Below are 225,150 nucleotides of genomic sequence, written 5' to 3' on the forward strand. Positions count from 1 at the left end.
TGTTTCTGAGGTTGTAGCTTGGCTGGGATTAACAACAGAGCAGAGGTATGGGTTTGAAGCCACGCGCAGAGCAGGGCTGGGGCCATGCAGGCAGTGTGGTGGGGACAGGGACCTGGGAGGAAAGGGGTCACAGCCTTTGGGCATCCTAGCTGGGTATGCAGCCAGGCTGAGCGTCTTTGGTTCATCCATCCCCTCCATAAAAACTGCACAAGTATCTGCTGCTCTATGGTCCAGGGAAGTTGGGACCATCTGAAGTGAGATTCACCTCTGACATGTGGAATCGAACTCTACAACTCAAGGAGAGTTACAAAGGAGGTATGTTTATTGAGCACGGGTGCAAGGGGGATCTCTCCTCCTAACTTGCACACCGTTTCAACAAGCAGTCCGATTACAAAGTCATGCATATACATAAGGTTTCCAAACATTCAGAATCTCCCTCTGGCCCCTCTTCAAGATGTAATTTTCAACTTCTTGGGCAGTTACCTGAAGTTCTTGTTTATCTTTGCATACATTAGCAGTCTTTGTTATTTAGTTTATGTTATCTTGAAACATCTGCTAGCTAACAATTAAGTCCTTCCTTATTGCCCACTCTAAACATGTCAAGCTAACACATGCCCACTGGGCTGGTTTTAATCTATATCAGCATGATCCCCGGGCGGGGAATCCACCTTCTTTGGGGTGGGGATCATTTGAGTAGGAAGTCAGGAAGTCGCTTATCTATTACTACCACAATTATTTTACCCTAGTTTGTTTTCTTTTATGAGCAGTTAGCACATACCTGTCAGAAGGCTCCTTATTTACATTCTTGTTGAGCTCATCTACATCGGTACTAACTGTCCCTTCTCTAAGTGCCAAGTGCTCAGCTCCCACCTTTCCTTCTTTCTTGGGTGTTAATGTTTCTGTTATCTATGCAGTTTCTGTCTGCAGCAGAGTTTTAGGGTTTTTTCACTATTTCACCTCCTAGCTCAGCCATAGGCTCCACCAATGAGCTTAGCTGGGCACTTAGTGTCTGGTTCTTTGCTCATACATCCATAAAACTACATTTTTTATGGTTTTATGAGGATATGGTGGTGTAAAGGATCATGTCTGAATCTAAAAATAACAAGAAGCCAAAAGCCAGGCAGTGCCATACTGGAGCAGGCTCAGTGCATCTGTGTACAGGAACTGCACGGCATTTGGTCCTCACCCAACCGAACACTTAATTTAAATGCTAAATAGGCAATTAAAATACTACTGTTAGTAGATAGGCAATTACTGGTAACAAAGTGGGTACCGGAGAACAGAATGTGGGGTGAAAGCCTGTCACAGATGAGGATGACTCAGTGCTGCAGTGCAGCAGGCCTCGGGCTGTCGGTTCCCTGCTGGTTTTGGAGCTGTGTTGACACCCAAGGCAGAGAACTTTGTCTTCTGTGAATTACAGTTCAAAGTTGCACCCATAAAGAAATTGTAAGCGAGTTTTCATTTCAAACCATTGGAAATGCCGTGATTAGCTGTAGCTAAAGACTGAGGTCCCTGCTATGGACATTCATTCTTGAATTTTCTGTCAGCTGTTTGTGAACTCTGGCACAGGGGAGGGAAGGCTACAAGGAGGCATCTTTTAGCCTGTTGAGTTTTTATTTTCTCTTTTAAAGAAAGAGAGAATTACCATTGTGTAATACGCCTGAATGAGGAAGTCCGGGGGCTCGGGACAAGCCAGTTCAGCCAGTTAACAACAGATTGCTTTCATTGCTTCGGCATGTCAGTGATTACTTTCAGGCGGAGCTCTGGTGGGGGCTAGATGATGATGGCGAGTGCCTGGAAACTGGCCCTCAATTCATTATTGCCCACAAGCACAAAGGTCAAGCGCCTGAGCCCCGGTGATTGGGCACCTCATGCAAAGTGCACGTCCTGGGAGGAGCCCCTGACATCTTTGATTTTTCCCACACGAAAACTGTTGGTACAAGATGTAATCTGGGAATGAAAGGGCCATGGACAGGATGACTGGGGACAGCTGCTCCCCAGAGGCCTCCAACGGCAGAGCCCCTGCACTAAATACCCTCCGCTTTCCATGGCCTCGGGACAGGAGAGGTGTCAGGCTACAGAGACAAACAGATGGAAGTGAATAGGATTAAGCAGTGCTGATTAACTATAAGTATTTTTCGGTAATGTAATGGCACTTAAAAAAAAAAAGGGGAGAGGTGGGGATAAACGAAGGAGGTTATGCCCTCAGCAGCTTCTTCCATCCATCATCTGAGGGCGACCAAGGCTGCGCATGAGATTTGTCACCCATGTCTGTGGACTCATCCCTGCTGAAACGTCACTTGGCCTCAAAGAAAATGCATCTTGAAGCCACCCTCCCTGCCCTGCCTCTGCTACTTCAACAATTAGTAGAAGACATGGTCTTTTGAGCAGATAGGTCTCAAACCCGTTTGAGTTAGCAGTGATTACTCTTGTAGGTTTTGGATCAAGTCTATGCAGTGCGAGAACTCCACTTTTTTAACTACAGAGCATGGGCATTTTTTTGCTTCTTCTGCAGGCAGAGATGATTCCAGCAGGTGTTAATTGCTTCCCTGCTGGCTCTCCTCTGGTGGCAAAAGCCATGTGTGGGTAAATCCTGCTGACCTCTAAGTGGAAAGACTGTTGACCACACAGAGTTCTCCCAGTTTGATTTCTTTTATGAAATCTTAGCTATAATAAAGATAGATGAAGAATAAACACAGCTTTTGCTTCACTTCTGATGTAAATGTATGGTGTACAGGTTTTTTATTATCAAGTGCTTTGACACTATAATAACAGCTCTTAAATCTGAGGAGGTGGAAAGGTACATTTGAAAGAACAATATGAAGAATCCATAATGTTGTGATCAGAGATCTATGGAAGAGATTCCTGATGTGCAAAATAACTGAGCTGGTTTCTGATGTTTTGATTAATCTGTGTCACATAATGGACTTTGGCTCAGACCAACAGTTAATTATAATTAATCTAGAATGCGTGTTTTCTATTGGCATATCTGTGTTATTTGTTTCTCCTCTCAACAGCTTTCTCTGTGCTCATGAGGTTCTGCAATGCTCTGGCTGTCAGCAAAATCTGGTATTGAAGTGGTGATGTTGTATCTTGTTAAATTACGTTGTTTATGTCAATTCACCCCACCCCCTTAAATAACAGCTAGATCAGAAACTAGCCTACAAGTGTTTTAATTTTCCTTCCAGTTCACAAAGGCAGCTGCACAGGGAGGTCTTGTGTTTTTGCACCCGGAGCAACGGGGAGCAGTGATGAGCTCCTGGATCAGGCCCCTGCGCTGCAGATCAGTTATATGCTATCAAAACCTTCTTTGCACTTTGCCATATACTTAAAGGTTGCATAAAGAAGGCTGAGGTAATCTGAAAAAGGAGGAATTTCCAACCCTATTAACTGTACTGTAACCTGAGAAAACTCTTTCCAGATTGTTTGTGGGCAAATTGCTGTTGTTAATGGCCAGAGTAGAGCTGGCAATATTGCCTTTCCTGCTGCTGCCGCCAGCCCCCCACCTATTCACAGGCAACCCTTGCTTTGCAGCCCTTATTCTTTCTAATTGTATGATAAAAAGGAGCCAGAGTAGTGTTGTGAGATATTTAAAATTCTGCAAGAAATGGGTTGGCTTTAAGCAGGGTTTTCTGTTTAATTTCTCCTATGAATGCAGTGTTTCTGTGCCCAGGCCAGCAAAGATCTACTCAGCAATAGGACTGTACTTCATACTTGTGCACTTGTACTTTGATAAAATGTAGTTTGGTAAAAAAATATACCAAAACACTGCAAACCACAGATGCTAGCAGTGCCACTGAAATAGCAGTGAATTACTGTGTGGGCCGTTTTTCCAGCACTCCCAACTTGTGCAGATGATTTTGGGGGTGAAATACCTAGTTAATGGGAATTAGATTACAAGTACATTTATCCTGCTTTCACTATCCAGCAAACAGAGCTCAACCAATGATGGTCCATCAGTTCTCTGTGCAAGACCATGGGACCCACCAAGGTGCATCCCTGAGCAACACGCTGGATGTTGGGCAGACAGACTCCTGCAGCTCCTTTCTGATAACGGCTTGGTGTGTCTGCCTCATGGTCAGAGAAAGTGGGACTCACTTATTGCTTTAAAAAAAAAAATTGGTTTAATTATTGATTTTGTATTAACAAGGAATGTACAATTTTGTAATCAGGTAATCAATAATCAATCTTTTTTTGTTTGTTTGTGTACATAGAAACAGCTAATCAAGTAAAATGTCAGTGTTTTAACTAAGTACAAGTTCATTTGTATCCCATGGCTCTGCTGCCAGTGACACGGTGCTGGCTCTGCTGACTTTTTCTGAAGGGTGATGACAGTGGTGTGAATCTCCAGCCTTTATTTCCCAATGTAATACCATAGAATGGGTGACATTTCATTATACTCATTACACAATAATATTATGGTTATAAAATAAAATCCTTACATAGAAAACGAGTTGCTCCCTAGGGGATGTGAATGTATGATGAGAGAAACTTTGAAGAGGAGCAGAAGAGTGCTGTTTTCATGAACTCAAGTGTTGCACTTGCAAGTGTGTAATAGTGGCTGATTTGATTCTTCATTTGTACACGAAGTTGAAAAGGGACCAGAGCCTTCACCCTGGCACTGGTCAGCCACCACGGGAACTTGGTCTACTCCAGGTTCTGCTTTGTTAGGTGCTAGGAAGCAACAGCCTACTCCTGTAATGCTGAAAAACAACCACAGAAAATCTCAGTTGGCACAATTGTCATGAAAGCCCTGGGTATCTGGCTTTGCTGCATTCCAACTGGAGGGAAGTAAAAATGGGGAGTTTTGTTTAAAATACATGTCATGGATGTAGCATGGAGGGAACGTGCCTGAACAGAAATTTGCAGAAAAACAACTCATGTACACGTCTTCTAGGGAAGCTGGCCGGTGGTTTCAGACTCAAAGTCAGTAACTTTGATCGCATTTCATAAATAAACATGACAAACTCAGTGAGGCATCAAGATTACAGACTAAGGACCAGTGCAGATGCAGAGGTAGTTACTTTTAAAATCATATAAATGTGGAGGCAGGACCCCTGTCACCAAGTATGCTGTTGTCCAAAGCTACACAGGATTTCCAAACCGTTGTGGTATCAAAGCCGCAGGAAAAATACAAGACCTCCCTTAAATTTGGGGCTAAGTATATTCCCCACTGTGTAATGGAACGAATTCCAATTTCTGGTTAAGGCAGGATGAGTCCATGTTTTGTTTCTTTGTACACTCATAAATTCAGTGCATGCAGAATCCCCAAATTACTATGCTATACCCCAGGAATTAGCAGCCACTCCACTTGGAAAAAAAGCCATTTCAGTTGGATTAGATGGTAAGAGTTCCATCTGGAATTGTGATCATTTTGGCTTTATTATAAGAGGCCAAATGATAATTTTCCCCTTACTTGAGATGAGAAAAAGGCCAGTAATTTCCATAGCTCTGTCTCTCAAAGTATCTTTCACTTTACGACCTTACTGGAAATGCCATTCCCTGATCAAGCAGATGATTTTAATGTAGGCTGGATTTTGAAAAGCGACAGTCCAATCACTGGATCCACACAGCATTTGGGTAGGAGTCAGAACAAGTGGAGGGCTAGAGCAGATTAATTTAATGGGCTTAATAGCATGATTATTTTAATATCATATTACATAATGCTAATTTATTTATACACAATTTAGGATCATGAAGTCATGTTTAATACAAAATCTACTACTTCAGCTCTACAAAAATACATCTTTTATTTATATATGTTTATATGGTAGACATACAGATGACTTACTCCAGGGAAAGGAAACCTCCCACTGTGTCCAATATCTGATAAGGCATTCAACAGTTCATCAAAAAGTTTAATTTTGCAGTTAAAAAAAAAAAAAATGTCCCTAATCAGACAGGTTGGGGACTGTTTGCAGCACAATGTTGTAACAATCACGGTTATTTCTCTTGTGGATACTCGAAGAACAGTGGTTAAAGGCACTTGGAAAGCATTGCTTAGCAGTGAAACGTCAGTTTATCTATCTACATGGACTCTCCAAATTTTGGCTTCGCTTTGCTTAAAGGGTACTGCAGCCAGATCAATATATCATGGAAGTATAATTGCCAAGTTTTGAACAAGTCCAGGGTATGAGTAAGGCTTCAGACATTTGAGGACTTTTCTATACCGTCTTCAAGCCTTTTAAAGTTTTCTTGGATGTTTCTTAAATGTTTTCTTGAACAAGTATTTTTATAACTAACTAGCAATTATGAAGAGAGCAATCAACATGAAACTTTTCTTACAGCAACTTAATTCAGCTGCATCCTTACTTTGGATGTAATTTTTAGGTAAATCTGGATTTAAAGTAGTCTCTGTCATATTTTTTGATAATTACACCTGCAAATAAAAATCTGCTTGAGGCCCCAAATCTGCCATGGCTGTGCACATTTACTAATTCTTTAGACGTTTATAGACTAGAGTGGAAAACTGTTGCTCCCCCAGCACCAAGTCTTGACCTTGCTTCTGCATGCTGTGCTGTGACTTTGCACACCCGCTGTACAAGATGTGTAAAGGGATTCAGAAGTCAGACAATATGGAGTATTTCTGTATCTTGTCCTCTTGGATTATGTCAGTGAGGAGCAAGGAGGTTTGATTTAGTTCCTTCAGTACCTGTAACTTCTACCTGCTAATGAACAGAAAGACTTGCTTGGGAGCAAGTGTTTATTAAGAGGAGCCTGAGTAACATCTGTAAGCCCATGGTACCATCAGTTTGCATAACAGCAGTACGACCTGGTCCCCAAATTGCTGTGCTGAAAAAAAATATTGGATAGCATCTCCATGTGTACCTCATGTCCTTGAGGCTGCGGGCTGGCTTTGGCTGTGTTCACAGGACTGCTGTTGCCTAAATACATAGGGGAGGAAAAATGTTCAAAATAGCTGTCAAATATTAATACAGAAAAGCTTATTTTCTTTTGAGAGAAAAATGTCTCTCCACAGAGCAGTTCCCTCTGCTCTGCATGGACTCATCCCAGCAGCACTGAAACACCGCTGGCAGTCAGCTTAGACACACAAATTGCGTGTAGGTCAGGCCATAAGCTAGGCTAGAGGTAAAAGAGGAAACTTTCCAATTCTGTATAATTCAGCACACTACATGTAGCAAACGTAAAGAAAAGGGGGAGGGGGGGTGTTGGGGAGAAAAGAAATATTATCTCTAAGTCATCAGGACCCAAGAAGACCTCTGTGGTAGCCCACCTTTGCAGATCACAGCAATGAAATAAGAATTGACAAAGTCTCCTAAAGGTGAATCTTAAGGCATCAGCCATCAGGAATTTGGCATTCTGTCTCTAAAAGGGCTTTTACTTTGCAGGTGGGTCCCATGCATTTCTCCATAGGTCACGGTGGAGATTACGTTTTAGGTCAGCTGCCTAATGAGGAGTCGCCCTGCCAGGTGAAGGAATGCCAGATGGCTTTTTTCCCTACTTAACACATTATGAAAGCTAAGAGAAACAGCATTGGGAGCTGTCTTGGACTGTTGAGAGTTTGTGGGGTAAACAGGACCAAACATGCAATGCAGCTTGTGAACAAACGCAGGCAAAATTAGTTTTGTACCAAGCAATATTGTTTTTCTGCTTTTTTAACAGATTCTGACAGTTATTGTTTAGCATAGCTTGGCAGCATATAAGAAGGTTTTTCTCTAAAAAAGACCCCACTTAACTGTTTACCAGCATTTCCTTTTCTGTTTAATATAAGTAGAGGCAACTTCCACATTTTTCTGCCAAAGGAAGAAGGCATTGAAGTAAGTCTGATGGTAGGTTGGCCTCCCAGATATTTCCAGGGAAATTAGTCACATACTGGACATTCCTTGCCCTGTAAATATATTGTGATCAAAGGGCTACAAATCTGGCACACACGTGCCGCACATCGCGGCTGCGGGAAGAACTACCTGAAGTTAGAAAGTGAGAAGAAGCCAGTCTGGGGTGGATCAGAGATGTATTTTTGAGGCTGCCTTGAGTTCAGTTGGCAAACACTTGCCAAAAATATTAATGTCCAAAAGACTTAAAAATGTAGACTTTTTTCTTTTTTTTTTTTTTTTTTTAATTTCGCCAAAGCTTTTTGGGGGGTCATTCTGTCTGTCTGTGAGTCTGTCTGTTTCCCTCACTTGCTCTTTTTGAGTGGAGGGTTGAGAGGTTGGCGAAGGGATAGACTCCAGATGTCAGGGGGAAAAAAAAGCCCAGGACTGATCCCAACAGAGAATGTTCCGAATCAATGGATTCCGCAGTCTAACAGCCGGTGGACCCCAGCTCCATGTAACAAAGGCATTATCTGTGCCAGGAGCGATGCTGCCTCCCGACTGTATTTGTACTACAAGCTTATTCATATTCAGAGGAAGTGCCCTGGGTCGGTGAGTGTTCAGCTAGGTAACCCCAAGGTCAGGTTTAATTGCTCTAAAAGGTGGCACATGGCAATGAATGAGCTCTAATGATTTAGATAGTATCTATTTCACATCAAGAAGTTTCCACTCCGAACAGACCTAATCGAAAGTAATCTGAAAATTAGGGAAAATAAAAACCATGCCCACAATGACCTAAATACCTATTTCCTTGAATTTAATGCCCTAAATAACCTCATTCCTAGGAAGTTTAATCTTTCCCTTCTGCTAAATATACAATTGCCTGGGAGAAATGATTGGTCATAATCAAGCTTTTTAAAGCTGCAACTGTTAAAATATTATTGTTCTACGAAGAATTCTGGGGGCAAAACCAGCCAGTATAGAGGGAGGGAGTGAATACCGCAGGCTGTCAGAGGGAATGTCCATGGGAACTCTACTCACGCAGTACGGCTTTCATATTTTTGTATATATCTATGCTTGTATATTTATGTATTATTTATATACATATGTATATGTATGTATTTTTTATATATGTTTATGTGCATATACACAGACATGGTGTGTATGTATGCTGCCTGTGTGCATATGTTTAAGTACAAGACATTTTGTATCCTTAGTTTCACCTCTTCCTTTCATAAATAAATAATGATTTACCTTTTCAGAGGAAAGGGTGGTTCTTTCTCAGACTCATTTAAAGAGGAAAAATGAAAACCCAAAGGTGAAGCCAATGTGCCGATGCAGATGGTGCTGGTGCACAGTGATCAGGACTGCCACAACATCCCTGTCAGGACTGACGTGCTCGTGTCCACCCGGCTCTAAGCCATCATCATCTTGCCATACATGTCTCATGCTTGTGCTTTATGCTCCCTCCCCAGCCTCTGCACCCTTGCATCTTCAGGCAAAATATGAAGTGCATGAACTATGTGGTCAGGAGAAGGCTATCATATGTCTATAGCTAGATGGGAAACATTTGCTGAAGAGATGCTGAAGACTTCACAGATGTGTTCAGGTAACCCTGGTAGGTTAGGCATCTCTGACACAGATGTGTCAGCAGGGTCAGGACAGCATTTTTTTGCTCAGTGCTTTGTGGCACATCAGATGCAAACCCGTAGTAAGCAGCGGTTCTGCACTGCGCATTTGTCCTACTCTATACATTTGGTCAGGCATTTCCAAGTAAACACATGACACACCAATGTTTGACCAAGGTATACAGTCTGAGACTTCTGGACTTTATATGTCCTGAATATTTCTGTGGTGCCTACATTTGTGCTGGGAAATCCCAGGCAGAAATATGTGAACTCTCTAGCTAGGCATACAAACCTACACCCATAACCAAAGAGGCTGTGGAATTTGGTTTGCTAGTAATTAACATATTGAAGTATTTGTTTGGAAAAGCTAGTGATTTCTTTATGACCTTGAGCCATAAAAGACTAAGTATGCGATTAGTTTTAGCTGCAGTGAGGCATTTAAACTTAAGCATGTGTTTTAGTCCTTTGATAAATCAGGGCATAGCAAAAAAAAATTTGAAAACAAAAAATATACAGAAAATTAAGGGGAAAACCACTTCAACTTGTAATCAAGCCCTTTTTTTTTTATAGGATACCCATGCTACACAGCTCTTTTGCTTGACGTCAATATTGTGTGGTCCAGTGACGTGATTGCCTGTATGTGGATAAAGCCAAGCACGCGCTGCCATATCGCAACGCTGGCCGAGTCCAGGCTGCAGCACCCCCCTGTTGTGCTCAGCCCAGAGCTGTGTAATCCAGTTAAAGGAAGCTGAAGGGCTTTGAAGAAGCAGAAACCTGATCTTGTTTTGCCTTCAGGTGCAGATGGAACTCTATCTAGGTTAAATTTTAATATCAGATTCAGCAGAGGAAAATGATAACCATAAAGATGGTTATAACCATATAACCATTATAGCCATAAATGGCCGTAGGGGTACAAATAATACCTTAGGACTTTACTAAGAGAATTTCATGGCTATTCACCCACAAATTAATAGGATTTAGACTTTCAACAATTTGTCCAGAAGGCCCAGCCTTGGGGAAGAAGCTGGTAATGGCTTATGTTCTAAACTAGAAAGTCCCTGCAAGTCTCCATAGGGACGCTGAAGATCAAAAAAATGGAAAATTAATACAGCATTTTGGCTGGCTTCTGTGGGGAAGCAAAAAGGAAGAACACAGTGACCAACTCCATGCACAGAAATGTACTATGTGCACAATGGGAAACCAGGGCAATCCACTTAATTCCATGGTAATTTATAGTTTTCAAGTCTTTTGTCTTGTAGGATTTCACACCAGTTGCTATTTCTTCTCACCTGTGTGACGTCTTGGTGCTGTTGCTTATTTATTTATGGTGTTCCTAATAGAAAGTCTCCCAGAAGCCCCTTTCTTCAGCTTGTTCTGAGGTGGTGATGGTGGTGCAGCTGGGGAGGGGGTCAGAATCTGGCACGGCACAGCCACAGACCTGGGGAGGCAGCAGCCACTGGCGTCCAACCTATTGCAGCCTCGCACAGCTTTAGGGAAACAAAATGCAAGAAAAATGAACACAACCCCAATGAGTGGAAGATGCTGTCTTTTCTTTACAAAAAGAAAGAGAAACGTAGGGGACAATTTAGGGGACAGATGTAGAGGAATGGAGGCAGTGGGTTGATTAGCATTGATAACACGCAGCTGTGGCCTTGCTGTGAGGGTGGTGCATTGATTGACACGGATGATGTGCAGCTGTAGCTCGTTTCTGCTAAGTAGTTAAATAGCTCCGAGGATGGTGGGAGAGGGGGTTGGGTGGAGGAGGAGCAGTGTGATCTGGCCTCTGGAGGAGGAAGAAGAAACAGCAGGGACAGTAGAATCTGACCAATGGTAAAAGCCTTGTTGCAGCCTCCTAGTTTTTGTGCTGCAATAATGGGTGCCCTGTGTGATGCAAACTGAGTTGGACTCTGACTACAACTGGTGCCCAATGTAGCTGAGACAAGCGGGAGACCCTGTGACCCATGACAGACACCTTGAGAGGTGAGCTGTTGACAACTAATTGATATGGGTGTATTGCAGTATTTGTTGTCCATCTTAACACAAATAGCAACTGACAGAGAGGCTGTGTCTGCAATGATGCTCCTGTGTCTGGATGTCTGCCCTACAGCCTGTGGGCCAGTGGTCCCTGGGTGTGGAGGATGTTGGTGTGTGTGGTGAGAAACTGACACAAAGGAGGGGAAAATGGGGCCATACAACCGTCCTTCTATGTTAAAACTTCCTTTTTTTTTTTTCTTTCTCTGTTACCATTCATGCATCTGGTTGCAAAACATGGGCATTTTAAACTATAATTTGCCTTCGCTAAAGTATTGATCCTGATTGTGCCTGAGATTTGGGAGTTTCCCAAATACAATAAGCATGTTTACATGCAGTAGTCAGAGAGGAAATTACATGTGAAAGCACTCAATAAGGAGATGGTATTTTGTTGCAATTATACATAAGCCTTGTGTTTACATGGGGTTTTTAAGGAGAATTCAAAGCATATCTCCTTTTTGTGATGCATCAACAAGCATATCAAATGATTGTTCAAAAAGCTTGTGCTTTTTGCAAAAATAGAAACCAAATGGCTGAGTAATTTCCAACAGAAAATAAAAAACCTGCTATAGCAATTCCATGGTCTATTTAAAACTCCTTTATAAAACCTTTTAAATAATAAAACTCTACACTCCCAATTAAAAAAAAAATACTAGCTCTGTTGGTTTCAGGTTTCTAAACATTATACATTGTAGGACCATTATCTGAACTGCATATTTTTCCCCATCCAAAAGACTGCATGTCTCACTCTTCTGCTCCCCTGGCCTGACCCACTCCCTGTAACGGTCCCACTGGGAACTCAATGTCCCACGTCCTTGGCACTGCCTTGGAAGTGACTGAGTGTCTTTGAAGCAACTTTCTTACAAGGCACTGGGGCTGTGCGGTGCTGAGGGCATGGTGACTGCCACTGGCTGAGTCTCTGGCGCTCTGCTGAGATGGTGCCTCTCCTAGACTGTCCCATGTGGGAGCGCTCCTTCTGAACCCAGAGAGAAATTGCTGGGAACCCTTAGTCTGACCTGTCTGCTGCAGGAGATGTCACTGAGCTTAATGGGACCATTCACATAAACAACCTCCCAGTACATAGATGGTGGAAAAAAAACCAGAAAAGAGAGGAGAGGTAGAGAAGAAGAAAAAAGGAAGGAAAATGAGGAAAAGGAAAATGAAAGGAAGAGGAAAGGGAAGGAAAAAGACAAGACACAAAGGTTGTGAACCTTCAGCTAAGCAGGAAGTCTCCTTTGGGAAGAGGTGATTGCAAAACAGAGGCTGATGCCAAAGCCATTCAAGGCACTTTTTTTTTTTTTTTTTTTTTTTACACATATATATATATATTTCTTTCATGGAGAAATACAAGCTTCCACAGCTGTGGGGTCCCACAGCACTGCTGCAGTTTCCCCTGCCTGCATCCCTGGGCAGCCTCAGGCCAAAGCGTGTCTGTACAGCCCAAGCAGGAGCTGTGAGCGCCTGCTGCCTCTGCTGCGCAAGTACAGAGCGCCTGGTGTGCAGATCACGTTTGTCTGTGAGCACTGTAATGGATTAATACCTCTTAATTAAAATCCCCATTGTCATATTCACTGCCTTTTTGGTGGCTGCTAAAAGCTCTCTATCAAGCACCACACTTGAACCTCGGCTGGTCACAGACCACATTCAAAGAACGCATCTAACCTTTGGGCTCATGTTACAGAGGCCCCTTAAAAACAATTTCTCTTTCCCTAACAGAAAGGTCTGGTAATTTAGCCTCAAAACAAACAAGTTAAACACATTACAAACTAAACCCATGATCTTTGCACTCCCATTACAGCAGCAGGCCAGCTAACATCATGTGTAAACAGGCAGATTGGCTAATTCTCTCGTACTGTAAACAGGACACGCAGCAGCGCTGTGCGGCGGCATGGCACCTCCGCTTTGGAACCAGCCCAGCGGGCCAGGCCATGGGGTGGTGGGTGGTGGTGTGGCCTCTCTGAGAGTAAACAGACACAATTAGACGCAGTGTAATCACTTAGGTGGAGTTAAGCTGATTGCCAGGTTTGCAGCAGTGCATGCACAAGCTGGGCTTTGAAAACAGCTGCCTGTGCCGCGGTGGATTCCGCCGTGCTCCCTCAGGTGTCGGTGCATCGCTGCTGAGGTCAGGAAGGACATCCGTGCCTGGCATGTTCCCGTGCCCAGGTGGCTGCTCGGCCATGGAGCACTCCATGCATTATTGCTCTGTCTCCGTAGCCTGGCCCGTTGCATTGCTGACCCCGACCCCTCCCATGGCCTCCCAGTCACCCACACGGGGAGGTGTGTCGCTGCATCCTGGGGGTCTGCTCCTGCTGGAGGCTTGGGTGTCGCCCATGGGTAGTAGGAGAATATGTTGGAACGGCTCCAGCTGTTTTGTGGCAGAAAAGGTGATGAAAGCTGCTACGGGCAACTACCCAGCAGGACAGTGTGGGCTCCTGGTCCCCCTTGCAGCCACCAGGCTTTTGCCAGGCTCAAGGGATCTGAGCACCTTTGGGAATGGAAGTGCCCTTACCACATCTGACCGGCCAAGGGTGGACAGCCCAGGATGCTCTTCTGGCCCTCTGAGCTCCCCAAGCATTTTTCTTCCCTTCCAAGTACTTTTCTAAAACCAACCTGGGTACAGAAGCACATACAAGCAATCAGCATCAGGCAGAAAACCAAGAGAAAGGCATGCTTACCTGCGTAGGTTCACATTTATTACAAAAACGATCCGTTTCTATCTTCACCATGAAGATATAAATGAATTTGTATCTTCATCAGGTCTTGCGCTGACAGCTGCTGCAAGCGAGGTCTCACTCTTACAGCTCTCCTGGTTTTCTGCCTTGATGATGTCTCCTAGGGACTTGGTGCTAGTTTCTGCTTGATCAGTGAAGATTCACAACACTCGGCGGTCAGTCTCCAAAATTCCAACTATCCCCTCTTTTTTGACTTCTTGGAGTTATCTTGACTTGCTTGGAAGTATCAGTGTTGCACGTGATCAAGCCAAGCAAGGTACCATTCCATGTACCCAGTGCTGGCTGTAGTAATCAGAGGAAACTTGCGATTTCAATCTGGCATATGTTTCTATGTTTAATGAAAGCTGCTTTTCTTATGTGCATGTGTACAGACACATTTTTAGCCATATTTTTCCAATTACTTTCATACAGCAGAGCACATTCAATTGGGACTCTGAATTTGGACTGATGGTAGCTAAAAGCACGTGGACCTTTTGCACGCACTTGCAATATGCTAAAATATTTTAGTTATTAACAAAGCCATGTTGCTGATAATTTTCTTTTGCTAGGGAAGATTTAGAGGTCTGGTTGTTGAGATAAAGAGGAACTCCCATCTAGTCCCAGACTCAAATCCATGATATTTCCTTTCCTGTGTATCAGGTGATTTCTCCTGGATGGTGCAGTAGTCTACCTCAGTACTAACAAAAGCCGATATCTCTACCTCTGCTTGACTGAGGCACAGCTGACGGTGCAAGCCAAGACATGGAACAAATCACCTGGATAGTCCTGGAGTGCCAGGTATTTGCTAGGATGGAGCAGCGCTCTTGTTTCTGGAGTCACTTTAGCAGCCCTGGGCTCCTGAGAAAGTACCTGCTGTGGTGCCTATCCATGTCTAAGTGCCCGCAGAAGATGGCAAAGCAGTGACTTAGGGCAGCAGTTACCTGTGGGTGAACACAAGATGTTCTTTGCCAGATCCATATTTTTCCTTTCCTCTCTTCCCTTTTTCTTTTCCCCAGCAGAGCCCCAAGTTGTGGAGTCTGTCTTCAGCTTAATATAAATAACCCACTATGTGTCTGATTTTCCTTTTGTTAGGCATCTCTAGACTCACTTTCATTCACTCAGTGTAGAGGTGCAGCATATAGGAGACATACTGGGATGGGGCTGACAAGCATGACCTCATCCATCCTACCCAACCTGTCGGCCAAGCGGCGGTTGAATGCCGAGTTCCTGCTTTTCTTTGAACCTGAGATGAACAGAAATGCATGTGTGTTCAGAATAGCTCTGCGTTTCAAAAGCAGAAACATTTTTCTGATTAGTTTCAGGTTTATAACTTTCAAATTCAATCAGAGAAAGCATTTCTGCTTCTTAAAACCAGACTTTTCTGATCATCCTCTTCCTCCAGTCATGGTCATTTCCAAGCGCCAGGAGTGTGCTGGCGAGCACTGCCGCAAAGGAGGAAGGGGCTTAGAGAGCTCTCGGCAGTGGGGTCTCTCGGGGAACCTCATGCCAACAGCTTCCACTTCTAAATTTTGTTACCTAAAATAGTCCTGTCCCTGGCAGTCCTTAGAAACGTGTCAGCTTGCCCAGGGACAGATACTACCCCGTGTTGGGGAGGTGGCTGCACACTGGAAAGGCACCGCAAGCTCGCTGCCCCTGCAGAAGCCAGCGGAGCTGTGCCCTGGTGTGCAGGTGCTCAGCTGGGGTCCCCTCAGTTTTGGCTCCAGGATCATGGTGGACCATTCTCCTGCTGTACCTTCATGGAGAAAATGACTGAAGCATGGTGGCTTGTACAGCGGATGTAAGGGGGGCTCTTTTCTGCTGGGGTTTCCATGCTCCAGTTGCAGTGAGACAATCCTCTCGTCCCCTGGAGAGCCACCAGGAGCTCTTCTGAGCTGGCACGAGGAGCTGGGGAGCCAGCGCTATGGCTGTGAAACACCACTGCCCACAGCAACACTCATGGCTCTGCCAGCAGCATTCAGCCTCAAACTTTTCTTTCCCAATTTCCAGCCCCCAAAAAAGCACAGACACAGTGTGTTCCAGCCTTTCGCATCCCCCAGACTCCCCAAAATGGAGTGCCACGTGCCAGGCTCAGGTTAATGCCCCATTTTTCCGTTTTGCTAGAGCTCCAGGAACATCATTCTGATGGTCAAAACAAGCTGCTCAGCCCATGCCATGTTTGTCTGCAAGGAAATGGGATGTTTATGTTTATTCAAATTGATACTGATGGATTACACTTTTGTTCCATTTAGCAGCTGTTTGGACCATTTTATACCACAAAAGGAGATTAAGATCCAAAGTACTGTAGGGCTGTGTTATGAATAACAGCCATTTAATAGCAATAACAATGAATAACAATTTGAAGTATGGCTTTTAGCTATTATTATGTCTAAGGTTAGTTTGTTTTTGATATATATAAATACATATATATATATAAAATATATATACACACAAAAAGAATATACCTAAGGGCAAAGCAAATCCAGATAACCCCCACCCCCCAATTAGTCTAGATTTCTCATCCTGGTTACCAATTATGGGAAATAGTGTTTAGTCTTGTGACTCCGTAGGTACATCTGAGCTCAGGACTCCCACTGTGGAGCCACGCAGAAGGGCTGCGGCCAAATCGCACGTGGGTCCATCAGCCACGGGCGCATTGGCTTATAGCAAAACTGAGCACATTTTCGCAAGAGGAATGCCTCCTAAATACTGTGTCCTGCCTGTCTGACTTGAGTACACAGAATTAGCTGCTTGTTCACAGGATGCTGGCAATAACACTGCTCTAAGAAACATCAAACCTTTAACTGGCAGCAGCAATGACAACTTCTCTCCTTTAGAATTGCTGCAGAGACCACAAATTATTTCTGTATCTGCTCACCTCTTAGGGCTGCGCTCAGGGAGATGTGCTGCGTGATCTGGGGAAGAAGCTGCTGGGGCTTCTGCTCTCCTGGCTTGGACCTGGTGTCTAAGCCCGGGTCTGCCTTGGGAAAGGGACCTGGGCCAAGGTTTACCTCACCCAGCACAATGTGTAAATAGGGAAGGACGCATGTGTTTGAGGGCTGCGAGCACAGAATGGTCTATTTATTTACACCTATGCAAACTGTGCACAAGATTAACGTGGCTTCACAGGACAGATGTGTGTGTACGAAGTGCCTCACCCGGCCAAGCGGTTACTGACCTTTTAAGGCCAGAGTGGAGACAGTTTTCATAAAGAAATCTCTCCTGACTTCTGCATAAAAATAAATAGATGCTGACAAGAAATAACTATAATAGAGTCTGGTTCCTTGACATTATTGACTATGCAATGAAGAAGATAATAGTTGAAATAGGGCTTTCAATGTGAGGCACCCTTTTATTTTGAACAAATAGTCTGAAATTAGACCATATAAAGAACGCTAAAACATATGACTATTACATTTTAAATGACTGGTTAAATCCAAAGAAAAAAGTCCTGGGTTCTTATCCTGTCTGACAGGTGGCTTACTTCTGATCCCACCTCTTAATCTTTGTAGTCGTGTTTTCTTTCAAACTCACTTATTCTGTTTTAAAAGGAGATTGGGTTATGTAGGACAACATATTATGAAGCATAGAGTGCACTGCTGGCAAATAAAGTATTTTTTAAAAAAGAAACTCAGGATCAATTTGTTGACCTGGTGACACTGCAAGACATATTCCATTTCAGAGGTTTGCGAGGTTGTGGTTGGACAGTTTTTATTTTTTCAGTCTCTAACATGCGTGGAATTGTGCACAAGTAATGAGCTATGAGAAGCTCTGTTGACAACATCCCAAACATCCCTCTTGCCACTTTCTCTCCAGCAGCATTTCCGGTCACACGTGTTGCACCCGGCAGGGACATTGCACTCCGGCTGAACGCAACTGCGAGCCTTGCTGGCGCATGCTGGCCTGCAGCACGATAAGGAATGAAGATGTTGGTTGGGTGGGAATTTCCTGGACAGCACCATGCTGATCATACACAGCGAGGTCCTAGGGTTCAGGCTGAAGCTCTCTGCCCCTCACACAGTCCCTGACCTGCCCATTTAGTATTGTATTTATCAGGTTCCTTCTTGCACGCACGGGGCAGCTCAGCCATCTGAAGGGGATCTATACTGCGTGACCTCTCCCTTGTGCGGGTGGGTGCACGCCATTTCACAGTAATGTAGGAATGTGTGGCTTCCACCTAACGGGGTGACATAGCAATCAACAAGAAATTATTTTGATGAGTTAGCTTCTGTGGGCTTCTTCCTCCTTGATGGGCCATTGTACCGAAACCCCTCCCAGTCCCTTCTCCCCTCTATTGCTGGAAAATGCTGCTGCAAAGGAGCACATGCCACAGAGGTACAACCACCATACGTACCCTTCCAGGGGAGGCACAGCAGCAGGAAAGCGGCGGTGGTGTGGTGTGGCCAGCAGCCCACCTGCAGCAGTGGCTCTGATGGTAGCAACTGCAGTGCCATGCTCTGCCCTTACCTGGACAAAAAGCCCTGCCAAGAACTGGAAGCAGATGCTCTTACTCTCATACTCAGTCCTCCAAAACCCAAGGTTATCCACTTGCAGACACAGAAGGAGGCATGCTAACAGTTCACCAGCCTTTTTGTGTAGCACAAGGTAAGCATGAATCCAAAACCCACTTGCTGCCCAAGTTTTACAGATTTATTTCTCCCCCTGCTCCTCATTTAGCAAACCAAGATTGTTAAAACTCAGGAAAATATTTCATGAGGCTCTTGTTGGGTAGCAATTGAGTTGGTGTTGTTCTTGAACAAAAATGATAGACGAGGGAGGTCGGAAATGGCCTAGGGAAGAGTACAGCTCTTTTGCCATCTAGTTTTGTGAGTTAAGGTTATCCAACCTTGCCAAAGCAGAGGAGATGGGGGAGATTAACGGTGGGCTTTAACAGTCATCTCGTTATTAATGTTTCTTAATGTGTGTCTGGAAGATTAGTGGAAGGTTTTGCAGCAAGCACTATACACAACTACAGTACCAATAGAGCTACACGAACAGTGAATTTCTTTTGACAGTAGAAGCAAAATCTGTAGAAACAAAAGTCTGCTCTTTTTAGCTCTGGGCACCAAAGTAACAAGGACTTTTGGTTTACTTGCTCATTTGCTTTTATTATAGGTGACTTGATACTCTGCATAACAAGGAACATGCTCAGAGGAACGAGCCATATTTTTAGATGTGGAAGAATTATTTGGATAAATGTCATGCTTTCTCCCATTGGTCTTGTCTCCTCTGGGCTCATAGCTCAATAGCTTTGGCCTGCCAGAAGACCTGACAATGGCATCCAGCTCTTGCAGTGTGCCACCTCCCTCCGCTCCCAGTAATTTCACATGTAACAGGATCGCTTACCTCTGGCGACTTGAAAACCTGTGCCCTTCCTCACATGCCCAGCCTTGCCCCATAACCAGCCCAGCCTCTCGCCTTGTGGCCCCATTTTGCAAATGACAACTTCGAGAATATTCTTTTGTTTGCTTCTCCCAGGCAATCTTTGCATTTGGGTTTGGGGTTGGTTTTTTTTCCTTCCTTTTTCTCTTTCTTGCAAGCTCCCTTTCGTACATGGAGTAACGTTCCCGTGACAGTCAGCGGTGGTTACATCCCTTCCTCTGAAAGGTCTGCTTTGATATTCTCAACCTTTTGGGCTCTTCATAACAGAAAGGGTAGGAAAGACTTTTGTGGACTTTTTGTAAATGATGTATTAAAACAGCCAGCACGCCATCTATTACACGTGAGCTTTATCAATGAGAAATTGTTGTGTGCTTGCTTTGTATCTCTCCCCTCTCCTTACACAAGGTAGAAGGACAGCCACCAGGGGTGATGGCACTGGACCCTTACAATGCATATGGGTGGTCTCAGGAGAGGTCTGGGTGTTCTGGGAAGGCCTGTAACTAATAAGAAGGACTTTTCTGTTGCAAGGATGAATTAGGTCAGTGTGAGTCGCTATAGGTGGCGTGAGCACAGTGGTACCAGCTGGATAACTCCTGAGATCCTCCCTGTTCTGTGCGGAGATGCACAGTGAACTGAGCTGGCCTCTGGAGAGCAAGAAGCCTATGGCTGGCAACCTCCTTCATCCAAAGCCCGTTAAGGCTGATGGAAGTTCTCAGCACTGTGAGTCTGGCAATGTGGTGTCAGTAGTTCACAACGCTGAGAGTTTTGAGAGTGCTTTGGGAGTGCCTGCTGGGCTAATGTGAAGGGTGACTCTGGCAGTAGATCTCCTGTCATTTCTATGGCTTTAGACAGTTGGTGAGAAGGCAGCCCACACCACCACGGACACACAAGCAATCATCAGAAATCAGCATCTCCAGGAGACATATTTTATTACTTGTGTTCATATCATGTCCTATGAAAAGTCAGTTGGGGCTCTGACAATCTGCAGGTACAGTAATTGTTCTTCCTCTCATTTTCATCTACAGAGAGATGACAAGGGTCACTTTTATCAATGGGAGAGCACTAAATGCAGAACCAGGACAGCTCTAGAACCTGAGGGGTGCTTGGGCTGCACCAAGAGTACATTTTTACAGCTTTTTCTCATTGAACACACACTCGGAAAGTGCATGGAAATTGCTCAAGAGGAGGACTTATGCTGTATGTGCTACCACTAGTGTGAGGGGTGAGTGTTCATCCAGCGTGGCACAATCGGACATCTGCTCCAGCTGCTAACAACACATGCAACGGGATCCTACCGCCTGCAGGTCGGTGCTATCTAGATAGCTGAGATCTGTAGGAATCCAGCTAACCATACTGTTAGTCCTACCTGAAAAATGCTCAGAAGGGCTCTGGAAGGAATAAAAGTGCAAAGTGCTAATGAAGAGCTCAACGGAAATACAGCTGCAGTGTGGGAGGGAGTAAGGCACGGCATTTGAGAAGCATCAGACATGTGGACTGAGTCATTTTCATGAGATAAACCACTATGTAAACAGGCCCCATCTGATGTTTCCTCTTCATAGGCTACTGTACCCAGCTAAAACACACTGAAAACAAATAGTTTCTTAATTGAAGTTAATTGCTTTGCCTGGATGTATTTAATTTCCTGTTCAGTTTTAAGCATTGGACAAACAAACTCTAATGTTAGTATTTTCCTTTTTCTTTAATAGCAAACGTTCCTTTCTGTTCCTCTAATCATATTTGTGACATTGTGCAGAAAATAGAGAATCACAAAGTTCTTGGGGATTTACATTCTTTTTCCCCATTGTACATCACTCAGAAGCTTATGAAAAGCTGTGACTCTGAAGGTCACACATTACAAAGCAGAGTTACTTTCTCTTTGGACATCTGTGGGTCTGGCCAGTGCTAGAAGCTGGTGGCCTAAGCAGCAACCAGAACCTTCCTGAAACAGCCTTGGATCAGGCAGAAGATTGTAGCCAGAGATTTAGAAAAGCATTAATGAGCATCATGGATTAAATCTGCCTGGATGTTAGAGGGGCAAAAGGTGAATTTACAGTGCTTTTCAAATGGCTCTGTGATAGACAAGCTACGATGAAAGTGTCTGGCAGTGAAACAGTGTCTTGGAGAAACCAAGGTGTGTTGCTAGAGAAAAAGAAATGTTTCCTTTGTCTCAAGAGCAGAAAAGTCACCTAATGTGATGAAGGTTTAATCCCTGCAGATGGTCTGAAGCCACAGCATCTTTATTCTCTTCTCACTAGCATCTGTCGAAAAGTTGTCATCACTGCTTATGCCAAATGCTGGACAGGGAACAATTTGTGTAAAACCTGCTCAAGATAACAAGCTCGTTAATAGCTTATATTCTCTGTAAGCGGCCAAGGTACACTTAGCTATGACAGTTTTCTTTCAGTGGGCTGGGGAGCTGTTATCAGCTGTGACAGGGCAGAACGGGTGGAATGTGGGGAACAAAAGCCCCACACAAAGGCAGCACTTTAGGTCTGGAGCGTGTCTGGCTTCCTCTGGCTTCCTAGAGGCCACACAGTGATGGGGCATACGGTGAGATTCCTTAGTCTAATTAATATTTCATTCTCAGAGTGAGTTTCAAGTTATCCCTTGAGAGAAGTTAAAGGTTTGCACATTTTGAGGCAAAATAACGAGGCTGGTGAGCTTGAATTAAGAAAGTATGTTGAAAGGAGCTGTTACAGTCTTTAACCTTGGGCAAGGGACATGTAAACCATACGGTATTAGTGCACTTTCTTATTGTATAACTTGTCCTACGTCCTATTTTATGGCCTGCTCCAATAAATTTATACATAAATGCTGCTAAGAAACATTCACCCCTTCTTCCTTTTCTACCTTCTCAGGACTGGGGCATCTGATATTCCATCTTCTGTGGAGGTGTTTGTTTTCCAAATCAACTCACCAAATATGTTTTATGACAGCAATAAAATAAAGTGGCTATGTGGCTGGAACTGCTGAGTTCAGCAAAGAAAGTGAAAAAAATGGCCAGTGGAGGAGAGTTTCTGCTGCCAGCAGGTGCAAGGAGTCTAGATAAAGCAGGCTGGTGGGTCATCCAGCCTTCACGGCAAAGAGCTGTGCAACATACGGGTGTGGGGCTGTACGGTTTGGGGCACTGCAGTAACACAACCACATCAGCCATTACCAGCAGGATTGGCCTTTCTTTTTCCCATTCCCTTGGATAAAGAACCTGCAAGCCTAGGTTGGTTGAAGCCACCAGATGGCCATGGCACTGTGTCAGAGCTCAGCAGCTTTGTCCAGCATTTTCTTGGCCACAGGTTACTGTTAGGCACCAACCTCTTAATCCAGCTGTGCTGTAATTCCTCAGGGTGCAGCTTGCCCAAGAGAGGAAAGTAATTACAGATCTCAGATTTGTAAACTGTACAGTACAAAAAAATGATGCCACTATGTGTTGAGTAGTTTCCCTATCAGCTTATCAGGTGCAACTTGAAGAAAGTGCTCCCTGGCTGTGCGCAGAAAGAGAGTGAGGCACTTAACCCACCTAATGGCTCCCGTGACGTTGATGTACCAGCTGTTTCATTGTTGTGTTGAGGACCTCTCAAGCATTCTGCTCATGTGTCACTGGATGACATTATTCCAGCACATTATGGCTACCAGCACACCTACGTTAAAAAGATGCTGTGGCACCCCAGGGCAAACCAGTTAAATTATTGTTGTCCATTCACCAAGGAAAAGCCTGGGCTCAGTGGAGACTTTGTGTGAGGAGCCGTGCCTGGGTTATTTGCCCAGTCTACCGCAGTGGTAGACCTCACTGGCATGAAGTGTCTCATCTTCACACACTGTGTAGCACTGCACCTTCTGCTCTGAGAAGTTCTGCAGCACCTTGTTTGTTCAGCCTGCCAGCAAATGCGGGGGGATATCGCTCTGCCTGGGGCTGGGGGTACACCATGGTGCTACAAAAGAAAGGGCTGAGAGGAAAGGAAGGAAAGGAATTCTGGAGTCAGGGACATCTTGGTAGGTCTGCAAGTAGCACATTAAAGACAGATCCAGCTCTGGGAAAGGGCCATTTCTTTCACACCACAAATGCAGGGAAAATAAATCCTCTTTGAGACAGGTGGTCCCTGCAGTGTAAAGTGGACCAAGAATGAAGATGTGTGGGAGGGACTACACAAATGGCCTTGTGCTAGAAGTCCTCCGATTGTGTTGAAGAAACCAGCACACAGGCTTCACGCTCTCTTCCTGATGGAACCATCACCACTAACGGGCCCAGCACACCACGTGGTCCTCCCAGACCCTGAGGCACAAGGGCACAGTCTTCCTGAAGTGGCAGCAGGTTTGACGTGACCATGAAGCAGCATATGCAAAAGAGCTGTGGTCCCAGCAGGGGTCTGGCCCGTGGTGCCTGCTGCCCTCTCCCAGCTAAAGGCACGAACTGAGCGATGGGCTGCGTTACGGTACGGGCATGAGGCTCCTGTGCAGGCTGGCATGAGGAGCTGAACCAACGATGCCCTGGTGACCTCAGGAAGAAAGGACGCATCAGGTTTTCCTTGGGCCGCCAAAGAAAGCTTTTTAAACAGCACACGAAGGAGTAGTGTAAACACAAAGCCTTTTAAGATGTGTCTCCTTGTCAATTTGATGGAGTTGAAGGTGAGAGGAAGACTCATGGTCTGCACACCGTCTGCAAACGCCTACCACCAAAGAGCACGCTGAATTCTGCCCAGCAGCTATAGGCTGTTACGTGCCTTTCTCTGACAAGTGTGCCGTGGAGCTAAATGTTTAGTAAATACAGTTAGCTGGGGGAAAGAAGTATGTAAAGTGTGACAGAAGAGCAACCTAAAAATGGGCCTCAAGTGCGTCTTCCCAGCAGACTGGAAGCAGAAGGAAATCTAATTAATTATAATTATTACACTTTTAAGAGAAGAGGAGAAGCAGACTTTCTCTCATGATATACAGAGCACAAGTTCAAAACTGTTTACACAAATGCTGTGAATCCTGTGGGGTGGGTACTACAAATCCATGTCAGATGTTAATGGAAAGAACGACGTCTGTAGTGCAAGATGGCACCGTGCCACTGTTCTAAGTAACAAACAAGCTCTCTGCGGTGCAGTCAGTCTGCCCCCACCAGAGATGAAAGATGAGCGTAGGGTCTGTGAGATTAATGTAGGGCTTTGCCAAATGTCCTTTTTTGAATTATTCTTGTCAGTTTAAAGACAGAAAGAGTAGAAACCCAAACGTTGTTAGTAATTGTTTACCAGGAGCAGCCAACAGCCTCCCTGTATACACCTGCGCAGAAGACACCTCCCTGGCAATGGTGTCTGTTGTGTACTGAGCAGTAGATTTATGAATTTCCAGTTGCCAGTCACTGTAAGAGTGAAATGTAAGGTGCAGTTATTATCCCTCCTGCAGGTAGCTCCACAAGGGGGAAAAAAAAAAAAAGAGTTAAGAAGCATTTCACCTGAGTCTGCAAAAGTGCCCGACACAGCACCCATTAAGCACAGTGAGACTAACCGAGGGTGTTAGATGTCCCCAGTCAACTTGGCAGGAGTAAATGCACAACTTGCTGTGGCCTCTCCAAATGCCTGTGGGGAACGTGAAGTGCACCCGTGCTTTGTGGGGAGCCGGGCAGGCAGAAGGCAGCGGGATCTCCGCACAGCTGATCTTGGAGCAGAGCTTTGGGGCAGCGTTCCCCAAGCTCAGAGGCAAGGCAGAGGGGGCTAGGACAGCCCAGGGATGGCGAGAGGTATCACATGCTGACTGGAACTACAGGCTCTATTTTCAATGTGAGACATTGTAAGGCGTGGGGGGGCGTGGGGGGGAAGCGCCTTTCTGTCTTACTGACACCCAAACAGCTTTCATTAGTGCTCGCTCAGAGGCCTGCTGGAGAGCCCTGCTCCTCAGCTGGAGAGAGATCGGACCTGTGCCAGGCATCCTTGTCCCTGCTGTCAGCACGAGACTGCTGTGTTGATGGGACACACCAAGCCAGCCAGAGGCTAAGTTGGGCTGGCCCCTCCATTTTCCTGTCTATACTCTACTTTTTATGTTACATTTCTGTAGGGTAAGAACTTGTCAAATGCAGAGCACTTTGGAGTTTGGCCAAGAAGGCGTGGAGGAGCTGCCTGGAAACGGTGTTAACTGCACAGGGTCAGCAGCCCATCTGTAGAGACAAAGACACTATTACACTTCAACCAACCATGCGTAGTGAATGCCAGGATTGAGCTACACACCCCATGAGTTGATGCATAAGCGCATGACTTAAAGACACAGATTACTTGGGGGCACAGAGGAAGGGAAAAAACTGTGCAGGCATAGGAAGCAATAACAATTCAGGAAATAGGCAAGAGATTTTAAATGACTGGATGGAATCACGGACTGAGGAATGACTTGTAACAAGCCCCTAGGTGTTCTCCCTAGGGGGAAAACTGAAAAAGCCAAGATAAACCAGGAGTAAAATGGCAAGAAGCCCATAGCCACCCAAGAGACCGGCAAGGCAGCCCTTTTTGAAATGCCATCATGGAAATACCCGAGAAGCAGCATGGGAAGAATGCTCACAGCACATGCCTCAAATCTTGCTACTTGGTGTGGATAAGGAAGAGTAAGAAATGGTTTGGAAATTGTAATGACACTGTTCAAACTTCTGATGGTCACACTGCACGTATCGGAAACCACATTGCCCACCAGTTACAGTTGCCCATCTTGCTGCCATTTGGAGGTGTGTCTGGCACCCCAGGCTGGCCAGCGTCCCTCAGCAGCAATGCACAGGGGCTGGGTTGTCTGTGGACAGCCCTGGGCCTGTGCTGCTGGAAAAGCCTCTGTGCACGTAGGTGAGGCCAGCCTGAGCTGTTGGTTAAGATGAAGCATATGGGCTCTCCTGCCCATGCTTTCTAAAGGCATCCAAAGGGGGCTCTATGAAAGCTAGGCTCTTCCCGACAGAACCCAGGGACATGGGCAGTCAGGTCCCACACTACATCATCCCATTCCAGCCCTGGGCTACTGCAAAGGGGAGCTGGAGCAGCAGCTGTTACCTCTCGTCGCTGGACGAGAGCTGCAGCTCTGTACCAGGATCTCCTTCAGGACTGCAGCAGCTACACTCTGTCATCACTTCTTTATGAGGGGGTTTTCTGCACGGACTGAACCAGAGCCTTGCAGTGGCCTCCTCGGGCTGCTGGTAGGTGTACGCTGGGATGAGTCACGGGGCATCCTCAGCTGCACCGCAATAAACCTGGTAAGCAGCGGCCGCAGGTCTCCCCCAGCCTCGGAGGTGCGGGGCGTTTGGCGACAGGTCCCGTGTGCTCGGCCGCGGCTGTTCCTGAGCTGGGCACTCCCCCCGCTGGTGAAGGCCCGTTATTACCAGCCACCGCCCCCCGCCCGCCCAGCGGGGAGGACATACTGCAAGACCAACCCCAAAAACTCACCAGCATCTGGGGATGCCCGGGCAGTCGGAAGCCGGAGAGGAACGCCGAGAGCTGGGTACCTGCTGGACACTGCCCAGCAAAGCGAGCGGCGCAGCAGCGCGGCTGTGGCACGCTGGGCAGGAACATGGGCAGAGCCAAAGCCCCGCCAGCCGCCGGCACAGCACCTTCTCTGTCAGCGCTCGGTCAACATCCACGAGAGAACACCACACTGACTGCTTCAAAGTGTGACGTCGAGAGAACGCAGCCACAAACCTGGCCAGTGCCACACAGGTCACTTACATGTTCTTTTGGGCTTTGTACATCAGAGTACACATAAATGGATGACTGACCATCCCTGACGGAGCTTAGAGCCTTACTGCCGGTACCTACAAGTGTCAGGAATGCTGCTGCATGGCATACACGGAGGGCAGCATGAATCAAAGAAACTGTCCACCTGCTCAGCAGCACAGACCTTCACATGGTCTTAAAGCAGCTGGCCATGCTGGTGCGGTTCTGCCAGCGTTCCAGCCAAGGCAGGAGTCTGCAGGCAGCTAAGGTCGCCCCGCCGATCCACTGCGTGCTCACGCAGGCACCCACCCGCTCCAGCACTTGTTGGAGGTGAAGGCTGCCAGGAGCCGAAGCACCTTTCCAACAGGAATACTGAACACCTCTTTTGGCTCTGGGTGAGCTTCTCATGAAGTCAGTGAGCCCATGCAAGCTGCTTGGTGGGAAAACACAGGGAGGAGAAGGAAGGTGTGGGGGTGGGGATGTGGGACACATCACTGTGGGCGGTGGTTTCCCCCGCTCTTGCAGGGAACTGCTGAGTAAAGGTGGGAATTCGGTGTGCTTGGGAGCTTGCTTAGTAGGAAGCTCTGTCTATCCAAGCACTACTATTTTGGCCTGTGACTTTCGAAGGAGCTAATGGCCAACACTTGACTAAGTTCTCTGCTGGAAGACAACAAAAGAGGATCAAACTGCTGCCTCTTTTGGTAAGTCCACCCTTGGCCAGGTGCCTGGTTCCCCACAGGAACATTTCCCTGGGCCTCCATATACACTTGTCATGCTGTCCTTGGCCAAAGGCTTACCCTTGGCTGAAAGAAACTTCTCAGCATTCCTTCAGATTCCTCAATCCAAATGGGTTGTCACAGCCTTCCCCTGGAGAACACTGTCTTCATCCACTGACCACGCGTCGCTACTGGCTGCCTGCTTTGAAAGTCGGCAACACCTAACTGGGATGAGTTTTGCAATGCCTCGTACTGCACTAGTATCAGGCACCCACCACTCCTGCACACGTAATGGCCTTTGCATTTGCCTACTTGTGCATCAGAGACCCAGGTGTAGACAGAGACAAAACCTCCCAAAAAGGAAGCAATCCCTCAGCAGCACACCTGGCCTTCTGTCTGTCTTAAAGAATTGCTTATAATAAAGCTCTGTCAACAGGTGACCTGTTTGAAGAGATGTGGCCAGTGAAAAGATTCGTATTATCCCACTGTGTCATTGTTGTCTAGTAAGCAAACACAACATGTTTGGGGTCTGAGGCCACATCATGCTTACCTCTAGACAGAGGGCTCTGCAACGGTAACCTTGAGCTGGCTGGGGCTGTCGGAAGGGGCAACAGGTAACTGCACAGGCTGTAGGTGGCTCGTGTCACTGCCAGCATAACGTGGCCAAAGTGCTAGGCAGCAGCCTAAGTGTGGGAGAGTTGAACAGCCTTGCGTTAGGAAAGAACTACAGCAGCAGCAGTTGTGCATGTCTACGGGTATCACCTTCAGCCTCTCTTAGGATAACCAAGAAGTATGTGGAAAAAGGCCCAGGGGCGGCAGGGTCAGTCTGGAGAAATGGCTCACAGCAAATGGTGAGATACTCGATGTCTCAGTGAGTGAAAAGAAGGGGGAAGCCTGCAGCACCTGGTGACCGCCAGGACGGAGGCAGGAAGCAAGCGTGTATGCTTGTCCAAGAGAGACGGGTGTCATCAGCGGTGCTGGGCAGTGGGCAGACGTGACTGGGTGGAACACAGGGAATCTCACCAGGACACTCAGGCCGTGTCGAATTAGCCAGGGCTTCTTGTGGTGCTACAGCAAGAGAGGTCTCAGTAAGGGTTTTGGGCGGCAGATGGGGCATGGGCTCAGCAGCCTGTGGTGTGCTTGAGATGGGGCTGCAGAGCCCCCCACCTGCCTGCCCCTGCTGCGGGAGCAGGCTGAACAGGGCAGAGGCTGTGCTGGGCTGGGCGCCCGCTCCTCCCGCTCACCCACCCACCCAGAGGGACCCCCATGGCTGCTTTTGCTCCCCCACCAAACCCTGTGCCAACCCCACAAAAAGGCCAGGCCCAGGCAGTTGTGTACAAAACCTGAAATAGTTTACTTTGCTTTTTTTTTTTTCCTTTTTTCTCTTTTTTTAAACTTTGCTCTAGGTTTACTTAGATTTCGTGAACTCGATACAAGAGCATTTGATATGAATCGGTAAATAAAACACCGTCATAGATAGATAGCCACGATAAACTTTGTTAGAAATGTACATGTCGCGAAAAAATAATAATACTAATAATAATAATAATCATAATAAAAAAGCCGGCGCGACGCCCAGGCTGGCGCGGCCCTCGCCCGTGGCCGCAGGTGGCTCTGGTTCCCCGCGGGCGCCGCGCCCCGGTAATGTGTGTATATAAACAAAGCCCATAAGAAATGTACAAATATAAAAAGCTACAAACATTAATAAATTACATCGTCACAAAACACGGAAACACTCCACAAGGTGCTAGTAAAATAACTGTCTCCCTCCTCGTACAAGAAGTTACGCAAAGAGCTGGTACCGGCGGGCGGCGCCCCGGAGAGACTTTCCCCTTATAAAAAACCGGTGGTGGTTATTCCAAAAGCTATGTACAAGCTACATTCTAGGAAAAGGGTGCCTCGGGAAACGCAGCTACACAGGGCGACGGGGGTTGCCTGAGAAACGCGCCCGGCGGCCCGGCCCCGGCCCCCCCGGCCCGGCCCGGCCCGGCCCGGCCCGGCCGCCCCCCGCCGCCCGCCCGGCGCCCGAGGGGAGGCCCCGCCCGGCCGGGGTTAGTATTAACTTTTGGCGGCTAGTCACTCTCAGCGCTCTGAGAAAGGACATCTATATTAAAAAATATTTATAGCAGGATTCTGTACACTTCGACCGCTGAAAGTTAAAGGGATGACGGGCGCGGTGGCCCGGAGCCGGGCGGCACGCCCCGCCGGTCCCGCCGCTAGAGCAGCAGCTTCCCGTTCCGGTGGATCTTCAGGATCTTGCCGAGCCGCTGCTTGGCCGTGGCCATCCCCTTCTTCGTGCGCTTCCCTGCAACGCGGGAGCGGGTCAGCGCCCGCCCGGCCCGGCCCGCGCCCCCGGGCTGCCCCAGGAGTCCCCCCGGGCTGGCTATGGAGCCCCCCAGGCTGGCTAGAGTCCCCCCAGGCTGGCTAGAGCCTCCCCGGGCTGCCCCAGGAGCCCCCCCCCGGGCTGCCCCAGGAGCCCCCCCCAGGCTCGCTCAGTAGCCCCCCCAGGCTGGCTATGGAGCCCCCCAGGCTGGCTAGAGCCCCCCTCCCGGGCTGCCCCAGGAGCCCCCCCCCAGGCTCGCTCAGGAGCCCCCCCAGACTGGCTATGGAGCCCCTGTGGCCCTCCCTGGGCTGCCCCTGCCCCACCCCCACCCCCTGGGCTGCCCCTGGGGCCCCTCCATAGGCGGCCTCTGGGCCCCCGGGGCACCCCCAAGGCTGCTTCCGCAGCCTGCCCCTGGAGCTCCCCCTGGCTGCCCCTGGAGCTCCCCCCGGCTGCCCCTGGAGCCAGCCGAGGTGCCCCCCCCGGCCCCTCCAAGGCCACAAGCATGCCCAAGCATTGGTGCCCCCCCCCTCCCCAGGCATCCATCAGGGCTCAGCGGGGAGCAGAGCCCCCAAAGGAGCAGCACCACCATGGCAGGGGCACATGGCTGACCCCCAGCCCTGGACCACCCCCCGCTGCTGCTCAGGCTGGAGGCTCATTCCTGCCTTTGCTGGGGCTTCTCCTGCCACCGCAGTGCCCTGCTGCCCTGTGCCCTCACCTGGCCTGACGCCGGGCCTGGCTCACTGCTGATGGGCACCAGTGGGAACCCAGCCATGCCAGCACGGTCCTGCTCCTCAGTGCCTCGCAGGAGAGGCTGCACACACGCAATCACCCCACCGCTCCTTGTACCTGGCAGTGCCAGCCTTCACCACGCACCTGCACGCTGCCCAGGGATTTCTGGGCACCTCTCTGCCTTCCTCCGAGGGAAAGCTGCAGCACAGGGGTGCTGAGCTCACATGCCACCATAAGCCCTGGGCTAAGCACTGCCCCGAGGATGCCTGGTACTTTGCCCACCACTCTGAGACCGACCCATGTGCCATCACAGTGCCACGTTTCTTTTTGCCCTCTCTTCCCCCAGAGCTAGACAGACCACCTGCATCCAGCCCTGCCAGAAGGACACTGAAAAGATGCACATACAGACACACACACGCGCGCGCGCACACACACACTACACTGCTTTCTTACAGATGCAGGCCAGCACCAGGGCACTACAACACACCCAAAGTGGACAACGTCCCCTGTCCCCATACCGATGAGAAGACACCACCGCCATGAGCTCAGGCCTTTGCCCATGAGCTGTGCGGTTCAGTGAGGTCTGTGCTCCCTGTGTCCTGGTCCAGTGCAAATACTGCAGCTGCTCGCTGCCCCACCACTCGTCTGCTACCACCTTACGGCCAGAAACTCCCCTGGTCACCAAGGCACAGGAGTCTGCCAGGCACAACGCACACCTACGCAGTCTTTTCTTTTCCCATCATGCTGCCACTGATGCACTCATGCGCAATACCTGCAGAGATTTCGCCCCTCTCCACTCTTCCCATCTGCAATAAGTGCCCCAGCCTTAAAGACTGTGACAGTGTGGGTGACACTCTGTGGGAACTTTCCTCATTTCTCATCCTTTTGCCTCACTTGTGAAGATTGAGACCTTCCCTGAGGAGGCCCTAGAGCTCCCTACTTGTGCTTCATCCCACCATCTCCTTCCACAGTTCCTTCATTCCCAGTGGTGCCCAAGCTGGTAGTCCCCAGGCTCAGCTCTTCCCTGTGCTCCATGCAGAGAGATGCCCTTGGTGCCCCCAGCTGTCCCAAGACCCTGCACAGGAGGCCCTGAAAGTGCTCCACTCCCTGCGAGGTCAGCCACTCACTTTCTGGGGACATGGCTCCTTCCCTCCTTTGAGGACTGAGCTATACCACGGGCAACGTGTGATCCACATGCCTGGCCACGCTCCCTTCACAATGCCCTGACTGGGCCGCCTAGCTTACCAGACTGGGATTTGACTCCATTCAGCACTTCTCTTCCCATCACATCTTCCACTGGCTTGGACCTGTTTTACTAATGCCACCACTTCACCACAAAGACACCATTCCAGGCAAACACGTTCACTCCACTCCAGCTCAGCAGACAGCCACAGGTATTACCAGCTCCTGGCAGGACTCTGGCTATGCACGTCCTGCTGCATGGCCCATTCAGGCTGCTCGGATGTTTTACGGTTTGCCAGGACATCATGCACTACCTCTAACTTGCTCTGCTCAAATACAGGGGAACACAGGAAACATCTGCCACGTTGCGTCACCTTCTACACCAGAGCCTCTCCCAGTGGGACTGCACACTTAATCCTCACGCTACATGGTGCCTGTCCCACCCACCTGCCTCTGTCAGGCTTCCTCAGCAAAGTTCAAGCAGAGAACAGGAGGTCCTAGCTTAGACTCCAAGACAGCCTCAGCTTTGTAACGCTCTCCCTACAGCAGACAACAAGCGACCTCTTCCTCTCTTTTGGCTTTGGTGTTGTGCAGCTGTGTTACTCCCAAGGTCTGATACTCCTCTGCTCCCTTGTGGCAAGTCTCAAGACAGGTTTGCAGATCTGCACTGCTCTACGCTTGCTGGCTGGGATGTCCTCATCTACATGTCAGCATGTGTTGGTGTACACACACCACCCAACCACAGCAGTGCCTGACCTAGCCCTGGGCAGAACAGCCTTCACGGATGCATCTTCCCCTGGACAAGGCTTCGCCAGAGAGGCTGGACCGTGATGTGACCACTGCAGGTGTTCCTCAGGAGCCTCGGGGCACGCCCAGGAGTACTTCCTAGCATGGGATGCCTCACACCATGCAACAAACAGCCCAGCAGCAAAACGCACACATGGGCCCACAGTGCCAGAACAGCTAAGGCCATGGGCCCTATCTCTAATCAAATCCAACCTGCCAAAGCACTTCTGCATACCCACAGCAGGCACAACAACATGTGAGGGCCCTGCAAAAGGCACGGATTACATGACCAATTCACCCTTCCCCATTCCTACACCATAACCCCAGGCGTTTCCTGGTACCTTTGGCGGAGGCATTGTTCTGCGAGGATGATGAGGGTCTCCTCTGTGTGAGGAAAACACCGGGTGCCATCGGCTGTGATCCCCTGTTAGGCTGGGCGACCCCAAAGGTGCTGGCCCCTGCAGTGTACTCGTGATCTGTGAGGCTGCTGGCATGTGACTCCAGCTTCGGCTCTGGCGAGCTGCCTTCCTGAGCCAGTTTGTTCGCGTTGTTGGTTGACAGCTTCTTTTTGGTATTTTTTTTCTTCTTGCCTTTTTGTTCCTCCTTTAAAATGACAAACATGAAGCTCAGATTAATCCCCAGAAGACCTTTAGCTATGGCAAGGGCCAGCGGCGTTGCTTAGGGTCCTGATACAATGAAACCCCACGAAGTTTGCCATGTACAAACTGCTCGGGGTCTGTTCCGATATCATCTCGCTCACAGCTCTCTCTGCTGCACGCACATGTTTGCCTTTCTTGCATCTATGTATGTTTTGTGCAGAGCCTCCTTGTTTGTTAACTCTGCATACACTGCAGCAAGCGGGAACCAGCCAGGACCAAAATGATCCTGCCTTGGGAGACCAGCGTGGGTTTGCATGAACAAATCTTTCGATGTTCCACAAAAATTGGCAACTCCTATCTTCAGGTATCTTCATACACTTTCACAATAGCATGGAGGATATTAAACATCCCACTGATTCACAGATTCTGCTTCCTGCTAGGACACACACATTATCTCCCGACCTGTAACTGCACTAACACACACATACCATGAGAACAGTGGCCTGTCACCGTCCTGTTTCCTTTGCCTACCTTTAGTTGGCTTCTTGATGAAACCCTGCTACCATTCTTAGAGCTCTTCTACTCAACACTGTGCATCACAGAAGCCCAATGCCACCAAAACCTGCATCTCCAGCAACTCACCAAGGTGTCTCACCAACCTTGGTCCAGCAGACCTTGTCACCTTTGCACCTCATGGTGTCACACGTATGGGGCCTATGTGCGTTAGGTGCTTAGCATCTGTCTGACCCCTTCAGAGACTGGACACTTATCAACACCCAAAGGGCCTCAATATCTTTGCTAAAGTGACCCACAGTTACCCACAGTTCACCAAGTCTTTGGAAGTAAACCCTTATGCTTCCCAGCAGCTGATTTCCACAGACAAGGCATTCACACCAGTCAGACTCTCAAATGCACATCAATATGTGGTTCATGCATACTCCTTTTGGGCAGCCTCCTTCTGTCTTAGCCTGGGAGCTATGCTTGCTTGCTCCTACTTCTCTACACTTCCAACACATCGCCTGCTCTGCTCTGTGGTGTTGTCAGACATGTTGTGACACTATTGGACTTTCATCCCATTCATTTCCCCTGAGACTGCTGAGCCCTGTGTCACTGGCATGAATAAGCACTGAGGAGGACTGACACTGCACTGCTATTTGGGCATGTCTCTGCTGCTGGGGGAGAGGGCTTTCCTTCCCTGGCAGCTACTACTTCTCAAGCAACCTCACCTGCTGTGACAACTTTGCAGCGGCAGCGGCGAGTCCAGTTTCAATGGAGGCGACTCTCGTGCCCTCTCGCACTGGTCTGTCTTGTCGAGGCACTGAGGGGCCAACTCGTGCTACAAAGAAAGTAGATGCAGGTGAGATATGCAGCACGTGCTTGTCTGAGCAGCATAACCACACAATGGGCAGCGAGGCTCTGCCCTCCTGAGCAGGGAGGGCCAGGGATGCTGCAGCCTCTGCCCTTCCTTCCCTAGGATGCACGCGAAGGGAGAAGGTGCCAACAGCCTCCAGTCACAGTGGCTTGGGGAGAAGCTGCCAATAAAAATGTAACACAGCTGAGCAACTTCACTGGCAGCTGCAGCTGCCTGAAGCCAAAGCCATGGGAAGTTTAGCCTACGCTACAGATAGGAGTGACTCCAGCATCATTTCCAAATGGACAGTGTACACCGCTACATCAGCTGGGGATGGACATGCAGTGCCACAAGCTGATGAGACATGGGCTGCGTGTCACACACACAGCAAGCCGCAGACTCCCTTGTTAATGGGCCTTATCAAAAGGGTCTAAGGACCTCCTGGCCTGTCACTGCCTCTGGTGAGCCGCAACAAAAACACCCTTCCAGACCACCAGCTTTGGCTGAATCTGGAGGAAACTTCCCACACTCTCTCTCGTTACTCTTTACACAGTCAACACCTAAAAGCCATGGCTACTCAGCGGTCTGGGGTTCCACTGTTATACCACTGCTAAGGTGGCCACCAATTGTTTCACTGCCAAGAGTATGAAATAAAATAAACCAACAACCCACCGAGGAATGACTTTTGCCAGTCAACTGATTGATGGAGGAAGGCTAACACTGCTCAGCGCTGAGTCCCAGAGAATGGTAATCACCTCCCACTGTGCTGGAAAGGATTAATCCTTCACATGATAAAGAAATTGCTAGTTGTGGTGTTACAATTTCCACACTCCTTGAAAAAATGGCTGGTTCTTTAGGGACCTGCATGACTTAGCCTGAGTCTGGGCAGAAGAGACCACTTGGACTTACCCGTTGGACTGTAAGGGGCATCATCTGAACTTTTCCTTTTCTTTGATCGGGATTTGAATACTGGATTATCTTCATCTGATTCGAGAGAAGGGTAAACTACAGTAGGAAACAAAGTTAATAGTTTCAATGTAGGAAACAACTCTACCCTGCACAGAGGCCCACTTGCTCTGTACAGGTGGGGTGACTACAGGCATCGCAGCTATAATAGCAAGGTCCCCTAGAAGTACCACTGAGTGGTGACACAGCTGCAACACTCAGGGGACTTTCTCCTGCTCTCATCCACACATTACACTTGGGAGCTGCTGTCAAACTGTGACCAGGTACTTTCAGGATACAGAGTGAAACTTCTCGGACAGGAAAAATCAGTCTTCCTCTTGTCTGTGGAGCAGCAGCACAGCTAGAAGGGACATGAACAGGTTTCCTTATCTCAAGTTGGAAGACACATCAGCCAACCACTTCACGCAGCACCACACTGTCCTGGCCTGTATGACTGCCGCACAGTTAGGCAGAGCCAAATGAGACACAGTGCGAGTGCCCAAAAGATGAATGTGAACCATTCCACCAAAGGAACCTTCACAGGCCTCTGAGATAAACACCACCTTATCTGAACTTTGTCCAAGCCTGTACTATGAAGTTTCTGTATTATTTTTTTTTCTCATGTGCATTTGATTTTCTTGCCAGTTGCCATTTGTTACGTCACTGGTGATTTTGGCATTACTGTGGCATTTAGCCACTGACACTAGAAGTCTGCTGATCAGATGTGGCACAAAGCAACCCTCTAGAAACCAAGCCTGCTCACAACAAAGACTCTCCATTTGCTGGCAGCACAGACACAAAATGAGCAAATCCACCCCTCAGCAGCGCAGAGCAGAGCACAGCCTTGCTCATGCATGGCATCTGTCTGCAAAGCACACCCCTGTCCAACAGCTTTATGGAGCTGCTCTTTCCCAAAGCACCTTCCAGCACTACCGCTGCATCCCAGCGCACACAGTGCACTCTAAATGGCTGGGCAGCCTTCTGCAGCATGTCACAGCACCTCCATTTTGCCGTGATATCTCTGTTAATAATGGGAGAAGACACACTCCACTTTTCCAATTGTAACAAATGACTCTGATGGCCATGCTTGCCAGGGAGACTTCAACACACACACAGACTTTCCTGTTATGCAGCATAAACCTCTACCCACCTCTTGCCCTCTTTGCTACTTCAGGCTTTCCAGTCTCTATCAGCCTTCACATTATTACTTTTCTTCATTTCCTCACTCCTTATACTCAAAAAACCTCCTGTAGATTATTACTGCAGAACTGATATAACTGGTGCAAACTGGCTTTGTGCCCATTTCTACTTCAGATGTTTGCACTCTCTGCCAATGCTCAGAACACCACTGGATCCTTTTTCCAAGCACAAATTCAACCCATTCATCTCAGCTAGACATTTTATTGCTATTGTGCAGACAAGGACATTTCTGTCGTAAGTACCAGTACCTGACACACGTTTCTGGGGCAGTTTCCTGTTTCTTGGCTGACTGATGCAGTTTCAGTGGGCTTCCGTGCTTCTTAAGATCTTCTGATTGTGACTTGCCTCAAATATAGTCTACCTGGATGGCCCTATCACCACCGGCTCTGTAGTCCGTCTCCTATTGTACAGCGTTTGCTTAATTTTGCCATGCAGACCTCTTGTTATTTGCACTCCTCCTTACCAAAATATCCAGTCGATTTTGATGTGACAGAAACTGAGCAAGCATATAATGAGAAACATGGGCAGTATTTGCAAACATGCACAAATATGTACATGCATACCCAGGCACACACTCACACAGACCGCTTCGTTCATACTTACCGTAATCTGAATCTTTAAAACAGGCATCTAAGTGGTCCTGATCTTCATCGTAATCTTCGATGTCAATACTGTTCTTTGTGCTTTTCTTTAGTAACCGCTTCCCGGCATTTTTGTTGCTGCCACCACCCGTTTTTTTAGAGTTTTGTGTGGAGATGGAGTTATTCTTTGCCTGATTGGTACCCCATGATGTCTGGAGGCAGGACTCTGATGACTGGAGGTTTGCCATCGATAGCATGCCCTGGATTGCTTCCTGCGTGCTGGGTGAGGCAGGTGGCTGACTGCAGGGAAACATTGAGAAATACAAGAGCTGTTAGCGATTCCAGAAAAACACAAACCCCTCACAAAGAGTTGACTCCTTTTAGTGCACAGTGTTGCTGGAAGAGATTTCCTGATTACTGCCCTTTGAGCAGCTGGGCATGCCACAAGTGACACCAGTTATTTTTATGCTAACAGCAATATCACAGACAGCACATTAGATTTGGGGTTGCTGCCCCAGAAGCCAGGAAGCTGTGCTCAGCACGGCTGGGCACACGATGTGCAGCTCCCTGCAGGCTGTTGTTGCTGGTGGGTGAGGACAGGGGTCAGGTAACTTTTCAAAGCCTGTAACGGCATTCCCAACAGCGCAGTGTCTCTGCTACCAACTCTGAGGGCTTATGGGTCTGCACAGGAGGGGGGTGTCATGGTGGGATTCTGCCACATGCTGCCAAGCAAGTGGAGGAAGAATTTGAACAACTGGAAGGAAGCTTATGATTACAGGCCACAGTTCACAATGGGGGCTGTCACCACTCCAGGATCTGCTGGCAGGACAACATGGTAGGGTAGAGCAATTCAAGACCCTTCTGCAGTGCATTGGGAGAGTCTTCTGATGTGGACGTGTGATGGATTGATTATGGGAGATACTGGAGAGCTATGGACTGGATGGGTGGACTACAGGGTGGGTGGAAACCTTGCTTTCATTGAACGTGCTTTTTGGTATTTTATTGCCAGTTGTCAACAGGGATGGTACACCTGCTACAGAAAGAAATACATTCCTACAGAGTAGGCTGAGGTCAAACAATGTGTAACTTCTGACTGGCATGTATGCTTAGCAAGGTGGGAAAGCATGCTCCCGAAAATACAGAACATAGAATGATAACCTTGTCAGAGAACGCCAGACATTAATTCTGCAAGAGGCAAAACATATCATCAAATATTTCCAGAACTTTGGAGTTTGGGCAAACAGTGAAATGCAAAAAAAACCTTGCTGTGGTAATGATATTTTTTACAGTTATGCAATAGAAGCCACTCACATACACCACTTCCCAAGTAAATTAGCAGTACTGCATCGCTTTCTCTTACTTGATCTTAATTTAATCCACTCTAAACCATTACAGGACTTCAGATAGAGTAACGTACAAGACATAATGGGAGGTTCTGGGCACTAATTGCTTTATAAATAATCCTGAAAACAAGTTAAGACTGGTGTTAGCAGCTAGCAACTCAATGAATAGAAGGACACCGAAAACTTATTTAGGAAAAAGACATTTTAATCCCTTCATTATCATGCCAGGTGTCTTAGCCTTCTCCCTGTCAAAGGCATATTTTGCACCATCTATAAGAAATTAACATATTTTCTTTTCAAATTTCCCCCCCCCCAACTGTTTTCGCAAACACTGGACTCTCAAAACACTGCCAACAGACCATCAAATACTGACCACTAGACGGGCAAATCAGACAGGAACTGCCTTAAACAGCACAAGCTTCAACAAATAAATTGTGGAATATGATCAAAACCAGTGGTTCTGAGAGCCAAACCATAACCTGAATGTGTGTGTGAAATGTCTCAGAGGCAGAGCTGCACAAGGGCAAAGTGTTTCTCATTAGGGCATGTGCTGGCATGTACTTTCATTAGAAGTATTTCAGCATTCTAAGCCAAAAAAAAATTCAAGAAGAATAAGAAAGTAATTTTTAAGCTCTGGAAGGCCATATTATCTTTCTGTAGCTTCAGCAATGATTTTAAAAAAAATTATGAAAGTAAATTACCTGTGAGTTACAACTATGACTTAAAAAGCATTTAAAATGAGTGTGGGAGCAGGAGCAAAGCCACCCGTGTTTCTGCCTCCATGCTCCCTTCCCAACAGCCGGCTGGCAAGGGCCCTTCAAACACACAGTGAGGTGGCACTTAGTGATAACACAGACCCTGCCACTGCTCTGCAAATCCCAGCAGCCTTGCTTTCCTCTCCTCAAGCTAAAAAATGATGTTGTGGATGAACAGAAAAGGACACTTTAACGAACTGACTGGCAGCCGTTTGTGCCTTTTGCAGTGGGCTCCACTTCAGCATTCTGCATGGCCTCCCTTTCTGGGATTTTATTGTTTTCCTTTCACTCTTCTAAAGACAAGGACACATGACTGAGAGATTAGGTTACTGCTATAACCATTTGCTGCCTAGCAAGCATCTGGTGGTTTTCAGCTTCATACAGTGCAGGAACTGAAAGACATCCATGCTGGGAACTGCCAGCTTCCCCTGCAACACCCAGCATAGCATGGTAAACCCCGGTGCAGCTGCTGCTCAGTCCACAAGCAAAAGAACCACTCAGATGGCTGAAAAGGCATGGCCAAAGCAGCGTGGTGGCTGCCTGAATGACTCACGGGGCTGAGCTGTGCAGGACCAGTCCGAGATATGCCAGGGTCCACTCCCACCCAGAGCCCACGCTTGAGCTAGTGTGGAGCCCAACGGGCCAAGCTTGCACCCACACCGAGCAGCCTGGCCTTGCAAGCCTGCTAGCAAGCCATGTGCATAGTCATCACCAGCAACTGCCATTCTACTGCTGCTCCGGAGAGCTGAAAACCGGCAGCATGTTTTCACATTATTAACGGAGATAAGCACCATAACAGAAGGGAAAATTTTCTGTTAAAACTTATTCTAAATAAAATCTCCCCCAGGACTGACCAGCCTGCCGTGCTGGTTGGGACAGTGTGATGAGGAGCAGGGAAGGGCAAATCATCTCTGTAGGAACTCAAGGAAGAAGACATTGGTCTGTATGGCACAGATGGCTTTGTGCCCTACACACAGCGCTCTCTGCAACTATTTGTTGCGTTGGGTTTAAGCCTCAAACAGCTTGCCATTGCTAGCAGTATCTTCATTAGGGAGGAGAGCATAAAACAACCCTTCAGGCTATGTTTTGGGGCTTTCACTTGCCTGTGTTACCCACCTAGACTTGACAAGAGCATCCTTTCCCTGACAGCATGTTCCAGAGCAGGTGGCAACAGGCAAACAGGCATGATCATGACAAGAACACATACTATTCAGCATGGACAGACTAAGGTTTTACCTCCTCAATTGAGGCTGGCCCCTGCGCTGTCTGGGCACAGGAACAATCCCAATGCCCTGAAGCTAGGAGAGGGTATCATGCAGGGAGCCAGTGCCTCACTATTCACAACAATTCTACTACTGCCATTTCTGAGGGTTTAACATCTCTAGGCAGATCATCTCCTTCCTTTCATAAGCACTTACTGAGCCTTTCACCTATAACCTCAAACACAAAAATTGAATTTATTAATTTCAGCAGAATATTACTCGAGGGGTGGCTTCTTCCCCATTCTCCTTGCTGCCTGCACATGCTGCCTACATGGCTGGAGGCAAGGTGGAGATAAGAGACAGTAAGCTCACTTGAAGTCTCACCTCATCTCTGAATATCTATTGTCCAGTCTCATTTTAAGATTAGGGGAAAAACAGACACGGGCAAAGGAAAGTCACAGGAACCACTGAGCATTTTCTAAATCAAAGTAAGAACTAACCTGAAGCAAGAACTAGCTCATAGGGTTACAGAGAAGACAAGGCCAGACCCTCTCGGTGGTGCACAGCAACAGGATGAAAGGCAGTGGTCACAAGCTGCAGATCCGACACAAGAAGAAAAGGTCCATACTGAGGGTGGCTGAGCAGCTCACACAGAGGCTGCAGAATCCCCATCCCTGAATATATTTAAAACTCACCAGGACAATGCCCTAAACAATTGAGTCAAACTTCGCAGCCAGCTGTGCTGTGAGCAGGCAGCTGTACAAGATGACTTCCTGAGGTCCCTTCCAAATGCCATTACTCTGGCATACTTCAAACAAGAACCATTGAGAAACAGTTGTGCATGTAAGCAGGAGGCAATAAATCACCATCCTCTCTCTGCCATAGCATTTCCCTGTCATTTCTACATTTCCCCTCACCCTACCTGCGGCCTAATGCAAATCAAGGGCAGAGAAGTAGAGCCAAGACAGTAATCTTATCAATACTTTGGAGAGGTCACAGTTGTATAAAACCATGGAACTCAAATAATTTCAAGTACAAAACCAGTATTTCCTTCCATTATTGAATAGGACCTCAAAAGAACAAGTAATTTTGCTCAGTTCAAGATTATGTGACTGCCAGTCCCTCCAAGCTTTTTTCCGTATTTCATGACAATTCTTTCAGACTTTTCCCACATGTACAGCAGCCTTTCTGCAGGGCTTCTGTCATTATCTCTCCCCAACTTGCCACCATTGACACAAGTACAGAAGATGCAGCTCTCTAGAGCAATCTAGGTAATGCCATCAGGGCATTTGGTTTGGTCAGCTGCAAATGACAGTCCAATATTTTATAGAAGGAAGTTTCACAGAATTCAGATAAGGTTATTATCACAAAAAGCCCTGACCTGCTTCCTAAGTTACTGCTGGGGTTCAACAGCTCTGGCACTGGTGTGACAGGGCTCCATGCTTCCCACTTGATAGCTGGCTCTCATCTGTACAGACCACTGTGTGAGCAAAGGAGATTCCACACAGACATACCTGCCCTACTGCTACATGGAGTATCCAGAAAAGACATGCATATATATATATATATATATATACATACATACATATGCCTACCCTTTATCTGCCTTACAAGTAAAGAAAGATGGAAATTGTTCCTGAGAGTCAGACACAACCGCATTGGCATTATGTTGAGACACAGTATGTTTGCATATCATGTTTCTTCCTCTTTTTTAAAAAAACCACGTTATATGGCCATTTAAAAAGCCTGGCATAATTATGAAATGAAACATAGTAATTTCATTTATCAGGAGCTTTTTTCAATCAAGCTGCAATACACACTGCCAAAGCCTAATTGTTTATACAAGAGCCAAAATTGATATGACACATTCCCACTAAACTACCACACAGAGTGTAGTAATTCATGCAGAGTTTACTTATGTGACTGCATTTGTGACTTTGATTTCAGAAACCACAAAGTCTACAAATACACTGGGTACAGAGCCCAGGCTGAATGGCAGAAAAATGAAAAGCCTGAGTCCTACTCTGTTACAGTGGCAGTTTTAACCCATTGCAGACAGGAAAAGACACCATCCAAGCAAGGAAGAGAATCTTTGAGGACCATTTCTGTAATCCGTTTTTTCCGCTTACCTCTGCATTTCTGCACATCGTACGCAGGCAGCAAACCATATTACACGGAATGGTTAGTACTGTAAACATGGCCAAGGCGGATTTCTTTTAATTCTTACAATGGTTGATAAATTTTCTTATTTTATACCAAACTTCAAGCATGGGAGTCATATTACACTGGGAACTTTATTCCCAGAGTTAGATACACCTAACTACCTGCTGACAAGTCTAATTACCTGCCAAAACATAAGTGTAAATTCTACATAAACATGTTCCATTATGCACCATAACACAGAATGGAAAAGGAATTCATAGGAACAATCAAACAGAAAAGAAGCGCCAGTGTGATTATTTCTTTTGAAGGGCAGGTGCAGCATCAGGGCCAAACCTCAAGAGATCACGGAAATCTAGAACCACTGACACACTGAGCTCAGACAACAAGAAATACTCGTGTTTCCTGGGAGCTGCAGACACAGTGGTACCTCTCCCCATACTCTCCACAATCATAGGAGGTGGTTGGCTGTTTTGATCAACCACTCCTTGCTAGGGGGAAGGTAGTAATGGAGCAAAAATTGGACTAAACTGAGATTAGATGTCTTCCCTAGAAACACCAGCCTTGTCAAGATAAGCCTTCTAAGGGTATGTAGTGACTATATTACTTGATTTTAAAATCATTGGCTTTTTTCACCCCCATTAGGAATGGGAAGAGAACTCTTACAGCAGACTCCGCATGCACACCTCTGTTCAACAGAGAGATGAGGATCACTGTCGCTGTGCTGTAACAAGTAATAAACTTTAAATGCTGATGCACAAAGGCAAGACTGTCTCTCACAGAGCTGCCTGGTACCTCACAACTGATGTACACTGCATGAAGCCAGTCTATATAATATGGTTTAATCTCTTGTGACCGTCTAAGCTGTGAGAGAGACAATTGCCTAATAAATTGAGATGATAGAATCAGATGTTTCTGGTTCAACAATACTCCCTCCTTCAGATTTCTCCATAACTGTGTCAGTTGTGCATTGCAACCTTAAAAAATACCATCTTCTCCCTTAACATCAAAAAAAGCATTTTTAAATTTTTTTTTAACTCCCTGATAAAATTTGCTTCTGTGGTTTCCCTTGGTAACTTATTCCATATGTTCCCCTTTGACCATGAGGCATATCTTTTGGAATTCTCAGTTATGGCTTTTAACTTCCAACATTTCCCAGGTTTAGATAGTATCTTCCTCTCTGAGGGGACCTTCTCATTCCACTTCAACAGATCCTTTCAAATTTGCAAGCTGCACTTTTCCTGGGTCACGCACACTCAACACCCAGCTAAGGTACAGCACAGGTGAAAAGGACAGCACCAGTCTCTTTGTCCAGACTGTTCTCAACTCTCAGTCCGCTCCTACAGCTATTTCTACTTCCTTCACAGGTTCTGTGGCTTTGTATGACCAAGGCAGACCCAGAGAAAGCAGGAAGGAAAAAGATGGTGTCGGGGTCCCCCAGCAACCATTGAATGTGGCATCTGTCTTTAGCACTCAAAGCAGATTGGCTTTGCTGCTTTGCGTGTATAAAATGGTGCAACACACCTCTTATTTCCATCCAACATCTGCTGTATGAATCATGAACAGGATAAATGCTGCTTCAAGCAGCCAGCCTGGAGAACCAACGTGCCCTGCCTGCTTGGTGAAGGTGATTTTCCAGTGAAGGCAGAGTGGAGATGGAGCTGGCTCATTCAAATGCCAAACAAGAATAGCCTTACTGCACGTTTCACATAATTTCCCACATCACCACCTAGCCTGTCAATCTCACCTTTCAGAGGATAATTCCTCTGTTTGCACAACAGGCGTATTTGGAAGCTAGAAATTTGTGCCAGCAATTTAGTCCACAGCTTCCAAAAGTGCCAAGGCTGTAGTCCCTGTGGGGCAGGGGAAAGTGCTTACATGTATACCTCTGGTTTTCTACAGATGGGGGACAAATCATTCAGTTAAGACTGCAGCTGCTAGCAAAGATCTGCTTAATCAGCAGACTACCAGGGAGCACAAGGCATAAGACAAAGCATGCTGTTCATGTCTGCAGTACCATTCTGTGCGTGGAAGTCATAAACTCAGTTGATGTTCCCAAAATCCCCTCCCAGGCATTAATTCCTAAGGTTTGAGTTAAGCAAGACATTTCTGTATGTGAAGAGTCCCACTAGCTTCTTTTGAAATGACATGCATGCTTCTGTTACCTAATTCTCTATCAGTAGTTTCAGATCAGACTTGGTCTGTAAAGTGTGGAGGCAGTGAACCCATACATTTGTTTTGAGAGAGACCCAAACAAAACCCTCATTCCAGACAGTCCTGAACTGCAGGATTTGAGTCTAGGAATCATATTTTCCAGTTTTGCATTTCTTTTCACTGCTTACTGCTTGGATTACTAAAAGATCGAGTGCTGTACCTTATTAACCAAGTTCCAAAACATCCAGTGTCAGCCTCAGTGGCCACCTACAGCGGTCCCATATGAAACACAACCAAGTCCAAGCAAGCACTTCCATTTTTAAGTACAGAAGTATCCATGAATGAGTTTGTTATTTTCCAAGATGTGTTTTGGTGGGGAGAATGACAACCAAGGGTGTGAAGGAGGGTAGACAGCTTCCTAGTTTTTGCTTTTAAACATCCAATCAAAGGGAACTGTGCGGGACCTTACAATGCTTTATGGAAGGAATACTGGTCATTTAGATTATCACATTATTACTACATTAAAAAAATATTCATGCCCTCAAGCTACATTCACTGAGCTCTCTTCCTTTTGAATGATTCAATGGAAGTTCAGCATTTACAAATGTGAAATACCTCTATTTGTTTAAATTATACCACCAAAATCTTTCCCACCTCTCCCTCCAGATCACAGGATAAAGGAAAAACATGCTTACTAGAGAAAAAGCAGTTAATGAGCTGCAAAATTCATTCTCTCTCTCACTCTCACACACAACCACAAAAGAGCAATTTTTGTTTATGGGTACGAGGAAAAAACATCCCTTGTTGCATACCTGTTGGTGTTATACTCTAAACCCCCAACTTCCTTGCTTGCTTGCAAAAGATCAAGAATTCCTGCTGAACTTCCACTCTCTTTCTTTACTTTGGAATTGCGCCCTGGCTTCGCCTCTGTGTCAATGTGAAGCAAATCTTCATCTGACGAGTCATCGCTCTGCTAAAACAAGGAAAAGGCTCAAAAAAGAGGAAACCCACTGAGTAGTCAACAAGAACAGCACAATAATTTCTGCAGCCTGCTGCTCCTCCAAAGACAGGAGCTAGCATTTGTAATTTGCTTTCATTAAAGAAAAAACCAAAAACACAAACCCAAAAAACCCCAGGTACGCACTAAAAATCCCTTTCCTTGCAGCCTGTGGGCATGGTAGGTTTTTCTTTCCCCTTCCAACCCAGGAGAACCAGCTTTGAGATCTGATCCTGCACATGGGATCAAACCACTGTAACAGTAGTGTTTCCGGGTGCTGTGTTGCCTTCTCAGTCCCTGCTCCTGTTCTTGACACCGTGACCCTTGTAGCAAAAGAGGTGAACGTGTGGCCGCACCAGTCAGCCCAGATATGCATCAGGGCACAGGCCTGTCTTGCAAGACTATTAACATAGCTAATTCAGACATCGGGACAGACCCACTTCTGCCATCTCTTCTGCAAGAGAACAGGAAGATCTGACAGAGGAATGCGATAGACACACACAAACTGTGACACCTGAGCCCACTGACGGAAGGTACCTGCATCTAAGTATGTGTCTGGGGCTGGGATCTCTATGCACTGTAGTTTAGAGTATAAATAGAACAACTTTTTTTTCATTCCCACCCTGCTTTCAGACCTCTAAAGTCCTAGTCCTTATTGCTTAGACCGTGAATCACTGTTCTCTCCAGAACTGCCCTCCTTCATTAAGCTTCTGCACATTGAGATACCAGCAGGTTTTTCCCTGTTCTCTGTGCACCAGTCTCCAGAAGTCAACTACGGACTCAGGCAAGGAGGTCTGCACTTACTCTTGAATATCCCTGGACTAAACCAGGATGGAAAGGTTTCCTTAGTTCCTAGGGCCAAATGTTTTGGTCATCTACAGTTCTGTGTTAACAAGCTATTTAGCATTTTCCGACTTATTCAGATATTATAATATGAATGTGTATTAACCACAGTTGGGCAAAACATTTAATTTTAATGTCATTTAATTTCCAGCATTGAGCTTCAATGCTAACACAGAGCAAACTTAGGCCCGTGCTGTTCAGTTTCCTGCAGGTAAGCTATCAACCAGCACGCCGACACTGCCTCAAGTTAGGGACATGCCGAAGTATCATGCTGAGTCAAGGGCATTCTAAGTGTAAGCGCAGAGGGAGACTCTGCTAAGTGACAGCAAACAAAACCTTTAATCGCTACATCATACATATTAAGGGCTTCTAGTAATGTGGAATGCCAAATGACATGAGTTCAATTGTACTAGCATTACTTCAAGTTTCATCTGTCAAACACGAACATGGAAATTTAATGACCAGTGTTCAAAGCACATGGGAATGGGAGGAAGGACAGCCACGGGTTGGGAGCACAGCTTGGGACAGACTCCTGTGCCTGTCAGCAATGTAACATCAGGCTATGTATGGCACAAAACTCCTTCTGACCCTTTCTTTCTTACGGCTTGCTCCTGTTCTTGTGGTGTTGCACAGCTGTCACAATCCCCACACATGCTTCCCATCAGGCCTGATCATGTACAAGCAGTTCAAGCCACAGTACCAAATCGTGCTTAGTCCTGGCAATGTCTGAATGCTACCTATTCCGGGCAGACTGATGGCAGAGTGAAGGAGAGGATGTGACAACAGCCTGTAAGAAGGCTTTGCTACTGCCCCACATACTGTTACAGGCATACAGTGGGTGCTTACATGTGATAAGTGCAATAATAACCATACCTTGTATGATACCGACTCCACCTTTGGCTTCTTAACAGGAGTGTGCTGCAGAGTATCTTTTTTATCTGATAGAACTGAATTAAAGAAAAGAAAAAATAAGAAAAACAAAGTCATGGTTATTTCCTCTTCAAAAAAATAGCACTCCTAATCCACTAATATTTGACTGATAGTTAAGACATGGCTTGCTTTATTATAAATCACCTAGTTTCTTAAGGCTAGTTTTAGACAACCAACCCCTAAGACATTGTTGTGCAGATACAGACCAAATAGGAAATATTCTTACAGGACAGTTCTCTTTTTGTAGTGTTTTTCTTCCTTCTGATTGGAAACTCATCAATTTTTAGTTCGCCATCATCTGACACATATTCATATTCATCTCGTACAGGTTTTGCTTTGTCTTCTTTAAAATTCTGCAGTGACCCAAACACACTAGTATTCAGTTGGGGTTTGACTCCCTTTGAACTGAAAAAACCATAAATTACAAATCAGTAACAATACTCTTGACTGGAAAACATTTTGAAAATTGACAGAAAGGAAGACAGTGAGTACCTTTATGCAGAAATCTCAGTCAACTTGAATACTTTCACAGGTGCCACAGCAATTCAAATAATTTTACAAGCATGTTTCTGAACCTAAAATCTGTATCTCAAAATACGGTGCCAACTGGTGTAGCCTTCACTGGCTTCAAATAAGCACTGCAGTATTTAAAGCTTTCTCAAAGTATATCATGATATGCATAATGCACACACAACATGGAATTCTGGTACGGAGGGTTCATTTAGCAGCTTCTTAGAAATGTACCTGAAATAGGACCTGACCAAAAAACACTTCAGCTGGTAAGAACCTGAATAGCCAAAACATGGGACACTGCCTGAATACTGAAGACACTACTGTCAAGCAAACTACCAGCCTCAAAGATAGATCGTTGCTGTTCTGGCAAATTAAGCTGAGTTCTAGGTAAAATCGAGTTCTGCAGCCAAGAACTTTTTTGCATAAGTGTATTTTCTACATTGTATTTTCTACAAGGCAGATTTTCTCCTAGTACAAAATCCCCATAAATAATGACTTTTTAATCTGCTTTTTTAGTTGATGTGTATTGTCATATTGTTTACTTACCCAAGCAACTTTTTATTAGAGAAAGAAAATGTAAATTTGTTGTCCTTATTTCCTGATAAAGGTGTCTTTTCTGATTTGTGTTCCTCTTCCATTTTTAGAAGGGAATCAGGTTTACTGTTCTGAAAGGCAAAAGACCCAAAGAAAAACAATAAAACAAATTCAATGAGTTGTTGATATTTCAGATTCCTAAGTAACCTCAGAGAATCCATTGATCTATATGCAGAGAAAAATATGTTCCCCGACGTGGTAAGAAATGGAGGATTATGCTCTTTCACAGACTAACATGGGTTCAGGGACTTGTCCCTTTTCAAGAAGCACTTCAGCACCAGTTTAAGCAGTACCCACACAATGCCAAATTTAAATACTGCTCTCTTAAATTGGTACAGACTGAGGTAAAATACTAAACACACATTTTGTGAATCAGAGAACAGGCTAAGCACACTGCTCACCAGCATTGTGCCTGTGTGGCTCAGGACAGGATCTAGCACAGTGCCTGTAACTTTGCAAGTATGACTGCACTTCAATCCTAGGCTCCACTTGCTTCTTTCACACCTTCAGAAGAGCTTGAATTATGAATTTAATAATTTAATATCAAAGCCATTCAGTGCAACAGAAGCCTTTGATGATTTTTCAGGAGTCGCCGTAATACTTTCCTAAGCTCCTCTGGCTGTGGAATTAATTGGTACATATCGATCTAATCACATTACCCATGACTTATTTTAACACAAAAAAATTTACATGTCTCTAATATTAATGATTCATGATTCTTAGTAGTTTTCCCACCTGAAAAATACATGTACTTTTGTCTTGTTTTGGGGAATTTGTTTTGCACTTTTGCATTAGAAATTCACAAAGCTGGCAGAATTCAGACAGCTCTTTATCTGAGAAAGCCTACTGTCACCTTGTTTTAGATGGTACCTGGAGAAAAAATGTATTGTTCCACGAACAAATTTTACTCACCATACATTAGCCCTCCAGGAAGGCAAGCTTTTAATTTATGTGGAATAACTCAGATTTTATTAACTCTACTTTCATGCCACCATTAGTTGTTGATATCTCTGGAACTACTCCAGACTTAAAAGTAGTAGAACTATGTTAAAGTAAGAATCATGAAAGAGATCAGCACTGAAAAATCTCACTACTAACTGTTCCCACTGGCTTCACCAAGGTTGAAGACGGACAATTAGCATATGCTTTTGAAGAATATGCGCGTGCCTCCACACTCTTCAGTTTTCTGTTCAAAAAATATTTTCTTTGGGAACTGAAAATTGCTGCCACATACTCTCTGCTTAGGTAGACCTACGAATATTTCTCTGCCCTTGACTTATCACTATGTGGCAGAATCAGCAGCAGAATTTAGCAGGAGATATTACCTTGTATTTCCATTTGGCTTCTGTTTTGCTTTTATTTTGCTCTCGAACTTCAAATTTCTCCACCTCATTCTGCTTACTAGCAGTTTCCTTATTGGGAACACTTAAAACATTCTTTGCAGCCTGGAGAAAAAGTCAGCATGTACTTTTAATGAGAATGGAGTGCTGGCATGTTACAGAAACACATTTTTTATCTGGAATACAACATGATATATTTTTTAATACTTCTCTTCTGATTCATTCTTTTGAACCCAAATATAAGATTCGATCACATATTGCTGCTTCAGAGAACACAGAAGACTGGCTGCATTTTTCTTTGATATACCAACATACAATAGCACTGTAAAAACATTTTAATCTCCCTTCCTATTGCTCCATGGACAGGTTTTGCAAACTGCATACAAACTACTAGGAAATTTAGAAGCATTTTAGAAAAGACCTACGGATACTTCTTAACAAACAGCATACAACACATTACTCTGTCAGTGTCTCAATGAAATCCCGGCCCCTGCTGAATTCAGCAGCAAAATTCACATTGAATTGAAGGACATAAAAATGAAACTTGTCCTACATGGGCGAAAATGGAAGCGAACTATTGTTTTCTCTTCAGTCACTCATTCTAGAGCAAAACCTCATGCAAATAAGATCCTTTAGAAATGAGTTCGTTCATCTTTGAAAACTGACTATGGAAATGCGCATGAGTGCTAATAACACTTGAAATAAGAATATAATATTTCAAGGGGCAAAAAAAAGTGCCATTAAAAATGTCTCTTGTTTTTCGTCTTGCCTCAGTTTGGGCAGGCAACTGGCAGTAGTTTGCCAGACTCAGCCTGAATCAGCAGGTTTCTTGGAGGCTCCATATCAAATGAATAACCAAGCAAACAGTCAAATCAAATAAAACAGGTAAAAAAAGGGAAATAAGCTGACAGTTACAAAACTTCCATTTACTTCAGTGGAAAGATGGTTTCACATTATGTTGCTTGACTTTTTTTTGCATGAGACTTAAGGACTGACTTTATTCCTATTATGGTGAGAATATTAGGTTAAGATATGACCCACCTTCCCCTTCTTTGGCGTCTCAATCTTTGTCAAAGCCTCCTTTGTGTGTGCCTCCAGCAAGTCAAGATTCGGGATGGCTGGTGGTGGACTTTCTTTTGCCTTCTTTCCTTTCTTTTTTCCTTCTCCCTTAACTTTTGGTGTTTTGGGAGGCTTAGGGGGTTTGGGTGGCTTGGGAGGTTTGGGGGGTTTGGGTGGCTTGAGTTGTTTAGGAGTTTTCACAGTTTTGGGAGTCTTTTTTTTAGGGAGCTTTTCTACAGGTGGGGGTGGAGGCGTCACTTGGACTGGTGATGGTGTCTCCTCCTTCTCCACAGGACAGATTTCCTCAGCATTTGTGTTGGCACTCGTGTCTGCTTTGCTGGCTTTTGAAGCATTCTGTAGTTTAGTACAAAATAGGAAGGCATTCAGACCCACCTGTCTCACATTCAGTATTCACCTGCACCCTCCCTTCCTTGGGCAAACAAACCCCAAAGATTCCCCCTCCAATAAAGGGGTAACTGTATTCATAGGTCAGGCTGGCCAGGGAATGACAACCACATCACATGCCACAGCAACACTCCGCTCGCCACGAATTCCCACCCCCACTGTTGCTCAAGCACAAATATGCCCTGGAGAAACTCCAGTGGCTTCATAAGGAGTGTAACTCTTACCAGGTTACATCATCAGGTAGGACTGTTAAATTGACTGCCCATACAAAGAAATGTATAAAATGAATGGTCTTTTGTTTAAAATGCTAATCAGCTTGAGCACAAACGGTTTGCATTTAATTCAGATGTGATAAATATAGCAGAATCATGTTTCATGCCCTCAGGAAAAATAAGCAGTAAAATAGCTGCCCAATTAAAATTAACACTGTCTGACTAATTAAAAATAAATTATTTTCTGCTTAACTTGCCATTCTGACAATTAGAAAACTTATATACTAACATCAAAGAGGATAAAAGGACAAGGCAGATTTCAATTTTGAGGTCTTTAGACATAGTTAGAAAGGGGGTGGAATGTAACACAAGGTCTTCCTAAAACAAATGAACTAGCTATTGTCACCTTGCACTGTCACACACCTCCACTAAGTGGAATGTGATAGCAGACTTAATGAATGATACCTCTATGCAACCTCCTTTTTTTGTTTTTTCTTTGGTTGGTTTTTGGGTTTTTTTTGGGGGGTGGGGTGTATAATCATTACCCCATTTGCTATAACAAATCTGCCTAGAAGCCAGCCAAGAGCAACGCTTCCTACTGGGACAATAGCTCAGCAATGAACATAAGGAAAAGGAGATACTACGTAGGGAGCATGATGACATTTATTTGAGTTCTATCATATTTCTGGGTAGGGAGTAGCTAAAGTGAAAGAGAAAAAAAGGATGGAGAGGGGGGTGTGGTCAGTCCAGCTAGGAGAAGGTGGAGGAGAAAGCACATAGGACAGGCAGACACAGTGTAAGGATGAGGAGAAAGCAAGCGAGAGAAGAGAACGTGTGACAAGTCAGCCACAGAGAAGATCCTTAAGCAGCCCCCCTACTGCAAAACCTCACATTATTTTTTTAAAATTAAGAGAACGAGAAGAAAAGATTCATTTATTTCTATTCATCCATTTTATACCCTAGATTATTAAAAGACCCGCAATATAGTTAGTATTATGAAAACAGCACAAACCTCACTTAATCTTATTTCTTTGGCAAGGTCCTTGATAAGTTGTGCTGGTTTGAAGTTTTCTGGTAGCTCATCTTCATGCTCTGCTAAAGCCTAAAACACAAGAATGCCAGGTTGCTGTTTCTGTTCACGTTTTTTTCAAAAATATGAAAAAAGCCTCCTTAAGTGACATGTCCATATTTTTCCTATGTACTAAAATCAGTACTGACTGGATCAGCTGTCCAAGTAAGGAAAAAATATACTTTTTGCCCCTTCTGGATGTTATTGTAAATAGTTGCCATGAGAGAACAACAAAGTCAATAGTATTTTTCACATATTACTGTAATATTACTTTCATAACTGTAATATTACTTTTCTTACCCCCTTATATGACATTCTGTAAGAAATTCCTTTTCTACATCTACAAGGAGAGATTGTCTTAGGCTGGTGTCTTCAATGAGTATAAAACACATATAACTTGTCAGCAGAGTGGTCTGGGAGATCCCTGACAGGACTAACAGCATTTGCATTCACATGTCATGCTATAATATTCAAAGTTCAACTTTACCCAAATGCCAACAGAATCTGACTTCCTTTGCCTCACTACTTCTCATCTGCATGGCAAGTGGAAAAATAAACACGGTGACACAGAGAAGACAGCTCCCACACCAGTCAGTCCTTCTACAGGAAACCAGGCAGCAATTCTGAATTCAGGCTCAAACACTGTCTTTTTGCAGTAGGGAGCAGCCAAGTCCCTGACAACATTTAAAACTGGGACAGCCACCTAACTGACCTAACTGTGTATGCAACATGGTATTCTCATCTGCTCATCCCTTCTTAAAATGTCTGAAAATCCTAAAGCTGCTGGTTCCCCTGTTCCCGTTTTATGATTGAATGGCCTGTCTTCTGCAGCTTATTTCCCAAAACTATAGGAGCAACACACACAAGAATAACACTTCTGAAATGACTGCAACAGGAAATTCAGGCTGCAAATCCCTTTAAGCCTTCTCTCCAGCCAACAGGTATTTCCTGGCTCAGTTAATGTGTTGATTTGCAGGAATTGGGCACCTTGTGCTCACGAAAATGTAGGCATTGTTCTAGGCCTCACTTGCCTACACACCCTCTGCTTGATTGATTTGGCCCAAGAAAATGCTCAGAGTCAGGGAGAACATTCATTCAGTACCCTTTTGACCGTGTGCAGATATTATTTTTTTAAAACCTGTGGTACCTTTTTTTCTGCTGACTCCTCATGTGGCACTATGAAATTCCAGCTATCGCACTCTGTCTGCGTTCTCCCAGCCCCTTCTCTTTGGGATTTTAGAATTTGCTGTTTTGCTACGGAGACATTATTTGGTCTAGCATTTGCTCTCTGGTCCAGTGACTGACAAACCTGACAAACCTGACAAACACACAATATTAATACAGGCTTCTTCTCCTACCTGTTTTTTAGTCCATGACCTGAAAGCACCATTGAGAATTTTTGCTCCTTGGAGTAAATGAGCAGGAGGTTGTTGCCCAGCTTTATGCAAACCTAAGCAGAGGAAAAAACCAATGCCATTCAAACACTAGCTGAAGTTGTTTTACATAGTCTTTAATTTGAAAAAACTTAACTGGGAAAGTTAACTCTTTGAAAGGTTGTTACCACAAATTAATCCCTATTGCAACTTGATGGTAATAAGGAGTATATTTACTGTGTCATAAATCCAACTCAGCCTTCCTATACCGTGCTCCTGTAAGTTATGTCTACACTGGCAACCCTTCTGGCTCCTTTCTTGGTCCCATACTCAAGTTAGCTTCAACGTTCATATATCCTAGGCTGTGGTAATAAAAAAGTACCATCAGCCGTTCTTTTACTCTGACTGAAAAAGCAACTACCAATATGTGGAAACAAAGGTTATACTGGGCAAAGCATTTCGCTTCTGCTTGAGTACAAGCTTGCCTAAACTTTTCCCATCATTACAGTCTTTGCTGAGAACCGGTCACAAGGGGGCCCCCGTCCAGGCAACACTCCGAGAGACCTCTCATCTTGCTTATTAACTAGACAGATGTTTCTCATTATAAAATGATCTGACGGGTGTCTCTAGACATGTTCTGTAGTAAAAGACAAAGAGCAAAGCGACCCCAAATCTGTAAAAAACATATACACATGGATGTTTGGATCAACTCCAAAGGAATCTGGTTTGGAAGAATTTGAATTTCACAGAAAACTTCGCTTTAATTCTCAGTGCCCCTGCTGGCCACATGTCTGATGCTCCTGTGGCCCCAGGTATATGTGACCTGTCCACGTACTTCAACCAGCATCAGCAAAATGATGGGAGAAGGAAGTGCCACTCTATGCCTCCGGCTGACAGAGCATGTACTTCATTAGGTTAAAACTGGGAATGAAGCCAGACTTGACAGGCAACTAAAAACTAAAACAATGTTACAACATTATATTTGCCCCTGAGACAACTTAAATACATTTTATAAAGAGGATGAAACCTTCCTTTACACACAGGTAAGAGGGGCAGTTAAGGTCCTGACTAGAGTGAGATGGCTTTTAAGGGGAGAGTTGGACCAGATCAGCATGTTCTGCTGGTATGTTAAAAGTAGTTTTCAAATAATAACATGACTGATTTTGGCCACCTGTCCATCTTCTATGTGGCACATCTGCAAAAATTAAGCGTAACTATTTTCAAACTCCCAAAGCTAAGTAATTAGGCCAGGCAAAGAAATGCAGCTTTTACCTTTGAATGTCTCTAGCAGATGCTTTCCCATATACCAACATGCAGTTTCGAAGTTTGGAAACTGGGTCAGACTGACAATTTTCAATCGTCTTTCTACTTCATATGCCCTGCAATACAAAGCCACATGAACTTACAGCATAGTAGGTCACAAGTATGTTGCATAGTGACAAGCACTGCTCATAAATGCCCGAGGTTCATTTTGTAGTGCTTCATTTCTTTGTGCTGCTACTAATGTATTCTGGCATTAGATCAAAAGCAAAACATAAAAATAACACTAGTAAGAAACTGTGCGATACAGATGCAAGATAGTTTTATTGCATTATTCGTCCAGCATCAGTAAAGAACAACTTGTATTGTCTTAGACTTGGCAAAGAGCCCAGCTGAGCAGGTGGGGTCTTATTCAGAAGGCGAACGGCATGTTCTAAGGGTAAAACTCCTGACAGTTTTTAACGGTCCTTCCTTCAGGACTTGGCCACACAATTCCAAGCACCTCACATATCCTCCCATGCGCTATGCAATAGGTGTAAAGACAGCCTGGAATAACTCAGCACAGGAGAATGTGGTCGAAGGGGACAAATATGAGTATGCTTTCTAAAATTGCCCAATAAAGCTACATCAACGTTACAGCAAATGTAGGCTAATTAATAGCAGAGAATGGCCAATTTATTAAAAGCTGAGCTTTTACCTAAGTTTAGATTTTAAAGACAGATTACCTCATCTGCATTTCAACACTTAGACTATGTAGAAAATGTCCTGCAAAGGCCAGGCAGTCTACAGGTGTTAGAGTTGCATAAATCCAACCTAAAAAAGAAAGAGGTCCACAGATAAAAACTGGAATGACAGTAACAAAGACTTCATTCACAACACGATGTTTATACTTCACTTAGCAACTTACTTCCTAGGTACCAATACAGCTCTTTAGTCCAAGTCGGCACCAAAACTGCATATACTTTGAACAAAGTTCCATCCAGCCCCTTGTTTGTTTTGCACAATAAGGCACATCCCTGGAAGATACTATGCACCTTTGATTCCCAAGCCTAGACTACCTTCAGCAGTGGCAGACAGTGAAAAGGGACATACTGCCCACACTGACATTATTTTCCTATTACTGTGAAAAGCAGCAGCAGCTACATAATGGTAGTGGCTTTCACATCACCATGAAAATCTGTGACAGCTCCTGACACTGACTTCATTGTAGTGTCAGGAACAGGTGTTTCCCAAACATATATTTTCATACAAAAATCTACACAAATTAGTGAATCTCTATAAATTGTTCAGTGTTTATTCCACCATCTGCTCTACATAAGGACATGAGAGAAATACCTACCTTCCATCTTTTACAGTCAAAGGAAAACTCAAGTGTGTAAACATTCTATGCAAGAATATACTCAAACACAGAAAAATGGCACTACTGGATGCTGCCTCCAAAACACAGGTATCAGTGTTTTTTTAACAGAGTAGTTAACACTACTCATGCTGCCTGGAAGCCTCAACTCAGATTATGGACTGAACGGGCAGTGCTTCATTTAAAGGTACACAGAGGGAGAGAAAATCCCTGCCTCAAAGAGATTACAGTTTCAACAGGTAACAGGGAGTGCTGGAAACAGTAATGCACATGAGGAAATAATTGTTCATGATGGGAGGAAGGTGAGGGACAGGGCAGGAGTAGAACTGTGTTCATTTACAACTCTGCACTATCTGCTAATCAACTCCTTATCCTTATGAAGATCCTCCCAGGAATCGAGAAAACCAAAATCCGCCATCCCTAACCTGCCATGAAAGCCAGAGTCTACCAAGTAACCCATTAAAATCTGTGACACCCACGTCTTCAGCCTCATGTGAAACCATAAATGCGCACTCACACTTGTGCAGGTACCTATAGTTCCTTAGTGTCATGGGGAATCAATGAGTGTGAAAAGGATCTTGTGGGGAGTCATGGTCAGAAAGTAATTCAACGTGAATTCTCTGTTAATGGCAAAAAGCACCAATGTCATGGTTGGATATACAGAACAAACTCATGAGCTACTGCACCCCAGCTAGATCAAGAGTGGAACAAGCTAACTACTAGCTGTGTTTTTTAAAGGCTGCTAAAATATTGATAGAAAGCAGTAGAAGTTCTGAATTTTTTTTTGTAAGCATATTAAATTATACTTCTACTGAGAATTAGACTTCATACTTTGAGAGAGAAAGTCATCAAATCACACCCCTCTAGAATTTTGGACATGCTATTTCAGCAGCTCTAAAATGAGCAGGAAACCTCACCTGCAACAGCCTGCTCACCTGATGGAATGAAGAGTGTCTGTCCTTGTTTAACTGTGCATTTGTAGCATTTATCTACTTGGTCTGCAAAAAACATCTCACTGTGGTTTGCTGCCGATTGCCAGCGTTCATAAAGCGAAATATTTGCAGAGGCTGGTTTGATGAGATAAAATATCTTTTCTCCCTGAATTAGAAAATACAAAATTAGCAACAAGCAGCCAAACAAAACAATGCTGCATTGGCACAGAAACATACACACACACAAGTATTTATTTAAATATATATATAACATTACGTATTTTAAAACTATTTAAATGAAATTTACTAGTTAGCTTTGTACAGAATGGCTGTAGTAATTGAATCACTAGCTAACCACATTTGCTCAGATTTGTAGGACTGATGGTGCAAAAAGTTTTCAGAGCCAGGTTCCATTATCCTGCAAAAGCAGAACGTAGTATCTTTCAGGCCTGAGGTGACACGTGCAAAAGGCACTAAACAAATATTCAAATCATAGTACAGTGAAAATACACAGACAACTTCCACACTCCAAGTGGCTTCCTCACTCAGTAGACCCTGGCACTGCTGAGAGTGTACCCATTTACAGCAGCTAAGGCTCTGAGTATTACTTACAGATACAACAGGACTGTGGAGAAAAAAAACCTGACACCTGAACTTCTGAGAGAATTTCAGGATGGTCTTTGAATATAAAATTTAGTACATTACTAGATACAACACAAAAATGTGACCCCTCACCTTCAGCACATGGTACCATGCAGAAGCTCCTCCCGAATCTATGTGGAAATCTGTGTAGCTGTCCTTCACACAAATCAGGCAGTACTTGGTAACTTTGGGTTTAGCCAGAAGAGCATCATCAGGCCAATAGTTTTCTACCCAGGACAACTTCTTAACTATATCTGGAGGCTCTACAAAACTGGACATCCTTTACAGAGAGAATTGAAAAAAAACCCATGCAACTTTTAAAAAAAGAGCACAAGGATCCTGAGACAACAAAAAGCAGAGTGTGACCCTAATACTTGCACCGCAATCTGAAGCAGCTCTTTATGTGGCAGTGGAACTGCTCTTCATTCAGAAAACTAATGAAAACTGTTCACAGACAGAGATTTAAGGCTTTTTAAGTATGATGACTTAGCAAAGTATAGGCTGTTTGTATTTTTCCAGTCCCTGCCCCTTGCTTCGTAGGCTCAGTTATCAATAGCACTGTTATCACAGTCACTTTCCCAGCTCCCTTCAGAAGAGAAAGTGAAATGTGTGCACTCTTACATAAATGTTATGGTACATCTACAAAATTTGCAGGTTAAGCTTAATATTAAAAATCCTAATAATAATAGCATTAATACTTAAGGATTAAGTAAGTTGATCTGATGTTGCAAATCACAGTGATCTTTTTATTTAGATTGACTAAATTACATTAAAAGCTCAGAAGAAGAAAAAAGTCTAACTTGTGTTGATGTGGATGTATTCAAAATACAACATATATAATATTTATGGGTATGATTTATACAAATTAATACATTTATTTACATTGAGCATATATTCATACTGTGTATATTTATTTATATTATTTATATTTTATTATATTGAATATAAAATATACTATAAATCACAGCTAAGATGATGTAGTGGCATGACAAATGGGTATTAAATGTGTTTCACCCCAGAACGTCCTAAATTTTTTATTTAAATAGTCAAAAATTTGGACTAATATGTGCAAGGGGTGGAGGTTGTACACTAAAATATCACGTCAGTAAGAGTATCTGCACTTCAAACTAAAATTAAATTCTCCCATGTGTCACTTATGCTCATTGTCAAACACTGATAACAATAGCTCCATTTAAAATGGTAGGGAAAGATGGAGCAGTGCATTCAATTAAAGTGTCACTGTCTATGTTAAGAAATAAAATATTTGCTAGTTAATGTCTAAATTAGCAGCACATGAGTGACAGTTCCAGCAGTCCTTCAGAACAAACGACCTCCCGTTATTCTGGGATAATGGCAGAAAGCTAAAAAAATCTCAGCTGAAGATACTGGTAATCTTTGAAGCCTGTAATTACTAGAGATGCTTTCTGCAGAAATGGGTGTGCACTACTAAAACACTAACTACAGGGCTAAAGGTAATGGCTTTAAAAAAACATGCTTGTAATTACTCATCAGCCTTCTTTTTTAAGGCTACATAAAGTCTTCTGGCTAAAATGGAATGTTCCCCAGAACAACCATTCTTTATTTTTATGTTGATACTTATCATCTTCCGTGTAGCATTTGTATATAAAGGAATCTTCTTCTTCTCTGATCTTTCCCTTCTAGAAGTACTAGCTACCCAGAAGGACTACAAGAACTGTAATAATGATCTGCACAGTTGCATGAAGTTCAATACATTATATATGCATCTGCCTACTTCTGCCATAAAAGCACAACTCAGGTGATGAATACAGCTATATAAAGCACAAAGCAGTAACCTGAACTCTTAGACATTTATATCAGCTAATTATCCCATACATAAAACATAATAAAAAACATGAGGAGAATAGTAGGCTTCCTGTCATTGAGGACTGGTGATATTCACATAGCCAGCGCCACTACCTCTGGCTCACTGCATCACTAAACCACCTCAGTCTCAGGTTCAGAGCTGATCTGTACCATCACACCCCACGACTTTTCATGGGGAAGTCAGCATTGCTCTAGTTTTGAATGACAGTCATACAGATTACAGGTTAACTTGCAAAAGCACTGAAACTAAAACTATAACACATGGTATAAGATTACAAAATTATAATAATTTCAAATTTATTCTCATTCAGGACCATCCAGTGACGTTACACTATACCTAAAGTCCTCATCTCTTTACTCACTCTCTGCTACTTTAAAAGGAAGATTTCAGTGAGCATTATATGATGCACTCAAACCAGTGCTATACAAGTAGGATGCTCGGTGCTCTACAATGTGTTTTAAAATAGAAAGCTCCGAGGAGATCATTATGTTTCAAGATCAGCTGGAAGAAGGGCTGTCGTTCCCTTACAACCATCAGGATTCCCATGTCACCAGAAAAATAACAACGAATATTCAAAAAGAAGACCCTTTAAGTCCATGTTCTCCCACTTACAGTGTTATCATACCTCTGTGGTCATCTCTGTCCTCCTTCCTTTGTTATTACTGGTATTTATCAAGTTGCATCTAAGTACCTAAGATTATACTAGGAACGTACTATGTTATCATTCACTACCAGGACAAGGCAGAGAGTTCACTCCTGGAGCAACAAGTTATATTTTAGTATACAGTTGCCCTGGAATAACTACCTATACTACTGGAGTTAAAAGAAAACTAAAAGGTACCAGAATACTCAGTTCTGATAATGTGAATGTTGATGGCACATGAATGCTGATGATATGCAGGCAGAAATTACCATGACAAATGCTGGCCTGTTTAGTCTGCCATGTACCATTCTCCTCATATAGCAAATTGCACTTTTGTTTCTGTGCTTTGCCTGAACTGGCTCTATATGGGCGATGCAGTGGGGAGTGAGAGCAACAAGAAGCCGCTATCCCAAGGTTAAACAGCACTTCCTAAAGAGGGAACCACTGGAGAAGGCAGAGGCTGTTCAAACCCCCCAGGCTGAACCCCACCACATAACCCAAACACTGTGTGGCACAGCAGGCTGGACTCTTACCTCGTGTCTGAGAACTCCAGGTTGGTCACATTGAGGACCCTTTTCCTGTTTGTGCTGTAGTAGTAATCCACAAATTCCTTGAGCTTCATCTTGCAGTCTTTCTGTTTGGTGACATCAGTGACATCAACACTCCTCTCCGGTCCTGCAGATTAATTCAATGAAAAAAAGAGACTGAAGGGTAGTCTGACTTGCCCCATTTTGTTTGCTTGGGGGTGAGTTAAAATTTCAAGAAACACCTCAATCTTTCGATTTTCTGATCTTCTTAGCCTTTGTATGTTCCCTGTTGTTTATGTACGTATACACATATACATACAAGTATAAAAGATGTGTATGGATTTAAAAAGTATATGCATAAAATCCATGCCCCTGACATAATTATTTCCGTATCTCTTCAAAAGATTAATGTTATTTTTAACCTATTAATTTCATTATAGATTTTATTTGCTTGATGAAAATTATATGTAAATACCTGTATATCCACAAAGCAAGCTCCACCCACCAAGTTGCAGAAGTCTTTGTGATTGTAGACAGAGTGTAATACTACACTAAAATTTTCCAAAATTTTAAGTTCTCTTATGCTCTATTTTAAATTTTTGCTTACAAAATCTATAATCGAGAAGGAGTTTTGCAGGGAAAATTCCCATTTTTCAACATGGTATTTCAGGTGTGCCACAAAAAAAGGACTTTGTTATTTTATCCCAAATTACACCTATCAAAAATCCATCACCCCTGTATTAGAGTATAGAGAATAATCTGCTAGTACTTATATATCTCCTCTGATATACCTTGTTGGATACAAATCTCCAGTGTTAACAGTGTTAGTCAATTAGTGGAAGTTTTACACTGGGCAATCCAGAGAACACATGGAGAAAGTCAAAGGTCTATAAAAAGTGCCCACTTCTAAGCACCATCTCTTATGCTTTCTGCAAGAAAAGCATCTCTCCAGTCTTTCTTCCTTCAGTTTTAATTGGCTGTATTTTTCCTCTCCCAGCATTTCATTCATAGCTTTTTTCACATTTGGGGGGGGGGGGGGGGGGGGGGGGGGGGGATCAATTTGTTTTTTCATGAAATGCCTCAACAGTAATGATGTATTTGGCAGTCTCATTTGTGGTGTTTTGTCCTCTGCTACTTATGTTAGGTTGTTTCTAAAAGACACTCTAGGTCCAATGTAATAAACTACAGAACAGTGAGATAAAACCCTGCCTGGGAAATCCCATTCAAGCAAACTAACGTCATGAAGTATGTGCGCCGTTCACTTTCAAATCTGCTGCCAGCTTCACATTAAATATCCCACGTTCTTCCCTCCAGCTTTTCACTAACAATTCTGTTGGTAAGGTGGATTATTTCAGCTAGAGGCTGAGAGAAAGCCAGCAGATGCATAAGGAGCACCTAGGTCATACAAGAAAATCCGCTAAGTGTAGCAGATGGGCAAGGAAAATATGTTTCCTGTAGAAGCAATGGGATAGAGATAATAAAATCAGGGATCTTGAATCCTCCTTTATTCATAGTTATCTCACTGCACACGATCACTGCAAAAGCAATAGATACAGTCAAGAACAGCAGTGGCTGGTGATAACACCCTCCAGTCTGGGGAAGAGGTCAATGGCCTGGTAAGGAGAATGCAGGAGAGGGAGGTTAGCAGACTACAGAAGGAGCTAAAGGGACCATGAAATGCAGACAGACACGTTGGGCTGGAGTCATGGCTCCAAAAGGTCAATGCCAGAAGACTGAAGGAGAGAGAATCAGACAGAAAGTGACACACAGGAGGGGCAGAGTGAGAGACAGCAAGAGACAAGATCGCACAGGCTAAAGGAAGAAGGATGTGGGGACAAAATTAAGTGCCTGCAGAGCACCTCCACGGCTCCTGGCCAGGTTATGTCTTCCAAGGTGGGATGACGTGATGACTTGTGGGAAGATGCAGTACAATACCCTGCTCAGGCTGGAGACAGGAGGATGCCAAAATTAATCCCAATGACCAGCAGCAATGAAAATAGCTCTCACTGACACCAGTGTTAAAAAATGGACTGTCTTTGCAGGGTGGAAGTCTCAGTCTAGTAATTCCTTCAATACAAAGCAAGATGGCAGTAATCAGGTAAGACCCGCCCTGAAGAAACTACTTCCTGATACTACTATAAGCTGTTTCTTTTAACGCAGTGCTATGGAGTACAGTGCGGTCTGGCTCAGGCTCACTGTCAAGTTGGTCCAAGGAACAAGAGTGAATTAATTGCTAGTTACAAGCTACCAACCACTACATAACAAATATTGAAGTGAGTATAGCTCAAGACATTATTTTACAATATACCGTACAATTTCTTATAACAAATAACACATATTCTATTTTTACAAAGCAGCTGAGGTCCAAACAGTAGAATGCCACCTGCTTGCCAGATACCTACCGACGTAGTTTTCAACATCGCTGACGTAGAAGGTGGGTGCAGGTACAGACAATCCCAGGCCGTCCTTCTTTGGGACAAGGATGGGCTCTGCAAAGCCATTTTCTTCCAAATACTCTGTTGTTAGTTGGCTGCCTGGCACTTTCACGACTATATCTTCAGCACTGAAAAAGTAAACACAGATTCGATGATGAGGTGCTTCCACGTACAGTTTGGCATTTCACTATTGAAAGGAAAAAGTTATGAAAAAGCAGTTATATGCAAATTAGGTGCATAAGACAAAAGCCAAAAAGCTATTTATTGCAAAGCAGGCAGGGCACAGTAAAATTGTCCGGAATCAATTCGCTCAAGTCTCATGCACCAACTACTGGAAACTCCTAAAATAACAGCTTACAGTGAAAGGCCATTTTCTTCAGCTACAGGGATCTGTCGAGTTACCAGTGATCAATGTTAAAGAAATTAGTGTTAAATGTTCTGCTCTAAAGAAGGCAAGATTAAACCCATTACATAATCTCAAATAAATTGCCAGGGAAATACTTTACAAATCATTTTTAAGTAGTCAAATAAATTGCTCGGGAAATATTCTGCAAATCATTTGCAAGCGGCTGGGAGGGCTTCAAAGGAACTAAGGAGAGGGCAGCTCCATTGGACCACCAGCTACGTGCACTGGCAGCTCTCAGGGGAAGTTCAAGTCCAATTTCTAGATCTTTTCGAGTAACCCACTTTGAATTCAGAGTGAAAAAGTGACTGTATATGAAGGACCATCCGTCCCAGGAGTGGGCTGCCACTGTGTGCTGCTTGCCAGCTGGGCTCCAGCAACCACCCAGCAGGCATGGGCCGTGGCTGCTGATGGGGAACCCCAAAATTTTAAGTGTTCACCCCAAAAAGCTCGACCTCCCCGGGCGGGTAAGGCCAATGCGTGACTGCCCTCTCCTGCAGCACTTCCAAACTACAGCGCCCGTCTTCGTACAGCGGCGGGAAAGGGGGCGAGGTGTGAGAGCCGCCATGGCGGCTGGCATGCTGCGGCCCTGCCGCCTCCTCCGCCCCACAATGCCCAGCCTGCCGCAGGGCCCCCACCCTTGCTGAGGGGGGGCCCCCACACACTCTTTGCTGCAGGGGGTCCCCATACCCTCGCTGAGGGGGCACCTCCTCCGACCCCCCCAGGCAGGGGGAGCCCCTGGCTGTGGGCCTGCTCAGGCCACCCTGCTGGCGTGTGAACCCCGGCAAACAAGATGGCCGGACACAAACAGGGATAAGCTGTAGAAACCCAGCTTCTTTCTGGATTGCCCCAGCCACAGTGAAGTGGCAGTGGCTAACCAGGAGGTGAATTTAATTAATAATGAAATAAAAGGAGCATTCCTCATTTACGTGAGCCCTGGTACTGTATGCCAGCAACATGCAAAGAACAAGGCTGGAGATTTTAAGGAGCAAGAAGCAAACCATGATTTACCCGTAAACCTCTGCACTTACTTTACAGTGCCCATATATCTCTCACATACTTGTTCAAGCCTGATTTGCTTCAGTATGTGCCACAGAAACTTACACGTAGTTGTAAAGAGAGATCACTACCAGAGCATCTATTAATGATCATGCCAAAACAGACAGTCTTGCCCCTACACTGAACTACGTGGACCATCAATTTAATTATTATTACTACTACTGTTACTACTCTAATGCTATTTTGGTATTAAACATTCAGGAGCAGAATGACATGAATTATATTTTATGCCTTTTTGCTCTCTTGATTGTTCCTTTTGATCCGAGCCTCACCACAGGGCTAACCGTGGGTTGTAATTCACTGTCATGTGCTGTGGATCAGCAATGATGTTTCTGACTCTGAACTGAGACCCCCTTTTTCTGTTCATCACATTCTGCCTGACAAGCGTTTGGTTTTGTTCTGTGAACATCTGCAGATTTCATTCATTTTCATCAGAAGAGAAAATTTCTCAACAATACTTTGTTCTACTAATGGAGCAAGTGTAGATATCAGGGGCCTAAATCTTGCAGGCACTCCTTCTGGCTACAGACACTTACTTCTCAGAAACTTTAATTTGACAGCAGAATTTTCTTATGTGCACATTTATGTGAGAAACAAACAAACAAAAAAAAAAGGGGGTCCATATGTTTTCTACAATTTGGGAGTGACTCAGAGATATTGCATCTGTGAGTGCAATCTCAGAGGCTATCTGAGGTTACTGAAATCACTCTGCCTAGGCCTTAAACCTTAAGAAATTAACTTTGCAACCTGTCAGGTTGCTCTGTATACCAGCAAACAAACAAACAAACAAACTAAACAACAGGCTATGACAAAAATCTAGCAGGCCCAAATAAAAATAGCCAAGCAAGTAAAATGCTGTATTGCTGAGTTCAGTGAAACACATCTGTAAGCTCTGCAAACACTTTGCAGAGTATTTTCAGCCTTTTCCTTAACCAGCCTAAAACCAGTATTTGAAATTAAATGTGAAATTAAATTCTCTGTAAAAAGGAAGCTTTGTGTTTACAAAGTACACTCTACCAGTCTCCAAGGATTCTTCTAAAATTAGTAGTCATTAATAATTAAGGATTTATTTAGCTAAGGCCTACCGTAAAGTCCAGAAGAAAATCATCACTCTTACAAATGGCTGTGAAGCAGCCTAATAAAGTGTGGAACATGTCACCTAACAATTAGCACTATTCACTACCCCAAATAAGCGAGTCTTTGTCACTGTAGCAACTGAGGATGTCATTGTTCTTCTTTTCAAGATGGAGACAGACTTCAGCAAAACCATTAAGATTTTTCAGAACAGGATAATTTTATGCAATAAATTGGTTAGTTTCTTATGCAAGCAAATGTTGTCGGGGCCAAACACATTCTTGTTCTTGTCTTCACAAATACTAGCTTCTACGGAAATTCACAGGAACTGGGCTTAATCAAGAGTAGATTTGAATATGGCTGCACAAATATAAAAAAAAGGAAGAGCCTGGGACATCTGCAATAAAACAGCACTCATTTAAACTTCATCATTCTGTACTATGTAATGCTTTCAGCAAGGACCATCATCAGCTGCATAGGAAAGTGGCTATATATGCTTTATCTCAACAGCCCTGTCCATGCATGCAGCTGAACAACCCACCTTGGAAAAGTACGACTTCGAAGTTCTTTTATAAAGACTTGGCTCCCGTTCTGTACAGGCTTGACCTCTGTAGTCTGTCCAGTATCATGTTTATGCCAGTTTCTTTTCTTTTTCACTGAAAAAGAATTAATTGGACGGTACTGTATGTTAAATAGAAGATAATTATTAAAACATTTGAAGGAAGGATAAATCTTCATTTCATTTCTTACGTGAGCAGAGAAGAGGGAACTCCCACTATGCTGCACTGCAAATTTTAATATTGCTCTCAATTCACCATTAGACAATTATACTGTAGCCTGAAGATCTATTACATACTGAACAGTGTTCGGTTTGTAACATAAGGGCAACCAGACGGGTAATTACTGAGCTGCACAGCTACCGCAGGCTTTATGCAAACACAGGCTCTGGACATTTTGTACTTGCCAGAATACACACTTAATCCTTATCATGAACCTCTTAGAAAGCCACTTTTCTGCCTTCTCAATATGCAGTATAGATCTTTATGAACGTATTTGTCATGAATTACCTGAGTCTAAAGGTCTGTCCAGCAGTTGCAGATTTGACATCAATTTTGATGGGCTTTGAATTACACCCTGCACACAGCATGCACATAAAAGGATCAAGAAAATAAAATAAAAAAAGATGCAAGGGCACCACAAATGCAATTTTTAGAACTACTCTTATTGCTGGGTTTTGAAAGGCAAGCTGGGCTAAGGCCTTAAGTTGATGACAGCATACTAAAGGCCCCTTGACTGTGCTCCCAGTGGATGACAGACATACAGGCAGGTTCATCATTGAAAAAGGGTCAGCTGGAATAAGCACAAGTAAGTCAGTCAAATGTCAGTGTAGTTCTGCCTTGTCTCTTTGACAGCCAGATAACACAGAGCAAGAAAAACTGGTCCAGCTTTTTCTTTTAGCACTATCTCTCTCAAATGTTCCTACTTCCACAGTCTGTCCGGACATGCTCATTTTGGTAGTAAATTGGTTTTTGTCCCAACTGCGTATTTGTATCATTTCAAGCCTCTGTTAGTAGAATTTTCATAGGCCACAACTTACTTTTATGTTTCACCTTTGTTTTACATCATGAGACTCAGTATTTTACTCCAAAATCAAGACCTCTTAGGCTCTTCTTACTGTTCAAAACAGCTGGGGAAAGAACCAGACTCCTCAGTAACTATGCATGGACAACACTCTTCCCTCGCTCTTTGCACGTGCACACACATACAGATCCACATACTTATTCATTAAAAAGGAATCTGGAGGCCACAGCTATAAGACATGAGGTTTGGGAAAAGCTAACTTTGTTTTCCCAACCATAACCCTGGAACAACTCAAGTAAAGACATCTCCCAATGAATCCATCCCAGGTTTTGCACAAAGCATGTTGGTTTTATTAGTTCCATGCAGCTCTCCAGCCTAGCTGGATATATTCATTAAAGCTGCTAGTTCTTTATCTTAATGACTCTCAGGCTTAGTGTATTAATTCAGTGCTCCTGGTAACAAAGGAAACAAGCCCTACATGAATGCCAAGCCTTCCTCCTCCCCTTCCCTTTCCAATGACTGCCTCCTCCCCCTCTCACCATAACCAAACCAACACTGCGCTCCTAGCACAAGTCCCAGTGAAACAGGTGTCACTTGCCACAGTGAAAATTAAAGAGCTTATCATATTAGCATGTTCTTTTATTACACTTCAGATAGCATGCAGCGTCAAGAAATAAAAGCAGCAAATCACTGCTGAATTAAGAAATTCACTGCAACTCTTCAAAAAGCATCAGGGAGCTATTTTCCTCGGCACCAAGCGCCAGCAGGCATCCACCTCTCACATCCACCTCTCACACAGAGGCAACAAAGATGCCTCTGCCACCAGAACGCTCCCCAGGAGGTGCTATCTCCTGGTCAGCAGCAAGCTGGCTGCTGTAGTACATTTATACTACATCAAACAATCGGCATTTGGCCTATTTTCAGCCACTCTCTTCATGTTTCATCTGTACCATGAACATCACAGTAAGGATTAGAGGTCATTAACACGTGCAACAAATCCTAGCTTTGGCCAGAAAGGCCAGTTTTTCTCAAATGATTACAGATATCTTTTTCTGCAGAACTTTCTGATCCAAATTTGACCTTTGGAAAGTATAACCCGCTCCTTCTAAAGAAAATATTCCATAAGGAAAAAGGGAATATCTTTTTATGAAAACTGTACCTCAGAATAAATAATTCTAGACTTCAAAGGTATACTTACATTATTTCAAATGTGTTTATGAATAAAGGGATACCTAGAAGCACCCTGTTGGCTCTCCATTGATTTATATGAAAGGTTGTAACACTTAAAAAACAGTTGCAGCCTGACTTTGGGTTGCTTACATCTGTGTAACTCCACCAATTCCCAAGAATTTCTCCTGATTTTCACTGCTGCAAATGAGCAATCAAACTGAACATTTCAGATCATGTTATGAAAATGAGTCAAGTCTGCCTAAACAAAGCACTCACATTTTATTTAAGTTATGTCAGAGAGTTTTGTATGAATGTGTATTTTTTCCCAAAGAGGAGTTCCTACAAATTGCATTAAAACAAAATGGCTTAAAATGTCATATGACAGGAAGCAATCTTCTGAAATAGTAGCCACTAAGCCACACTGGTAAAGTGGAAAAATGTAAGAAAAGGAAAATTACTTTTAAATTTGACATCTGGAAAACATATATTGCGGAATGCATGCTCCAGAAATACACATATATTTTTAAATCCAGACGAGTTGCGTAACAGACAATTGGTGTCTGTGTTTCCCTTTGCTAATCTTGCAATAATTAAACCTACCAGTGAACTAGTGGCTCTGGAACAACTCTTACTCATTTATTACAAAACTGATAGTGCTAGATAACAAGTTTAAACATGTATTGTAACACTTAATAAACAAATAAAAGCGATCATCTCACAGAAGCCCCAGCAGAGCCCAAGTGCCGTGTAGCAGGACGCCCTGCATACAAATGCCTGACAGAATGAATGCATTAAGCCAAGCTGTTCCTGCCTTCATTTAATCAGTCTTTCAACTTCCCTGGCCTATTGCACTCCGCAAGGAGGGGCTACAGGATAACAGCCTCATTTTCCAGCAGGATCCACGATTCGTTAAGTTAATGGTGAAAATGACTACACAGCTTGAGAACCTGTGGTCTTGCACTTCACCAAAAGTCAAGGTAAGGTTATCAATAACTAATGTTTAAATGCTCCCGAAATTTTTACACTCAACTACTTTGATGATTGGCCTTGTACATTACTAAACTTCATGCAATGCATTTGAAGAGAGAAAACAAAGTCATATTGCTGTACTGCAGAATGATATCATGTTCTGTATTCCTACCACACTGATAACCTCATACAATGATAAGACTATAACTAGCGACGGCACTCCAGCAGCACTTTCTGCTGTGCTGCACGATGGAGACCGAGGGACGTATTGCCAAGTCGGATCTTTATTTGGATAAGAAGAATTAGATGGCCAAAAACCTTCTTAAAGCATCAGAAGATTGTTGTCAATTCAACTCTCCTCGTCTTACCTGGTATATTAAAACTTGTAATCTTTTTATCAAAACTGACATTTCTTGAATTCTAAGATTATGCACCACAGTTTCTATAGGACTGGTATGTAATTCCTGATTACAGACTTTTGCTGCTACTGTCTGATTTTTTCCTGTCGCACTGAAAAGTAGGTGCATTTCATCATTATTAATTCAAAGCAAAGTGAAAGAAATCAAAGCATCAGACACATCTCAATGTTATACAAAACTCACAGAGGCTAGAAATCCTGCGCTGCTTCCCCTATACTAGGTCAATAACAGCTTGGGCATATCTGCAGTCATACCCTCCTTTTCAACGCAACCCATTCTAATACCAAATTGTTCACCTGAAGATGATTTGTGGTTATTTGTTTTAACGATTTCCAGTGTGTTTGTCAGAAATCTTCCAACCAAACATTAGAAAGGCTGACTTTTAAATCAAAACATTTTGTGGGGATGCATTGATTTTGTTAAGTCTTTCAAACAAGATTCCCAAGGGTTTTTCTGTCAGCTTGCCCAATTTGTAGGTGCCCTGCTTGGGCCAAAGTTGCTAGCAGACATCTGGGACACAGGAACAGCTGCAGGTCATTCTTGATTTTGAAAAAGTCAAAGTGGAAAAATTATTCCAATTTTTGCCCCAAAAATGAACATTTCAGACTCCTCTCCTTACCCCTTAGAAATTTTTAAAACTTTAACTTTTAAAGCAGTGCAGAAATAATCGCTTGGGTTTACAATTATAGAATTTTAACACAACAGAAGTCAGCTTCCAGCCATCCTTTATTTCGCACTAAAAAAGGAACATTATGATTTGTTTGGATCCTGGGAGATGAGCACAGTGCTCTTCCTCTATGTCTTGCTGTAAGGCTGCAGAGCAGTGAGAATCTCTGTGCATCATTGTTGCTTATTTACAGTAAATGGCTCTCAAGTAAAGCATTTAATCTTCTACATGTATTGGTTTAGCTTCTTTTTTCCCCCCTTTTTTTTTTTCCCCTTGTATAATAGAAAGAATTTGTGAATTAATCTGACCAAAGTAAACACATCCTACAGTTCTTTCCCAGACGAAACTCCCACTGAGATCAACTGTCACTTTTACTCAGGAGAACTTTTTCCTGTGAAAGAACTGCAAGAATTGGCACCCTTAGTGCATCCTACAATTTTGACTGCCACTGAAATCGCTAGTTTTATATCCAGGCCAAGCATAACATACTGCTTTTTACTCTCCTCACTCAAAGACAAAAACCACCATGTAGTTTCCAAAATTCCCTGTATTTGAACTAGCTGTTTCTGTAGGCTTTTTCTAGCCTACAGTACTAAGTGCCTTCACAATTCTTAATTTCAGACAAGGAAGGAAGCATCATTTTCATTGCCGGGACTGGCGACTCAAGCTCTGCAGGTAAGATGCCTTGCATTAGCTCATACACATTGCAAAAGGCCAGGCAGGGAGCTGCATCCAAAGCTTCACAGTTCAACCCATGGTTTTTCCCCCTAACATCTTTTTTCACCTCATGGTTTGAATTCTAATATCGATATAATATGATACATGGCATTTAGGCACGGTTTTTTGTAATGGGGAAAAACGCACCACCCTAGCTTCTTTTGTTTAAACATACAGAATCTGCTTTGTGTGAGGAGCAGCTGTGCAAGTATACTTACAAGTAGACTTCCCGTGGGTTTTCTCACAATTTGGACAATGATAGATGTCAATATCTGGTGCCTCTTCTTCTTCAACACCCACACAGCTGGAATATATGAAGGCAAATACTACATTAGCTTGAGTCCACCTCCAAACACACAAGCACACAATGAATAATGAAAAAAACCAAACCCCAATAAGCTGTGCATTTACTATGCAGCTATGCTGTCTGCTGATGATGGCATCAAAGCAAAGCTTAAGTGCTCCTTACAGTAGTACAGTCAGATGGGATTTTTTGCAGCCTGCATTCCTGATGTGGCACTAGAAAAAGGTGTCAGTCAGAAGTCCACTACCAGCTCACTGTGGACCTCTGTTAAAATATGGCAGAGTCCCAAAGATATTTTTTTTCCCAGGGAGACCATTTTGTATCTACATAGAGTTCTCCAAGCACCATCCCACGTAAACCTAATTAACAAAACACATCTTCTTTACCAAGCATGTATGGACAGCTGCTAGGTACCAGAGTAATCTTGGCAAGCTATACCATATGCAAGACTTCTATAGGTTCCATCCCTATTACAATATATGAAGATGAGGAGGAAAAGAAGACACATAGCTCACAGCACTGCTTGTTGCCAAAAAGATGGGTTGTATCATGGCAGCTGCTTAGAACACCCACCAAGATTATTCTGGATGGCACAACACATGCAACAATACAGCGTGGCCTGCGGGCACACTGCATCAATACAATCCAATAGCAGAGCACAGCGCTGGGGAAAAACAAAACTAAACTGCAATGGAATGAAGTACCCAAGATAAGAAGTCGTTGCACAGTCAAAACATTGCACAGCAAGCCAAATAATCAAACCCCAGCATGGCACTGTTCCTCTCCCAATGGAGGAAAAGCAAACAGGATTCTGATTCTGCTTGCTCGGTCTGAAGTAGCCCAGGCTGCAAGCACATCTGCAGCACAGAAAAGAATTTCAGCTGGGTGCTGTGAGATACAGCTCTTGTGTCACAGCTCCATGAGAGCTCAACTAGGCAAGAGGATCCACAAGAGGCCACAAAGGTAGCTGCACCTTAACCACCTGCACAAACAAGGCTAGATCATACCGCGATAAGAGCACTCCTGCAGTGTCTCTACCTCACCACCTGAAATGCCTTCTCAGTGCTCTTCAGTTCACAGGAAACACTAATACATCTCTTCTGCTGTAGAAAGGGTTTGGGCACAGGTCATGGCAATGCCATCTCCATGCATACGGTAGCGTTCAGCCTCCTCGCATCCCGCCAGCAGTACAAAGCGGGGATTAGAGCAGGAAGACGAATTCAAGAGTTTTTAGCTGCTGGTTCTGACCCATAGGAAGTAAAAGAGAGGCTGTTTGTTCCTCTCCCACAGGCAAGGCCACAGGGTGGGTCACTTCTGCCACGTGCCCTACAGAATCTCTCAAACCACTCACTGTATTCAGTCTCTTTAAGACAATACCAAAGAGTCCAGAATTACAAACAAATAACTAGAGAAATTCATGTTGGTTGGATACACCAGCCATTACTGAACGTGAGGGTCTAGATGCAGGAAGGCCCTTAAACTCCTGGTTGCTGGCAGACAGGAAGGTGCACGAATAAAGGAAGGATAACGCATGATCATGCATGCCCACCTCTTCTATGCTTTTTTAAGCCTTGCAAATCACTGCTGTTGTGAACCAGCTACCTAGCTCCATGGAGCTCAGAGCTCTTCTGATGTCCTTGGTGGGGGGTGTGCACATGTGTGCATGCACACACACGCTCACGCTTGGGGCAGGAGGAGCAACTGTCGAAATGCACGACAACCCTCTCTGTTTACAAAGGTGGGTTTGAAGCCACTTTTGAATCCAGGGCACAAGCTGGTGTGTAACTGTATGCATCATGATTACAAACCACAGATCTATTCACTTTTAGAAAGAGCATCAACAAACTGATGTCTGCAACCAAGCCGGGAAAAGCCAAACTAGCTAAGATATGGAAACAAACCTTTTTTATAACCATTGTAAATTTTTTGTCAAAATAAGATCCTGCCAGAAAACTCTGCGGATATTTTCATCCTGTTGCAGCTGCCAGTCTGCGTAGGGGACCCAGCTCTCTCCAAACCAAAGAGCACAGGGTGAGAGAAGCTTTGCAACCAAAGCCAGAGAAGCTCTCATTTTTGAGTTCAGCCTGTGGACAGGCCAATAAACAGGACATTATTGGGGAATTGTGTAAAAGCAACTGCAGATTTGGCTGATTTTTTTTTTTTATTAAACAGTTACTTGAAAAAACACAAAATTGTTGGGTCTCCCTGGGCAGACAGCATGGAAAACTGAGGAGTTGGTTTGTGGACAGGAAAAACCATCACAAGAATCCAGTCCTCAGATTCAGTATATACAAGCAGTATAATACCAGATTGAGCAGCAGAAAATTTAAACAAACCCGGCCAGATTAGAGCAACCATAAGAGAATGTAGAGGATTCCTCTACCCATAAAGCTGCGTCAGCTGCTTATGCCACTGGATTCAGCCTGTTAAGCTTAGTAAAGGTATGGATTAGGCTCTATACAAGGGCTTGAAAAGTCTATATTTAGCTAAACTAAGGAGATAAGACCCTTGGGCGCTGCATGGATTGCTACAGGAGGAGGTATGAAAAGCTACTGCACTGGGCAAAGACTTCAGTGTGGTGGGAGCTATTGTTCTGAGAGCAAGTAAAAATATTTAACTAGAACAAAACAGAGAAGTAAAAATAACTGACCTCAAACTCAAACAGTCCTCTAAAAGATGCAGTCAACTTTTCCAGCTACAACATGGCTTTTGAATAAAGTTTGGCCATTTACAACTACTCGTGGGCAGAAGCTGCTGTCCCTGCTGTATGGGAAACTGCAAGTACAAACTGTCCAAGAAATACCCTATTGAAATGCCCCAGGTAATCTTTAACCAAAATGTGAACCAGTTCCAGTTTGTGCCCCTTTTCTCAACAAACAGAGCTTGACTTGCCAGGTATTTCCACCAGCAGAACTGTTTCTGAACTTCCACATGAAAATATATAGGCATAATAAATTGAATTTCCATAGTTAAAGACAGACTGCTAGAGACAATCCCTCATGAACGTTCCTGCCAGAAGAGGAACAAAGATTTCTTGCTGGGTATCTTGGTTTTACGGGGCAAGGTTTTGGTAGCAGTGGGGCTGTCAGCTCCACAGCAGTGACCTACCCTTGGGCTGGTCTCCAGAGCATTTGCACCTGTGAATGAGAACCAGGAGGAGATTGCCAGCTTTGGCAGGAATCAGCTCAGAGTCCTGAAGTGGTCTCCCGCCTAATTTACAAATGTATTTTTTCTGAGTGGTTAATTAACAACAGAATGGTATCAAAGCATTTCTCCAGCTGAAGAAAACCAAGTCATCTCTAGCAGCTGAACAGTGCTGCCCTCCCCGTACCACCACCCCCCCCCAGATTCAAGCACGAATGGCACTTTGTGTTTCACTTTTTTTTTTCTTTTCTTTTTTTCTTTTTTTTTCATGAGAACACTCCACTTTGGTCCCTCCAATTTCTTTTTTCAACCCTATTTGCCTGAGAGAAACACAAACATGAAAAAGACTCGAGCCAAGCGTTTGACCCCCTACAACGATCAAACGGGTTCCGAGTCAGGCAGTGCAGGATCCCAGGCGGCGTGCTTGGGAGCAGCCTCCAGCAACGGGCCCTGCACAGCCAGCCCCACATTAATATGTCAATATGAGCCCTGGATGCGTTACCATTGACAGAGAAGAACTGGGTAAAGCTCTCGGTAGCACTTTTGAGATTATTCAGATCCACCGATGAGATAAAAAGGGACATAAGAGGTCCAGCAAAGGAACCACAAGGCAGTTTGCAAGGCAGAGCTTGCAAAAGGATGCGCAGGGAGCAGAGGGTCATGCGGTGGGAGGCAGAGCTGGAAGCAACTTCGTGAACAACAGCAGGAGCAGATTTATTTGCTTCATTTGTACTAGCAAACCAAGAATCCATTTCAAAAAGCCCGTAAGACACCCCAAAACAGTGTGCTGACATCCCAGCAAGATCTTGCCCTGCTGCAAGAACTCACAAATCAAGTAGTGCAGCATTTATGCCCCAGCAGTCTGCGAAAGAGATTGTTAAACACATTCTCCTGTTTGCACAGCCAGGGTACCTCACAGGCACCACGGTTTTGCACTCGGAGTTGTGTGCTGGTACAAAGAGGGTGTCCTCCAACAAAGTATTTAGGGGTGGATGTCTCTGTCTGTGAATTATCTCCAGCTGCTGCTTTTTAGATGTGTGACAATTAAGGCATTTGGCAGGGGAAAGCGCCAGGTTCCCAAAGCAGATTAGAAGGAGAAAACTTTTACTCAGTGAAGAATAAGCAAGTAAGGAAATAAAATTCTCCCCAGACAACCTCCAAAGCCTCACACTCGCTGTCCCATCGGTGTTAACGCGTGAGAGGCTGCAGCTGTAACATGCCAGCTGGGAACCAGGGATGCAGCTGGTGAGGAGGGTGAGGATGCAGGACACAGGGACGCCAGCCCCGTGGCAGCAGCCAGCACACACCCCTCACCGTTGTGCTCACCTAGAGAAACCTTGTTCCACATTTTTGTCCAAATGCAGTAAAGATGGCATAAGTGATTCATTATTGTGTGTCCAAGAATACCTTGTTGGAACAATTGAAAACAATTTAATGGTTGATTTTAAAGTGGTATTTAAGTGACTTAACTCAGGTTGAGGCAATGTAAAATTAATCTGATAATGAAATAAAAGTAAAACATTATTACTGATGCATTTCAATTTTACCAAAACTGTTACAGGAAAAAAATAGTAATAACAGAAAGTAAAGCCTTTGATAGTGCAGCTGTTTAAGCTGATATATCACACATTTTACAGTGACTTAAACGAGAATTAGCACAAACAGAAGCATTTGCAGTCAGAGGCTACAAATCACATTTTTATTAGAAACTCTGTCCTTTGCAACTTTAAAATTATATTTCTTCTCTGTCCACAATGAAGAGATGTTCAAATTTCAGTGTTCTGACAAAGTTAGTGACAATTTTTTTTATTCAGGCAACAATAATAAAAGGTGCATAAATTGGAAGTGTTTTTATAACATGAGTGTTTATAAAGACCTTGATTTGTCATCTTCAGTGAGATGACATATAAAGTAATTTTAGGAGAAAAATTAAACCACATAATATCCATCCTATCAAAACCGTGTAATCTCCATTATCAACCAGAAGACAAGTATAGAAAAACATCAAAAAATAAAAACAACCAAACAAAAGGCTAGTTGATAGGAAAGAAAACAAAATCTACTGATTCACAAATAGAGCAAAAGGAAAAATAAGCTAAGATCATAACTTCTGAAAACAAAGCTGTACATTTCATCTGCTCCTGAGAAGCACTCTTCAAACATAGCACAAAGACGAAATATAAGGTGTTCAAACAGACAACTGGGTTTGTAAGAAAAGTTGGAAGCCAGCACAGATGGGAATGGTGGCAGCTCCTCAGGATGCTCAGCACCTGCACGCTCTTGGAGGGCTGATGCTGTATCCTTCGCTCTTCGCTAAAGAGCCATGGACCACACTGACTGCAGATGGGAAGGGGCACCCTCACCCCCACCTCACCCCCCAACTTACAGGTCCCAATTTCCAGAGTGGGGAAAAGCCCACCTCTCCCTACACCGTACACTTTATCTGCCAAGAAGGTCAGTACAATTGTACCATTTTGTAGCTGAGGAATCAGTCATGGGCAGGACTGGGGGGGGGTTGCTCAGGTTACCAGCAGGCCAACGGCACAGCCCAATGCAGGGCACAGGTCTTCAGTGCCTGCTGCTTCCATGGACAAACATTGTTCAGAATTTGCAACTAACAAATAAATCACTGGACTAGCTGTTGTATTCTGTATATTTAACGTAAATTCTGTTTTCAACCTTTACCAGGAGCACGCTGAAATCTTAGAGAATTTTAACACTGGTAAAAAATGACACTTTGATACTTATTTCATACATCTGCTTCTCCTTCCCTCCCTGAATTAGTCCAAATGCAAGTAACTTTTATTCCCAGCCACAAACCTGGGATACCAGCATTGCGCTAAGTCTTGGAAAATGGTGATTGATTCCACACTCCTCTTTTGCTTCTCCCAGAAGCTGGAGATAGCGTCAATGGTCTGTAAGCCAGGAGGGTGAAGGGTTGTGCTGATGGGCCCGTCCCACGTGCTGGGGGTCTGGCAGGGGCACAGGCAGCAGGGGCTCAGGCCAGCCGCTGGCTCCCAAGCAGCAACCAGCCGCTCCACCCCGGCACATGAGGATAAAGCATCAAAGCCCCAGGTGGGGCAGCTATCACAGTGCAGAAGAGGTATTCACGGCATTTTTGTAGGTAATAAAGGTAATAATTAGTAATTAACCTGAGCTCATCCCTATCCCTTAACAACTGGTATAATTTTTTGCTGTGATATTTATCATGCGTTGCACAACAATGCCCTTCCTTAACAAGGTGTTGTTTGTAAGGAAGATACCCATCCAGTTTCGGAAGCCTCTACCATCTGAAAAAAATACACAGGTACTGCACAGGAACATAAGGACTTCCCAGCAGCAGAGAGACTCACACTTCACCTTTTGATACCAGGCCAATGTTAAGTGACAGCAGTTTCTTGTGTCCACATCACTGCATGCAGAAATGCAATGGCCAACATCATGGATACAAGGGATGTTAAGAAATACAAAAAAAGGGAAAGAAAGAGGCCTTTCCAAGAGCAGCGAAATGAGCTGTTCCTTGGATTTGCATCTCGTGTGCTGTTTTTCTAGTGGCTGTTACCAGGTGAACTCTGACCAGGGCTCTTCCATGTGTGCTTTCCAGCATCTAAGAGGCAAACAGACAAGCCTTTTCCTAAGCAGAAGGATTTGTCTCATCGAATCAGCCATGTATTTTCACAAAACATAGAAGAATATTTCAGACCTCAAGCCTACTGTCAGATATGGTTAAAGCAAAACAGCAAGTTCAGATGTCATTTGAGAGAACAGAAAGATACACGTATCAGCATCACTTTGGTAGGAGACCTCAGAGCAAGCAGGAGAACCCCCACGTGTGCTGACTCAGGCACACATGCAAGTGTCCAGTACATGGGACTTGTTGAATTAGTGGCTAAACGAGAGATAACCCCAGCTATACTGGACAGCCAGTATTTCATGTCACCTTATATGCTCACTCTTGGCACATTAGAAACATAAATTCAGAGGGACAGACCTCCTCTCCAAGCCAAACTGTACCTGTGCGGAACCCAGTAGCAGCACAGCAGCTTCAGCAACAGGCAAACATAAAGGCAAGGAAAATCTGCACTGCTGATCGGCTTGTTATGACTGCCTTTAATCCCAAGAAAATTACGTAACTTCTTTGACTCAATTTCTCCACCTGTAAAGCAGTAATATTACCTGCCTGATAGCCTCGAAGGCTGCTGTAGTATAATTAACCAACATTTGCTCCGTGCTTTGAAGATGCCAATCTCTGCAAGTGCTGGGTTGTGCTACCTCCACGCAGAGCTTTTGCCTTAGAGGTTTCTCTCTACTGCCTGCAAATTCTCCTGTGGGAATTCACAAATAAATATCTTCCTGGTAGCATTAGCCTTTCCTGGGCTTCACAGCTCCACATATTTTCACGCTTACTTTTTTAAACTAAAATTTACATTTGGGTTTCCGCAATTCTAGGCCCAACGCTGGGGCTTGTTGAAAGCAAACACACTGTGTATTTGAAACGGGAAGAATCAGCCTCCTTCGGCTTACAAAAATCTTGAAGGGACTTCTTTTCTGTTCTACACAATTTTGACCATGTTCCTTCAATCTGAAGAGGTCAGAGGAAGAACCAGAAGAAGGTGTAGCTGCTATAGCCGGCAGAGAGCCTGACTCTTGGTGATTTCATACTGTCTAAGCGATGCTGACTATCATCAAGCAACCTTAGACTGCGCCTTAGGAAGGAAATGTCCACGCAACTATTGCTGCCGGGCTACAAACAAGTACATACAGCATATACCAGGAATACTGCGTGCCAACACAGAACACGTACTCAAATCACTCAGATGCCACCCGTGCTTCTGAATAGTTGCCGTGCCCATAAAAGCCACAAAATCATTCAAGTACTTGGGTCTGGAACCATGAAGTTAAAAAAGTTTTACTTCAGCGAACAGGCACAACAGCATCAGTCCTGCAGCTTCCTGCTGGCTGCGTCTTGTTAAATGCCAGCACAGGGGTAAGGGTGGTGCAGTGTGCTCCAGCCCTTCAGATCAGGAGGGCATGGGGGGGGCAGCAGCCCTGGCTGGCCCTGAGTGTCCAGGCGGGATGTGAGGTCAGCGCCAGCACCCCAGAGCAACCCCAAACCAGCCCTTCCCAAGACCCATATCCAAATTCCAATGAGCAGACGGGCATGAACGGGACCCGCTGCTGAAATGGGGGACTGCAAGTGATGCTCTCCTTACTCTTCAAATATGCGTCCCCTCTGATGTGCAAAGCCTGGTCCCACCACCCTTCCCAGCACCCAGAGAAAGAGCTGTGCTCTCTCAGGGCACAGGGTGGGATGCATCACCATTTCTACCTTATTTATTATTAGGTAATTCTTTGGGGCATGGGGATGTTGCCCACTCTTTTTGATGTTTGCAATTATACTGGGAGTTAATCGCTTGCTTATAAAGTAGGTGCCCTTTACTTTTAGAAAGACGAACAGAGTAAATCTGTTTGTTACAGCCCGGTTGAGAAATGCCAGCAGGATTGAATTACAGCAAGGAACTGCTGTCTCTGCTTCTTCGTCCCTCCTCCTCAGCCAGTTGTATGAGTTTTGCTGTCTTGGATAAACTTTCCTCTTCGGTTGACTGAACCTCATTTTGCATTATTTTTTTTTCAAACTTGTTTGCAGGCGGTATGCAGCAGAGAATTAGCCCTTTGGGAGAAAGCATGAATTACTTGACCTCTATAAAACTATTTGTAAAAGTGAGCAAAATTGGGACCTCACTGAAAAACAAACATTACAGCCAACTCAGCCAGCTGTAGAATATTTTTTTATTCCAAATGGCTGAGGGACTTCATGGATGTTCCTGCCCAGTGCAGGTGCTTGGTACCTCCTTGATTAAGAGATAATAATCTGCCCAGTTTCTGGTGTCAAGACCCTACCTCTGCAGTACATAGGCATCCAAGTGGATGGTCCACCTGTATGTTTATCACAGAGCCACCTCTGCAAAGGGCTCAACATAAATCTCAAACCCCGATGATGTGAAATGATTGGCTGCTTGGGATAGGGACTTGCTGCACTTGCTGAAAGGGGCAACCCACACGGAGCGCTCTGGAGAGCAAAACTCACAGGCAGAGTTTTAAAAACACAGACTGAACATTTTTCAGAAGGTGCACCCAAATTGTAAGGAAAGCTAAAATAAAAGTAAGCATAGAAACAAAATGCAGACATTGAGGATTTAAATGACATTCATAGAATTACAGATTTTATGTAATCAATATTCAGATTGTTCAAGCCTGAGTCATAAAACAAGTTTTAAAACACCAGAAACAAATAATATTTAGCAACTATTATTATAGGATATATTTCCCTAAATTATAATAGCTTTGTCTCTATTACACTGAACACTATTAATGATAATCCGTCCTCAGTCACTATTTTTGCAAGCAGGTTAGTTGTTGTGGAAAAAGACATCCTGTTTTTTGAAGGCGCTGTATCTGATCCACTTGCTGAAGTCCCCAGTGATTTCTGTAACCTCAACATATCACAAAGGAAATAAGTTTAAAACACTCTTCAGAGAGTTACTGTTTTTACATGGTTGCATTGCTGTTATTCATTAAGCAGAAAATACTGAACTACTCCAGCGGCTTAGATACATAAAACCCACTTTCAGCCTCTACTTGCACTGAAAACACCATAAGGAAGATTCTTCTGAGTTGATGGTAAGAAGATGAGTCCTTAAAATACATTGCACACTACACCATTGCTTCACCTGAGGAAGGAATGTGTTAGAAGAATTGTAATTTTTCAAACCAAAAGAAGCAGCAAAAAACAAGGTGCGTGTGTGGCGTGGGTGGTGGGGGTGGGGGTGGGTGGGTTGTCATGAAGCAAGCAGCTGCGTGAAGCTGAAGAAAGAAATGGGTGCGATTTTTAAAATCATCCATGGAGCCACTTAGAAGCCCAGGTCTCATTTACGTTACTGGTATTCACACGCTGAAGCCTCTGAGCCATATGGTAGTTACTACATATTCTTGTTAGTAAATGAACTCTGTGAAGCATTTGATGCTTGCTAAATTGCTCGTCCCCGTTACGCTGAGAGACAGTGAGCTCTGCCATGCAGCCACCTGACCATGACTCTCCATCCCTTGGTCACACTCCTGACCCCTTTCAGGCTCTGCAGAGCCAAATTCCTTACAAAGCAGCACAGGTTTGGCTGCATTTTTCTTTCCTTCAATTGTGTAGATGTATTTCAACTACGAGCCAGACTCTGGATGCTGTTCTAGTCTTTCTGGGCCGCTCTTTGGGCACAAAGGACTGAAAAATTGCCCTAATTACTCAGCTGGGAATTATTGCAGCACAGGGGAATGCCTGGGTGCCACAGAAATTACCTAATTTCATATCAGGTAAAAAAAGTGCTCAATAATGTACCAAACACAAGGCTAACTTAATTTTCCTTTCTTAAAAACATACAGTTCTCCCAACCGGAGTAATGCAGAGAACCACGATCTCACATATTTAACACACAGAAAGAGGAGTGGAGCCCCAAGGAGCTGTTACAACTCTTTTAATATCATGTTTAGCTAATGTAATTACTTAGCAGTGGTTTCCCAACCTTTGTTGGTCTGTGGAGTCCTGTATGTTTTCCTGACATCCTCCACAGAGCAAATTTAGGGCTACTGACATCAGGTTTATTTTCTTAGATCAAAAGTCTGCTAAAGGCAGACAGCGATTTCAAGGGGTCCCTGAAACTTGCTGGATTAGAAGACTCTTTTCTGTCTCCTGGAGAAACTAAAAAAGATATGAAACAGTTTAGGCTTTGGCCAGCCAATCTTACAAGAAAGCAGGATCAACTCAAAAGCTCTTTTAATTTAGAAGAGCCACCAGTGATGAAAACCATTCCGGCACATTCGTTAAGGCACAAAGAGCTACACAGAGGTGTCGGTGCCTGAACCCAACAGTGTCATTATGCCTTCATCTCCTCAATCTGGATATTCAGTGGTGCTAACATGGGCCCAGTGTAGAATAACATTTACCTGTCCAAATAAATATTAGTAATTAGCAACAATCTGTCCCATTTACTTGACAACATCTTGATGGCTGTCAACAAATTGATGGTATTACAACTTGGCATGGTAATACCATTTTCTCCCTTAACAAACTACCCAGATTTGAAGCTTGCTCTATTAGTTTTATTGCAAAGTGTTTTCCTGGTGCACCCAAGACTATTTCTTTATTGCAGCAGCTGTCTGGGATTTGAACACAAGTCAACACGCAGTCCACACCTTCCTTCTGGCCTCGCTGTCTCTCCTTTGCATGCCAAATTCCTCCCTGTTGCAAGAGCCAGCCAACATCACCATTCTCACCCAGTTATCAAGAAAGCCTCCAGGAAGAGCTGAGAGATTATTTTACAAACATCAGCTTGCGTAAGAATTCAGTTTCCCTGGTTCTGTATCTAAACCCATTTAAACCCCCATAGTGCTTAGGAACCACAAAGCTTTACGTGAGGTGTTCAGTGTCAGGGAAACTCATGGAAAAAGCAGATTCTAGATTTATGTTTGAGACTATCCCCAGAAAAGGCATTTTGAACTTGTAAACTAGAGGTTTTGCACAACCTGAACCTAAGACATTCGCCTGCACCTAGGAGATGTACTTGTGAGAACACGATATACACACATACGTGGAGGCTTCATGACCTGCAGAGTGTCTCCGTGCTGTAGTTACCAGGTGAAGTTACCTGCAGTGCTTTCCAACCTCTTCTCTGGACACTGGATTTCAAGACAAGAGCTTCAACTATTGCTCCTCCGCAGAGGCTGGAATCAAATGACTCTCTTGGGTCTGTTTACAGGGTGCCACACAGCTTGTTCACGTGCTGGAACAACACGGCTCCATTAGCAAACGCTCTGCCCAGGCTCATATAACCTCCTCCACTGGCTCCGTCACACTGGGGGAGTGCCTCACCCAGGGGCAACCTCTGCCCTAACATTCTTGCTGTTGGGGAGGTGGAGCAGCCAGACAGTTGTTGCTGCAGTGTGAAGCGAGGGTGGAAGAAGGGGGGAAACCGCAGCCTGCTTATCTCTTCGGTAAAGCTGCACCTGGCACTTCTGCAGCTGCACCACTTGCAGTACCCGAGCTAGCGGAAAAGCTTTGGCAGCACTGCCCTGTGAGCCGTCATTAGCTCAGCGAGCCTCACGCAAGCTCAGACCTGCAGTTCTGTTCCCTCCAGGAGCAATGACAAGCTGTAAGCAGTGGCCGAATAACCCCCTGGAAGCAAGTACTGTTTATTTACAATAAACCTCCCTCGAAAGTGACAGTACGCCTATCTTTCCCCTAACTGTTCCTGCCCTAGAGTAGTCTCCAAGAAGATTTCTCCCTGTGTAACTCGAAAGCCACCACTGTTCTGCTCTTAAGAAGGTGTTTCAATGGGTTGACAGTTTTTTTGATCTCTTAAATCCTCAGATTGCAAAACGTGACCCGAGAGAAGAGAAGGATTCTTTGAGCAAACAGTTTGACTTACTTTTCAGGGGTGCACTGGGACATGCCAGGGCGTCCTGGGTTACTCTTCCACACACTTCTCTGAATGTAAATTAGGACAGCTGTTGAAAAATTCTGATAACCCAATAACCTCTTCACACTTACTCATACAATTCTTTAAAGTAATTATTAATTAAGTTTGGTCAAAGCAACCAGGATACATTTAAGTTTGAATACTGAACATGTTCAACACAACTGTTCCAAATCCACCAGTCTTTGAAGTTATTCTGGACAGCAAGGAGCTCCAACCATCACTAGGCATTCATGGAAAAGGTTAAGCTTAGCTTTTGCAGCCCTGACAATAACGGAGGATACGACTCCATTGCAAGTGGGTACCAAACAGTCTAGGACCCTGCACATCCACACAGGGTTCTAGGCTGTGGTGAAGCCTGTGCTACTTGCTACTCACATCGGTTCTCAAATTGACCAACCTAAAACCGCTGCTGGTGAGCTTACGTACGCTTCAGCCTAGCTGTAGTGCAGATGGACAGACACCACTCCTGAGGGTCCACGCTCACAAAAACTTGCAGTCTTGGAGACACAGGTAAGTTCCTAGATTTCCAGAGACTAAACCCATTTCCTTCCCCATAGCACCCAAGAACCCCAGCACTTCATCAGGAAAGTAACAGGTTTTTGGAGATGGATGTTCACTAAATCGCAGGCAGCAATATAAACACTGGGATGCCATTCCAGAGAAACAACAATCTTTACCATGAGAAGCATGAAATTCTCAATGTCCTGTCACAGGTGTCTCCGTGCTCATTTCAACATGCTACAGGTCACTAATTACTGCTTTAAATTTCAAAATGTTCCCTTACAAAAGGCAAGAAATTCACCAAGGAAATGGTGGTGGTCTTTGCTTAGGTGTGCACGCCAATGAATCATTCCACTCCTTAGTTTTGCTCTCCATGAGAACCTAAGAGGCAGAAAGACACAGTTCTGCTTCTCTGAAGCAACAATAAATAGGTCATGCGACAGGCAGAGATGTAATCTCACTCTCATTCTTGCTTTAAGCAAAACATATATTTACAAAGTGAAAATAGTACCGAAGAGACAGGAAACCCATGTAGAAGACAAAATATTAACATAAATAAACTGTGAAACATTCTTACTGCACATTTCCTGATCCAGGAAAATAAATAGCGATTCATATGAAAAATGAGATGTGTATTTCCTATTGCACACTGTCTTCTAGAGGCTGACACCAGCATCATGGTACCATAGAAATAATACATTCCCAATCATCAAAAAGGTGTTGAGCTAAAATGCCTTGCAAAATGTAAATTCACACAAAAATTTTAATCAGCTGAGCCAATTTGCACTCTTAGAGTCCATCCCCTTCTATGCATGTGGGAGCCAAATTTGGATCTGCTTATGTCTTATTAATAGAAAGAAACCTAAATATGAAAAATGAAATAACAAAGGGAAAAAACACCTGTATTGAGACAAGGTACAAGCATGCCAGTCTTCCTAAGGCTGTTTTTCAAATATGCACAGATCCACCTCACATCTTCTCATGACTGGGTGTTTTCATTTTGTGTCAACACCTTTTTCCTGGGTTTCAGAGGAAGTTCTATCTTACAGTCCCTTTTGTCATAGTAATACTCAAACCAACTATTTCCTTCAGTTTAGCCTCTGATTAAAATTGTAGCATTGCATTTTTATTTTTTTTTTAATTCACTGCAAAGCACTTCAATTTGCAGAAGAAAACTGTATATACTTAGATCCTCTGACATCAATAGTGGAACTTGTCAAATGTATCACCTATCCTCTCAGAATTTAAAAGTAAATAAATAAATAAATAAATCACTTCTGTAGCTATCCACCACTGGAGACAAAGACACAGATATGTCCATACTCGTATAAACCTGCATAGACAGACACAAAGACCAATTTTGTGTAACCACAGTCTTGACTCTCAATAGACTCCATGAAGTCCAGCAAAGAATTACTATTGATTGTATCTGGGAGATGCTCAGAGGCTACTGCATCTGCAAAGAACCTAAGAGTCTAAGATTATACATGTAGATGACAGACATTAAATTGCTCACTGTCACCCATCTAGGGACAGGACTAGCCACACTCACCCCAACATATACTAAGCGGCACCGACAAGACTCGGAGGCAGAAGACACAGGAACAGTGTATTAGCCTCTCATTTTCAGCCACTAAGATTGTAAATATCAGCAACGCACAGTGCTCACCGCTCAACATAAATGCTGCCTCCAGTCTGGGGGTAGAGACTGACACAGCAGAAGTGTGTAGACGGCGGAGAGTTAAGAATAAAGCCTCAGATACATCAGTTATTGATAAACTCAGTCCCCAAGTCAAGCAGTCCTTCAGCATGTACTCACCGCTGATTTCACACCAAAGTTGAAATGCCATTCTGTAAGAGAATTTTACACAATCTAGGCCATTAATTGCAGCATTTTTCTACCAAGTAGCACTTGTACAAGGCATAACGCTCCAAGTGGCAACACTTAAGTCTTCGTTTAAAGCTCAGCTGTGCTCCCCTGCCCCTTAAATAACTGCACTGTGGGATTTGGATAAGGATGATGAAAGTTCTCCTCACTGAACTCAGTAAGAAGGAGCTAAATATTGCAGATCACCATCATATTTAAGGAGTAAAATGAGTCTGTGCTAACAGTAATTCAATCAAGCCGGACTTAGATGGAAAGCTTTGCCACTGTGGTGTCAACCACACCCCGTTAAAGCCCACACGATGAGTTGGCTGTGATGACTACCACACCCTAAGCCTCCTGTAAGAGGATGGTTTGTGAGGGTTGCAGGGGTCCGTGTAGGTCTACACCACCCCTTTGTTAAAATAATGTACCCTTAGGTCTCTCTGGCTTGCAAAAAACTGTCATTGCCATCACCTGAATTCCCACAACTTCACTGAAACACAGGTCAGGATGCTAAAGTTTTTTAAGGAGTGAATGGACCATCCACCTCCCATGTGTGTTGAAATCAATGCCTACAGAGAAAATCTGACAGGTAGTCGTTCTCAAAACCAAGCAGTTCTGATATCAGCATGCAATTAAACGATAAAAGCAGAGATGTGAATCATCAATGCTTTTCCAGATCTACCAAGAAAACAATGAAGTCTTCCTTGGTTTTGGGCCCTGATGAACCACTGTGATCATTTCTGGAGCTGTTTAGAGGAGGTCTTGATCCATACAACTGAGTCCGAAACAAAGCCAGGGGTCCACCTGCAAGACTGGAACCTTAGACTGAAAGTTCCTCAAAGCAAGTTGTGCTTCAGCAAGAGTGATGCCCATGGGCAGCTCCCTGCCAGCCACCTGCTGCGCAGGCAACAGCCGCTCACAGCCCAGCACTCGTCCTTTCCAAACTGTGTCTGCTAAGGGCTCCTGAGACAACTACAAAAATGTACAGCTGGTGGTTTTGTGCTTTGCCTTGTTATAAATAATAAGGTTACATTTTCTTCATAGATCTTTTGATTTTTTTTTCCTTTGGGAGACTTGCAGGTTTTAATGGCATTAATTCCTATTTGCCAACCTTGTCCATATAAATGAGGACGTTCATTAAATTAATGTTAAGCGATGAGCACTATAATTAGGACACATTTAAAATGCAGTGTGTCTAAATCAAAGACTGTCCAAGATGTTCTCTTTTGTATTAAGATATAATTCCAAGGAGGCTTACTGTTTAGTTTAAAATGAATGATATTTTCCAACAACCTCTTCTCACTAAGGCAATGTACAGACCAAGGCAATACACCACAGAGTGGCTCTTTCCAGTTGACACTTTTTCTTATGCTCTGCAGTATGATGTCCTTTATTAACTGTTATATTAATATTGAGTTTACTGTGTAATTTTTTGCTACTGATAGCAGTAAAGAAAGAAAGGAAAACAAAGCCACACAAAATATTGGGCTGCATACAACCAACACAGCTGTGATTTTGGGAAGCAAAATGTAACATCACAGTTTTGATGAGAAGTTGCCCAGGTTACAGCACTTGCTTTTATTGCGTTTATTTTATTTCACTATTAACAGAGGCTCACTGAGGACACGTAAGTCAGACACATCACCCTTGAGGAGACAGCAGCTAATGTAAATGTAAGTACACCAGAGATGTTTACAACTTCAAGCCAAGGGCCAATTCATTCCTACAGCATCCTTTGTGCTGTCCCACAGAGATACCTCAGCAGTGTACCAAGCCCTTGGTGTTTGCCATTTTAGGCCAGACGGTCCACAGCTGCACACTGAGTTTTAGTCTTTGAATACAAAAGTTGCTCAGTGGGGTTCACTGAATCATGCAGAAAATCCGTGGCGGACTTCAGAAGCAAGTCCAGCTCTCCCAATTCTTACTGCTGAAAGGCAACGCTCTCAGAAGAACAGACCAACCACAAATAAGCATAGGCTGAAAAGAAGGTTTCTAAATAGGTGGTGGGTGAAAAGTGCCAGATGAGACTCTTTCCCCCCTTTGTTATGTTATATCAAATCAAAATTCTATTTCATCTCGCTGTCATGTAATTCAAAATAATTAAGGGCTTAGAGATTGACCCTGATGTTTAGTCACACAATTCCAGCCAACTGCAATGTCTGTCATCTGCGTAACATCAAAGGCAACACCTTGAAGAGGTCACCTTTACCAAAGACAACACAGGGAGAATGGCTTATGCAATTTTTTCCACAGCAACATATTCTCATCTATATCTAAAATTCACCATCTTCCCATGACAACTACACAGTCAGAGCCTGATTCTGTTCTCAGACACACGAGGCTACCATGTAGCACCATGCTAATGGAAATCAAGGAACTCCTCCAAATACAGTTGGGATTAGATTTTAGATCTTACTATTTCAGTTTCTTTCCCAAATCCATGCCCTAGTTACAAAGTCTGTCCTTGAGTTTCTTTGCTTGACTGTTGCCCCCTTGCCTTGTCTTCTGGCAGTCCCAGCCTGGGTCGAATCCTCCACTCTCTGCCACACGCAGTACTTGCACTCTGTGCAGGACATCTGTGGGATAACCTGTTCCTGTGCCAAGGACTCACTGCTGAAAACACGGCGCTGCCAAACGCAGCCTGTTTGGCAGAGAAGTTGCTCGGCCCTGTGTGATTACAGCTGTTCTGATTTTTGTTCTGCCCCTTCTCCTTACTGGATTTCCCAAAAGCAGATGGGAAATAAGCCAAGAGGGAAGGAACCAGAGAAAGAGGCGATGGTAAAAAACAGGAACAAAACAAAACTCCAGGAAAAAATTGCAAAGCTAGAGCAAATTAAAAACAATAGGTCAAAAGTACATTAAACAAATAACACAAAAACTCCTCCTCTCCAAATCATCTGGTTATTTTTCAATTTATTCCTTGTGTAACTCGACTGAAAGAAGTGGCACTGGTCCACAAAAGAATCTGGCCACACACGGTAATAAAACCTGCTTTTTCTTCTAGGCTACATGGACATAAGGAGATTGCACGGAGCCCAGAAGAGCTCATCATGATCCAGTAGCTGGAGAAGGTTACGAAGTCCAAGCTGCTGGCTCGCAGACCACACTGCTACACGAGCGTTCAGAAGTGCCCCGTTGTAGCCCAGCAATGCAACAAAAGATGTCAACGAGGGCAATGAAGCTCTCGCTTTAAGGTGTAAGCCCATAGCCTGCAGGTGTGAAAAAAGAATTGGTCTGCACACATGTTTTTTCTCTTGCTTGCTTTGCTTTCTCTCTCCCACTCCTTCCACCAGTTACCTTGTGTTCTTTACATACAGTTTTCCATTTCATCTTCAACTGGTGTGCCAGGTGCTAGCTAATGACCGCAAAACAGACACCAGGCAAAACTCCCCTATGACTCACTGTGACGGCATCTAAGTTCCTCTTTTACAAAACATGAAAGAGATACATACCTGAACGGACCAATTTTTGCACTCCACAGAAGAATCCAAAAGTAAAAACACAAGTGGGCTGGTGGGCCGCACGCCTCCTACTGCCCTCTGCACGCTTGCTCCAGTGATGCCCAGGGGCAGCGTAGGGTCCCTTCCCCAAAACTCATCCCTCCATCCAGGCAGCACTCAGCTCCACAACCGACATGGCATCACCTCCACGCAGCGACCCAGGGAGGTCTCGACCCAGTAGTCAGGAGACAGGTGCCATAACCTCAGGAACAGCAATGTGACAGGAACCAAGAAGGAAAATCTGAATCGGCCTGATCCAAGCTCCATTCAATTGGCACTAATTTTCCACTAAAACAAACAGGTTGGTATTACCTAAGTTTTAGAAAATGTGACAGCGATCAGCAACAGAATGAACACCTAACATGATCATTCTTCATAAATGTTCTCAGATGCAATTTTCACATCTTTTTAAATTTATGTTAAGCAATACAGAGAAATACAGCATGAAACCCCCACACATACTTGTATCTCCAGTAGTGAAAAAAGGCTGAAATTTCTGCAAATATATTTGTTCTCTCAGTGTTGAAGCTTCTCTGAGTGTTGAAGTCAGAAATAGTAGTGAAATATAATCTTTACTAATCAAACTTGCATTCACAATCACTAAATCAGCTTCCAAAACCATAGCAAAAGGATGAGCCTTCTCCACTTAGATTTGTCCCTTCCAGTTCTGATCAAGACCTTAGGGAAGAGGCCACCAAGCACTGTGAGACCTAGGACTAAAGCACCAAGAAACTCAATTCCCACGTGCGTCTCTGCAGTGTATTTCAGTTTGTCCAGGTAAAAGGGCTTAATGCTTGGCCAGGAGCATCCCATGGGATGGAAACGTTCTCCTGGTCTGGAACCTCTGAAAGCACCAAAGTGTTTCTGGGTCGTGTCTTTTGTGTCAACACAAGTAACATTTCTTTCTCAGCAGGCCTAGCCCACTTGTTTACACACATGATGGCACACACTGTTTGAATCTAGGCTTTGTTAGCCCTACATACATAAAATCAAAACATTTTTGCCTTCGTCTCCTACCCATGGACCAAGTCGTTCTTGCTGGCAGTGGTGACGCATACACTCTCCCAAGAAACATGGAAGGAGGAACCGAACGCTATGGAAGAGAACAGTCTTATCCACAACAAAATGGCCAGGTGCTCTGGAGATCTGCTTTAATGTAAGTAATTTTCATAAAATGACATTAAAATCTCGTATTTTGTTTCTATCTCACAGATGACAGGCACTGTTGAGGAGAGACTTTCTAGTCTTGAACAACCCTTAGCACAACAGACCTCAACCTCCAGCAAAGACTAGATGCAAGACTGCAAAAAGTAACTGCTACACCTATTTGTAGGGTCTCATAAAGCTTTTCTCACGTTTCAGTACAGACTCCTCATTTGTGACCTACAGCCAGCAGAAACCACAGACCTTTGCCATGCAAGACTTTAAACTACGTCAAGTTTGAGCAGAAACCACCCAGCTCCAAAGAATGACAGAGCACAAAGGAGCAGGGGACGTCATTTGAGAAAATATTTTTGCGAGAGTAAACGTGCTTGAAGTAGAGCGTTTTGCCCAGGAATCTGAAGAGTGTTTCTGTTGTGTACAGAGAAGGATAGACTGGGTCTCTTTCAAGGACAGGTCACTTCACGCAATCCGGCTGTTTCAAATGACAGTCACCACCACCTGCTTTGTCCTAAGGAAGGCAGCAGCTACATGCTTTTTAACAAAGTACATAGCTTTGGTGGTGGTTATCAGTTTACTGCACAGACTAGCCTGATGTTCACCTTACAGTCACGACGCCTTCAAACCTGTCATCCTCACAGCATACTCCTCATAGAAGCCTCCTGCCAGCAGGATAACTCCTCACACTAAGTTTCTTTATGGCTGAGACCTAACAAACAAATGGTGTAAATACTGAAGTTTTCCCACTGAAGTCACTGAGAGCTTTACATGAGTAAAGAGCACTTGCAAGCTGAGTACTGGTCCTGGGGCTCAGTCTAGATTTAAACTCTGTTGTTTTAGTGGCAGTAAACCAAAAAGTGGACTCGGGCATAAAACTGTCCTTTACCCTTCCTCCCTCTGGCTCCCAGCTCACCACCAGGCTACGCAGGCAACTCTCCAGATCACTACAAATCCCTTCTCTAGCTCCACACACACTTCAAAACTTCTATATGAAATTAGGTGCTGGGGTGATCAAAACAAGTCATTATTTATCAGCTGCAAACAATCAAGACACGGAGTGCATTCTCTAATAGATCCTGAGAGTCAAGTGCAACAGTAAACAAAAAATAATAGCAATGTACTCATTTTCACATACATTCTGGAAATCATAGGCTAAATCCTGCCTGGTGCAGAATGGTGGAGGAAATATAATTGTCTTGCAGAAAAAAAAAAAAAAAAAAAAAAAAGCCTCCTTACTTTATTGTATGATCAACAAAATTCTGTGATACCAGTGGCTCAGCACTTCTTCCTCACTTAACGTGTCACCTCCATTATTTAGCACTGCACCATTAAAAACTCTAGGATGCAGCCTGTATCAAAGTCACTGTCAAAATAGTCTTGTATTACAGCCACGTAACAAAACCGGCGTAAACTGTTCTCCTCAAGGAAGCGGTGTGATTTAGCGTTCATTTGTTTTCATTAGCAGGACACCTTCTGCATGAGTACAGGTCAAAACTGCTTCAGAAAAGTGTCTATTCTTAGCAAGTGCCTTTTGTTCCTCAGCAAAAAAACCCCATCCGGTATTGTTGTATAAATGAAATATTACATATCTTGAAAAAAAGGAAATCAATCAAACAGAACTAAATAAAGTTTCTAGATCACAGCAATCTAAAGTTACTGCACAATCAAAATCTCTGCCAGCATCATACTGTTAAGTGGCCTACCTAGAACTGCTGCATGCCAGCGACAAATATATTCTCAAAAGCTCAAAGCCAGAAACCCAAAAATCATCAATAACACACTGTTTGGTTTCTTGAGACCCCACAGACCAAGGTCACAGTCTCAAGGTTTAACATAACGAAGCATGCATCCACGACGGATGAGGAACATGGACACTTCCAGCTATGTAGCCACGATGTCTGCATGACCCCACAGACTACCACGGCTGACTCCAGTGGAAGACCAGTCTGAGTGAGACCTGGAAGACACCAGCCCACCATGGCAGCAGGCAGCACTGGGAATGACATTTGATTTCACCCTCAGGCTTCTTTTTCTGTCCCAAGGATTTGAAGATGAAAAACATCCCTACCAGGGATTCCACCCGACGGGTTGCTGCGTGGGCAAGTCACCTTCCTGGGAGAGGCCCAAGGTTGCCCTCAAGGACACAAGGCAGAAGGGACACCAAAAGCTGGGCTAACACCAACAACCAAGGAGTGGGAGCTGGGTTCAGCTGAGCCAGCTGAACTAACTCATTTCTCCTCTACTGCAGCACCACAACATGCAGCAACACAACCATCTAAGTGCCACCTAGTAAAACATGTTCCTATTTCTTGCCCTTTACAATTCTGGGAATTAACTTTTAAAAAGAAACACATACATATTAGCAAATTAACCACTTTGTAAAAACTTTACAAATCAACCTCAGTCTTGCTACGACCCTGTCATTTCATTTCTCCTTCCAACAGGAATGTTACTGCAAACACTATGGGAATGATGCCCTGTCCCCACAGTAAAACCAGTCATGCAACAGCCACAACATACCGAAATATCTGTTACACTGGCCTATGATAAGCTCACACCTGCAATCCAGTAGATCTCTCAGTATTTTTTCATTTTCTAATTCACCTTCCAAAAGCCATAGTACTTGGAACAACACTGTTCCCCCACACTGCAACCACACTGGCACTACACTTGACCACAACACGGCTCAGGTGGATGAGAACAACAGGGATATCACACACGCTGCCACTGGAGATATCTGTGTCACTGCTCACATGTTAGCACTTACTCCTGCTTTCGGCTGACGTGCTGCCAGGACAGGCAGGCATTAGACCTTAGTGGGATGTGGGCAATCAGGGTGGCTGGAAGGTTTCCGTTAGTAGTCCGCCATGCATCTCAAAGTAACTTGCTAGCTTTGGTAAACTGCAGGAAAATTTCCAGTTGATCAGCTCTGCCTAGTGATTAAGAGACCAACGTGAATTTACAGGCAAACTCCAGACAGATGAAAACAAAATTAGAAAAATATACATGAAGACACTCACTAGCCAAAACACTGAACCATAATGCAGTGCTATTTATTTATTAAAACGATGCACATTATACAAACCAAGTATGTTAGAATTATTAACAAGAACATAACCATGTGCAAAAGCTATTTTACACTCCTGTCTTTCCAGCAGTAAGCAAGAGACCCGTGTTTAAATTGCTCGGTCCCCTCCCTCGGGCACATCCGCACTGTCTGCCCTCTGATACAACAGGTTGAAAGCAAGTAATTTTGCAGCCTGAAGACCAAGAGAACTTAACAGAAAGTTTAAACAAACAAATCCAATTGTTTGCAGTGAAAAACTTGCGTTCTCTCTCCACTTGTTTCCTTTGAAATACAGACGGATCACACCTTCAGCTAATGTAAATCGGCCCAGCTGTGCTGAAGGCAGCTGTAGCAACCTGCATCCATTAAAACTCGTGTCCCTATCTTTTTCCTTCCCATTTGTTTCATCCTCTGTCCCCAGTCCCCGCCGCACGTGCACAAGCCCTTCCAGCATCGTTCCCCTGGCTGCCAAGGGGCCAGCAGCTGCCCCTGCAGCTGGCAGAACGGCACTCTGCAACACCAGCCGCGGTCCACGTGGCCAGCCACCGTGGAGTGCCACGACTGAACCTCTGGCAGCCTACCGAAAGCACCGTTACCGAATTTTAAATACATCTTACTCTTTCTGGATTGCAAGCTGTGAGTGTGCAAGGGGAGGAGGGAGGAAAGAGAAGGACCTGCCCAGGTGGCTGCAAGTGTGTGTATGTACTTGCTCCCTACTAAAAATTACTTGCTCCCAGCTAAAAAATGTCCAACAAATCTTGCTTTATGAACAGCTGCCATACTTGCCTGTGATTTTCAACACCCACATTCTCAGTAGCGTAAAGCTGTGCCTCAGGCTGATCCTTCTCAATCTTGTTTTCTTTTGGGGAATAATTTTCAGTTTCTGTGGACAGTTGAAGAAAAAACCTCTGTGCCCTTTGAATTAAGAATCAGAGAAGAAACGGGGCTTTCTCCCACTGCTGGGAAAGAGTTCAGATAATTTTCCTGTGCACAGATAACAAAATGGGTTTGGATTTCAACCTGGATAGACACGTCTGCACTTACATTTACACGGGTAAAGGTGGGTTTGAAAATAATCAAGCTCTGAAGAGGGGAAATATGTTTGAATCAGATGGTTTTAAGTTTACCAAAATTAGATGATGTCTTTGCCTTCCTGAACACCAGTCTGAGGGCTCATTTACACAGAGCAACATATAAGTAATTCTATGCTGAAGTTACACTTGTGTATGATTTTTTGGATTAAACATCTACATGGGAGGTCCACCAAGTACTAAGTTTTAGCACTTCAGTTAACAGGACTACATAAATACTTTAAAATAAAGTAATTACTGACTGTTATAGCTGCTCTGCCCTCTGAACAAAAACCATTCAAAAGGCTCAGGAAACACTTCTTCCTCGCCCAGACCAGAGCACTATTTTCACAAGCATTTTTGTACAAATATGAACCCAGAAAAGGGACCGCTTTACTTTGCCAGCCCCATCACCAATCCAGCTGCTTTTTAAAACAAGCAATCAAATGCTTACTTCTCCAGCAGCCGCCACACACTGCAATATGCAGAGAAAACCACTGTTTTAGGAAGGCAGAGTTTGCCATGCCTTCTAGCCACCCTTCTACCACAACGACGATCTGGCCATTCTGCAAAGCACATATGAAGTCATACGTACTGCAAGATGTGCAATGTATGTATATGCCTAAGCTACAGATAAATGCAAATAGACATGTTACACATAAAACTAAACAGCACCAAAGCCCCAGGCAACATCATTAAATTTGTACAACAATAACCACTTGTACCAAAATTTACATAAAAACAATTCTGAGTACTGCATGCATTTGATTTGCTTTAATTGTGACACCCATTTATATAACTTATTTTTAATATAATTGTAATTTGCATAGGCATTGTTACGCTAAGATCTCACTAAAAATACACATCAACATTTTCTTGGTTCTCATTTTCATTCACAGTACCACTTTTATGTATTTGTTGTATATATATATGTATATTTGTAAATACACAGCAGTCCTAATAGTACACTGACATTAACTTTTCATGCTCTGTTTTGCACGGCAGTGAGGCTCACAGGGGACGCTCCAACAATGAACTGATGGTATAAGGAGGGAAGAAGGAAAGGGAATGATTTTCACTGTCATATTTATGAAGAACTTATTGTATTAAAACCCACAACAATACAATTTAAGAATGACAAATTATTAACAGAATCTCCCAAAATGTTCCTGATTATTGCTATTGCTGAGTTGCATAACCTGCTCTTGTATCTTTACTTCATTAGCTTTCAGCACTTCAAATACATTTTTCGAAAGATTAACACCAAATTTCAAATCATCTTATCACAATTTTATCACATTTCATTCCTGTTTCACGATGGTAAATCAGCTTTATATGCATACGTGTACACCCATGCTGTGCCCTGAATGTCTTTCCCATGCAATTGCCTGCAACTCTGGCTGTCTCACCTCAGCAATAATTAACCAGTGTGACAATATAATGGTCCTTCTGCCCACACAATGCTCTGCATTGTCCGGCTGCTGAAGACAGCTATCATGGAGATGGTACATCTTCTCCTTTGATACAGCAGACAGCACATACGTCTTAGAATGATGGATAACATACATGATAGAGGCAAAAAAAAGCAAACCTGCACGTTCAGAAAGAAAACCACGTTAGTAATATTTATACCATCCAGAGGCATAAACCACATAGGTTTCTTAGGAGCAGGCATCCGGACTAATCATTGGGCTGTTATGAAATTAAATAGTGTCCTTTATGTCCATGGGCTCACAAGGATTTGCTCCACCTGGTAATTCAACCCTGAATGTACACACTTCACTGGTAAACTGGCACTACTGGTTTCCCTCCTGGTCTGCAAAGGGATCGATGTCACTTTTACAAGCTGTATGACATAATAGGCTGATGATAATGGATCAGTCAACAGGGCTTGATCCTGAGGCCCCTTTTCTCCCTCTTGACTTCAGCAGAACTTACATTTACTGAAACAGGTTCCGAGGCACCGCTGCCGAGCAGATTCCTCCTGTGCACAGCATAGTTTGGGGTTTATTATTGCTCATCAGCAACAATTTAGAGCACATACCTACACACTGTACCAACATCTGTAAGTTGTTTGTTACAGCTTTCACAGCAGCATGTCATCCACAGACATCATACCTTGCAAAAATGAATAGCCTGTGAGGCACTGTGGCAGTGCAAGCTCACAGGAGTTTCATAGGCAATTCCTAGAAAATGAATTCACTGTGAATTCGCATTACTTTTTACAAAACTGTTCTTTTAAGGTCTATTTCGGTATGAAGTCTTAGAGCCTGACTCAGTGAACACACAGCATTACTCTCATGACACAGAGGTGAAGTGGAGCTTACTCATGTGAGAAACACGGCTTGACCACAGATGTGACTGCAGCGATGGGGATTTTGATTTCCCAAGGAGGCAAGAGAGGTTCACGCTCATTTTAACCCAGGAAGACATGTGGTGGGATTTACAAAACTGTTTAGCATGTGATGGTCTAATCAAAAGCCAGACGGAATTGCTGGTCTTGTAGCTGCTTGTACAGAAGCAGGGCAATACCAAACACTTGTGAAAGTCATGTATACTCGGCAAAGCTCAAGTTTAAATCAAGAGTATTTGTGTATTACTCTGGAAGTTTGAGGTAAGTTGCCTAAACTGTCAGCTAAACCAAATAAACAGCAGGAAGCAGGTAGGGGTTTTCAAGGTTCTGGGCAAGATACCCGACAGACTCAAATCTCCTCTGAGGAAGAAAGAATTCATAAACTCAGTAAGTATCAGAATTTCATTTAACCAAGCATTTTAAATGCAACCATGTTCCCAGCTCCTTTTCTGGGAAACATGTGGCACCCTGCCCAGGATGGCAACCATGGCCCCGGGCAGCAGCAGACCTGCCCAGCAGCCAAGACCACCACTCCCAGCACTGGCTGCTACCAGCACTTCCCTAGTTACATCTTTAACATTTCCCTATTTAAAAACAAACAAACAAAACCACCAACAACAAAAAAAGCAACCCCAAAACCAAACCAAACCAAACCAAAAAAACCTCAACCAAACAAGCAAACCCCACCAACTTCAATTCAGCTGAAATGGACACACAGAATAGCGTATCAGTGATGCTCTAAGCAACTCTTAAAATAGGAACTTCCTACTCCTTATTCCCCAGTGTGCCAATTTACTCCTATATGTGTATTTATATATATATATATATATGTTTATGTTTTTTATCTCTGTTTGCTACCTTTTTGACAGTGTTGCAAAAGCCTGTCTTGGCCAGCCAGAATAGATACCATCTTGTAAAACTTTCTGTAGTCTGAGTGGAAAGCAAAAGACAAGCTTCAAAAGTAGCTATTAGGTTGGGGCCCTAACAAGGCATTTAAGATGAAGCTTTTCTTTTTATCAAATCTTTTATCTGGGTTTCTGCCATTTAAAAGCACAAAATGTTTAAAAGTTTAAAAACAAAATCTGAAATAAAATATAAGCAGTAACATTCAAAGTAACCTGTCTAAAACTGATTTCCTTAAGTTTCCTATGATGCCATCATGAGTGAATAATAATGGAGCCATTAATTTGTTTCCAACAGGAAACACACGTTGCATTCTCCTGTAATTTTTCGCCTATTTCCAAACTACTGTAAGTGTGTTAGGAACTGCTAACTTAACATTTTTGCAACTAATCTGGACCAAACTGACACGGGAACCCCTAAATATTTTTTAATAACACATTATTTTCAACTGCACAGGAGCAGTAACAGGACCTGAAATACCCAGCAACTTTCAGTGTCATTAGTAATGAATGTGCTCTTGAGATTGCACATTGTTATGGGGTAACATTATGCTGTTGTAAATTGCTATTTGCTTCAGCTGATTCAGACGTCTGCAAATCGACAAACATTGCATACAATTTATGAAGCAGATTTCCATTTACCAAAGAACTGTAAAAAAATGTAATCACGTTGTATTTTGAGATGTGGATTACACATCTCCGTAAACACAGCAAATGGCTTTGACTCTTCACACACCTGGAGCCTCTGGGTCTTTCAGTCTACAATACTTGGCACATGGTACCAAGATTTAGCTATGCTTCTGCAAAGTCTTAGATGAAGTATGGTATTCATTCTGATACATATTCCTAAGCACAATTAACATCATATTTATGTTTAAAATTATGCTTTACATTTTTAATTTTAAAATTATGTTGCGCCTATCAAGACAGTACCTTTACTGGAACTCGTATAAAAAGAGCAGAAAGATGCAAACTGTTACCAATGGCATTTATTTCCAAAGCTACTTAAGTTATTATATGGGAAGTAATAAATTTTCTCATTTTCTTCAGGCAGTTTTTATGCCTTTTTTACAAACACAACATAAAGTGTTAATATTGCTTCCCTGCTTGTGGCTTATCAACACAAAATTAAAGAGCTCAGCCTTGCTCTCCTTGGAGGGAAAACCTTACCTAAAGAAGAAACACTTCCAGTCCACACAGGCTGGGCTCCCCTAAGATACTCCATTGTTCCCTAAACAACTGTGACATTTTCTGTGAAATTTCCGTCCCCTTGAAGACCTGTGGCACGAGCAAGACCTGGGACGGAGCCTGCTGCTCTTGCAGGCATTTTGCCACAGGCTTTGGTGGGAAAGCAGCAGCCAGTGCAGCTGAACCTCCCCTGCAGCAAGCCCTGGCAGCCGTGGCTTGCATTTAAAGCGAACAGTTCTGTTTTGAGCAGAATTGTGGAGCTCCAAGAAAGCAAAGGAACAAAAAATTCAGAAAGAACAAAGAAAAAGCAGCAGCCGGCAGGTTTAGACTGTGACCGTCACTAGTCAGATAGGCTCTGAAAACATTCTCGCTCGCTGCTAAATTCAGTTTTAAGCGCTATTCAGAAACACCTCCTTGAAGCCTACTTTTCTTCCTAACACCATTTGCCAACATGAAAATGCAGAAAAAATTATTCTGAATAGCATTTGTAGCAAGTACTTAGTGTCTGTGAAAAACTTTCTGTTACCAAAGCGTAAAATGATGACTCTGCTTGTTCTGCCTCCTACAAAAAAGAAACCCCAAGCAAATAAAAAAAAACCTACCAAAAGAAAAAAAAAAAAAGCCAACCCCTCCCTGAGCAAAGCCTCCTAGGAAAAAGCATAGGCTTGACAAATTAAAAACTTCAAGGCTTGTCTTGTCATTTCTTTGTCAACATAATGGGTAACAGCATCTCTGATTACAACTGATACGTTGAATTGATCATTTCCTACTTTCCTTTATTTTGGAAGCGTTAGGGAACAACTCCAACTACTGTTTTTTCCAGCCCTTTGAGAATTTTTCAAATAGCATCGAAGTAATCTCAGCAACAACTTAATTTCAGCATGTCTGAAATGGAAAAATCTAGCAGTATTATAAAAAGCGATACAAATTGTATCTGGGACTTAAGTTAGCTGGAGAGTCAGCAAGCAGCCTGGTAGTTCCCTTGCAGATGAGTTATGCACACAGTGTAACAGCTTTATTTACCTTCCAGGCTCCTTGTTCTGCTACAGTCCCTGCTCCTGTCCTCTGCAAAATCACCAGCGCTTGGCCGTGGGAAGCAGCTGCTCACTGCAATGCCAGTGGTGGACCCTGGCCAGGCAGTGAGAGCATCTCGCTCCCCCCAGGGCCACTCCAGAGCACCTCCAGTGAAGTGCACACAGCTACCACAGCTACCACGGGCCATCCTTGACTGGTGTGAGCAAGTGATGCAAGTTCAGAGCAGCCCCAGTTTGTAGGGGGGACCAGAGCACGCTGCTAGTAACAAACTGAGTGCAGGAGTGAGCTTTACACCATTTACTCACTGCTGTTCTCCACATTTTAACTCACGGCTTCTCTGGATGTCTACTACAACCACCCTATGGACACCAGTTTTCTTACCCACTCCTCACACAATACAGCTTGCAAACATCAAAAGTGCATCTGAAGCACAAACACTTGCTTTCTAGTAATACTCACGGTACCCACCAAGGCCAACGGACTGCATTCAGCTTGAAAACCCAAAGAATAAAATCACGCCACCTGCAAACCAACTCATGTTTTTTCTCGGTTACAGTGAGCAGCAAACATGCAGGAGGAAAACACAGCTTGTCAAAACCAAACCCTTGAGTTACGTAAGAAGTAAAATCAGGTAACTTTTGCTAAGAAAATATGTAACCCAGAATGAAATCCAAAAAACCTCCAGAAGAGCAAGCAAATTACATGATCTGCATTCCGATAGCAGCATTCCAGAAACCACAACTTGTACACAGATTTGTTCGTTCAAATAGCATGTATAACGAGAGCTAAATATTCTGACACACGCTCAGAAAAATCACAGTGGATTGACACTTATCTGCTATGCCACATCACTGCCAAGCTGCAAAGGAGCACAGTATGTTCAAGACACACATTCTGCCTTAAAGAAATAATTTTCTGAAGACACCAAGTAACAGAGGAAGACTCCACGCAATTAGAAGTTTGCTGGGCTTCTATGAAATAGAAATACTGCAAAGATCATTGATGCATAGTTGCCATGCAGCGTAAATCAGTGCCAAGCAGAAGGGGAGCTAAGGGGATGCCTGTAATAGCAAATTCAGATTCGGAGGCAACTCAAGTGGTCAGCCAGCTGTCAGGATAGGAAATCCAGCAAACACAGACCACTGCACTGCTACCAGACATTCCCGGTCCTCTTCCGACTCAGTCTTCCACAATTTTCACTCGTCTTCCTCTTCCAGAGATAAACTATTTATTTTCTTCATTATGTTATGTATTCCATTTAAAATATTAATGCATTAATTAATGTGCATGCATGAGAGTGAAACCAAACCCAACCACAGAGAAGTTAACCGGTTTGACAAAAACTCGGGAGGAAAGGAGGAGCAAAGCCAGCAACAAAACCTTATAATCCCTTCTCTGTCCTCTGCATTAATCTCCGTGTTTGACCAGTTTGCCTGAAAATACAAATGTCAAGTATTTAACATAGAGTTCTGACTAAAACAATTTACACAGCAACATTAAACCCAGAGTATCTTTATGTTCCACAGTTCTACAAAGCACCCAGAAACAGCTGCAGCAAATCAGCGTAGGGCTGCGTCGTACCATGAGTTTCAACCAGAGCGCCAGGCGCACCACAGCAACAGATGAAAATGCTGAAGACCCAAGGAAAGCAGAATGAAATACGTAGTTTTTCCTCAAAATACATTTTTAGGTTATTGCATTGAACAGAACTTACTGTTGTAAAATCCAGCCTGGTCAAATGACCACAGAGCACTCTAATGACTGCTGTGGCCACACCACCCGCCTCCTGTTGACCACAGAGGACACCTGCTCAACAGTACAGCTCCTTCTAGCATGACGCTGGGTAATTGGTTCCATACTCACTCCAAAGGCAGCCTGTTATTTACTGAATCCTCATTACTAGTTTTACCAGTGCTGAGGTCCTCTCATCTGAGTATTGCTCAGCTCTCATTACTCCGTCCCCAAGACCCCTGCAGACGATAGCTATAGGTGCTGTGGAAGGAATGGGTACGTTTCAATGAATACGGTGATGTCATTAGTAATCTAGGACTGCTTGAAGATTTAGGAGTAAAAGTGCAGGGACTGTGAATAATACCGCAGGGTGAAATGCAGCTGCGGATGAAAAAACGTTACTATTTCTGATACTGTTTATAAAGCATAAACTGGAAGATAAAGTCAGTGCAGAAGGCATGGAATGCCAGGATACACAGTCTGCTCTGCATGACTAAAGAAGGCTCTAAAGAAGTTAAATACGTTGTTTCTCTTAATTCTTTGGAAACCTAGAGAACTGATTACACAGGACTCTTACAAATTAAGCAGGTATTTCAGAGATATCTCACCTTCACCGCTCCAGCGTGCCTGTTGCAGGGCTCGGAAAGGATTATTCTCCTACAGCACTGTTTAATGCACTGCTGCATTCTGAAGCTTTGTCACACAAGTTTTACCCTCTCTTAAACATGAGACCAGACTAACCACAGAATGTGAACCCTTGTAGCAGGAACAGTAAATAATTTTCCCCAACTACCACTTTACACCTGAGAAAGGCAGACACAGCCGGGTATCGCTTTAGTCACAACCCAAACTCAGCCTGACTGTGAAATACCCAGCTTTCCTGCAGAGCTGGTGAAGCACTGCTCCCACAGCCAACAACTGCTGAGAGCTATCCGGTTGTAGCTCTGTGACAGTGACACCATGGTTGTGACTAAATCCAGCATGAGCCCACACTTGTCAAGTGATTTCACTTCTCTTAAATACTCATGCTTTCACTTATCAGTGCTAGTTCACCATATTGGAGAGCGTTTCTCTTTCTATGAACTCAGAGCACAGTTTTCTGCTATTATTCATGAGCCGATTCAAAAGGTAGAAAACCAATTTCAGAACCAAGCTGCTTAAAAAATAACTAATATTTGGCTTCCTTATAAGTTTAATGTAGATAAACATTTGCTGCTTGTGCCTGATAAGTTACCACAAATATAGACAAAGCAAAAGGGAAACATTAATGTTGAGTGGAAGATATGTGAAAAAAACATTCACTGTAATATGGTCGAAAATTAAAAGGCCTCTGTACAAAACTAGAAAATTAAATGTATTTCTTGGAAATACTTCTGTGGAAGAAATTTTCAAGTACTTTCTCAGCAGAACTCGAATGAACAATTATACCATCTCGCAACTAAAGATGATAACTCTCTTCGCAGAAGGACATCAAAATGTTGATAGAAAAATCTGAGAAAAAGGGCTCTTCAACTCAACTAACAAAAATATTAAGACACAACACCTGAAAACTAAAAATAAGCAAACTTAGATCGGAAATACATGTGATTTTTTCCAACAGCGAAGCAATAAACCATTGGGACAACTCATTAGCAGATTTGTTGCCTTTTCCTCAAGAGTACATGTGCTTTCAATTGGCTGACGTGTTTGTTCTAATGCAAAAAAGTTGGCTGATAATCTATGTAAGAGTTCAGAATACTGTCAAGCACCATTTTGGCATTAAAAACTGTGAATCCATAGCAGCATCTCAGAACAAGCCTGAACATTTCAAGCCTGAATGCTCCCCAACCATCTAAGCAATAGTAAGCCCAGCCATTTCGGAACTAAACTCCCATGTTCCGCTGTAAGGAAATGGCATTCCCATCTTTTGCAGACCTTCTCTAACACCCTCCATACCATCTTTATGCCTTTCAATAGTAAAGCTTTACCAAGAGGTCTTGTCTCCAGACCAGGAATTAGTCAAGTCTTTAGAATGATTAATCCCTAGTCAGCAACCAAATGTAGAGTAGAAGCTTTAGTGTTTCATACAGAGCGAGCAGGGATGAGTGAGCTGAGGCTGCTGAGAGGTTGCCTATGGACTTCTTTTCTAGCCAGATTACACGCAGTGGGAAAGCAGCCTTAGGTTTTTGCTCATCCTATAGGTCTTGCTGCTTCTGATGGTACTTCTGTGACTTAGATTTCTGAAGTTACCATGGAAAAAATACTTAATAGCTCTACAAGTGTACCATTCTTTGCTGAATTAGTATTCATTCAGGTATCCAGCAGGATCCCTCTCTGTGACAGCATTCTTTCATTCCACAAGAAATATTTCTGCGATAGGAGTTCTTATGCTATACCTACAGCAGTCTATAAGGAGCTATACGTTGAAGTGGTCCTGCTCCCAATTAACTCTAGCTAACAAACCACATGTTTTATCTAAAAAAATTAAAAGTACACTTGATACATTCTGATTTTACATTCCTTAGCAACTGCTGCAATTGTATTTAAGGACATTTAGCGATCAAGAATGGAGAGGAAGAAAATCACAAATGGATAGCGTGGTAAACCAGGAGATCTCTCCTTGCTCAGACACAGGCCAAACAGCAACACAAGTCCGTAAGCCCTTTAACATCCCCCTCCTGCCCTGATCCAGAGACTTTGGTGAGATGTTCAATAGAAGGCATTAAATATTGCTTGTGTCCTGGCTACATGGGGATTGTATTCCTGAATAATGATCCTTGGCTGTTTCATGTGCTCCCACGTTATTCTGCGTTCATCTAAAAACATAATGAAAACCATTTGCATTCTTTGTTGTATCTGGAATCAGAAGGCAGAGGGCTGTGCAATGCCCAGCGCTAGGCATGTACAATGAGATACTGTTCTGCACCGTAGCAGTAACAATACAGATCTGAGCTGAAAGGGTAATTCACAACCACATGGCTCACATTTAACGAGTGTATTTTTATACACACGAACAATCGCAAACGCATACTATAATAATTTATACTCCATGTGCAAATCCCACGAAAACCAAAGATATCATCTGGTCAACCCAGATCACTCTGCTGTCCCCACATAGTGTAGACATGATGTCATTGTGCCAAAGGAGCAGAGGAAGACTATTTTTAAAAATAATGAGTATGCATTAACTAGGGTTTTTTTAAATCATTATATTTTGGCCATATCAAATCCAGCTTTTCCAGACCAATGAGTGACACATACGACATCGGAACACTGTTCCTGCCAATTTTCACATTTCCATCACCTTCCATTGAGATGTTAACAGCAAAAAAGGAGGTTTAACAAAAAATCACAACTAATGACTCCTAGCAGAAATATCTCACTTCTTTTTTCACTTGTTATATCCTCTCAATCTGCCAGATGAAAACTTCAAGGAAAAATGCTCTCCCTGAGAGTAAACGTACCGTATTTTTTGCTAAAAGAGGAAAACGCAATGAAATCCATAAGCAATTAAATAAAAACAAGGCAACTGTAACTTCAGCTGCTCTCACATAGCTTCAGATAATCAGATTAACAACTGCAAATGGGAAATTTAAAAATACTTTTGGTTTTACAATTCTGATTTATTTTTTCCTGTCAAAATATACTATTGTTTAACTTTCTGCTTGTGTCAAACTAATGGATAAAATACTAAAAATTGCTGACTATCCTGTTAAAAGACCTACACCAGTTAACTGTGCAACTTTAAGCACATAAACACTGCAGTGAAACTCAGTGTCCTCACATCTGCTCAGGTCTGTAAGGACACTACTAAGCCAGGGTTCCATCTGGAGAAGTAGCACCCACCATTTTTTTGGGATGTGCCTGGGAGAAAGCGAAGAGAGGAACTCCTCTGTGGACCACTGGCAAGCTATCCTTCACATGCTGTCAGCCTCTTCCAGCAGCTCTACCCAGGACTCAACAAGGAAGGGTTTGCTCTCTCTGAGACCAGGGGAAAACCATCCTTCGGTGCCCGGAATGCACGCCAGGCTGGGATGCAGCCCTGGAGAGCACCAAACATTGGAGCAGGAGACGTTGCAGTCTGATCACACCATGCTACCAGGGACCACGGTCACAGAACCACTGGCCCTCAGACAGTGTTATTCAGAAGGGGTTGAGCTACTGAATCATCACATGGAGTGGGGGACAAACCCACCAGGAACGAGTCAATGTGAGAGACTTGGTGAAATTTGCCTGTTATTGCCAATATATTCTATGTGGAGGGTATTTAGATGTAACAAACAGCTAGGTAACATCCTAAAATAGATTATGCATAATGCCCTAAAATAGATTGTGCACAGGCTTATTCTTTTCAAATAAAAATCTAGAAAGGAATTACTATTCATATCACTCAGCGAGTGTAAGATTTTCTAATATACACCCACATTATGGTGTTCCCAGCCACAGATGAGACACATAAAATGGTTACTATGAAAAATCCAGTTGATTTCAAGGAGCTAGCTCACCCGTATCTCAAAAATGCCTCTAGTGCTGCTACAGAGCACCTTTATATCATACTTCTAATGTCACAGACCACAATTTAATAAAAATTTTTGAGCAACCATAAAATATTTTAGACATGCAAATTTCTGATAAACAAGAAAATAAGTCACTACAACTAGCCATTTAGCTGATGGAGTTCTGTTCATCAGAATAACACTGTAATAAGAGTATAACTCTGGTAGTGGGATTTTGTATTTGCTGTGATCCAGCATTCAAATGTATTTTGGAAGTGCAATAGAATTTTGCCAATAAAGCTGTGGGCAAAAAGATCATTTACTTTTGACAGTGAAAGATGCCTGTTCGGGCTGGACAAAAGGCTGGTGGCCTCAGCAGACCGCTCACATACAGTGCACAACTTGGCGCAGCCTCTGCACATGCCCACAGTGCAATCCAGAAGTGTAACCCAAATTCATGATGGCAGACCAAAGCTGACTTTAAACTCGTGGCAGTTGCACAGCTCCAGGCACCAAGTATTTACTGAGAGCCCTTGTGCAACTGCACAAACCATGCCTCGGCCGAAGCTCACGCCTGCATTATTACAGGTTGCTGTATAGGAGACAGCTAGCCAGGCTAGAAAAATACCCTTAGTTTTCAGTGTAGATATACTACACTCCTATTATAAAATATATATCATTCAGAAAGAAGAAAATATATTAAGGTAATATTAAAGATGATGGGGTTTAGAAAGCCTTAGAGTGATTCTGGAACACTTTCTCTTCACCAGTTTCTCCCCATACATAGTTACGCTGCTTTGATCATTTTTTTTCAAGACATTTTCATCCATTTCCTTCATCATAGAGCTATTCGAAGGAAAAAGCACTGGGTAACCAGTTTGCATGCAGAATTGATCTTTTTGTTCCAACATTGCTTTAACTTTTCTGATTAAAAGCCAGCATCTGGTAAGGGTGCAGTCCCACTACTACTGAACAGGTGCCTGCAGTACTGCTCACAAAACGCAGTCAAGCTAAAGGTTCGGGCTGCTGAGGAGCACTCATTAATTCATACTCTTTTCCAATTTTTTCTTTTTTAATTAAACATGAATTGTGCTTAATATTCATTACATTTTATTCTTGCAGAGGTAAAATATGTTTTAAACCCTCTGAAATTAAAATAATCTTTAAATATAATGACCTTCTGTGATCTATACTTACTCTCAGGTGCCAGTGTACCAGACTTGTACCAGACAACAGCCCTTCCTATGTTACTGCCTACACTCGGTATCACTCAGACTTGGATCTTCTAAAGCATACTTTAATTCAGAGAATAATTCCATGATTTCTGAGCTGACACATCAGAACCTCGATGTTCAGGCCAGCTAAATGCTCAGGATACCTAAATTGCTATTTACATGAACTGGAGCAATCAGTTTTTTCACAACTAGACTCCATCTCTCAGTTAAACATTTTTTCAAACTGAAACCTCAGCATCTTCTAACAAGCAAGTTTAAACACAAGGCACCCAGCCACCGCAAACCTACAGGTGTCTAATAGTGATGCTCAGTCCTACAGCAAAGAACTGATCAAAAGAGAAATGCTCGCTCTGCTTCAAAGGCAGCTTTGTAGACTGAGGTGTTGCACAGACACCCATGAAAACCCAGCTACTACTTAGGCAGTCGTCCAGAAGGGGACAGAAGTCTATAGAAATGGGGCAGCTAATGCACTTTTTGTTATCTGAACACGGAGCCTATCCCGTGGTTTAGCAATAGCACTGTGACAAGTGCTTTTCCTGGGGATGTCAGCTTACAATACCACCACGGAAAGGTGAAGGTGAACCTCAATTCCCATGCAAACTTATTTTTTTCAGTAACAATTCAGTCCTTTTAATTTACACCAAATACAGGTTTTCAACCCTCTATCATATCTTCTCTGCAAGACAGAACTGCAGATAACACTGTGTATTTGGAAATCTGCTACACAAATTGAGACTATACTTTTAACAAACACTTTGCAAAAGTATTCTTGCAGCTGTGATTCATACTGCAATGGCCCAAGAGACTCTGAGGTCAACTGAGAGTTTTAATGGCAGACTGAAACTCTGACATATTTTCCACTCTGAATCTCAGGCTCTTTCTCAGAGCACAAATGGATGTGAAATGGTAAGACAAGAAGTTTATTTCGCTATGCCAAAGGACCAAGAACACAACACTGACCAGCAAGATGCAAAACCGACTCGCTTTACCATCTGGCCAGCCTCCCAATGCTCTGGAAATAGATGTTAAACATCACTGTGGGGCCACACAATACTAGAAGGCAACAAAACCAGCATCGGTACCGGGACCAGTGCGCCATGTGCTTCTACCTCTGTGCAGCCCTGGATATTTAAAAAGAACTTTAAGGAAGATATAAAATGGATTTGAAATAAAAAAAGCTTCTAGGTTCTCTGAACAGCTTTCAACCTGCAGAATAAATAATGATGTGTTACTGAAAGGAAGATTAAAATGACAGCAATTCCAACCTGAAGACAAGAAGGATTTTAAGTCTTGTCTTAAGTCCAAATCTTCTTCACATTCCATGTTGACAACTCTTCCCTCCCCCCCCAAAAAAAAAAAAGAAAAAAAAAAAAAAAAGGTGTTTTGGGTTGTTTTCCTTCTAGGGTAAACAACACCCACTAAAGTGTCCATGTGGACACTTTATCCGGAATAATTTGCCTGCTTTGTGGGCTCTGTGAAATAATTTCTAAATAACTTGGGTTCCCCCCTCGCTTCCCAGCACAGGGCATAAGGGAAAGCATTCTGGTATAGGTATCAGCATGGCTTATTCACAATAGCTGCTCTGGTCAACCTCCCAGTACAACTGAGGCTGTAATGTTGATTACAGCAAAACTTGAAATAATCTTTAATACATAGTTATTAGAAAAAATTACACACCTTGTTCCTATCTGAACTCACACACTAAAGGAAATCATGCTTTGCATGGTACAATTAACTTCAGTAACTCTCTCCACTGTGATAAATACTAAGGCAAACAGCACTGTATTTTTAAGATTATCCTCATCTTAAAATTTTACCCAAATTACCAAATTTGGCCACAGCTAGCAATAAGCCTATGTAAAAGAAAGAAACCAGACAGCGCCATGTAAAACTAGACCTATTTTTAAAAGGGCCGACGCTGAATGGTCCAGTAGGAGAATAAAATCTCCCCATCCACAGGGAATTTCATTTTGTGATGTAAGAGAAGTGCTTCTCTTAACCCGGCCGGAGTTCATCTTGTGCATCAAGGCACCTTGATTAACACCCATCACAATTTTATGCTACTATGGTAAGTACATGAACTACTTTTAGATAAGCCAACTTCTTGTACTTTTACTGAGATACATACTTCAGCTATGCCTGGGACAGTAAGTTTCAATGTTTAAATACACATGGGGTAGAAAACCAAATACAAATAACACCTGTTACTTTATTTAGCAAGTGATTGTGTGATCCCATACCTACCTGGTAAAAAAATATCCACTGCAGAGAAAAAAAGCAATTTACCTTCCATCACCTAGAGCTGTAGTAAATAACCCAGTACAGATTTCTAGTTGAACAAACTTGCAGAAATGGACTTGCCTTGCCTTGAATATTAGGTTCTGTAACACTCCCATAGTAGATGAGATACTTAAGAGACCTGTTGTTAAATACGACTTCTTCCAGCCCTCAGCGGCTTACATTCACAACCTGTCAGCAAACCTACCCTCGCTGCTTTCAGCTGCAGCAAAGGCGCTTAGGAGCAGGGGGTGTCCCTGAAGCAGGCAGCTCCAAACCCCACGCAGCTTCCCAGATCACAACCAGCACCACCAGCACCTAGAAGCAGAGGAGAAGGTGGTGCCCTTCAAGCAACGTGCCTTGGCCAAACCGCTCCGCCAAGCCGGTGAACCATCCTGTCCCACATCATCAAATGCAAGCCTGCACGGTGCACGGTAACACAGCGCAGAAAATATCTCCTCCAGGCTGCAGCACTGCCTGCCCAAAGCCAGTTATCTGGCCAGGCCCGCAGAGGAGGGAGCAGAGCAACCTACTGCCTAGGCACCTGCTGATTCTCAGCTTCTTCACCCATCAGCACACGATGCAACTCCGTCCTCCTCCTCTCCTGGCCTTCTCTAAGTCCAAAGAGCCATCTCCCATACCAACAGGCTTTATGTTAGAGGGGTGCCTACAGCCCCAGCTATTGCCGCTGCCTGAAGTCCTGTTGCTGGGTAACATGTGGAACAACGCCAGAAGCTCCTCATCAAGAAGGGACCCAAGAGGAAGGCCATGACACACGCACCAAACAGAACAGTGGAGGAGCCAGGAGAGCATCCAGCACTGAGGTTGGCTTTTTACAGCAATGGACTAGAAGCAGTTGAGGTGTATGGGCTTTTGTTACACCAAACAGCCACATCAAAGAATGCAAGGTCTTCACAAAACGAGGAGTCAAGCAACCCCACTGTCTGCTTCAGCGTTACTTTCTTTTTGCCTATAAGATCACCTCCACCCTCTCCAGACACAGCTTGAAGCTGCTTGTCTGAAAGCTGCTCAGGCAAACAGAAAGCACAAAAATGACTGAAACTCAATCTAACAAGAAGTCACAAACAGCATTTTGCGAACATACTGGTGGCTCAACACACTTCATAAATGGTGTCTAAGGGTCTCCGATGATGGGTAACATATGGAGTTGCAGCAGAGGGGCTCAGAAAGAAAGGAACTGGGCTAATGACAACAAATCCTTTACTCCTTCTTCCTACAGACCAGCAACACCACACGGGAAAGACTACCAAAGGCTACCGACCTATAAAATCAACGCAGATGCCTAATCCTTGTCTATGAAACCTATCAGGCATATGTGTCAATTCAGCCATACGGTCTAATGCAGCAACTCCACTGCGTGCCAGCCTGAGATCGCAAGGATGACAGGCGCCCAGGCGAGAGCAGCCAGTGCTCCGAGGTGCCGCCTTCCCCGCCACACAGCAGCTCAGATCCCGCAGTGAGGGACCACCTGGACGTTTCTCGGGACTAAGTAATGATTTCTATGGGAAGATCTAACACTGCTTCACAAGAGAAATCCTCCCTGAAAAGGATAATAAAAGCCATCAGTGATATCTAAAAGCCCCTGAGAACCCCAGATCTCAGACCCTGTGGCACTTGTACAGGGAAGCGACGTAGAGCACCCGTTTCCAAACTGTAGCCAGCAGCATGTCAGCAAACTGCCGACTGCTCAGTGGTGGTCTGGAGAGCGCTCATCCAACGTGTGGCTCGTCCAGCATCTCCCCATTCCCACCTTCTAAACTGCACTAAATAAGTTTAACGTACGCTTGATATTTTTATAATATAAATTTACAATCAGAACTGCTGAAGTCGCTACAGAGATGTTACCCAACCTCAGATGTGAGGGAGACTACGACTGCTACACGAATAAAACCGTGAAAAACATTTCCTTAAATATTGGGGAACTACCATCAGAAAGGAAGCATGAAAATACCTGACCTGCTTCTAGAAAAACAAAATGGAAATGACACTTTTTTTCTTTTCTGAAATGCACAGTGTACATCACGTTAAAAAGAGACGTAAGTATGATCAAACAATTAAAAACCTGGGCAAGCCTCCTTAATGGTATGCAGCTTTGCACATTTGTTTATTTCTGGTTACAGTACAGTTTCTATATAAACATTAATGCTACTAGTGCTTCAGGTGTCTAGGAGAGAGGATAATTTTATACAACTAAATCCTGATTCTTATTTTTCTTTGTTGAATATTTATTTATTCATGTAATCCCAAGAAAAGCAAATGGAGACATATATAAGCTGTTTCCTGCTAGATCACTCAGGTGATCTATACCTTAGGTTTTGACACGGTGAGAAGCAGTTTGGGGTTTCTATACTTCAACATCAACCTCTGGCTGCTACTGTGAGCTAAGCAAAAAGGGTACAGCCCCCCCTGCAACAGAGCTACAATTCCGTTCTGTCCCATTATACCACAAAACCTAATACCTTTCTTTGTGCGTGCACAAGTTATCGCCCCTGAGCTGCCAACGAAATGATAATTTCCTTGATCCGTTACAACTAACCTCTTTTCATCAGTTTTATCAAGATTCACCACTGCGCACGGGCCACTGAATCCCTTTTACCCTTTTATCTTTCCACGAACCCTCTCTGTCACCACTTGGCATGAAAATCTTAATTTTTCCACGTCCTTAAGTGTTCCCAGTTCCAAGCACACAGCACCTGAGGCTTCTCTCCAGCGTCTACCTCGGCCTCCCCCGTGCCCAAGCCCCAGGGCCGACCTGGGCACAGCCCTCACGCCTCATGCCCGGAGCCCCTGGTGCAGGGCACCCCCCGCCAGCACCCACGCTGGAAGTTACTGGTTTCGGTATTTCGCTTCATGTTTCCACACAGCTCTTCCAAGAACGGGCAGAGCACCATCCCCAGCGCCACGGCGAAGTTTGCTGTGCTGGGCACACGGGCAGCGAGGGGAAGCCGGGCCTAACCCCCGGGCCCTCCCTGCCTCCGGGATCGGGGGGGGGGGCAATTCCCGGAGCTGGTTAACTCAAACAGCGGGGGTTTAACCTTGCTGGCTCCCTGCCATCCCAAGCGCTCATCAAGGTGATTTACCAGATTTTAATTTCACTTTTTACACTTTCATGACGCGAGGAGAATCGCTGCAAAGGAGGCAGCGCTCCATCGGCCCCCTCCCGCACAGCCCGCACGGCCGCCCGCCGGCACGGGGACCCGGCGGGGCCGCCCGGGGCTGCCTGGCAGGGTCGGGCCCCGGCAGCCCCCCGGCCCGGCAGCCCCCGCAGCCGCGGCCCGAAGGCAGCCGCCCCTTCCCCGCCGGGACCCCGGGCCCGCCCGCCGGGCGCGGCCGAACGGGGTGAGGTGGAGGTGACCGTCCCGGGTCCCCGGCCACCAACTTCCCCATTTCTCACGGAAGAAAATAATAACGACACGCGGTGCCGAAGTTGCGCCCGGCCGCCTCAACTCCCGCGCGGCCGCCTTCCCATTGTCTGCGGCCCGGCGCTGGGGAAGAGCGGGGCCGAGCAGGGCAGCCCGCCGCCCGGCCCGCCCAGCCCGGCTCCCCCGCCCCCGCCGCCGCCCGCCGCCCCCCCCGCCCGGCGGCCGCCGCCGATACGGCAGGCCCCGGTCTCGGGAGCTTCGGCGGCGGCGACAGGGCCGGCCCGAGGAGGAAAGGGGGGGGCGGCGGCGGCGGCTGGGGCAGCCCCCCGCCCCTACCCGGGCCGCCGGGGAGGCGGCGGGCGCCCACCGTCAGGCGCGGCAGGGCGGCGGAGGTCCCCGCCGGCCGCCTCCCCGCGGGGCGGGGGGCCCTGCCCGGGCTCAGGGGCGGGCTCTGGGCGACCGGGGTCTTCCCCGCCCGGCCCTCCCCGCCTCAGGGCCGGCGCTCGCCCGCCCCGCCCGGCGCCCGCGGCTCCCGGCGCGGAGGGGCTTCCCCTCGCCCGCCGCCCCTCCGCCAGGGCGGGCGCGGAGCTGGGCCCCGCCGCGCTCCCCTCAGCCGCCGGCCCGCCCCGCCAAGGGTTAAGCCGCAGGGCTGGCGCGGCGATGGTAGCACTGTCAGCCGGGAAACACCCCGGCTGCCTCCCGCCCCGCGCCTCCCCGCTCCCGCCGCCCCGGGGAGCCGCGGAGGACCGGGCAGGGGGGTGCCCGGAGCCCCACACAACACACACCCGGCCAGGAGGCCAGCCCGGCCCGCCGCGCCAGGCGCCGGAGCCCGATGACAGGGCGGCGGAGCCCCGGCCGCCGCGGGCCCCCGCTCCCCCTGCCGGCCCCGGCCCCGTGGCCGGGTCCCCCCGTCCGCCACCCCGGGCGCCGCCGCCGTGTGGGACGCGCCGCATCCCGGCAGGGAGAACCCGCCGCCGCGCTGCCATCGCCCGGCCGGCCGGCGGGATCCGTCCCCTCCCCGAGGAAAGCACAATGGCCCCCCAGCCCGGTGACACCGGAGCCCCGGGGACGGGGGGACGTGGGGGGGGGACGGCGACGGGGAGGGGGAGCTTTGTGCGGGGAATCCAGCAAAATTTACAAAACACACACCAAAAAAAATACAACGGGGAGAGAGCAAGCGAGAGACGGGGGCAGAGTGGCTCCTCCTCCTCCTCCTCTCCAAAAAGGCCTGTTGGAAAACTGCACACGGCGGCGGCTCCGGCAGCGCCGCTCCCCGCGCTGCCCGGCGGAGAAAAGGTGGCGGGACCGCGGCGAAAGGGGGGGAAAGGCCCGATCTCTTTGTGTTACCTGCCGTGAAACCAGTCCTTGCAGGCATCGCACTCGATCATGAAGCGGGTTACGTCGTAGGGCAGCCTACAGATGCAATAGACGGGCACCGTCGCCATGTTAGCTCCCTTCAAAACAAGGCTGGACGCCCGGAGGAGCGGAGCGAGCGGGGCTGGCGGCGGCTCCTGCCGCGGGGTCGCTTCGGCTGCTGCTCCTGCCCAAACGGCAGCGAATTTGCAGTGTCGGGGGGGGGGAGGGGGGGGGGGAGAAGGGAGAAAAGAAGCGGGGAGGGGGGGGGGGGGGGAGAAGAAAAAAAAAAAAAAAAGAAGAAGAAGAAAAAAATCAGATAATGCAATTACGGCTCCTCAAGGGCGGGCGAGCAATGTCAGAAAAATAATAAAGGGCTTCCCGAAGTTTGGCTGCATGGTTCCTTCGGTTCTGCGAGCGCCGACCGGACTGGGGCTTTTTTTGTTGTTGTTGTTGTTAAATGATTATTATTCAAAATGTTTGGCGAAATGCATTCTATTGCGTGCCCCCTGGTGACAGTACAGTACCGAGGCTTTTCATAAACACTCCGAAATGTAGCCCTTTCCTTGTAATGTCCTTACGTCAGCTTGCAACATTGCAATATTTCCTCTGCCGGGGCTGGGGCCGGGGCCGGGGCCGGGGCGGCCGGCGGGAGGCTGAGCGCGCCCGCGGGGGGCTTTTGGGGGGTGGGGGAGTGGGGTTTTTTTACCCCCTGGCTGCCAGGAGGGAGTTTTTTAAAGCAAGCGGCCCGGGCAAAGCTCTGGTCCCCCCCCCCCTCCCCGGGGGGTCTGGCGGCGGGGGGGACCCCGCGGTAGCGCTGCTGGCACTGCCCCCTCCGCGCAAACAGCGCGGGGTGATGCTCGGGGAGGGAGGGGGGTCCGCAGGAGCGGAGCACAACCCCCTTTTTTTAATGACAAGCCATCACGGAGCAGGCACACTCCAAAGTAGCTGCAAGTATCATGCTGCCCTCCCTACCAGCAGAAATAATGCCCTGGTGGGCTGGGGTCCGGGTGGTGGTGGTGGGTAAGGGCCTCCTAGAGTGCACGGCTGTCCATTTATGCTAAGAAAGAAAAAAACCCCACTCTTTTTAGTTGGTAGAATTATATTACTTTTTTTTAAAGTTATCCACCTCTGCCTGTGGCAGCCCTTTCACCGCTGCAAGCAGGGCTGCTAACCCAAAGAGGTGAAAATAAACATCTCGTGCCTATGAAGGACCAAATGGGATTTGGGGCCCTGGGTATGTCCCATGAAGGGCCCCTTGGGCACGGCACAGCCCGTACCCCAACACTGCACATCCCCACAGACACCAGCTTCCAGCTTCCTCCTAGACGGCGGCGGCAAAAGCGGAACCCTTGGGTTCGCACCGAGATTGAGGATGCAGAACCTCGCTCCCCCTCAGCGCCGAGACACCAAAGGTGGTTAAAATGACCGCACTGCCATACTGAGGGGCTTTGGGGGCAGGGAACTGTGTCCCATGAGTGTCTGATAGCCACTGGCATGCTTCCCTGAGCCGCCTGAGAGCTTCCTACTCACAAAGGGAGTCCCAACTGAGACGTGATTTTAATTCCAGTTACAATGGATTCAGTATCTTGAATCCATCGCATCAGCGGGGAGGGAGGGTGGATCTTCTATTTATCTTAGAGAAAATGGACATTTCTCTGCCTTTTTTTCCATCAGTCTGCAAAAATCCTTCGAAATCACCTGTGGAGGACAAGGGAAATTCAAGGGGCCAAATAACTTCAATTCTAAGCTTTTCTACAGAGAGAAGGCCACCATCAGTATAGGCAGAAGCCGGTCTGGGCAACTGAGGAGGGGCTGTCAAAATTATTTGCCTTGCCCACTGAATTTACATGCCACAGAAACGACTTTCAGCTGGTGTTCTTGCCGAGCTGTGTTTGGAGCAGTGTCAGCAATGGCAGCTCTGGGTCCACCATGGCTGTTCACGGGAGTGAGATGAAATTTCTGACATAGCTCAAGGTGTGGTAATGCGGGGGGAAGATTACAGGCCTGCGTTTAAAATCGTGACTCAGTTTTGAATGACATGTTTTGGATGTCTCCAGACGCACAAAGGGGCCTATTTTCTTTGTCACACTGAGCGGCATAAGTATCTGCCCTCAAAAAATCAGGCCTCTTTTAACTTTAAATTGATGTATCAGGATTTTAGTTGCTCGGAGCTTCAACCAGAAAGTAGAAGAGCAAGTCTAGGGAGTAAGGCAGGATGAGGAGGAAAGGCTTGAGAACCATCACGAGAGCTGCACGCACCTTTACAGAACCCGTTCGCTGTTCCTCAACGCCAAGTGCATCTACCAGCACCTCTCAGCTCAGGGTTTAAACAGAACTTTCAGCGATTTTGATGCCCTTTGGTACAGGACACTCATGGGAAAGCTGGGCTTCATGCCTCTGCACACCCGAAACACGTGCAACCCTTCATAAAGCCAGTAGTTTGATTTTGAGGAGCACAGAAGCACTGGCAAGCGTAGCAGCTCACCCACACCATGTTCTCCCACTCGTTTTATGGGCTTTGCTCACACCAAACCCATATGATCTGTGAAAAGTTATACCCTCATCACCTTTCCTCAAGTTCCGCGAGCATCTCCCTGAAAACAGCCCTATTTCCAAAGCACCACCTGAAACTCTAGTGTCAGCATGTCTCCACTGCAGCCACTGGTGAGCTAAACTCTCTTAATACCACGGGGATTTTGGTGGCCACAACAAAGGGCAGCTGGGATGTACAAGGGTGTAGCCAGACACTCCTCTGCAGATGGGGCTGGAGCAGTTTCAGGCTCCTCAGCTGTCCCGCGCTGCTCCTCAGGTGATGGTTATATCCAGCAGCAGAGCTGTGCTCACCACGTCAGTATTTTTACTCCTTTCCTCTGCAAAGGCAGTTGGATTATCTTAAATTATGCTGGAGGATGCCAGAGCTGACATTGCTGATATTGCAGGGAAAAAAATCGGGGAAGATTCACTGGCTCTGTTTGGGCAGCTCAGACATCTTACTAATCATTTTGCCAGGGATTAGCAAATAAAGAAACTAATTGGTGAGGCTGTCTCATTGTCCTGACTTCTCCGTGAGTATTTTGATCTAGAAGCCATGCAAGGAGGGTGCTTGGCTCAATCTGGCAGGGAGGAGTGAGTGGTGGAGCTATGTTGAGATGCCTCAGCAAAACAGAATTTGATCACTGAGTTAATTTTTCTGAAGTTTTGAAGTGAGTTTATACTTTTAAAAGAATTGAGAAAAAAAAAATCAGCAGCATCGGCCCACCATACCCAGAAAATATCTGCATGGCACCAGCGGACCTGCGGGCAGTAAGCAGTTGAATGGTCACACCAGCTGGCACGGAGCTAGGAGTCCAGGGGCTACATCACACAGGGAGATCTGGTGCTAGCTTGGAGCTCATGGGAGGGGATGGGATTTTTCAGCAATTTTTAAATGATCCGGGAGCAGAAGTCTCATTGATGGTGACATCCTGAAGTGGGTGCTTCGGCAGAGCCTCCACCTCCTCCTTCACTTTGAGCAGTGAGAGCTCACAGTACTGAGCCCTCAGGTCCCACGGCTGCTGTGGTGCTCGAAAAGTGCTCAAGTGTGGTTGTCAGCACAGAGGGAAAGATTGCTATCATTTTGTGAGCTTCCTGGCGTTTCTTACCATTTCACAGTGTTCTTTCTATGGATTTCTTCTGCAGTGGTATATACAAGGTCTTTCTATTTTAATGATGCTCTGTAGCTTTAGACACATTGTGCCCATAGTTATCTCTATGCTACTGCAGAGAAGTAAACCAAGTTATCTTTTTTCCCCTTGACCATATCTACTCTTTAAATAAATGTTTGCAAAGAAGCTGTCTGTGAAACCGGCCTTGAAACAACAAGCATCACTGAGCTGCAGCAAGGGGGGGGTCAGCTGATTACAGCGCCCATCCCTTCCAGTTTCCCCCTCTGTCGCCAGATTTCCCTATTGCTGCAGTTGGTTTGATCTCACACCACACCATACTGTCTTATTTTGGCCCTGTTTCACTCCCATTTCGGTTGGCACAGACAAGTGAGCACCCATCAGCCCATGGCTGTCCTACTGGGAACTCTGCAGTACATACACAGAAGCCATGGTTCAAATGTTGTAACAAAATACCCAAATAAACCCAACCCCCAAACCAGGAGGAATAATGAGATGTGCAGTTTGAAGCAAGACATTTGGGGATGTAAACAGCATTTTTAATTTAAAATGGTTAAAGTCATCAAAGCAGACTGGTTTACAAAGGTCTTTCACGTAGCAGATTAGTTTAAAGACCTAGTTAAAGATTTTATTTCGTATTCATAACTCTTAATGCAGTTTACATTTATCCATCCATCCATGCACCATTCCACTCGGACACTTCTCTCTTGCCGGATATTTTGGTACGCAATCTAATGTCACACACCATCTCAACATGGAGAAGCTACTTCTTTGGGTGAAAGTGTCATACTGACGTTAAAATTTTGTGTTTATTGTCAGTCACCAGAATCTGTATGGGGCAATAGACAAAAATCTTTGACCATCTTATCAGGTGTCAGTAAAAATGTATCAGTTTCTCTTACAAGATTTTATTTTTTCAGATATTATTATTGTTATTGTTATTACTATTAATATTAATATTATTATTGTTATTATACTATTTCAAGGAAAACAATTTTAATAACTCAGAAGATTCACAGCAGCCCCCCGTACTGCCATGCCACAGCCTCAGGGGCATGCGTGGAGAGGAGGCCAGGGAAGAGGCAGGAGCACAGGGTGGGAGCCTGCCCTCAGCAAAGCAATGTCACTAAGTCCATTTGGGCACCTGCTCTGCTTGGTGGGTACCAGGCAGGGTAACTGCGCCAGGTAAGTAAGCAGGCCAGGAGCCCTCCTTTCAGCTGGTGGACTCATGCTTGGTTCATGGTATGTCTTTGTCATTAGGTTTCTGTATTTATTTTGGGGAAAAAAGAGGACCAAGAACAACACATCTGCACTTCTTTGTGTTATGGCAGTGGAAAAACCCTTCCCTGCGGTGTGTGGACGAGCCCAGAGAGGCACCTTGCTCCCAGGTCACTGCACCTGAGCACACAATTGATGGAAGAGCACAGGCGCGCGCCAGCCTACAACATTAATGTTGCATTTAGTATTGAAAACACGTGATGCATTATTTGTTCCACAGCTGAGTGGGCAACTAAACAGTCCTGCACGAAAAAGCCTTAAGAGGCTTCGCAGCATCCCCCAGACCATGTCCTGCAGCCTCTTGGGTCTGGAGGTGCTTTCTGCAAGCAGCCCTGGCTGAGCAAAGCCAGCCTGCTCTGCCGCCTCACGCAGGGGCTGGGCACGGTATTGCCCAGACCTGGCAACCAAAGCCTCCTACAATGTAATGAACATTGGGCACAGAAGTATTTTCCTTCTGTAAATAAAAAAAAAAAAAAAAAAAAAAAGCGTTTTTCATCTGTACTTTACAGCAGGGTGTAACAACAGTGACATGGCTGTCATATTTTACCAAGTGCAGTGACAGAAGCAAACGCTTATTTCAGCAGCAGAAACGGCTGCACCGAATGTGGTCCTGAAGTTCAAAGCCTACGTGGCAGGAGGTATCATGCCGGCTACATCTTTTCACTCACCGTTCATGTTACGTGTGCAGTTCTTCATTGAATGTAACCTTCAGCAGAATAACAACTGAACTAAAATAAACTAAACTAAAATAAAATAAACAGCCCTGGGGAGTGCCCCATGCCCTCTGTGCTGGGGGCCAGGGAAAAAAAACCCAAAACCTCCCTGTGGTTCCAGCTGCACCCAGCGAGTCGAAGGGCAGCGGAGCCCCACCTGGAAGAGCAACCCCCAGACGGCAGTGGGACGGCAGGAGGTGTGCGCGGTGGTGAAGCAAGCAGCGGGGAGCAGAAGATGTGGGCTGGCACAGGTCGGGGAGATGGGGCACACTGGGGAGCCGGCAACTCAGCTCAGCCCCTGGCAAGGCCATGGCCACCCACAGCTTTGGGGTCGGTGGGGCAGCTCGCCCCAGGGTGCCCCACAGCTGGGCTGGGACCGACCCCAGTCTACATGGCACCCTGCAGTTAGGGAGTGCGGAGCGGTTTGATGGGAGCACTGTTATTTTTGGGATCCTCCCTGTGGGACCATCACTGCACTGGGGGGCACGGAGGGAGCTTTGCAGACACCCCCAGGTCCGCTGGTGGGGCCCACCCCTCCCTCCTTACCCTGCACCCACACTTGTGATGTGCCTCGGGTGGCACCGGGGTCGGGGGGGACCCCTCTGCCCTGAGAATCATTTGTAATCACAGAAACCAGCACTTGTGGGGCACCCATGGGTGCAGCACTCGGAGCCTTTCGCTAAGGGACGTTGCCACATCACCTCTGCTTCGTGCAAGGTGCTCCTGGGCTGGAGCCTGCGTGCGGGCTCCCAGAGTTGTTCCGTTTCACAGCACGGGCATTATACTATTCTCATTTTTTGCTCAATTGTCTGAGTTTCATACACACTAGAAGGTCCCCGGTGTTTAAGAAGTGTTTGGATAGAGCTTGTGGGGCGGTAAAAAAAAAAAAAAAAAAAGGAAGATGTGTACATGTTCCACTTTCCTGACTCCTCTGCCAGGAACGCTGCCCATCGCTGTCAGCTCCTCGCCATGGCGAGAAGCGGGTTAGGCTCGGCAGCCCTCTTCAGGCTCAGCGAGCAAATGTAACATCTGAAGCAGCGGTATTCACATGCATTTACATTAAAAGAATAACCCCCCACAGTCACAATATTCCTGCACATCCCTCTCATGCCACCTCCTGTTATTGCCTCTTTCTGAAACCCTGGTTAAACTCTCCCGTTTTCTATAGCAACAGCCAATTTAGGCAGTGCGCAGCAGCTGTAAATCCCGATTAGTGGATACAATAACCCCCCGGCAAACCGTAATAACCTCCGCCACCAGCGTGACCCAGCTCGCAGGCAGCGAAAGGGGCTGCGGCATTCTGGGGGGCAGCAGGAGCTGCTGGAGCAGCAAGAGCTGCCGCCTGCATGGGGGTGGCAGCGGGAGCCTCGAGGCCTCCCCCGCCAGGGCTCTGTGGGGGGGAGCGGTGGTGATGCCCCCCACTCTGCATCCACTGCACGGGGCGGCCGAGCCCCCAGCAGCAACGGTATGAACACCCAGCACCGATGCAAAGTTAAAACCAGAGCAAAGTCCCCAGGCAGCGCCTGCCGATAAAAAGGCGGAAAGAAGGGGAAAAAGATGTTAGTATTTATTAAAATGTGTTTTAATAATCTTTTCCCTTACAGTTGGCTCTTGGAGCGAGGTCAGCCAGCCTGCTCATCACTGCCATCGTAAGACCGGGGTCCACCAACAGGCACAACGGCTGAGATGCAGCAAGTAGAAGAACTATTAGAAGAGATTCAGTTGCAGTCTCTGGGAATCAGTACTTGGTTGCCACATTTTGTGGGAAAAAAAGCATATTCTGGGAGCGAGGGGTGGGGAATACCAGGCTCCTCCAGGCTCACGCTGCAGCTCTGGGCAGCAGAGCAGCGTCGCTGGCTCAGCTGTCGTGGCTCCCCCCAGCCTATGCAGGCTGCCAATCCGGGCAACAGCTTTCAAAAAATGCTATTTAAAAAAGGATTTTGGCCACAGTTACTCAAGTTATGTGGCCACTGTGGAGCCTCATGCAAAATGTTTTTTATAAACATTTAAACCATTTGTAAACGAAATTTCATAACTTGGCAGTCGGACTCAATTTTTGTTATTTTTCACCCAGAGCACGCTGCCGTGCTGGGAGATGCCTTCTGTCTCTGTCTCTTACACAGCACAGTCCGAGCAAGACTGTAAGCATTTTCTAGTCTGAAATTTTTTAGAGGAAGGTGCGCATGAGCCCATCGCTGTCATCAGTCTAATTCACATTTATTTCGCCTCTCCCCAGTGCTTTAGGGATCACGAAGCTCATTTTTCACAAAGCCAAACAAGTGAGAAGTTTACCAAATAAAAGAGAGTTTCAAAGCATTTATAACTTTTTCAATTTGCTGAAAGCCTGTTAGAAGACAGAGTATAAATAAAGCAGAATCGTTAAACACACATGACTGACAGACACAAAGCAAAAGGACATTTGCGCTGACGAGTTTTACTAGTAATGACGCTGGGGGACATGCTCCTTGGAGCTTTGCAGGGAAGGTGCTGCCTGGCCTGGAACAAACAGCAACACCTGCTGCTGACGGTAGCCCGGCTGAGGCTTCACCCCGAGACACATACTTAGCGCACAGCCTGAAAAGGCAGGTGAGAACCGAGTGCGATCTGCGTACCCCCAGCCCAGCAGCAGCGAGTGAGCTCGCCCAGCCTGGCCTGTGTTTCTGCCTCTGCTCTCATCTCCTCTGGGAGGCTCCAGGCACCCCTGGGTGCTGTACCTCCGGGCCAGCACCTGCAGGAGCCACCTGGTTCCAAGACCACCATCCAACAGCCACTCAGCATCCTGCTGGCTGGTCCTCTGCTCCCATCCCATCCCATCCCATCCCATCCCATCCCATCCCATCCCATCCCATCCCATCCCATCCCATCCCACCCCATCCCATCCCATCCTTGCAACACAGTTGTGCAGGTCCTCGTTCCTCTCCCTCTCCCTTTTCCTCCGTTCAGCTCTTTGCCTGCATCCTTCACCCTTCGTGCTCACCAGCTGCACTCAGCAGATGTTTAATACATCTGATAGCAGGTCACCAAGTGCTACATTTTATTACAAATACTGTAACATTTGTAAGACACAGAACCACTAAGCTGAATGTTGTCAGTCCTTTATGACATCCCTGCTTTTGTGTAGCACCTTGCCCAACTTCTACTTAGCATTTTTGCTTTCATCCTTCACTCGTGGTTTTTGAAATGTAATTTTTATTAGCCCACACAGCCCTGTGTGAATAGTTGTGATTTCAACTGGAAACCAGGGCACACCTTCAGTCGTTCACCTCACAGAATACACCAGCGAGCCCCCACACCTGGATGCCAAACCAAGAACAGATCACCATCCCGCAGTACTTTCCGAAATACAGCTTTTCCTGCTAAAACCCCTCAACTCCTCACGGCATTTGCATCCTTTACTCCTGTATTAAAAAGAATCAGTATTTAGCTGTTACCTGCTCTTTGCCATCAGAAGGTGAAGTCCCCGGGGAAGGGCTCAGGAGCATCTCGCCCTGCTCCGCCTGGTCCAAGGGGAGGTGTCTCAGGGCAGCTCTCGGGACGGGGGCTCTGTGCCGAGCGGGGGCCACGGGTTTGCCCTCAGCTGGGCCGTGCTGGCGCACGCTGCATCCTCCGCATGCTGCCGCTGCGTCCTCTCCGGCCGCGGCACGCTGGGCCAGGGCACAACGGGTGGAGCAGAGCACGGGCTCGTGGTTCGGGTCAAAGTCTAGACGAGGCATGAGCAAGGATCAGGCAGAAGCCGAGCATCAGGGCAGAGACCCACGGCCTCGCCAGGTTCGGAGGAGGCAATTGCAGGAGCCTCCACAGGCACCCACCCCGCCCCAGAGGAATGGAGGGTGTAGCCCCCCTAACTCATCAGATAAGGAGCAAAATGGGGTCACAAATACCACCCCCAGGCTCGGGGCAGTACACTGAGGGGAGCAAAGCAAAACCTGCTGTAACCACGGGCAGGAAGGAATGGCACCCTCACTCTGCGGGGATACAGCCACTGGCTTCGCTGAAGTTAGCAGGCAGCAACACATTTTCTTTTGAACAACAGTCTTTTAGTGAATGGTCAATGCAAACTACCTCTTCATTACTGTGTCGCAGTCACAGTTAGAGATGGGAGCTACTAAACCCCACAAAACCCACCCTGAGGGTTCAGGGGGTGCACCCCTGCGGCTGGCGCAGCCCCAGCTCTGCTCGCTGACTCCGGGAGAGCTGCTGCTCTTGAGCCATTCACCCACGGGTGGGCTGGACATCTCGGGGGCCGGCGACACCAGTGGGACATTGGGAACCATCCCAGTCCAACCCACTGCAAAACTCTGCCAGCTCCCAGGGGAGAGTGGTACCCGGTGGGGATGGGCTCTGCGGGGAGCCGGCGCTGCAGGTGCTGGCGATGTCCCTTACCTGCGCGCCCTGGCCCAGCGGCCAAACGCCATCGGACGCAGCTTGTTTTACGGGCTTTCAGCACAATAAAAAGGATTATAGAGGCTTTCGCTGAGGGAGCTGTAATCTGCCTCAGGTCTGGATAATTGCACTCTTAAGCACTGCCTGCATTGAAAAACATGCCCACAGTCTCACTTTTCATTTCTTCACAGCACAAGAGCGATGGCTGCGCTATCCTGTTCCCCATCCCCACCGCCACCAGGCACTGGGGCTCCATCCTGCACGCCAGCATGAGGGACCCCACACACGAGGGGTCACCAGAACCTTTCACCAACAGGTGCAGGGACAGCCCCCGGCGCCGTCAGCCACTGCAGGACTCCGCTGGTCGCAGGGCTTTCCACAACCCTGAAAAACTCACCCCTTCAAGACTTTCTAACGAGGATCTGGACGGTAGCACGGCAGCTGCTGCTCCCTCAGGCAGGCTTACGCCCCCCCGGCCCATGACGCAGCATCCAGCGACGCAACCACCGCCTGAAATAGCACAACCGCAAGCACAGGAAATAAAATGGTCGCGGCGCTTCCTCACCCCTGCTGCTCGCCATCCCCGGTGGGAGGGGGCTGTGTGGACACTCACCATCGAGCAGATGGCTCACATCTCATTTTTCCTCTGTCCGTAACACAATGCTGCACTTAACGTGCCAGAGCCGAGAATGAAAACCGCTCTGGGATGCCCATGAGGGGCTCCCCCTCCCAGACACCCCCTGGCCCCTAAATCCTCTCTAGTGCCAGTGATTACCCACCTGCCTGCATTTAAGGACTCGTTGAAGATTGGATGTAAAAAATGCACTCTAAGTGGTTGACTGCGGCACACATGGATCGTGATTAGCCCTTTACAACCGTTAAAACAATTAGCGAGGCCAGCCCGGGGAGGGGGGAGCGTTGATGCTGTAGGTGCTTGCAAGGGAGCGGCGAGCAGGGCTCTGCCCTCGGCTGACAGCTAAGCCCCATCGGCATGGGATGGACGGTGCCCACACGTCCCCATCCAAACGGCTGATTCTCCCAGTTTAACTCGTCTTGGAGGTGGATAATGAGGTATTGGTCACATAGGAAGCATTTCCTTACTGAGAGGGTGGTCAAACCCTGGAACAGGCTTCCTGGGGAAGCGGTCGATGCCCCAAACGTGTCCGTGTTCAAGAGGCATTTGGACAATGCCCTGAATAATTTGCTTTAACTTTTGGTCAGCCCTGAATTGGCCAGGCACTTGGACTAGATGATCGATGTAGGCCCCTTCCAGCTGAAATACCTTATCCTCTCCTCTCCTCTCCTGCCCTATCCTATTTTCTGTTCTATTCTATTTTCTACTCTATTTTCCATTCTATTCTAAATCTACTCCATTCTAAAATTTTCTGTTCTATTCCGAGAGCCATCATCTTTATTTGTATCACTCTTCACTTTTGAAATAAAAAAGCTCATTTATTGTAAGACCCCTTTAAAGGGTCTTTATAAATAACATTAAGCCCCCCCACCCTCGGGCACCTATTCCAGCAGGTGGTGGATAATGCAGCACCTGCAGGGGTGCGCGTTGGTGCAAAGACCCACTTTGCAGCAAGGAGCTGGTGTCATCCTCCACGCTCGGTCCCCTGAGACCTTTTTCTGGGTCACTAACAGGAAACCTTCAGGCAATGCATGACAAGCCTACCCCCACCCCCACACCCCCCCAGGTAGAGGGGACCCCTGGTGATACACGTCAGCAGCATCCCCCGTGCTCAGGGCTGCGCTGCTGGCAAAGAGCAGCCTGCGGTATTGCTCCAGCAGGCGCAGGCCGGCGATCTGCATGCGGGTAATCGGTGACTAAAAAACGTGAACTATTTTATTAGCACGTTACAACGGTCCCTGTGACACAGCGCGTTACAGGACATACCTGCTGAATGTATAAAGTCACGTGTGAAAGGCTCTTCAGGAGTAAGCCCAGGCAATACCTGGTCATTCTGCAGGATCACAGATTCCAGTCAGTTTAACTCTTTGGAAGAGGAATTAATTCATTCAAAATGCACCCGATTTCCTGCAGGAAGCTACTCGGGATAGGAGGGAAGACAGGCAGCCCAGGCCGAGGGTGCAGATTCACAGCGTAGCACTCACACCACCCCCGGCCTACCAGTCCTTGCCCAGGCGAGCCCCCGCTGCTGCACCACCCTGTCGCTGTGCTGCACGCACCCACTGCAGAGGGCAATAAATAAACCTGACGTTGCTTCTGGGGTTGACAGCGATGTTCCCAGGCAGGGAACCAGGCAACTCTGGTACCTGTAAGATGTCCCCACCGCTACTTCTGCTAGCATCTACCAACAGCTGAAGGCTTGTCCCCCTCCCACCCCGGCGTAGCTTCTGCCCAAGGAGGCGGGCTTCAGCCTCCGCAGGGCAATGGCAGGGGTTTAAACAGGCCACAAAAAAATACATGCTCCGGGTCAAGTACGCGTGTGTCATGCAAGCCAAACTTTTGCACCATGATTTCCAGAAAACATGAATGTGGCACCCTGCATTTGGGCCAACGAACTAGTCAATTTGCTGTGCTTTCACATCCTAGTTTTAGTTGTACTTTGGCTGCCCACAAAAATCTTGCTGGCACAGTTGCATTGAGGAAAGAAGTCCGTACACTCGCAGCAGGCAGCACATCTCTCATGCATGTTTCTTTTTGTCGATATTGTTTATCCCACGCCAGTAACCGGATTATGATAGAAAAGCGAACCTGCTGGAAAGAGGGCAACTGGTGCCTTGAACCTTCACCAGAACAAGAGGTTGGGTATTTCCAGAACAGAGAAGCTCTAGCATGGGGCAAATAATGCGGCATCAGTGCAGGGCAGGAAGGGAGACAATCCCACCAGAGCTCGACAGCGGGATCCCCCAGATAGCTGCTGTGACACCAGCTCCTCTCCAGCTTGTTTGACTTTGGGAGGAGAGAGGAAGACCGACTGCTGTCATTTGCATGAAAGACAGCTGTGCTGCTGCACACTGCATTGACACCCCGCACGCAGAGCTGCAACGGAGACGCAACACAAGATCAAAACCACTCAGGGCAAGCCTGCTTTTAACGTGTGTCAGGCACTCGAGTAAACAGATGAACAGTCAGATAGAAACAGCAGACGAGGGCATGCCCAGGCAAAAAAGCTCTCCTGCTACAAACCAAGGTATAAATTTGTAACTCCTCAAGTTATGTGAGTACGATCCACGATATAGAGAAAACTGCATAATGCAACCATGTGTTCTCAGCTATGAGGAGCCGAGAGACAGGCATTGTCGATCATCTTGTATTTCAAACCCTGCGAGCACATGCAGTTGGCCTTGTTCTTCTTTAAACAACTGCGTCTGTTATTTGTCTTACTTGCATCTTAGTAACCATCTTGCATTTAAGCGTGGCCATGTGAAGCAGCTGCACAAAATAAAAGAGGACAAAGCATCACTCCGATCAAGTGTGGCATCCCCCGACAGCAGCAGCGTGTAACAGTTGTGTCTTCCTGCTCCGTGTTTTGGGAGGACATCATGTAGTCTGCTAACTCAATCACTTCATTTGGGCATAGGAAAACTTTTATTTACAACATGTTAATTAAAAAAATATTTGACAAAAAAGGCATACAGTATTTTATACTAAAAGAATAAAGATTTTTATTAAGCACTGTAAGTTGCATTCAATAGCCTTCAAATACACCACACCACAATCCATCTACAACCAATCAAACCCAACAGTAGTTCATTCTTGCACAATCCATGAGTTGGGGCAGAACTCCCTTCAACTTACATTAAGATACCTACTTAGCTCTTGCGGGCAGGGAATGGGGAATTACACCTCATTTCTGATCACTAATGTGTGATGAAGAGCATCAGGAGAATTATATGAAAACGAATATAAAGAAATGATTCTGATTTTGAAGTACATTAAGTTTGGAAACACTAACAAAAACATCAAAATGATACAGGTATATTTGCTTATACTAAATTCTTGATGGGAAAGTTCTCAAGAACAAGCCATTTGTCTCCTGCTACAGAAGGGGGGTACTTTTTTTTTTGAAGATCAAAGCTTTTTTTTTGTTTTTCACAGAATTTCATATTTGCTAATATGAAGGCATAAAACAGCAACAGAGAACAATAATGCATACAGCAATGAGTACACCAGGGTAACGTTGATATTCAAAACGGCTAGATAATTTTTTTTTTTTTAAGTTTTAGAATAAATGCAACAGAGGTCAATAATCACAAAATTTTAAGGTTAGAGCAAGATCAGTCAATGACTAAACATAGTTAACATCTTTTATAGGACTATTACTGATTATTAGCTTTTTGTTTTGCAAATGGGCACAGTACTTGTAAGAATGGAAGAAAGAGGACAATAACATGCATAATATTAACTACACACTTTAAAAATTATGAACCATGCAGAAGTTTAGCTCAAATAGTAGTACTAATGGTCTACGTCTGATTCAAAACCACATAGTTCATTGATCACGGATGCATGGTATTAGTCACAAAAAGTTTCAGAACACATTGTGTTTATTTTGAAAGGTCATTTGCATCTTCTATGATTTCAAGTTTATCTCCATTTAACTTGCTTGTAAAGTATGTATGATGTATATTTAAAATCAGCAGAACTGCAATATTACTCTATAATTTTTAGTTTCGATAGTTTGCACATTTTAACACAAAAGAACCACATCAACGGTGATGAAATTTAAGAAAGAAAAAACTGTGGTTGTGCCTTTTTCCCCCCATAATCATGAAATCAAAGCCTTAAAGAAAGCTTTATTGTGACACAGTAATGCAAAATCAAATATAATGGCATACATATGGTGCCAAGTACTAAAAATTATATTTTAAGCTATATATACTTAAAGACTGCCAAAATTTGTTTTCTTTATATTTCAAAAAACAAAACTACAAGCTTTTGTCATAACCAGTTTAAACTTTATGTATACTTCATTTTAAGTGCGGGAGTCAAATGCTCTTCATTCTCTTTCTTTTTTGTTTTATTGTAGCATTTTGACTACAACTGGTTAAAACTAAAAATGTGTTGTTTAAATCTCTGACATCAAAGAGGGATCCGAATTTCCAAAGTCCTCATTTTTCTCTTACGGAAAGGAAAAAATGTACGTAACTGTAGGCTCTCTTTCTTTCCAGATATTCCTAATCCTGACCCTTCCCAACATCCTTCACCCTCTATAAAAAATAAGTTTACTCTTCTTTTTTTAAGACAGTGGCCTCAAGAGTATCATCTTTATGGCAAACACTGTCTGCATTTAGTGCATTTAAGTGAGGATTTGTATTGCACATTTTAGAGTCATTACTCAAGGCACTTTCAGACTGATTGGAAGCCCTGATGTCTCCTGTATTCCCATTCATCTGGGAAGCTGGTTTTTCCTCATTCACAACTCCATTTTCAGCCAGGGATCCATCTGAAGACACAAGTGAGGATTTAGATTCCTCTGATTTTGACTTAAGTTCTTTGGCTACTTCTTCTGCTGAAGCAGCATAAGGAGGTTTGCCCTATTTTTTAAAGAAAGAAGAAAATTACTGAAGAACCACTGCTATATATTTACAATCTGTTACAATGACACTATTAATAGGCAGCATGCAGTGTGCAAAAGTATCACAAGTGGATACCAAGTACTATGTACTGCTGAGATATGAAGTGGCGTAGAAAATAAAACTAAACAGCACAGCACAGATGAGAAAGAGTTTTCGTTATTTCTTAGTGCCTTCTAGCCATGCCTTCCGATGCTCCTGTGGTAAAATGCCCTTTTCTAATTTTGATGCTTCAGTTATTTCGCAATGTAAGAGCTACAGAAATGTCTGGAAACACCAAACTGAGAATCAATATACAGCTTAACTCTGCTTCTTGGTTCATATATGTTGTAATTTAATTATATGATTACATGTTATTCAAATACAAACCAAAACTTATTTCAGACAATTTTTAAAGAAGTGCAAAAGTACCATGCAATATTATCTATACTAGTCTATATGCTTCTGCAATTAGGAAAGTGACTTCATATGAAAAGCATGTAGTACAATCTTACAAGACTGAATATAGCAATAAAAAACAGATTTATGCAGCATTAGGACATATTTAGTTCTTAAGTATCTGCAACAATGAACCTCAGTGTTCCAGAAGTATAATAGGCTTTAAACAACAAAACAAAATAAGTAGGTTGGGCTGCTGAGAAGCAACATACTTCTCTGTCACACTGTTAAAAGTCCTAAGAAATGACTTCAGACATGGACATCTTTATACACCTCAAACAATAACAAACAGTTTCAGAGTGTAATAATCTTAACCTTTACCTACTAGAAACAGCATGGCTAGCGCTTTTCTGAATTACTGAAAGATTATCCAGGTGAGTAAGAACTCTCTAGCATCAGGATCACAAACTTCGTTATTCAGAAAATCACAAAGAATTCTGCAGTAACATTGCATAGGTATATGACTGGCACATGAGAATGAAGAGTATTTATCCCATGTGTGTAAATGTACTTCTTCACAGGCCTCACAAAGTGTTAAGTTTTAGATGAAATACATAGTTTTGTTTCTTTCCAGACCAAGAGTGCAAGGTCACACCTTGGGAAAAAACAGGTCTGCCTTTTATGTTTGATACATACAAATGGCTTATTTCAGTAAGGTTCTCTGACCTTTCTTTGTATCTAACGAGTATCAGTACAGGGAGGATCTTACTTGGTGTAACTACACACATGTCTGAACCTGGCCTTGCATAGGCACTTTTTCCTTAACTGCCCAGGTTTATAAGACAGGGAAGTACACTGTTGCCATTTAGTCTTAACAGGGTATCAAAATCTACTCCTGCATTAACTTTCCCAAGTTCTCCCTGCCACATGGCACTTCAATTCACCTTTTTTCTTTTCCTGTTAAAGGAACACATTCTATAGTGACTCAACGACCGTAAAATCCAGTGAGCTCAGAACCAGTCAATAGAAAATGCCATTTATCTTCTCCCCATCACAGGCACAATTTTAGACCCAGATTCTTCTGATCACAAGTATTTACCATCCAAACTACATATCATTAATAAAATGTGACTAACCAAACTTGCTGTCTGTCAAGACTACCTACCATCCACCTACAGGTATTATCTGAGCTACATTTACATATGTAAACCTGTAGTAAGCCCAGAATATTTGGAAGCTCCTTTTCAGGGCTTCCTTTATTCCATCGGTTAAGGTACTTGGAAATTAGGTACTATATATTTAAAGTAAAAGATGTAAAGTTTCAAATACATAGGTACATGTGTAGACATATATAATGTGTGTACACAGAAATTTAACAAGGAGGAGAAATATTTTAATTTTTACACCTAGAACACAGCAAGTTTTACTTAAAGTTAATAGTTGGCTTCATTATTCACTGGAGAACATTCCTTCTCTTACTGCCTATCTGCAAACATCCCCCTGCTCTTATATACTAATGTCTCCATGACAAATTGCACATCCATATAATATATTTATTGTGCAAGTTTTCCACTTATTTACTACCCATTCATCCTTTACCATTGGGACTTGCATCAACATTCAAAACTGCATAGCAGCAAGAACAACGGAAAAGGGAAGAAAACATAACTCTGAAGCAACTGGCATTTAACATGAAACAGTAGTTTGCTTCAGCTGTATTTTAAGGATCCATGGAAAAGCCAAAACCCACGATCCACAGTCGCTTCATACGCTGTTATCAAAAATGAAACTGTGTGCTCATAGAGGCAAAGACTGGTCTGTTATTTCCTAAAAGTCTAGAGTAAGTTCTTATATTTGGAGTCATCCAGCAGCAAAGATCCTTCTACTGCTACTAATTTTTCTTCGTGAGGTTGGACTATGGTCCCAGAAAAGAAACTGGGAAAGAGTGGAGGCGGGAACAGAAATGGCTAATTTGTCTCAGCTTTGTATTTCTCCCACTTTCCTAAATTTTCTTCTACTCCTACGGCTGGTTAGAGCTGTGTAGGCACAGCCTTCATATCAACATACATTCTTCCATGTCTGTCCAAGTCTGTTTATAATTGAGATGCAACACTAGCCTGTCATCCATCACTGGCTTTGCAGCTTACAGCTTCAACATGTAGGCAAGATCACTGTAAGAAAAACTCATCTTTCAAAGTTGTGCTTGTCAATATTAGCTGGTCTGGAAGTCCGTATCATACTAGCCTGTAAACTAGAGTGTTCTGAAGTCAGGCACATGGTTTTATTACCTGAATTGCTCCCTGGCTTTTATAACCTCTCCCATAGTACCTTCCGCCTCTTCCAAAAGTTCTTATCACTGGAGTGGAAATAACTCCTCTAGGACGCCTGTAAATTTTGAGGAAAAGGAAGAAAGAAAAAATACATATTAACTTTGTTTAAAACTACTTTACATTTTATTTTGCTGGATGATTTTTTTTCCCTAGCTTTACTGTTTAGTGAATAACATTTACATTTCTTTAAAGAAGCAATACGGCTAACAAATTCAGAATTACAGGCTTCTATTGCTTGCAAGTGTATGAACCTAATGAACGTTTTGTTTTTGTTGCAATAAAATTACTATTTCTATATTTTACTTCTAGAGAAACAATAATGAGTACTTTCAAGTATTTGCAGAAACATTATCAAAGCATCAAATTATCCTTACAGTGCTTTAAAAGCAAAGCTCAAAGTACCTTCACCTTAAAAAAATAGGCAAGCAATTTGAACCACTTATAAGGTCATTTCTCCCATTTAATAACACTTTCCTATAGAAACATGCTAGACAGATGAAATCAGATAAAAGAAAGGAAGGCAAAATACAAAATTGCTTGTTTAGATGGGCGAATACAAAATTATCTAAGATCCTGAAGGAAAAAAGGAGGCTTCACCCATATCTGACATGTAGCAATTTATCAAGTTGGGATGCTTTCAAATGGAGGCTTCCAACCAGGACACATCAGGTGGTGGCTTTTTGATTTGATTCAGTAAAGATTAGATCAGATCAAAACAAACTTCCAGTCAGTTAAAACTATTTTAATTCCATCGATTGCAGAAACAACTTCCTATCATTATGTCAAGGACTACTTCTTAACTAGACATTATTTTTCTTTTCTGTACTAGAAATACACAATTGCTCTACTTCTCCTCCAAATCCTGCCCGATACCAGGAGATCCCAGCATGAAGATGGACCCCCCCTAAAGCTGGCACAGAACAGCCGGGTGCTGCTCAGGTCCAGGCCTGCATCCAGCCCAGTTTCTAAGCTGTGTGGGCTGAAACGACCCAGTTTGCCATTCTGGCAACAAAAGACAGCTGCAATTCAACTGTATCTCATTTTCCATCTACTTGACAATTCCCCTATGCCAGCAAGATCTCTGTGAGCTGTACAGAAAGACACCTGAAGAGGAGATGCTCTGCTCCCACCTCCGCTGCTGCTGTGCTGCAAAAACTAAGTTATGCTGAACTGACTCAGTGGACAAGCACTGATCTGTGCCACACAAGGCTTTTCACACACACTGCAAATTCCCACATTAAATAAGAAGAAATTAAATACTGGGATTTAAAAGCAACAGCAAAGAATAAATAGGTAGGAACTGTGGTTTATATCCAAGTCACTCTCACTGCATTCTTTCCAAAGATTTAAATTAGACTTATCTATCCCATTTGCTGTTTTTTTTACAAAGTAAAAGTGTGCCCTTCCAAGAGTTGAGTAAGATCTCTCCTACTCGGAAAAATCACACTAAATCTATTAATGGATCAAAGCCAATAAAAAGCAGCTAGTATAATTTTACATGCTAAGAACAACATCCAAGTTTACTGTTACACAGAGACATGAGACAATGGTGTAAACAAGCCTGACATGATCCCCTCTGCTGAAACAGATGAAAAAATGAAACAGAGGTCTGCAGGACTAGGTGATTAGTTGCACACAATGTACTGTGGAGCTTCCTAGTGGTGTTCTTCAGTAGGACAGAGCACCTGCCAACACGGACCCCAGTCTTTAAAATGCCTGTCTTTACACTGAACGCTAACATCACTGTTTTCCTAGTCGGTTTTATTTTTAGTATCAACCGACACAACAAACAGATAAGCTGGCAGCAGTAGTTTTCCCCTCTTTGCCTAATTCTACTAACTCTACATGTGAGAATTTAACATCAGTGATGATTTTGATGGAGACAGAAAGATCTGGCATTGACGGTTTTCCTATCTTTTTTCGGTAACAACTTGCACCCAAACCTAACTGCCCAAAGACAGTACCTCTGACAAAAAGGAAATGTCAGATATTTTAGTTCCTAACTCAAAACCTACTTTGGAGAATAGTATTTAGTGTCGTAAAGGTATTTAATGGAGCAACACCACCCTTTTAGTGATTTAACCGCTTCCCAGATAAGGAAGACTCTCAGTTTAGGACCAGTCAGTGTTAGTTGCTGGCGACTGCATAAATTCATGTACTTGCTTCTTCAGAAAATGGAGGAACTGCGATTTTGTGCAGGACGCCAACGTTATACACAAATGTAAGCCAGGTCGGAGCCTGAAGGTGTCTCCAGATCATCACTCAGGGTGCCTCAGTCAGACAGTAGTTTTTGAGTATGACACCATAAATTATCCAGACATTTTCCGCAAACAGTACTGCAGCCAGTGCATTTAGCTGAAGTAATAAGCTCTACAGCAAGCCAGATTCTTCTGGTTGTGGAGCCTCACGAAAACCCAAACTTAGGACCACACCCATACCTAACTTAAACGGTGAAAAGTGTTATTTCATCCACTGAAACTCAGAAGTAAGATTAAAATACCCAAGGAAGCCCGGTGCCTCATCACGCAGCTTACTCCCCTGGTCTCCAGCTGCTGTCCTGGGACAGCACAGGACCCATGGACCACACCAGGCTGCAGTTAGCTGACAGCTGTCTGAAGCGTCTAAACCAACACTAGATGCTTACGTTTTGGCAACTGAACCTCATTCTAAAGAATATGCTCCCACCTAAATGTACTCCCCTGAAGGTGTCAGCTCTGCTTTTACACCAATGTTGTTTTCTGCTGCTGAACTTCTTAATCTTTGTTTCTTCTGGTTTTACCTCTCCCTGTGCCCACACCAGCAGCTCTCGCTTCAACCCCTGCTCACATTCTCCCAGGGCTTCAGATCCAACCATTTCTTCACTGAGTCCAAGACAAGCATGCCAACAGCTCTTGCTGACTTTAGCAGTATACTCTATAGGTATATGTTTGATTGAATTAATGAATAGAGAGGAATTCACGCAGTTCAGACTTATTCTTTCAGACTCCTGCTTCCTTGCTCAAGATGGCTTAAATACACCTACTTTACTCCATTCCTTTAATATAGTTAAAGACAGACATAATATATAAATCACATTACTTTGAGACTGTCTTCTGTAATAGATACAATCTTAATTAAGACAAGACAGTTCTGTAGGGCACAGAACAATTAAGCCTATGGAAAAAAAACAACCTTAAAAGTAAAGGACTAGATACTTTTATAACAAAGTATTTCTTTTTCAGAAATGTTGTGCACCTGTAATTTCAGCTGTGGTGAAATGAAGTGGAAGAGCTGAAGAAATTAATATTCTTTTAAGCACATCTCCCATCGTGACTGTAGCAGAGAACTCTTAAACCTATAAATGTCTTTCAGGTGTTTTCTGCTTCACAGAAGAATTACACAATGAAGTTATAAAAAAATTTATCATACTTCCTAACAACTGTTCGACCATGACAAAAAGTAATTGAGTGCTGTGGTATTTTTCATCAAGTATAATGTATTTATTGATTTCATGTCAGAGAAAGCCCCCAAGTCGTTTCCTCATGCCAAACAATCCAGTGTGCATATGTAGATCTACATATCAGAGTATGAATTTTACCTGCACATAAAAATGCTTATACTCATCTGAGTAACTGATTAAAAACATCTTAAAAGAAGGAAAATGCTTTTCTTGAATACATAATGTGCATAATCTACCTGATGTGTCCTAAAATGTGTTGTATGCAGTTTCTAATGTCTCCAGCTTTTCCATGTTTTTTTCCACTTTTTTCCCCAATCATTAAGCTATATATGAAAAGTACCTTCTGCAAGATCGCACTTACCCTCTCGCTGGTCCTCCCACAGAAACAACCTGCAGAGGAAATGGCCCTCTACCCCCTCGTCCACGTCTGCTTCCAGCCCAATGGCCGACTACAGTGCCGGCAATTTCAAGTTTCCCTCCCTGAGAAGGAATAGGTTGGACTCCTGCACACAAAAAGCAAAACCAAACCTTGATCTTCACAATCTTAACATTAAAGTTACGAATGAATGGACAACTTGTTTGCCCACGTTTTCTTGCACATATAGTCTCCTCTTTTGATACTGGGAGATTATTTCTCATTTTGTGGTCTTTCAGAAGTATTACAACTCCAAGAGTCTTTCTTTTCCCCCTTTTAAAAAAATATATGAATTCTGCAGAAAAAATGATCTTGCAAGAGTACTTCAGCTTCAGTAATTGAAAATATACTTTAGATAAGCATTAAGAAACTGAAGTGAAATTTTACAAACTATCTGAAGATTACTTTTTTCCTGCATTCCTAATGAAGAAGTAATTTTTGCAGATTTAAAGGCACTTTTCAGTGAACACCAAACATCAGCATGAAACACACAGATTATAACTGCTATAAACAACTTACTAGGCAGAATTACTTGTACTCAGTTGTTATAAAAATATTATAGCATTTAAACTGATCTGCGTGTGAAAGGTAGGCTTATCCTTCCCTTACCACGAAAGCAGCTAAAATTACAATTGTCTAAAATGGGAATTTATATTCTATTCAGGTTGCTCATATCTTTACACCTGTGTTTTGCCCTTAAAAATCAACTCTGGGGCATAACATACGTATTTGAAGAAATCTAGTAGAATGCAACTGAGCCACGTTACTGGTAAGACCATCAGAACTTACACAAAACACAGCATTTATGCAGCCACGATTAGTCTTCAAATGTTAATACACTGGGAACTAAACTACTGATAAAGTCAAAACGGTTCATACTTCCCTGTTCAAGTCTTTCAGCTTCAAATGCATTTTGTTTACAAGGGTAAAGTTATTCACACAACGAAGCATTAGAGATATGTTTGCTCTTAGGATAAAAGCTCAGAGGCCAGAAAGAACAGCTAAATAACTGGAAAAATTTAACCCTAACAGGGGATTGGCATTAACGGGTTTCCATCGTCCCACCTTGTATGGGGGGTGAGCAACAGACACACAGGCAGGTAAGTAAATCTCACGCCTGTGTCCATGCTGACATTGGTGACAGCGAAGAACGAGTTAGCAGTAACACCCAAGTCAGTCAATTCTACATTGGGTCATTTTTGCAAAAAGCTCAACTGCCCCCAAATTTTAGAAAAGAACTGTTAATAGAGTCAGGCAAAAGTTCAGCTGATTATAGATTCCACCCTCGCATTTTGAAGCACAGGAGACAGACCGTCTCATTAGGTTTAAGGGCTATCTTGTGTTCGGGGGAGGGTTTCTAGGCGTGAGAGAGGCTGGCGCCGAGGGGGCTTGCGGCAGGGACCTGGGGGGAGCGCCTGGGAGAGCAGAGCGGACGGACGGACAGCAGCCTGGGCAGGCTCTAGAGAGGGACAGCTGAGACAGTTAGGGAGAAAGGGAGACCGGCAGTCAGTAGGAAAGCCTCAGACCAAACCGTAAAGTGAAGGAAGCTGTTGCCAGAAGCTCTAAGAAAAGGGTTTTGGGTATAATTACCGCCCTGAAACTTGCTAGTCCTGTTGCTGTCATTGCCAGAGAAGGCTCCGGAGTGTCCTGCCGCTGCCGCCACCCGGAAGGCCCGGTAAGCGCCTGTGGCTACTGTTTCCCCATAAGGGCCTCCGAAGCCATAGACTCCTGTTAGACCCAGGGTAAAGAAAGACAGGGGAAAAGCTGTGAGGGGGCCAGGCATCCGGGAAGACCCCTAGCAGAGATGCTGCTGCCTCCTTCCACTCTTCTGGAGTCAGCAGGGAGGGCTCCTGCAGGCGATGCTGCATGGGAGCAAGCCACTGCTGCCAAGAAAGCCCTGGCCAAAGATGTCCTGCTGCCTCAGCAAGCACAGGGTCTCTTATCCAAACAGCAGGCCTTTAACCTGGGCTTGGAACGGGCATCCCGACTTCTATGGCATAACGAGCATTGTAAAGGCTTGCAACAATTTTTTGGCAATGAGCTCTGATGGCTACAGTTGTGGCACCCCAGGAATGTCTTGCTCCCAAAGTCCAGTATCAATACACCTATGGGCCTTGGTACCAGAGAGATTTTGAGAAAAGGAATAATTCTAGAAACAGCCTGGAATGGTTGCATCAGTATTTACACTCAAGGGTGCCAATGGTTAAATGACTGTAGCAAAATAGCGAGGGGTGGGGAGGAGGAAAGGTTGTCTTCGACCCTGACATTTAAACTGTCCCCATTAATTTAGGCGTTGTTAATACTGATAAATACAAAACTTTTGAAGCAATGTACAGTGCAAATAAGAGCCTTTTCACATCATCCAGTGTTCATCCATTCCTCTTTTTTCTGTTTCATACAATAGTGGTAAAAGTATTTTGATCTGGCACAGTTACTAAAAATCCTGATGGAAATATGCAGCAAAACAACACATTCCGTATTGCTAGGCTATGGCTAATGAAAGTAAAACCAAAATACAGTGATTGGCACATGACAACATATGCCAACCACTTGCTTTTATGTATTTTTCCTATGAAATGGAACAGGCAGATCAGTTCATAGTTTTGGGAATGTGAAACACAAGGTAATGCTTCACACCAACACGTTTCGCACCGCTATCCCAACCACTTACCAGCAAAGCCTCTCCCCCTGCCCTGAGGTGGTGGGACTGGCCCAAAGTGTCGAGGATACATAGAAGCTGGATAGAAAGGCATGGCAGGTGGAGGTGGAAAAGGGAGAGGATGGTTCTGCCTGGAGAAATTTAATCCTTCTAAGATGCTCTGACGCATCTTTTCAACCTTGGCTGCCTGCTCAGCCTATGAATAAAGAGAAGGTCACAAAGAGATGTTAAAATTCCGATTTCGATTGCATAAAGCTATATTTACACATCAAATTCAAAGAAGAAAGCAAAATAATAGAAGAGTAGATAACTACTGCAAACAAATTCCATAAAGCTAGCTAGAAAATCACAATAATCTGACTTGTATACCTACTAATACTTCAATGAAATTCAAATTGTTCACAAGAAAATCTTTATGTATCGGTAGACATGAGTCTAAATACTGAGACAGTTTAGAAGTCAGTAACACAGACACAGTTAACAAGTTGAAAAGGGTTTTCCTGAAAGGAACTGAGAAACCTCTGTCTATAGTCTCCTGAACACTAAATGCAGCTTTTACTTTAAACAGAATAATCATAAACCTGGACTGCAAAATAAAGTCTACACAAACAGGCTAACAAGCCTGAGAGGGACCACAGCCATCATCAAAATTTAATCTGTGATCAGCTTCCCCTGAGTCAGAAATAAGAGGACACAAGCTGTTTTGTTAAGATTTCATACCTCTCAAAAAGTTTAAAAAAAGAGTTTTGGTCATTCAGTAAACTTGATTTTTATCAGTTTCCTGTTTTCATAGTTAGATAATAGCGTCACATGATTTGATTAGAACAAAAAAATCTAATTCATTTGTATTTTAAGATGATCATAAGAAATGCGAAAAGATTTTGAGCTTAAGGTCTGCAAGAATGACTTCACAGTCTGTAAAGCAAGTTAGAAATCACAAATTTTGTTTCAGTGTAAAACCACTGCAGCTCAGTCCTTTGCGACAGTTTTGCTAGACTGACCCATCGAATCAGTTGCTCATTGCATTGCAATTGCATTCACATTTCAGTTTCCGCAGAGAACAAAAAAGAAATTAAAATTTTAGCCATTTTACTTTTTCCAGATCTACCAAAATGCCCTCTCAATCATCAATAAGAGATAGAAGAGTAAACAGAGCTAAAAAATACCTATTAGCCACTCACCTCATGTTTCTCTTTTAAAAGTAGAGAGATGACACATGAAGCGAGTGACTGATAAACCAACCACATCTAACACTTCTGAAAATCTGGCACACTTTATACTCTGTCACACTAGTGAAACTACATACCTGACCATCACAGAGGTCAATGAGCGGAACTTTCTCCCGGCTTGCTTTGATGAGCTTGGTCTGGAATAATTTTCCATCAAAATACATCCACGGACAGCAGTGCTCCCATGGAATTGGCTGTCCACAAGCATCGTTTGCAAAAAGTGCCATATCGACACCACTCATAAATAAAGCAGACAGCTGAATTCCTCGGGGATCGAGATTCTCAATCTGTAATGAGATATAATTCAAAGTTATTCCAATAGTTACATTTTCAAAACTCTTGAAAACAGTGGTTTTAAAAGTTCGTCCAGACTTTTCATACGTCCCAGTTTGACTAGAAGAATGCACCAGAATCTAACGCCTGTATATGGAAACTGCAATATTCAGGAAGGCTGCTGTTCCCATCCATCCACTCCAGAGGTGAATGATAAAAGCAAAAAACTCTACTTAACAACAAAGCACAGGGAAATACTTCTAATATTTTAATGTTTTAACCCAATTCATTATCAAGAAGTCAGTAAAAGGTTTTAAATAAAGTATCTCTAATTTGTGGCATGTGGTGTCTAGAACATGTAAGATGCATACTTTGGCTGCATTAAGATAATTGATAAATATGCAGTACAGAGTTTTTTGAACAATGCTAAACATGTTACAGCAAGGAAAAGCTTTAAAGACACTCATAGGAAATTAGCAGTAGAAAATTTCATTAAAGAATTATTTCTGATAACCTTGTGCTTCAGGGATATTTTGTAGAAAGTTTCAGGAATGAGCTCAATATTAGCATTCAACTTTTCTTTCCCACGTATCACATTCCCCTTACAACTCCTTTCTAATGGATTTTCTATTAGCTTGATTCAAGATTTTGCTGTTAGAATGAGTCTCCTATTCATGAGGTAATGTTTATAATGCACGCAATAGTTTTATTTAGGATGCAGGATAGATACACAAAGGTAGAATTAAATCTGAATAGTTGGTGGTGGAAGCAAGAAGGATTTGGTGGCAGCAAGTATTTTTAGCTCTGGTATAAGAAAACATCACTACTAGCACTCCCTAAAATACTTCTGAAAATATCAGCCCTTTCTTGGGAACATTTTCAAGATCTTAGTAATAAATTTTAAAATTAAACTACGTTACCTTCCTTACGCATAAACAACCTTTAAGATCCAAAAGACTATTCAGATCATTTTGCAGATACACAGCTGGGTTCAAACTCAGCTGCTCTTTCTGTCTGACTCCAAGAAGCAGAGAAGCGACTGCTTCATAAGACGACAGTAGTAACACTGCATGAAATACTGCATCTTTCAGTTAACCAACATATATTTTGGAAATGATCCATGTATATCTTCATGTATGATTTAAAAATTTTCTATTAAAAATACTGTATGCTGTTTATTACTTGCCTTGTCTCTGCCTTTCATTTTGTATTGGAATGGAAAAAAATATTTCATCTGGGAATTCCTTTCTTAGATGTCTAAGACCAGTAATTTTCACAGTGGGTTTTCCTCCTCTTTGCATCAACTCTGAAGACAGAGGCAAGACTTTTATAACTCTTACAGATACCTTAGGCAAAATCTTGACCCCAAAAGTTGTGTTGTGTTTTGCAAAAGGACACTGAATACTGAATGGCTGAGACACTGCTGTTCTTTGATGCATCTAGCCTTGCCTACCTAACAGTCATGTGAATTTCCACCAATACCCACAGGTACAATTACACAACTTCAGGAGAGCTTGGGGTAGATGCCTTGAGCCACAGTCTCATGATTGTCATGAGACTTTAAAAGGCTCTCTGCTATACTTTGCCAACTCCAATGTTTTGTCACCCCGGAATGAGCTACATACATTTCTTCTGAACATACAGGATAACTCATACTCAGTTCATTCCATTGGCAGAGGTTGGCCACATGCTTCCCTAAAACCCAAAGTACTGCTCTTCATACAACGCAGAAAACTGTCATCTTCTTTGGACCCGAATCTCCAGGGTTCTGAAGGACCCAGTAAGCATGCAGGGCTTCCAACATGAACGTCTATGAAACACCTTGAAAAGGAGTTCCAGCAAACACCTGAATGATACTCCTGACAGACAGGATCTATGTTTAGGCTGCTTTTAAGGAATTAGCCACAATGAGTACTTGAAAATGCTGTTCTCGGGAATCTAATACGCTTATAATCCATGTCGGCAGCAATTCAGTCCTAAGTGCTGAAGCAAACAAGCAGTCTTGCACGAACTCATCAGGTGTTCATTACAACTGTCTTCATCCTGTGTTTTTTCACATCTGTTTCAGCAATGAGGGAAAGGCCAAATAAATGTCTTCCTGTTAGAGTTTATTTATTTATTTTTCCTGTTGGCATTCATTCTTTGGTATATGGGAAGAGGATTTTGTTTTTCTAACTGCCATTTTGATTGCCAATACACAAATTCTCTACTTACTGTGTGACAAGTTCAAAGAGATTCTGAAGTGGATTCAGTTGTTTTCTTCCCTTTACATTTATCAGTACTCCTGTGGCTAAGTGCTGGGTTTCCACAAGCAGGTTGATTTGGTTTATAGATTGAGAGTGAGAAGTCCTTGCCAGGGTGCTACACGCCAGAATGCAACCCAGATTCTGCTTATCACCCATGGAAGAGAAAGTGTCATTTGCTGGCTCTGAGAATGCTCTGCAGACTTGGGATCAGTAGCAAAATATTCCTTAGAAAAGCCTATCACCTGAAATCTGCGTGAGCTTAACTACTGTTTCTTGTGAGAAGAGCAGTGCTAGGATTGCTGCTTTTGTCTGTGTGCCTCTGTAGTGTGTACCTGTGAATATGAACAGACTTGGGAAACATGTTCCTCCTCCTCCTTGCTGGTTTAGCTAAGGACAGTGCACATCCAGGCACTGCTAGGAATAGACTTCGAGTGTGACTTCAGCCCTACAGTACCTGAAAGACCATCTAAAATGACTTTTAGATTGACACCTAAAACATGAGGTTGCATGTTTGACAGCTGGCTGTGTGACACCAGAGTGCCCAGGTGGCCAAGGAGGCCAAGGGCTTCCTGGCTTGTGTCAGAAACTGTGTGGCCAGCAGGGCCAGGGCGGTGACCGTCCCCCTGCCCTCGGCACCGGTGAGGCCGCCCCTCCAACCCTGGGTTCAGTCCTGGGCCCCTCATGACAACAAAGACATTGAGGTGCTCGAGTGCACCCAAAGAAGAGCAACAGGGCTGGGGAAGGGGCTGGAGCACAAGTCTGATGAGAAGCAGCTGAGAGCACTGGGGGTGTTCAGCCTGGAGACAAGGGGGCTCAGGGGGACCTTCTCATTCCGCACAGCTGCCCGACAGGGGCTGTAGCAAGGTGGGGTCAGCCTGTTCCCCAACTGAGAAGCAACAGGATGAGAGGAAACGGCCTCGAGTTGTGCCAGGGGAGGTTTAGATTGGAGATCAGGAAAAATCTCTTCACTGACAGGGTGGTCAAGCACTGGAACAGGCTGCCCAGGGAGGTGATTGAGTCACCATCCCTGGGAGTATTTAAAAAACACATAGATGTGAGGCTTAGCAACATGGTTCAGTGGTGGGCTTGGCAGTCCCGGGTTAACAGTTGGACTTGATTTCAAAGGTCTTTTCCAACCTAAATGACTCTATGATGAAGAGGCAATCAGCATCTCACCTTCTTCGCTATGTTGATAATCAATGCAGAGAGGAGCTAAGACGGCTCACTTCCAGTTGTGCATTCCCTATACATCCCAATACCACCCATAGCTTCCAGTTATCAAATACACCATTTGGCTTAAGATGTATTACGTAGAAAAAAGTTATCTAAAATTATTTCTATTCAGAAAAATGTTTGCTTAAAAAAAACCCCAAGACTCAATTCTGAACAAATTCTGAAAAGCAAACAAGGGTAAAGGCAAAAACCAAATTTGTGTATTTTAGCTCAAAGGCTAGAAGAGGAAATTTCACTGTGAGCATATGAAGGTTGAATTGATAAATCCCCTGGAGTAAGACGATGTTGCACAGATTGATAGGCATTCTGTATCTACAGTGAGGAAACCCCACTAAACAACTTCTTCAATTAGGTAGCAGTATTTACTCCATCTAATACTATCATATTAGGAAAAAATAGAAACTTTTGAGATCTTAACTTTTAAAAATCCTCAAAATAATTATTTCTACGCTTCTGTGACTACTAATAAACTGTTTTCCCTTCTTTTCCTCCTGCTTTTTTCCATCCAAGATTATGCAAGTGTCTCTACATTTATCTGCAAAATTCTTCTGAATGCTGAATCATTAAAAAACATCCAGGTTAGTATTTACAAACAACCACACAATGAAGAAGTTTTTTTCTCTTTTCAATGGAGGCACATTTGTTTCAAACTTCCAAGAGACAATGAATTAAGAAATTGTGAGAAAAGGTTCTTCAGTATAGAATATGTTTAAGATTTTAGTTACCTATCCAACCAGTGAAACAGAACTGATTATCAATCTTTGCAACACTTTAAAATTCTAAGATTAATATTTTGGAATGATGATAATAATAATTTGAAAGTTTTTAGTGAGACAGGCACATACACATCACCCACCACCGTTAATGTTAATGATCAGCTGGGAATAAATCTCTTAAATTATGAAAATTACAATTAAGAATTACCTTGAGTTCCTGAAGCTGGTCAGGTTCATAGAGCTTTGGAGACAATGCTTGGGCAAGAAAAGCATCAAGTTCCTGGCGACGAAGTATACGAACCCCTGGCCACTGTACCATATACCTACAGAGAAAGCCCATAATTATTCAGAAGCTTCCCTTAATATGTAAATAAAATGGTATTTTATGTGATCAAAGTCACCAGAATGCAACAACAACAACAAAAATCTTTTTTTGTTGTCTAGACCTGAATAATTAAAAAGGCCAAGTCACTAAACAGATCGGAAGTTTGTATTTGTTTAAATTCATATGGAATTTGTGAATCAGTTGTGCAAACCCTGCTTCCAGTGAAGAAGGAGAGGACAGGCTGCCAAAATAGAATTTAAAACATAAGTGAATTCTGATACATCTAAGAAGAAAATAATATGGCTTACTGATCTTCGTAAAGATTAATGGTAAAAGGACTTTATGAACATGTTTTCCAGATAACCTGTTCCTCAGAAATTATCGAGTTGGTGAATTTTATGCTCATCCCATGTCACAGGAGTGAATGTGTCCAAAGGAAACGAGAAGCTCTGCTGTAAGATACCATTTGGACTGGGGTTTTTGTATCCTTACTGTCGTATAAGGACACAAAGACTTTGCTCACAAGGCAAGACGAAGTTCAACAGAAGTGAAGGCAAATATACATTTATCACTCTCAAAAATGGCTTGAAGTTTTTCATATGCAACATGTTAACCTTGGATTCTGCAGATTTATAAGCTAGTGATATCGAAATAATCACCCCTTTCCAAAAAGGTAAGCATCTCCCAAACCTCAGTCAATTTTCAATCTAAAAATTAAACAGGTAAATATTTTGGACCTTGTGACTTTCTCTTTGAAAAGCTGAAGTACAGAATTAATACTTTAACTGTTGGTTATCATCATATCAACTAGAAGAACAATTCTAACACAGGGAATCTAACACATCATAGGCAGAGTATCATTCACATAAACTTGGCATCCCGACATGCTGCTATGCAGCTGTTCCCTGAAGAACTCTCTCTTTTGCTTTACAGCTTCATCAACACAGCCTCCACGACCCCAAATGTTATTTTTCAGGAAGTTGAAGCCCAAAGTATAGTAAGGGTAAACTAATTCAAATGCTACAGTGGCCTCTTATCAACACAAGATATTTTTATTTTCCTCCTCCCTTCAGTCCTCTAGAGACCGAAGAAAGAAACGCTGAATATACACCATGCTTTTAAGACTCCCAGCAGCAGTGTTTTAAGAAGAAAACAAACCCCTTGTCCTAATGATGTTGCAAATATGAATTAGCACTTTCTATACTCATGATTTAATACAAAGTTAAATATGTCAGAAAGATTACACAGTAAAACCTTTCCTTCATTCTGTTTTACTTTAAGGTAACACTGACCTTAGTACACAACAAAGCACCATAAGATGAGTGGGCACGTTAGTTGGATTGAGCATTGCTGGTGTATCTGATCTCATACAGGCCAAAAATGCCCTCATTCTTCGGTTCTTGTCTTCTACTGCTTTTCCCAACCACAGCTTCTTCAGATTAGGACAGGTCCATTCCCTGAATGCAAGTGCTTCCACCAGCTCAGGGGTTTGAGGAGATTTTCCTTTGTAAGCAGCCCATTCTTTAATTATCACTGGTGAAACTATAAAATGGCAACAGTTAAAAGAAAATATTCTGAGTTAAAAAGCAGCATGTATTTAAAACTTTGTATGCAAGAGATTTTTATCCAAAAAGCATCACTTTGAGACTGCGATAGATACCAGTGGTCTGGATTGCACTGCCAAATTGGTAATTCAAACTCTGTATTGGGAACACCTTTCAATTGTGATCACTTAGAAATTAAGTGCACGCAACCAAGTGTACGCTAGGAATGTTATATTAATATTTTCAAATTAATGTACAACAAAGAACTACAGATATTTTTCTATAACAAACAGCATAATTTGAAAATGCATTTTCCCCCCAAAATATCTGTGTCATTGATCAAAACCCTACAGTGACAAATAAAACCAGTACATAAATACAAATATATTCCATATGCAGTCTTTTAAGAACAATATGATCCTAGTGATTTTATTCAAATCAGATTTAAAACTTCCGTTATACTTGTTTGTAGTTTTTCAACTACTGCAATGGAATGAGATCTCAAATATGGGTGAGTTTCAGTGGGGTTTTTTTGCCTAAAAAATTTACTAAACATTACATAAGCCTCTCGATTTACTGCACTGCTTTATATAGACACATTAGTATTTTTATGTTTGCTAAGCTCCCTTTCATCCACATCAAAACAAAGACCGTCCAACTCTATATTGCTTCTAAATCATCTCCCTTTTTATGTTTGAAGGCAACCAAACCAGAACACAAGTTTAAGAAGAAAAAAAAAAAGAAAGTAAAAAAAAAGTCAAGAGTGAGAAATGATACTTTTGGCCTTGGAATGACCCCAAGTTTGACACAGCTCAAAATTCGTTTGCACCCTTCTTAACTCAGAGCCCAGTTATGCAGCGTGGAAAGATTCAAGGAGCTTGTTAGTGAAGCTTCAGGTTACAGCCCAGAGAGATTCACTGCAGGGGCGCAGACCTGCCCTTTCTGCTAGAAATTGTTCTGTTACAGATTGAAAAGCCAGTACTACTAGTGCCAGGACAGCCCTTGCAGCTACAAAGTCTCCTGCAGAAATCAGACATCAGCCTCTCGAGTAATTTTATAGTTAGAGGCAGGCAAACCATGGAGGAAGTGATGATCACGATTGAAAAAAACAACCTCCACAACATCCCAAAGCACACTCATGCTTTTCTGGAATAAAACTAGTCTAGCATTACAGCTAAATTTCACAGAGCTTAGGATAAGTTTGACAAAGGTAACACGCAGCAATGGAAATAAATATTCTGATATATTTAGTTGGTAGCCTCACTACAAAATCATGTTCTATTTTGGTTGCTACCAGTTTTCATATGCCACCAAGCTATGCAAGATGGGCTTTAACAGCCAGCAGAGCTACTCTGTTATTTGTGCATAGTTTATTACACCTGTTTTCACTTCTTGTTTAGGCCTGGGACAGTAATCATGAACAAATAAAAGGATGTATTTTATGTAGGCTTTCAAAGACTCGTTTAATTGCTTTAGGTCTCAGAAGGAAGAGATACTTTTGGAGCCAAACTTCCTGGATCTCTCAACAAACAGGAAACACAATGAAGCTACTACAAAGAGCAGTTGAGTCTCTTAGCAGTAAACAGAACCAAAACCATTGACAATTCACATAAAACAGTTGCGTTCTGGAGTCTGGTTTTTTTTTTTCCCTTCAACCTTCTTTTGACAATGGAGGTGATATTCCTAGCTACACTCACTTTCTCTGTTTGGCTGTCCCTCCCGTCCTCGAGTTTAGAAGAAGCGAGTATTTTGTGTTTCCTATTTTCAGTCCTACATTTCAACATTCAAATTTGGTTCAAAGCTTTTAATCTGGGGATGACAACTTCCATGACCTACAAGGGTAAGGCCACAGGCAGAGTACCTCAGTTTGCTCTCCAAACATAACATCTTCAGCAACGTGCTACTTGTAGAGGTCACAGTGGAGATTTACCCTGGCTTCAAAATGTTGCAAAGTAATGGTTATTATGGGAAAGGTAACCACGCTTCCTGCAGAATGGTTTAATACGAAGGTCACTCTTGTGGACCGGCAAACTGTCCTCTCTGAACCATGGGGATGAGGAATTATAGCTGTATCAGCTGACAAGTAACTGTAGCACTGTTCACCCAAATTTAGCATTTAACATAACAGATGAATTGAGGACTTGTCCATATTCACTTATTTCTCCAGGGCATTTCTTACACCTTTGACAACTGTACTGGGACTGCTGCCAAAAACACTGTTTTCCTCAGCTGCTGAGCATCTCTGTCCTCAAATGAACGTTTGTGTCTTCCTCCCAGGACCTCCACTTGGAGATAAGTAACATCTACCCTGAAGACTACATCAGCTACAACAAACAATCAGGATCAGAGTGTGTTCAGCCACACCACCACAGTGTTAATTATACTGGTTTTCATACTAAGCTTCCTCTTGCTGCTGATCAGCAGATTTGAATACTCAAAGTAGCCTATGCAACTGCACAATATATTGACATCTGCTTTGACCATCACCCTCATGACACTTTCAGGTCAATCCAAGCAAAAGGGTCAGTGTCAATCTGGACTAGGGTAACCTGCTTGATAAACACGTGAATGCTGTTACAGCTGAAGTCTGCTGCTGCAGGAGGCAACAGCATCCGGCATGCTCAAGCTGTCTGTTAGAGCCCTTATGGCTAACTACAGCTCAGGTGGTTGTGCTATTCTCTTTGCATTTTTTCCCATGAACTGAACGTGAGGTACCCAATACCACTAGAAGATAAGCTAGCTAATGCAGATTAATCAAGCCTCATTTTTAACCTTATAATCTTTACTGACAACACAGCTTGAGCTAAGCATGCCTGATTTTGCAAAAGGGCTACTGCCCAAAAGCTACAGCTTTCCTTCTGGCAGAAACAGCATCAGCTGAATACATTCTTGTCTGGAGAACAGTACATCACAAGGTGGCTAGGCTTAAAAGAAACCTTTGGATCCAACCAGAGTTATTACAGCTTGGTACAAGTGTGAGTTTTTCCACAGAGTGGAAAGGGCAGATGGTTTCATATACACATGTTTATCAGGACATGGGAAATAACCTGTTTCAGAGCTTGAAAAGAAAAGCAAGTCAGACACTTGGTTTTCTTCTCATCCAGAAGGAAGGGCAGCAGAGCCAATGCTGTGCCCTTGGCAACAAACGCACAATCAAGAACTCTGTGATTCAATTTTTCATATCCTCTGGGAGCAGACATGAGGACATGCACAGCAAAGGCATTACTTAGCAGACGATTATCACTGAAGAACCTCACTATCTACCCCTTCCAACAGATCTGCTGTTTTTCAACTACATAAAAATAATGATTTAAAAGATGGGAAGTCATCCATTTTATGAAAGATCCATTATCCTGCTGTCTATATATTTAGTAATAATACTGATGTGTCAGTTTATTACGTATTTTTCATACCCTCCTATAACCCTTGCATGCAAAATATACTTGCAAATTATGAATGCACAACTATTATGTTGCCAGTATTATGGTTTGTGCAACAAATATGACAGGATTTTAGATATTAATATATTCATTATCTCTTCACATACATCTTAAGGACAATATAAATTTCTTTAGCAATTAATTTCTTAATCCTCCTAATTCTTATATTTCTCTTAATTGTCTTCATTACTGTGTTTCATAACTCATTCATTTTCGAGAGCAGCAGAAAAATTAAGACACTGAAAGAGAATCAGCATCACTTACTGTGATAGCCTGGATCCTCAGAAAAGTTAGCAAGGCCTAACAAGTGTGACTAATCAATCTGAGAAATCTGCTCTTGCCACTTAGGACACTATTCTCTCCCTGCATCTTGCACAGCCTGCCCAATTCTTGCTACTTTGTAAGAGAGGTGACCAAAATAAACGTGTTCCTGCAACACAGCCCTTTCAAACCACATGCTGGCATCTTCGCTCAAGTCCATCTTTACTAGCATTGTTAGCTTTACAGTGAACCAACTAACTTTTGGGCACACGTTCTATTTTTTTATTTAAGAGCACGATCAGTCCTAAGATGGAAGTAGGTCAGTAGCTGAATGTGTCCTGCAGCAAGATTTGCTGGAGCTCCTGTAACTAAACCAAGTCAGCAGTAGTGTTCTTAGGCTCCACTGAGAATAAACCTCTGAAAAGCAGTATAAATGAAGAGAAAATAGAGACTATATAGACTTCCCCAGTAGCCTACAGAGAACATTCTAGGTTTACAAAATAAGAACATTCTGAAAACTGAAGCAGACCTTCAGCACTCAGCTACTTCATTCACCGCAACAAACATTGCAGTGCACTTTTAAGGACAGAAGTCTAAGGAGGATAAATGAATGCTGCAAATGTCACTATTTTAATCCTGAAATGACCTTATAACCTGAAATACTATTACGTTGTGTGAGTTTAAAGAATTAGGAAGTTTGAGACAATGTGTGCTGAGATATTATTCAAGCAGGGTAAATATTAATTCCCACAAAATAACTTTGTTTTTTTGTTTCTTTCAACATTGCTGGAAGATTATCATCTTCACCATGAATATACGAAAACATTTCACAATTGAAAATGGAAAGAGAAAAGGGAATGAACAAAGTTTACAACTGATTCTTATTTTTATCCTTTTACACATGAAGACTGTGAATGATGCTTTCATACATTCTAAATATCTGATTCTTAAATTTAGCCTAGCGACAACACACTCCTATATATAAATACTTCTGCTGCTGCTGCCGTTCACTTAATGCTTTAACATTCCTTTAACCTTTGTAAGATGCTACTGTAAAGTTCAATCATTTCCCTGTATGCATTTCATTATAAGAAAAACACTGCAGAATGAGGAGGTTGAATTTTCTGGAATGACAGTAATTCCTGGAAGCAGAAGGCTTAAAAACACAACTTCCAGATTAATATGAAGATTAACACTCATTCCTCTGATTCAGCAAAAGGATCTCTTGACAAGCCTGATTGCCAAAGTTTAGTCTGTCTTCACCCATGCCTACCTTTACTTACGTTACTCCTGACTTCTGTGGGTTTTAAAACAAGTTTTCATATGCCAATACCTGAAAGATGCTAGAGACTTGCAAATTTCACTGAAGTAAATTTAATAACACATTCGGGAAGGCAGGGTAAGTTAACCTCTCATTTTTGAAAGTAGTATGCAAATTTGTATGTATATGCACAGAAGTTTCTTATAATCCAGTTCCACCATATTCTTTGAAAATTACATCACAAACTAACATTACTTGCTGCAAGCCTGACAGCAGCTTGAGCATACATTTTAAAAAACAAAGCCCAGAGCTTGCTTAGAAATGGTAACATTTTAAGTTCTTAAGCTACTACAGGAAGTAAAATTGCAAATTAACATCATCTTTATCTATTATCGATGCGATCAAATAAGCCATAAATTCCTCCAGCATTAGCTACACTGATGAAAACCTAGGAAATATTCTGATTCAAATCATGGTACAAATGGATATGAAAACATAGCAGAAGGAAGAGAAATAAAAACCGGTTTGTTTCTACAGTACATACATTCTGGTGGAAGTCTGTTCTTTCTAAAAGCAAGTCTTTCAGTTTTCTTTCTGCTTTCTGCCAAACTAAACAGGACTCCGTAAACATACTGACGAACTGGCCTATAAAGGAGAGCAGCAGGAGGCAGGTCTTTGTTGGCTTCATCTTCTATAGAAACGGCAATTTTGATTTCACCCTTTTGCATGAAAGAAAGCAGAAAAATATGACATGTTATAGTGAACAGAAAGTAGTTAGATATGCATGGTAACTCAACACAGCTCTAACATAAATCTCACCTAGTCAAGAAAACTGATTCAGCAGTAATGTGGGTCTTTGGTATGTGAAGGTAACACCAGAAGAGAACTAGCCTACATCTACTAGCTTCCCTCCATTTAATCTCCAGGCTCTGATTCTCCCTGTAACTTTCCTCTTTCTGTTCTCCATCACACACCTTTTTTTTTTTTTGTGTGGACAATCTACAGGTAAGGATTACCTAAACATTGATTTTCAAATATGGACACTTTGAGACTGAAACAGTACACATGAAAATACAGTAATGTGCTTTTAGACAGTCCAAGCACATTTGAATCTGATCTAGATTTTAGACCGTTATTTCAAAAAATATTCAGGCTGTCTAAGAACACCAGTATTTGGTGCAAGGATCTGAAACAGTATTGGGAACTCACTGTAAAAAACAACATTGTGAGAAGACCTGATAAAAAAATTGTAACAGGGAATTACATAAGTAAGGTTGGTGTTGAATGTATATAAATAAAGCTTTAGCATTTCATACTTTTTCAGAAAAAAAGCATAAAGGAACCTTCCAACGTTCTCTCTCAAAACAGCAGCAACATCTTATGTTTTCTATGTCTGTGCATCAAACCATGTTAAGATTTTCTTGGAAAACAACTGACTTCACTGCATTGCTCCCAAATATCAGAGATTATTTTCAACACTGACAAGCAAGCATGCTGTTTTGCTACTTTCACTTAAAACAACAAGTAAACTGTCCTAGTAACAAATACTGTAAATGACATCTTGGAGTGATTACATTAGGATATCCTCAGGTTTAATTCAGACAGTGCTTCTTTAGGTATGAGGTACGTCTAAAAGGTCTCTATACATTAACAGCAACATAACCTGGAACACCTCTACATGCCAATTTCTAAAGAATCCCGTAATTATACAAAAAGGTATGTCTCAGTAAAGTATACCCATGACATACTTCAGGTCGCCTGGGCATACTTGTCCAAAAGCATTTCAGATAGTGGGAAAAGAAAAACAGTCTTAAGTAGTACTGATTTATTTTTTTATGCAGCCATCTCTATAGACTGACATTTTTTCCTGTGTTCGGAGATGATTTCTCAAATGCAAGCATTTAATTCACTTCCTCCTGTTGTGAGATATGATGCACCAAGTTGGGGGGGAGTGTTGATCTGCCAGAGGGCAGGGGGCTCTGCAGGGGGGCCTGGCCAGGCCGGGCCGATGGGCCGAGGCCACCGCGTGGGGCTCGAGGGGGCTGAGTGCCGGGCCCTGCCCGGGGGTCACACCAGCCCCAGCAGCGCTGCTGGGGGCAGGGAACTGCCCAGCGGGGGAGGGCCGGGGGGCGCTGGCTGACGGCCGGCTGGGCATGGGCCAGCGGTGTGCCCAGGTGGCCAAGGAGGCCAAGGGCTTCCTGGCTTGTGTCAGAAACTGTGTGGCCAGCAGGGCCAGGGCGGTGACCGTCCCCCTGCCCTCGGCACCGGTGAGGCCGCCCCTCCAACCCTGGGTTCAGTCCTGGGCCCCTCATGACAACAAAGACATTGAGGTGCTCGAGTGCACCCAAAGAAGAGCAACAGGGCTGGGGAAGGGGCTGGAGCACAAGTCTGATGAGAAGCAGCTGAGAGCACTGGGGGTGTTCAGCCTGGAGACAAGGGGGCTCAGGGGGACCTTCTCATTCCGCACAGCTGCCCGACAGGGGCTGTAGCAAGGTGGGGTCAGCCTGTTCCCCAACTGAGAAGCAACAGGATGAGAGGAAACGGCCTCGAGTTGTGCCAGGGGAGGTTTAGATTGGAGATCAGGAAAAATCTCTTCACTGACAGGGTGGTCAAGCACTGGAACAGGCTGCCCACCCAGCCACCTCCATCCCTGGAGGTATTTAAAAGATGTGTATTAGTGGCACTTAAGGACATGGTTCAGTGGTGGGCTTGGCAGTGTTAGGTTAGGTTTATGGTTGGACTCAATGATCTTAAGGGTCTTTTCGAACCTAAATGATTCTATGATTAAACATCAAGTAGTATTTAAATGTACTAAGAATATTTGCCTAGGCAAGGTGCGAAACAGAACTGGCATCAATGGTCTTCACACACCTTTTGATTCTTCCCTACTTTTCTTTGATGAAGAAGCCAAGAACGTGACAGCAATACAAGCTATGGTGCAAAACACACACATGGGAAATCGGAAATCCAAACCTCAACCTTGATGCAGAAACTTTTCTATTTACAGATTTCAGATTCCTGCCTGCAGTCCTTGTTGCCCTGAAGCAGATTTTTTAAGATGAATATAAGTTAATAGGAATGCCAACAGTGCCATTTTGCTAGATGCTGAACAAGTATGTACATTGAATGGGCTTGATGAGAACCAGTACTAGGAGTTTTGAACACTAAAAAGGGGAAGAAGATTAAAGTTGTCTTATGCTGGGACTCATCTCTTTGTGTGTAGAAGTAACAACAAACAGGTCTTTTGAGAATACATTAAGTCAAATACAGAGTTGTGCAGGAATATCACTGCTCTGTGTCCTTCCCTGTTCAACACAAAGCAGACTTCAGCAGCTTCCAGACACCATGAAGCAGGTTATCACTGCCTGTTTCTGTAAGAAGCTCTCCCATTGCTTTTTTTTTTCCCCACTGGACACACTGAGTCCTAGGCTGCGTGAAAATGCTTGCAGCTTACCTGGGGATCTGAAGGCTAGCACATAAAATAGCCAAACCAAGAAAAAAACCAAAAAAAAAGCCATCAGAAATGTTCTTCCAAACTAAAATGAACAAAAATTCAGAACATCGTCGAGTTCATCTATAATTGTGTTTTCAGACTGCACAAAAGGGATTTCTTATAGCTACTATGTTCCTATCAGGGCTAGCTAGCAGGGATGGGAGGGATCAGATTGTGAGGGAAAACAATCTAAGTATTTTTGAACACTGAAAATAGAAAAGACTTGGCACAGACACCAAAGCACATACGCAGGAGTTTTTGGATGGAAATGGGCTCTATATAAAAACACTTGGACACATATAAACACACACACATACAAAGACATATACACACATGTGTAGAGATACAAAAATATCCACATATATTCAGGAAAAATGATTATTTTTGTAAGTAAACACTTCTAATTACAGTCATTTCGTATTTATTGGAACAATGTAACTAACGAGATCAGTGGTTACAAAACAGGGGAAAAATTGTTAGAAGCACTAAAATGGACCAAAACTTAAAGCATTAAAAAGGATGTACATTTATGATACTCTTTAGACAGAAACACAAGTGCAATTATCTTTATAGAATCGTTATTTCACAGTATGTAATTTTAAAATGTCATACCTTGGTTAGGACATGAAAGATGTAGGGATACATTAACCCCTTCTTGTGCCTGTGTTCTGCCACTCTTAATACTTCAGGTGCTACAGGAGGTAATGGAGGGGTAGTAATATCCATGTGGTTTCTAGTGGGCATTGACAAGAGGCATGGGATTTGTGGATTACTGGTTTGATTCCCTTTGACATCAGCTGCCTGACTTCCTGAAGAAGCACTAGAGGAACCTTCTGCCTATAACAGAACACAGAAAATAAAGTACTTTTGAATGTGTACGGAAACATCCCAGGATCCCAGCCAAGAGAAACAGCAAATTTCCTTCTTCACCCACAGTGAAAATAGTAAATCTTCACGTCATGTTGTATGGGTATATAGAAAACATTAACAGAAGCTGGCTAAAAGATTTTCAGAAAACATAAACTTTTAGACAACGGTTGCTAGCAGAAGCAAATTACTGAAAAAATAAATATAGTAAAGCTTTAATTTATTAAGAGCAACAGAAATTATTATTTTCTTTAATTGTTAATTGCACAATACAAAAGGGACACTGATGACCTCTTAATGAAATGTGAATGACCTCTTAACTATTTCCAAGATACTACCAACTAAATGGGTTAATTGACAGCCACAAAGTCTGAAATTTATCAAGACTTCCATTAACACACGCCTCCTCAGTTTGCATTTCTAAATGAAGCAAAAAAACCTACATAGTTCAATTTAAAGACATTTAAAATATAGTGTCTGAACTCAAAAGCCTTATAAACGTTTAGGTGCTTTTGTCTGATTTTTTTGTAAACTGAATTTTTCTGTCTAAGAGGATTGTAAGAGAAAATGGCAACATTTTCTGACTGGAAGATCAAGTGGCATTTTATTCCACTTCTAGAAAGGTAGTTCACAAATTTATAGAAAAAGTATGATGCATAAAAACATACTGTAAACCTCCCAGTGAATAAGCCTTTTTTAAGCATTTATGCTGTATCTCTCGTAGATACTACCAAAAAAAGTAGACTTAATTCCTAAAAATCCTTGTCTTCAAAACTGAAAGCTGTTTTTACCTTAAGGGTTCATACTGGTTTTATACCTATAAACTATTATAGTAGCATTAAATACTTTTGAGACAGAAATTTGTTTACTTGATATAACATGCATGAGTATTTCCAGAATTTGTGTAGAAAATTTCACATGCTTCATGAGACTTCAAAAGCAAAGCTGAAACAGAAATGGCCAAAGCCATGAAATTTCACAGAACAAGCAACATAAAAATATTCCCAAACAAGCTCAGCTTGTTTACTTCAGGCTCTCAGAAAAAATACAAACTTGCATATAAAACCAAACCAACCCATGCAGCTTCCAAAAACGTTCTCTAGAAAGGTGCATATTAGTAAAAACATGCTTGAGCAAAGTATCAAAGGGGCAACATTAATTTTAGATTACATTTTAAGCACACAATCAAATAGAACATTACTGAAAGATGAGATTTTAGCATTGGTAATCTAGACCTCATTTTATGTACAAAGATAAAAACATAAGAAGAAATGGTTAAAACTTGTAAACCAGAACACTTGAACACAATAAACTAATACAGAATGGTTTTATAAACACACAAGTTATCACAGCTCTATTAAATCTGTATTATATTATAAAATATTTATCAGTTCAAATATTTCTGTCCCTGTCTTCTACTACTCCAACAACTAGAAGTCAGTGATACTGGACCAGAAAGAGAAGTTTACAGAACTGCCAAGTACTGGGGACATGGAAGGAAGACAAAAAACCCCACAGATGCTAGCAACTCTTTCCCCATTTGCAGTGCCAAAGTTCTTCCTGGATCTGCTCCAGGGATATTCAAACACCTAAGCTGAGGAATTACTGCAGTTAAAAGTTTGGGGTTTTCTTTAGTAATATACATCCACCCAAATGAGATGAGCATACCTTTGTCATGTATAATCATGCAGTGAGACAATTATGAGCAAAGAATTTTAAGTCAAGTGGAAGTAGTGTCAAGACTGCTGCTACTGGTCTGATTATGCTAGATTTTCAGCATTTTAAATTACCTCAGAAATTCACAGCGTATTCAGCTGAATCTTGAGGAAATATTTCTTTTTTTAAATTGTTAATATATACCTCTCTAGGAAATGAGTTCATCTACAAAATGTACTCATCATCCTCCCTGTCAGGCGCAACAGATGCAGCTCTCCTCTCCTGCTACTGAAGACTAAGAAGTGGTTTGATACTAAAAAAAAAACAAAACAGGCAAGGAAAACTCACAAGCATTTATAAATTAATTTGGATTCATTTAAGTGGGACTGCATGTATACATCTATTGGGAAGTTTAATCACTACTCATACAGCTACTTCTGCATGTATGAAGACAGGCGGTGCAGCATGTCCCACCCGTCCATCGCCCAGCTTCAAGGGAGGCACTGCTGCCACCCTGGCTACCCGCCCCCCCCCGCAGGACATGGGGCTGTGCAGCACACACGCAGGGCTGCAGCTGGGATGCACTGGGCTTCCTACATGGCCCATAATACACAGAAGAATGGAATGTAATAGGTCAGATTATCATTTGCATATGGTGACTAATCTGCAGGCAGATACAATTATCGTACGGGGTGTAGTCTGCAAAAATAATAACCACTGATGGATGAAATCATCAGCTTGATATTTTCAGCACAAAGCTCAGGCTTACTGGAATTTCCATGCCAAAGGTACAGGAAAAATGTTCTGTTTGTCTGCAGTGTAACTAACTGGTAATTGGGTTTTTCTGACACAAAATTAGTGGCGTAGAGTTCCATCACAAAGTTCTGGAGATACTAAGTGCAAATGCTTTGAATGTTCTTTCCAAACACGGTTCAACCTTGGAATACATACAGACCATCATACTCTTAATTTGACAATAGTTTCAAATCTTGAAGAAATTTAATAGGATAATGTTAAGTCTCTATCAAGGGCTTACTCAGTTAAGTAGCAATACATTCTAACTGGTTCCATGGAGCTACTTTATATATTACGTGAAATTCATACCAGGCAGTCATAAAGGACTTCTACCCCTCAGCTGAGCTTTAATACACCTATAATGGTCTGTGGCTGTGCGCTAGAGCTGTTCTCACTACACTGCAGGTTATGAGACATGGACTTTGAACCCAGGGACACTTGAGACTACTGTACTCCTTAATAAAAACTAAAATAATGCACTACTATAAACACAGACAGCAATAGCTAAGGATGAGATGGTTAGCTAGTGAGTAAAAAAGTTTATTGATTTCCTTCTATTTTATATTTGGTATTTACTAACACAACCCGTTTATTTTTCATTTGTATGTATACACTACAATATTCCTTGGAAAACTTCTTACTGTGCTTTAAAGCTGTTGTTTTGTAATTCAAAAAATGTGTAAAAGTTTACACTAAATCCTACAGATCAATATTGAAAATTCTACTCAGGACTTTGCTGTAAAGCTTTAATATAAAATAATAAATTGTGATGTTTGGAACGTAAAGAATTACCTTTGTTTGGTCTCCCAGCTCTCCACGTGCTTGACTTTCCGACTGGGTGCCTGTTTTCTCCCAGCCTATTTTGTTCCCACTGACATGGCTGAGGGACAACAAAGAAAAACACAGTATTAAAGTGCTCTTTAAGATACAATGGGATAAATACTTGGGTGACTTATCAGAACTGTGGGCTGGAGCCTCTGATTTTAAGGGATGCTTTGTATTAGAAATGTCAATTTGTAAGAGTCTTGAAGAGACTTTAATACCAACATTCATTCATTTACACTATGTCAACATGTGGATTGTATTTAAAAGCTGCATATTACAATGATTAAATAATGTTCATGCAGAAAAAAATTTTGATTAAATATCTATCACTATGCCAAGTAACTTCCCCATAATTAGAAAACTGCTTCTCCAAACTGCGATATAAATTACACTGTCTAGATTTCAGTTTCTGAATTTATTCAAGATTTATGGCATAAAATGCATAAGGCAACACTATAAAAATGCTGAAAAATATACTATTTTTTCTAAAGCAGGTACATTTCCAGTTCTACACTGCATGGAAACCATACAAACTTACTTGATTTACTAAGCAAAACACATGATAATATTTAAAGTGGATAGCCTGCACCAAAAAAGCGAAGTCCAAGCCATCATGCATACTTGTAGACACACTCAGAATTTAATATCCAGTATTAACATACTTACACTATTATACACAACCCCATACTTTTAGAGGCAACCTCAGGCTAAATCACACTGCTAAAGCCCCAGGCTTTGATTCTCACACTGTAAGCCACCACACCTAACAAGACAAAGGTAAACACAAACTGCCTCTGTTCAAATTTCCTTTTTGTGGGTCAGGAAGCAGTAATTAAATGAAAGTCTGCACAACGTTACTGCCAAGGCCAGACATATGATCTAGAGGAAGTCAGAAATACTTCCACAGTAAACAAGGCACATTAGTAGAACAGAGCAGAAACAATTCCACTGCTGCTTTGTCCCACGCGTGGCCTGTCAATGAGGGCTCTTAAGTCACTGTCCTAAGTGGTGAACTTCTGACGTTCATACTAGGTTTCTGTGCAAAGCCACATTATCCCAAAATTTAAGCAGCATAAACATTACAAATTCAGTGAAGTTTTGTAGTTTTTAGCTACCAAAATTTTTATGAATTATACTATGAAGTAGGAATATTTCTTTCATACCACCTAAAGAACCTGAAGGCTTTATGACATTTACCAAAACCTTACTCTCTCCTTCTTTAAATAAAACATAAGGGCAGAAGTGGAAAAACACCCAACATTATTTGGTTTTGGATTTCTGCTTGTTAAGGAGCAAGGCAACTAGAGTGAACCATGGATGTGTCTGCAGTCATAGTGACCTAAAACTATTTTTTAAGGTCTATCATATCACTAATTTGCAGATTTCTTGCTTTCAGGATACTGGTGAATGACTCTGAAAGTGAATTTATTTTAACATAAGCTGAGTAAGAAAACACCCTCATGAAAAACTTACTTCACTGCACCTCCATTGCCTTCATCATTGTCGGAGGACGAAGATGTAGAAGAGGCAGGAAAGTAGGTTGAATCCACATGATTAGGGCTCCCACTCTGAGCTGGATTTATTGGAGAAGATCGTTCATACAATGGTGTATGTTTTCCTTCGTGAGGAATGTTACTGTAGTTGTTCTGCTCAGAAAGACTTTTTCCACCTGTTTCCAAGGTGATGGCTGGCTCAGAGAGACTATATGGGTATGGACCCTGACCTTGGGCCCCACCCTGATTGGACATCTGCTGGGCCTAAAATAAAGTGATCATTCTTAAGTGAAGGTAACAAAAAGGCTTTTTTTTTTTTAAAACAAACTATTTATCAAGTGGCATTTTCCAAACATACACGTTAAAACTCAGCCATCTTGAATATCCACAAGAATTGTTCTGCTGGGGTCTACAGCATCACTATAGTTCCAGACTTAAAATTCAATCAGTGAATCCCCATGCTAAAAAAAGTTAAGATACACCTTGGCCACCTAGATTTTAATTTGATGAGCACAGCAGGTTTCTCCCAAGGAGAAGGGCAGAGGTCTATACTTACCACAGGTTTTGCTTGTAGTGAGGTCTGTGGAATGTTAAGCATCTGAGAAGGAACATATGGTGGCACTATCCCAGGCATACCAAACTGATTTGGTCTGGCTGCTGTATTGCAAACAGGGAGGGGAAAAAAAGCAAAGCGGGGGGTGGGGGGGTGGGGGGTGGGGTGGAGAAAAAAAGAAAAGAAACCACTCATGAAAACACGCACTGACACAATTGCTATCCTTTTTATCTTTTTGCTTTTATAGTTTATTTATTCTTGTTCTGTTAGCATTACTGTTTTCTAGTATGCCTTTAAATCAGTTTCATTAATTTTTGTCTTTTAATAAAAATACTTTGTAGCTTGTGAAGTCTATTTGATTTGTCTCACCTCCTCTCAGTTCTTTCTGTCTCTCACTACTGCACATTTCTATTCTACCTGGGAATTAAAGGAAGCTTAAAAGAAAAAAAAAAAAAGCCTAAGATGTCATAAAGGAGGAGTTGGCAAAAGCAATGTCACGCAGACATGTAATGCTGGCATTTTCTATCATTTGAATATTTGACCTAGATTAGCCTTAATGCCCTTTAATGCAGGTCTTTGACTGTGACTAAAGACACCCCACCAAAACCAAGGAAAAATCTGTATTAGTATACCAGTATGGTAACCGGAAATTTGTAGAAAATTTCAGCTCAAATTATGTGTTAGTGTTAAGAATGAGGTACATGTAGTAAATCCTGTGATCATACAGTTAATTTGTAAGCCCTGAGAATAACCTGTAATGCCAAAACAATTCATGGCTGCAATTTAAGCAGGTATGATATGACATAAAAACATCAAAGACTATAAAGGGATTTCTAAAACATGTCAGATAAGTTCATTGAGAAACAGGAAACCAGTTTTATGGAACAGAAATAGAAACTGCCCTCATGATTGGAATCAGTCACCAGATTTCAATTGTTTACACCACCATACTCTCAAGTGTCCTAATGGCAGAATCAATGCAGCAATAGCTATGAGGAAAATCAGTCCAGGTCGCTCTCCTCTTTTTGGGGAAAGAGCACCACTTCTGCATGTGTCCTGTGAAAACCTTTTGAAACCTCATATTCAAGGACCAATGAAAATTGCCAGAGAATAGAAATATTTTTGTAAGATACTGCTAATAATACTATTTCTGATTTAGGGTTATCCCAGATTTTAGCTAAAATGAAAAGCCTTATTTCTTTGATTACTTACCTAGGTAATGTGGTGGATGAAATGGCATAGGTTTATTAGTTGCCGAGTAATAAGCAACTGCTCTCTTAAATCGAGTAACTTTGTCATCTGTTCTAGACTAAAATAAAAAAAAGATCAGTCAGGAGCAAATCCAGGCATGTCATCTATAGGTCAGCATTGTACTGTAGAGCAGTTAATGTATACCGTATCACACACGGTATTAACGCTTATGGACCCTTGAAGACTACAGCACTACTCCAGCTCAAGAAATATGTCAATCCAAGTAGGGATAAAGCTTGAAAATACTGACTTCCTGATTCTCTGATTCTCAATGTCAGTGCACAAAGCCAGACCACAAAACCCCTTTAGTTAACAAGAATTTCATTTTAAGGCACTGAGGGTAAATGCAGTATTTTTTCCTTCAGAAAGTGTGGAAAGTGAAATTAAGGTATCTGAGACACTGCATATACCAACAGATTTCTATTACCAACTGATGCAAAACACCACTTTTAGCGAATGCAATTCTTCAGCCCAAATGTATAGCACAACTGGTTAAAAAAAACAAAACAGACCAACCGATTTTTTGCTTTATACTTTACCTGTGAATGTTGAAAAACATCTTTTGCTATGGCATCCAAATCAGTGGTGTCCTGAATATTACGGACGTAGTCAGCTACAGCTTTGATCACTACGTCACAAGGTGGTAAAACTAACTGGTGAGCACGTACCTATGCAAACAAACACATGCCAGTATGAAATAACAGGGTAGCCCAAGATACTTCACTTACAAAGCAGAGAACTGACCTTTTTATTTATTGAAAACATATTCAACAAATTCCATGTTGCCAGATTTAGTAGCTAAAAATTTTTGAGCCTTCCACCTTGTTTTTAGGACTTCACCTTAAACAATGACTCATATGTTTTTCATCTACAGTGTATTTATATGTATCTATGTGAAACCGCACCTCTATGCAAATATTTGCTGGTTAAATATCAGCTCCAACAATAAACAAGATCAACAATGCCAATTACTTTACTGCTTTGCAGTTGGATATTTTCTCTAGTGCAAAACACTTTATCTGATGTGGATACATCAATTTTCTATATATATACATATATACACACACATATGCCAGAAAATGTTATTTTGATGCAGTTTACATTCTATTCTGAATATAAAGTGGTATCAGAATTGATGAGAGAGATCCACTGGGAACAGGAAGATCTCTATGCACACAGAAAAGGGAGGATCTGAAAAACAAATGCAGAAAAGGAGTATTTCGAGGAAACTTATTTTCAAGATTCTACAGAAATTGGTCTAAATAATTTTACTTGAAGATTACATAGTTTAATAATTTATGTTTTCAAATTTTGTATATTTCTTTATCTGTAGTAATAGCTTCACATTATATATAACATCTCAGGCAAGAATTTTTTTTCTCTTTTATATCATACATCAACAAAGAACGATATATGGATCGGTCTTGTTGCTATGATGTGACATAGTTACTTTCTCTTTCAAGCATTTCAATATCAAGATGGTTACAGGGCTGGTTACTCTTCTTGCAGACGCAGAGGAAATTCTTAAGATAATTCCATTGATAAAATAGTTTCAATATTCTGACATGAAAAAACCTGCCATTTCATCATCCAGCGATGGATGTATCTGACCTCCCATATTGACCAACTATTTTAAACAGATAAGAAACACGCACTTAAATGCATGCTAAAAATTGCCCTCGTTTATGACCTGAGCTGATACGAACCATAGATTTGTCTACAAATCAGAGTCCACCCTACCGTCTACTCAAGCTGTTAGGAAAACAAATTCCCATTGATTCACTGGTCACTGACTCAGGCCATGGATTTGAAAAGATAAGAATCACTTTGGACTTTGTAGAAAAAGACCTCTCTTTGTAGCAAGAAGAAAGAGCTGGAAGAACGTTGTGGGACGATGTCCAAAGCCCCCACAGATGAAGCTCCCGCAGCTCAGCGACTAGCAGCTGCAGATGGATGCACTGTACCAGAAAGTTCTAGGGTCAGCTCTTTGGCCTGATCCCTTCTTGTGTTCACATGGAAAGGAGGGGAACTGGACAGTTCTGGGAACGCTGGACTTCCACCTCAACATTCTCAATAGGCTCCTCTTGAAAATAAAGTGAGGATTATTCAGTATATGATTACGGGAATTACTGCTCTTACATGCCCTGTGTGATCCTGTCTGCGTTACAGAAACCTCAGGTCAGGCGACTATCCCGGAGTGCTGGGAAATGAAGAGCAGCGTGCGGTGCTGCTGGCTGGGTCTGCAGCACTAATCAGCTTCAGCTCGTTACCTTCCCTCTGCGCGGCACAACGCGCATGCTCGGAGGGGCAGGAAGGAGGTCTCCAACTATGTGTCCTACATTTTAGAGGATGCCTGAGGAATTTATAAAAATTCTGTTTAGAACCTTTGTACAATTCTGGAGCACTACATCTGTGCCTATAGGGGCAGCAAGGTTTTTTTTGCTTGTAATATATTTTCATCTGCCTACTTGCAAAATTCAGGCATTCAGGGCTGGAGAGTGCTTTATTATTAACTTTATTTATTATTTATTATAATTTATTTATTATTTCTAAGATAGGAGAAAATGTGAAAAATCATTATGCTTGCATTCTACACACAGGTATAATAGCTTTCTAGAAAATACTGCAATTCAGTCTTGTCAGAAAATGTTTATGCAAAATTCTGATTAATACTTCATTAGTTTTATCTTTGCAACTTTAAAATCTGTACCAGGAGCCATTTTTATTTTATATGGCGTCTACCATATGTAATTATTTTCTTTCCTGCCCTTATTTGATCCTCTCATTATGCAGTTTCTTAGACTGCCACCTTCATATTTAGACCATGGAATTTTTGCCCAGATTCCCATTTTTATTAATTTCCCTCTCTAATATCTGCTTTTTGCAAATGTCAGGATCTTCATTCTGGTCAGTCTCTACCAGAGATAAGCTCCAGATTTTATAAGCCTAAATTAAGAACAGTTCTGTTTAGTGTAGTCAGTGGCACGGTAATTATTTCTATTTCAGATAGTAAATTCTAAATTCTCACTAGCGTGCATTCCGAATATATACAACAGTACTAAATATGGATCACATTCACATATAAGTTTACAGTCACAAATACTGATGACAAAATTTTGCACCCAGTATCTGCAAGCAGAAGCAATAGATTTTCTTCTCGCTGGTAATTTAAGTCATTTTATGAACACCTACCATTTTATTCGTACGTGTAACAATTACACATCTCTAAAGCAGCTGAATCATGACATGGCTGTGTCATGTTAGACGTGCTCTCTGCAGAGTCCCTTGGAGAAAGCCTGCGTTACTACCTAAGTGTTTCTGCAATCTCTGCTTGAAAATTCAGTGTATGAAAGGAGTAAGCAATCCATCATTAGTTTTATGTGATCTCCAAGATAGTAATATTTAATAATCCATAAACAGTTAGCATCAAGAGAAGATGTCACATCACTCTAGCTCTAATATTCAGCACAGACCCTAGAAGTATGACGCTCAAGCAAGACATATCAAGGGTTTACTATGTGTATTGTCCCCAGTTTAGCTGCTTTTAGACAAACAGCCTAAAGACCTCACTGGAACATATTCTTAATTCCTGAAGTGAGACCTTCTGAATGTTATGTATTATAGATTTAGAGACATGTTCAGATACTTGGATTTTATTTTCTTTTGTTCTGTTTCAATACACATCCAGTCCAGATGTGAGCATACCCTCGAAACTAAAAATGTCAAGACCTAGACAGAAGCCAGAAATTAAAAGTGGAGAAATAAGATGTACTTTCCTGATATTAAAGATTTCTATTCATTTTAGAACCTTGTGGAAATCTAGAATTGTAGATTTTGTACTGAACCATAAATAATGTTCCTAATACTGTGTGCATTAAAAAACAGGCTAAGTCTTACTAAGTATTAGTATAGGAAAAACTAAGACTTAACAGCAAAAGTTACAGAAAACATGTTCATCATTCAAGTGTACTTTTAGTTGCACATAAAGCATTTCAGCAAAATCAGCATAATTTTTTACCAGCTTCTCATTATAAGAGATTTCTTCCTAGAAGCTATTTTTTCCATATCCTCTACAGAGGAGTTTCAGACAAGCAACATGGAAAAACAATTTAGGAAAGGCAAACATGGGGGTGGATCACACACTTAGAGGTGATCAGGTTAGAAAGTATAACATCTTAAAACCTGGCTTTTTGCTAGTTGTAAAAGGACTACTTCAGTTTCATGACAGACCACTGACAAAAATCACAAGCGACCTATTAATGCACTCTGAAAAGATTAAGTCAGGAAAGGAAATTAATTCTACACAGGTATTTGTCCAAATGAGAGTCACAGAGCAACATTACTAGCCCAGAAGCTACAAGATAAAAATGTCTTGGCTTTGACAAAACAAACTTGCAAAAATACTTTATTGAAAGGGAACAGACTCACATATGCGTAACTCCAGGGGATTACTAGGATACTGTAGAAGATACCTAACTACACTTGGGAAAAGCTCCCCAGTTCTGGGACAACTCCAGCTGCCCACTGTCTTCAGGAAGTGAAGCCTTTAAAACATCAACACAGCATTTACTGTTGTGCCTGCTGGAAACAGATAATCAGTTTAGTTTTATCTTCATTAAAAAAAAAAAAAAAAAGAGAACTCTAACACTCAGTTACTGTGAGGTGACACATAAGGAACTTTTTTTTTTCACTGGCGAGACGAAAGGCTGAAGATATGAAGAATACTAGAACAAACTGCCTGGGTTTTGTTATTTTTGTCTAGTAATTTCTATTAGAGATAGCATCCAAGCTGGTTGGATCTTGCATCAGCCTTTGAATGTTAAAAAAATTTAATATTATGAGCTTGTAGTGCATCTGATCTAATGGCAAGCTTTCTGAAGAGGCACAAAGTTCCCTGGATGACCTAATATGCTTTCGAACCAGCAACGCTCAGCTTTTCCCTGAAGATCAGGTTATTCAATTAGAAATTTCTCTCCTCCTCCCTCCATCCTGGTTGGGAACCTGACCTCCTTCTTCTTCTGCATGTCTTGATGGTAACAAAAATACATACAACATGGAGATCATTTGCTAACAATTTATACACATAGGACCCCGAGAAAACCAAATCTAAACAGAGGAACAAAAAGGATGTCAGAAAGAAAAGAGCAGAAACACAAGTCAAAGATGCTACACAGACAGACTTCATATGAGACAACCTGCGTGACAACCCTGCGCGCTACTACGAACGAGGGCTAGGCTGCCACCCAGAAAGACCCAGACAAGCTATAAAGTAATGAGCCAACAGGAACCTTAAGAAATTCAACAACTAAAAAAACAAAGCCTTGCACCTGGGCAGGAATAACCCCTGGCTACACTGCAGGCTGGAGTTATGCCAGAACGGACCTGGGCTCTTGGAAGACAGCAAACTGAATGTAAGCCAGCGGGTGCCCTGGCAGCACAGGCAGCCAGCTGCACCTGGGCTGTGCAGCAGGAGCACAGCCAGCAGATTGAGGGATCTCGCTCCTCAGCACTCCATTAGATCACCTCTAGAGCACCGCATTCAGTTTTGGGCTCAAGCCAGTTGTCAGAAAAGTTGATCTGGTTCTGCAGACCGCTATCAGGATGGTTGAGGAGTTGGAGAGCTTGCTCTGTGGGAAGAGGCTGAGGGAACGGGGCTTATTCAGCCTGGCAAAGACAAGGCTTCAATGATACTCAGGAGCAGCCTTCCAATACTTACAAAAAGGTTATCAAGCACATGGAGCCAGGCTCTTCACAGTGGTGCACTGTGGAAGAGAGACAACAGACATAGCCTGAAACAAGATGGGTTCCGACTGTATGCAAGGCAAAACATTTTTACCACCGGGACTGTCAAACCACGGAGCAGGCTGCCCAGACAGGTTGTGCTGTCTCCAACCTCGGAGATTTGAGACTAGTCTAGGCAAAGCCCTGAGCAACCTGTTCTGACCTCACGTTGACCATGCTTTTAGCAGGAGGTTTGACTACAGGACTTCCCGAGGTCCTTTCTGACCTGCATCATCCTGAGATGCCTTAAAAACCCCAAAACAAACACCACTTACTTTGAGCCTATCTTAAGAGTACACCTTTGTTATCTGAGCAGCAGCAAATTACCTAAGCACCTACTTAGCATATTAGTCTCCCTCTGGCAGACACCCGTTGAAGACAGGAATTTCCTAGAGCAATTCAGAGAAGGAGCCTAAACTGCATATTTTGCATTGTTTTCTGGAAGCCTCTCTTTGCCTCTCCACTGAGATGAAACAACCAAGGAGATTAGGTTTCCCTGCATACTCTCCTTTTTCAAAAAGGGAGATTGCATTAAGACTTGTTTCTAAGGTTACCTTGTGAATAAAGAGTCAGCACTTCTGCAGTGGTATGTGCTCCCAAATAGATACTAAATTCATTCCAGAGATAAGAAACTGCCCTCCTAATGTAATTCTGAGGGTTATTATACATTGATCTTGAAGTTCACACCGTAACAAGCTTTCCCAAGAACAAAAACCAAATTGTATTTGTCAAAGATAAATCCCAAAGAACACAAATAAAAAGTAGTATAATTCTAGTTTCCAAACAAGGTCTAGTGATCAAATTATTTCTCAGGAAGTCTATCGACTCCTTTTCTGTTTCAACTTCTGATTCAGGTGGTCATTTCAGTGAATTCTGCTCTGTCAGGTAACAGGACACAAGCATGGGTCTACACATTTATTAGATGCATTATCTGTTTACACAGGCACATTTAGACAGACAAGATCCTGACTCAGAACAGCTTGCAGTGTGAGTTTTGTATTCTTTTTCCCTTTCGCAGCAATAGCAATTTAAATCTCTAATTTAAATTTGTCCATGGAACTTTAAGTTTTGCTGAGCTGATGGTCACTACTGGTGTCTTCTGAAATGCATGGCTTTTTATCCAGCATGTAAAGATGTCCTGACTGTTAGATTAATTTCCTTCTAGATGTGAAATCTGGATTCTTTGTTCAGGTTTCCATATCCCTTCCTTTTTCACATTTCTGCTCAGCTGTTCCTAGACGAATGCATCACCCTCATGTTTCTCTCTAAAACAGGTACAGGTTCCTCAGTTTTGTTTCTTTTACCTCACTATGTTGACACCTGAGCAGATACACCAATTTTCTTTCAGTGAAGACTGGTGGTTCCTTTTCTAAGTTACACTTTTAAATTGGTAAACTAGCAAAGCTTCTCTTATAGGAGGAGTAACCATTTTGCTACATCATAATAAAAAATTCAGAAAGAATGCAGAAAATAAATTGTACATTATTAACTGTCATAGTTCTCACTGAAAAGCAACAAATCAGGCCATTGGGAATGGAACCTGTTAGCGCCGATGATCAAGATCATATTGTCTTAGACACAAAAGATTAAAATCTTTGCACAATGAAAAGAAGCTTTCTAAGCCCAGAGCTGAATGAGGTGTGGAATTAGAGCCTTTGGTTCCGAGTATGGAGAATACTCAATAGTAACTCTAAATAGATGCAACAAAGCAAAAATTTGTTAAGGATGGCCCAGGGATGGCAACCTGGGCAACCACCACAACTTCCACCACCGACATTTCCAGTTTTCACGACAGCTTGCACTTTTTGTAACTGTTCTGAAACTACTTCTTGCTATCAAGCTTGTGGCTGATATAAACACACCTTTTAGTTTTTTTAAGCATTCATAAAATTTACAAGGAATACTGCTTTCTGCACATGTACAATTAACAGAAGAGGCCTCTACATGATGACATCACTGATACACTAGCATGTCAAATGAAACTGAACTAATGAGCTACTGAAATAAGTTATAATTTCAAATTATAAGCACTGCTGAAACTGAAGCTAAAAATTCCATGACCAGTAACTAATGAAAATTGGTTTCCTGTAGACTTGCGTCCTTGTTGCTTTAGCCCTTCTTCCTTCTCTCCCTTTTGACATCATTATCAGCCAGGAGACAGAAATGCTGCGGTTAATCTGGGGCTATGTACTTAGCTGCCCAGCAAGCTGCTGTGAAATTAAACATATCATGTGTTGCGCTAGCCTTTTCCCTCAGTGAGGGCACTAATTTGAGTCTTTTTCAGTGCTAACAGTGTATCAGTTTTCATGGAGCCTTTAACAGCCAAATGGGAAGTACTTTCAAATCTGATCAACCTTGGCCAACAAGTTAAACAAATACAGGGAGCACTGCCTAAGACAGTCCAGTGATACTCTAAGGAAACAAGTTTTATTTTCTTAGGATGCCAGCTATAAAGCCCAATTGGTATTTCCCCTGAAAACATAAATGTAGTAGCAAAGATGACAAGTATCTAATTTTCATTCTCATCAAGTAATTCAGATATTTAGAAAGCTTTTCAGAAGGTCTAGGTGTCTGAAGTCATATTCTGAACTGGCTGTAAAACATGTCTATTCAGCCAAAAACACACAGAACTATTCTGAACAACAGGAAGTTTATCAAACACTCAGAGAAGTCCAACATTTTAACCTTTTTAGTAAAAAATGAAAATACAGACACAGTCTTTCAATTTTTCATCTCAAGTTTTACAAGGAAGTAGCAAACAGGCATGCATATTTAGTTTTGCCACTACCATGCGCTGACACTTACCTTTCTAAACACAGGAGCGGCAGCAAAATTGGGGATGAGCGTAACAAAATTGTCACAGCTGTCGACTAAGCAATGCACATGCAAGCCTTAAAAACTCTGTTGAAAATCTTGAATCTGTTTTTAAATTCTACCTTCAGCGAAATGCCTCACAATTTTTCAAATAAACCTTTAGAACAGAAGGGGAAAAAACCCCACCTGTTTTTGTGGCAGATGTAACAAAACAGTCTTACAGAATTTACAAAAAGCAAACTGACTTGCTGCATGGCACACCTTAGGAGAAAGGGAAAAAGCTATGCCTATTGTGGCAGAGAGAAAGAAAGGTCACTATTATCCCATTCTCTGATGTGTCCAGTTTCCCTTTTATAGCTGTCTACTTGGCAGATGCACAAAGCAAGTGTGATGAAGCAGCAGAACAGACTTACTGTAAACTAAAAGCATCAGACGCAAGTTACTTGTCTTAAAAAAAATAAAAATCTACTGAAGGCCACATTAGCTTTCTTGTGCAACCTGTTCTCTAGCACATTTACACTTTAAGCAGTACAGAAAACTATTGCACATAAACTCAGATCAGTAGAAAATAAAACAATATGGTAGGAAAACCTCCAGCTAATTATTTTTGACAGCTGAAGAACATGACTAAACAAAAAATTCTCTTAAATAAAGAAGAGAGCAAGAAGCTACATTCTGAAAGCCAAAGCACACAGAAGCTATACAGCTCACGTAGCTGAAGGGCACTGAGGGGGGATCACAAGGGCTAAGTTTAGCCTTGTAAGGCTAATTGGCCCAGCTATCCTCTGCAGTCAACAGAGGGACTGGGACACCAGAGGGTGACCGAGAACAAGAGCCTTGCATAGTTGCTACGAATTAATCTGTTACACTGCTCTGATTAAATGTTATGATTGATTTTAGCTTAATTGCTTGTAGTTATATTAAATTTGTACCTTAAGTGAAGCTAGTGGATGTTCTGGACCAAGTAAACTCCAATGAAAGGAAGCCAAATCTTCATCAGGTAGAATATGATTACCTAGAACATAATGTGAAACTTTATTTAGGTACACCATAAAATGTTACACACTGTTTCTACACACAGCAAAACAAATCTGCAATCAGTCCTTAAATCCCAATCAACAGGATTAACAGAGATACTAAACTTGCAGATAGCTTTTTGTTACTCCAGAAAAACCTAATTAGCATGCTGCCACTGCAGCAAAATACACCATGCTCAGTTTGAGGAGCACTCTTCCATGAAACCCAGCTTACTCACAGAAGCAACAGAGCCAGTCACAACACACGGTGTCAACCTCAACCTGGCATGTCCTGTTAGGGGATTTCCTATTAGGGGATCCTCAACAGGATTTAGTAATGCAGGTGCAGCAGTGTAAGAACACACTCTGTTGTTCCCTGACACAAGCTGGTAAGCCTTTCCCACATCCCAACACGTGCCGTTACTGATCCACATCGGAGCTGCCTCTGGAATCTGCACTCTGCTCCATCATGCAGTGTTGGTCAAGCAGGCAAATTTATCTAACCTTCAGGAACACTGACAGTTCCAGTAACACTTAGTAGGTTCCCAGTTCCTAAGTTTCTTTTACTGACCTGACCAGGTCAGACAGGAGCCAGGGCTGGCAGCATCAAAGTAATTGGGAAATTATGTAGTTGTTTCAATGAATAGAGAGAGTGACTATATTTACCAAGCTGTTCATACCAAATGGGAGGCCACTTAAATTACTTTTTTTCCCCAAAGCACATTATGCTCAGAAAAAACACCTTAAAAGTTCTTACTAGGAAATATTTCAAACATTTGAATTAATCAACTAATCAACCACTGACAGAATTCAGTGGCTGTGGATCCAAATTTTATGAAAAGCTAAACAATGTATTACTACACTTCTAACAGAAAACTCACAAGATATTTTCAATATCTGGTTTTATAGAGCAGCAGTTTAGCAGTGAATGCACAATTCTTACTGCTGTCAATACATTTACAGTTTTGGGTTTTTTTTAACAATTTCACAGTTTGGACAACATCTTGAACTCCCATCTACTCATAAAGAATACGACAAGATTCTTTGAATATGACAATTGTTTACTTTCTTAATACTTTGCTTGTAAAATAATTCAGTTTGCTTTTAATATTCTAACATGTGAAAACCAAGGAAGCTGCCCATCACCTGGTGACTAGCAGATGTCCCCTTAGAGAGGGAAATCTTTTGTGTCCAATCAATACTTCACCTATTGCTGAGATCTCCAGCAAGGAAACATTGTAATTTTTATTCATTAGGAGCTAAACTAAACTCACATCCGAAGGATTCAACAACTTTGTATATAACAACCACATTCTTACTAATCTAATCAAGGTAGGATTAGACAGCCTTTATAATGCAAGTCTGAAAAAAAAATCAATTACAACCAGAACACTGCACAGTTTTGTGATAACTAACAATAACTCCTGCAGATGCTAAGACTACCTTTTAAAATAGTCAAGAGCTTCTCTCCCTTCCACCAAAACCTCAATCTTGTTTGGTTTCCATCTGTTATTTCAGTTAATTCCATCCCCTTGACCATACATTTAAGACAGTCTGACTATTTGGTCAATTCTCACCACATACTGAAGGGCAGCAGTCTTCTGTGGTCCAGATAAGAAGGTATGCCTGTACTTACCTTACATAGTTCTAAAATTTTATAGAGAAACAGGATGAGGCTATGTAACTAAAACACGTTACAAAGTACTGTCACAGTGGGAGAGAGATCAACATTACATAAGCAACCTCTGTTTCTTGACCTGGCTGAACAACCTCAACATATATTGATTTTTCCCATTTTAATGGCTTATTATAGTGTATGCCTTCGGTTTTTTAAAAGCAATTAGATACTAATTGAAGCGACTGCCCTTTCTGAAGAGTTCACTGAATTACAGCCCTATACCCCACACTGTGTTTGTTTTTCTACTGCTGAAGCTTGGGTTTGTTTCCTTGTTTTGTTTTTTAAATAATTCTGAAGTATTAGTCAAAATTTACAGAAGAACCCCAATCAACTCCCTGTTTACATCAACAGCAACTAGGACAGAACTTTTTAAGAGCGCACTCTCAGAGGACATTATCTTGGCCACATTTTAACTATCCATGACAAGGATACTCCTTACATCATAAAGCTAGAACTAGAAAATCCTTCTGCATGAAAAGCTGTAAGAAGGAAAAAGCTGTAAAACAAGCCAACCAACTACAGTGTATACAAAACCTTCTCAGAAAGTAATATTGAAAAATTTGACTAGTTGGAATAGTCAGAAAAATATTTTGCTGGAATACTTCAATAGAGACTTCTCACTTCCAAATAATTTGCCATTGAGAACATTTTTTTAATTGACCAGTTAGGTGTCGTTCCTTAGACCCCTCCAACTGCTGCATGTTTGGCTGAATCATTCAAGAATTTTTTTCTTTATTCACTGTCCCCAAATCAACCCTTGAAGTTAATGACAAGAAAGTGTCTGAACACAAAGCAGTTTTGAGTTTTCGTATACAGGGACACAGATTTCCAGAGCTAAAGCTGAAACCAGCAACTTAACTGCAATTATTTCAGAATACTTTATTCCTAAACAAAGTACTAGCATTAGGAGTTACACTGATGTACCCAGAACAGAAGAGCAACCTAACAGATTTCATATGCCTTCCTATGTAATCAAGGGCTCACTTACTCCTTCTCATTGTGATTTTCTTTATTCTACTTCTCAGGTTCGTAAGAGACTCAAAGAGGCCACAGGACTAAGGGTGGAATAACCTGTGAAGCCAGACAAGCCCTCAGGTATTAAATAAAAATATAAAATTTTAGATCTGAATGAGCTACCCTGCTTTAAACGTACGCCACGCTACACACCATTATGTGCCTATACATGCATTTAGTATTTTATTTAAAAAATTCCCAAAGTTACTATATTCCTAAGGTTGCAAAAGTTAAAAAATGTTGCTAGTACTTTCAGTCAAATGGTATTTGTTGTAAGCTTATATAATCACTGCTAATATAAAAAAATCCCAAACACCAACAAATACTAATTAAAGGAAGACCTCCAAAGTATCTTCTAACCCTGATTTCCATAAGCTTTACTCTATTCTGTTTACTCATACTGAATATACACACACAAAAGAAATGCATAAAAATACACAAAACTAAACTTGTACCTGAACTGGGTTTTTTAACCTTTGTACCAATTTGGGGGGGAAAAAAGCTACAAAATATATCTCTAGTAATCATGTGAAATGACCTCCGGTTTCCTTCTAAAAGCAGGCTGAAAATTGTCATGTAAGATACCAAGAGAAATCTATTCAAGAGCTTCTTGCATAAAATTGCAAAAACTTCAGAAAATTTATCAGAATTTACCTACCATTTAATATAACCAATGCCTCAACTGGCCACACAGCTATAATTCAGTGACAAGTTAAAACAATGTAATTCACATGTACTTCACATTAATTCTATAAAGCATATCTGCAACTGTGAAACTGCTTTTCAAGCAGTAATTCTTACTCACTGAACTGGCATGCAACAACTTATTTATAGACTCTTCTGAAACAAAGCCTAGCAATAGTCGTCTGTCATGCAATTTACACAGAGTTTTTGTTATAAACTGCAGCTTAGCCAGTCATCTGCCATTCCTCCATACAGCTATGAGGCAGGTAATGATTCCACATATGAAAAAACATACACTAAGTAAAAGCAACTTGAACTAGTTAAATACTTGTGGCTTTCTACTGTAAGATGCATTGGTTCCTCCTTCTTAACATGGAAGGTACCTGCCTGGACTAGAAACAATTTAGTATTAAAGACAACTAAAACATTACTATGACAAAGCAGTAATACACAGCCCCTTTCATTCACAGCTTTCAAATTTTACGTTTTATTCTTCTATCATGTACCTGCACCAAAGCACAAAGTCAGTGAGAAAATAAAAAGAAAATCCAGTTTTCTTGATTTGTTTGCTCAGTACAAGATCAGGAACATGGCTGCTCCGTGTTTATTTACCCAAAAAGAAGTTAGAATGTTGTTCTAAACTGATGTTACTCATTGGAGTCAACTTTGTTAGTAATTAATTCATTCTTCCATCTGAGAGAGCATGACAGCTACTCTTTACCAGTGCTGTCAAAACACTGTGCTAAAATTGTCCCATTTAAGCAGGGATGTGAAACCGAGGTCCTTCCTGCCTATGCTACTTAAAGATACTATACCACTTAGAATTAGAAGCAGGAGTGCCAAGAAAGTATCCAGACAAAACTAATGGAATGGTAAGATGCTGTTCACCAGTCTTTTCAAATGTGCGGAGTTTCACTCAATTATCTAATCTAATGTATTTCTGGTGCAGCTGATGTGCTGCCATTATTTGTCCAATATTCATTTCTGAGGGAAAAAAAGCCCCTGCAATGCAAACATCTTCACTCCGCAGATGTTATTTTTAGTTAAGACTACAATACAGAACACAAGTATGCTTTCCCAGTATATTATTAAAATTAGACCTTGTATACTATAGAAGACCAAAACTAGCAGAACCACAACTGCCCCAAACCCCCCCCACCCACTGAGAACGTTTTGGCTAGGCAGAGCTTTGCAGAGTTCTCTCTACTCCTGTTTCTAGACAGCCGCAATTTGCATTGCTCGCAGGTCCCTACAAATTCAGCATGTCTGGCCTCATAAAAACGCATCCAGCCCACCTCAAGTATAATAGGAATATCTGCAACAAAGGGATGTCTTTCCCTAGGTGCTTTGTCAAATTATACACATATATTTCAAAACAGTTAACAGAAACTGAAATCACGTCTGACTAGCAGCATCAAGTTCTTTTATTACTTCACTTACCTAAAAGAGCAGCAAAAATAGGAAAGCGATTTGGATTCAGGTCCAGTTGCTTGGCAACTTCATGCATTAGGTATTGGCTTGTTGTGAGACTTTTCCCATTACGGCTCAGTTTTAGGGCATGGGCACTGAAATAGTAAGGGATGTTGCACAATGCATAATCGGAGTCATATGCAACCAAACCATGGAAACCTTTTTCTCTGCAGAAAGCAATTACTTCTTGATGATGATCCTCAATGCTCTGTGCAACCTACAGTGGAAGACAGAGTAATTAGCTACAATGTTAAATTGCAGTACTGATTTATCACATGTATTACAATATACTGGGTCTTTCTGAAACTATATACGTGCATTTGAAACTCTTGCAGTATATTTAAAGTAAATTCAAAAATTCAATGACACAGCACATACGGACAGAATGTAAGGAACGCTCAGAAACACAATACAAAGTTCCAAAAGCCTGCACACTGAAGTGGCATTATGTATTACTGAACTCTATCTGAAGTAACTGTTTATTAACAGAAACATTCAAACTCTAAACATATTAGTATACTAGTGTCTGTATTAACTCATGGGAAAAATCTGAAGGCTGTAGATATTCAAGAAGTTCACCAAGCCAAGATGCACCCTTAAAAAGGAATCACATGGTCCCTTGTAAAGTTGTGCAGCCCTGTTTTAAAAGAAACAAAACATAACCCTAGATGAACGGGGGTAACTTTCTTCATCTTTCAGATGTCTACCTTACTGTGTTAAGCCAATTTTTTTCCTCTTTCTACCTTCAGCCTATTCATTTATGCACAGCTGTGTCTGACGGTGCACACTCCTTCCAGTTTACAGCCCAAACTTTACCTCTCAACTCACGCTGCCTAGCAAAGCACGTTATTTTAGACCATGGCAATCAGATGACTAGAACAGGCATGTTGTGCAGGGTAGACATGGGGCAATTCCTAACACTGGAAATATAAAAGCAACTCTTTCTCATCAAGAAGGTTATACTAAAACAAAAAAACCAAGATGGCAGGTTACTGCCTACAGTCCTGCATTTCTACACGCTGTCAGGAACCTTTACAACTACAGTCTGCATACAAGCACACAAAAATAAAGTGAGCCGAGTGCTTTTGATGCCTAATGCTTTTACCATCTACACACATAATAAAGATCCAGAAAACTCCCTAGAGGTTGGGTGTTGGTATACCCTACCATCACCAAGTATTCAATTTTAACAACGCAGATAGCAAGCTATCCCAAAATAGACTAGTACAAAACCATTAGCTTCAGTCTCCACAATACGCATGAGTAACTACAGCGCCAGTGCTGGTGATGCTATTTCCTCTGCAGCCAAAACCTCGAGAACATGAGCGAGGGTCGTACACCTCTACAGCCCTCTCCAACGTCCTGCAGTCATCTATCTCTCAGCAAAGAGCTTTTGTTCAACAGAATGTTTGCAGTGACCCTTCCTTTTCTACTCATGCATTACTCCAATTAGTCTTCTGGTGAGTAAGAATTTGCTTTTCCTATGTAGCTTCAGGTTCCCTTTCTAGCAAAATCCTGAGCAGCTGAACAGTCAGCACCTCACTCTCTATTACTACGATCAATACCGGCTCACAAAACTCTCTCTACTCCTGATGCTACCACCTTATAGTCTTTAGAAAATGTTACATCTTTGGAAATGTGTTTGATGGACTGTATCAGAGTGGTTTTTAAATTTACTTTTGTTTGTGAGAAAAAAAAGGTGTATTGATTTTTCTAATAATTGTATTATCACATAGCATAACATGTGCCTGCTGTACAGAGAATTGAAAGATACCATAAATATCTTTGGAAAAATTTTAAAATACCAGATTTATACAGTTACTAACTCGAGGGCAATTTAGGCTTGACCATCCCTCCCCAGTCTTCACATGTTTTAAATCAGGAAAATCCCCCAGTTTTTTTTTTTTATTTATTTTATTAAGGGTACAGAGATTTAAATTATGTACATGTATCTAAAATCAACATCTTCGCATACATGACAACCACCGGCCATCTGTAAAAAACAAAGTAAGAATTCTTTTTGCAGCACTAGATGTGACATGGCTATGCAGATAATAAGAGGAAACTTGTGCAGTCAGCTCTGATCTCCTATAAACTGTTTCCTCTGCCGCCTCCAGCCTCCAGTTCCCTCCCTTCCCATTTTACAGAGCTATCTGACACAGCAAGCTATGAGCATGAAACTGCAATATGTTTAGGTTATAGTAGAATCCACATTCAAATAATTGAACCGTCACAGGAAAAAAAGCTGTATTTACCAAGGTACAGTTAACCTGCAACATAAAACTCTTAACAAGATGAGAGTCAGAGAATTAAGTTTGCAGCTTTCAGAAAAGGAGGGAGTCTGAAGATGCAACTATACCCAGGCAACATGCACACTTCAAAATCAACCCAGAGAGCACGCAGGGATAACCGCAGCCAGGAGTTTGGAATAATTTTCAAGTCTAAATCTTGTGTAAACATTAATGGTGCTGGATCAGAAAGAGAGAATCCTGTCCGAGTAAACAGGCACATGCATGTTTAAGACACTGAGAACAAAACAGTCTCACCAAAGTATTAAAGATGTTAAGTTAATCCACTGCTTAAATATTTATGCAAAGCAGGTTTGCTAATGTTTAAAAGTTCCTTTTAAGAATTATTCCCCCCTCCCCCAAACAGAAAAATACCAGGTCACAATTAAGCTAAAAACCCGTAGGATATTTGTTACAACTTGGAGGAACCTGTTATTTTTACATCCTGCTGAAACCATCTGCAAGTGATTTATAATTGTTCTGGATAGAAGACATTACTCTTTTTCTCCCCTCTAATTACCAAAATAGGTTAAATTCATAGCGAGTCCCTAACTCTGCACAGCTCTTCTACTCAAGACTCAAATGTTTCCTGAAAATATGAAAATCAGCTTCATATTTGAAGTTCATAAGTATTCTCAATCCAAACTTCTCAAAACAAAGTGAGAAAACACTAGCATTTGGCAAGTGTCTTATGTGTATGTTAATTAAAAAAAAAATCACCCATACATGCAAATAAAAATCACACCTTTCAAGATGCATTTGCTCATTGCCCAGCAGGAGGGTTGCTAGAAAGTAGCATGGGGGAGAACATGAATAAAACTGGAGTAAGGTATAAAGAAAGAAAAATGTAATAAAGTAGATTTAGAAAGATTTTAAATTGTATAATAGAAGAAGAAAGGCAGAAAAGAAATGTAATTTAAGTTCTGCAGTATCTTTGATGTGTATTATGCATGTTACCACTATAACCATTAAATATACTTTCTCACCTGAAAATGAAACAATTTAAAACAGTTATCCACAGTTTCTCAACAGCTGTATAAATGAAGCATCAAATCAGAATTGCTGATACCCTTCCCATCCCCAAGACAGCTGACCAGCTCAGACAGCCACTGCAGTTCAGACACACACGGTGGTCGCTCAGCGATATGAACGTTCCTAACGGCAACAAACTCTCCCCCACAAACAGATCAGTATTTTGTTAACAAGTACTTGCCAGCTCCCTGTGCTAACGTAAGGCAGACAGATACCCACCCCTCAAATCTTCCCCATCAAAATTGTGGGGCTTTTTCATTTGTTTCTATCAAAAAAAAAAAAAAAAAAAAAAGAAAAGGCACTCGGTATGACATATCCTCTCGCTCCTAAACTGTTTCCAGAGATTAAGAATAAGGCCTATTAGCGAGAAACCATAAAGGAGCTAATGCTGCAGCTAAGCTTGAAAGTAAACAAAGTGCTACAGGTGACACTGTTGTCAAATGTGGCAACTTTATTTGGATGTCATGTACTTCAACAGGAATGAACCAGGTCTGAGACAATGCATTTAAAGACTAACAGCTAGTTCAACATACCACAGAACTACTACAAATACCAAATTCCTAGCAATATCAAAACAGCTGTCTTCCTGTTGTGTACTGTGCATTTCGCTATTGCATTAAACAAAGTATCCAGTTTAACACACTAAAAGAAAAAATATTCTTATTGTACCCCATTCATTGCTTTCACTAATGATCTCTAAGTCTCAATAAAAAATTAAGGAAGATTTATAATGCACCCGTAACCAGATCAAGATAAAGATCTTCACTGCACGGTCCCTAAAACTTTGCTTAAAGAATTTAAGCAGTATTAAGAAGTATTTCCTAGGTACAAAACCCACCCAAACAACAAAAAAGTTCAAATGAGGATGGTTTTGCTACCCCTCAAATTCCCACTGCCATTCATATCCAAAACACGTACATGACTTTCCTTCCACACTGGCCAGAAAAACCCATTTCTACAGTAGACACGGCTATAACGTCTTCACTTCAACCAGGCACCAAGCCCCAGACGTCACGCTCAGCAGAGCTCGACGCACCCTGCAAGAACAGCTTTGCCTCCGCTTCCAGTTCGTTCCACACACACTTCGCCCAGCCCGGTGGCCCCGGCGTGCCAATGGCCACTGCGGGTGGGTCTTCCACCGCCCGCTGCCTGCCCGGGGAGGCTTCAGGCCAGCCCGTCGCACAGGGAGCTGCAGGGAACGCGATCCTCCCAGGATGGGTCCGGCCGAGTGAGCGGGGCCGGGCTAAGAGGGAGCAACAGCTACTCGCGTCCCGTCGGCAGAACTAGGAGAAACTTCACCTAAAGTCACCTTTTGGGTGAGCGCCTTCCAAGAGTCATCTTTACCCGGGACTGCAACCCGGCCAGAATTTTTCTGATCGGTACAAAAGCCAGATAATGTTAAGCTGCTCCTAGTGATCACGCGTGCAACCCTAAAGGTTGCATAATACTTTTCTACACACTAAAGTAATTTATGATAATAAGGGCTACAAGCATGCACTTCACTCCCGCTGCTCTTCCCTCCCTAGCGGGAAAGCGAGCGAGCAACTCTGAAAATTGCAGCTTCATCCCGGGGCTTGTTTTTCTAGTGTCTTATGTTTCAATATACACAGCCGCTCGGCTTAACAGAAACCACCACAAATCACGAACGCTGTACAGAGAGATGCGACGTTCATATTCTGCAACCTCTGAAATCGTGGCCTGGGTGTTGGCCCGAGATCACCACGGACCCCAGCTCCTTGCCTGCAGCGTTGCCAATGTTACCAGAAAGCAGAGATTCCCCCTTAAAATCGGAACTTTAAATGAAGAACTGTCGGATCGGTGCTCCTGACCCCATAGACTGGAAGCGTTTGCCGTTACAGAGTAAGGAACGGATTATTCTACACTTGATCAAAAGCTCGTTAATACATCTGGGCAATGCCGATCAACCCCCTCACCTTCTCAAACACGAAACTCGAACCTCTGCGTTTTGGAGCAAGCCATTTCACCTTCTGCGCAAGTTTATACGCCTCGCCTCAGCAGGGAACTTGTTGCAGATCTGCTGTGCGCGATAACTGATTTTTTTTTTCTTTCGTCTTAATAATTAATTAGATTACGATGCTTTCGGCCAGCCGCTCTCACCTGCGGCAGCCAAGTCGCAGCCCCATCGCCCTGCCGAGCGGAGGGGCGGGGGGGGGGCCTGGGCAAGAAGGGACATTTTGAGTCGACGGAGCGGCAGCCCCGAAAGAACATGGAGGCAAAAACCTCCCTGCTGCTGGGCCTGGCTTCGCAGCCAGGGGAATCCGGGAGGCCCCGGGCGCTGCCGGCCGCCCCGCACAGGCCGGCCGGCCACGCCGTATAAATAGCAAAATCCCCCGGGGATTGAGGCCGCCGAAACTTGGGCCGCCCCCGCGGGCCTCGACGACATTTTGAGGCGCTGAGGGGAGAGGCAGGGCGCCCCCCCCCCCCCCCCCCGCCGGGCTGGGCACTGGCAAGGCCCCGGGCAGCCCCCGCTGCCATCTTAGCGCGGCGGCGCCGGCGGAGGGGAGCGGCGGGGGCGCAAGAGAGCGGCGGGGAGGGGGCGCCGGTGGCCCGGGGGGCCTTGGCCCGGGCGGGAGGCCCGTCTCCTCCTCACCTTGATGTGGAAGCGGATGAGGGCCAGGCGGATGCAGTGCGCCATGCAGACGGGCGGCAGGAACCAGACCTTGGGCGGCGGGGTGCCCTTGTTCTGGACGTGGCTGACGATCTGCTGCGCCGTCTGGCGCTCGTTGCCCTGGCGCTTCACCCACTCGTGGAGCCGGGCCTTCTCCAGGGCGCCGTTGAAGAAGACGAAGAGCTCGATGTTGCCGTTGAAGCAGGCCTTGGCCAGGGCCGCCAGGTAGCCCAGCATGTGGTTCCACTGCCCGCCGCTCACCCAGTCCGTGTAGAAGCCGCCGTAGAGCCGGTGCAGGCAGTTGTCGGCGTCGATGAGGAGGCGCAGCGGGGTCTGGGGGGGCCGCTGGCGGCCCCCACCCACGAGGCTGCCCCGCGCCAGCTTCTGCAGCTCGACGGGCACCACGGCGCTGGGGCAGTGCTTCTCGATGTAGTCCTGGAAACCCTGCACTCCCATGGTGAGGACCGGGCGGCGGCGGCGGGCGGGCGAGCGGGGGCCCGGCGGCGGCGGCGGCGGCAGCGGCGGCGGCGGGGTCTGGGCTCGGGCCGGGCGGCGCGGCGGCGGCTGTAGTTGCGGGTGGGCGGTGGGAGCGGTGGAGCCGGGTGGGAGCGCTGGCTGCCGTCGGTGGCCGTTCAGGGGGGAGTTGTATGGATTAGTGGGGGGCTCATGGCTGCTGCGGCCGCCATGTGCTGCTCTCACAGAGCCATGGCTCGGGGATCCGGGCTGCTGCCGCTGCGGCTCCGACTGCCGGGGGGAGGGGGAGCGGCACAGCGCGCAGGAAGCCAACCCGCCGCCGCCGCCGCCTGCGGCAGGGAGAGCGGAACAGGCGGGACTTGGCGGCGGCCGCCGCTGCCACTCACAGGCGGCGCGGGGCGCGCACACGGGCGCCGGGGGAGGGAGGGCGGGCGGGGAGCGCGCCCCCAGCGCCGCCGGCCCGGTGCCCGCCGCCCTCAGGCCCCCCGCGCTGCCCTGCCCTGCGGCACTGGGGCGGCGGGGCCCGCGCAGCCCGCCCGCCGCGGCCGTTGCATAACCCAGGCATGCGCGGGAGCGCGGGCGGAAGCGGGTGGCGGGGAAGGGGAGGGGGCTCGGGGGGAGGCGGGGGAGTGGCGGGGGGCGGTGGGAGCCCGCTCGGGCCGGGCCGGAGCGCTGCGCGGCCGCGGCCCCCCCACCCTACCCCACCCCGCCGCGCGTCGGTCCCGCCTCCGCGGCTCCCCCGGGCAGCGCCGCTCCCCTCGGCGCCGCCAGCGCCCGGGGCGGGGCAGCGCGGCCGCCGCCGTGGCCAAGCGGCGCCCCGGGGCACCTGTTGCGCCGCCGCTCGGAGGCCGCGTCTGGGCCGGGCCCCGGCGGGCAGACGTGCCGGCCCCCCCGCTGCCGGGCCGGCCGCGCCGCGCTCGGCCTCGGGTTGCCCGGCCGGCTCGCGAGGCCTTCCCCGCCTGGCAGACATGGCGGTCGCGGCCGCTCTGTGCAGATAATAATTACAGGCTGTCCCCGCCTCGCCCGCAGCCCGCGTTCACTGCTGCTGGCAAAACTTGCAGGCGGGTTCCAGGGCCCTTCCGCCTCCGGTAGAGGCGAGGCGGCTGCTGGCGCCCCGAGGCCTGGCCGCCCAGGCAGGGCCTCGCTGGGGCCGGTAAGTGGGCATCGATACAGGCTGCCGGGGGAAAAACCCCGTTCCGTTCCGCACGGGCGGTGAGGGAGCATCCCTACAGTTTCGGCCGCATGAAATTATGTTTTTAAAGGCCAAGATTAGGGCTGTTCCTGAGCTATAGAAGTTGCATGCAGTTTGTCATTGAAATTGTACTGCGGCGCGCGAGTAGTTCTGTGCTATGCAGGTGTCAAGAAAATGTCAGGCTGCACATGCTGTATAGTCACATTAATATTTTATTGATAGGGAAAAAAATGTGTTCTTAATGAGACTTCAGTCAGGCTGGATTGGCACCTACAGTAAATATTCCCACCGGGGAAATGCTGTCTTGGGGAGCGGGTTGGTTCTCTCGCAGGCGGTGCAGTGCTAATGCAAGGCTGCTTGGAGGGTGTTGTATCCAATACAGTCTGGTACAGCATAAGGTCGGTGAAATAAAGAATACTGAAAAAAGGTATGGAAATAGTCAATGAGAAATAATGCTTCTTCCTAGAAATCTGGTTTTGTAATAATCTGAGAGCATGGTTTCCTAAGTAAATAGTCTGATTTCTTTCCAAACTACTTTTCCCTTAGACTTCCTAGATTTTACTTTAAGAGCAGGCATGCGTTAGGATAGCATAAAGATAACAAAAACACTGAAACACTTTGAAAGGCACACAAAGCATGGGAGTAGACCAACAGTGCTAATAGAGGATCAAGGAGAAAGAACTTTAAAATTCCAAATATCCCCAACCACATCAAAATTCAGCCAAAGAACAAGTACCGCCATACATGAAGCGCATAAAAAGCAGGTGATGAGACATGCCGGCAGGTATTCAATGCTGTAACCAAACAGTACAAAGTTTGATCAAAACCAGGACAGACTGTTCACTAATTAGTCTTGAGAAGAGAGCGGTAGCTGATTCAAGATGCCTCACAGGATAGTTAGGTTCAGTAGTTTTAAGAATGGCAGCCATGTATAAATAAAATGTCTCCAAAGTTTGCTTGGGTTATGTTTTGTGTTGTTTAAGAAGGAAAACTAGTCAAAAGCATTGTGTACCAGAAGCCTGACCGTTAATGCCCTGATGTTTCCCATGGAGTTAGGTAGGTAGAGACAGTAGAACTGAGTGCTGCCAGGTTTGTGTGCCCATCCATAAACCTGACCCTCCTTCCCCAAAAGAAAAGAGAGGAAAAACAGAAGGGTAAACAAGGTGCTTCAAGAAGTTATTTGATGCAAATTGTTGCTTTGCTGCAAATAAAACTTTGGCCAGACAAGAAGGCAACAGAAAAAAAGTGCAATATATGGAAAGCAAAATTACACTGCAAAACAGGTAGACTAAGATGATAGACTTAGAAAGCAGTTAACCAAAGGCACAAAGACAAACAAGGGTTTTTTTTCATCAACCAGCAGCAGAAAGCCTGCAGGAATCATCGGGTTATCTGCATGTAAGTAAATGGTGTGATGGAGGAAAAGGCATTTAAGAGTTTTCTTTCTCAGCACTGAGCCACAATGCATTTTGCTGTTAACAGTTATTGGTTGTGCAAAGGAAGGGTTAACAAAAATTAATACTAAAGGCAGTGACTCATTATCCAACCTGAATAGAAGAGAATTAGGAGTGGCTCCCTAGAAGGAAGGAACTGAACAGTCATTAGGAAGAACTTGAAATGAATAACCATGTCAGGGCAAGAACATAGAAACGAATGTTATCATCTTAGTTTTGATACCCCTGCTAACAAAACTTGGTCCCACTGTGAGAGGACTATGGACATAGGCTGTGGGACAGGCTATCCACGGTAATCTTGATGATGGGTACATTTGGTTGGGAATAATTGATGCATATATTATCCATAGGAAACACTTGTTTTACGTGATTTCCATTAATATTTCTTCTCCTTTCTCACTCTGGTGTGTCTCACTGTGGAGCTGCTGCTCCCTGAACTTCCCAGTTCTTGCTGCTATAGGCAAAAAACCTCCCGGTCCCTCCTCCTTACTGCTGCTTGCTGTGGGCAAGATACTTTTCTGTATTGCTACTTCAGCGCTCAAAGTGAAATATATCTCTTATATTATTCTTTTGGTACTAACTTTTAATGCAAACATTTGTAAATAAACATGCAGTAAATGTTAACGTTCTGCTGTTAGCTGACTGTTACTAGCAGCCCTGTTTCTCTTCCCTGTCATCTGGAGCATTTGACTGTAGTAGGGGTGAATAGCACGCAGCAATAAAACCAACCCTTGTTTCTCTCATGGTGTATTGCTTGCATGTACCTATTAAATAAACATTTTGCTTACAGAGACTTGCAGAATCTTCATGCAGTTTATATAAAACCAGCAAAAAAAAGGGACGCATCTGCAGGCTGACTTAGCTTCATCCTCAGTATGTATGTTATTTCAGGTGTTTTCCTTTTGTTGGTTTGTTGTTGTTGTTGGTTGTTTGGGGTTTTTTTAAGTTACAGGCATGCCTGGCACTTAGTCTAAAATAGTTGCAAAAATAGTAGAAACTGAAGAACAATTGCTTAGGTTTAAAAAAAAAAAATTTGGACAAAGTCACTCACAGTCTTGCTCTGATTTTTTATCATGGTACTTGCTACTAGGTGAGACATTCCTTTCTTGTACCGTAGGTTGCTTGCAATTAAACCATATACAATCACACGAAGTTTATACAACGCAAGAATTTCCATATTCAGGGATCTCTCTGTAGCCTGCTGAAATATCTACAAGCACCATGGTGCTCTAGCATACAATAACTTCTTTCAAATATCTATGATACCTATGATGGAACATTTTCCTCTTAGGACAAGCAAATGTGCATATGGGAGACACCTAACTGAGTCATTTACATGCTTATCGGTCTCTCCATCAGCATCAGATCTTAGAGCAGTTTCAGTCTATTTCTGGAACTTCTTCCTTTTTCAGCTTTCAGCAAGACATAAAAGCTGCAGAAACCCATAGGTGATTGGTCAGCTTAAATAGGTTTATTGCTAACAGTTAATTTTTTTCTTAGTCTACAAGAAGGAGTATTATTGTTACAGCAACAATTCATCGATAGCAATTCTCGTGGGTTTTTTTGTAAAACTCTTTGCAAAGAAGACTTTGCTGCAATCTTTAGTTTCAGCTGATCAGCTCTCACCCATCAAGCATTCCTTCACTCTAACGTTTCAGACTTAATTTAAAATTCAACTTCCACCATAACTTCAAATCATGAAAAACTAGTTGCCCTGGTATCTGGTGAATGCAAGTTCCATCTTTTTGCTGGTATCAAGCCTTTTCTGTTGGCTACATGCCCACTTTATTTTGCCACAGCATGGAACTTGTGCAGGAGACTGATGCTAGCAAGTAGAATATTCTTCTGCACTGTCTCACTGGCTGCTTTGAACTTTGATGATGGATCATTTTGCCACATCTTAATTTGTTTTTCACTGCTGTTCTTGCAAAAATTCAGCCATGTAGATTTTGTGCCTTTGTCAAGCTCTCCATCTCTTTTTTAGCTTAAGCCACAAGTTTAACTCTGAGGACTGTTAGCAAAGACTGTAAGAGATGCCCCAAAACTTGCAGTCCACTGGTTTCTTGTCTTTTCATTCTCCCTTGCCAGCTGGCCTCATAGACCAGCTTTGTGATAGTTGAGGGCAAGTCCTACTTCTTCTTTACGCATCTAAGATAGGGATGCTATTCTGGCACTCAGGAAGTCTGCTCTCCTTGCGCTTGCCTCATGCAAATACATGCCCAGTGGTGACCATACAGGAAGATGTCTTTTTTTCACCCTCCTACTGGCATTGGCTTTTTTATTTAACTTAGATTTATTAGAATGTAGATTTATCCAAAGTGTGTTCTTCCTCATTACATTTTTCACTCTTAGTCAAAAGCCATTTTGTGATAAGCTGTTTTATTTCGTGTGCTTGCCTTTACTATCAAGACAAACTGCTGTTGATTTTTGATTAATTCTTCAGAGGTTTTCTCACATTTCCAGCCCTCTGTTAATTGCAGTAAGTTATTTAAGAACCATCAGTCTTTCCCAAAATCGCTATATCCTACTGAGTTCTTGCATATTCAGTGTTTTCTGTATGCTATCCCTGATAGCTTCCCATGAAGAGGAGGCTAATCCAAACGGCTGACAACGGGGCAGAAGCCCAGCAAAGACACCCGTGGTGGAACAAAGACTCTTTTTTTTCAGTGTTTTCATATTATATGGGAATGTTGCTTGGCATCTTAATTTTGCTGTGAGTTCCTTGTAATACTTTCTCCATTTATGGTTGTTGGCCTGTGTTTTGGGGTGTTGTCCGTTATCCAGTAGACAGACTATTACTTAGTATCGTTAACAATTACCTATGCAAAACACTAGCAGGCGGCTCCCCTGGAGCACCTGTTCTCAGAGTTGTGGCTGTGGCAAACCCTGCACCACGTTTTTGAGTACTTGGTCTCTTGTTCCTCCCAAGACAATACATACTTCGTGTGTTTGAGAAAAGCAGACTTAGGAAGTGTATTGTATTTGAACTGGGCAACAATTTATGTTTCTGGTATAGAATGGTGAATGTAGAGAGAGGGAGTGAAGGCATAACACAGCTCCTCGTGACCCTGTTTTTGTGATGTTACCTTCCTGGGCAGTATTGCAAGGCCACGTGTTGGCAACCACTTTTGAGTTGCACTTTTTTCCTATTTTCTTGGGCCAGTTGACCCATTAATAGCCTCTTCGAGTCTGTTTTCCCCTCCTTTCCCTCTTTTCTAAAGGCATCTTCAGCTTTCCAAATAATTTCTTTAGGCCATTAAAATACTAGTAAAACATGCCAGGCCAACACTGAAATCTTTGTAGACAGGTCATATCTGAGAGCACGCTGCTTGCTATGTGAATGACAGAGGAAAAGAACTTCTCCCAAAGCCTGCTGTGAAGCCCACATTAAGGTGGAGCACTATGTAGTCCAAGGACCGGTCCAAAGAAAAGATGATTCAAAAGGCATCATATTTTCGTAGAACCACTGCTACACTCACAGGTGAAATTTTTGACTGAACGTGAAGGCCGACCCATTAGGAGCTAGGCCCTGTACAGACAGTACAATGTCAGTGGTGAATGACAGTATTGCTCCGGCAAACTTCTAGGGCAAGAAAATGACTGGCAGCGAGTCCTCCAAGTGTATGGGAAAAGCAGCCCTGCAGAGGAGGGGGCAAGTGACGCTGTCTGAAAGAATTCCTCCTTTCAGAGAACAAGCAGCGCTTTCACAGCAGTGGATACTTAGCCGTGCCACACAGTATACAGATTACATCAGGTCCATTCGCTGCCTTTAATTATTTTTTAAAAAACAAAAGCGTGAAAATTTCCAGTTCTAAATTTCAGTTTTCGGGAATAAAAGCATAAATAATAAAGGCAGTTTGAAGCAGGCAACAGGAGCTGGTGGAGAGCAATAGCACTGGTTCTTTGAAAACCTGGAACAGTAGCACGCTGTTCCCGTGGTATTAATGAATAGTTGTGTGAGACGTACAAAAAGGCAGTATGTAAAGTATGTTCTACAGCGTTTTTTGCAGGAGCATCAATAGTATCACAAACAGATACTAATACATCACTATAGCTAGATCCTACAACAAATGTGGTGCATTTGCAAGTGGTATCATCGGAAGAGCACATAGGAGCTAAATATAGATACTGTGGCCATTTCAGAAGAGCAGCTCTTTACACTTCTAACACTTTAAAAACATGTCATTTTTGTTGGCATTTATGCAATTAACACAAGTATCTCAAGCATGTAAGCGACAGATTTAGCTACCTAAACGTGGGATATGGATGCCAGATTTGGGAACACCATCCAAGCCAGACCTTCACTTTCAGTCTGCTGCAGTAACTAAATTCTTCATCTTACCCAAACACATGCCAGCATGGTCTACCAGCGCATCACCTGTAGATGTAGATAGCTCAGTTATTTGTTTTAGCACATAATGCCCTTATTTCATCCCTACAGCTCCTTGCTGCACAAAGCTGTGCCCTGAAAGTCAAGTTAAAAAAAAAAAAAATTGATTTGAATTGCAAAGTATAAAGTTGTGGGGCTGTGCCTGCTTGAAATTGCACACAGGCTGAAATGAGCTTTACAAAATCCAGGCTTTTCAATGCAGTGGGCTGGACACAAGGGATACTTTGTGCCGTTGCCTTTCCAGTCGCATAACGGCTCTCCATGTCTGTCCTGCGGGCACAGCCGCCACTCCTGGGATGAGGTGCTCCTTGAGCTGGTGCAGTTAGAGAAGAGGAAAACCAGACACGATCTTCCTGTTGTCCAGGTCTGGCCCACGGGCCATCACTTAGACTGTTCTGAACTACGGCGCTCAGTTCAAAGGGCTGCTAATTGTATTTTAATGACAATTTAAATGATAGTGCTGATCATTTCAGAAACATTCATATCACTATTTACTAGTAGTCTATGTGGTGCTTTAAGCAGGCAAAGCACTGTAGAAATGTGAAGTAACATTATTAATGTTCTCAGTGGCCTTCAACATATCAAAAGCATCGTCCCGTCTTCATAGGCCCAAACCTGTGCCCTGGCTGCTCACATTTATGATACAGCTGCAGCAGATGTTTTTGCAGCATTCTAGAAATAAGTAAGAGGAGCAGCAATTCAAAATGACTTACATTCATTAACCAAATTGCTACCAATATTAAAAAAATATACCAGCAATTAATATTAACTAAAATTCTTACAACATCCTGCTTCAGAAGATTTTAGCTTAAATACTGGTTTGATCAAACTGAATCTCTGAACAAAGCATGGTCAGGATGTTTAAGTAAGCTTGCCAGAAACACCCGTACTAACAAGCAGCGTGCCTGTTTGTAGCGGGCGTTATTTCTTGCCTTGTCCTTGCAGCTGCGCAGGAGGAGCGGTGGCATGGCGGGGAACCCAGCCGGTCTGCGGAGCACACGGGGCTGGAGCTGCGCTGGTGCCACAGGTCTCAGGGATTTCGGCTTCCAAGGCTGGCAAGTCGGTACCTGCCAGAAGCATTAAATTCCTTTCTGAATGTTTACTTGCATTTTGTACAAGATACCCATAGTCTGTTGAGGAATCCATTCTCCAGAAAAAATATTTAGAGTGCAAGTCACAGTTTTGCCCTTCAGAAATTCAGCCAAAACACATTGAATCTGCTAACCACTGACAACATAGTGGTGGTCAAGATGTTTATACATAAAACACTGTATCAGTGAGAGTAAAGCACAGATCTTGCCCATGTAATAGATATCTAGTACCGAAATGGAAAAGCTGGCCAAGCCCTTTTCTAAAATAAATGCTTTTACAAGAATATAGGTTAACTGTAGTACAGTGGATTTTAACTGCCAAATCTGAGCAATTAGAATTTTGAACAGAGTTTTACTGGTGCAGAAAGAAAAAAAAAAAAAAGAGGCTTGTTTCCTCACTGGAAAATAAAATGCATCTAAATAAATACTAATGCTGATTTTTTTTGGTGAAGATTTATGTGATTAATCCCTTTACAGTCCTAGAGTGTATTAGGTTTCACTAATCTACGCTCAGTTTTATGTTAGATTGCCGGCATAGGACAAGAGTGAGGAGCTTGCTCTGCTCTGCAACCAGGCAGGCAGCAAAGAGGGTGAGATCATCTATGTACACTTTACACCTGAAGCCAGTGATTTTGTGCCTGTAGTTGCATGAGCACCTGTTTGTGTGAGCAAGCCCCTGAAACTGCTTTAAAAGACACATTTCTTTATGCAGATAAGGTGGCTGGTTATAAAACAAGATTTGCACAGGAGAGGAATTTTGCGTGCAATTTTCAAGATGCCTTTTTTGCAGCCATTTGATCGGGGAGTTTTCCTTTCCACATAAATGAACAGTCTCACTTGCTCAGGTAATGCTTTAAGCATGTTATTTGTGTGCCTCTCCTTCTTCTTAAGGCTGTGCAGCAATGGTGTCTTTGGAAATGAAAGTAATGAAAAACTTTTGCACTTTGTTACTGAGTGCCGTTTTTTCGTTTTAGAATGTCGATGGTGTTTGAAACTGAGTAGATCCGAGGGCAAATAATTCCTCCCTTTTCTGTTTCAGGAAACACTTGCCTTAACTGCCAGTATGCTCTTACAAATCTCACAGCTTGGAGAGAATAGCAGACCTGAGCTGATGCCAAATAAGTGCTGGTCTGGTAAGAGATAGCATTTAAACTTATATATTCCCAGATTTTTTAATAAAACATTATTCATTTGGTTTTCGTTCTTTTCAGAAACATCTGAGATATCGGTATCTCATTTTTTTTGCGTGGTTTACACAGATTACTTCCTTGTCTTCATTTATTCTTTTAAAGATACATCACTTGAAATTTATCCTGTGACTTTCTTGCCTTTAATGCCAGGAAAGCATTTAAAATTTAGAGAATGAAATATTTGTGAATAATGGCAACTCTTTTGCAAGAGATGAAAAGAGTTAAAAAAACTGCAGGCTTGTCAATTGATGACAGAAAACCTTACTTCTGCAAGTTGTACAAACATGCAGCCTGGCCTGCGTTCAGTGTCTTGACTGACATAAAACTAGAAACATTAATTAGCATAAATTCATAGTCTAGTTTTTTTTTTTGGGGGGGAAAGGTAAATATTACATAGTTCTCAGTAACGAGAGCATTTTTATTTTCCAGAAGACATCAGTTTTAATTCTCCAGATACTCTCAGTATATAGAGCAACTTTTGATCTCCCCCTACATAATACAGCACGGGAGAGTATCTCTTTAAATTCATTTATAAAATAATTCAGGACTGTGGGTGTCTTTGATCTGTTCCTCTCTGCTAAAGTACAGAAGAGAAGAACATGTCGCTTAGCAACCCTGCTCCGGAATTGGGGGGGGGGAAGCGGGGAGGGATGGATGGTCCAGAGTCACAAAAGGGAAAAGATTAATCCTTGTCAGAAAACTAAACTTCTGACAATGCTTCTCTAAAACAAAGCAAACAAATAAACAAACGGATGTTTGCAGAATTAGGTAATCTCACTTTCTCCTTTTTTTTTTTTTTTTTTTAATCCCACTTCTGGTCTATTAATAGTAATCTTACAACCAAATCAGAAAATCAGGCACGGGATAGGCAATGCAGGCTTAAATAGCTTCAGGACTGGGCTGCAGTCGAAGGGAATCTGAAAGTTTTATTTTTAAACCAGTTAAGCGTATTTTAAATTTAATTATTATTGTCAAGACTATCATAATTAATTTCATACCGCAGTTTTCATCTGAACACTTCAAATAACTTCCGTGTGGAGTCTCATCCTATTTTACAGTTGGACAGCTTAAGTGTCACCAGACTGACTTATTTAGGGTCACTTACCTTATTTTAAATAAAAATCTGCATTTCTCTAAATGGTTACCAGGCTGTGATCAGCTGGTAACTAGGTAACATCTCAGTAACTCTGAAAAAATATCAGTAACAGTGCTGAAGTAGATGAGCAGCACTCTGACAACCTCTACCATTTCTGCAGCTGCAAGATGATAATGTCCCCGCAGAGCAGTGGCAGGAGCAGGTACCGTCTCAAACCACTCCTGCTCTTTCCATTTCTGATTAGTGCTGTCCTAGAGCAGCCCTAATTTAGCTTTTTCTTTTGCATGAGAACTCAAAACATCAAACCCCACAGCCCTGCATAGCTGAGTTATGGAAGAGAAAACTTCTGCAAAAAAAACTGTGTAAGAGGAAGAATGACAGAACTAGCCCACTTCAGGGTTTCACACAGATGAAAAAGATATCATAATTAAATAAAGATAAATTGTTGTGCCTGGTCTTAAATTAATGACCATAAAGGTTATTTAAGATCTTCATTTTTAGGCCACTTCCATGTCCTGATCACCTAAAACTTATTACTGAACATAACACTTAACATATAGTTTAGAGAATCCCTAAATGCTAAGGGTTCATCTTTCTTCCAGAGCTCAGTGCAGGCAATTCTCTCCTCAAAGTCTGTAGTAAAATTGCAGAGTATTAGAGCAAATGCCTACCTCCGTCCAGAGGCAAGAAGCTCATCTAAACTGGCATCTATTGCATATTCCACCAATTACAAACATACTTGAAACTGGACATTATTGAACTCTGAAGTAACGCTTATTTTCATCTAGTAAGGGAAATGGTAAATGATAGCGTGGACCTCATTAAGATCCACAGATTAAGTTTCTTAGAACAGCGTACCAAAGAATACATAAGTAACAAGATAATTTTTTATTACCCATATATAGCAAAGACTGTCTCCAATGAGATCAGTGGGAATTTTACTAGTTACTGCAGGGGTGCCTGGATTTTACCCAGGATCTCAGAGTGTGCTTTTTGTATTGGCAAATGCTTATGTAATGTGATTCTTTGGAGAAATTTAATTAAAGAGAAATGTATAAAGTACTTGGCATTAAGTGGTCTGAGTTTATTAACATACAGTATTTAGAATGAAGCCCAAATTAGAAGCAAATAATGCTAAACGCAACTGTGTGCATTTCAACAAAATTTACTTTATGGAGAAGCTTGTATAGACTTTCTGCATTTTTGTTTTTAACAAGTATGTTCTATATGCTTTCATTTTTTTTGATCCAAAGAAATTTAGAGGCTTTATTTGAAATGTCGCAAGCTGAAGCAAACCCCATTGACTTGACTTTATCGTTGCTCTCAGTTGCACCAGGGTCAACAATTCTTTACTGTAACTTAATACTGAATAAGTATTTTTGCTGACTGCCGAAATTGAGTGGGAGGAGGAGTCCAGCAACAGTAGAACTCTTTCACTTGTGCTTGTGTTTATGGTACCAGTTCATATACTTAGTGGGTTTTATTTTAAGGAAACAGAAATATGTAATATCCATGAGGCGAAGATTATCTTGGTTGGAGATTCTTCTTGTTACAAAAAATTCATGCAATTCCTCTAACAGAGAAGAACATCTCCAGCTTCTCAAACAGGCAGGCAGATTTTGTGAGGCTGATAGTTTAGGGGAGTATGTTTTGGACTACACTGGCTTAAAACCATGTACAATTAACATAGCTTTCTGATTATGGCATTCAAGTTACCAGATCAGGATGATACATGAAAAAAGCATGCAGATAAGGCATCATTTGCCCAAACATGTCATCACAAACTGACTTCCTAAAGGTATGTCTCAAGCTGGAGAATGAAAACACAGATGTGTTATATTTTTCCATTTCAGAGCAGTCATTATAATATCACTGTGATGCAGACTACCTTCATGACTTGTTAATCCCAGTACCGAGAGAGGGAGAGTAACCTAAATTCCTGGAAGCACCATGTTGGAGAACTCTCAGTTTAGCACAAAAAATCTTGGAAATACATTGGCACAGCTAAGTACTGGGGAAAAGATTTTCTTGGGTGTGGGACACCACACTGCGACAGCCTCTGTTCTTAGGGAAGCATTTCTAATCTAAAATGTATCAGACTACTTATTTCTCTTGTAATGCCCTCCTAAATGAAAACAGAATTATTCTGCCTTTTCACGATCCATAGAAAAGTTTGAAGTTAAAAATAAATCTCAGATCCTTCTCAACAGAGGCACAATGGCTGTCTTTTTATCTTTAAGAAAAAAGCATGCTGGTCCTGTTGCCCTCTGCAAAACAGTAGGTCGTTACAGAAAGGCTTTTTGGTATTTGAGGCTCAGTTTCCCCAGTGATCAGTACTTACAGCAATGAGAACTGCAGCAGTTCCAGAGATGCTGGGCATCTTTACTGCTTGGAGTGCTACCACAAAATGTCTGGCTCTAGCACCAGAGACCTGGCTTATAAGTGGACTGAAAAATTCACTGAAATGCTTTGATGTTGCATATCTGCAGAATTTGAAAGTATTAGGAAAGTTTATTTTTAAAAGGAAATTAATAAAAGACATTATAAGGCTATGCAAAATAATGGGTGGTATAAAGGAAGGTCAGGAAATTCTTCTTGTTCTTCTCGCCATGTAAGGAACATGGCCATTCACAGAGGGAGATACAGTATGCAACCCACCCCCCCCCAAATTCAATTTCACAATGTGCCCTCGCTGCCAAGTCTGTCCCCTGACCCAGCCCAGCTGAGCAGGATTGTTGGACAGCCTGCCCCAAACCAGCCCTGCTTGCTGCTGTCGCTCATCGGAGTTCACCACGAGCAGCATCTGCAAGGTGTTGCACCACGGAAAATTTGTGACTGGAAGGAAAGGGGTTTGCAGGAGAGAAAAAAAACAAACCACAATGGTGCAGAGAGGTCCTTGTCCTTGGAAAGCCTGCTGAATGATACCTTTTCCCTTGGATGAAGTCATATTTACATGGGGAATTTACATGTGTCAGTGACTGTGGCAGAATATTTCTGAGGAAGCCCCTTGTTAATATTTTGGCAGCATGGGAGTGTTTTTTTCCCAATTGCAAATGTCACTCCATCTGCCACAAAGCCAATGGTTCCAACAGCCTGGCCTTCCCCGTTAAAGGGACATCGCAGAAGCATCATGTTTGTTGCTGGGATATCGGGAGAGGGAAGCAGCACGCCTGCGTGGCCCGCTGCAGTGGCGTGCTCTGCTGGTGGAGGGTTTGCTGTGAGAACACAAGGCAGCTGAGGAGGTGAATCATCCCTCCTATTTACTAGTAAGTGAACTTCTAATTTAGTTGTATTTAACATCATCTAGCTAAGATTTTGAGAGCTCCACTGGCTTACGTCTGAGTTACATCATAGAACTATGGGTTGGAAGGGACCCTTAGACCCACCTCCCACTCCAAGCAGGACTGGCACCAACAGTGGATCAGGTCTCCTGCGATTTTACCTAGCCAGATCTTGGGTGAGTAGCCTCTGCCAGCATTGCTGTATCCTCCCAGGGAAGCAGTTCTTCCCAACGTCCAGTCGGAACCTCCCAGGCTATTGTCCTTTGCTGTGCCATCCGTCGCTACCAGAAAGAGCTTGGCCCTGTCTTCTTTCCCGCTCCAGTTCAAGCAGTTGCAGCCTGCTAGTAAATCACCCCTTAGCCTCCTCTGCACCAGACTAAAAGCCACAGCCTCCTCCATCACCTGAAGTGTGTGCTCCATGTCCCTGACCATCCCGGTGGTCCTGCTGCCTTCCCTTCCCATTTCTGATCGTCCTTGTGGCCTGGGGGCCCCAAACCCAGACATATTATTCCGGGTCTCTGAGGTGGCAGGGATAACGAGTTCCCTCAACCTGCTGGCCACCCTTCTTTGAAAGTAGGCTAATGTGCAGTTTGCCCCATTTGCAATGAGCACAGCGTTGGCTCACGTTTGACCCGACATCTGCCATAAGCTCCAGGTCCTCTCCAGGAGGGCTGCTGCTCCGCCGGACCGTCCCCAGCCCATCCTGGCACATGGCTGTATTCTGCCTGTCCTGTGGGACTTTTCTATGTCTTGTTCAACGTGATGGGATTTCTGCTGGCCAGATCCCAAGCTCCTGAAGATCCCTCCACAAAAGTTACTATTTGGCATGTCAGCAACTCAACACTCGTTTAGCATCATCTTCAGATTTGTTGTTTCTGTATTCTTACATCATCAGTCAGGTTGTCAGGGAAGATGCTGAAGAGGATGAGCCCTGGAATCATTGGCTTCCCTCCAGCCACCGAAGAGCTGGTGAGATGCTGATGGCTGGCTGCTAGTCTGGAGTCTCTCTGGGTGAGCGTTCTGGCAGTGACATGCAAACTGAAGGAAGAGCTGGATTTCTGTTTGGTACCTTAACTGGTGGCATGTTAAAGTGTTTTAGCAGATGGTAGTGGGCTACATAGTGTGCACGAGTAGCAAAGGCAAAACATTGCTTAAATTTAGAAGAATTCTGTAAATAGGTTTCTAAAAATAATGCTAAACAAGAAATATTTTTTACCATGTACATTTTCTACTTTTTTCAATACCTAGTGTAGCATTTTGGAGTATACCGAAGTTCTTTTGCAATTAAAATAATTCATTTGTCTTTTTTCCTGCGTTGGAGTCAAACCAACCTCTCACCGTTCCCAGGAGCAGGAGGGAGAGTCCTCCATGCCAGGACAGCCAGTGGACCTCTGCAGCATGCCAGTCATCCACATCCCGTTCCTGCTTCAGCTCAGGGCCTGATCTCCTAAACCTCAGGTGCACCTCCCAGTGCTGGGTTACTGGCTTGCCTGGGACAGGTGGATGGCACTACCTGGCTGCAGTTCCCAACACGTTCAAAGTTTAACATCATAATAGATCAATCTCTGCAAAACACTTTGATTTTAGCAAAACATCACATGTCCACAACACATCTTCCTGATTTGTTTTTTGAAATCTGAATCACGAGGGAAAAAATGTGTGCTATTCCATAAACCCAAAAGAGATATCCAATAGAAAAAAACAAGCTCAATTCTAAAATGACTTTCAGTGATGACTTGTAATCTGTGCAGTTTCATCTACTTGATAATGCCCAGCTTAGTGTTAGATCTAAAAAAAGAAAGAAATGAGAAAATCATTCCTTTGATATGCATTAAATTATTCAGTTAGTAAATTAGTGAATCTTATCCTGAGTGTTATTAGCTATTAGCATGTTACACTTCTTGATGTTGCTCATGAAGAATGCATATGAAAATGAGGAAAAGATTTCCCTTTTGAAGTTGCTGCCACTTGAGTTGTTGACATTTCTTTTAATTGGTGGCTGTCCTCTTGAATGCAGTATTCTACTGTCTTTTTATGAGAGATTCTTCATTTTTAATTTGTTCTCTCATTGATGAGATTTTTTTTTTTTTTGAATGGGTAACTCTCAAAATAATTAGCCTTTCAAGGGAACCATGTTCTCCTAAATAGTTATTAATGAGTATCTCCTCTATTCAGTATACTTAGGCCTTTTTCATTAGGAGAATTTCAAGCTCACATCTTGCCTGGTTGAACCGTACCTGGTACTGCTGGAGACGGCCAGCAGGAATCTCACTGCAGATTTCAGGAAGAACAAGACCAGCCCCTAGGGATGAGGAAAGATCATTTGCCTTCACTTTGTCTTAGGAAGATTCTGTTTTCTAGGAGAACCTACAATTGTTTCTTCAGGCTCCGGGGCAGAATGGAGGAGGGAGTGAAAGAGTGAAGGCAAACAAGGTAATTCCATCGGAACAAGGATACTGTCTTCAAAGACTGTATCAGCTTCAGGAGTTGGGCTAAGGAGCCTCAGTTATACTGCCAGCTATACAGTACTGGAAACGTACAGCTCCCTTTTATTTAACGTTAAGTTATGCTACATAAAAATAAACCCACTAAACCCAATAATGATTCTGCATCTGAAATTATTTTCCCACTAAAAAGCCAAGGATCTTCAATAAGAACATACTTTGTTTTAGAAATTATTGCCAGTATTGTACTCACAATTAATGCAGCACTCCAACATGTCATGTGGTGCTGCATTAATCTAATCCCATTCTGGTTCCTGTTTGGCTTCTCTAAACCAGTTCTTGTTCCTTCCCTTACTCTTGTCTTTAACCTTAAAATCTGCCTTGAGCATTGCCGGCTATTCTGCTGAAATGCAGTCTTATACTTGTCTCCTTTTGATTTACTCTTTCAAAACAGACTGGAACATCTTCCTCATCCTTTCTCTGCTTCCCTGTAAGCTCTCCTGCTCTCTCTTCCTGCTTTCTTCGTTCTTGGTCATTTAGGGAGCTTCTACCACAGACACGAATTCTATCATTCCTGGACAGGCTTCTCTTCTTCCAAACCAGAACCTCAGCCCAGGTCTCTGGCATTTCTTCATGAAGGTCAGTATCTTAAAACATGGGGATTTAGAGTCTCTTCCAAGCTTGTCCCATCAGTTTATTTCCCTGTTCCTATGACCAGTATGATCACATTACTTTTTTGTCATTCCCATCCACTGTCTCATCTTCAGCAGAGGTTACGCTATGGATTGGCCTGCACAGAGTGTATCTAAATTCAACAGCTATTTCTCCATGACAAATGGCATTTAAGATACACCCTTTTCTAGCCTAGCTTTAAAACTAAACCTTTGAACCAGGCTCTGATGATCTTGTAGCTCACATCCTTAACATGCCTGCTTTCTGGGCTTGACCAATGCCATTAGAATGAGGAAGTAAAATAATTTTTTCTAATTTATGGCTTTACATCTTTACTAATCTCTTCAGTCTTCTTTTGTTTTCTGTTTCTCTATTCAAATAAGTTACTGTTCTTTGCTTTCCTGATACCCTCCTTGACCCATCTCCCCTAGCCATCTCTTTCACTGGGAAATTACTGACTCGTCCCTCCAACATACAATTCTTCCAAAATTTCCACTGCGGCCAAGAAGTTATTTCACCCACAAGGCTGTCTTCTAATCTTCCTCAAAATGCTGTCAGAAGATCCTTGTTCTCCTGCAGGTGCACAGAGGTGGCAGCAGGGGCTGGGGGTGGCCCATCAGCACAGCCAACGCCACCTGCGCCTTGCTTCCATCTTGCTTGGCCGTTCATCCTTGTCTGGTTCGTCCCCGGCATCTCATCTCTCTGCCCTAAGGTTGCCATTGTCATCTGCATTTATGCACGGCCAATTTCAGTGGCCTTTTAGTCCATATATAAGATTTTTGTGCGTAACAGATAATAATAGCTGGCCATTTTGTTTCTGCTGGCTATTCTGATCCTGCAGTACCCAAAGACTAATGTCTGCACTTCCTTGCAATAAACGGTAGTCATTTTTTAGAGGAAATAGCTCAACAACTACAGCAGGAAAAAAAAGGGTCAGACACATCAACATCACCTTTCAGATTGAAAATCAGTGTGAAAATAATGAAATTAAAAAATACTTAAAATAAAACCCAAGGTGGTCCAACATGAGTTGTAAAAGTTGGTATAAATGGCTGACCAAACAACCATTACAGAGCCATAACTTAAAGGGAGGCCTCACTTCAGAGAAGAGCAATGTTTATAGAGAGGCTAATTTCATTTTATTGAATACTATTAAAATAACCTATTAAAAGTTATAAGTTGTAGTTTAAAATACTGCAGTGCGGCTCATAGAAGAACTAGCATAGACTATGAAGTGGCCTTACAGGGTGATATATTTCTGACATAATATAATATAAGCTATTTCAAGAATCCATTTACAAGTAAGCTGTCTGGGTAGAGCCCTGCCCTCGCTGAAATCAATAGGAGTTTTGCTGGCAACATCAATGAAATGAGGTTTTCTTCTCATTTCTAGCCTGTGCAAGATTCAGTGTTGGGTCAGGCAAACAGTTCTATTGCATGTAAGTACTAGTGAATTTAAATTCAGCATTTGCTTAGGAGAATTACTAAATGGAATTCAAAAAGTGATTTATTAATGGATTTTTTTATTAGTATTATTTTTTGTTAATTCGTCCAAATTTCCTTATTGGCAGAAGCGTCATGTTATTTTGTACAGTAGCATTCCTCTGCTGTACCAGTAAGCTTAAGCTGTCGGCCCTTGGGAGTGAGGGGTGGGTTGCTTCCCTTCCCCATTCCAATGGAAAACTAACAAAAGCAAGCATTTCAGAGTACAAATTCCATTATTACACAGCTTAGGAGCTTTGCAAGCACCTAAATACTGCAAGTGCTATGATAATTTATCTTTGAACTTGTTAGTAACAATGCATAATTAACAAGTAAGCTGTAGGAACATGCAATTGCTGTGTATTTACCTGGTATTTGCCATGCAGTTGGGGCATAATTGCAGAGGTTATACCTGCTCTGTACAATAGGAGTACACGGTGTACAGTGTACTTTATTTTGTGTTGTTTCACATCACTTGGTGCAGTGAAGCAGAGCACAGTGCAACAGTTTAACGAAGTATTTCATTCTGATGTAGGTGGAAGCAAGCCACGGGTAGGAAACTGCATGAATCTGCACAGAGTGCTGTTACTTAAATGATTGCTGTGGTTTCTGGCTGTTCAGGGTGGCAACCTTGCCGTTTGAGCTCTGGCTATTTGTATTTTGGACTGCTGCCCTTTCAATGATGTAAATGGACTTGAGCATGCAGATTCAAAATAAGAAAGGCTAGGGTTTGTTTTGTTTTAGAATAGCAACTTTTTCCTCTCATATATAATACGGTAGGGCTCTGCAATAATTACAGGTAAAAGAAAGCACCGAAAGAATACATCTTCTTAAAAAGTTTTAAAATACTGTATGCCAGCACATCACCATTTCTTTGCCCTAAAGCTCAATTAGTATTGGAATATCAAATGTGTAGTCACATAACGTAGGCACTGGGAAAAAAATACCAGCTAATGGTGAAAAGTGCAAATGTGCTGTATCTGTGAGTTAGTCACATTTTACATGATTCAGCATAAAAAGTAAGTAAAACTAAATTAAAAGATTCTGTTATGTTTGAGGTCCATGTCTAGCAGGAACAGGAATACCATACACATCGCTTGATGCAGGAATTGCTGAGCCATTTCTCTAAAATGGTGGGATCAGCCTTTAAACCGATGCATGTAGTATTACCTGCTCCAAGGAGAAAATACAGAACTTTCTAGAGAGTGGATACAACACTACGCTGGTTAAGTAACTTAGCAGAAGCATGGATTTATTTGTTGTTGCTGAAGATTTAAAATTTAACTACAGCATACAAGAAAACAATCTTAAGAGCTCCCTGTTCTGTTCCAGGTGGAAGAGAAAGTAGGGAGCTTTTCTAAGTGTAAGTTATTATTGTTCAGCTTCATAATAATTTTCTTGTCTTGAGGGACTTGATTTATGAGTATAGCGTTAAAAAAAAATCTTGCTCAGAAAGGCCAGCGGTATGACATGACGGGGCATGCATTGTGCTGTATTAATTTCCAGTTACTATGTTGGCTGTGTACAACTACATCACAAAAAGGAGATGCAAATTAACACGATATAATTATCCTGTTTGAGCATCTCATGGCGATTATACTGTCTGTGTTAAAGCCAGCACACTCACAGCTCAGCTGAGCCGCCTCGGGTCCGCTGGCATGGGGGTGGTGGTGGGGCTCCCTGCAGGAGCTGCCGCGGGGTGTGGGGCTCCCCTGTCCCCACGGCTGGGCTGGCTGCAGCACCCAGGGTGGTGGACAAGGCCAAACTGCTTGTTTGAAAGACGGGTTCAGGGAATTTCGGTGCTTAGCATCAACAACTTACCTCCATAGCCAGCTAAATGAAGCAGACTGAATTATCCCAAGAGTTATTTATGAGTACCAAGAGTTAAAAATTCAGCCCTTCTCAGGTGATGCAGCTTAAGAACATTAATACCATGCACTACGTTTTTTCTGCACTGACAATTTCAGTTTCAGATGAAGTTTGTTTGAGAGCAAAATATAACTTCCTTTTCCAATGTTCATATCTGAAAAAATGATAATTAGTTTATGACTTGCAGTCTTCAGTAATTCTATGCAGATGTGGTTTTTTAACTTGTTCAAGGTTTTCCCATTTTCATAGAGTGGACCCTTTGTAAGGGACCATGGCCAAGACACCCATATGTGTCCCGGTTACAATCACAGACGTCATCATCTGTGAATTTAATGATTTTTTCATTTCCATTTTTCCTACCTAACATGATAAAGTGCCTGGGTGTCAGTTGCAGCAACTGTTTACATTATTTAAAATACAGTAAAGTATTTCCACTGCATACCAACCAGAGCCAAGGTCTGTATTTTCCAGACATCTTCAAGGCAAACATTTAAAGCCAACTGTAAGACTTGGATTTGAAATTCTAACTCTGGTATACGATGGCAATTGGTGTTCGAGTTGACTTTTACCTCCTTTTCAATATCACAGAGTCATGCTAACACTTTTCTTTTTAAGAGGACGCATGGTAGTAAAGTACCCAGATCCCTCTGAACGGTGCAATCATTCTTTTAAACTTTTAGCTGAAAAGATAGTATTTTACAATCTCAGAAGGGCAGTTTCCTCCATCTAGAAAACTGAGAAAGGAAAGCTTTCCACAGACTCCTGCAGGGTCGGGATCAGACTCGTCAACTAGCATTTTGATGCAGTCTTATTTTTCATTAAGATGCAGCAATAACCAGGAGAATCCTGTCTTTATTTCTGGGAATTAAGTAATTTTTAGATGGTGAAATTCTGCACCATTTCAGTCATAATTTGGAACCCAACCACTTTATATGCTGTTGAAAGCCTCATCTCTCACAAGGGACATTTTGTGAGACAAATCGTAATGAACTGGGATGAGACAGAAGCTCTGGTGAGGAGCAGATTCAAGTTGTGAAGTAGGTAAAATAATGTTCTCGTTAGGGCTGAGAAAACTACCTTCTCGTTAGTGTGAAAATTACAGATGCATGTAAACTGCAAGCATCCCGGTGAATGTGCAACCCTAAGTCTTAAATAATTTTTCAATAAAATGTGCTTTCTAGGTGAGCGTTTCGGGTTCAGAAGTGCGATTGTTCTACAGGAGAATGATCAAAATCAGCTCTTTTGATGTTGTGTTCACAGAAACGGACACCACGTGATGCAAGTTCATAAAGAATGAATGGAATTAGGACAAATGTTTGAAGACTTCTTGCAACAAATTGCTCACAAATAATTTATGGCAAGATTTACTTGCAGAGTGATTACAGCACACGTTTTTGATAAAAAAATATTTAAGAAAACCAATCTGCTTGTGGACAAATAATGAAAAGAGGAAGAGGAAAAATTCCTTTAACAAATATGAAACTGCAAATTATTCACTCAGCTCAGCTAGCAACAAATAATTTTTTATGGTAGTAGGAGCTCATGGAGGAGGAGGTAACTGTATGAAGAATGATAGATTCAGTATCTTCTATTGCAATTCTGGAAGGGGTTCCAACATCTAATTTAAAAGCCATTTTCCTCCTTTTATCCAGTAAAGAAAAAATGATAGTCGATGCCTGTGAGCTGTTTTGGGCAGACAAAATCTATTTTGTGTCCATGCAGTCCTGTGGTCGCTGACAAAGGCTAGCTCATAAGGAAGAGCAGGTTTTTATTAGGAAAGATCTCTCTTTCCAGGAAAAAAAACCCAAAATCTGCCTGAGGAAGGATATTGCCATCACAATCCTCTTTGCATCTTCCCATGAGAGAGTAAAGGATTCACCTTTCCAGAAGAAACACGTAATCCGTCTTCAACTTGGTGTATCTTTTCAGTCTCAGAGTTGTGGAGTCTTGTGTGAACTGCATCTCCACCAGCCCACCTTCCAGTCCACAGTAATAAAATGGTCACTGATTTACTTTCCTCTTGGAAGAATACAAAGAACACTTTGGGAATCTCTCGCCTAAGACCACCTTTTGTCTCTTCCCCCCACTCACCGGGAGGAGGTCAGCCACCTCCTGGGCAAGAGGCTCTGGGATGCTGCGCCGGGATTCTGGCAGTTATCTTCTGCTCAGGAGAGAGGGTGACTGTAGCATGTTCTGTTTATGCCTGTGGCATGGTAGATGCGAGTTCAGCATTCAGATCTCCTTAACTCCTTACATGTGTATTCTTGATTCAATATTTAATTCCTAATTTAATTCCTGAGCAGGCACATGCTATCTTTCAAAGCCATAGCAGGTGCAAGAGAGTCCACTTGATCTCTGCTGCTTTACTTCACAAAAAAACCTTAAAATGCTAATGCCATAAGTAAGTATTACAGCACATCTTTGGGTGAATGATATCCAACATTACTGCAGATTTTAGCCACAGTGAAAGATTTTACAAGCTACTTTGAGCTAATGGAAGAACAGTTTTAATTTAAAACACTGATGTGTTTGTTCCCGTAAATGCTGATTGCCGTAATTCTGTTGTACGCTGTTGGCTTGGTTATACTGAGCTGAGTTAGCTTGTTACAACTTATCACTAACCATTGATTATAAATGAATTTTATTATTTCTGTGTTTCTAGAGAGAAAGCTATCAGGACTGATACATTTCTATGTCCACTGAAGGGAACAATGACAAAAAGAGGTGTATTTCTGCAAAAATGTTCTAGGCCACGTTTTCAACAAAGGAAGGATGTGCTGCCAAAGATGACGCTCAGCCCAACAGGATACAAGATGCGAACATCTGCATCCAGTTGAGCTGTGCTGAAACCACCCTTAATTCCTGTCATTTATACCTTTCCTCCCATGCTGCAAATTCACATTAGATTCAAGACTGCTTGCAATGTCCTTGATGGTAATCCCAGTCTGCTGCTGGTGAACGTTCTGTCCCTGTTCTGTGCTTTAGGAGCCCTTTCTACAGGATCTGCCTGCTCCTGGGACAGGAGCTCGGGGCACACAGTAGCTCATACCCTGTAAAGCACTTGTCAGAGGACAGCTAATACGTTGGTGAATGAACTTCAACAACTGCACTACAGAAGCGCATTAATTCTGACTATAATCTGAGTACAGACAGATTTCTTAGGCTGCTTCAGTCTACTAACTGCAGATATGTCCGTAGGTCGGTTGATGCAGGTTAAGAAACCGGCTGCTGCCCTTTGCCTTTACGATCCCATATGCAATTTTGGAAAGTTTGCCTAGAGAGGGTAACAGAATGTTCAGCTGCTGCCCCCCCCCCCCCCCCCCCCCAAGCCTATTGGCTTTTTTGCTTTTGTTTAATTTGCTGCATGTGATTAACTCCACTGCCTTTCTGCCTGGCAGAATCTGTGACTGAAAATATCCTGTGAGTATACGCAGTATGATGTAACACTGGTGGAAAGTAAATAAGACCATAGTCTTCATAATCACTGTTTTTCCAAAGAACTGCTGCTCCCAGCAGACAGGCTATTTTAGGCTGTAAATGGAAATCAGAAAATGAGATTTTCTTTCTCTGCTAGTTTTTCTCCTGGGAATTTTAGTGCTTTCCCCTGTGCACCTGCTTTCAGTGTTGGTGGCAGCATATTGATAATACCGGCCTGTTGGAGGATCGATCAGTAGAGCCTATTCTGAAATACACCAGTGAACGTGGGAACTAATTTCCAGTAGTACCAACATACTAGTTGTTGATATAAAATCGAGTGTTAGGTCAAAACCACATCTAGATAGCCTGATTTACTCCATGATTCAGGTGACAGTTCACTCAAAATTCAGACTTGCAAAGTAAAGGTATTTCCTAGCTACTTGCACATTTTGTTTGAATATTGGTATTGTATTTTCATCTCAATTTTGCAGACTGCCTTTTATCTCCTGTTTGATGGTCTAAGTCCCGTTACAAATGTAGACACTCTTCATATGTAGTCCTGTCGATACCAGTGATGTCTGACCTTGCCTCCAGTTCATAGCACAAACGCTATCATCCATATTATACTTATCATATGGATCTAATGCAAGATCTCTGCACAGTCTTTAAATCTGAGAAGTTCTAATTATCATTCTTAATACTTCATTTATTATGCATTTTTTTTCTGGAAGAAGCTTTGCATTGTTAGGAATTCAAAAGATAAGGTTTTGCTACAGCAACATGCAAATCTCAGAACGAGAACTTGAGAACAAATTACAATCTTTAGCAGTAGCTGCAGTTTTCTGATAACCCAAATGGTGTTGAGAAGGATCTTCTGTGGTAGGAAACACCCTAATTATTTTGTGGCATGGATACTGCTGTGATACTACATCTGTACCCCCCCACATTTGATTGGATACTATCAACAAGCATCCTTTGACTTGCTGAGTAGCCGGTAATTTATTTTAGTCAATTGTGGTACTACTGAGAAGCACTGTCTTTCTGCCTATATAAATAAATAATATATTAAAAAATAACCTTGGAAAAACATTAATCATGGTATTTTTTTCACTGAAGGAGGAGTAGGCTTTTTTGGGAGCAAACCTACTGAGTGAAAGATAACTTAGTCAACAAGGGTCAGCTCTGACATTGAAAGCAGATGCAAGATTGTGAAAAAAACCCATATGGCTTTAAATAAATGAATGAATAGAAAGATGGCTTTGTGTTGTACCCAGACATCACATGTGATAATCCAGACATCAAAAATTGTCATAATCATGATTTTTTGTTCTCCTAGTCTTCCACTTTGCTTTGTCATTTACACCATTCACGTGCTTGACTTTAAGCAGCCTGATGCTGGTTGCTTAGTTTGACCTTAAAAATATAACGCAAATTGCAAACACATTTAGAAAGTTGGAAAACTCTTATCCAGGAGAAATTCTCAGAGCACAAAGAAAGATGTGAAGCAACTGAACTCTTGGATTTACTTTGAAAATGTCCTGTCCTGCTGTGCCTCTCCTTGCACACCGCCAGCTGCGGTGGCCCATGCTAGCATTGCTTCCCCTGTACTTTTTCACGGCAGGCTCTCTTCCCTTTACGGGTTTTTTTCGGGCACCTTCATCCTCATTCCTTTCTACTCCTCTTCCTGAAGCAGCATGAGACCCAGTTGCTACCTGTGGCCCAACTTCTTGCTCTTTTACCAACTGCAGACCTTTTTTATCGTCATTAATAGTAGTTACTTACCTGGGTGTGTTTTACCTCTGTCCTTTAATCCCGCAGTTTTCTATGTAAAGGCCCTCATCCCGAAACTCCCCTCTTGTTGAACCGCTGTGGCTCCTCAAAATTAGAGGAGCAACAGCATTCAGATGATAGAGCTCATCAGAAACACAGCACACAGCATAACATGGTTAGCCATCACCAGATCTACTGTTAATTCTGTAGCCTTTTCCCCAGAGACCCCTTTGGCTTCCCACGTACCGAGCAGCTGGAAGCAGGCAGTGATTTTCTTCCCTTTCCTTGGCACCTCGCACCACAGAGGACATCACAGTTGTGGTCCCAGGGATGTTGAAGGCCCTGTACCTTCTTTTTCCAAGTCGAGTCTCCCATGCTGCGGACCTACCATCTTTGCCTTCCTCACTCGGAGCCCTTTGGCTCCCAGCTCCTCGCCCCTCCCTGTGCCATGCCCCAGGAGGAGCCTGGCCAGCGGAGATGGGACTACTCCAGTGTTTGCTACAGGACTGCTGATGCTCAGCCACATCCCACGTTCTACTTACCTTGTTGATGAGATACTAAGCAAATAGGCACACCCGCTGGCGTCTCAAAAAGAGTGCTTTAACTTAATATTTGGAAGGTTAGTTATCATGGAAATTGAATACATGCAATATTCACATAATGTACGTAGGTGGGCTTTCCCCCCCCCCCCCCCCCAAGGGGTCATTTAAGTCCTGAAAACCAAAGCACATGACTCCATAGGTAGATCAAATTGCTTCTAAAGAAACACGATCTTTTTTCTCCAAGTCTTAAAAATCCATCAGAGGAAAGAGGAGGAGTGGGGAATAACATCCCTGCTCTTGTCAATTCTGTTAAAATTCCTACTGAAATAAAGGGATAGCAGAAGAAAGTGTAACGAAGAAAAAGAGGAAAGAATCCCTTTGCTAGAAAAAATGAGCAGTTTAATTGACCCAAAAGGCTTATTCTTACTCGTGAAAAGTATATAAGAAAAAGTCAAAGCAGAATTTGAGAGACAGATCTATGAGAAGCTACCACATTCAAGAATGACAAGTTTCATATAAACACCAAATATAAAAGAGCATCTCTGATAGAAAAGTGCAGTCAACAGGTTGGAGCTCTGCAAAATCAAGCAGTGGCCTTTTGTGGCAACTGTTGCAGTCGATACTACAGAAGATACTGTATTTCCTAAAGGGATTTCCAAGTGGAAGTGGTGCAGGGTTTTTTTATAGATTCACAGAACACATTCACCTTCAAGTTTACTGCATTCTTCGCCAATATAAAACCACTTTTAAGTACAGATGTTTCTCCCAAACTTAGCAGACAATGATTTGCAATGGAAAGAGGAAATTAAATAGCTTGATAGATTGCTATTCCTTCCTCTATCTGGTCAGCAAATTTAATTTTTACTTACATTATATAGGCATGAGCAAGGAATTAATTCATATTCAGCGAAATAAGCCCGTACCTTACATGAAACTGAAGCTCAGCTGAGCACATCTTAAAGGAGTGTGATGTGTAGGAGGACACAGGCTCGGCAGACCTTAGAAACCAACACATCAGGTTGAGCACCCTAAAACTGTGTCATCCAAACTCCACTAACTGGCTGGGAGCAGTTAGGCTGCTGTTCAGTGCTTCTCTTGCATGTTCTTGTGGCGCTGCTGACAGCAGCGTGATTACAAGCCCGTGAGCTTTGAGTGCCACACGGCTATTAGCCAGCAGCATCCTGACATACTGGAAAAGCTGAAAGCCTGCTCTTGTAATAACCACTGAAACTTATCAAAGTGAACAGTTTAATTGATCCAATTAAAGAGAGGCCATTGCATGTCCAGGCTTTTATTTACAGCATTCTTCAGGTGTTTTACTTTGCTGAAGATCCTATGGGCTATTACGGAGGACATGTATCAGGATATGTATCAGAAAAACATGTTTTCTTAGAATAGAAATCAAGACCAGGAGGCAGAAAAACCTCACTACTTAAATAGGGCTCAAATACAAATGACAAGTGTGGGCTAATCCATCTGTCAGTCTTCTCCTACTACAGTTGTTCTGGGTGAGCAAGGAATATGATGTTTTTACTGATGATGCTTACTACATATTGCCCCGTACAAGAGGGTCCCATTGTGCCAGGTGCTGAGCAGGCACAAACGAATTGGTAACCCTTGTCCTGAACATCTTCGCTAAATAATGTACCTTCATCTCCTGCTTTCTCAGCCTTCAACTAGAAGTTGGTTTTTACCACTAACCTATGAGGTAGTAAAAGGGCTCTGAAGCAAGCTGTATCTTTGGTTTTAAATAATTAACTATATTGACTTGGATACTCTGAGAGCCTCCACTAATCTCAGCCTTCCCAGCAGTTTTCAGATAAAATAAATAAATAAAAAAATTTATATACACTAGTCTAGCTCACTGTCAGTTTTATGAATGAACTCCTCTGCCACATTCACCACTTGGGACCAGACCTGCTGCTGGTCTGTCGTGGTAGGTTTGCGCTCAAGGCAACGGCAAGACAGCCATTTATTTCAGCTGAGAATCTGATGCGTGGCTGTTTTGAGATAGAGTGAAACTTGTCCTCCGTAATTACTTTATAATCAGTGAAGAGTGCTTTCTAGAGCAGCTTGGTGTAATACAAAATCATGCTTTAAATATTCTGGACTTGTGTTGTGTGCCAGCAAGGAAGGACAGTGACCTGGAGAGTGCAGGATGTTCACTTGAGAGTCCACAAAAATACTATGGCCGTGATAGAACAGACAGAAATAGTTTAACCAGGCCTGAAGTTGCTAGCAGGGGACCAAGGAAATCAATAAAGCAAACGGGAGAGCTAGACAGTTTATGATGTCTTATCTCCTCTATATTGCCACATGGACTTTTCTTTATTAGGAAAATAAATGTACTTGAATGAAATATCAACCTGTGGTTGATATTTCCATGCAACTTCCATGTTGCAGAAAGAAGGTGAATGTATTATTTATCGGGATCCTTTAGGTATTTTCCTTTTGCCCACGCACCGTGTGCAGAAATGCAGGGGGCAGTCCCTTGACAGACGTGAAGTTGCCTGTGCCAAGGCAGCGAGCAGGACAGCAGACCAGACACCTGTGGTGCCTCCTAGCACTGAGACACATATCCCAGCACCTCCCTCACCCAGTTTAGAAAAATCACTATTTTACACACTGGTTTTCCATGGGAAGATCACAGAGTGCTGGATGCGAGATCATCGGTACAGACCATGGGGTACCACTATGAGTTTGGGTAGTGCAAGAACCCAGGGCTGGAAGGGAGACGGCGGTTACAGAGCTGAGGCCCCAACGCCTGCATGCCGCTGGGCAGTAGCTGTCTCGGGCAAAACGGTATGGAGGATACCTGCTGGCACGCCACAGGCACGGCAGCACCCTAGCCTGCAGTAAAAGACGAAGCACATACCTATGATGTGCACCAAGAAGAGAGTGAGAAGAAGGCATCGATACCATCAGTCCCTGGTGTTTGCATCCTGGTGCAAATTTGTTTGGTGAAAACGAACCGCACCCCTACTGCGCAGGAGAACAAGGATACCAGCCCTCAGTAGTCTCTGCTGCCTCGACCGAGGGAGGAGTTTCCATCTGAACCTGAACTTGTGAGCAATCTCACCTTAAGAACACCAGCCAGGACCACCAGCCAGGCACACACCACCCCCACCCCCCAGGATTTTAATGCTACTTAGCAAATCTCACTTATATCCTCTGGCTGCAACCAATTTTCAGTGGTTGAGAGGATGGGGAAAAAAATAACAACCCAAACCTCCACAAGTTAGATGACACACTAATGGGAATTTTTTCTTATTCCCATAGATAACCAGCAGAAACCTAGGACTCATACACTATAAATCTAGCAGGGGGGGAAAACAGCTTATCTTTTCAACTACAGCAGCTCACCAAATCCCTGAGGGCTCACAACAAAAAGCCATTTTCTGCCTTCAGGAATTTCTACTTAGTTGTACAGTCCTTCCATGAGCTTCTCAGACCACCTCTGCAATCACAGGCCTCTCCAGAATTTTGCTCCTCGCATTACTGTTAACCATCTTCTAATTTCCAGTCTGCATTTATTCATGACTAATTGATACCCATTTGATCCCAGGCTAATCTTAACCTTTAACTCCTGCAGTTCTTCCTGCTTGATATTTACCCCAAGGGTATTTATAAATAGTTGTCTTCTGTCATGTTTAGTTTGGTGGGGCTAAAAAAGATAAACTGACCAGCCATGGAAGGCCTTCCTGCACAAGAATGAATGTGTCCCTTTATCCGGTAGATGAGCCCAAAATCGGTCCTCAGTTTGCAAAACCGGTGTTCTTGGTTATATGTAAAAGTTGCATATTTTTTCTTTGCAATTGAAGTTATCGGGTACTAGGCTATGATTCCCAGTGATCTGCTGAATCGAGATACCACTCGTCACTGCATTCCCAGTTATGGTCTTGCTCTGCCGTGCTGCTCTCGTTTCTGATGGCTCTGCTGGCCATGCCCAGCAAGCCAGGAGGGTCTGTGGCAGGGACCTTCAGAAGCATGGGCAAAGCAGCCCCATCACCCGCTGCACGGGCTCTCCTGGTCCGCTGAGCACCAGGATCACAGCGCCCATGTGCACAGGAGAGGAAGATGCTGGGTTCAACAGTGCTGGCATTGCATTTGACAGACCTGGTAACACTTGGAGCACAAGGTGGTTTTTTTTTCACACCAAGATCCCTCGGGCTGGTCAGAGATCAGCTGGCAGCCTCAAAAACACAGAAACCAGGTTTGAAACGACCAGGGATTTCCAGCACAGGAGCAAAGCAAGCACTGCTGGCAGTAGCATGTTTGCAGAAAGTGCCTTGTTTGTAAGGTTGGTTCAGCCTTATCTGAACATGAGGTGTGCACTGTGTAAGTGTCCCCTCAAAGCAAAGGATTATTGTCACTCCCTCTGCAAAACTGCCTCTGCTGCTTTGCTACAAGTTTATTGCTTTAAAACAAACAAACAAAAAAACACAACCAAAAAACACAACCAAAAAACCCACCAGCTTATCCTAGCAGAATTCAACTAGCAAGGAGCACAGCCTTTGGGAGAACTTCCTTCAGTTTTGGTTAAATTCTCAGTGGTGTTTGCCGCACGCCCTTTGCGCTGTCCCTTCCCTGTGCAAGCTGTTACCTTCACCCCATGCCGTGCCGTCCCTTCCCACCCTGTTGCTGTTGCTTCTTTCGGGGATACCCAGCTGCCTTTCCTGGAGACTTTGCTATGGATTGCTTTGTATTCCGAAGTGTTTGGAGCTCTGCTGAGCAGGACGCAGCCTCTGCAGCATCCCAAGGTGGTTCCCTCCTCCCAGCCCTCCCCCTCCCCACAGTCTCAGACACGTACCATGCCAGGCTGGTGATGGCAGTGGACCTGGGACATCTGGAAAGGCAGGAGGTTTTAAGGCTGATGCATTAAGTTCCATAACAGTCCCCAGGTAGGGGCTGAAGAACATCATCTACCACCCATATATTTGTGTCCATTGTGTCTACTCCCCACAAATATTCCGGAAAAATAAGTTGAACAGCATAAATATTTGCTAAGAGAGCAACCAAAACAATTATTCCTGCATGTTTGTGGAGTGGCAGAGTCACTGCCACCACGGGCATGAAGGCACAGCCCTCGGACAGGCAGCAATGGCCTTGCTGCTCATCCATCCCCGCGATGCCTGCCTAGGGAGCGCTGCCAAAAGGCAAAACCAGTGCTGTGTACATGTTCAGCAAATAACTTCAAATAACACAGGGAAAGGCTGCCCCTGCACCAAAATGCATTTGCTTTGGTGAGCAGAACTTCATGGTCTGGGGGAAATATTTCTGCAAAACACCCACCTGCCCAGATCTGTAAGACGCGCAGCAGAGCAGTGCTTTGCTTCCATGTTCATCCTTCTGGCATTCTACAATACAATTCCAAAGGCTGGATGCTGATGAAGTGCCCAAACCTGGTGTTTTGCACCAATAATGAATTATGAGGTTAAAAATGTTCCTGAAAAGCTAAAGGTCACATTTTTTTTTAAGTTAATGCCTATCGAGTTATTTTTCTTCTAAACACGCAAAGTTGCAAAATTCAACATAAATATACTCCTCCAAAAGAAGTGAGCACTCCACCGTAAGGAAAACCAAACACTGAACTCTTTTAAGAAATGGCAACAAAACTACTCAGAAACTCTTGACGTATCTTTAAAGGAAATTCCCTGTAACACAGTTACAGAATGGTTTTTTAGATCACCATGCTGAAACCAGTAGTATTGAAAAATGTTTCTAGCCCTCCCTTAAAAAATGGAGAAGGAATCATTTTACTCTCTGTAAGACAGGGATTTAGTAAATGTAAAATTGCTGATGTTAAACTTTGCAAAACCTACCTTAGGTAGCTGAGGTTACACTGGATCACGCCGCCTTAATTAAACTCATTTTCAAAGTGAAAGGCAGCATTGGAAATTTCACTCCTGAGAAAATATTTTCTATTTTCATTATGATCAACAGCTGGGAGTCAACTCAGCGGTCAGAGGTTATAAACTGCCTTTTAGGAGAGCATCTCCCAGCAAACAGCATCTGGATGCAGGAGGAGGCAGTCCCACATACGTGGCTGATTTACTGTTACGGCGGTGGCCTGGCTCCTGGGGCGAGAGAGGAAATTGATCTCCCCGCTAATAAAAAGGGAAAAGGCGGCATTTGCAGAATGAGTCGGCACTTCCCAGGTATGAGCGGAGCTGCAGGCTCTGAAACACTGCTTTGCTAAATGAATAATAAAAGAAAAAAAGTGGAAAACACAGTATTATTTCTTTGCCTTCACCTAATAAAGCCTCTTTTGAACTGCACTTCAAAATTAAGGGCTGTCAAATGCTGTGACCGAGGCGGCTGGTGGTGGCTCATGGCTACCTGCTGGCACGGGCAAGGCTGCAGCAACACATCCTGCGCCCGACCGAGCAGCACCAGGTCGGACTGATGATGTGCACATGGCTACTGTGGTTAGTCCAGGTGACTCTGGTTGCGCTGCTGGCCTTAGCCTTCAGGAAAGCCCCCCGGTCTCATGACACAGCCCCCCAGCCGTGCTGCAGCAGAGGGCACAGCGCTGCCCCAGGCATCCCGGTGGTGACATCAGCCTGACCTGCTCTGGGCAGCTCCTGGTGTCCACCACAGCCACGTCTCAGCCCGTCCGGCAGCAACACAGCAACACCCACTGGCAGCAGGACGGACCCCCGTTGCCCTCAGCAGCCGGGAGCAGCTGGCTGGGGCTGGGAACGGTGCGCAGATGTTGCTGATGGTATCAACCACCCTCCCTTCCCACTGCGGCCGCGGGGACCTTGTGCTTCCCGCAGGTTAGGGCCACGTGCAGAAGGGGCAGAAAGCAGGGGATGCCATCAAGGAGCAGGACAGGCCGGCAGGGGACTCCTCCCCATCATTCCCCAGCCACGTCCCTGCTGCCGCGCAGAAGAAATCTCTGCCTCCCCAAACCGACGAGCGTGAAGCACGGAGAAAGCTACTTGCCCTCTCCGGGTCAGCAGGCAGCACTGCTTCCTGGGCCCTCCGTCGTTACTGCAAATTATTTCCCTTTAAGCACCACCGAGATTCCTTATTTCTTTGGCAGCTACACCCTCTGGTCAGCGGCTCCTGGCCTTGGCACCCGCAGGCGCCCAGGACCCCTCTCCCCTTTCGCCTCCCCAGGGTGTCGCTGGCTGGGCAGTTCGCTGGAGCCTTAGTGGGAAAGTCGATTCTGAAGAACAACACATACCACAGCAGAGCTACTGCCTCTCCTGGGCTCATTCTCCTTAGAGGAATTCCCACCCCACCCCCCCCATATGTGGAGAATAATTAAAAAAAGAAGTCCTACCAGGGTAATAGGTACCACTGCGAAACACTGACAGCTGTAAGCAGGCGCCACGGCACAGCCAGCTTGCCTCTGACCGCTCGCCCTAAGCTCCCCGGCTGGGGTCCTGCTGCTCTCGCACCCCACAGAATGTGGAGGAAGGGGTGGACCGCTGGTAGCGGAGAGACGCTTCTCTGTGGGACCCCCTTGGACGAGAGCTGAGAAGCTTTCATCGTGGGAGAAAGGGGAAAAGTTAAACAGTCCCCAGGAGGCCCCTTGGTCCCCTCGTCTCCACAAGGGGTGGCTCCCCAGGAGCCCACCGCCCTCCCGGAGCAGCAGAACCCCTCCAGCTGCCAGACCCCTGACGGACTCCCCCGGGCACCCTCCCCACCAGCAGTGGCACAGCGGGAGGACCACTGGTGCCTGGGGGGATGCTGAGGGGCCTGCAGCCAACAGCTCCACACGGGGCAAGGGGGGCAGTTCAAGCCCCCCTTGTACCTTGAGCTCAGCTGATCGGCACCCGAGCCCTCAGCCCAGCTTAACCAGGAGGCAGAAGCATCTCCCACATTCCTGCTCCCCTCTGCGGGGGAAAGGCGTCCTGCTGACCCTGCACAGCACTGTGCTCCCTGGGACGGATGCCGGAGCAAGTGCGTCCTCCTGGGGAGATGCCAAGGGAACACTAAGATGCAACCAATTTTAAGAGGAAATAGGTTTTCACTTTGCTTCATTTTCTCCTTGAATTCCCCCTTGTCCACAGCAGAGCAGGACGATTGCCAAGGGCAGAGCAGCAGCTGATAAGTAAACAGGACACCAATCGGGGACACTAAATCTTCCAAACCCTGCCCTGACAAAGGCGAACGCCAGTGCAACCGCTCCCATCTCACACAGAACCGATTGCATTCTGCATCACTCGCAGGGCTCGCAAACAGATCCTGTGCTTATATTCAGTTTTTAATAAAAAATGAACTCGTGTGTCATTGTGCAACCGACCTTCTCATGGCTGAGGAGAACATTTTGTCCACTGGCTGCAGCTGGTACCACACAGTGTTTATGGCTCTCCATCCCCCCTGCGCTCTCGGGCTGCTGTGCCGGGGGGAGGTGTGAGGTGTTGTGCAGACACTCCTCCCACCCCACATCATTTTACCACCCTTTTTTTCTTTCCTTTTTTTTTTTTTTTTTTTCCTTTTTTTACTTTTTTCTTTTTTCTTTTTTTTTTTTTTTTTAACACAGCAAAGCATGAACTCAGAAACTAAACGTTTTGATTGGGTTTCTGCCACAACTAGAGCAGCGATAAGGAATGCAGCTCAGCTGAAACACACTGGCTCCCAGCTGTATTTTAGCAGCTCAAAAGAGATTTTCCAGAGACCTTTTCAGTTTTGCGCGGACATTGCTGCGCAATTAAATGATTAGTGAACTTTGCCTAGTCTTAAGATACAAAGCTCATCCAAGGAGGCGAAAACAGAGCTAGGTTTGATATTTAGGAGGACTGCAGAAATCGAGTCTATCTGATCCCGCGTATTATAAAAACAAGGCCCAGGGAATAGACTGCAGCTTTCAGTTTACTTAATTAGTTTATACACTGAAACTATGAATAAAAGGGCTGTGCAGTTGCTTTGGCTTTAGTAGTAACCCTGCAACCATGACAACAGTAAAGCATTACTGAATCACCATGACAAAGAACGGGAGACAGGGCTGCTGCCACAGAAAAGCTAACTTGGGCCCATCAGAAATGTGGTGTGCATGGAAAAATACGTCCTGCTGTATTCGCGTGAACACTCGGGTTTGACTGCTCCGTGCAAATAAATATTTTGGAATAGGTTCTGGGCAGCTCACGCACACCCACGTCATTTCGTTAACTGTTGCTAACAGCAATATCTTGCAAAGGCAGAACGTAATGCCAACGTTTCTTAAAAAATAAGAGATTTGAGTATTTACAGGCCAACGCTGCCCCTGCCTGCATCTGCCCAGCCCGGGTGTGTGGGGATGCTCGCGGCAGCACCCTGCTCTCCAGCACGCGCCCAGAGGATTCTGTCCTAGATCTGATTAAAAAGGACAACGAAAAAATTACATTTTTTCCCAACCCTTCCCACAGGTTCACACCCTCATAAGAAAAAGATTCTGAAATGAGTTTGCAGCCAGAGACTAACATTTGGCATGCTGTGCGGGTACGTACCACCCCACCCCCCCTTGCCCCACCACTTTCTTTGCTTCTCTTGTGCCCCCAACAAGCAGCCCCCTGACTCTCAGAGACCCCGCTCCGCAGGGCCAGCACGGCCCTCGAGATGCTTCTCCTTTGCAAAAGAAGGAGCAGAGGGATGGAGAAAGGGTGCTTTGCTTTTTCACCTAGAAAACATCATGTCAGGCTGTCCCCCTACTGCAGTCCAGTGGGGACTACCTGCTCCAGCTGAACCCCCCTGCCCCTCACCCACCGGTGGGTCCCCCCTCTCCATCGCCGGCACAGCCACCCTACACTGCCCCTGCACAGGGGTCCGGTGTTTCTGTGATGCTTCATTTATTGTCTCAGCCTGAAGTCATCTGATACTTAGCAAAGCAAAAAGATTACCCAGAAAGGGCTAATCAAGAAAATCAACAGTGTTGCCTGAAAGACAAAATCAATTCATTTTCCTAACAGAAAGAGCACTGCACACCTGCAAGTGTGGACGAGGCACTTGGGTCAAAGGAGGCAACTAAAAAGCATCTCAAAGCTTACTAAAAAAGGTGATGGAGAGCAAAGCCTACCTCTGAGATGCCCCCCCTGCTCATGGAGCAGGGCTGGGACAGCTGAACTCTGAGTTGTTTCTAGTTAGCCAGAGATGGACAAGGAAAACCTGTTAATAGTGACAGTTCAAACCAAAATAAAGTACTTGGGTTTTGCTTTTCCAGCAATTTTCCCACTGAGGAACCATCCCAGCAGGTAATTTTTGAACAATTTTACTCATCTGCTTTTATAATAATAGATATTAGAAAACAGCAAAGAATAACGAAAGAAAAGAAGACAAATAAAAGTCTCCAACTGCTTAACTCTAAAAGGTATGTGTCCCTTTACTTATCTTCACTGGTCAATAAACAGAAATATTTTTCCTTCCACATTGTAATTGGCATCCTTTTCATATCAACTCTCAGCAATGAATATTCAGAAAAAAACCAAAACCAATACGGAAATATATTCCTGGAATCCTACTGCAAGAACAAATGCAATTCTACCAGTAATTTTTAGGTTGTTCTTCACGTCGGCAAAAGCAGAACACAGGGATTGTCTCAACAAGGCACATGTGTCGGGAGAAGCATGTCTTCTTCCGTGCCGCCTTCCACCTTCTCCTGTCCCCGCAGCGATACCAGCCAGCACTGGCCACGAAAACGAAGGTTCATTCTGCCACCAATAGGCAGACTCAGCAATGCTGAGCTTCACCGACTCCAATTTATGTTGTTTTAAAAACAAAAAAAAAAACAAAAACCACACGCTGCTTAAAAAAGGACAACAAAACCAGGTTACCTTCTAAAGTAACCCGCCAAGGGTAACGTTTAAGGCTGCAACGCCCTGCGAAGTCTCCGCGCACTTCCCTCTCCAGAAGCACTCCCTGCATCGGCCGCTGCCGGCAGCCAGCTGGCGCACCCAACCGCCTCCACGGGCCAAGCGCTCACATGCAATTAGCAAATATTTGAGAATTATTTTGTTACAGTTGACGTTTTTAACTGACTCCCAATTTCCACGACTATGTCAACAGCCCCCGGAATCCTTGTTCAACAACTAACAGCCTCGAATATCTTCATATACCCCCAGCATCAAATCAGCATCTCACCCAATTTATTCCTCCTTTTCTTTCCAGAAATCCTCCTGCTTGGAGCACTAAAACATCAAGAAACTGAAGACAGAAAATAAAATGTTTAAATATGCTCTTGTCTCACAGAAACTGTACAAATCTAGAGGGGATTTGAAACTTTTTCAATTCCCCCCCATCCCAAATCAGTAGCTACTAGAATACTGCTTCAGAAGCCCCTGTTGCGGGAAACTAAACTGCATTTTTAACGTTTCCAGCTATTTCTTTTTACCGCCACAAAATATTTTTTTTGTCAAATTAAAGCGTCTTTCTTTCCAGATGCACAGCTGTTCTAATATATCGAGCATTTTTACTTATTGCTTCAATAATAGCAAGAACTCTCCTGTTCCAGGGGAAAAAAAGCAGAATTTTTCCATAAATGTTAAGGCCGTTGGTAACAGTTCTTGCCCAATGGAGCCCAAAGCACTCACGTTTTTCTGTGTAATTTCCCCCATTCTCCCCTTTGACAGCTTCCAAAGCCCCCCCAGGAGCCACATCTCTGCCGCCCCAGCAGAAAGGCTGGGGTGTGACACCGAGGTGCACAGCCTCCTGCGAAGCACCGTGGTGTTCAGCCCTGCCAGGGGCTGCTTCATCCTCTCACGTGCCAAGAGATGTCTCAGTTGTTCCCCCATCTCTTAACACCCCAATTTTCCTGAGCACAAGCCCAAGGTTCCCCCGCTTGGCATGTGGCTTTGGGTTGTGCTAGCAGACCAGACATGTAGGGTGTGACAGATAAAAATAGCCTGGGAGCATAGAGAGAAGTTTAAGAAACTCAAACGTGTTTCCTCAACTCTAGTTATCATTTCAGAAAAGTGCGCTCAACACGAAAGGTAACTTCACTGTTCTGGTTGACTTCTGCTCCATGGCCGAGATGCGCCACCAGCTGCACACCAGATCCTGACTGAAGTTGCGCTGCCGTGCCAGGCCGCCCTGGACCCACAGCCTCACCTGCTTTTAGGATGACACATTGCAGAGCAAAACCAGACTTAAAATCTCACTTGCTCTGCCCAGTGCTGCATTGGCCCCAGCATCATGCTCCGTGTGTCCAAGTGGAGACAAACCCCTATTGCTGAACGGCTAACGCACGGAACAGCTGGGCGCTCGCTCTGCATTTTATGAGTAAATCTCAGAACGATCCGACAGATCAACCTCATCATTTTTCTGGATTCCTTTGTCAGAGCACAGGAGTTGTTACCCAAACATACCTGCTTGGTGAGTTTTGGGGAAGCCTCGGTTCTCCAGCCACTCAGCCCCCAAAGCTGGGCTGCCAGGGGGCTCTGGGGGCCCCCATTCTGTCTCAGCGCAGAGCTAGGAAAGCATCACACAGCGCATTTGTAACTCAACTTGTACAGCAGTAGGGCTGCCCGTTAGCAGGCCCGCAAAGGCTTCACTACCTAGCTATTCCTCTAGCTCTTGTAGAAGCCTGAGGGGCAGCTAGTAACACCAACTGTTTCTCTTGGAGGGTTACACACTGATTAATAGTTCACAGAAAATCTTGAAGCCAAGGCCCACCTCTGAAGACATCCCCGAGGACAGCTGGAATATGCAGATACCGCATACCAACAACCCAGAAAATCTTTATTGAAAATTACGCCAAGGTCACAGCCACATCTTGGGGATGGAAGAAACTAGAACAACGTCTAGGAGTTGGTCTACAACTTAGCCAAAGAAGAGTTGGTCTGCAGCTTAGTCTTACATAACTGTAAATCTTGTAACTATGCTGTCAGTAGCTAGATTGCAATGAACAGTTTACTTTTCCCTTAAACACTTGTTTATCATCAAAGTAATTTCAGAATAACCAGCCGATGCCAACGAGTCCCATTCTTATAGTCATGCTTATAGTCAAACCATATGTGCCAGATTGCTTTCATAGCACCTAGCACTCAAAGGGTCTTTTGGTTTTTTGTGGGTTTTTTTTTTTGTTTTTTTTTGGTGGGTGGTTTTTTTTATTTGGTTGGTTGGTTTTTTTGTTTGGGTTTGTTTTTTTTTTTTTGAGTTTGGGTTTTTTTTTTTAGAGGGTGTTTTTTTTTGTGTTTTTTTTTTTGTTTTTTTTTTTAAGGAGCTGGCAGATGCCTGTATGAGTTGCAGCAACTCGCAGGCAGCATGAGAGAATATTTTTAGGGATCAGCATTAGTTGGAGATTTCGTGAGCTGCAGCAGTGATGGCAGAGGACCCTCCTGGGCTTCCTGTGAACTTGAGCCAAGCAGCCAAGGCAACAGCAGCAGCGCTACAAACGGCGAGCTCCAAAGTGACACTATCCAGAACACTGCAATAGTTTCAGCACAGAATTAGTAATTCTAGGCTGGAAAGTATACATGAGATGTTCCGAGGAGATGGTGAGACTGCTGGTGCCTCCAAGTGGACAAATGGAGTTGGAGACACCACCAGTGCCTTGAGATATCCACGGGTGCAGTCCAGGGAGCTGCTTTAGGTGCCCCTTGCTCAGCACTGCTGTTCTGGTCAGCCAGCAGGTACAAGACACACAGCTCGCTCATCTCGTCACCTCAGCAAAGAAATCCACATACATGTCAAAAAAAGGAGGCTGAAAACAATTCACTTCCACCAGCCCCAGGGGCAAACCCAGGGGGCTTCACCACGGAAAGGCCAGTGGCTGCTGCTGGCTGGCAGGCGGACAGGGCTGTCCCCCCGCAGTCCCCATCCCTGGTCCCCATCACACACTGCCCCAGCAGCTGCTGATCTTAATGCAGGTATAAACTTC

At 43.6% G+C, this 225,150-nt stretch overlaps 2 protein-coding genes and 1 long non-coding RNA gene across 17 annotated transcripts; 1 reads left to right on the forward strand and 2 right to left on the reverse strand.

Annotated features, from left to right (window-relative positions):
• Positions 1-29,366: 29,366 nt before the first annotated feature.
• Positions 29,367-129,809, reverse strand: PHF2 (PHD finger protein 2). Of its 6 annotated transcripts, none has more exons than XM_080386240.1 (24): positions 126,745-129,809; positions 125,396-125,664; positions 116,303-116,495; positions 72,454-72,539; positions 67,254-67,368; positions 64,144-64,304; positions 61,748-61,889; positions 58,819-59,005; positions 58,087-58,249; positions 56,520-56,607; positions 55,807-55,913; positions 54,520-54,611; positions 53,105-53,194; positions 51,458-51,829; positions 50,402-50,521; positions 49,029-49,147; positions 48,196-48,374; positions 47,913-47,986; positions 46,012-46,169; positions 37,608-37,885; positions 35,769-35,864; positions 34,735-34,844; positions 33,251-33,512; positions 29,367-30,194 (listed from the first exon to the last, which is right to left on the reverse strand). In XM_080386240.1, the coding sequence occupies exons 3-24, from the start codon at positions 116,398-116,400 to the stop codon at positions 30,106-30,108; spliced, it is 3,186 nt and encodes a 1,061-aa protein (XP_080242366.1). In that variant the 5' UTR covers positions 116,401-116,495; positions 125,396-125,664; positions 126,745-129,809; the 3' UTR covers positions 29,367-30,105. The 6 variants fall into 6 exon arrangements, with proteins under 6 accessions (XP_080242366.1, XP_080242365.1, XP_080242367.1 ...); XM_080386239.1 differs by having other exon boundaries at positions 46,012-46,172; XM_080386241.1 differs by lacking the exon at positions 33,251-33,512 and having other exon boundaries at positions 46,012-46,172.
• A 149-nt stretch (positions 129,810-129,958) lies between these two features.
• Positions 129,959-185,873, reverse strand: FAM120A (family with sequence similarity 120 member A). 4 transcript variants are annotated; one of them, XM_080386232.1, is made up of 18 exons: positions 184,965-185,873; positions 179,004-179,250; positions 174,104-174,186; positions 165,116-165,244; positions 164,538-164,634; positions 163,329-163,429; positions 162,753-163,036; positions 161,247-161,334; positions 157,749-157,973; positions 154,188-154,362; positions 148,430-148,679; positions 147,021-147,135; positions 142,422-142,631; positions 141,128-141,311; positions 140,047-140,184; positions 138,403-138,544; positions 134,561-134,657; positions 129,959-131,855 (listed from the first exon to the last, which is right to left on the reverse strand). In XM_080386232.1, exons 1-18 carry the CDS (start codon positions 185,436-185,438, stop codon positions 131,544-131,546), a joined length of 3,351 nt encoding a protein of 1,116 aa, XP_080242358.1. In that variant the 5' UTR covers positions 185,439-185,873; the 3' UTR covers positions 129,959-131,543. The 4 variants fall into 4 exon arrangements, with proteins under 4 accessions (XP_080242358.1, XP_080242359.1, XP_080242361.1 ...); XM_080386233.1 differs by having other exon boundaries at positions 163,329-163,426; positions 184,965-185,794; XM_080386235.1 differs by lacking the exon at positions 184,965-185,873 and adding an exon at positions 184,288-184,755.
• LOC308063378 lies at positions 185,298-215,789 on the forward strand. Of its 7 annotated transcripts, none has more exons than XR_013927941.1 (3): positions 185,298-185,439; positions 193,438-207,617; positions 208,280-215,789. It is a non-coding gene; the product is annotated as an uncharacterized lncRNA (long non-coding RNA). The 7 variants fall into 7 exon arrangements; XR_013927942.1 differs by having other exon boundaries at positions 193,438-205,111; positions 206,799-215,789; XR_013927943.1 differs by having other exon boundaries at positions 193,438-205,111; positions 206,878-215,789.
• The last annotated feature ends 9,361 nt before the right edge of the window (positions 215,790-225,150 follow it).

Source organism: Falco punctatus (assembly GCF_963210335.1).
Source record: "Falco punctatus genome assembly, chromosome: 4".
NCBI lineage: Eukaryota > Metazoa > Chordata > Aves > Falconiformes > Falconidae > Falco > Falco punctatus.

Coding starts and splice junctions, on each gene's coding strand:
- PHF2 (XM_080386239.1), bottom strand. CDS start 116,400: ATGGCGACGGTGCCCGTCTATTGCATCTGTAGGCTGCCCTACGACGTA. Junction 64,305..67,253: donor CGAAGTCGTACTTTTCCAAG/GTGGGTTGTTCA, acceptor TTACTTTTTCAG/TGCTGAAGATATAGTCGTGA. Junction 49,148..50,401: donor AAGCCAAATGGAAATACAAG/GTAATATCTCCT, acceptor TTTGCCTTTCAG/AACAGTAAACCTGATTCCCT.
- FAM120A (XM_080386232.1), bottom strand. CDS start 185,438: ATGGGAGTGCAGGGTTTCCAGGACTACATCGAGAAGCACTGCCCCAGC. Junction 147,136..148,429: donor GTGCTTTGTTGTGTACTAAG/GTCAGTGTTACC, acceptor CTTTCTCTGTAG/GTATATGGTACAGTGGCCAG. Junction 138,545..140,046: donor GACTAGCAAGTTTCAGGGCG/GTAATTATACCC, acceptor TTTTGTGTGCAG/GAGTCCAACCTATTCCTTCT.